At 42.5% G+C, this 288,358-nt stretch overlaps 2 protein-coding genes across 29 annotated transcripts; one reads left to right on the top strand and one right to left on the bottom strand.

The window, feature by feature from the left end:
* Positions 1-111,023: 111,023 nt before the first annotated feature.
* LNX1 (ligand of numb-protein X 1) lies at positions 111,024-217,200 on the top strand. Of its 3 annotated transcripts, none has more exons than XM_036020537.1 (11): positions 111,024-111,190; positions 127,617-128,102; positions 182,995-183,236; positions 183,730-183,882; positions 188,131-188,333; positions 190,712-191,083; positions 203,092-203,187; positions 207,033-207,210; positions 208,997-209,249; positions 214,306-214,464; positions 214,857-215,287. In XM_036020537.1, the coding sequence occupies exons 2-11, from the start codon at positions 127,711-127,713 to the stop codon at positions 214,990-214,992; spliced, it is 2,184 nt and encodes a 727-aa protein (XP_035876430.1). In that variant the 5' UTR covers positions 111,024-111,190; positions 127,617-127,710; the 3' UTR covers positions 214,993-215,287. The 3 variants fall into 3 exon arrangements, with proteins under 3 accessions (XP_035876430.1, XP_028363718.1, XP_028363719.1); XM_028507917.2 differs by having other exon boundaries at positions 111,027-111,190; positions 203,053-203,187; XM_028507918.2 differs by lacking the exons at positions 111,024-111,190; positions 127,617-128,102 and adding an exon at positions 133,496-136,076 and having other exon boundaries at positions 203,053-203,187; positions 214,857-217,200.
* Positions 213,409-287,174, bottom strand: FIP1L1 (factor interacting with PAPOLA and CPSF1). 26 transcript variants are annotated; one of them, XM_028507919.2, is made up of 19 exons: positions 286,876-287,174; positions 285,679-285,723; positions 285,539-285,578; positions 281,483-281,543; positions 280,092-280,195; positions 277,796-277,860; positions 277,158-277,265; positions 276,599-276,729; positions 276,262-276,330; positions 268,780-268,889; positions 263,028-263,135; positions 248,585-248,678; positions 246,124-246,280; positions 235,922-235,948; positions 233,847-233,901; positions 232,451-232,506; positions 223,726-223,939; positions 217,234-217,371; positions 213,409-216,556 (listed from the first exon to the last, which is right to left on the bottom strand). In XM_028507919.2, the coding sequence occupies exons 1-19, from the start codon at positions 286,958-286,960 to the stop codon at positions 216,409-216,411; spliced, it is 1,815 nt and encodes a 604-aa protein (XP_028363720.1). In that variant the 5' UTR covers positions 286,961-287,174; the 3' UTR covers positions 213,409-216,408. The 26 variants fall into 26 exon arrangements, with proteins under 26 accessions (XP_028363720.1, XP_035876452.1, XP_028363721.1 ...); XM_036020559.1 differs by having other exon boundaries at positions 268,780-268,883; XM_028507920.2 differs by lacking the exon at positions 235,922-235,948.
* Between the last annotated feature and the right edge of the window lie 1,184 nt (positions 287,175-288,358).

Here is a 288,358-nt window from a genome sequence, read left to right as displayed (position 1 = left end):
GCTTAATACCATCAGTTCCATGTTCAAGTGAATTACATTTCATGATAACTTCTTTTACCCGAGCCTGCCCGTTCCCAAATACTATTTCATTTTGACTCATCTTTAAATTGGCTGGGCTTCATCACTGAATCATTTTGTCAAAAAAGACCCATGAGTGTGACTTCTCCGAGTTCTTTCATGTGCCAGAATAATTTTCTGCTGCTTTTATACTCGTACTTGTAGTCATACTTTCCCTTGGAAATTCTAGATGGTGCCTCCTTGTATTCTGGCATTGAATCTTGACCATCGAAGTCAGAGGCCAACCTAATTGACTTCCCTTACCGTTTAGGGCAGGGTGCCCAGAGACATTTTCCTTTAAGTCCGGGAAGTGCAGTAAGTTCAAGAGGCTATGTCCCATGGTTGACCACTCAGCATCTGTTTTCCTGGGTCTCAGTGTGTTCTTACAGTCTGCAGACTCGTTTCACTTGTCAGAGCAATTTTCTTCTTTAATGTCTTTGCATATTTAGTCTGTTCCACGTGGGAACAACGTTAGGAACAACAGCGAGGCTCAAAATGCTCTATGTTTATCCATGCGTCCAGTACATCTACTACAGTGATTTTTTCTCTGTATTGTGTAAGTTTAGTTTGAGTGGCCCGGTTAGTTTATTATTATCTATTTGTTTAATAGTTTTATTAAAAATGTTGTTTCAGTCTTTAATTTGTTTCTGTAGAACCGAGATCTCCATTTTTTCCCCTCAGATTGCTCTTGTTTCATTTTTTTCTCTGTTTGGGCCCCAGTATGTTGAGTTCTAATTTGTGTTAAGCTGTTTTATAACCCAAAACACTTACAGGAAGCAATATGTTCTGTTAGTTTGCTTCTTATCAAGATTTGGGACTTTTCAGGACAATTCTCAAGATTTTCGAAGTCCAGGTCTCCGGGGTGAGCGCAGGGTCAGGAGCTGCACTCTCCGAAATCCTCCCCTTTCTTTCTCGTCTTCCATTTTTGAAGTTCATGCCATTAGTTTGTGCCCATTTCCTTGTTTGATTGCTCCTGTTGATTTCCTTTTTTTCCACTGATTTTCATTTTTCTGTTAATATTTTCATTGAGGGAGGAGAATCTTCCGTTTGTCTTCATTCTGCCATCTCCCCTCGGAAGTCTATATTTACACTTATTAAAAGTTCAGAAAACAGTGATCTTTTTTAAAAAAAAATCAGTGAGATCATGTGACGTTCATTGAAAAACGTGAAGTACTATGCAAACATTTTTAAAAAGATGAACTCATTGAATCCTAAGGTTGGAGTAGACCCAGGAGTTTGTGTTCTAGTCCCATACCCCGCTCAGAAATTCTGACAGCACTTCTGAGGGTGGTGGCAACTGCATGCTGGGACGGGGAGCTCACCCCTTGGCAGAGCCCGTTTGTTATTCGGAGGAGAAGCAGCTCTCAGAGTTAGTGACTACCTCTACCTGTGAAGGCAGAGTATGCTCTCCTGAACTTCAGCCTGTAGTTCTGCTCTGGTTTGCAGGTGGCGTAACAGGCAGTATTTGACGTTGCCACAATGTAAAGACATTGGCATATTAAAGAGAAAAAGAATGACTACTCAGTTTTCATGCTTCTACAGCATCAACACAGATCACAATAATTTGTGTGGACTGTTTTCTATTTGTGCCTAAAAACAGACACCAGAAAAAAAGGACTTTAAGTGTAAAAGTACCAGATGAACTTTGTAGCAAGTGTTTATATGAATTTAACTGATTCCTACAAAACTCTTGTTCAAAGTCCTAGATCATTGTCCCTATAAGTGTTGGCAACCTTTAAAAAAATTAAAAGGAGTGTTGCTGATATCTGGCTATTATCGCCTCTCCCTGCCTCTCAGGCTGCTGAATAAGCGCTTGCTGAGTGAGAAGCACATTTCCCAGTGTCCCAACACTTCCCAGGAGGAAGCAGCCTGAGGACCACTTCCTAATTGCGCACTCCTGCCTGGTGGTGCCGGCAGGCCCGTTTGGAAACACCGTTTGCACAAATGACTGTTCTAGGAGCCAGAGGTTTTAAAAATGCTTTTAAAAAATCTTTTCAACAATGTCCATCCTAGTCTGTAACAGAAATGCATTTCTATTTTTCAGACACTTTTGCATTTTGCATCATCTCAAATTTCTCTTGAAAATATGTAAGGAGCCTCTCTGATGGCCTATCGCTCTTCTTTTGAGAGTAAATGTCCCTAAGGAATTTGAGTGGCACTTCAATGCTGACACTCAGGCGTTGGATAAGAGGCAGATGCAGGCCCAAAGGAGGTGTGGAGACCCACAGTGGTGAAGGTCAAGAGTCCCCTGGCCCCCTTGATCCCACCTGCGCCTGTGTTGAAGGCCAATGTGTTTGTTCTGTCTTCCTGCAGCCTCAGAAGAAAGGGTGGCATCTCTGGGTGAAGACCTCGAGGCCCTTCTGTGGAGTCTTCATTTTCAGATCAATACGAAGGAACTCAGATAAGCCTCATGCCATTCTACAGTTTCACAGAGCCTCTCTTAGAATCTGTAATCTTTCATTTCTGATAACTGGGTCAAAATTCTCTTCAGCTACAAAGCAGATAATCTCCATCTTTTCCATGGTGCTCCTTTCCTTTTCTGCTTCTGCAAAGAGGAAGATCTCTCCTGATGAGCTTCTGTCCCTCCATCCCTGACCTTGTGTGTGGGAACTTAGAGAAGACAAATCTCTTCTCTAACGCAGGACCTTTCCCTTAAACCAACAGAGGCTCACCTTGATGGAGAGCATGCTCTGTGCTGGCCTTGTGCATATATGACCTCATCTCAACGCTTTCTGTATCTCTCCGAGGGAGGTTCTATATTATTCCTACCACACATGGTGGGAAATGGAAGTTCTGAGAAGTTAAATGACTTGCCCAAGGCTACCCTTTTAGGAAGTAGAAGAACTCAAATTTGAATCCAGTTAGTCTGATTCTAGAGCTTGCATTCTTCAACCCCACGTGACGGTGCTACCCTATGTTTCATGGTATAGAGTACCTACGCATTAATCATGTGACCTTTAATTTGGCTCTGTGGTACTCTGCTGGTAACTCACTCAAGTGATCATCTCTAATAAACATCTTGTGAGTGTGTCATCAGGTGCTGTTCTATGTGATAAATGGGGGAAGGGGATGTACCTGTAGGAGGCATATGATGCTAGCAGCATCTTATACAGGTCTCATAGGCCTAATGGGAGTTCTGTTTCTCTTTAAATGTGATGGATTACATTACACAGAACCCTCCTGCTATGAAACACCTGGAAATGCAGTATAAATACAGCTAGCATCCCTTTAAATGTCCATCTGGGCTCAAAAGAAAGAAAAGGAAATCCCAGGGACCAAAAATGAAATGGAAACTCAAAACCAGAGTACAGTCTGCAAACTAAAGCTGGGGCTGGTGGGGGGCATCTGATGGTCTCAGAAACCAAGGAGCCTGGGATTTAATGGTGACTCTGGAACAGGAGGAAAAAAATGATATTTCACATAAAGTTGCTATCCTTAGTGAGAGGTAAAGAGAAAAAATGCCCCCAAACACCAAAGGAAATGACAGGCAAGCTCCCATTTCTTGGAGTGATCTCTAAGTTGGGGGAAATCTGAACCCCCAGGCCTGCCTTCATTAGCTTTGAAATCAGAAATGTTGGCATGTGTGCTGTCTGTCACTACCAGACACAATAAGTAGAGACAAGAATTTAATCTTTACGGGTGCTTTATTCAGATGCCAGTGATCTGAGAAGATGGCAGGTTTGTACCTTAAAAACCACCTTATATCTCATCTCAAGCCAACCTGTTTATAAGGAAAAGGGTAGGTAAGTTAGGAAAAAAAGATAATCCTGTAAGAATGTTAGTGCAGTGTCAATTTTCTTAGTATTTCTTTATCTGCTGATCAGCAATTCTTTATCTGTCATGGATGTGTCCCTCCCTGGAACACAATGGCTCAGATACCATTTCCATTGCTTGCAGACCCACTAGAGCACAAAGGTTCAATAGCTTCCTGACCTCCTGAAATCACATAGGTCACGCATTCCAGTTCCTGGAATGACAGCTTTCCACATGCACTTAAGTCTATCAACTATAATTAAGGCTAGAATCTTTAACTCTTGAGTTCCCCTATCAGCTTTGAGGTTCAAAGGTGCCTTTGTCATATGGTGCTGGTAATGTCTAGATGTTACATTAGCAAAGAGATAGTTCTTCGGTGCTTCCAAAATTCCTAGCAAAAGCAGAGGTGAAGCCTCACTGGAGAGACACCCCCAAACCAGGATTCCTGAGAACCAACTGCCACTGAAAACGAATTCACTGTGCAAGAGTTAAAAAACCCCACACACATGAGTCAGTGCCAGTGGGCATATCCATAGAAGATATAAATCTTTCTAAAACTCAGGTATCAGACAGAGACTATAAAATAAGAATGTGTAAAGTGATTAAAGGTAACAAAGAGGTAATGAGAGAAAAATAAACCATGAAAAGACTAATCAGATTGTGCTCAATAGAACTTTGAGAAATGAACAAAGTTACAAACTCAAGGGCAGCTAAAGGGAGAATTAGTGAAACCTCTGACTCAGCTCTCTCTGACACTGGAGACAAAAACAAGAAAATTGTCCAGAAGGCGGTCCGGAAAACAAGATGGTCCCAGGAAGGCAATCTGGGGTCTTTTAGGGAAACAATGCACAAGAATAGCTCTTTTTGCACTGGAGCTGCGACGTTGGCCAGCGCTTTCTGTAAAGGGCCAAATGATAATTATTTTTGGCTTTGCTACCCCTCCATCTCTGTCTCTGTCACACGAGGACATTTTTTTTTTTGCAACCTTTTAAAATGTAAAAGTTTTCCTGAGCTCACAGACTGTACAAAACTAGGCTTCTGTAGGATTTGGCCCAAGGGCTGTCATTTGCGGGCCCCCATGCATAAGTCTGCAGCTCGCATGGACATTCTCCACAGGGAAATGGGAATATCTTCCTGAGAATGAAACCACTTAGGGAGGCCTTGCCGGGGTGGCGGGGCGGGGCGGGGGGGGGGGGATAAAGAGAGCACAGATTCCCAGTGACATGCGCTGAGTGTCGAGTGACTGGACCCACCATGTAGAAAGATCCAAACCAGGACTTTTTAATTATAGGAACCAATAAATGTGTTTTTAAAGTCACTTTGACTTGGTTTTATGTCACATATAAACAAAAGAGCAACATGCAAACATAGCGGTGCACTTGAAGCTCACTTTAAAAGAATCTCAGAATCCTTTGTGTGTGCTAATCTGCCTGCCCTAATATTATCTAAACTGCAATCACTCTTGTTCAGGACTTACTTAACACAAAATGAATGCAGTATGATTTTACAATCAGTTGTTATGTAGAGGCAAAAAATAAGAGAGAGGAAAATACCATTTTTGTGTCTCCATGCCATACTGAGTGTTTCACGTGTTGTCTCATTGAATAGTCACAATGACTTGGTGAAACACTCATTAACCCTGTTTTATAGGTGAGAAAACGAGACTTGGAGGTGAAGTAATTAGTCCAAGGCCAGACTTAGAAACTGACAGGATCACTCTTGGATCTAGGACTGTTTGGTTCTAAAACCTGTGTTCTCCTACAACCCCACACTGCGAATGTCCGGGATCATTCTTTGCACGGGAAAACATCTTGTTAAGTGTTGGGTTGGAGAATCTCTGAGGCTCAGGTACCAGGAGGAGCTCACACAGAAAGGGAAAGATACACCATTCTACACGGGAAAATGAGAGGAATGTTGGGTTTGGGATCCTGGGCAGAGGGATTGTACGTGTACAGAAGGGGAAACAGGGTGGGTGGCAGAAAAAGGATTGAGGGAAGAAAAACTGGGAAGTTTTTGAAAGGTAGAAATGTAAGGTTGGGTGGTGGCAGGGTTGCAGAAAGATCAAATGCATGACCTTTAGTTATTAGTTCTGTGGTATGGAATGTCCTCTCACTCTGTGACCACCCAGTCTTTAGTGAAATGCATTGATTTATGGTCACTTTTGGGGTGGGGAGAGAATCACAGAGAAGAAACTGACGGTTATATAGGTTCTGATGCCAGAGCCGAATTGAAGGAATAGCTGTAAGACATGGAGCAGAGCAAATTTTAACAAAGTCAGGATATGAGAACAGAATTAAATGTAAGATGGTAAAAGCTTCAGCCAGAATTTGGAGAGTCCTTGGGAAGTGCATTAGGTTTTCCTAATCTACAGATATAGATTAGGAATTAGACTTGAGTCAATAATCAAACAGAAATAGATTAGTAATCTCTGGAATTAGGATTTAAATCAGTCTTCTTTAGAGTGGAAGGGCCAGGAGAGCCTAGCTGATAGCTGAGTTAGACGCTCACTCAACTAACATTGACTAGCCACTCTCCTCGTCTCCAGAGCTCATACTCTTGGGAAACAGACTTAGGAAGACACTGAATTGCTGGTGTGATAGAAATATGCTGTGAAACACAAAGGATAAATGATCAACTCTGCCTGCGGTGTCCAGATGGGCAGGACAGAGGTGGGACAGTGAGGCGGAGGGAGGGTTTCACATAGGAAGTGACGTTGAAACCGGGCCCTGAAGGATAAGGAGTTAACCACTCAGAGAGAGGAGAGGAGAATCTTCCAGCCTGAGGTAACAGGCTGTACACAAAGGTGTGTCGGGAAATAGGAAGTTTCACGTGAGTGATGTTGCAGGGGTGGGCTGGGCCAAGTAATTTTGTGTACTTCCTTTTTTCCGCCAAAATATTTATTATATAAGAAAGGTGCTCAATAAAATTTGCTCTCAGATTGGCTAAAACATCTTTTTTTTTAATAAGACTAAGATTTGGTGGAGAGTACCTTTTCCTTTCTTCTTGCTCTCTGGAGTGTTTAATATTTGGTGGCCTTACAGCTGTTCTTAGTGTGAACATGTGTCTTGAATGAACATCATGATATCAGTCAAGGACTTGTGGATTTTAGTTGATTATTTTGCAAAGGAAGCAACATTTTGTTAAAAAAAAAACACAAGCTTGTGATAAAACCTGGCCCTGGCCGTTCTTGATGAAGCACAATTTATTTAACTGTTTCAAGCCTCTGTTTCCTGCTCCTAAAAGGGGGATAGTAATGCCTCCGTGGCCACACTGTGGTGAGCTGTAAATTATATGACATATGTAAAGTGGGCAGCCAGTGGATCAATAAAAATGAGTTCCCTATTTTCAAATTAAATGGGATTCTTATTGTGTGTGATTTTTTGTGTTTAATAGGGTAGCCACTAGCCACATGTGGCTATAGAGCACTTGAAATGTGGTTAATCCAAAATGGGAGTGCTATCAATATAAAATATATACTAGATTTCAAAGACTTGGTAAGAACAAAAGAATGTGAAATATCCTATCAATGAATTTTTATATTGATTACACATTTAAATAACAATGTTAGATATATTCAGTCAATTAAAATATATTCTTAAAATGATCTCACTTGAATCTCTTTAAGTTTTTAACATGGCTACTTGAAAATTTTAAATTTTGTTTGTAGCTCACCTCATATTGCTATTAGACAGTTACTGGTCTGGAGGAATTATGAAATTAACTTCCAGGTCTCTCCAATGTCCATGCAATTGATTAAATATTTTAATTTTTAAAAATCTTTTGCTATGAAGATCAAATTGCCTAAAATTCAATGAAGTTTTGATAGTAGGCTTAGGTACTAAGTCATTAGGGATTTAGGTAAATGACTTTGATGGGGAAAAAATCCAGTTGTCAATACTTACTTTTTTATATTTTCACCACCATCTGTGTAATCTGAATACCATGTCCTCTAATGTTACAAGTAAGTGTGGAGGTTCAAGAGCTGTCTCTCTGACTCACTTCTGATAGACAGAATCCTGAAACCCAGTGACAAACTACACTGGTCCCTCCTGGATTTCACAGTGAATTTCTTCTCTCTTCATGTGTGATGGCACTTTCACTTCTTGAACTCCTCATCCTTCTTAGATCCACATGGGGATGTCCCTAAACTAAACTTCTTTTGAACTCTTTAAGTCATCAGTAGACCTTGGGTTTAACATTAAGATCATTTAAATGTGTATACTCAACTTAAGAAACATTACAGGAAATATGGTCTCTATCAGAAAAATCCAGTGTACTAGCTGCCTTTTGGATATAGAAAAAGGATGAAGCATTTCTTTATATACCGTATCTTCTCTTCCTTGCTACCACCTGTCCATCTCCTGCTGGGGGAGCTCAGGGGTGAATGAAACTCCAGGTGAGCACTTATGCAGGTGGAGGTAGAGAGGCAACAGAGAGTAAAGCCAGTGTTCATTACAAGGCCACATCATTTTCATTCTCCATTTTCTTCTTGCCCAACCTCAACACCTACAACCTGTCTTTCAATCCTAACACTCCCACACAGTGGCCGCCTCTCCTTAAGGACACCTATCACCTCTATATTGTTAACCCCAATAGATATTTTCAGTCACATCCCAGGAATACCCTTAATGTCCACATCATTTAATCTAGCATCAAGGGTGCCACAGCTGTGCTCACGGTCTCCCTTCCCTCATCTGTCAACCAACACTCTCCAGTAGGCATCCTCCTACCAGGCCTAGCAGTCTTCCCAGCGGCTCTTGCAGAGGTCACCCATGACACACACAAGGCTACGCCAATGGGTGTTTTTCGGTTCTCATCTTTTTTCACCTCTCACCAAGATATCACTCCTTCCATCCTAGTGGCTCTTTTCCTTGGTTTTCCGATAAAATCCTTAACTGGTTTGCTCCTAGATCTTTGGACACACCCTCTCTATCTCTTTGTAGGCTCAAAACTTCTTCCTGTCTTTCATGTTGGATAATCCCAAGACTTGGCCATGAGTTCTGTTCTCTTCTTCTATGCTCTACTGTCTTCCTCAGCATTCAGCAACCATAACCAGAGAAAGAACTTCAACAACTGATAATTCTAGTAATTTCTGAATATGCTGTATTTTTGCCATGTATAATGCTCACTCACATTTCTGAGCCAAACTTTCAGGGAAAAAAATCTTTCATTTTAATGTTTTAAATTCAATTATTTATTTATTTATATTTAGAAACAAAACTGATTATTCTATTCCAGGGTATTATTTTGCATTTGAATATCCTTATTGCTTTCTAGAGTAACACTTTTAACTACTTAAGCATAAATAAAATGTATTTTTCAGACTATAAGACACACTTTTTTACCACATTTTTTGCTTCAAAAATTTTTTTCCTATTTTCCTCCTCTAAAACCTATATGCATCTTATGGTGTGGATCCCAGATGCACCTAGCTTTTGAAGGAGGAAAATAGGGAGAAAAAATTTGAAGCAAAAAAATGTGGCAAAAAAAGTGCATCTTATAGTGTGAAAAATATGGTAATCAAGAACATTTTATATAGATATGGAATTAGTACTAACCATGTATAATGTACATCCTTATTTTTCCCTCAAAAATCTGGGTGAAAAGTACACTTTATATGTGACAAAATAAGTATATCCTCAGCCCATAATGCTTTCCTGAGTTCCAGTCCCATATACCTTACCTCTTACTTGACATCTCAGGTTGAAAGATCTTCAAAATCTACAAGGCCAAACTGAACTACAAGCCTAATTCTCCCTAAGTATTTTATCTTTCAGAAAACGATAGTACTATCCATCTCTTGCTTGAGCCAGCAATCAAAGTCACTTTTGGAACCTTCCCTTTTGTTTGCTTTTCCACTATATCATAAAGCCCTGACACTCTTATGTGCTAATAATCTCTCACATCCATTGAGTTCTTTCCATCCTCCCTGCCAACCCTGCACCAAAGCTACCATCATTTCTTGTTTTTACTGCTCCAGTAGCCTCCTACTTGCCTTTTCTCTCACTGCCCTCCAAACACAGCTCCCAGAGTAATCTGGCAGGTTACTACCAAGGCCTGTTGAATTTTCTCCATCCTGGGTCCCTTCCAGAACATGGAAGCCCTGGGCACTACAGGATATGGCCTGGGAGCTCCATGATTTCTAAAAGCACTAGGATTTTGTAGGAGCTTGGAGAAAGAGAAAGTTACTTTTAGCAAGTGGGTCAGGGGAGACCTCACAAAGGAAAGGTGTCTGACTCCAAAGCATGGTTAAGCTCCTATTATATGGACATGAGAAAAGGTCATTTTAGGGAGTGGGAACATGGGCATAAACAATGAGGCAAATGAGGCAGGTGGCAAAATACAAATATCGATTCATTGATTCATTTAACAATTTATTATTGAGCTTTCATTATGAACTAGGTCCCCTTATAGGTGCTGAGGAAAGAGAGATAAACAAAACAGACATCATGTCTAGCCCCACAGAGCTTATGGGTAAGAGGTACAGTACAGGGAGTGTTGGGAGCCTGGAGCATGGGAAAGGACGAGTGAGAAGTTGGGCTGGAGGAGCAAGCTAAGGCTAGATCACAGAAGAATCTTGAACAGAAGGCAAGGAGTTTTAGCTTTTAGTCTTTCCATCAAGACTGCTAAACTCAAATGCTTCCTGGGGATAGTCAGAACACATAAATTAGGGAAGCAGTCTGGCTGTGAGGTAAGAGAAGAGTGGAGGTTGGGGCAAACCGGAAATCCCAAACTCTATCCAGAGCCATGAGTGGTTTCTCAGCCACAGGTAGTTACTGCCACAGGGCTGTGGGTCCAGAGTCTCTGCTCTCAGAGAAGGAAACGCAGGATTTTAGAGATCTGGGGTGTGTTAAATTGTGATCATTCAATTTTTTAAAAAATACTATGAAGGTCAATCAAATACGACTGTTAAATGGAGTCAGCTTAAGAGACACTAGTTAGTGGGCTCTGCTTGGTGCAGATGGGAGCCACTGGAGAAAACGGGTTGAAGATAGAGAGCTGTAAGCAGAGAGCCCAGGGGGCATGGCCTAGGAGACTCAGAATGAGTCTGGGTTAGCATTGAGGCAATGAGAAAGAAGTTGCACCTGTCCTAAGAATTCAAATAGAATTCTCTTCTAGTCATTGAACCCCATGCAATGGGCCCCGCTGGAAAAAATTACAGGAGCCAGAGCCACTTCCAGATAAATGTGGCCATGTGAATAATTTCAGCCAGGTTGCTGGATAGTTTCAGGACAAGTTTTAAAAAGGGGTATGCCTTTTTGTCCTTCTTCCTTCCATCTTTCATCTTTCTGGGATGCAGATATGATAGCTGAAACTCATGCACAGCAACTGCCTGATGCCAGAGTCAAAGATGATGAAGAAGAAAGATAGAAGGACCAGGGTCTCTGCATCCACAGAGCCACCATTGCAATCTAGGCTTGCCTACCTTGGAATTTCTACTTGAAAGAAAAATTAGTTTTCTATGTTTAACTTGCTGTATTTTGAGCTTTCTGTTATGTACAGTTGGACCTAATTCTAACTGAGAAAGCAACTAACTGGATGTAGAGGGACGGTGGTGATAGGAGTATAGGTTTGGGTATCAGACAGTGGAAAGACAGGATTGGCAAGAAGCTCAATGCACTTTGGAAGGAGCAGGTATATAGTTATAAAGTACCTACTATGTGCTTGCATTGTTTCAGGCACTGTTCTAAGTGCTTTATGCAGGTTAACTCACTGAAATCTAATGACCACTCTATAAAGATACTGTTCTGCAAACATTTTAAAGATGGGAAAAGTAAGGTACAAAGTAATTTACTCTGGATCTCCCAGCCAGTAAGTGGTAGGACAAAGGGTTACTCAAGTGGCCTGTTCCAGAGCCCATACTTCTAAGTCCACACTGTGCCGCATCCACCCAGCACGTGGTCTGTTCCTCCCATCACTCCCATAGCAGCTCCTCCCACTCTTTCTCTTCCTTGCTGCTCTCCAGCCACACTGCTCCCTTTTGTCCTTGAAAATGTCGAGTCCCTTCCTGCCTCAACCCAAGACCTTGTCCTAGAGAGCTCTTCTCTCTGTTGCATGACTAGCTTCTTCTCCTAATTCTGATCTCAGCTCAACTAACACCTCCTCAAGCAGGTCTCTGTACCTGTGGTTGGGATACTCTTGCAATTCATGTTTCTTGTGTAGAATTATAAACTGTGTTTGCATTCTCAGATGTCTATCGTTGTTTCTACATTTAAGCAAAATGGAATGGTCTGTTTAAAGGAAAAGCCCCAAATCCTGGAACTCAAGTACCAGATGGTTGTCCATGCCCTCCAAGAAATTCTTTGGCTAGTGGAGAGGCACTTTGAAAATCCATGTGTATGGTATGTTGTAAGTGCCCTCTTAGGGAGGTGTGCAGGTGAGATGCACACCAAGGGCAGAGAGAACGGCTTCTGCAGAGAGTACCGCAAATAGTTGAAAGTGAAGGGATCGGAGGCTACTAGTTGTCCCTGTTTCTTTTAGCCCCATTTCCTTGGTAGTAGGACTCCCGATGCACGGCTGGACATACGGCCACCACAAACAATGAGTACCTTTCCCAATCTCTTTCGCAGCAAATGTGGCCATGTGACAAAGTTCCAGAGACCCTAAAATGGAAGTTCCTAAGTGGAACTTCTTGGAAGAAACCATCAAGGGAAGGGCAACAGTTTCTTTGTCCCTCCTTCCTTCCTGTGGGCCACAATGTGGGTCTGAGAGCCGGAGCTTCACAGTCATCTTGGCCAATGATGATGAGGCTACATGGTAAACAAAGAGGAAGGGTAGCAGAGAGAACTCGGATTTTGGATAATTAGAAAAATGTACCTGCCATACGGCAAGGGGGACAAATCAGCTTTTTATAGTTTATATCACTCTTAGTTTTAGTTTTCTGTCATGTGCAACCAAACATAATCTTGATCCAGCGAGTATTATATGGTAATTTCAGCTGGACAGATAAAGCCAAAACAGTAAAGTCCTCATAAGCAATATTAAGATACTTGAACTTCAGGCTGAAGCAATGGAAAGAAAGTGGATGTTTTTAGTAGTAGATGAAAAATATTGAATTCACATTTTTTAATTATTCGTGGGAGTGAAAGCATCTTTGGGAAGCATGGATCGGAGGAGGCAAGGCTGGAGTCAGGGAGGGCAGTGAGGGGCCTGTCGTTGCTGCAGAGACACGGTGAACTTCTGATGTGGAGTTAGAGGAGATGAACTGAAAGGAAACTGAAGGGGCAGAACCTCTGGAACTCAATTTAATGGTGTGCTGGCTGAGAAGGGAACATCTTCACTAACGTCCAACGTTCTTACTTGGGCATTGCCTCACTCATAAGACATGAGAAGGAGCAGTTTAACCGGGCTGCAAAAGGGATACCACACCTAAACACGCAGAAACTAAGCAGCGGAAGATTCTGGAAACAGGGCATTAACTCAGTTTCAAGATTGCAAGTTCACATGACAGATGTTTTTAGCATAGTCAAAAACATGAACAAAATAGATCTTGTCCAAATTTTGGACAAACCGTGTCCACGTCTTTTGACCTTTGATCCAGTTATTTAGCCTCCAGGCCTTCGGTTTCCTCCTATTTAAAATGGATACTATCGCAGAGACTTCACTGGCTATTGTGCAGAGTAAATGGAATTCTCAGTAGACTGACTAGATATAGTGAATTGTTAACACGTGATACCTGTTATTTGCTGCTTGTTAAATATTTAGGTCATCCAAGTGGAAACATCTCTCCTCCTCCTGTGCTATGAACTGAATGTTCATGTGCCCCCCAGAAGATGGGGTTGGAGATGGGACCTTGGCAGGTATTTAGGCTTTGATGAGGCCACGAGTGTGGAGCCTGCATGATGGGATTAATGTCCTTACATGAAGAGGAGGAGGCTTCCTGCAAACCAGGAAAAGAGGGGGTTTCACCAGGAACCTACTTAGCTGGCACCTTGGACTTAGACCTTTGGCCTCTAAAATTGTGAGCAATAACTTTCTGTTGTTGAAGCCATCCTGCCTGTGGTATTTTGTTATGCAGCCCATGCTGACTAAGGCACCCTGCTTAGTCTCTTAAAGATTGTTAGTACATAGCACAGGGTGTAGGGTCTCCAATCTCAACTAAATCTCATAAGACAGCACATTCTCAATAAAAAGAAAGGGAATAAAATAACCCAGAGTATCCATGATGGTCCAAACCTATTCAAGTTTACCTTCACATTGATTCTCTTTATGCTCTGAGATCTCTCTCAGTTTCTTCTAACAGCTGTATATTCCACCTGGAAGCTCCAACAAAAAATTTTTAAAATTAAATGTTCCTGATAAAGATTTTGATAAAATTCTTGAGGTCTTAATGTGGTATAAAAATGATTCCTTCTCTTTTATAACTTTTTTTCTTTGAAAGAATCTCAGTTGGCTTTATTGAACCAAAAAAAAATCCAACCCAGTATGACATATAATATTAACCAGCTATAAATCTGGAACAAATTAAAAAACTAGGCAGAAGTCTTTGATTTTTAGAGTACATTTAATCATGCTTTAAAGTAAAATGAAATACCACAAATCTATTCAGACATTCCAAATAGTGAAGAAATAATTTTTATCAAAATCTTGTAACCTTACTCACACTGAGAGAAATTGTCCCTAAGCAATGCTGACAACCCCGTCTGCGATGTGAATCTGAAAACACTGTGTCTTTTTTAAATTATACTTTGGAAGTGAATATGCTCAATGAAATTCCAGAATTAGTCTACTCCAGTTTGGCAATAGGCACTGACTCATCAAAAATTCCTCCCCTGTTTCCTTTGGGCAAAGCCCCCCCACTTCCCCTACACTTAAACACACACGCACACAATCACATGCACGTGCACACACACATACACACACACACAAATCTTCAGTTAGAACCGATGGCTATGATACAGCAAAATATTCACAGCTCATTCAATAGACTTTCACTCACTTTTCCTGCCTCTGTTTCTCTATCCCAGATAGAGGGAAACCATCTGTTTACCACCTGGAACTTCTCCTGGATAAGCTGATATGCAGAGAACCTCCTGGTCTACGGTGGTAGGTGGACCCTTTGTGCTTATAAATTCAGGCTGCTCACAGAATGCTGAGAGAACTTGGTGTTTCTGATCGCCACCAAGCCAAAACTGAAACGGGTTGACATGTACTGCGCAGTGATCATAGAACAAATGGTTTACCAAGAAAGAGACCACCTTCCAGTGAGATGACAGTTAGTTTTTCTCCCGGGGCTGAAGGGGCAGACAGATTCCATGAAACAAATTATCTTCAAAATCCATGGTTTGAGCTGATAATAGTTTTTTCAATTAACTATTTTTGAGATAAAATCTACATATATAAAATTTATTCTTTTGAAGTATAAAACTTAGTGGGTTTGATTTAGCACATCCACAAATTTCTACAACGATCCCTATCATCTATTTCCAGAGCATTTTTTTGCACCAAAAGAAACACCGCACCCACCAGCAGTCCCACCCTAGGCCATCACGGCTGCAGCCCCGGCAGGCACTGACCTACTTTCTGTTTCTATAGGTTTGCCGGTTCTTGACATTTCATATAAATGGCATCATGCAACATGTGGCCTTTTGTGTCTGGCTTCTTTCACTTGACAATATTTCTAAGATTCTAGATGAGTGCTTTTGATGCTGTGTTGAATGTCTCTAGTAACAGTTACCACATATGTTGAAGTGCTTTACATGCATGATCTCACATCATCCTTACAACAGTGAAGTGAGGCATATACAGTTATACCTATTCGGGATGAGGACTTGGGGCTCAAGTAACTTACCTAAGGTCACACAGTTAACAAGCAATGGAGAAGGATTTCAATTTAGTTTAGATCCATTTGACTCCAAAGCAGAGATGTTAGCTTCCGGGCTCCAGTGCCAGAAGTCTTAGAGATGTCTTCAGACATCCCTCTTTAGGTCTCTAATCGGTGGGTCAATAGATCAGATCATTCACGAGCAAAAACCAGTCTTCTTGATAAATCTTGGAGAAATAATGAAAGAAGAGTCATCTTGTCCATTACTATGTCTTTGTAAAAGATTCAACCCTATGAATCTGGAGACAACATCAAACTCATTTCTGAGACTCTTCAAAGAGTGACAAAACATCTAAGCAGAAGTGGTGACCGGCTGTCAATTTCATGTTTCCCCCAGAGGAAATGATAGTTTACAATTGAAATCCACAGTTCCGTCTTTAACCTCATGTCAACGACTTGTGTCATTTCCTACCCTGAAATTTCAAGAAGCCAAATGGTCGGGAGTTATGGGCCCCACTGATCCCTGTTCCTACCCTCCTTAGAGGCCTTGAGATCCACAAACTGCGACATGGTTCAGAAGCCGGCTGCGTGGGATGACAAGGAGCAAAACAGCGGGTATGAGTAATCCTTCCTTAAAACACTGGACCCGGGATGCGTTTTGGATGCAGGTGCAGAGGAAATGGTCTTTTAAGGATGATAAATTATTAGGCACACGGTTAAAATGGAGCCAACCAAACTCAAACACTCAGATCTTCATCCTGGTTCAATTTTAGGCTTCAGTTGAATCCTGTAAAGGGGAGAAGATAGCACCATTCTCCCCTCAGTCTATAGGGAGCGCAGTCTGTCTGCCTGGCTCTTCCTGCTGTCTGTCTGCTCTTTCTGCCTTCGCTGCCATTACACCCGAGAGGGAGCTACCTCGGCTGTGGAGCCTGATGGAATGGCGCCTGAAACCTCACTCTGCAGATTCCTGGGGATGAGGCAAATTACTTCATCTCTCTAAGCCTGCGTTTCCTCACTTGTTAGACGGGAACATTAAAACCAACCTCTTAGGGCTGTTAGGATGACTAAATGAGATAAAATATGTAAAGCACTCAGCAGAGTGTTTGATAAGTAGTTGGTCCCAGTAAACATCAGCTATTGTTTTTATGAATTTCTCTTGGACATTTGGCAGTTCATCCCAGCGAGATGCTCTGCTGTGTCTACTTCAGCTGGCAGGACACACACGATTTAGAGAGCCAGGGAGGGAATGCACATGTGAGCCAGCTCTAACAAATAGGTGCTAGCTGGGATGAGGCCTGCCTTGGAAAGAGAAAAGTTTTCAGAGGCTGAGAAAGTGAAGCATTTTTTGGCTTTGGCTCATCTGATCTCCTCTTAGAGGAGGAAGAGATTAGAGGTTGGACCCAAGTAAGAAGCCCAAACAATAGAAGATGCGGTGGGGAGAGGGGAAGGCCAAAGCCAATACGGCTCATGAGAGCCAAGGTTCAGAGAGTGGGAGTGGGAACAGGGGGATTCAAGTCACGTGGGAGTGAGGAGCTCTGGCCATTGTTAACCGTACGACTCCTGGGAGCCAGTTTGGAATGGGCACCATGTCCTCACCAGGAACCATGGTCTGGTGAGAGGAGCACAAGCCGCATTCCAGTCCCCCGCCCTTCCCCACTCATGTCCTCACATGGGTCCTTGAGCAGGACCTGCCCTTCACAGCCCTAAGCGCCCTTGGGCTGGGGCTGTGTGTCTGCGTCTGGGTCTGGACCCAGAGTCCAGAACAAGGAAGACGAGAGCAAGCAGGCTGATCTCCGTGCACACACAGCAGGAAGGCAGGAGAGAGGATCTTAGCAATGTGTTTTTCCCTGTTTTGCCATATGTGTGAACCACGATAGCAGGCCGGATTCTTCAGAAACAGAAGCTGAGAAGGAGGCTAGGATATAAGAGGTTTATTAGGGATCAGCACCTGTGAAGGAAAAGGGGCGGAAGCAGAACTGGGCGAGCTCACAAAGCCTTAGCCAATGTGAGGTGGGGGAGGTGTTGAGGGGGAGAGGGTCTGGAGCAGGTGTTGCCCCTCAGAGGGTCAGAGAAGGTGGGGGTCGCTATACCCCCCTCAAACTCGGGCTGACTGGGGAAGGGCATGACTTTGGGCAGCTCTGTGCCAGGGAGCGGGATCCTGAAAGAGCTGCCAGCTGAGAGCTGTCTGTTGACTATTCTCCCTGCAGCTGGGCCTTCCTTCCAGGGCAGTCTGGGCGGCGCATGGTCAAGGCTACCACAGCCACCTCTGCACCCACTCACAGTCAGTCAGCACTGAATCTGCAAATCCTGAAGCAGGGCTCCTCGGGAAATATGGGGAGAGGTTCCTGTGAGCCTCGGGCTGCAACTTTCCCATCAACGGGTCAATACATAATCTTATTTTAGGTTTGATTATTAAGACGCTTTTAAAAACATATACTATTGCTTTGTTAACATTGAACTCACAGCCAACAGCCCCACAATTCATGCCTGAAGGAAGCTTATCTAACACACCTGTTTTCTCCACCGGGCTCTTCCCCGCCTTCCGGGGCCTAAGAACAGGGGACAGAGCTTCAGAACTGTGCCTGGGGGCCACAGGAGACAGCAAAATCATCAACAACAAGCATAAAAGTGCAACAAAAAATATGGCACTAAATGGACCTCGAACAGGACCCTTGTTTGCAGAACGGGAGCTGAAACAAGAAGGCAGGGAGAAACCCCGTTTGGCCGCAGCTGGGAGCGCCGGTGTCGGGCGGCCCATATTGTTTGCCACTCCGCCTGTCTGCAGACACCCGCCAAGGCACTGTGAGTTTGACTTTGGGGTTACAAGTAAATTTTAGCAAGTAGGCAAGTTCATAAATTTAGAATCCATGAATAATGAGGATCAACTGCACCTAACATTTTTAATTGCCATCCTTCTTATAATTTAAATACTCTACTCTCATTTGGTAATATTGATGAAACCATAGTTTAAACCTGCAGAATATAGCGTTTTCTAACACATTAATTTAAATACATTACTAATTAACATTAAGTTGTTCATTATTTATACCACCTAGCATCATCTCATGTACGCCCAGTGGTGCACAGGCCTCGGGCGCCAGTGGTCCTCGGATGCTGGATTTTGTGGGTGCCATAGGTTTGATATGTGGATGATTTGGTCTGACCCAATCTCAGGAAATGCTTCTCTCCTTGGGTTTCTGCTGGAATCCCTCATTTGCTCCAGGATCATTAGACTGAGAGAGGCTACTCTTCCGTATTCCACTCAGCATAAGTAATGTTTTTCCTTCACTTGCTAATGAAACAACAGCTTGTGTTTAATGTGGATTGATTCAAACAGGAGAATTCAGCAACTTTCCAAATCCACCAACTTCCTGTGTGGTTAAGTGTTCCCACACTTGATGAAAACGGAGAAAGGAAATGACAAAGGATTGGGACAGTATCCTAAGAGCTGTGTTTGCTTTAGAAAATCTTAATAAAAGATTTCTCCAGTTTATTTTTCATAACTTTATGGAAAGCAAGAGTAATTTCTGTGAAAGGGCAGGTTTTCAGGCAAAACACCATTTACCCTCCCAGTACACTGTAAATCCCCTAGCACAGTGTACATAAGTCTGGGGTATTGTGCGATGGCAGCCCTAGCAGACGAACACAGTCAAGTCTCCTCGTGTGCCATCTTGTCTTCTCTTATTTCTGCAGAGATTCGCTTGTACTTGGAAACTGTGAGTGACTGCGTCCCATTTTTGCCCGCTTCCCTGCCTCTGCCGTAGATACCTTTCATGACCTGCAATCAGTGTTCATAATTCCTGTTCTCACGTGAATCCAAATGCCTGCATGTTACTTTTGATTGATACTGTATTTTCCACACTTCATGATTGCCTTGGTCACAGGTTTATTCAATAAAGGTCTTTACTAAGAATTGCCCAGCACTTGAATTTAGCCCAGTTCCAGGCCCCATAGAAAGCTTGGTTGATTAGGTGAACACAGCCCCAAATGCTTTTGCAAGATTCTCCTATTACTGCATTTCCTTCTGAGCCACTGCTTTAACGCCTGTTGCTAATAATCCCCTACGTTATACGTTTTTCTGACACAGGATCTGTCTCTGGAGACCGTGAGCATGAGCAGCCCTGCCTGGCATGTGAGTGCAAGGTCAGCGGAACTGCCCATCACCCTGTCCATGCTGGAGCCAGGACCTGCCTATGGAATCTGCGAGCCTGTCTAATTGTGGCAACTGTCACAGTGAGCCAAAACCCAGCTCTGCTGATGGAAGCAAGATGCTCGGTTCTGGGCAGCCCGCAAAACCCAAGATACCACCTTGCAAAAGTTTTGCTTTGGCTCAGAGCTTTAGACTAGGCAACCACCCCATTGATAGATGGAGCTTCCAAACTATGCTCTGGGCCACCTGCTTGGCGGATTGAAAGTACTTTACTCTTCAGTTTGGGAAACTTGTTTGATATAGCTCCCTCTACTGGGCAATTCGTCATTCTGAAGCTTTTGTTAAAAGTCTAGAAGGCAACCCATCCAGTTACCCATTGAGGAACCAACTGGTACCATCAATGAGGAATCAGCACTGTCTGATGTGAAAACACTAAGGGGTGTATCAGCTTGACCCTCTGAGTTTTTTCCAATCCTTTTTGGGTGGTTTTCCCCTCTGTGCATCTCAGTCATATGAGGGGAAATAAAAGGGCAGTAATCCTGACCAGCCTTCCAAGTGGTACAAGATAATGTGGTTAAAGTGTTTTCTCCTAGGGACAAATATGATCCCAAGTTCAGCTCCACAGGAAGTCAACAAGCATGAGAAGCACCAGGGCAAAGTGTTCCAGAAAGGCAAGCCAAAAACATTGACGAAAAGCGCCCTTCCAAAGTACAGACAGACCGAAAGGAAAACAGGCAGCTATCCGGAGAGTCTTATCTGGGACATCAGTGGGAACCCCAGACTTGGACCAAAGGCTGTTTATGACCTTTGTTGAACTCCTGCAGACTCTTAAAAAAGGACAATCTAGATTGGCTTCTTTTCTCCTCTATTCCCTTTCCTCCCGAGGCAGAGCTGGGGTAACAGGAACCTCTGAAGCAGGAGATGAGGCAGTCAGAGTTTCTGAAAAGCTGCCTCTTTTCTCTAGACCTCAGGATCGTCCTGATCTCGGTTCTGCACCCGAGTGAAGGTGACTCTCAGCTGAGTCACCGTGGTGAGCCCACGCCTGTCACACACTTGTGCACGCCACCCCCAGGCTGACCGTAAACATCGTCCATGTTGGGGTTTGAGGAAGTGCCATAAATAACACTTTTCTTCCCTGTCACAGGAGTCAGGCAAATGGAGACCAAAATGACAATACATGCCCATTTCACTTTATTGTGCGTTGCTTCATTGCATTTCTTAGGTATTACATAGTCTACAAGTTAAGGTTTGTGTCAACCCTGCGTTGAGCAAGACTACAGGCACCATTTTCCAACACTCAGATGATGGTTAGCATTTTTTAACGATAAAGTATTTTTAATTAAGATATTTACCTTGATTTTTTTGACATATGCTATTACTAGACTATAGTATAGTATAAACATAATTTTTATATGCATCAAGAAACTAAACAGAAAAAAAAACTGTGTGACTCTCTTCACTGTGATACTTGCTTTGTTGTGGTGGTCTGGAATGGAATCCGCATTGCCTCCGTGGTGTGCCTGTACTGACAACAGCTGGGCTGGAGAATGCAGCTTTAAATACATTAGCCACGTGGGCTTCCTAGTCTCTCCTATGCGGAACCTACCCAGTTACAGGCAACAGCTTCCCGGCAAAGCCTGCCCCTGCAAAGTTTACAGCACTGAGCAGCAGAAGACAATGGTCCCGGCAGAGAATGACTGAGTCACCCTGTTCTGAACTCACAGATCAGAGAAGTCACCCCTCATCCCCTGGGGAGATGAATGAAGACGTGGCAAGAGGCCAGGAATGGTGCTCTGAGACAGGACTCCACATGGAAGGAAACATCGGGAGTTGGCACTGTCTCCCCTGGAAGCCTGTGCCTCCTTCCTTCTGCACGGGCACAGGCGGGAACACTCACACACACCACCAGCCCCTCCCACAAAGACTGAGTCCGAGCTCCACCCTGGGCTTTCATAGCCTGAGATGACATTTATTGCTGCCCTTTTCATTCTGCACTCTAACCGATTGTTTAACTACTCCCTGCATTAGAACTTGAACTCCTAGAAGGCAAGACTATAGGACATTACCTTTTAAGTGCACCTCCGTATCACTAGTGCCTAGTATTAGCACATAGTAGATGCTCAAGAAATGTTTGTAGGATGGATGGATGGATGAATGAATGAATGAATGGACAAAACAAATGAATAAAGACTAAAACTGTAGGAGCTCTTTTCTAGAGACAAATTAAGGCTTTAACTCAGTCTCAGGTCAAAGTTGCCTCAAGCCCGAGGTCCTGGAACCAGTCATCCTCACAGAGGCCACCAGAGTGAGGAGAGCTGGATCCTAACTAAATTCCTCAGAATGCCAAGGTTTTCCAGGCCCCATCAGCCCTGCTGGATCTCCACAGCCCTGCTGGGGCCCCTCAGCCTGCATGGGGTCCTTTCCTGTGGGTCCTGTGAGGTCTCTCTCAGCAACCCACATGTCCCCACTGCTTCCCACTCTCTGTTTTCTAGGCTGCACAACTGTTAACAAAAAAGAGCTAAGTATTCACATATTATGCATCATCTTTTTTTTTGGCCTGGTATGGACTCAGATAGCATCTTCCCCAGAGAATGTAGTCAATAAATACTAATTTATGTAACTAGCCAATCAGTGTAATGTGTTTAATTACATTGATAAGAGGTACACAGGTACGGCTGTTTGGACTTTGAATGAGGCAAGACTGAGGACGAGTGGCACGGTAAGCCCCCCTGGCTTCTTCCCGGGCCGTGTGACGCACTGGCTAAGACGTGACAACTGGCCCAGCGGACCTGTGCCTGCGTGCCACCACTGCTGCTGCTTCAACGAGTCCTACAGGTTTTCTAACTGCAGTTCGCTCTCCTGTAATCCAGAGCAATACTCATGCCCGTCTCACAGGACTGTTGAATGGGAATTACAGAATAAAGTACATAAAATGCTTAGCATGCTATCAGGCACATAGTAAGTATTTAACATAAATATGTTGTTCATCGTTAATGTTTTTCTTTAAGATTCTGTGCAGTGCAGGCAGCTGCAGGGTGGAGTGGGGAGGGCAGGGTGGGGGAATTGTAAGAGGTTTTCAGGAACCTGCTTGAAGGGATAAAGCCCAGGGTGACTCCCTGCTGTCACAGCTCTGGGAATTTCCAGATGTCCACAAGTAAATGGTTTTCTGCAAAATGAAGATGAACTGTAAATGGGGTCAGTGAAGCCTATGGGAGCAGAGTCTTCAATCACTAGATCAAGCTCAACCCCAATCTGCCACCCCTCACCCCAAAAAAATCTTGACAAGGAAACCTCATGCTCTTATCTGAAGAGTTGGCTCTGGGGATCTTCCTCAAACTCCACTTACTGCTCAAAGGTAGCAGAAATAGAGAGAGACAGAGGCAGAGAGAGCTCTCTCATGCCTGTTGCTGGCCCACCCAGCTGGCTCTGGGACCCCGCTTCCCACCTCCCTCGTGAGGGGGGACAGGCCCCTTGGCCCAGCAGCCATCAAAGGTCTTGGAGGGACGCCTTGCATCAGACCTGCCAGGGAAAACAGAGCCCCGCCTTTCGCTGCCTTGGCCGCCTTTTGGGGGTGTTGTGGAGTGGTGTGGGGGCACGTGTGTGTCCTCGGAGGGAAGCAGCTCATCCCCACTGAGGACCTCCAGGGATGGAGGAGCCACTGTGGAATTGGGGGGAAGCCTGTGGGCTATTTTAGGGCAGGCCCACAACTTAAGTCAATGGAGGTTTTGTTTATATAACATCTGCAGAAGGCCCTTTAGAGAAAATAACCCCGTCTCCAGGCCAGAGCCCCAGCGAGCAGGGGTGCGGCTGGGAGCTTCCTGTTGTTCTTGGCCCGGCCGCCCAGCTGTTTGTTCGGCTCTTCTCTTAGAGCTGTTGGCCTCCGAGCTGTCTGCTCCCTCCAGGCGCCCGCTCTTTAGCTTCCTTCCTACAGGGCAGAGCAGACAGAATTGTCCCTCAGCGGCGGTGACCCAGGCTCTGTGGCCCAGAGGGTTGCCCTCCTGACCCCAGACTCCCCAGCCACTATGCAGCCTCAGCACATTTCAGGGTGTCCTTCTTGCACATTAAAAAAAAAAAGATTTATTTATTTTTAGAAAGAGGGGGAGGGAGGGAGAAAGGGAAAGAAACATCGATCAGTTTGCCTCTCATATGCACCCCAACCGGGGACCAAACCCACAACCCAGGTATGTGCCCTGACTGGGACTCGAACCAGCAGCCTTTCACTTTGCAGGACAACACCCAGGCCACTGAACCACACCAGTCAGGGCCGTGCACATTTCTTTACCTGAGGGTTCACCAGCAGACCCCGGAGTGGCTAGTGAAAGGGGCATGACCTGAGGTCAGCCAGCACGAGTCTGCATCTAAATCTGCCACTTGGTAGTTGCCAGATCTAGGGCAACTTGCATTATACGCCAGGTTATTTATTACGTACATGCAAAAATGTATACAAGTACATCAGAGATAATATTTTAATTTCCCTTCCCATAGGCTTGTACAAAGACATTATGACTATATTGTTATCTTTTTCAAATACAGGTTCCCTTGGAGCTATGGCCTGAATGTTAGTGTCCCTCCAAAATCCACAGGTTGAAACCCTAGCACCTAAATTAGGAGGTGGGGCCTTTGGGAGGTGGTTAGGTCATGAGAGTGGAGCCCTCATGAACGGGATTAGTGCCCTTACAGAAGAGGTTCCAGAGAGCTCCCTGGCTCCTTCTGCTACGTGAGGATGCCACAAAAAGTCTGCAACCCAAAAGAGAGCCCTTATCATTCCTGGCGGCACCGCGACCTCAGACCCCCAGCCTCCAGAAGGGTGAGCAATACATTTCTGTTGTTCATAAGCCACCCAGTCCATGGCATTGTGTTATGGCAGCCCACACAGTCAGACAATAGGGAGGTATGGGGGTGAGAAGGCCTTTTTAAGTTTAAGTAAAATTTACATATACAAAAATGTACAAGTCTGAAAGGGACAGTTTGGTGAATTTCCTTATCTATGTATCCACCCATGAACTACTCAGATCAAGATGCAGAATATTCCCATAGCCCTAGGTGAAAAGGTTTCCTTGTGTCCCTTTCTACTCAATAACTCGCCCTCACCCGCTCTACCTGTCTCAGCCTGCTAGAGCTGCCATAACAAAACACCACAGACCAGGTGGTTTAGACGATAGAAATTGATTTCTGACAGCTCTGGAGGCTGAGAGTCTGGGATCGGGGTGCCAGCGGGGCCAGGTTCCAGCGAGAGCTCTTTCCCTGGGTTGGCTGGGGCCTCCTTCTCACTGTGTGCTTGCATGCCCTCCTCTTTCAGACCTGGAGAGAGGGAGGAGTTCTCTGGTGTCTTTTCTGATAAGGCCACTGCTCCTACCTGATCAGGGCCTCACCCGGGTGACCTCGTTTAACCTTAATTCCCAAAAGTCCCTGTCTGCAGTTATAGTTCCACTGGAGGCCAGGGCTTCCACACATGAATGGGGGGGGGGGGGGGGGTGGGAGGACATAGCTCAGTCCAGAGCACCACCACCACTCCCTGCTCCCCTAGCCTCTGGCTGGCAGCTGCTGCTTCATTTATAACACCTCAAAACTGGAAGCAACCCAAAAGTCCATCAACACAAAGAATGGGTAAGTGAACACTGTGTGAGCAATCTCATACAATGGAGTACTCTGTGGCAATATAAAGGAATGGACTCCTGGTATATAGGACCCATTCAAGGTATTCCCCTGAGAAAGTTATGAATGAAGCAAAACAACAGAGGCCTTGGGAGCTTATACATTCTGATCTGTTTCTAGACCACCCGAAAGGTGGGTTCATTCAAACCACATTTAATTATCTTCTCACACTTGAAAGCAAAATTTCAAGTCTTTCGAGGCCTTGCCTAACTGCTGATAGGCCTGCCAGTCCAGGTGGTGACGGCACTCCCAGCTCAGAACACGGGCAGTTTCCAGGAGAGCCTTGTTAATGTGAAGCATAGCTCTCTTAGGGGAGAAACTGACTTAGAATGCGGACTTTCTCTTGTTTTTATTAAAGAACAATAGGATAGCTAGCTGGCTAAGGAAAAAGCAGTTGTTCCAAATTAGGTGTAATTTTGAATTAGGTGCATATTGGCTTAACAGGTTTTATCCGAGTTGGTTTTGTACACACAGGATGTTTGACTAAGTCCTAGAAAGACCGAGGTGGATTTCCACGTCCATTGTGGCTTGGCCTTACACTTTGTAAAATATCAAAGTGTGTTTATTTTTAACAGTTGTTCTGCCAATTTGAGTTAAATGGATTAACAGGAGAAAGGGCTTTTTAAAAAAATATATAAAAATCATATCTTTTGAGGCCGGGAGTTTTAATTCTCTCAGATGATAGATGTTAAAGTGAAGGCAGTGAGAACTTGAGACCTGAGGTAGCACGCCCAACTGCTCGCAGCTCTGCAAAGGGCAGCATTTCCCAGGCAGCAGGTTGGGTTTTCCATTCCCAGGGGTTTCGTTCTGGTTTCTGTGAGTCTGGTTTTTATCCAGAGGCCTTGCTTGCCTGATGTCCCAATGCTGCCTCTGGTTTTTGCGCTAGAAGGGTATTAAAATGCCAGAGGCGGAGAAGCCAGGGAGGCAGGGAGGGAGGGTCTGCGTGGTACCGCCAGAGAGACCCGGGTTTGAGTCCTTGATGCCCCTGCCTGGCTGTGTGCCCTCAAGCAAGTCATTTCATTTTTCATCCTTTGTAAAATGGAAATAATAATGCCTACCTCTGAGCATTCGATAAGAGATTGGAAATAGTGTCTGTGGCGTGCCTGGCTTATTCATTTCCTACCAGGTGTCACACACTTGATCAGTGGGACAGTGGGACAGAGCAGCGAACAAAACGACCTCTGCCCTCAGGGAACTCACGGGGGTTTGATAAACAGGCACAACCGACCACAGAGAAAACACTCAACATCGCTGATCATCGGGAATTGCAAATCAAAACCACAATGAGACATTGCCTCATGCCCATTAGAGTGGCTGTTATTTTAAAAAATCAAGAGGTAACAAGTGCTGATGAGAACGTGGAGAAATTGGAACCCTTGTGCACTGTGGGTGGGAGTGTCAAATGATGCAGCCACTGCATCTTATGAGGGGCCCTCAAAGAATTAACAATAGAACTTTCATACAACCCAGTCATTCCACTCCTGAGCATTAACCCAGAAAAGTTAAAATCAGGATCTCAGAGAAAGACATGCTTGTGCACCATGAGCACTCCTGTGTTCACTGAAGCATTGTTGACAATAGCCAGAATGTGAAAATTAGCTAAATGTTTACTGATGGATGAATGGATAAAGAAAATGTGGGATAGCCATATGATGGAATAGTATTCAGTCTTCAAAAAGAAGAAAATCCTGCAATATGCAACAACATGAGTGAATGTCGGGGACATTATGCCGAGTGAACTAAGCCGGTCACAGAAGAGCTACTACTGCACGGCACCACTAATATGAAGCATCAAAGTACCCAGACCCAGAATCAGAGAATAGAATGGTGGTGGCCAAAGAATGAGGAAAGGTGGAAAGGGGGTGTTGCTATTCAACAAGTATAGAGTTTCAGTTATGCCAGATTAATAAGGTCCAGACATCTGCTGTGCAACCTAACACCTATAGTTCATAATAACTTATTGTACATTAAACCTCATGTTAAATGCTCTACCACAATTTTTTAAAAGAAAAGGAAAAAGAAGAAATATTCTAAATCTAAATTTTGATGGTGTTTGCATAATTTTGAAAATTTAAGTTTGCTAAAATCATTAAATTGTGTGGTATGTAAATTATACTTCAATAAAGCTATTTTTAAAAATAATAGATGGGCCCTGGCCTGTGTGACTCAGTTGGTTGGAGCATCGTCCCACACCCCAAAGGCTGCAGGTTTGGTTCCCAGTCAGGGCACATACTGGAGTTGCAGGTTCAATCCCCAGTCTGGGCATGTGTGGGAGGCAACCAATTGGCGCTTCTTTCTGTGCCTTCCTCTCCCTCTACAAGTAAGGAAAAAAATATCCTTGGGTGAGGATTAAAAGAGATTTTTAAAATCGTAGATGGAATATTATTCAGCACTAAAAAGAAGTGAGCTATCAAGCTGTAAAAAAAAAAGAAAGAAACTTAAATGCATATTACTGAGTGAAAGAAGCCAATCTGAAAGGGCGACATGCTATACGATTCCAACTCTAGGACATTCTGGAAAAGATAAAACTATGCAGACAATAAAATGCAGTGGTTGCCAGTGGTGGACCGGCAAGGAATGAACAGGTGGAACACAGGATTTTTAGGGCAGGGAAACTACTCTGATACTATAATGATGGACACAGGTCATTACACATTTGTCCAGATGTAGAGAATGTACACCAGGAGTAAATCCTAAGACAAACAAACTGTGGGTGATCATGATGGTCAGTGCAGGTTCACCCTCGGAACAAGTACACCATTCTGGTGAGTGAGGGCAGTGATGGAAGAGGCCATGCATGTGTCGGGGCAGGAGTATATGGGAAATCTTTGTGTCTTCCTCCTAATTTAACTATAAACCTAGAAGTGCTATAAAAAGTGTCTCAAAAATGCAACGGTCCCATCTCCTTCAAATCTGTGCAACGTCACCATTCCCCATCAGACCTTCTCTGTCTGCCCCATGATTTTTTCTCCTAGTCACCTTCTGATATATTATATAGTTACCATATGTAACCACTTCTAAAGTGAACATTTATTTTCACACTTTAGCACACAAGAATCAGGGTGTGTTTAATCATTGACAGCAATTAATAGTGTCCTTTCTCTCCCTTTGGTGCACCTTATATTGTTGTCATCTTAAAGACAATAAACCGTGGTGTTATGTTATTGTTTCTTATCTATTTTCCCTTGAGAATATCAGCTTAACAAGGGTAGGGATCTTCATTTTGTTCACTGCTGTATTCCAAGTGGCTAAAATAGTGCCTAGGATGTAGTAGGTCCTCACCAACATTTATTGAATGAATGAATGACTGAATAAATGAATGAATGGTGCCGTGCTGGCTGTTAATAAACTGATAATAAAACAAAGGAGCTGAAATTAAAAGATTAGATGAGTTATTAGTAGAACAACCTCTTTTTATTAGTTCCTCACTGTTCTATTCTGGGAATACCGGGAAATGAGCCTGGGAAGGAAGAATGTGAATGAGTCACCAGGGCTCATCCTCGGGCATGCAGTGACCTCCAGAGACCTTTGGGAAGGTTGAGAAGACAGTTACCATGGTTAGCTCAGTTCTAGAAGCTTCTGGCCATACTGTCTCTCCTCTGAAGCAGCAACTCATGACATTCCCTAGATAGTGTTGAGGGTAGGCCAGTCCCATAGGACAAGTGCTTAGAGGGTCCCCCCACCCTTCGTCGGTCAATTCATCTCTTTTCAAGACCCCTCCATTGCCCAGGAATCACCTGGCCCCCAGAGCAGGCTCAATCTTTCACTTCTGTTTGCCGCCATTGCTTTGGCCCTTGTTAGCCGTGACCTGGAGGCCCCTGAGGTTGGGCAGGGGTGGGTGGTTTCCTGGACGATGAGGAGGGGCTGTGCAGCATTCAGTACGGGCGGCCCCGGGGCAGGGCTCACTCCAGGCCTGCGCTTGCGTGCCTGGGAGTAAATAGTTTGTTTCCTTGTCCGAGGAGCCTCTGCTCTGGTTCACATTAGCTAACGCTTACCGGCCCCGTCACAGACCACCCCTTGTTTTCACTCGGTTTCTAGGGGCAAACTGTACATTGTCCCTCCCTCCGGCCAGCCCTTTAGAAGGGATTGGAGGGTCCGGGAGCTGGGAAAACCTACTGGGGGAGAAGTACTGCCTCCCCTAGAATGGAGATGCCCTTTCTCAAGCAGCTCAAAGTTGCTTTACTTTTTCCCTTTTGACCAATACGCCTGGGGCCCACAAAAATGTTTTCATTTCTTTTAAAATCAGATGGAAAAAAACATAAACTTCTAGGGTTAAAAGTGGTTTTCCTTTTGTCTGACAGCAGAGAATTTTCAGGCCGAGGAAAATCTATTACATTTCGCCTAAAAATAAAATGTGGAAGTATTTAAAGTTATTTCAAAAGTTAACTTTTAATTTCGATGCTATTCTGAAGAAGGGGCCCGTGAAAGTCACACGGCAGGCCCGTCCGGTACCAGGGTAGGGAGGGGTCCTGTCCTACGTGCGAGGCGGGTGGATGGGAACCTCGGGGGCTGTGGCCCGCCGCCCGGAACTCCTCAGGGGAAAGGCACTGCATGTCCTGAGTGCCCCTCTGTGGTGAGCCTGGTGCGGGCGTTTGGGGCGCATTGTCTCGCTGAAGCCGTGCCACGCTGGGATCCCTTCTAATGGCCCAATTTTATAACAAGTCTAAGGAGCTACTCCCTACCCAGTGCCTCGCCCTCTCCTCCGTATTTCCCTTCCTTAAAAAAATTAACTCTCATGTTCATAAATCCTTCTCCATTAGCTGATTCAAATGCTGTTTTGGAATTTTTTAATGCTTTTTTTAAATCTTTAAATTAGAACCAGAAAGACAGGTTTTGACAGAGGACAAACCTAGTTTCCGAACAAGTTTTGATCGTCTCCGACATTGGGCCTGAAACCTTGGTCTTGATAACCCACCTTGGAGAAACATGTCATTTTTTTACTTATTTTTTTAAATGTTTAAAGTGTCCAAAGATAATTTAAAAACGATCTCACAATCAAATCTTAGTTGCGTTGGACCCCACGCAGACCCCGCGCTGTCCTCAGAATGCAGCCTGCGCGCTGTTCCATTAGGGAAACACAAAACAAGGTTTGCCCACTGGAAACCACCCCCACGAAATCGGCCCCAGGAAAACGAAGAGGGCCGTCTTCAGGAGCTGTAGTTCCTCGATCGATCCACTCGGTCCAGGCCTTTACTAAACGCCCTCGAGCGCCTACTGTGTTCTGTGTTGGGCACTGTGCTGGCAGCTGGGATTAAAGCATCAATGGGAGTTAGTCCCAGCCCTCGAGTCCTTCCCAGTCTAATGGGACGACCACCCTGGCCCAGGCCACCCTAACGTTTTGCCTGGACTGTTACAGAGGCCTCCTGACTGGTCTGTCTGCATCCACCCTTGTCCGCCCTCACCTGCACAGAGGGTCCTGTTCCTAGGCATCAGATCAGGCCCTTCCTCCGCTTTTCTAGACCAGGCCACGCCCACTCCCCCAGGCTGGGTCCACAGGGCTCACTCCTCACTTCCTTCGGGCCATTTCTCAAAGATCAGTTCAGTGAGGCTTCCCCTGACTTCCCTATTCCGTAGTGTAGCTCCTATTCTGAGCCTCCGTGTGCCTTTTCCTGCAGTTATTTTATTCTGTTACATTTGTCATCTGCTAACCGTGCTGTGTATTTTACTGATTGACTTTCATTGTCTGTCTCTCCTTTGCTTCTCAGGAGCAAATATTTTGTCTGTTTTATAGCCAATTGCTTACTTCCCAACTAGGGAGTACCTAGGACAGTGCCTACAGTATAGCAGTTGCTCAATAAGAACTTCTTTATTTTTTTAATAAATAAGTGACTGAATGAAAGAGTTGTATAAAACAAATGCTATACAGAGAGGAGGAATCCCCTCAGCTTACTGAAATCTGGAAGTCTAACTCAAAGGTGACTTTGCACGTAACCTCAAAGGCTGAGCATCACTTCACCAGGTGAAGGGAAAGGTACTCAAGCAGAGGGAACAGTGTGAGTGAAAGAAGGAACCGCAAGTAGATTGGGAGCGACAGGAGTGCCGGATGGATGTGGAAAGGGCAACAGCGTGAAACAAGGTTGGAAGTGCAGACTGCCTCCAGCTTGTCCAGCTAAGGAGGTTTGACTTCTTTTGTCAGATGACAGGGAGCTATTGAAGGTTCTTAAGCAGACGGGAGTCACTGCTGCACTTATGTTTTAAGCAGACCACTCTGGAAGTCCTGAGGGGGGAATATTGGGAGGAAGCTGGAGACTGGAGGCAGGAAAACCAGCTTCCAAGGTTGCTGCAGTAAAACTGTTGAAAGATGATACTTACTTGCAGCAGTGACAGTGGGTATGACAAAGAGGTGGCATTTAAGAGATACTGGGGTAGCAGACTCTAAAGGATGAAGGGAAAACAAAGCCTGGCTTGAGCAGAAAAAGACTAGATTGACTCTTCCAAATGTCTTTTGGGTGATTGAGGTAAATATGTAAATTCATCCCACAAATATTTATTGAAAGCCTCCTGTGTACCAGGCATTAATCTAGGCACTAAGAATACGGCTTTGAACAAAATGGAATAGCCCAAGTGAAAGAGACTCTCAGTGAATAAATGGAGAAATAGTACAACTTCAGACTGTGGTGAGCCTGATGACAAAAATAAAGCATGGTAAAAAGATGGAGCACAATGTTTATTTTATGTGGGAGTCAAGGAACAGTTCTCTCAGAAGGTGATATTAGAGCACAGGTGATATTAGAAGGTGTGATGACCAGGTTCCATCCTCAGTCAGGACCCATAACCGGGATGCAGATACTGTCCCGGTCAGGGCACGTGTGGGAGGCAGCCGGTCGACGTTTCTCTCACACATCAGTGCTTCTCCCTTTCTCTCCCTTCCTTTCTCTCTCTCTCTATAAATATATCCTCTGGTGAAAACAAAAATAAAATAAAATAAAAAGATACAAAAAGCTGATGTGAGAACTGAGCAGGGAAAAGAGGTAAAGGGATTTTGTTTCCTTTCGTTCTTACTGCATGTTTATGTGCAGGTGGGAATCATTCAGTAAAAGAAGGGAAAACTAATGATGCCGAGGAAAGAAGGGTGGATTGTAGGAGCCCAACCCTGAGTGAGTGGGAGGACTGCTGTGGGGACAGGTGCTCACCTGCTGTAAGAGAAGGGTGCGGGGAGTGTGGGGGCGGGGGATGCAGGGGCTGGGTCCTACCAGGAGGAGCCCTCTTCGGTTGTTTTCACCTCCTCAGGAAAATGGGCAGCTGAGAGTGAGAAAATAGAACAGATGCTGGAATTCCGAGGAGCGGGTTGGGGCGGGTGGAGATGTGAAGAGCAGCCATGAGATCAGGTGAGCAGGTGGAGTAGCAGATCTGTTAGGGTTGTTAGGCAATGGTGAGTGCTCACCTAAGATGGACCGTCCTTAAGTTCCCCCCACCCAGCTTCATGGAAATACAACTGACATACAAGGGGGAACCCCCCAAATGGAATTACCTTCTAGAGGGTGTAGTACAGGCTTGGCCTATGAGGTGAGTGTTCTAGGAACCCATCTGTACCAGAGTACTAGCTGGCATTGTTGTGAGAGGCTGTGTTCGGCTCCAGTGAATTTTTTTGAAGACTCTTTCAGTGCATTTGCCCATTTCATGATGGGTGATTTACAAGTGCACCTGCCCACACCGTGTGAGGGTTCAGCACTTTTAGACCAAAAATGCCATCACCCTCACGCCGCACCCTCCTTATTCACCCAATCTTGCCCCAGGTGAGTTTTTTGTTTGCTTGTTTCCCTCAATGAAAAAAATTCTGAAAGGGAAATGTTTTGCCAATGTGGCAGAGGTGAAACAAAAAATGGCAGAAGCACTAAAAGACATCAAAATTGATGAGTTCAGAAACTGTTTCGAGCGGTGGAAAAAACATCTCGATAGATGTATTAGGTCAAATGGAGAGTGTTTTGAAGCTGACTGAAGTTTAAACATGTAAGAATAAATTCACAACTTTTTATAAATAAATTCCAAGTTTTGGGGGGTCCCCCCTCGTATAACACTGTATAAGTGGAAGGCGTCCAATGTGTTAATTTGATAGACTGGTATATTGTGAAATGATTACCCCGGTAGCATTACGTAGTTAACACTTCCATCTTGTCACATAATTACCTGTGTGTGTGTGTGGTGAAGGATTTAAGAGCTTAGCAACTTTCACGTAGTGATACAGATCATTGACTACAATCCCCATGCTGTGCATTAGAATGCCAGGACTCACTCATCTTACCAGCGTAAGACTGTGCCCCTTGAGTGACACCTCCCTGTGTCCCGATACCAGGCACTGGCAGACAACATTCCACTCTCCGTTCCCTCCTTCCTTTCTTTTTTCAGTGAAAGCTGTTACTGTGTGACTTGCAAACTGACAGCTCCAAATTACTTCCAAAAACATTTATTGTCAGCATCAACAATAAGTTAAGTGGATAATACAGCAAGTTAATTAGATATTACAATAAGACAACTACGGAGAAGGGCAGCGTAGAATGAAAACACTCTGGTTTGCTTCAAATAAAAGGGTGCTGTTCCGTATCCACACATCCCTGTCTGTCTTCTCATTCGCTCCCCATTTATGACCACCTTCTGCCAGCTGCTGAGTGTGCAAAGTCGGGGGCCAGAAGGTACTTACGAGTTTCAGCATTCTCGCCACCTTCAGCTAGCTCTCCAGAGCTCTACTCTCCGTGTCTATGAATCGGGCTTTCTTAGTCTCCATGTGCAAGTGAGATCGTGCAGTATTTGTCTCTCTCTGTCTGACTTATTTCACTTCCCGTAATGTCTTCAAGATCCATCCATGTGCTTGCAAATGGCAGGATTTTCTTCTTTCCGATGACTAAGCACTGAAATAATATGGTCCTTCATTTGAAGTGAGATCATCCCGTCTGGTTGTACGTTTCACTCTAGCCGGTTTAGCCACATGGGGGCAGGTGTACAGTGGGCAGAGAAAAACCGATGGCGCTTTGGCAGAGGGAAACCTAGTGGGGTAGGAAGAGAGACCTGTTTGGCAGGTGTTGGGTTTGAAATATTACAGAATATAGGCGACACTGTTGAGTAGACGGTTGGAAATTAGGATTCTAGGCTGTATATATGCATGCTGGTGAGGAAAACCAGCGTGTGTAGTTCAGGGGTTTCCAAAGACAGACACGTGCAGCCCAGGGTGTGCAAGATGGTCCTGTGGCATATGGGTGGGAAATATTTGAACTTCCACTTACCTATTACTTACCACCTTTAATACCCATTTTTATGTGTATCATTAGTTGCATAATATGTTAACACAATGATACATATATTATTACATTGTAATTATGTGTATGTTGAGAGACGCATGCTCCAAAATTATTTTCTGATGGAACTGATTTATCAGAAACATTGGGAACCACTAGGCACATGTGAGACGGCAGAGAAAGAGGGATTGTAGGAAGCCCCGCACCCCACACTGACTCTGGAGGATGTACACAAGGAATTAGATTGGCTTTTGGCAGGACACAGCCCCTGTATTATTCCATCCTGTGTTGGGAATTAAAATCCCTAAGTGATCAGCCTTCCAGAATAAAAATATAAAAAAAGAACTTCATCGTGATTGTGCTGCTGAGAGACAGAACAGGCTGCCCTGGGACTAGGTGGAGACCCTTCAGCAGAGGCAGGGTGGCCCCGGGTGAGGCTGGCTATGGGGGAGCGCGGAGGGCCCCACGGATGGGATCTGACAGAGAAGACTGGGCCACACGACCTTCGAGAGTTTTGTAACTCTAAGCATCCATGGGTGCATGAAGAATGAGCTGTGCACTTAGAATTATAATAATTTCTTCATGCAAGGAGTTGGCTAGAGGAAGGGTGAATCATCGCCTTGCATCTACAAACAGTGGGGCAATGGTCTGCCCAGATTGTAGCAAAGGGAGAGCTGGAGAATGTGTCAGCATTTCCAAAGTACTCCATGGGAGAGGCTGCCTGAGGAGCAGATGTGAACGCTTTGGTTTCTGTGGTTGGTATTTTCCTATAGTGGAGGAGAGTGACTCACTAGGTCTCCATAGCCTGATGAAAATCACCCTTGAGAGGCAGCTCAGAATAGTGGAAAATTACTCTACGTATCATTGTCTCTAGTGATTATGGGGAAGGAAACTGAAGCCCAGAGAGGCTAAGTAAGTAACCAAGAGTCACACAGCTGATAAGTGGTAGGGCTGGAATTCAAAACCAGGGCTATTTAACTGAAGATGCCATGTTTTCTCTGCTACGTGATAAATTGAAGAAATGCCTTGGAAGAAACACAAAGGGATGAGGGTGCTCGGAGATGTCAGAACACTCTCCTATTGATGCAGGTGGGCTGCTGGAACAGAGATAAGAAGAGTCAGCAAAGCCAACAGTGGTTTAAACTAGATGGAAACACTTTTCTCTCATGCAATGGTCTGAGCACAGGCAGTCCGGGACTGATGTGACAGCTCCTTTGTGGGGGGACCAGGTTCCTTCTAACCTCAGCTCTGCTCTGCCATCCATGATGGCGTTGCCTTATCTCCTGGTTGTACATTGCATCACTCCCACCATGCCCACTGGCTCTGCAGAGAGAGAGAGAGAGAAAAGGAGGAGGGAGGCCCTGGGTCCTCTGCAGTGTGACCGGTCACCGCACACATCGCTCCTGCTCGCAGACCCTTGACCAGAGCTAATCACATGGCCACACCAAGTCCTGAGGGAAGCTGGGATGTCTTCTTCCAGGGAGCGAGGTACCCAGCTAAAACCCAGAGATTCTATTTTTAAAAGGACAAAGGGAGAATGGATACCGATAAGCAACAGCAGCCTCTGGCACAGAAAATTACATCTGTTAGAAGAACAAGAAAAAGTTCACGAAAGAACTACACAGGCTATGGTAAAGGGAGGGGGGCATTCTAGTTATGGGAAACGGTCTGGGCAAGGGCAGAAGGACAGGCCTCTTTTAGAGAAGAGCTGGTAGCCAAGTTCGGCTGAAGAGTTTCGTAGTGGGACTCTAAGAAATGGGGCTGAACATTTCTGTCATGGGCCTTCAATATGTCATGGGGCTCTACTGCCTGTTGGTGGGGAAGAGATTGCAGGTCTGTAAGAAGAAAAAGTGTTATGATTGGGTTGTGCTTTCTAGAGATGGTTCTAGCAGTTAGTATGCATAGTGTGGATGGAGGGAGGCAAGAGTAGGAAGCAAGACGGGACAGTAGAAAGACGCTGGACCAGGACAAGGAGGCCTGGCGACAAACCTTCTGCCACTCACTCACTGCTGCCGAGTGGTTAAGAGTCGGGCTCTGGGGTCACAGTGCCGGCAGCCTGGGCTCAGCTGCACCCCGTGGCAGTCATGCGGAAGGCCCCGATGGCCTAGGGACAGCGCTTAGCGTGCGCTGGGCGCATGGCGAGCGTCGGCTGGGCTGTCACCTCGAATAAACCTTCTCTCCTTAGCTGAGTAAACAGGTTCCTCAGTTAAATATAAAGGTTCACTGAGTCGATTTCTGAAGACATTTTCAGCTCTCAAATTCCCTGAATCTATGAGTACAATACAGATGCTTAACACTGGCTGAAGAAATCAGAAAATAATATTTTAGGACAGTTTCTATTAGGTAACATAGTATATATTATTAACTTACCTTTTTTTCTCTCAGACAAAATTATAATGATTTTTTTGATTAGAGGAAAAGAGAATTACATTCCAATTATATTTTACTTAATGCAAAAGAAATGATCCCCCCTAGGGCGCTGAGGCAGTACTGCCACCGGCTGTGTGCTTTCGTCTCTGGTCTCACGGGAGAGTGGAGACTCTGTGTTTTCTGAATCAAATTGGGATGTAGGCTCTTTATCATGTTTTTGTTGTTTGTTTGTTTGTTTGTTTTTCAGGAAACTACTAAAGGGGTCTCTAGGTCCAATGTGCCTCCTAGATAGATTTTCTGCTTCCTGGAGAATTATGAGGGGCTCTCGGGTCCCAGGCATGCGAGAGCAGGGTCGACTGAGGAGCGCTGCAGCGAGGAGGGATAGATAAAAGGGATGCCAGCAGCTCGTCTGCCGTTGTTTCGTCTGTGTCGTGGGTTACAGTGTGCCCTACCCGCCAGCACCTCAGACTGTGTCCTCTGTTGGATGTCCGGTCTTCACAGAGATTATCCAGTTAAAACGAGGCCATCCAGCACAACTGGTGATCTTATAAAGAGGGGCAATGTGGAGACAGTCGTGCACACAGGGAGAACGTCATGTGCAGGTGAGGGCAGAGGCTGGGTAACATTGACAAGCCAAGGAACACCAAGAGTCACCAGCAAACCACCAGACACTGGGTGAGTGGTATGGAACAGGCTGTATCTCACAGCCCTCGGGAGGGGCCGGCCCTGCTGCCGCTTTGACCCTGGACTTTCAGCCTCTGGAGCTGTGAGACAGTGCCCTGCTATTGTTCAAGCCCCATGCTTGTGGTGCTTTGTTACAGCAGCCCTAGCACACTGACACTGTCCACATCACACAGAGGGTGACAAGACCAGCACTTAGAAAAGTGCCGGGCACATATCTGTTGGATAAATAACTGAAGGCGTGAACAAACATTTGAATGAATGAATGAATGACCTCTCACCTCCTCTCCCTTTAGGAATTCTCCTTCTGCCATAAGCTGCACATGTGATGCCCTTACTAGAGAACAAGGGAGGGGAGGGGGTCATGACAGTGGAAACAACAAGCTGCCAATAACAGCCTACAGTTCCTAGAACTTCTCCCTGGGCTGCAGGTGCCCGGGCCTTGGCCAGTCCTGCTAAGTCCAGGAAAATTCGCTTAGGAGGGTTAAAACCTACCATTTATCATTTTCTTATTATCAGAGCTAAGAACCTATTCATGTAAATAAGTTGACTTAGTGTTTAATATCAGCAAAATAGCTAAAAATATTGGAAGATTTGAGGACCCAGGGTAACCTCTGGTGTGTATTTTCAGAGCAGTTTCCACAGTGAAAGAACACCTGAGCTTCTGGGGAAATATAATCCACATGTTTCAGGCCCATTTATCCTGCAGACCTGGGAAAGACTTGCTTTGTAAGCAGCACAGGAGGGAGAGAAGTGCTGGAGAACTTTCAACCCAGTCTCTTTAATTAAGATGCATTTCCTTTCACCAGCATCACTCGCAAGGACCTTTGGGGCTGTTTCTTTTTCAGGGTGCAGACCCATCTCCCACCCCTCAGAGGTGCCTCGAATGAAGCTCACACACAGGTTACACAGCCCCAGCCCCAGCCCCAGCCCCAGCCCCAGCCCCAGCCTCACTGGCATTTCCTAAGCAGCTGAGATTTGCCTCGCTTTGCTAATCACCTCTCCCAGGTGAGTTGCTTCATGGAAGCTGGTGGATGATTTGTTTTAGAGTTTGAGGAGACAAAAAAAAATAAGGTCCAACACCCAAAAAGTTGGACAAGGTAAGAATTTGCTCAGTGTTGCTAGAAACCAAATGTTTGTCCCATGCAGCTTCGCATACAGCAGTTTCGTAATAAACTCTTCTATGTCTCCTATTCAGATAAATGTGAAGCTCTACTCCAGGGAGCTCCAAGATATATAAACCACCTGGGGCTAAGCCCCACCCGTGCAGAGCCCCTTTACTTTGGGTTTTGTTTTATTCAGTTAGTCATTGTTTTATGCTGGTAGGTAGCTCCATAAACTCTCAAAAAGCCCATCATTGTTCACAAGCATCAAAAATAATGTTAAGCGAGAGTTTTGTCCTTGGATTGAAAACATTTTATTGGTAGAAGATATAAGAGGCAGAGAAACAGTTCATGCAAGGGACAGGAAAGTTATCTGCCTTGAAGGATGACCTTGAAGATGCAAGTTGCAGAGCTGGCTGACACAGCTGTGTCACCACACTGTGTCACAGACAAGGGACAGCACACCACTTAAGAGGCACGGACCCCCACAGTCTTAATCTTTGCAGTCTTAACCCCTGTATTTGTTTGCACAACCTGAATCACAGGTTTCCCACCTGAGGAGTGAAATCACAGTGAACCCCCTCTGTTCTGATTCATGGAGGGGAAGAACAATTTGAGCTAGCAAAAGTTCTGAGATGCATTTTTTTAAACCTCACATGCCTAGAGTTGAATTATTTCATGTTCCTCGTTTCATAATACATTATTATAACTTGTCCTTGGGAAGTCCCCTGAATTCTTTTCCTGCCTTCCCATTTTTCTTTCTTCCTTTCCTCTTTCTTTTTTCTCTTTCCTTTTACCTCCCATCTGTCCTGACGTGTTCAATATGTGTTCTTGTGTGTATATGTGCTTGCAAAATGAATGCGTGCTCAGGTACATATGTATTTTGATTTTTGCATATCAGATTGTGTTAAAAAACATATGATACAGCCCTGGCTGGTGTAGCTCAGTGGATTGAGCAAGGGCCTGTGAACCAAAGGGTCACTGGTTTGATTCCCAGTCAGGGCACATGCCTGGGTTGTGGGCCAGGTCCCCAGTAGGGGGTGCATGAGAGGCAGCCACACACTGATATTTCTCTTCCTCTCTTTCTCCCTCCTTCCCTCTCTCTAAAAATAAATAAACTTTTTTTTTAAAGAAAGAACATATGATACATAGTCTCGACATTTACTGGCCCTCTGCTGCCATGACGAGTCTGCAGATCACCTCCAGCAGCCCAGTCCCCAAAGGATGCTCACACGAATTCGTTCACTCCACAAGTGTCCACATGAGCGCCTATGGCAACGTGTGCCGGGTGTGGTTCCCGGCACTTAGGGTGCATCGGAAAACAAACAGATAAAAGGTCCTCTGCTTTTACAGTTTACAATCCAGCAGGATGAGATAGGAAATAAATAGACTCAATGGACTTAATAAATAAGTAAACTGCACAGTACGTTAGAAGGTGGTAAGAATGATGAGGAAAAAGAAAAAGTAGGTCAGAGTGAGCAAGAATTGGCGTCGTGGGGAGGGAGTGGGCAGCAACTTAAAGAGTTTGTCAGGGTGGTCATGTGAGCACGGACTTGAAGGAGACAAGGGGTGATCATGCAGACACCTGAGGGGAGGACATCCAGAAAGAGCGAACAGCCATTGCACAGCCTTAAGGCTAGAACATGCGTGTCACGTTCGAGCTGCAGCAAGCAGACCAAAGTGCAGGGGGCCCAGGGAGCCGGGAGAGGTCGGCAGGGAATGAGAACAGATCGTGTAAAGCCTCAAAGTGCATTTGAAGGACTTTGATTTTTATTTTAGGTGGGGAATTTCTGGAGTGATTTGAGCAAAGAAGTATCATGATCTGAGTTATGTTTTAAAAGGATCAGCCTGCCTGACCTGCTCAGAAAAGGCTGCAGGAGAAGCCAGGGTAAAGCAGACATTCTGGTTAGAAGGCTTCTGATAATGTGAACGGAACACGACAGCAGATGAGGCCAGAGGGCAAGCGGTAAAGATGGTGAGAGGCGGTCAGATCTGAAGTCTAAAACTCAGAGGGTTTCTCAGAGTTCCCTTTCTCATCAGGATACTGACAATCACAGAGCACACTGCTCCCACCCTAACAATGAGCAAAATGGGAATAATCTACAGAATCCCAGCGTCTCTTAAGTCCATCAGAGAGCCGAGGTTCTGAAAGCGGACCAAAGCGATGGACTTCAAACAAGTGACAAGATTCCCCCAGGAGAAACAAGACACACACAGACTGTTTCACATTTGGAGAGGCACAGCAAAAGAGGTTGCTGCCATAAAAGTGAATGAGAAGAAACTCACTACAATTTCAGCAAATTCCCAAAGACCTGCTGTGGGCCAGCTTATCTACCAGTGTAGCATACCTGGGAGGTGTGGACACCAGGGGAGTTCTCCCGGGGCCTTAAAAGGTGTTCGCAAAGGTTGGGGGCAGGGTAGGAGACCACAGCGAGCACCTCTCAGTGGCCCAGGTATATAGGGAATGAGTAGAGGCCAGTGGAAAACAGGTAAAATCACTACACACTTCCCCCAACCTTCCTGTCATACAAAACAAAAGCCCCCTGCCATGTGAGGGAAATGCAACGGAACATCTCACACCAGAGCTCCGGGGAAAAAGGTAGGAGCAAACCCCCTCTGCCTTTGAGGGAGGGGTATAAAGCCTCACTCCTGCCCCCAGAGACCAGACAAAGATTCACTGCTTCTGGGGGAAGAAGAGAAGAAACACCCATCTGCTCCCAGAGGAGGGGCAAGAAAACTTCTTGGCCCCAGGATCTTGCACCAACACAAACCAGAGTTCTGTGACCCCTGGGGAAGGGTAGGGAAATCTCTCCTGCTCAAAAGTACAGGCCAGTGTGAGCCAGAGTTTTGCTGCCATGAAGGTAAGGGGTGGGGTGGAGAAGAGTAAGAATGCAGGCAGGCCCTATGCTCAAGGCCAAGTGCACAGTCCCTGCTTAAGACTAAGGCTGGACCAGGAGACTTGAGAATCCCCTCCTGCCACCCAGTCAGGAGCCTCACACTGTGTGGCAAGCACTAAGACTCTGCTACAGAAGGAGCAACAATGGGGTCAGGGGACCTCCACGTGCCAGCATGCGGGACTGCTGAAATCGGAGGGTGAAACAGAAACACAGATAGTATTCTGGTACCCAAAGCCGCCCACTAAATAAAAGTTACCCCCCGAGGAATCTGAAGCCTGTGGTGCCCTGAAGGTAATGCTGGCAACAATAAAACCCCAACCCAGCCCAACTACTGAGCAGGCTGACTCAGTTCCACCATACTAACGGCCTCACAAGGGAAGAGGCACGCCCACTTCAGAGAGTGAAGATCATTTCCCTCTGTGTCTAACTTAGTGCCTGGCATTCAGCAAAAATTTGTTAAGACACAAAAAAGCAAGGGGAAAAAAGACCCACTGTTCAGAGATAAGTCATTTAACAGAACCAGCTCAGTGATGCTGGAATTATCACATGTCTTTAAAATAACTTTGGTCAATATGTTAAAGGAACTGCTAAATGGGGAAATGACCATTCACAGGCAAGGGGGAATAGGGTTAGGATGATCCTTTGAACAGCTACCAGTCGTTCCTGTGGCTGGAGGCACAGGCGGTACGTGGGGGTGCCTGCATTCTGTATGCATGAACAGCTCTGCCTGGTAGTTGAAAAACGTCAGGGACCTGCTGGCCAGGAAGGACACGGGAGTGACTGTGACGCAGGCCCCCAGCAGCAGGATTGTGAGGGCCCGCATGGAACTCTCTAACTTTACTGAATACTGCTCAAAGACCTAAAACAATTGTCTCACGACCTTCTAGGAGGTGGGTGTGTGCACCAAGGTCAGGTACTCTGGGACGGGACAGCCGTGACGAAACCAGTCAGGTTGCTGTTTTCCCTGGACTGAGTCAGACCTTATCATACAGTGGAAGGACAGGTCTCCAGAGACTCCAGGCAGAAACAGAGGCAGAGGGAAAAAATCAAACAGGAAGTAAAATCTGAAACACTGAATAGAGAAGGGATCACAATAAACAGAACAGAGGGGATGATATAGTAAAGGTGAAGAAAAGGAGAAATTACAGAGAATTAACACCAACATCAGTATCATTGCCAGTTGTACCAATTAGGATTACATTACTGCACATAACTGAAAACTTGACTTGAGTGGCTTAAACAGGGAGGCTTCTTTTGTTGTTGCTTTTTATATAAGGGGAATCTGGAGACTGACAGCTGCTCACATAGGTTTAGCAACTCAAGGGTGTTAGGGCCGACACCTTCACCACTGCAAGACAGTTGCCACAGCCCCAGCTGTGGTTTCATCCAGATATCTCTGTCACCTTCATTAGGAAAGCAAATGCTGTTCTAGAGCCAGCCCTCTCCATCAATACACTTCGACTTATGTCCATTGGCCATCTGGTCACCTCCAGCAGCAAGGGAAGGTGGGAAATCCATGTTCTGTTAGTAAGGAAAGCGGGAATATATGATATCGGATAGACAATGTCAGCAGTGTCTGCTCCCTGAATATTCATTGAGCCAGTGTCTGGAAAAGAACTCCTATCACACCTGGCACATATAATAGATGCTCAATAACTGCAGGTTTTCAAAAAGCTGAAGAAAAGGAACTTCTCTGTGATGGCAAGATAGAGATGGCCTGTGTATCAGGGGTCAGGTTCCCACGCTACAGGACTGACAAATTGAACGTTTAAACTTGATTTTGTAAATCCTTAAAATACTCAGCAATGACATTGCCATCCATTTTAAGAGTAGTGTTAACAGTGGTTGGGGTGGGGGGAGTTGTCCATATATCCTTGGCGGGTGGGATGGTTATTGTAAACTGAGAGGAAAGGCATGGGGCCAGATGCGGAGAAACAGCAGAAGTCACAGGAAAGAAGCAAGTACAAGGGCAGCCCCAGTTCTGAAGAGGACTTTTGAGAGGTGGAAGACACACAGCATGCAGAGTCTGTAAGTGCATTATATATACACACATGTGCACTGTATAAACAGTTCACAGTCTGCCAAGCCATTCTTCAGAATCACGATATAGGAGAAGTTTCCTTACTCCCAAACAAATTATCTCAACACATCCCTTCTATCTACTTCACAAAATCATTTCAAGAATATTAACTTTGTTGCTTTTACGGAAATTTAAGGGAAGGTTTTTAGAGTCTGCGTTCACACGGTCTCCGTGAAGAGATGAGCTGCCTTAGACTCTGAGTTCCTTAACAACCAGTAGAGCGAGCTGAAGCTCACCACAAAATCCTCTCCATAACAGCAAATTTTTTTCCCACATTTCTGACAGTAAGACTGGCAGATTATAATTTTCATTTCTCTGCTCGATGTCTTGAGAGTACATGAGTCTACAAATCAAAAGTCTCACAGATATAATAGGCACCTGTCCCTTTCCCAGGGAGATATTCTGAGTCTCCAATGCCATTTCCTCTGTATCTAATGAGCAGTGGTGGAGCTGAGTAGCCACAATGAAGCACCAGAGCATCCCTTTAGGGACAGCATTTGGAGAACATACATTTAGTGGAAATCATCTTGGTTCAAATAAATTGTTTCCAATCAATATCCAGCTGAGAATCTCAACCAGGATGCAAATTTTAAAAAAGCATATTTGAAAATGATTTTCTTCTCTATGGATAAATTTTAAGTTACATTACCATACAGTTAAGTTAAACATTATAACTTATTATAAACATGCAACATAGGAATGTTCCATTTTAGAACACCAATCCTTCTTTTACACAGGAGGGTTGTTATATCTGATTGGATACAAGCTTGGATGCTTTAATAAAGCCCCCAAATAACAGTGGTTTCATAGACGTTCGTGCTCTGTCATGCAGAAGGTCAGGAAGGTGATCCAGGACTGGCATGGCAACTTCACAGCCACCACGAACCCTGGTTTCTTCTAATCTTATCATAAGGCCATTCTCAACATATGACTTTCATCTCATGGCCTTTCTTAGTCTGCTTAGGCTGTCATAACAAAATACCACAGACTGCTGGCTTAAACAACAGAAATTAATTTTCTCACAGTTCTAAGGGCTAGAAGTCCAAGATCAAGGTGCCAGCATGGTTGGTTTCTGGTGAGGCCTTTCGTCCTCACTTGTAGAAAACCGCTTTCTTGCTGTGTCCTCAAACTTTTTTCTGAGTGTGCCTGCCCCTGAGGTCTCTTTCTCTTCTTATAAGGGCACCAATCTAATTGGATTAGGACCTCATCCTATGACCTCATTTAACCTTAATTACCTCCTTAAAGTCCCTATCTCCAAATACAGCTCCACTGGAGAGTAAGGCTTCACCTTACATATTTTGGGTGGATGCAGTTTAGTCTACCAACATAGCTGCTGTAGCTCCCATCATAATATTCACATTCCAGCCAGAAAGCAGAGAAGAAAAAAGTGGGAGGGAATAATTCCTTCTTTAGGGTTATAGCAAGAAATTTACACACATCACTTCCATTCAAATTCCATTGGCCAAATTCTAGTGCTATGGCCACACCTATTTGCAAAGCAGGCTGGGAAATAGATTTCTTCATGGAACTTCCATGCATCTGGCTTAAATTTCTATTCAGAAGGAGAGACTAGATGATAGGAGATGACCAGCAGTGTCAGCTACAGTTGGAAATACTGTAGTGTTTGGTATGACCATATCAGTATCTCCATTTCATGCCTTCTCTCTCCACTTTCCTTTTGTTTCCCTATGTTTCCCCTTCAGAGAATTGGTACCACTCGATGCAACCTGGGAGGAGCATGGTGCATCCTTACAGCTGAAGGTTCTTTATGGCATCTGTAGGAGACATGGATGCATTGTTATACCAAAAGACTTCTTTCCCTCTCCTGACAAGGAGACAAAATATGGGAGGGAATGATGCACTAGCCATGTGAGCATAATTAAGGGAGAAGGCAGAGCCAGGGAAGAGAACTAATATGGAAATATTTGAGTATTTTGTCTGCTAGTAGGAGTGATAACCCTTTGTACTATTTTTAAACATCTTCAATAAGAGCAGATCTTTTGTAGGGAAAGGACATTTAGAGCCAGTTGACTTCCTGTGTTATTTCACTCTGAGCAACAACTGGCTCTTGCCACTCGCTTCATGTCTCTTGAAAGGAAAATGTCTCCTTCCATTAGCATTTTTAACCTGGTTCCTATAAAATTGTGCAATTTTTTGCCATTTCTATCCTGTGGTAATCTAGCCAAGTACTGCTTTTGGGGGACTCTCTGAGTTGCTTTAAATTATCCTAAAAGCCTTGTATTCATCTCTTATTCTTCCTCTCCTTTGTGAGAATACTGTGTTCTGGCTCATGGAACAGCTTTTGAAAAGAGAATCTTGTTACCTTGGCCCCATTTCAACAACAAGTATGTATTGACCACTGTCACTGTTCCAATGCCATTCTAGATCCTGTAGAATACTGACACAAAAGACTCTGAGATCTGGAAAGCATCTTTGAGATAATCACTGATTTTCCCAGCAAGGAAACTGAGGTCCAAAGGAAAAACAACTTGCCACAGGGTCAAGAGGCTGTATAGAAGAACAGCCTGCTGAGTTCTCCCATTTCCTGGTCTCATTAGGATTTACACTTTGATTGGGAAGATGAAAGAGAAAGTATGGAATAACATGGAGGCTTCTCTGAGCCAAACATCATGTGTTCAGTGTGTTATATAAATTGTATAATCCCCTGCAAAACTTAGTAATATTACTCTGTGAGAACCTAATTGAAGAAATAATGACTTAAGACTTCCCTAACATGGTGAAAGAAAAACACACAAGTCTAGGAAGCACAGAGAGTTCCAAGCAAGATGAACCCAAAGAGGCCTACATGAAGACACATCATAATTAAACTGGCAAAGGCAAAAGACAAAGAGAGAATCTTAAAAGCAGCAAGAGAAAGACAGTCAGTACCTACCAGGGAGTCCCCATACACTGTCAGCTGATTTCTCAACAGAAACATTTCAGGCCAGAAAGAACTGATGTGAAATATCAATGTGATGAAAAGCATGAACCTACAACCAAGACTACTTTACCTAGCAAGCTATCATTTTAAATTGAAGGAGAAATTGTTTCCTAAACAAGAAAAAAATCTAAAGGAGTTCTTTACCACCAAACTAGTATAACAAGAAACATTAAGGGGTCTTCTTTAAGAAAAATAAGAAAAAAACCCAGAGTAGCATAGTTAAAAGAATAACATGGTAATATATTTGTACCTATCAATAATCACTTTAAATGTAAATGACTCAAATGCTCCAATCAAAAGACATAGGGTAGCTGAATAGATCAGAAAACATAACCTTCATACATGCTGTCTACAAAAGACCCACCTCAGAATAGAAGATATGCACAGACTAAAAGTAAAAGGATGGAAAAAAATTCATGCAAATAGAAATGAAAAAAAGTGGTGCAATAGTAATGCTTATATTCAACAAAACAGACTTTAAAACTAGAGCTATATAGTAAGAGACAAAGAAGGACACTGCATAATGATAAAGGGAGCAATTCAACAAGTGGATAAAACCCGTGTAAACATTTATATAACCAACATAGGAGCACCTAAACATATAAAGCAAATCTTGATGGACATAAAGGGAGAGATATACAATAATATAGTCTTAGGAGGAGATTTTAACAGCCCATTGACATCAGTGAATAGATTTTCCCTGACAGAAGATAAACAAGGAAAGAACAGCGTTAAATAACACACTAGATCAGGTGGAAGTAATTGATATCTTCAGAGCATTTCACCCAAAGGCAGCAGAATATAAATTCTTTGCAAATGCACATGGAACATTTTCTAGGATAAACCACATGTTAGGACACAAAACAAGTCTCCACAAATTTAAGAAGACTGAAATCATATCAAGCATCTTCTCTAACCACAATGGTATGAAACTAGAAATCAATCACAAGAAAAAAACTGAAAAACATACAAAGACATGAAAGCTAAATAACATGTTACTAAACAATTAATGGGTTAACAATGAGATCAAGAAATATACCTTGAAACAAATAAAAATTAGAACACCACAATTCTAAATCTACTCGACACAGAGAAAGAAATTCTAAGAAGGAAGTTCATAGCATTACAGGCCTATCTCAAGAAATTAGAAAAATCTCAAATAATCCAACTTTATACTTAAAGGAACTAGAAAGAGGAAAAACAAAGCCCAAAATGACTAAAAGAAAGGAAATCATAAAGATCAGAGCATAAGTAAACAAAACAGAGTCTAGAAAAACAATACAACAGATCAATGAAACCAAGAACTGGTTCTTTGAAAAGATAAACAAGATAGGCAAACCTTTAACCAGACTCATTAAGAAAAAAAGGGAGAGGACTCAAATAAATAAAAATCAGAAATGAAAGAGGTGAAATAACAACTGGCACCAAAGAAATACAAAAGATTGCAAACAAATATTATCAATGACTCTATGCCAACACATTGGAAAATCTGGACAAAATGGATAAATTCCTAGAAACATGAAATCTTCCAAAACAGAATCAGGAAGATCAGAAAATCTGAATAGGGAGATCACAACTAATGAAACTGGAGCAGTAATAAACAAATAAAAAAACTTCCAGCAAATAAATGCCTTGGACCAGATGGCTTCACAGGCTAATTTTACCAAGAATTCAAAGACAAACTTATACCTATCCTTCTCAAACTATTCCAAATAATTAAGAGGAGGGAAAACTCCCAAGTTCATTTAACAAGGCCAGTATTATCCTAATTCCAAACCCTAATAAAGACACTGCAAAGAAAAAAAATTATATGCCAACATCCCTGATGAACATAGATGCTAAAATCTTCAACAAAATATTAGCCAACTGGATCCAAAAATATATTCAAAAGATCATACATCATGATCAAGTGGGACTTATTCTGGGGATGAAGCTTGTATACTATCCACAAATCAATAAATATGATATACCACATAAACAAAATGAAGAATAAAAACCATGTAATTATATCAATATGTACAGAAAAAGCATGTGATAAAATCCAGCACCCATTTATGATAAAACTGTCAGTAAAGTGGGCATAGAGGGAACATACCTTAACATAATAAAAGGTATATATGACAAACCCACAGCCAACATCATATTAAAGGGGCAAAAACTAAAAGCGTTCCCCTTTAAGGTTGGGAACAAGACAGGGATGTCTGCTTTCACCACTCTTATTCAACATAGTTCTGGAAGTCCTAGCCACAGCAATCAGACATTTGAATTGGAAAGGAAGAAGTAAAACTGTTGTTATTTGCAGATGACATGATACAGTATAAAGAGAACCCTAAACATTCCACAAAAAACTACCAGAACTGATAAGAATTCAGTAAAATAGCAAGATACAAAATAAATATCCAGAAATCAGTTGCATTTCTATATATTAATAATGAACAATCAGAAAGGGAAACTAAGAAAACAATCCCATTTGCAATTGCATGAAGAAACCCCTAGGAATAAATTTAACCAAGGATGTAAAAGAACTGTATTCAGAAAATTGTAAGACACTGAAGAAAGAAATTAAAGAAGACAAAAATAAGTGGAAGTATATACCATGTTCACTGATAGGAAGAATTAACATCATTAAAATGTCCACTCTTCCCAAAGCAATCTATAGATTCAAAGCAATTCCTTTCAAGATACCAACAGCTATTTCACAGAACTAGAACAAATATTCCAAAAATTTATATGGAACCACAAAAGAGCCACAGCAATCTTGAGAAAGAAGAACAAAGTTGAAGGAATCATGCTACCTGATATCAAACTATACCATACAGCCTAGTAATCAAAATAGCATTGTACTGGCATAAAAAAAGACACGGATCAATGGAATAGAGTCAAGAGCCCAGAAATAAACCCACTCCTATATGGTCAATTAATATTTGACAAAGGAGGCAAGAACATACAATTGAAGAACATTCAATAAATGGTGTTGGGAAAATTGGACAGATAGGTGCAAAAAATGAAACTAGACCACCTTCTCACACCACACACAAGAAAAATTAAAAATGGATTAAAGACTTAAATGTTCTACCTGAAACCATAAAATTGTAGAAGAAAGCATAGGCAGCAAAATCTCAGACATTGCTCATAGTAATATTTTATTGGATATTGCTACCCAGGCAAGGGCAACAACAACAAAAAATAAGTAAACAAATGGGACTATACCAAATTAAAACGTTTTTGCACAACTAAAGAAACCATCAATAAAATGAAAAAACAACCCACTGAATGGGAGAACATTGTCAAAGATACATCGGATAAGGAATTAATATGCAAAATTTATAAAGAACTTATAAAACTCACCACCAAAAGGAAATCTAATTTAAAAAATGGGCAAAGAACCTGAATAGACACTTCTCCAAAGAAGACACAGAAATGGCCAATAGAGTATGAGAAGATGCTCAATGTCACTAAACATCAGCGAAATGAAAATTAAAACCACAGTGAGATATCACCTCACCCCAGTCAGAATGGTTATCATCAGTAAACTAACAAACAAGTGTTGTCAAGGATGTGGAGAAAGGGGAACCCTTGTGCACTGTTGGTGGGAGGACAGATTGGTGCAGCCATTGTGGAAAGCAGCATGGAGTTATCTCAAAAAATTAGAAATGGAATTGCCTTATGACCCAGTGATTCCACTTCTGGGAATATATCCAAAGAAACCAGAAACACTAATTTGAAAGACTATATGAACGTTTTTATTCATTGCAGCATCATATATGTATATAAATAGCCAAGGCTTGGGAGCAGCCCAAGTGTCCATCAACAGAGGAGTAGATCAAAAAGCTGTGGTACATTTACACAGTGGGATACTACTCTGCCTTAAAAAAAAAAAAAGAATCTTACCTTTTGTGACAGCATGGACGTACCTGGTGAATATTATGCTAAGTGAAAGAAGCCAATCAGAGGAAGATAAGTAGCAAATGATTTCACTTATACGTGGAATCTAATGAACAAAGTAAGCTAACAAAATAGAAACAGACTCATAGATACAGAAAACAGACTAACAGCTGTCAGAGGTGAGGGAGTTTGGGGCTGAGTGAAAAAGGTGAAGGAATTAAGAAAAAAAAATCCTTGTACACACAGAAAACAATGTGGTGATTACCAGAGGGAAAAGGAAGTGGGGGCAGGTAGAATGTGTTAAAAGGGGATAAATGAAGATGGAGGAGACTTGTCTTGGGGTGGAGAGCACACAATACTGTGTACAGGTGATGTATTATAGAATTGTACACCTGAAACCTATGTCATTTTATTAACCAATGTCACCCCAATAAATTGAATTAAAATATACTTAAATTATTAAGGATAGTGGGAGCAGGGTTCTCACTGTGGGAAAAGGAAGTTAGATCATTATTGAAAGCAAGAAAGTGGAGCAAACCCTGCGGTGTTAGATTGGAATTGGAAGTGGTATGACTCCATGGGTTTCTTTAGATGAATAGAGAGATCCATAGAAAGAGAGATATAGAAATAAACAGAGATATACATGAAAAAAATAATTAATTAAATTATGCACAGCCACCTCTCCCACCGCAAAACTCAGCTCTGGACACACAAAGCTGAGAACCAGATGCTAGATGTCGGGGTGCTGGCTTTTTGTAGGGACTCTTAGAGACTAGCTAGTCAGACACCTCTGGGGTCTGTCTTACTCTTGGCCTTATTTAAACTGTTCCATGTATCTTTCTCCCAACAACCCTGTGAAGTAGATATAACCATCCCCATTTCAGAGATAAAAACATCCAGGCTTAATGAGGACATTCTGGGCAGGAGTGTGGCCCAATCACCAAAAGATTGTGGCAGCATTCAAGTTTCACTGAGACCTCTTGCTGTCCTCAAAGTGATAGAATAAGTCACATTCTCCTCTTTGTCCAGCTTCCCAGTGCAGAATGGTGCAAGTGTGTGGAGCAGAGGCACGGAGGTGACAGGGGTTTGGCTGTCAAGGTGAACTTGGTTGTGAGTGTTGGCCCTCACAGCTGATCTCTCTGGGCAGCATTGAGGCCCATGGGCTCTTTTGGGATGAGGCAGGAGAAGGCCCTGAGCCTCCAGAACAGAGCTGGGCCTTTGCAGAATGAATAGGGGCTAGAAAAAAAAAAACTGTGGGGATTGTGTGGGGAGGGGTGAAGAGAAGAGGTTGACCAGAGAAGGAGCTCGGGACCAGGTGCCCACCTGAAATGACCCTGTTTGTCCTGAAATGGACTTCCAAGGGAAACACACCATTCGCACCATATTCTGGACTCATATGATTGCTTTCCTTATGGAAACGGGTTTGTCTTCATAACCTTCTGGATACTGCAGGCCTACAAATGGAGATGTATGTATGTGTCTACATGCAGGAAAAAAGTATGAAATTATAGTCACAAAAAATGTTATTAGTTGTCATGTCCGTGTAGAAGGTTTGATGACTTTTATTTTCTTCTTTATACCTTCTGTATTTCTTAAAATAATGAGCTAGAATTTTTTTTAAATGTATTTTCTTTTTTAAAAAAGATTTTATTTATTTATTTTTAGAGAGGGAAGGGAGGGAGATAGAGAGAGAGAAATATCAATGTGTGGTTGCTGGGGGTTACAGCCTGCAACCCAGGCATGTACCATGGCTGGGAATCAAACCTGCGACACTTTGGTTCGAAGCCTGCGCTCAATCCACTGAGCTATGCCAGCCAGGGCTGAGCTAGAATTTTTTTATCAGAAAAAGAAATGAGATTTTTTTCTTTTTTCATTGTCATTTTGGGGAAAAAAGAAACCACCATACATATCCACTAGCTTCAAATACATTTGATGACCCAAGGATGCTTAATAGTATCCTGTGGTCACACAAACGACCTGAGAAGAGAGAGATGAAAATGAGATATACACCCAGTTTTGAAGCTGAGAGTGAGTCTGTGTGGGAGGCTTTCCAGATCACACCTTTTCTCGCCCCAGAAACAGGTCGCCTAGCACCCATGCCTCCAGACAGCATCACCTTCAGCCTCTCCGGAGATTCGCTCACTGCCCCTGAGGGCAAAGCAGGCTGACCACAGCCAATTATGACTATCAAGGATCTAAGACAAAAAGCTCACAAAACAAATAGGAAACTTAGGAACAAGTTTTTCTAAATCACAACCTAAGAAGAAAGACACTGACCACCCCACCCTGTGTACCAGGAATAAGACAAGAATCAGAATCTTTTTAAATTTAAGAGGTCCCATTTGTTTATTCTTTCCTTTATGGCCCTTGCTTTAGGGGACATATCAGGGAAGATATTGCTGTGTGGAATGTCTGAGACTTTCCTGCCGATGTTTTTAATCAACAAAAGAAAAAAGCAGACAAAATATAACCAGAGACATTGAAATTAAGAACAATCTAACAATAGCCAGAGGGGAGGTGGGAGAGGACAACGGGGGCGGAGGTAGGGTTTTCAGGAACTACTATAAAGGACACATGGATGAAACCTAGGGGAAGGGTGGAAGCAAGGGAGGGAGATGGGTTTGGTGTGGGGGTGTGGCGCGGGGGGAGTGGTGGGGGAGAAATGCAGACAACTGTAACTGAACAACAATAAAATAATTAAAAATAAATAAATAAAAGAATCAAAGTAAAGAAGAATCAAAGTGCCCTGAGTAATTTAGAGTGAGGGCAATTAAGAGTTGGCCGGGGGTACTGAGGCAGGCTTCCGATTTCCTTCCTCCAAGGCCCCTCAGCAATAAACACATGAACCTCTGGCAGGATTTGTTTGCGAGGTCGATGCATAAAGGCAAAGAAACAGACTCTGTCGATTTCTCAATCTGTGGTTACAGAAGTTCAGACTGACTTTATTCCAAGAGGAAAACAGCAACTGGCGACTAACCCGGTTCTCCCTCACTATCCTAACTTCCAGTGACTGGGGCCTTTTAAAAACCTATCACCTATAGCTACAGGTTGCAGTTTTCAGAGTTCAAGGTATACAACGGACCGGGCCTGGATTGCTGAGAAGGGGACCCAGGGGGAAGGAGCAGGAGGACGTGAATCAGATTCCTTCCACTTTGGAGGAACAGGTCTCTTTAAAGAAAGACCACTTTCTCTAGACCTGTCCCATAGAGAGCCACCGGCCACGTGTGGCGATGTCAATCTGAGTTAATCAGGGATGGAGTCTCAGGAGAACACGGGACACAAGCAGTCCTGAGCGTAAGGCCAAATCTTCCTTTCATTTCTCTAAGGTTTCAAGAGTGGTAACACATGACAATGATTTTTTTCTTTTAAAACAGTCCGTTTTCCTTTCATGTGCACAGAAAAGTTTAGGAAGGTACACACCAAATGACTAACAGTATGACTGAGAGTAGAACTATCCCTGTGGAAAACAAAGAAACCACCACATGTACCCACCGGCTTCATACACGACCTACAGGTGGGGCAGGAGGCCACAGGGCAGAAGGAGAATGAAGGGGACTTTCATCTGTTCCTTTATCCACATCTGGGTTGTTGCAACTTTTTTCTTTCATGAGGGTGCTTTAATTTTTAGTGTAAGAAAATTAATAAAGAGACCTAAAAATAAATAAGCGAGCAAATAAACACATGGATCCAAAATTCTAGCCAATCTCGTTTTTCTTCTCCAAGAACAAAGATTGTAAAGAATACTGAACGATGTTTGTGAAGAAATCTTGACTGCTTTCACCTGCCATATGTTTGGCTGGGTCCAAAGCAGCTGGCGTGGCATTGTTTACCCACAATGTTTGCGTGAATTTGGTTGGCTTGTGTCCTGGGCTGTGCGATTCTAAAATTAGCATAACACCAGCTGGGAACATTCATTCTCCTCCTTCACCCTCAAGGCTGGGTGGACAGAGATTTGAGTTCTTTGCTTTGCCTGGTGATTTTCCTCGCCTTCAAAGGCTAACTCTTGGTCTTATTTAGGGGTCAAATATACTGAGGTGCTGAGTTTGCTCTTTATCAATAGGGTCAGACAGATATGAAACGTGCTACCCTGGAAGTGTGGCTGATCCATTCTGCTGCCTGCAAGTATTTAACTCCAATGTCTAGCAATGTGCCAGAATGTTTTATCATTCTCTTGGTCAAGTTGTCAATTTTCTTTTCTTATTTAAAGGAAATCCATAGTGTTATTAAGCTAAAAAAATCATATGCTGAAGTGTTTTCTCAACTGTGTGTCAACTTACATTTGCATTTAGCTCTTGATGAATTATAAGGAATCATACCCACTAGCTGGGAAACTTTCAAACTTATTTCCTAGTAAAAAGATTTGACCCTGGTTGGTGTGGCTTAGTGGATTGAGCATGAGCCTGAGAACCAAAGGGTCACCAGTTCAATTCCCAGTCAGGGCACATGCCTGGGTTGCAGGCCAGGTCCCCAGTAGAGGACACATGAGAGGCAACCACACATTGATGTTTCTCTCCCACTCTCTCTCCTTCCCTTCCCCTGTCTCTAAAAATAAATAAATAAAATCTTTTAAAAAAGATTATCTATCTATCTATCTATCTTGCCTGTGAAGAATAAAGGGTAAGTTTTCTGGAGAAGGTGAAGGATAGAAGGATTTTCTATCCTTAGATAGAAAATTAAAGCATAAATCCTATGAATGAAGAGTTATGTGGAAGGAGGGTTGGGTAGGAAGAGCTTCAGTCTGTAGTACAGCTCTGAGAAAGTCTCTGCCAGGACCATGGGGAGCCTAGAGCAAAGGCAGCCCACTGGGCAGAAGTAGCCCAGTGCTAGTTTTCCTCCCCCCGGCTCCCATACACACACTGCACTCAGCCATTGGCGGGGAGCAGCAGGGAAGCCCGGCCTCGGTGTGAATGGTGGAGTGGACCCGGTCAGGGGAGGCAGCAGGAGGCTGTCACCCGACAACACCCCCCACAGCACGTTCTCTGGAGGGAGATCTGAGAGGTGCACTGTATTAGTTTTCTAGGGCTGCTATAACAAACACTACAGCCTGAGCTGCTTAAATGAATTTTCTTCCAGTTCTGGAGGCCAGAAGTCCAAGATCAAGGTGCCAGCATCTGTTGTAGGACTCTCCCCTTGGCTTATAGATGATCACCTTCTTCCTGTATTGTCACATCATCTGTCTTCTGTATGCATCTGTGGCCAAATTTTCCCTTTCTGTTAAGGGCACTAGTCATACTGAATTAGGGCCCATAGTGGAGAATGACCTGATTTTAACTCAGTTACCTCTGTAAAGACCCTACCTCCAAATAAGGTCCCACTCTGATGTACTGGGAATTAGGACTTCAGCATACAAACTTGGGGGGACACAGCGCAAGGAATAGCATGACCGCCATGGTCACCACGTTCCTCCCTCACACCACGCAGCTTCCCTTCTCCACTCTGGGTGGGGACAGCCTCCCAACATCTCCCATTGGCTTCTCTTCCTGAGGAGGAACAGAGAAGAGGGCAATCAGTGAAATAAACTGCAGCCCCTGTGTCTGTGGTGAGACTCAGGCAGCACCCGGCACGCCTCCGCTCCCTCCACCACTCTGCAGTCTGAACCCTCACCTCCCAGCCATCACCCCAGCAGGTGTCTGTGGCTCCCCTGAGCGTGAGGGATTTGCCCAGACTAATTACCCTCGGTGAGGCTACTATTGAGGGCAGTGTAATCTGAAGCAAAGACATTTTTATTCTCCACAGAACTGCTTTCAAGACTTCATTCCCTTAAATTATATCCTTGCTGGGAACATCAGAGAAGCAGGACCCTGTGGAGGCATGCAGAAATTGAGGCCACTTTGAATTTTTACATTTTCAAAGTATGGGAGACCATTTCTACGAGAAATAAAATTCCGAAAAGTGGTCATGGTAGAAGGGCAGAGCAGAATATGAGGTTCCCGGTTCTGATCTGGGGGCATTTCCAGTTCCTGTTTCCCATTCTCCCTTTTTGCAACAACGAGTACTAGGCCTTTGCACAGCCCGCTAAGTTGGAGAGAACTTCTTACAACATGAATTGGCTTTCCTTCTTTCTACTTTTCTTTGAGTAAGAATTATTTTAAAATAATAACCTTTTCTATATTTGTGGCTAAAAGAGGAGAATCAAGCAGGAGTCTGATACTTACTGATAGAATTTGTGCTCTGGATTCTTCTTTCAGAATTTCTCAGTTTCATCAAAAATACAATTTCAAAATACCCAGGTTACAATCAATTAAATCTGGGGGGAGGTGGCATAACAATAGTAAAGTTTTAGATGGGTTGCTTTCAGCTACAAGAACACCTCTGTCAAGGTTGTCCAGAACAAAAAGGAACTTCATAGTCTCACAAAACCAGAATCTGCGAGGTGAGCAGGCCAGGCTGGCGCTGGATCAGTGGTCAACAGCATCATTAAGGACACTCTTTCCACTTCACCCCCACCCGGTTTCCCCTAAGGTCCCATTGGTCACGTGTGCATGTTCTAGGTGCAAGGGACTCTGGGAAGGGGATGCATCTCCAGCCTCTTCCAGGAAGGAAGACCAGTGGGAGTAGGTAGCCAACAGGTCTGTCGCACAGAAGCTGATGTGACCAGAGTCTCCGGGAGCAAACTATTAGAATGCTGTCTCCTCTACTTACGACCACTGCAAATTTGAGCAAGTTGTTCCATGCCATATTTTCTCCCTCCTCTGTGTGAGCTAAATGCAGCAATACACGTAATGCCCTTTTAAAACTATCTGCCACATGGTGAGTGTTAAACATCATTATTATTTGCACATTTAGAATCACAGGTCTCCTGAGGCCTGGGGTTCGTCCACATGCTCTGGCTAAGAAAAATGACAAATAATTTGGATTTAAGTTGCCTTAATGTTAAGTTTTTATAGGACCATAACCACTATTGTTATGTTTGACACTTCAGACTTAATGCTTATTATTGTTATAATTTTTTTTTCAAAAAGCTCTTAGATGGCAGCCTTGTCTATTAAACTTATTTCTGAAGGAGCTCTCAGGTAGGAAAAGTGCCTGTGGGTCCCCCGGGGGCAGCCAGCCTTGCCCAGGGCTCCGCCCGCTTCCTCTCTCCCATAGTCCCCCTCGGCACCTTCACCTGTGTTCCTTGCTCTGTTCTCATTCCGGCTTGTACCTCTCACACCGTCCTATACCTCTTCTCAGCTCGGTTTCCCAACCCTCTGGCAAATTTAGGGAGAGGGCAGAAACAAGCTATTATGATTTTCCTTTAAAACTTGATACATTTAGTGGGATCAAAATTGGCACAACCACTCTGAAGTGCAACTTGACACATCAAATATTTAATGCATAATTCCCTTACCCCAGCAACTCCACTTCTCTGAGTGTAAGCGATAGAGTAAAGCTCATAAAACATTGCTTGAATTAGCAAAATTGTAGTTAACAACCTGTGTCCATTAATAGTAAAAATATTAAATAGTTACTACCTTTTCATATAATAAAATTTCCATACTGGAATATTTTTTGAAACATGAGGGATCTGTATGTACTGACATGAAAAGGTACCCAAAATACATTTTCATTCATTTTAAATTTGAGTTTAAACAAAATACAGACCATTGCTCATATTGTATCGGTTCTTTATTTCTGCGTAACACACCACTCCAAAACCTTTACTGCCTTAAAACAACAATCACGTACTTAGTCATGATTCTGTGGTTTGGCGACGTGCATCAGGCTCAGTAGGACAGCTATCTTTGCTGTAGGTGGTGTTGGCTGCGCTCATTTGCATATGTGAGGCCTAAACCGAGGACAGATCCTTCCGCATGGCCGATCTCTCTACCTGGACGATGTATCATCCTCACGAGCCTAGTCTAGGCTGTTCTTATGGCAACAGCATTCCAAGAGGGCGCCTGCAGAAAAGGCACATCTTGGGACCTGGCCTGGGGATCCCCACAGTGTCATTTCTGCCCACTTCTACTGCTGAAAGCCAGTTGCAAGGGCAGGCCAGAATCAAGGAGTAAGGAAACAGACTCCTCCTTTTAATGGAAGTTGCTGTGTCATAGCTGTCATCCAGAATGCCCCCCTATCATCCTCACTTCCTGGGATTCATGCCTTTGTATAGTCCCCTCCCACATTGAACCCGGCAGACCTTCGTGACCAATAGAAGATGGCAGAAGGGAGGGTGTGTGACTTCTGAAGCTAGGTCATAGCAGGCATCGCCTTGGACCATTCTCTACAGGGTAGGTCAGGCACCATGCCAGGAGGAAGTTCAAGTAGCCTGTGGAGAGGCCGGGATGAAGAGGAGCTGCGGCCTCCTGCCAACAGCTGGGGCCACTGTGTCAGCTGTGGGAGTGAGCCACCTTGGAAGGGAATCCTCGAGCCCCAGGCAAATCTTCAAGTGACTCTAGGTCCAGCCCACGTCTGATACAACCTTGTGAGAGCCCCGAAATCCCTCAGTTCCCAGAACCTCTCAGTCAAGCCACCCCATAATTCCTGACCCAGAGAAACAGGGACAGATAGGAAGTGATTAGTGTTGTTTTAAGCCACTCAGCTGCAGAATTTGTTCTGCAAAATTAGATGAATGCAAGATGCAAATAATTTGTAACCTGTGTGTACGTGTGTATACACGCACACACACACAAATGATAGATAGATTTATATATTAAATATATGTAAAATGATCATTCCTAGAAACTGGGATGAGAATTATACGTGTGCATGTCTAAGTATGTAAGTGTGTGTATGTGGCTGATGTTGGGCAGTAAGGGGCAGACAGGCTTATACTTTTTACTCGAGGTTCTTTTTTTCTTCACACTTGTTTGAGTTTTTTCACTAAGAGTGTTTTATATAATTGTTTAGGCAAAACATAATTTCTCTTGATACCTCAAAGTATTTGTATGTGCACACACATATGAGCGACTGGGCGGGGACAGAGGAAGAAACCCCTTCGGGAGTCTTTAGAGGCCGTCTGGCATGATTGCTCTGGACGCTTAAGGCCTGGTAGCTGTGCGACGTGCCCCCAGAAGATGCGCAAGCTCAACACAGGCCTGGTGTACAGAGACGAGCGCTCTCTGACCAAGCATGGAGACGATAGTAGTGAGGCAACTACAATGAGATTTAAGCATCCGTTTTCCTTTCAAATGAGATTTCCCAGAATAGACAACATCCCAGCAGTCACTGAAATACAATTAGCACAGCTGGATTTGGTTTAGAACACTAAGAATCTGTTTGAAAAAACAAACACAAAATGGGGTCCAGCTGTCGGAACCAGTTTAGAGAACTCCACGTTTAAAAACAAAATCCTTGTATGTTTTCCAATGGCTTTTTCAGTGCAGTGCAGGTTTAAAAAGCAACTGACCCAGGCAATGTATCAGGGCAATTAACCAGGCCTTTTCCACATAAGGAATCTAAAGCCTTTTGTCCTCCAAAAATAAAGATTAGTGTCATGGTATCTTGGGATTGTTTTTTCAAAAGTCCTAGATAATTCCATGAATTTTTTCCTGGATTGTAAGAAATCTGGAGTGTCCTCACATTGTTCTTCCCATTCATAATATTTATTATTGCTGTTTTATTTATGAGTAAGCGTTGACAGCATCCTCAGGGCTGGAAACAAAACCCTAGGGAATACTATAGTCCTTGCCCATCAGATAACAGTGTGGTTGTCTTCTCCGTTGCCGCTCTTAAATATGCAATATTTAGTACCGTCACATGCCATCGAGTCCTGGAAGAGGTAGTTTCACCTCAACGGGAAAGATCCCTAATGTTTAAAAGACATGAAATAAAGAAATCTATGTGTAAAGATGACATCTTCCCAACTCCTGGAGCATAACCAAATTACTTGGAATTTCTAATACTTGTAACTTTAATAGAAGAATTTCAACCTATGTGTCCTTCCTACTCTGATTAAAAATTTACAGATATTGCAAGTACAATTGGGTTTTTCTTGATATAATAATTTGTTTGTCCCTACTGTTTTTAGAGCATCCTCTGCCCCCCCCACTCCCTTCCATATGGTAGTCTGAGGCACCCTAGGGGTAGAAACATTAAAAAAGACAACATTGCCCTAGAGATAGCAAACTGAGTTTTCCTGGATCACAGTGAGGGGGGACTGCAGCCACCACCAGGCAGTTTGAAATTTACAGAGTTACAGGTCTGAGAGCTGAGTGTCCAGTTTGCGCGCTCAGCTCCAAGGGTCACTGTGGCTTTGCACAAACCCCCTACATCCTTCTAGGCCCGTTCTCCTCAATGAAAGGATACTTATTTGTGAGCAAAGCATTGCAAAACTATTATATGGATTGCAGACATGTAGACTAGAAACCCTAGATACAGAGACAGAATGCACGATGTGCATTTGATCAGTTTGACTCAAGAGCACAGCCATTTACTGTGAAATTCCACAGGGAGTGTGCCTAGGTTTTGTTGAAAAATATGGCATGTAGAAAAATTTCCTGGTAACACTGGTTTTGGAGAAAAGGCGAACACCTAGTTTACACACTTTCTAATTCCTGTGCGAGAATTATTTTGACATGCATTTACACATAGGCGTAGAAAAGTTCATGAAAGAAACAAATTAAAATATAACCCAAATTACTGAAGTTAGGGGGCAGGAGGTATTCCTTCTAGTTGAGGGAAGACATAAAGAGTGAAAAAACAATCTTAATCCAGCATGCACTTTAAGGAGCTGGACTGAGCGGTCTCTGTGGCCTTCCCGGAACCACGGGAACTGCGGTCTGAATCCTCCACCCAGTGAGAGGGAAGAAGATGGGAGCTAGAAAGCCCTGGCTGGGGCTGCCTGCAGCAGGGAAACTAGAGGCTGCACAGGGACCTCCTCCTGTCATTGGGCCCCAGCGCACAAGGTCCGTGGGGGGCAGGGAAATAGCCTTTGCTTTTCAGGACTGCAGCCTGGTACCTGGAGTAAGGGGGCCCAGGGAAGGGCATGCTCTGCCTGCCTCACCGGCCAGACCGGTCTCCAGTCCTACTGAGAGCAGCCCTGAGAGGCGGCTGGAAGCCGGTTCCATGTTGCTCTCTCTTGGGGCATGAGTCGGAAGCTGCTTCCGACATATACAGAGGAAAATAAACATCTCCTGGCTCTGCCTCAACACAAATAAATACAAAATCTCAGATAAAGTCAAGTTAAAGGAGTTCATTATCACCAAGCCCTTATTATGTGAAATGTTAAAGGGACTTATCTAAGAAAAAGAAGATAAAAACATGTATAGTAAAATGACAGCAAACTTACAATTATTAACAACCACACCTAAAACAAAAACAAACTAAGCAAACAACTAGAACAGGAACAGAACCACAGAAATGGAGATCACATGGAAGATTAGCAACAGGGGAGTGGGAGAGAGAGGGGGATAAGTAGCATAGATGGTAGGTAGAAAATAGACAGGGGGAGGGCAAGAATGGTATGGGAAATGTAGAAGCTAAAGAACTTATAAATATGACACATGGACATGAACTAGGGGGGAAATGTGGGTGGGAGAGGTTATGCAGGGTGGAGGGGAATGAAGGGGGAAATGGGACAACTGTAATGGCATAATCAATAAAATATGTTTTAAAAAAATACAACTCCTGCGTGAGTAAGTGATCTCGTAGCCCTGCTCAGAGAGAGGTGAGATGTAGGGAGGGCGTGGCTGGTGATGAGTCACCATATGTAATATTTGACAATTCATATCAAACACAAAACAGGTAACTCCCACTTAGAAAGAGTTTTTGCTCTGAGAAATGTTTTTTAGTATGTTGGCCATGGGAATTTGGAACACAATCCCCGCCGCCCCCCCCCCCCCCCCCCCCCCGTAAACCGATGTACCGATGTTCTAAATCTAGGTGGTATTTTGTTTCCCAAAGCTGGTCCCCACACACTTTTGTAACGGCATGGTTTCCACTCTGCTGTACTATTTTCTCAGGGGACGAAGTACAAAAACGAACGCGGAAAGCCAGAGGACATGCTAGTCCTGGGCCCACTCCAGCCCCCTCCACCGGTGTCCCTGGGCTGTGCCACAAAGACGGGTGTATCAGGGTAAACGATATATTAAGCAAATAAGCAAATCAATAATATTCTTATAGATCATATCAAGTACAACAAAGGAAATGGGAGAGAGGGTTCTCTAGGAAATGATCTTTGAGCTGAGGCCTGGAAGATGAGTTAGGAAGAGAGAGGGAGTCTGTGGTTTTTGCGGGGGAGGGGTGAAGGTCAGTACAAGCCAATCCCAGAAGAGCGAAGCTGTGACTTGAAGAAGCCTTGTTCAAGAGATTGACAGCAAGTCACGCTGCTGGAGTGTGCTGAATGGGGAGTGTCGGGGAGGTAACATTGGAGAGGTGAGTAGGGACCAAATTATGCCAAACCCTGAGAACCACGTCAGGCTTTTGTTTTTTTTACTTTCTTCCTTAATGCAGTGGAAAGCCTTGAGGCTTGTAGATAGGCTAATGGCATAACCGGAATTACTTTTTTGAAAGTCTGGTGGTGCTGGAAGGTGGAGTACAGATCTGGTAGAGGGACCGAAGGCAGGAGAGAAGCGGGAAGACCAGCTCAGAGCAAACTGCAGCTACCCGGTGCTGGCAGCAGGGGTGCTGAGGTTCTGCTGGTGGAAAGTGGAGGTGCTGTGTGCAGCTGCTATAAATTTTGGAGGTGGGACTGATAGGAGGTGCTCAGTTCAGGGACAGCATGAGGGACCGCAGGGAGAGGCTGAGGAGAAGGGACTCTCTCGCAGGCCGGAGCACTTGGTGGGTGGGTGGAAGGGCCATTTGCTGAGATGAAAGCAGAAAGAGATGAAGAGCTGGCTTCGGATGTGTGAACTCGGAGATGGCTGTGAGGCGCTGAGAATGGGTTTGGAAGCTCAGAAAAGAGGTCTGAGCCAGAGATATAAACGTGGGAGGTGGTGGCCCAGATGGTGTGAGTGCCTCGGGTGGGGCTCTAGGCCCCTTGCTGCCTCTCCATTGTTGTAGGGACAGGCGGCAGACTATCCCCTACACGCTTAGAGGAGGAAAAGGATGGCGGTCACTTTCAAAGAAATCACGTTCCAACTCCTGTGCGGAAGAACCCATTTTCAGCCTGAGCGGTTTGTGCGAGTGCGGAGGGGCCAAGATGAAGCTAGCTCAGGGTCTAGGAAATACTGAAATGGCTCCGCTCTGACTTTGCTTTCCTCAGAGTTAATACCCATTTCTCAGAATGCACCAAAAATGAGCACATTTTCTCTGAATGTAACTGGGCATGTTACTTTTCTGAGACCCTCCAAACAATGGGCCATTTTTCCTAGTGCGGTGAAGCTGTGCTTGCTTCCCCATCGTGATAAGGGTTTTTATTCGCATCTGGACATTTCTGCTGAGCTGGAGCCTGTCACTCACCTGGAACCGCCCACACCAAATGGAAAGGACACTCTAGAGTCACGGAGTTTGAGCGGGCTCAGGGCTCCAGGCCGTCAGCTGCCAGGGAGTGAGTAATCCTGGCTTCGGAAAGGGCACATGTGTAAAGCTAAATTAATATGTCCTGTTTTCCATCCATGGCTTCTCTCTGTTTCCAGTTTTAAACTCAGCGGCCTTGGTTACATGACCATGCAAAAAATATTTTTGGAGTCGCGTGTGTGTTTATCGTCAATCCCAGAATGGACGCAATTCTTGGATCTCATTTCATCAGTCCTGACCCAGATGCTCACAGGAGAGGAAGGAGAAGTAAAGTCCATGTACCTTACCTTTCTGAATGAAACAGCTTGGCGTTTCCAACAGGCCCCGAGTCTGCTGTCTTTATTTCCTAGTGGTGAAAAGCTGTGAAGCAGATGAGGAACATGAAAGCCTCCATGACATCAACTCCTTTCCAATGTTTTGGTTTTTTGTTTCCCATGATAAGGTTGAAAAGGCCCATTTGACTCTTACAAATTGCCTTCCCTCATCAAAGAACTCCGAGCCCAGAGTCTATAAACATATTTGGACACTGTGTTTAGTTGTAAACCACCAGGAAAGAAAAATGAAATGATATCTAAACTAAACGCCCAGCCCCTTTCTAATCTGCTTTATTGCCATAATTCCAGTAAGTCTGGATTCTCTGCTAAGAACAAAAAGCTGACCAACCTCAAGTTTAAAGGCTTACGTGGCCCCAGAGCAAAACTCCCTAAAGCTGCACCAAATCAAATCCAGGGGTAACAAGGATGAGTAACAACTGCCCAGATGTCGCAACTTTCATATTTACAAAAACAGACAGCGTGGACCCCGCCGGGAGGCATCTCCTTGTCCCCTAATTAATGGTTTTACTTTCCTCTGACCAGCTGTGAGCTGCCCCGGGAACGGCCCTGGGCTAACAATGGAGCTGAGATGAGGACAATAAAACAAAAACTTGCACAATGACCTGAGGACTGAAAACACCTGTGCTGATTTCTTCTCACCAAGCAGAAGTTTTCCGGGCTGGGAACCGAGTGTCATTCATCCCAGGGATTATTGATTAAAAGGAGCTTGGAGCTGTTAGGCTCCCAAAGTCAAAAGGACGAACACCATCAGGCCATGACCAAAGCAAACCCAGAGGCCAAGAAAGTCACAGTGCGCTTGATTTCAGTGAAGAGGAATCGCAGTGGAGAGCCAGGCGGCCACAGCCTGTACCACCCTGGATTAGAGAGGAGAGAGGGCACCTGGGCTAGGAGTGCTCCATGTACAAGTGACATAAAGATAGTATTCATTCACGGCTCGGGGGAGAGGGCGCTTACCTAACCAACGATCCGTGTTTCTGTCTAGGATTCTATCCCCAGAGCTAAGAGTGTGTTAAGCAAGCCCTTTGACCAGCACCAGAGCCGTCAGTCCGCAGACGTGCTCCCGCTGACCGGTGGGAAAAGTGAGATGCAGAAAAGCACACATCCAGAAAGGCAGGGTTTACATGTTTTAAATGTAGCTGGGTCACTTTGCAGGAGCGACTTAATCTCTCTAATGCTCAATTTAGGCATCTATAAAATGGGAATGAGAACCATAGGATTATGTTGAGACCTACATGAAATCATGCAGGTCAAGCAATTAGCACAGGGCCTGGCAGACAGCAAGCACGTGCTAAGTGTTACCAAAGATGTTGCTGCTGCTGCGGACTTTTGTTGAAGAGTAAGTAAAAGAAATCCTATTTAAACAATAACTCTGTATCTGCAGAGATAAAAGCCTTAACTAGCATCAGCCATAAACTTGGTCAGTTTCTTTGCCTACAAACATAAGCCAATGTTCAGTTATAAGAGACACTGCATGTGGAAAAATCTTTGTAAGTTTGGCAAGGCATTGGAACAAGTCAGAATTGCCTGATTTGTCCAATATAGATTTCAGACAAATGTATACATGTCTCTTCTCATATTTAAAAAGAAAAAGATGCCCAGGATTCTGAGACCTGTCCAGATCCCAGCTTGATGATGTCCCAGGACTCATGATGACCTGATGGTGCAGTGACCCTGTGTTTATTTCCCTGTTGATTTCCCTTCCCAGCCCCAAGCTCATTTTCCCATTGCCCGCAGGAAGGCAGCGCCAGGGGTGCGGCAGGCCTGACTTGGCAGTCCTAAAGGTGAACAAAAGGATCCCGGCTTTTGGCGAGAGCAAAAGGAAGCTGGAGCGGGCCTCGGTCACATCCAAACCAGAGCAGAGTTGTCACTGATGCTAAGGACAGCCTGCTCTGTGGGGGGCTGCTCTTCCTGGAAACTCCCTAGAAGCTGCCCTGAGGTTTGTAGAGCGGTTGTGTCTGTGACACTGTGGGTTACGTGTGTGCAGTGTGGTGAGCGTTCTGGGATCGCGGAGGAGACTTGCAGAAGACACGGAGGGAGAGATTTACCCGAGTATACAAAGTGAAGTTCATGCGTGTCTGCAAGATAGGACGGAGGAAGGAGAACATTTTCCTTGGCTGCTGCTGAGTCAGAAAAGCTCAGCTCCCAAGTGGACTGTCCCCAGAGGCCTGACCCCACTGGGACCTGACCCACAATGCAGCAAAGGTAAGAGGCCTGGTTCCTACACCAGGTGGCATGCATCCGATGCAATTTGAGACAAATTTGTGCCTTGATTACCCCAGCCCAGCCTCCACCCTGCCCCTCCCCACCGCACAGAATTGCTGAGAAGAACCTAGAAAATAGAAATATCTAGTTATGTCTTTTTTAAAATACTCTAAAAAGACCTCAGGATATTTGCTCTCCTTATGTCTGGTTTTTTGTTTTTAATGCACTGGTCTTCATGGAAGCCTTCTTCCTTTACTTTCAAAAATAAAAACTGCTTTTTAATTTAATTTTTTTTCTTCACCAAACGGGTCAGTAAAAATGTAAGCAATCCCACCAACGGTGACTGGGCTTACACAGTGTCGTTCCTCATCAGCCACACACCGGTTTCGTCCCTACTGCGGGACTAGGCGTTGCCTTTGCCGTTTTACTCGTGCGGACACTTAGGGCCAGAGCCGTGGTGGCTTGCCCAACAGCAGGTGCGTAGGTAAGTGGCAGGCAGCGTATTCACTCTGTTCCCGCCTCTTTTCAGTGGAATGATGACTCTGCTCTCTGTACCAAGTGCTGATGGCATTCTCTGCCACAAATTCTGGCAGATGGGCTGGTGAGAGGATGACATTTTAGAAGCTAGAACTCTCCTGGAAAATCCAGAAAGAGGTCGTCACAGTGTCCAGTACAATATACCATCTTATTAGTTATTCCTGTTTACATCCATCTCTGGGCATTGGATGCGATTTAACAAATATTGATAAACGTTGTCCCCTGTGCCCAACACGGGGTCACAGGTCAGGGTGTGGTGCAAACTACAGGCTCGAGGAGTGCTGAAGGCAGCGTGCAGAGAGGGGCTGGGGGTGGAAGCGGTGTGTGAGACAACTCTCCACAGCAAGTGCGTGTCACACTCGGGCTTAGCGGAAAGCGGGGGCTTGAACCAAGGGAGAGCTCCTCTGCCTGCACAGCATCCTGTACAGGAATGTGCTCAGAGCGGGGGCAAGGGGACTGGTGGGGGAGGGGGAAGAGCACAGCCTGGGATGTAGACCACCTGGATCTGAATCCTGGCCTCACCATCTATTAGCTCTGTGTCCTGGGGTAGTTAACTCCTGTAACCTTAGTGCTGTGATACATAAAATGGGAATAATGGTAATACCTACCTCATGGAATTGGCTGAAGGTTTAAATGAGATAATACATGTGAGGCCTTTGGTGCACCTAAGTGCTCAGTAAATACTAACTGTTGTAATGGCCACATGCCTGGCCTCATGGGACACACTGGGACCACAGGAAGGAAGGGCCCTACTCTCAGTCTGGTCAGGACATGGTGAGTTAGTGGTATGCAGTTGATTACATGCAGTGTGATAAGTGCTCTGGGATGATGGAGGAGGGATCTGCTAGGTCCTTGAGATTTGGGGTGAGGATTCTGGGCAGCTGTTGGGAGAGGTGAGAGGAGGTGTCTCAGCAGGGGCCCTGAATGGAGGAAGGCGGCATAGGACAGTGGAAAGAGCTGCAAGGATTTGATTTTGAATCCCAGCTGTATCCACGGCCAGTTGCATAGCATAACTGTCTTAGTTGCTAGGGCTACCATCACAAAACACTACACCCTGGGTCATGGAAACAACAGACTTATTTTCTCTAAGTTCCAGAGGCTCGAAGTCCCAAGTCAGGAAATTGGAAGATTTGGTTCCTTCCAGGTCACTGTCCTTGGCCTGCAGGTGGTGTCTTCTTGCTGTGTCCTCACAGGTCCTCCCCCTGTGCACGGCCACCCTTGGTGACTCCCTGTGTGTCCACATTTCTGCTTCTCATAAGGACACAGTCAGATCGAATCAGGGCTCACCCTAAAGACCTCATTTGAACCTAATCATTTCTGTAACGGCTTTATATCCAAACCCAGTCCCATTCAGAGACACTGGACTTCAACATATGAACATGACAATGGCCGAGTTACTAAGCCTCGCTGAGCCTTATTTCCTCATCTATAAATTGGGAACCATATCTAATAAAGAGACCCATTATGATGATTATAAAAGGAACACAAAATGCCTATCCCATTTTCTGGCCCACAGAAGGTGTCCGATAGGTAGTGGTTATGGTTAGCACCCTGAGCCGAGCCTCAGATAAACATGGGGTCGGTCCCCTGCATGATTCTCATTCCAGATCAGCATGGAAGAACTGGCCCTTAGTTGTCCCACAGATGCCCTGAGAGATCAAGGGAGCCCTCCGTGTTTGTACTCTTCGGTTCTGGCAGACGAGTCCATCATCAGATAACAAATGGATGGCACGATGAGCCCCGCAGATCCCATGGGTTATCTCTGTCTAGTTATTCAGGAATCTGTTCATTCTTTACTCCATGCGTGGGGCGAGAGTACCCATGTCCCGCACCTCCGCAGAGAACCAGCGTGCAGCAGAGATACCCAAAGCATTTTGTCCACCCAAAGTGGCCTCTAGGCAGCCTGTCCTGGCATATCTGGAAAACATTATAATGTAAACCTAACATATTCATAACGTAGATGTAGATGTAGAATATGTGTATATATGTGTGTGTGTATATGTATAGTATATGTATATTGTTTTGAAAAATCTAACTTATAAAAGAGTTGCATGTACAGTATGGTACAAAGACTTTTATGCTATGTTATCTGAACCCTTTGAGAGTAAGCTACTGAAACGATGCTTTGCCTTACCTAAACACACTAGTGAGCATGTCCATTAGACAGGACATTCTCCTACGGAAGCACAAAATCAGGAAATTAACGTGGATCCCTTAGTGTTGAATACTATCTCATCCTCAGGCCCCGGTATGTTTTCAACTGTTACGGAATCCTCAGACCCATTCATGTTTAAGCCAGTTGTCCAAAAATATCCCTTCCAAGCAAGTGAGTATTTCAGAATGAGGCATTTAGTTGTGCTCTTAGTTGTCGTGTGTCCTTCGTCTGCTCCAGCCTGGGAACTTTCCTCTGCATTTCCTTCACTTTCATAACCCTGACACTTTTTTAACAATACAGGCCAGGTATTCTGGAGAGTGTCTCTCAACTTGAGTTTGTCTGAGTTTCCTCGTGCCTAGCTAGACTCAGGTTACACAGTTTTGGAGAGAATAGCGCAGAGATGAAGCTGCGTTCTTCTCATTGCAGCCTGTCGGGTAGCAGATGATTTTAAGCTTCACTGAGACCACTTGATGAAGATGGTGTCTGCCGGCGTTCTCCACCGTAAATCACTCTTCTCCCTTTTTCGGTTAATAAGTGTTCTGTAGAGAAGTGCTTCGAAAGTACATAAATATCTCACTTCTCATCAGAATTTCAATGTGTTCCTTTGACACGTTCCCATTATCTTTTCAGCACTTCCTGGTACATTAGCCTTTAAATCTGTTATTTTCCCAAGGAGTTCTAGTTCCTTGTAGTGGGGAATTATTTACGATCCAAAATCTGACTGCTAGGTGTGCCCATTGCTGATTGGGGCGTCACTGTTGCCTCACTGAGTGGGCAGAATCAGGACCTGTGTGTGTACGCATACATCTATAGTCATTTCTGTATTGATCTATATGTATTAAAACACGTAAACCCACACTGGCACTTCCAGTTCCAAGCCACCACCACTGGGTTCATTCCCGTTCCCTCCCTCTCCGCATTTGCAAGGCCCTTCTCTGGCACTAATGCAGCCAACTCCCATTGCCCTTACTCATCTGCTTATTTGATCAATGCCCCAAATGTCATCACCTGCAGTGGCCAGCGCTGCCCTCGTCCCCACGCAGATGCCCCCGAGTCATGCCTGGATCCCGACACTCAGGCTGTCCCCCTAGAGGGACACCTTCCTCTGCCCATCCAGGCCCTGGCACCTGTGCTGGGCAGCCCTTCTCTGTGGCTAACTTGCTTGCCCTCTCGGGGCCACCGTGTCTCCTCCACCCCGCACATTAGTGACTGCCTTGCTCAGCCCCATCTACTGGCTTAAAGCACTGAATTATTTAGAAGATGGGAAGACAAAGAACCCTTTATTTAATTTTGACATTTATGAAAAACCCAGAAGTCACTGTGACCCATGGTAACATTTGTGCAGGTTTATGTGTTCTCACTGTCTTCGATTTGTGGGGAGCAGAGCAGTCTCCATGCAGTTAGGGCCCGTGTCCCCAGTTCCAGACCCAAGGGCGTGAGGTTCACCCCGCCAACTGTGTTCACACAGTGCTCCTCTGACCCACACGGCGGTGGGCTGCCCGCTCTCTGCTCCGGGTACTGACAACATCTCCAGGGTGGGACTACTGCTTGGGAAATCACTGCTCCTCTCCCTTCTCCAGGTCCTCATCTAGGCTCCCCCTCAGTTATTTCCGCAAAGGCAGGTACTGAGCACTGACTGTGTACCAGGTACTTGGCTAGGTCATTAGATAGAGATTTAAAACCTTGGCCTCCACCCACAAGGAACTCTCTGTCCACAGTGGGAAGCAGACAGGAGTCAGACACCTACAGTTCCGTGCAGGGAAGTGCAATCAGAGCTGTCTCGACAGCCTGTCTTGGGAAGGCACCTGACCCAATGGATAGGAAGGAAGGAGACAGAGGCCAGAGGGGAATCCCAAGGGTGGGGACTAACAAAGTCGGGGAGGGTTGGAACGGAAGCACAGGCTGCTGTGTGTGAAGTGCCGGAGGCCAAGGGAGGGCCTGGCAAGGCAGGCCCAGGCTGCTTGAGGTGGGTCACTTGCATGCAGGGCCAATATGGCTGGATTCTAGACTTCAGAACAAGAGACTCTAGAGCCAAAGTTTGGGGTTCAAATCCTGGTTCTGACATTTACTAACTGTGTGGTCTTAGGCAAGTTACTGCCCCTGACTATAAAACTGGAGATTTAAATTTGTTCTTTTACATAGTCACAGAAAAATGCATATAAAATGCATGTAATAAACGTTGTGTTGTTATGATTTCCCAACAGGTGGCTCAGAGGGGATGAGGGCACTGGCAGAGCAGAGGCATTAAAGAAAACATTAATTAAAAGAGAGAAATATAAATGAATAGATTTGGGCGATTCAAAAGTAACCCCGTCTCATCACTAGAAAAAAAATGTGACTATGTAAGATAATGGATGTTAATTAGACATATGGTGGTGATCATTTTGCAATATATGTGAATACCAATCAGGGTGTTGTACACCTGAAACTAATATAACGTGATATGTAAATTGTATCTCAATTTAGAAAAGAAATTCTGAAGTCATTAAACATCAGAACTTTGCCACATTTAATGTAAGCGTATTTCACGGCTCACTGCTGTTTTTCTTTTGACATAATTTGGGGATGGGAAGCCACCATATCTTGTCCTTGTTTAGGTCTTTAAAGGTCTCAGCATCACAGAAAAGGCATCTTCTCTTCTACTGGTTTCCTGCTCACTGCGGTCCCTCCGGAGCGGCTACTGTCCTCACTCATTGAGTGCCAGGCCAACAGTAACTGTCATGATTGCCTGGCAAACCCGACACCAGCCAAGGCTACCCCCAGGCCGGAAATCCATTACTGTCAAAGCAGGTCTGCAGCCTGCCTGAGGAGGGGAGAGGTGAAAGGGTAGAGAGTGGGGTTGTCTTTGAAACCGTCCCCATCCTGTCTTTGGAGCAATGAGCCAGCCCCCTTTTCCCCACAGTCCCCGTGCCTGGAATGCTTAGGGGAGCTCCAAAAACAGAAGCTCAGAAATGTAGATGGCACCTGAATTCCGAATGGGGATTGACCGTGTCAGGCTTGATAAAGAAAACTCTGTGTGATATAGCAATCAATGTCCTCACCAACACGTGCACAGAAGTATGGTATTTCCTGCTGTTTCAGTCATTCATTCAAAACACCTTTATTGAGACACTAGCACAAGCACTGGTGATGCAAAAATGCCCTTTGGGGTTTTTTCACCCCTGGCACCTGTCTGGAGATAAAAGATGAGAGCGTACCTCCTCTGAACTAAACTTGGTGAAGGCTGTTACATGACAAGTCAAGATGATGCAGCGCAGACCCCTAGCACATCAACTCACTGAGTATTTAGAAGGATGGACAGGATGCCTGTCACTCAAACGATCTTCCTTCCATAAATCTGTCTTCTCTCAGTTGGCCAGGCAGATAGAAAGCAAAGAGTAGAATTAACAGTTTGTTGTGACATTCTTTAGTGGCAGCCACCCCTCTTGCTAAAAGGCAATTTTTAGCCCTGGCTGGCGTAGCTCAGTGAATTAAGCGAGGGCTGTGAACCAAAGTGTCACAGGTTCAATTCCCAGTCAGGGTACATGCCTGGGTTGTGGGCCATGACCCCCAGCAACCTCACGTTAATGTTTCTCTCTCTCCCTCTTTCTCTCTCCCTTCCCTCTCTAAAAGATAAATAAATAAAATCTTTAAAAAAGAGGCAATTTTTGTGAACTTTGAACTTTTTTATTTAAGCAAGTACATCTTCTTCCCTTTCCTGGAATAGCCTAATGGGGAAACAGCCACAGTCATGCACACTGACTCCTTAATGCTGAGAACATCCCACCTGAGAGAAGAAAACTCCTGTCTATTCATCCACACATAACCCCCACCCCCCACCAGGAGGACTCCACCACTCTCCTGGGATGCTGACCAAAGGCTGGGAAATCAATCCTGTCTTCTAGAATGTTCCTCAGTAGCTCTTTCATGGATCCAGTGTCCAAAGCCTCATGAGAGTCCCCTTGCCACAGGAGCCCAAAGGATTCTTAATTTGCATCAGCCCCACTGTGCCTCCCAAATGCCGAGCGTGCCCAAGCCATTAAATGTGTCTCCTGCCCGGCAAGGAAATGCACAGGCAGGAATATAGTTAATCCAAATATTCTGCTCTTATTCTTTGGCCAGGACGCTGCCTGGCTGAGCCCTTATCACCTGGATTATCTTTGGGCTCCCTGGCGATTTTGTGGGCTCGCTCTCCTGCGGTTGGCAAGAATCGAGGCATTGTCTGAGGGCCAGGGCCGAAGCCTTACTTCTCCCTCACTCTTTTGAAAATGGAGAAGAGCAATTTGCCTGTGCTGCTTGTAATCAATCCTTACCCAGACTTTCTCCACTTCATCACCACACCTCCTGTTACTCTGGCTGAATACCCGCTCTGAGCACACCTCACAGAACTGGTTCTCTGGGTCTGCAACAATGGTCTCCAGAAGCTCCCTGGGCTCACCCTGGCACAGGCCTCATGGCCTCTGCTCTGCCATCTGGCAGAGAGGTGTTCCTGGTGCTGGAGCAACCTCCCCCAGCTGAGATGTGATCCGAGTCTCTCGACACGGAATCCCGCTCAGTTCTGGAATGGGGCAGCCCCTGAGGTCCCGGGGAATCACTCGGAGAGTCCCAGTTAGTGCTGTATTGTCTGACAAACCTTGTGGTGTAAACTTCTTATCAGGGACCATAAACAACTCACAGACATAATATCTGAATGTGTGCATAAGAACCTCAATATGTGATGTATCATTTTAACCTAAGTTACTTTCATTCATTACTTTTAGCACTAGTGTGAAGCACAAAACACAGGGAGTTCAGCACACCCACCAGGTTTTATTTCTGAGGGGCTAGGGTTAACACTATTAAGACTTTAAAGAAAATGTTTCTATAGACTAGTAAAGATTTGTCACCAACTGGCACTGAGTGGCTAAGAAACATACCCGGCAAGGTGTGTTGTGTTTGGCAGGTGCTCAGTTCATGGAATAATAGTGATCATGGGCACTACTGAGTTCTCACATGCCAGACATTGTCAGACTCTTTACATGGCTTGGTTTATCTTAATTCTCATCATTATGAAAAGTACTATGATCATTTCCATTTTCTGGTGGAGAACTGAGGTTTAAAGAGACTAAGTAACTTGCCCAAAGGCACCAAGCAGTGGCGCCTGGGTTTGAAACCACGTCTGTCACACTCCAAAGCTCCTAACAGAAGGGAGAAGGGAGGGGAGAGAGGGATGAAGGGAAAGGATGAGTAGCCTTGGGCAGCCAGCTCTTCACATGCCCATGAACTTGCTAACCAGCTCTCCACACCCCTACTATGGCACTCGCCTGATCAGTGAACAAAGAACCACTTTTTCAGAATCTGTTATCCTCTCTGTCCATTCTGGTTGACACATGATTAAATCATTAAGATCAAGGTTTCTCAATCTTGCCAACATGGGCATTTGGGGCTGGATAATTCTTGGACATGGAGGGCTGTCTTGTGCACTGTAGGATATTTAGCAGCATTCCTGGCCTCTACCCACTGGATGCCAGTAAACGCCTCCCAAGCTGTGACAATCAAAAGTGTTTCCAGACAATGCTGAATGTCTGGAGACATTCTCCAAGTGGCCCCCATGGAGAACTGCTGCTACACTAGATACAACCAGAGATAAAAGAAGATTTGAGTCCCCAGAGGTGAGGATGGAAGTCCCCGGAGGGTGGAAGCTTCTGTGTGGCTGGGGGTGGTCTGGGAATTCATCTAGGGAAGCAACCCCTCTCGTATTCACAGCACCATTCTAACCTCAAACTAAGTGAAAAGACCAAAACACTAGCCAGCCCAACAGAAGCCTCAGGCCCCACAGGCTTACAGGGAGGGTGGATTGGGGGTCCCTCCAAAAGCGCCCAAGGACCATGAATGGCCTTCCCAGAGTCACCAATCTGGCAACACATTTGTGTATACCTGGGAAATGGTCCTTTTTCCATAGCCATCTGTGTACCATTCATTTGACCCCAAGCATAACCAGTTAAAGAGTAAGCATACCAGATATGACTATAGGAGTATGTAGGTTCGATTCCCAGGCAGGACACATACCTAGGTTGTGGGTTTGATCCCTTGTCAGGGCACATTTGGGAGAAACAGATCAATGTTTCTCTCTTACATCAGTGTTTCTTTCTCACATCAATGTGTCTCTCTCTCCCTTTCTCTAAAATCAATTTTTTAAAAAATTTATTCTCAGGTGAGGATTAAATATATACATATTTTCACTGGAGAATGGATCATGGCCTCTCAAAACTCAATCATGAGAAAATAGATAAACCAGTTTAAGAAATAGTCAAAAGACTTGAACAGTTATTTTGCCAAAAGAAGATACGTAGATAACGATAAACATGTTGAAAAGGTGCCAGACATTGTTAGTCATTAAGAAAAAGCAAATTAAAAGCAGAATTAGATACCATTGCACTTTGAATAACTAAATCTAAAAGACTGACCATACCAAACGTTGGTAAGGATACCTAGGAACCAATCTGGCAGTTTCTTAAAAAGTTAAATGTATACCTGCCCTATGATCCAGCCATTGTACTCCTAAGTATTTATCCAATAGAAATAAAATTTCCTATCCATACAAAGGCTTGTATAGCAGCTGGAAACAACCCAAATGCCCACCAATAGTTGAATGAATAGACAGACTGTGGTATGTCCATACAAGGGTATGTGGTATGTCCAGCAATGAAAAAGGAATGAACTGTTGATACACACAATATGAATGAATCTCAGAATTACACTGAATGAAAAAAGCCAGACTGAAAAAGAAAAAAAGAAAAAGGAATACATACCATCTGATTTCATTTAGACAGAATTCTAGAAAATGCACATCATCTGTAGTTATAGAATGCAGATCCAGGGTTGCCTGGGGATGTGGTGGTAGGTCACGAAGAGAGAGATTACAGAGGAGCATGAGGAAATTTGGGGAGGTAACAGAAGTTCATTATCTTGATTGTGGCGATGATTTCATGGGCGAATCTGGAAACCACAATCGATGGGATTCTACACATCAGAGATGTGCCCTGGGATGGAGCCCTGGGCGCTGTGAGGGGGACCGAGACTCGGTCGGTCATTAATTAATTACAGCGACCTGGGTGATTTCTCCATTTCCCTCCACCGTTCTGAGCACAGAGGTTGTAGCCACCGCTCTTGAGCCTGCCTGGATAGTGTTACTGAAGTGTGAGAAACTCATAAAAAATGCAGCGGCCTACAGGTGGGTGAGAGTCCTGCTGCGGCACCTTCTCATACTACCTGAAGGGCACCCTTTATCTGGGTAAATCCTCTTGGGGCCAGAAGAGATTAGATCAGAATACACTGGATATATTTGCAAGGCTAAAAATCCCTCCTTCTCAGAGAGTAAAGGGTGCCTCCTCCCCAGAAAGGAGAGAGTAGCCGAGCTGCTTGGATCCCTTCCAGCATATTCAGGCCAGAGAACTGTGCAGGGTCCCAGTGTTCATTGAGGAAATCAAATGCACACACACAGCACCAGAGCCCAGCCGCCTCGGAGGCGGGGGGCTGCAGGTGCAAGCTCCAATTAGAGCAGCCGGCCTTCCAATACCTTTTCATCCCGAACAAGGACTAGGCCTCAGCCCCCGCCAGGGACTGAGGAAGGCCCCGGAAGGACTGCCGACCAGACGGAGGGAAACAAAGGGCGTCCAGAGAAAGGCAGCTCCTGTGAGTCGAACCTGAAACCCTAGCTTCATTTTCCAACCCTCCTGTGAGAATTTGCCAGTGCACAATTTTGTGGAAAATCAGTCCCTGGTCACAAGGAAACAAATGTCTCCCAAGGCCCTCCACGTCCTCCATAAATTATCGTGGGGAGTTCTCTTCTGCAAAGCAGCGAGGCACAGTATTTCCACAGTGACCCGGTCGTGGTGGTCGTCTCTACCGTTGCCAGCAGTTCCCCATAAACTGATGTGTTTTTCAGGGTTACAGAGCCAGGGTGGTCCCTCTGTAACTGGTGGTTCTTTATCATTAATATCACATCAAGGCTGAACACAAAAGCACTTGTGACTTTATTTTTAGCAAAGAGGCATGTGTTCGATGTTCTTGCCAAGGCTCTATTCTCAGCAGAAAAACACTAAGACCACAGACTCACTCTCTCCACCCCTCTTCCTGCAGTCTCCCTCCTCATGCTCCCTTTACTGACTTACGTTTTTAAAGAGAAGGCTAGGAAGATTGGGCGGCTTGTCTCCAGAGCAACAAGGACCCCTCTGCAGGTCTGTCGCCTCCCGGTGGCTCTCCGGGCAGCTAGGCCACCACCAACCTCTCTCTTAGGGGCTGCTTCCTGGACTTCCTGACAGTCTTTCTAGTTTTTAATGACAAAATCTCTAAAGAAGTGCCAACAATTAGAAATGTTAACAAAAGAATATTAAAAGCATACAATCCCATCACTCTTGCCCTACTATTGTCTGTGTTTCTCTCCAGATCTTGTCACTGGGCATACTTATTTGTCTACAGTGTGTGTGTGGGGGGGGGGGGGGTGTATCTCCTTATTATTTTTCTGACTTTTCTCCACTGGGTTTTCAGTCATGACATATAAATGGCCGGAAAGTTAGCAACAGAAGAGAGAGTCTTTTTGACACTTTAACATCCAAAAACAGTCACCTCTTGGCAGTGAATACTTACCGCCCCTGGGGAGGCACCATGCCGGGTTCCTGTGAGCCTCTGGTCACAACAGACTCACCAGTTGATCAATTTATAATTTGGTTTCATGTGCACTTCTGTTTATAGACACTCTATTTAAAGGATGTTATTGATTCATCAACACTGAACTCCCAGACAGCCATACTGCTGATCGTGCCCGAACGAAGCCAGTCAAACACATGGCCTTTCTCTGGGAGGTGCATCCCAGCCTGTGTGCTTAGAAATGCCAGATGGCACTTGAGAACTGTATTTGGAGGGGGGAGGAGGCGTTATTTTTTAAATTGACATATAACATTATATTAGTTTCAAGTATACCATGTAATGATTCAATATTTGCATATACTGCAAACCAATCACCACAGTAAGTCTAATAAACATTCGTCACTGTATATAGTGACACATTTTTTTCTTAGCAACTTTCAAGTATGCTGCACCATATTATTAACTATAGCCACCATGCTGTACTGGGGGCAATTTTAAATAGTGAACATTTGAGTTGTCAAATTTCAGGCAACAAAAAGCACAAAAATGCAAAAAACATGACAGTCAGTAGACCACGCAAAGAACACTTGTTAACGGTCTTAGCTGACACAGGAAGGCAGAGCACCACCCTGTTTGACCTCAGCCGGGAACTTGCATGTCAGGTGACTTAAATTTTTCATGGCTCTGCACGTGGCCACGCACAACTGTGAAAGTGCATGAGTATTGATTTGGTGGTTATAAATAAATTTTAGTGAGTAGGCAAATTTTCAGGTATGGAACCCATGAATCGTGAGGACTGACCATGCCTGTATTGTATCAGTGCAGTGTGTTGTGAAGGCAAGAAGGGGGTAGCCATTCACATTTCCCTTTGAAAGCAGTTTGCTGTTTCTTGATAAAAATGCTACTGCGATGGCTGCCACCTATTAATGTAAATCATTTCCGTCAAAAGCAGTCAGGAATACCTGGTGGGAGCCTTCTATCTTGCTTCCAAGGTCATCTCCGTCATTTCTGGGTCTGGCTGAGTGGTGCTTCAGTCTCTATCAACAGCCTGACCATGAACGAGGCAGACATTTTTTCACCTATAAAAGGGAAAGTCCAGAGTTCCTCAATTCTAAGATACTCATTCTTTCACAGTTTAACATATCTGAAATCATGTGGTCTGTCTGTTCTGTGTTGTTTTGCACTTGATGACATGCCCAGGTCTTATTGTCAGAGCTGTTTTCCTTCTGGGTAGCACATAAAACAAAGGTGCATATTCCACCCTTAGGCATCTCAGAAGTGATGAAATGCAGCAATCATGGTCCCTGCACTGCGGTGGTGCGAGGATTAGGCAATGCTACCACTTCACAGGGTTGTTGTGGAAAAGTAAGCAACGTGGGAAAGGATGTGTATGGTGCAAAGCACTAGCAACTGAGGGAATTATCATGGCTGGGAGTATTCTTGCCCCTGGAATACATTAATCTTTTACTTTTGAAGTTCCTCAACAAATTTCATAAAAGTTGCTCCATGACCTGTGACCACTTTGATATTTTTCATGCAGTGGTTGGTGCAAACAGATTAATTTAGTGGGTCAGAAACTGTTTTGTTTTGTTTTGTTTTGTCATCAGAAATAGATTCCAAAAAGAGTTTGAGAACCACTGCTTTGAGGAAAGCAAAACATAAGTTTCTTGGGGGCCAGAGTGGTCCTTTGTTCATGCCTGTGATGTTGCAACAGTGAGGTCACGTGTGATCCGACTACTGGGGTTCGCTAATGGGCATTAGAAGATCCTTGGCCAGTGCAAATTGAATTTCCTCTCATAAAGCTGCCTTTGGTTATGTTTTGTCCTCTCAGTCACAAAAGGAAAATGAAACAACTCAGGCAACAATTCAGTCCTAAATTATTAATATAACCCAAGATTTTTCTATGTCATCCATATTGCTACCTCAATTGCTCTTTTTGGCAGGGACAGAGGTCACTTGCATTCTGTGTACAAGAGAAAGCTTATAACACCTTCACTTCATATTGGTGCTTCAAACTACAGCCCATCAACTGTGTGTCCTTGTACAAGTTTGCTTCTTGGTGGAAAGGTGCACTGTAAACGCAAGAAATCTCTCTGGAGTCTGACTATGGACATGTGATAGGATCAGCTAACTGGGTGTATAGGGCCGAGTGCCTGCTGAGGGTTTGCTCCCTGGTAGCGAAGTACGGAGGCTGCTTTACTTGCCGTCCTCCTGCCGAACACTATCAAAGTAAATGAGTAAGTGGAAGGTGGTAGAAAACCAGGACTCACCAGGCTTCTTCAATGTGCCATTTGGTTAGGTGTTTGTGTATAACGGTTTCAACACACCTAAATATGGGCCTTATCATTTCCACTTTAACTGTTATCGAACCCTGACACTTGAAGGTGAAATGATTTGTTTAAGGTCACAGGAGTAAGAAACAGAATCACCCAACACCCAAGTCCTGTCTCAGAGCCCCGTTCTTTCCATTTTAAGGGGGAGCAAGGGCTAACTCGCATCCCAGAGGTGCTGCCACAAAGCATCTGTCGTCCACCTTCCTTCTCTGCGGGCTTTTCAAACTTGGCTACTTGATCCACATTATTGCCTTCAGTGACGTGCAGAAGCAGGTGCTCAATGAGATTCCTCTTTGATTTCTGTTCTGAATACCAGGTATTGTCCTCAGGAATTGTAACTTTTGGAGTGCTTGCCAATAAAGGTTAGCATCTCCTTTTTTTTTTTCAGTGTAGCACTGAAACACAGAGAGTTTAACTGACTTGCCCAAGGTCACACAGGAATTAGCAATGGAGCCAGTGGGGAGCGGGGGGGGGGGGGGAAGGGGAGGCTGGGTGGGGGCAGCCACTCCCCTCATTGGCTATATCAGCCCACACCACTATGTTCTGCACACGTGTAAATATTTACAGCTTGAAATATCTCCTCAGATGCAGTTGGGACAAGAAGTACTTTCACGTATATGTATATGCATGTAAAACAGATGCCAGAAATATAAACGTGAAGTAAATGGACACAAAACCCAATCATAAAAGTCCTAGACAAAAGCCTGGGAGACCCAAGATTTCATCCTACTTGCCCTTTGCAGCCCTTGGCTACAAGATTTGTAATCTGTGGCCACTGAGAAGCGCTCTGATGATGGAGGATGAGGAAAGTGTTCCCTGTGTGACAAGGGTTCCGAGCTCGATGCTGTAAAACATCCTATTTTAGAAAAGTTAGCAAATGATAAGATGGCTTATTTCTAATGCATTGGATAGAATATTGATCAAATCATGTCCCTTCTACCCAATAGACATGTACTATTAAATCATGTATCACTTACACCACAGTATTAGTCCTATTTCTCTTTGTAATAATATTTAAATACTTGTAATATATTAACTCTAAATGGACTCATTTTATTCTAATCACGCATATTCTTTTGTGTGTGTGTTTGATTTATTATTATTATTGTTTATTTATTTATTTATTGTTGTTCGATTACTGTTGTCCCCGTTTTTCCCCCATTACTTTCCCTTACCCCACACATCCCCTGTTCCCACATTTAATCCTCCCCCCAACCCCCCACCATTGTCTTTGTCCATGTATCCTTTATACTTGTTCTTTGACTTTACCCTTCCCCTTCTTTCCCCCATTATCCCCCTCTCCCCTCCCCTCTGGTCACTGTCAGTTTATTCTTTATTTCCATGTCTCTAGTTATGTTTTGCTCACTTGTTTGTTTTGTTGAATAGGTTCCACTCACAAGTGAGATCATATGGTATTTGTCCCTCACCGCCTAGCTTGTTTCACTTAGCATAATACTCTCCAGCTCTATCCACGCTATTGCAAAGGATAGGAGCTCCTTCTTTTTTTCTACTGGTTGGTATCCCATTGTAGCACAGTTTTTTGATCCACTCATTTACTGATGGGCACTTAGGCTATTTCCAGCACTTGGCTATTGTAAATAACACTGCTATGAACATTGGGGTGCATAGGTTCTTTTGAATTGGTATTTCAAGATTGATCACACCTATTCTTTAATGTAATATATTTGAGGAAGAAGGACATCCATCTAAATGGAAAGACAGGTGGTGGACCTCATTCCAAGTGCTTGTTTTCAAAAAGGTAGAGGGTTCTACTCTTCTCCCTCTTGTTCCAAATTGCTGGGGAAGGATTCTGATTGATGTAATGAATCCACCTCCCCTTGGACCAATTCCTGTGACCAGAGAGAAATGGACTGAAGGTAACCAAGGCTGCGTCACATGCCCACCCTTCCTGCAGAGTGTAAGGCAGAGTGATTAGGCACGGACAGCCCATGATGGCAGCCCCAGCGGGACCAGGGCGTAGAAAAGGAGTGCCCAAGAGAGCAGCAGTGCCAGAGCAGGAAAGAAAAACGAGCTGGGCAAACAACAACGTGTTAGTTACTTTTGGAATGCCAGCCAATGAAGACTGTTATCATAAGCCCAGCCTGTTCCACTGGGCTTACGATAATAATTATTATTATTATTTTAAAATCCAGTTGAGCAGCGGGTGTTGGGTGCTCAAGGCTAATGTGTGACTCTCAGATTTCTCCCATCTTCAGTGTAGAATGTACCAGCACAGACATGATTAACAGTGTACTCCATGACCCAGCGAGTTGATTTGCGATGGTTTCATAGTGTTGTTAACAAGAATATTAGCGCCCTGACTGGTGTGGCTCAGTGGGTTGGGCGTTGTCCCACAAATCGAAAGGTTGCTGGTTTGATTCCTAGTCAGGGCACATGCCTGGGTTACGGGCCAGGTCCCTGGTTGAGGGTTTGCGAGAGGCAGCTGATCAATCTCCCTCTTTTTCTCCCTCCATTCCCCTCTCTCTAAAAATAAATAAATAAAATTTAAAAATAAAGTCTTTTTTAAAAAAAAACACAAGAGTATTAGTAACAAAATACTTTGTACACAGTCAGTTTCTGCAGAGAGTTCCAGAGCTTCCCAAGTAATATTTTATGAATTGTAGAAGGTCCCTTGTGAAGTAGCTGGCGCATATTTTGCTGTAGAGTCTTTCTGGTGGCAGAGAAACTGGGCTCTGAGGAGGTCATGCAACCTCCCCCAAGTCCCACAGCCCGTCCGTGGCCTAGCCAGCAAACTCTTGTCTTACGTCCCGGCGGCGGGGATCAGCTCCCTTCTGTTCCGCCATTTGTCCCAGATGAGTAAGAGGATGTTAATGAGGGTTCTTGTGTCAAGCACTAGTATGATTGGTTTTTAATGACCTTTATTTTCATCTTACAAGGAAAATAGTATATCCTTTCCTGGCTGAACACTGTTTCAGGAAAAGCCACAAACTAGACCCCAGGGTCCTATTACAAAACTAACCCAATATAACTCTGCTGAGCTGGCAAAAACTGATAACCTGGCTCCAGCTTCCCCGGCCGTGGCCCCTGAATGAGGGTCTGTATTTCTGGGTATTATCGTGCATTTTTCCGAGTTTATCATGGATGGGGGAAGTGAAAAGCATCACAATAAATGAGGTGCAGAAACCCTGGGGAAAAGGAGATAGTAAAAGGAAGCTATAAAAGGGAAGAGGGAGAAAGAGAATGGAGAGAGAGTAAGAAAATCATGGTGCATGGGGACCAAAGAGAACAGCAGAGGGCCAAGTTTAGGGGAGGCGGTATGAGAGTTTCCGGAGATATGGGAAGTGGCATTACTGAATGCCTGTTGTGTGCCATGGACTTACACGTCATTCTCTTGTTGTGTTTAATGTCATCATCATGACGTCCTTATGAGGGATGTGTGGCCATCCTATACTAGATAGAGAAGGAAACAGGTTAATTGTGTCCAATTAACTTGATGGATTCATGCAGCTAAGAAATGATGAAGTTGGGGTTGAACCCACACGTACCTGACTCCCAAGTTCATGTCCTTCCTGCCCCACCCTCCCCATCATTCACATACCGTCTAATCACTACTTGTTTGGGGACAGGTCGTCTTGAAGCAGAGCCTCAGGTGAGTATTTTTGTACCAAAGGATTTCTTGGAGAAGTGCCTCGGGAGAAGGTGAATGAAGGAAGCAGGACAGGGCGGGGAAATTCTAAGCAAGGATGTAGGCTCAGTTATTGTAGCAGTAGCCCAATCCAATGGGGAGTATGAATTGCCCTTCAGAATTCATCCCGCCTTGAGGCAAGGGAGTCAGACTTGGGCACCCCTGCCTGTCTGTCACTGTCTGTGGGCTGTTCCTCTTGGCCAAGATGGAAAGGGATGTGGGTGATGTAACATCTCAGGGGAGCACCTATTTTGCAGAAGGCAGGTCTCTGGGGAAGGAGATGACCGTAAGCTATTAGCAGCCACATCAGCTGCGGGGTGAGTGCAGCATCCCAGGAAAGGTGATCTGTGCCAGGTGACAGCCCCTTCTCCGCAGTCTGCTCCCCTTCCCTACTGTGCAAGGGACGGGAGAAGGGGAGGCCAGACGAAAAGGAACAGCTGCCCCAGCGGTTGCCGAAGTCACTGAACAGCCCACTCTGACCACCAATGTCAGTCCAAAGGCCTGGCCCCTGCAGCAGCCAATCCCACAGCCAATCAGCCGACCTCATACTGGGGCAGTTCCTGGGACAACGTGACCCTAGATCTGCCACCCAAACCACGCTGCTCCCCTCTCTGGCTCAACGGCCTCCCTTTCAGATCAAGATTCAATGGAGCAGAAGAATCTGAGGACCCAGGACCTTGGACTTCACTGTTAGCACGTTCACATATTTATCACCAAATCTTTCTCTGTTCTCTCTTCTTTGCTTTTCTCCAGCAAATTGTACTTTAAAATCTCAAACACATGAAAACTTGGCAATCTTATAAGCCAAGGATTCTCAAGGACTTAAAAAACGTATATGGATTCCCAGGTGCCCTCCACCTCCAGGGAGAGTGTGAGCGAATTACCCTGAATTCCGTGTGCGTCCCAGGGTGATTCTCCTGCAGCCGGGACTGGGAGTCGCTGTGCCAGGCATTCCTCCTTCACGCAGGACCTGTGTGTCAGGATCGCCTAGGGCATTTCAAAAATACCCATGCCCAGGCCCCAGGCCCCAGAAATTCTGATTGGATGGTCTTACACTGCAGTTTTAAAGCTCTCTAGGTGCTTTTAATGTGCAGCCAAGGTGGAGAGAACTGCTGGCTCGGGCCCTTTAGAAGTGTGCCGCAGGGAAGCACGTCAGGATGGGGGGACTTGGGACTGTGGTGGAATCAGAGTCCTAGGCGGGGGACAGGGGGCTTCTGTGGGCAGTACAGCAGATGTGAAAGAAGACTCTCGCTGTTAACTGGACAGTGGATGGCCAGTTTGATCACCTTTCCTACCAAATGTAAAGCGGAACTAGACTTTTTTAGGCATCTCTTTGTTTCTTTGGGTCTTCCATAGTAGCTTTCTGTTGGATGTCCACAGGGAGGCTCCTCTCAAAAGTAGTGCATAGAAAAAGGTATTATTGTGCCTGAGATTCAGAATTTACCCAGTCAAGACAGTTCAGGCATTATCCCACCCCGCTCCGGACCCTTCACCCACCAGGTCTACAGGCCCCTTGAAGACCAGCCATTGAGTGCCGAATACGTTTCTAAGTAGCTACATTCTCTCATTCATGGCCCTCTGCCTCCTTCCCCACTCACCACACACACACACACACACACACACACACACACAATCATCATCATTATCATCCAAAGAATGCACTTTGCCTAGTGGGCCTTCCTATAGAGTTCGCATGGGTCCCCCTGGTCTGGCTTGCCCAGAGTGGCCTCTGCAGCCAGGTAGTGGATGGTTCTCATCCTCTATCCTGATTCACCCTTCCCAATTCTAAAAGCTGATATAGTTGATTCTCAGTATTCCCTGTAGTTACATTCTACAAAGTCACTGCAAACACTGAATTAGCAAATACCGAACCATTGTTCCTAGGAGAGAGAGAGGGTTAGCTTCCTGTAAACTTCTGGACCCATTTTCAGCCACCAATCAATGTACAGTGGTGCCTTGGTACTCGTCGTTAATTTGTTGCAGAACTTGTGAGGAGTGCTGAAACCAACAAGTACCGATCTATGAAGCAATTGGTACCTGTACAGGGCAGCGTCCTACAGGGCGGTGTTGTGACTCACACTTCCAGCAAGTGCAACGAGTCCCAAGCGAGCGCCGACTGCTGAAACGTTTTTTTCTCGTCAAAATGCAGCGAGTACAGGGTGTGACGAGTTCTGAAGCCGACGAGTAGTGAGGTCTAAATGTATAACCTTGTTGCATGTGTAGTTTTCCAAAAGACACCTTATTTAATATCATTGATTCATTCACATTGCACTCACTGACAACAGCACTGTAACTCGTGCCTTATGGAACACACCTGTGTTCTCTGTACATTAAAAACACATTCCCCACAATGCCTGGGGCTGCTCTAATCAGTGAAATCACTGATAGAAAGCACAAAAATGCAGAAACTGTGGCCTTAAGTAGACCGTGAAAAGGGCTCAAAGAGCTGAAACAAAAGGGCAGAGGTGTCTGAGCAAGTCCGAGAGTGACTGGGGAAATGTCAGGACTGTTGACTTCAGGGCTGCAAACCAATGTGAGCAAGTACATGGATTCGTGACTGTGGAATCCACAAATAAGGAGGGTCGACTGTGTAAGCACCCAGTTTGGAGTAACAAGATGTGTTAACGCCTCTCTGTTCATTTAAAGGGCCTGTGTTTTAAGCAAGAGCTCCTAAAATACAATGTAGATGAAGAAAAAACTCACAGTGTTATTACCCTTCTTCTTTTAACCAGTAAATTATTTTTATGAGAAAATTTTCATATTTCCAAAGATTATTAAAATTTTTTTCTGGACCAGTGAAACAATAGAAACAATATTATAGGTACATTGTGTAGATTTTGGCTTTTTACTGGAACAGTGTTTTGGAATAATGAAAAAATAGACATGTTTGTGGTCTTCATTGTAACTACATAGAGAGGACTTGTTTAACATTTTTTTCTCAAAATGGTGTGATCCATTTTTTAGAAGCGAAGCAAGGTGTGCCTGTCACGTAAAAACAAAACAAATGAAAGGTTCTTTCTGAGCCAGGGGTGCTGTCTGTCCCCAGTGTGTCCGGCTGAGACTGGCAGGCGGAGGCACAGATTGACCCCCACCACCCTGCTCACCCCAGAGTCCGAGCAGAGACCGAGAGAGGTGTCTTCTTCTGTCCCCCAGGCCTGAGATTGTCCCTTAGCCTCCACTTCAGCTCTGTTGCTACGCCCATGGGGCAAACAGCTTTGCACTGGTCAGAGCAGCCCGGGACAGGGCTACGGCCTGCCTGCATACCGACAGGCCATTCAGAAGGCAGACTGTGTCTTTTACAACACACCGTCCTTCCAGCTCTTGGAGTGGAAGGTCACGCTTTGGCACTGCCTTGAATATTTTGTAAAGCATGGCCAGTGCAAGGGCAGGAGGCATTAGAGAGCGTTTTTGCACTGGTGCTGCCCCTTTACTAAAGTCAGCATGAACTTGCTCTATTTCTTGGTGGCAAGGACCTTGCAGCCATTATTATGGCATCTGCTAGGGACGGTTTCCAGACCTGTTTCCATTTGTGGATGCACTGAGGGATGGCTGGAGATCGGGAGGAAGGGACTTCCCCCTTCTCCCATCTCCCATAACGCCCTTCTCAGCCCAGACCAACGTCCGAGACCTCTGTGCTTGCCATGGGAACACAGCTTCAGGGAAAGCCTCCTTGCCCCATCCTTCTCACCGAATGGCTGCCTCCAAGTTCTGCCTAACAGAAATCCTAGAGATGATTCTGTTTCCAGTGAATTTAATTTCCATCCCACTAGAAAACCTGAAGACACACTCAGAAAAACGCCTTCAAAGTTGAGTGTTGTAAACTGATACCCGTGATGATCTTCTCCTTTCGCTGCTTCCTGAATGCCGTTTTCCTCAGGGACCTGTGAGGTCAGATTTATGTAAATCCCAGGTCCTCTGGACCCAGCACTGGGTGCTGCCATTGACCACCATCCTGAAATCCTCCCATGGACGTGCGGGAGGCAGGGCTGACAGGGAGGCTGCACTTCCAGATCCTCCAGGGGAGCGGCAATGCCAGTGGAAGCTCAGCGGGTTCTGTGGTTCAGCTCCGAGCTTTGCATTGGAACAGGTTGCAGCCTCCCTTCAGATGCGAGCTGACCCGAGACTGGCCCACCTACAGGCACCTTTAAAGAAAGGAAATAACATTGCTTCCCTTCCATGCCTTCATTCCACAAGTATTTGATTTTTCAAAAATATTTCAGTTTTCTTTTCTCCAGGTCAGAAGAATTCAGTTGGGATTATTTCATTTTATTGGCGTCCATTTGAAGCAGAAAATCTTGTTTTGGTGATCTGTGGTTGAGTTGCTTGCAGTGTAAGGATCACCATTAGAAGGAGTTCTCATGGAAATAATGTGAACCAACTGAAGTTATCTGGGAGGAAATTACACTTCCAACAAGGTTGCTCAACTCTGTTAGACTCAGATGAACGAGACTTGACTGGTCTTTTCTGACACATGTGAACAAGCAGCTCACAGGACAGATAAATCCCAAGGACCACTCTGTACCGCAAGGACCACGGTAGAGAGTTAAGAGGATGGGAAAGCTTGTAGGTAACCAGAACTCCAAACCTGGCCCCTTCACAGCATCTTGGAGTGTCTTATTACAGTAGCTAAGCTTTCCTTTTCCCTGAAGACACCATTAATTAGCCTATGGGACAAAGGCTGAGGACAAAGTTTGCATGTCCCACACCACATCCCCATTAAAACCCAGGGAGCGGACCTGGGGCAAATAAGGCTGAAGGGGACAAGAATTCCTCCTGATGGAGCACGTGTGTTCCCACGGGCCACTCCTGTCCAGCCGAGCTAGCCTCAGGCTCTCAGCCGTCCTTGTGCAGAGCTCTTTTTTCTAATGGAGGATGAGCGATGAACGGTCGGTGTCCAGACCACTTTCTGTGCTCCTCGCTGCACTTTCCATCACAGACTCTTGGCAAGATAGATGCATGGTATGCTTTTTATTAGATTTCCGAAGTAAAATTAATACTCCAGTCTTGGTTTTTATGATTATAAAGCTCTTTTCTGAATCCCCTTGGAAACATCAGAGCTTTCTTTGGATCATAAAAGAGCTGAAGACGAGCTTGTTTCCCCTTCGGTTTGCCTATTTGTGGTGAAAAGGATGCAGAGCAGCGACTTTTGACAGGGAAGAGATGTGATCCTATTGGCTAGCGCCCAGTTTTGTCAACTGTCCATACGGCTTCGGGCCCCCTTCCAATCTGGTCTCCACCAAGTGGGGGGATCTTTTCAAAGTGCTATGATGCCCAGCACATTGCACAGTTGCGGGCTCTGACCATGTTCCACAAAGATTTGGTAAACAAATGAATGAGAAAAATGAATACGGGTTTGCAGGTAGCTAATCCCTACTTATTTTTTCTTTTAAAAAAGTTTTGTTGGGTTATAATTCACATACTATATGAGTTATAATTCACATACCATAAAATGTACCCTTTTAAAATATACAGTTCTGTGGTTTTAGTATATTTGTAAGGTTGTGCAGCCATCACCACTATCAAATTTCCAAACATCTTCATCACCCCTAAAAAAAAAAAATCCCAGACTCAGTCACAGCCCCTCTCCATCCTCCCCTCCGCTCAGCTCCTGAAAACTACTCATCTATTTTCTAGCTATGGATTTGCCTGTCCCAGACATTTCTTATAAATGGAAGCACATGATGTAAGACCCACTGTGTAGACATCTTTCACTTAGCATAATGTTTTCAAGATTCATTCGTGTCATAGCATATATTGGTACTTCATTCTTTTTCATTGGTAAATAATATCCCACTGTCTAGATATACCATATTGTGTTTATTCACTCATACACTGACGGACACCTGGGTAGCTTCCATGCTTTGGCTGTTGTAAATAATGCTGCTATAAATGTGAGGGTACAAACTTCTGTTTGGGTCCCTGCTTTCAGTTCTTCTGGACTATATATCCTGAAGAGGAATTATTGCATCATACAGCAATCCAATTTTTTTTTGAGGAACTGCCATACTATTTTGAACATCAGCAATGCATAAGGATTCTAAATTCCCCAGATCCTGGCCAATACTTGTTATTTTCTGATTTTTTAAAAAATCATAACCATTCTAACAGGTTTAAAGTGATATCTCATTGTGGGCCAACATTTGTATCATCTATCTTTTTAATTTTAGGATCTTAGTGGGTGTGAAGCAGTGCGCTCAGTACTGTCTACACTGATATAAGATCATGCTATTGATTTGCATTTCTCTAATAATTAATGATGTTGAGCATCTTCTCATGTGCTTACTTTCCATTGTGTATCTCCTTTGAGAACTGTTTATTCAAATTATTTGTCCAGTTTATAACTGGCATATTTGTCTTTTTATTGTTGAGTTGTAAGAGTTCTTTACATATTCTGAATTTAAACCCCTTATCTAACCTATGATTTGCAAATATTTTCTCACATTCCATGGGTTGTATTTTCATTTTCTTGATGGTACCCTTTTAAACACACAAAAAATGATGAAAAACATTTGTTGTTGTTGTTGTTTTTGCTTTAGTGTCATAGGTAAGAAATCTTTGCCTAGCTGAAGGTCATGAAGATTGACTGATATTTTCTCCTAAGAGTTTTATAGCTTTGGTTCTTGCATTTAGGCCTTTTTTTTCTACTGAGATATAATTAATATATAACATTGTACTAGTTTGAAGGATATAATGTAATAATTTCATGTATGTATATATTGTGAAATGATTACCAGAATAAGTCTCAGGCTATCCATTCCAACACAAAGTTACAAAGGCTTTTTTGTGTGTGATGAAAACTTAAAATATACTCTCTTAGCAACTTTCAAATATACAATACAATATTGTTAGTTATGGTCACCATGGCGATGATCTATTTTGAATTAATTTTTATATATGCTATATACCTACATTTTAAAAAAATATTGACCTAAAAATATATCAATCTTTTTTTAAATTGAGTTTATTCCTTACTCTGAAGAAGAGGACTAATTGCTACAGTGTTGGCCAATTTCCTTAACTAGCATCATTTTCTTATGAATTCTTTAAAAATGCATAAGGATGTTTATATATAAAATCTTTTCTTGTGGTTAGCCATATGTACAATGTATTTAAGAATTCAGAAATTATTGGAATATTTTATTTAGAGAATCATTTAATATATTTTTTGTGTCTCTAATGTGCCCTTGAAGCTTTCCAAGAAGTACATGGTCTGCAGGGCCAAGTACTTGACATGCTGCAGCAGGTCAAGGTGAAGGACAACCCGGGAAAAGCCTCCTGGGGCTGGCGGTCGGAGATCACAAGTGGCCTGTGAGAGTGCAGCTTCAGCAGAGTGGGGGGCTGGGTGGCGGGGGCTGTGAAGTCGCAGCTAAAGAGACTGCTGTGGAAAAGAAAAAAATAGGATAATCATTAAAAGGCACAAAAGAGCCAAGCAAAGAACTGTGTGACATGCATGTGTGTACTGAGAAGAGACGGCCTGTGAGAGCGGGTTAGCCTTGAGCCTGCAGGAGCTCAAGAAAAGGAGGCATTAAAAGCCCAGTTCTCAGGGACAAACAGAAAAGACAGTGTTAGGAGCATCGGTTACACAAGGAACTTGGAAATCAGAAAAACCTCTATTCCTTTCAGGAGTAACTACCTACATAGAGATCTTTCAATTCACAGTTGTAATTTAAACTGAAGGAAGTTCAAAACCTAAAACTTGCCCCTCAGGTGCAGACAGACCTGGGTCCAGATTCTGGCCTTGTTGCATCTTAGCTGTGCAATCTTGGGTGGGCCTTTGAACTCTTCAGCTTCCTCTTCCATAAAATGGGAACAAAAATAGACCTACCTTTTGTATGAAGATTATATGAGGTCTACATATAAAACTCTTCATAGTCATAAATTCTCAGTAGCTCTAACAAAAATTAAACACATCCATCTGACTTCAGCGAAGGATTCAGTTGGTTGAAATTATATTTTATTGCATCATAACCCTCTTCCTACCACTTTGTCACAAAATTCTTGGCAAATATCCAAGAAGCACAGCATATGATTTGTATGAAGATTGAGCCTGACGTCATTCATGCTTTATTTACAGAGTCAGATCTTTCCCCCCTCCCATGCTCTGGTGAAACTGGGATGAAGTTAGTTCACATTTTGGTCAAGCAGCTTACACTGGCTGACTTGGATACAGTGCAGCCACACAATGTGTGCAGTACCATCGACTGACTTGGATATAGTGCAGCCACACAATATATACAGTACCCTCCGCTGACCTGGATATAGTGCAGCCAGTGTATACAGACAAGCGCACAGTGGATCGTGAGGGATGACGTCAGCACTCTATTTTGAAATCTCTTTTAGCCCCGAGCAAGGACAAGTTATTAAAACTTTTTAAGACAATATTGCCATACAGCACGTCCCCTAATCCTGGGTAATGAAAAAAAACAAGCCATTTCTACCTTCCTTGTGCAACCGTATTTACTCTGGGCAAAAATCATGAAAACTCTCCTCCCAGAGAATAATATTTTTCCCTCTAAAAGAAATAAAGTTGTGAAAGAAAAATGCTATTGACTTTCAGTTACAGCAGATTGTAAAATCCCGTAACGGTGATGGTGGTGAGCAATCGCTCTGGCAGGGTGCATGTATGTCTGCCCGCAGTCCTCATTCTGGTCTCCCCAGCAATGCCGGGTTTTCCCAGAGAGTACAAGTAACTGCACTGTGTTAGGGACATCATGCTTTTATTTTTTTTCCACAATATTTTTTGTTTACTCTTTGAAACCTTTTCCTTCTCATGAGCTCCCTCTTTTGTTTTCTTTACTGTATCCTGTTGTAATAAGAGGATTTTGTTTTTATACTGATTTGGAAAACTTCCTTCCTGGCATTCAGAGTCTCTCCTCAGATGTCAGCATGAGAGATAATGGCCCATTGCTAGCCCCGGGGCAGGGGAGCGACAGAGGAAACAAGGAGAGCTGTAGTCTCCGCAGGCCGGTCAGGTTGACGGACTTCATGTGCGAGAGCGGCCCAGTGTGAGCCCACAGTGCTGTACTGTTCACTGCCGTGACACCGGGGCATTAAAATGCAAGGCTAGTGTTTTTAAAATCATCAGTATTTTCTAATCTATGCACTCTTTGCAATGTCAGTAGGTTTTCTAAAGAACCTTAATCACTCTGCACAGAGTTGGATTTATTGCGGATGCCAACTCTCTTGATCAAAATCAGCTTTTCTGGCTTACAGCATACCTACAGTCTTTATGAGGCAGAGTCCATCCAACAGTTTCCTTTTCATGGAAAACTAAATGTGCAATCAATAACGTTTTTAAAAGGTACCTAGGGAAATAAGGGAAACATATAACAGTGTAACTTGCCTATAAAAGAGATTTTGAAAACTAATTATTATCCTCCAGAGGCCTGCTCAAATAAAGCTTTAATTTCCAAATGTTGCCTACATACCACAAATATTAGAATTTTAGTGCTTAAAAGATCTATGGTGGTGTAGGGAGAAGATCTTTGGGATTGCTTACTCCAACTCCCTCACTTGTTTTTTTAAGTTTTTTAAAATGTGTTTATTGATTTTAGAGAGGAAGGGAGACAGAGAAAGAGAGAAACATCTATGTGAGTGAGAAACATCAATTGGTTGCCTTCCGTACGTGCCCTGACCGGGGATCAAACCCACAACTATTCATGTGTGAAGGGACCTCTAACCAACCGAGCCACAATGACCAGGGCCAACTCCCTGAATTACAGATGAGGCGACAGAGCCCAAGGAGGTGAAATGAAAGACTCGAAGCCACTGATGGTACTACTGACGGGCACTGTATGAGGGGGGACCCCCAAAAAAACAGAATTATCTTCTGGAGGGCGGGCCCCTTGTAGACCAGGCTTCCCCTACAAGGTGAGTGTTCTAGGAACCCATCTGTATCAGTGTACCAGCTGGTGTTGTTGTGAGAGGCTGCATTTGGCTTTAGTGAATTTTTTGTGAAGACTCTTTCAATGTGTTTGCCCATTTCATGATAGGTGATTAATGAGCACACCTGCCCACACTGCGCTGAGTGTTCAGCAGTTTTTAACCAAAAATGGCATGTCCCCCATGCCCCACCCTCCCTATTCACCCGATCCCACACTGAGTGACTTTTTTTGTTTCCCCAGATAAAAAAAAGTCCTCAAAAGAAAACGTTTTGCTGATATGAAGAGATGAAACAAAAAACAGCAAAAGCACTAAAAGGGATCAAAATTGACAAGTTCAGAAATCATTTGGAGCAGTGGGAAAACATCTTGATAGGTCTACTGCAGCCAATGGAGAGTAATAAACCCACATTTTTTATAAATAATTTCTGGGGGCTTTGGGGGTGCTCCCCCTTGTATTTAGAACCCGCCTCTCAACCCAGTGCTTATTTCATTTTATGTTACTGTGTCTGTCTTTCGAGGGGGTAAATTAAAATATAATGGAAAATCATAATGTTCACTTTTCCAAAGTAGAAACCAGATTTTCTTTTTAACCTTTAACACAGTGGTCCCGAATCTTTTTAGTACCAGGGACTGGTTTTGTGGAAGACAATTTTTCCACGGACAGGGAGGGGAGAGTTTCGGGCTGATTCAAGTGCCTTACATTCCAGCTCACCTCCTGCTGGGGGCCCGGGTCCTAACAGGCTCGGCCTGCCACCGGTCTGTGGCCTGGAGTTTGGGGACCCCTGTTCTAGCATTTCCTAGCCCCTCTTGCCCTTACCTTGTCTGATTCTCTTGACACTAATGAACTAGTGATTAGAATTATGTGACTGTGAAGAGTGGAAAAACATTCTTTGGTAAAATTCATGTGGTATCTCATTGGGAACTGGCCACATCTCATTCACCCGCACATTGTTGCAGCAAATGAACAGAGTGACTGGGCCCCCATTATGTGCAAGGCAGCACTCCCTGTGAATTACGTAGAAAAATAGAACCCTGTAAATTACACAGACAAATAAAACAGTCTGTCTGCCCTTGAGAAGCTCCAAGTGTAATAATACTGAGGACAAACAGGTAAATAAACCACCTGCAGTCAGCACGCTGTCAGGAAGGGGGCCGTGACTCTGGGGTCAGAGAAGGTGGAGGAGAGAAGGGCATTCTGAGCAGAGGGCGCCACACATAATTGGGCAGTTGGGGGGAATTGCTAGGTCCTTCAGAGTTGCTCCTGAAACTTTAATATGCACACGGATTACCCCAAGTTCTTCTTCAAATGCAGATTTTGGTTCTGTAGGTCAAGAGTAAGCTCTGAAATTCTGTATAGATAGCCAGGGCCAAAGTGGTACCGAAGCGCGCTGTGGGCCCCGCTTCCAGCAGCTGCAAGGAGCTACAGGGGAGGTGAAGGTGAGGACTTCAGCAGGTAGCCAGGTAAGGTGTTTGCTAGGTGATCTTACAGAATTTGGATTTTCTCCTGAAAGTAACAGGAGTCACAAATATATGTGAGGAACCTGAAATTGACGTTGGCTTTCTAAGTTTACAGGGAGGTCAAAAGGCACTTTTACCAGGAAGCTCTCGCACCCTTCTCTTAGAGCCTGTGAGTCGCCGCCAATTCTCCCATCACGCGGACTCGGTTCTGAGCACTGAAGGAACGGTGGTGCCTTTTCAGCATCGAACCTTCCAACAGAAGGCACCCAGCACTCACCTGGCCCGTAGGAGTTTTGCCATAAACTTTTGTCAGACGATATGTTTGCTGTACATGAGTGGTTTTCAAATGTTAGTATCTTTGAGAATCACCTGGGGGACTTAAGACAGTGCTGGATTCCACCCCTAGAATTTGAGATTCAGGAAGTCCAGAGTAGAGTCTGGGAATTTGTATTTCTAACATGCTCACAGATGACTTATACTTCACACCCACTGGGATGGCTGTCATAAAAAAGGCAGACGATAACAAATGTTGGGGAAATTAGAACCTTCCTACATTGCTGGTGTGAATATGGAATGGTGCAACCACTTTGGAAACCAATTTGGGGGTTCCTCAAAAAGTGAAATGTAGAGTTATGATGTGACCCAGCAATTCCACCCCAATAGAATTGGAAACATGTTCTCACAAACATTTTTGCATGAAGGTTCATAGCAGCATTGTTTATAATAATGATACTGTGGAAAGTGCCCACCCAAAGGCCCATCAATAAATAACTAGCTAAGTGAAATGTGGCATATCTATACAATGGAATAGCACTCAACTATAAACAGGAATGGGGTGCCGCTACATGCTGCAACGTGAATAAGACTGGAAAGCATTATGCTACATGAAAGGAGTCTGACACAAAAGACCATACATTATATGGTTCCATTGATATAAAGTGTCCAAAACCGGCGAATTCATTGAGACAGAAAGCAGGTTAGTGGTGGTTGCCAGGGCTAGAGAAAGAAGGAAGTGGGAAGTGACCGATCGTGGTAGGGAATTTATTTTTGGAAAATGTTCTGGAATTAGTTAGTGGTGACAGTTGCACGGACTTGTGAATATATTAAAAACCACTGATTGTATGCTTTAAAGGGAGAGTTTAACAGTATGGGAATTATATCTCGGTGTAAAACACATTTATGACCCTGGAACCCTACTTGGTGAGAGTAACATTTTCGTCTCCAAGTCTGCCCTGTCCAGTCAGGTGGCCTCTAGTCACACGTGGCCCTCAAGCTCCTGCCACATGGTCAGCTCAAAGTGGCCTGTGCGCTAAGTGTAAAATACACAGTGAAACTCAAGACTTAGTTTTTAAAAAAGGAATGTATATTATCTAAATACGTATTTTTAACATTGAAATGATACTATTTGGGATATATTTCAACAAAATATGATGTTAAAAGTAACTTACCTGTTGATTTTTCCTTCTTACATTGGAAGTACTAGAAAATTCAAACTCCGGCATGTGGCTCCCATGGCGGCTCACGGCGCCTGCTCTCGGCAGCTCTGCCGTGGAGGGCCTCTCCGGTGGCTTCTGTCTCTGTGGAGACACATGGAAGGGTTTGCATGTGGGCGCTAGTCAATCTGGGGTTGGCTCTTTGCCTTGGTACAAAGGGCTTTGTACCCAGTGCTGCATTAGCTCTGCTACATCAGCATGACTCAACACATGTAAACAGGGCGATGCAATGGATGTTTCCAGTTTTTGTTCTCTGAGTAGAAAGCCACCTGCAAAAACAGAGAGTTGTTATCTCAAAGAGCAAGGTTCTGGGCCATTATTATTTTAGAAAGTCCTTTTTGTGCCTCTTCCTAATGAGGTACACAGCAAGTCATCTGAAAAAGAAATTGTTAAGGCGTCATTTCTTTCCTCATCAGAATAATTTTTTTCCCCAAGGCTCATGTCCTGTGTGAAGATATTTTTAGCCTTGACATGTGTTTCTAGATATCAGTGGAAATGGGTCATAAGAATGTTCCTGGAAGGGAAAATTGTTTTTAAATGAGCTGAAGACAAGGATTTATTCAGTAGGCAAAGTAGTTAAGGACAAATTATTTAAAAGGTGTAGACATTTCAATCAGTGAAGAAATTAAGCAGCTTGAGTGCTTTTTAAAAAATCGTATCTTTTTATTATAAAAAACAATATATGTTGCTTTGAAATTTTTCAAAATCTTTAAAAAGCAAGGGGAAGTAAATAACACTCCTAATCACACTGCCAGGGATGATCATTGTTAATATATAGACGTCTGTCTTTCCAGGGGAAAGATCTTGATAAGTCAAAGTTATTCTATGTAGGGAAAATTAGCCCAAATTCTATTGTTGACTATTAGTCAACAAATAGTAAAACACTTATTTTTCCATCCAATCAAAAATAGCCATGCTACATTTTGAGAGGATAAGTTTAATTTTTATAGGTTTGGTTACATAACACTCCTGCATTACAATTGAGTGGTGGGGCTAACTGTAATCTTTTAGCCTTTACTTCAGTAAAACAGAAACGATATTTACATTACACACATAGAAGATGTGGGTGGGCATGTCTCTATGCATTTTTCTTTTCTCTTCGCCAGCGAGGCTGTATAAAAATATTTACCGCTTTCCTATAGGCTCACGCATTCGAGGTAGCATCCGCGCCGTGCGGCAGAAGGGTAGATTATTCAATGGGAGTTTTATGGGCCCACATTTAAGTGTTTCCCCAGCTGTGTTTACAGCTTTGGGTTTCTAAGCCTCTTGAGAAGTAATCAGTTTTGATTATCTTAAATCCCAAAGTAAAGTTTCTTTTCTGGAGATTACTCTAGTTGCTAACACAGGTTACTCTGGCCTATCGAACCATCTATTAGTGCTGTGACATCCCCAAATGAAAGTGGTGGTTTCGCTTCAAGACGAAAGGAGGGATTTGAAATATGACTCAGAGTCTTCGCTGCAAGAGGTGAGATCTCAGAGACTCCTTTGCTTTTTTTTTTTAATTATGTCTTGTCTTCCGTTTTGGTTATTTCGTTGTATAAATCTGGTCTCTTCAAAATAGTGTAAGTTCCTTTAGAGCCAAGATTCTTTTATGATGTTATTTTTTTAAAGATTTTATTTATTTATTTTTAGAGAAAGGGCTAGGGAGGGAGAGAAACACCTATGTGTGAGAGAAACATTGATCAGTTGCCTCTCACACACACCCCAGCCGGGGAACAAACCCACAACCCAGGCATGTGCCCTGACTGGGAATCAAACCAGCAACCTTTCACTTCGTGGGGTGATGCCCAGCCCACTGAGCCATGCCAGTCAGGGACCATGCTATTTTTTGCATTGGTTTATATGTTTAATAAGATTTTGTGTATAAGTGCAGTCATATATTGTGCTCTTTGTAATAGTTGTTTCTTGACTAATGAGAAGTACAAGTAATATGTAAAAGTTTCGGAGATTGTAACTTATAGACAACTTCTTGTTAGGTAACTTTTATAAATGACTATGTTTAACATTCCTTCATTTAAACCTGCCAGCTGTAACTGCAGAATTACCATATTTTAGAGCCAGACTGCTAAGAGCTAAGGCTCTCCTGTTTAACTGTGTTAGCTTGGGCAGATCAATTAACACATTTCCTTATGGAAATGATAACTAACTAAATTAGTTGAAGTGCATGACATAATGATTGGCATATTGATAAGGTGTCAGTAAATGTTAGCAGCTGATCCTGCCACTAGTACTACTACAATCGCCACACTACTGACCACCAAGCTCAGTCCTCCAGCAGCTGGAGAGATCCTCTCTCCCGCCAGGCTGGATCCCTGAGAGCCATCCAGGATGGAAAGTGAGGCCACAAGGAAACATCTGCAGAGCTGGCCAGGTAGACCCAATCAACCAGCCCTTTCATTTTGTGACCCACGCAGCACTAAGGGAGATGAAAGTGGCAGCAGGTGTCCCATGAGAGGCTTAATTTGGCCAGCATATGCTGACCTCCCACCAGCTGTCCGGCGCTGTGTGGGTGCAGGACACAGAAGGGCTGCTTTTTCACTCTCCAGTCTTGTATGAGCTTTTAAGTGTAGAGGCCCCAAGTTATTTGTGTCCATGGAGGAAATGCTTTTCTAGATTTCTGGGGGGGGGGGGGGATCAAAAAGGAGCCTTATTATATACACAACCCTAGAAAAAAAGAAAGATAAGATAAATATTGAATCACAATGCCCAAACCTGTGTATTCATCAGTGGTATGAGAAACCACTTCAAAACTCAGGGACTGAACCCACAGCCAGATATTATGTCTCACAGCTCTGGGCGTTGCTGAGCTGTGCTTGTGCAGGTTTTGCAGGGATCACTTGTGAGGTTGCTTTCAGCTGGAAGGTCCGAGTGGGCCTCACCCACATACCTGGGAGTAGGCTGTCGACAAGAGCCTCCGCTCTCTCCTTAAGGGCTCTCATTCACCAGTAGGCCGACCTGAGCTTCGTGACAGCAAGGCCACCTCGAGGTTCCAAGAGGGCAGGAGTGGAATCTGCAAATTTCCCAAGGCCTTGCCTCTGGAACCCCATCCCAATGCCAGGCCAGGCCGATCCACAGAGGTGGAGAAATAGTGCCCATGTGTTGATGGAGGAAGCATATCTCATTGGGGTTGGACACAGAGTCAGGTAACCCCTGCTGTGTACAAACCACCCCAAATGACAGGTTTTATTTCTCCATGATTCACTGGAGGCCATCATTACACTCGTCTGCCACAGCCTACCGATTCTTTAAATTGTGGCATTTTCTCTAGCGCATGTCTGTCCCTCCTGTCTCTTTCTGCAGTTAATCAGTTTGAATTGTCATGGCCCAACAAAGGTCAATGATTTGAGGAAAAAGGAAAACTACATTCCTCCTTCACCCTCCAAGTTCAAAGGCAGGTGAATGAATTCAGGAATGGCCCCAGAAGTCAGCTTTGCATAAGATGAAGAGAGTACATGTTTTAGTAAAGGAAAGGAGCCAGATTCTGGGGCAGGGCCACACCTCTGGAGTCTTCCCTGCACCTGGAGCTTCCTTTGAAGTGAAGGAAATGGCCCCACCACAAGGAGGCCAAAGGAGGCAGACAGATGTGAGCCGGGAATGTGAACTGGCAAGCACTCCGTAAACATGGAGGAGGGGGTGGATGCCTGCAGTAAACAGCGGGAGCTGACTAAAGGCATCTCAAGTTAGTGTTCCTGCCTTCTTACGTTTTACTTCACGTGTGGCCCTGGCGAAGTTCACCGTTTACACAGCTCTACACTTCTAAGACATGTGTCCTAAAGAGCAATCGGTCATTTCCTCAGGTGCCCTAGCAGAGCTCTTCACCTTCTGGCTTCTCTGTTGTGGAGAGAAACACGTGGCCTGCCCTTCCCCCCACCCCAGGGCATCTGCACACGATGACGTGACTTGCTCTATTTAGAAACGTTAGCCTGGGAGTCATTTCAAGAAAGGAACATGGACAAGGAGAAATAGAGGTAGAAACCCCAAAGGAAAACTATTTCCAGAAGAATGTCAGAGCCTTTCTGAGTGCTATTTCTGAGATGAAGCGCCACGCCTTGGAAGGAGAAGCCTTAGACTTGAGTGTGGGAATCCCAGAGTGCGCAGTTCTCTCCCGGAGGACGTGTTGGTGCAGGGAGACAAAGGGAGCAGCAAATTTTCCTGGAAAGGAAGAAGTTATCTGTGAGACAGAGTCCCTCTGACCAGCCCAACTGAGTACATTTTTTGCCTGAAGAGCGAGCATTCAGACATTTTTCCAAATGCACATACGTGATCGATTCAAGCATAGGTACACGTGTGTGGTCATGTGTAGGTGGTCTTTCTGTTTGTTTTCCCTTTCTGGCTCGGTGCCTTCTTTTCTCTTCCACACATATCAATTCCCAACCCACCCACATATCCAGATAACCCACATTACAGTAATCTGGTCCCGCCCTGGCCAGGTGGCTCCGTTTGTTGGAGCATCGTCCACTACACCAAAAGTTTATGGGTTCGATCTCCGGTCAGGGCACATGCCTGGGTTGCAGGTTCAATCCCTGGTCAGGGCACACATAGGAGGCAACCAATTAATGTTTCTCTCACATCAGTGTTTTTCTCTTTCTCTCTCTCCCTTCCTCTCTCTCTAAAATCAGTAAATACACCCTCTGGTGAGGATTTTTTTTAAAGTAGAATGGCCATCAGAAATGAATTATTTTCTATTTTTGAAACCATTGCCCAAAATTCTAGGGAATATGATAATCTGTGTAATGGGGGCTGATTTTTAAAATATCAGACAATCAGTACAACCCAAACATCAATGAAGCAGCACAGACCTGACCGATCAGAACAGATGCCAGGAACAGAGACGTGGCACAGCCCCGGTGTGGGCACCAGCTGAACCCCTACCCTGCCTGCAGCCCCGGAGCTATTCTCCCCTTGGGCCCACATGCTTCCTTCCGCTTTCCCCTTCCAAACTGTACTTTGGTCACGTGTGCCTTCGTTCAACAGAGACATTATCGAGCTTCTTCGTGTGTTCTCCCCACCTTTCTCAGGCCCTGTCCTTTTGTCACTCACACAGGCATTCTCTCCACTAAACGTCCTTGCCCGTTTAATCTCCCCTGTGCCTTGTGGGATCCAGACCAGCCCCTAAGGGTGGTGTCGGGATCACAGGCAGCGGAGCGCACTCATTGCGTTTGGATCCCTCCCTATGTCACCACACAGGGTAACTTCATTCCATTACTCTGGGCAAGTGCATTGACAGACCTGATTTCTGTTTCTCACGCTCTCCCTCTTTCCAGCACACATGTGGGGATCCTGAGGTTTCCTGATGAGGAGCCTCTTTTGCTTTTTTGTGAAATCTTATGTGATCATTTCCAGAGGTGGTCCATAGTACTAACAGAAGACAGCCATTTAAGCAGGAATAAAGAGGGTAGGAGGTATACAAATTCCACTGAATGGGGTGATTTGTAGGTGGAGCGGGGGGGGTGGGGGGGGATGGTGGCGCGGCAGAGGGAATAATAATCAGTTTGGAGAGTTTGCTTTGAAATGACTTGTACTTGGGACTGGCCTGTTGGTGACCCCTGGCACATGGTTCCTGGCTCCTTTATTCCAGAGAAGATGCTACCTCCAGATGAGTTGAGGATAGACCAGGAACCTCACAGATCTTTCATCTCCAAGTTCAAAGGTGGGTGCAGCAGCCCCTCAGGGCAGAGATGAGGAAGGAACATACCCAGCACAACTACTGTCTCCTCTGCCAAACCCCTACAGCTAGATGAACATTGAAGAATAAACATCCATGGTACAATGCAGCTGGCTTGCTGCCACACTCACACCATAGCTGCAGCTGAGAGTTTTTAGGTAGATGGAAGGAACATGAACAGTGTTAACCCAGGTGCAGCCGAATCACCTGGAAGAACTGGCTTCCCTGGGGAGACACTCCAGTGAAAGTCACCGACGTGGTGGCACGAGTTTCCCTGTGGCCAGACCTGTCAAAGCTGCAATTCCAGTTCACCTCTCGGGGCGACTCAGAGAAAGTGGGAGAGGACTGGAAGGGCGGCCTCTCCTGTTGCCAAATGGACCACGCCATGTTGGGGGTACAACCTGCACCGGAGGAACCAGCCTGGCAACCCTGGGCTGATGGCCGGCCCTGATATTGACAAAGCCCATATTAAGACAGGACCAACAGGGAACCTGGAGATCTGGAGCTTCTGTTACCCAGACTGATTAGTAATGCTGCTCCTAGCTCTTAGCTCTTCATAAAGGTTCATGGAATTGAGCTGTGTGGATTTGCAAGCCTCTTCGGGCATGCTTTTATCATGGGAGAATGAGTTCCTGCGGTCTCACCTGTATTCTGGACCCTCGGCTGCAGCTGACATTAGCATTTGCAACTTGGGATTAGCTGAGCCACTCATTGTGTGTGTGTGTGGTGGGGGGTTGCTGCAGGAAAGGTCCATGATGACAGCTACCCCACCATCTCATCACTGGCAAAGGTAGGAGGAGGGGAAAGTATTTATTACTCTGTAATAATCCAAACTCTGGACTGAAGTACAGCTTCCATGCTGAACTTGAAAGGAGATGGTTGCTCCCGGGGTCAGAGTTACCAGACTTGGCCATGGAGAAGCCCTCCCGCCTCATCATCTGACCCATGTCCACTGCCCCACCTCGCTGTGGCTTCATGACCACCAAGAAGTCTACCCTGGTTTACTTCGTATGCCTCATCATGGCTTAGTGGCAGGTGCTCATGGGCAAGTCACCCCTCAGAAGGGCTGAAAAAAGAAGGCAGCCAATCCGGTTCATTGTCCGAGTTGAAAAGGTGCATCTTCATCTACTTGCGATCTGAGAAAAGTCAAATGAACTTTGATGAGACTCTGTTAGTCAGAACGTGACCAAAGGGCCCTCGCCCATTAATGGTGAGTGGTTTTCATGATACTCTCTTTCTTACACACATTCTTTGACTTAGGAAAACTAAAGGATGACTTCTTGGCAGTGATCCCTGTTTTTTGAGGACCTGCCCTTTCTTGGATGGAAGTGAAAGTTCCCCACCTAGAAAGTTGGCCTCTTCCCTGCTTGTCACACCCGAGGAGGCCAGCAACACGATCCTCCTGTTGCTTTTGCCTTTTCCACTCCGTCCCGCACTGGGATATTTTTTTTTGTGAGTCACTTTATGTTATTAGTTATTATAAATTTTCAACTCCCTCAGGAAAAGTTTGAAGGAGTTGGGCTCTTAAGCCTGGACAGAACACGCCGTTAAACAGCAATTATGTGGAGGGTTGTTGTGGGGGAAACAGTAATTTGTTCTTATTCACTGAGGACTGAAGATACAAAATATGAAATTAAATAGGATTTACATTACACAACAGTTAAAGAGCTTACAAGGTTTGAGGTGGGGAATCTTTAAAAAAGAGGTTTACTGACCTTGTCAGCTCCACTTGAAAAGCATTTCAATTCCTCTAACTACCGATGTTGCTGTCACCTGAGGGCACAGGCCTTTTTCAAGTTGTTTTCCCAAGGGGCCAGCCAGTCCTACCGGGGGCACAAAACTCTGAGACCGCATTTGAGAAGTAGTCTTTCTACCCATTCAGAGGAACCGCCTCTGCATCCGTGAGAACTGTTGAGATGGAAGAGCCCTCGGGTTCTCTGGGTGGCGAGACACGCACAGGATCTAGAAGCAGGTCAGGTCCCCGTTCCCATGGGCCGCCTTCTGTGCCTGGCCCTGCCTGGCTAAGGGCCAAGACAAGGCCGTGAGGGCTCCCGAGAAGATTATGGGCTCTGAAGTCAAGAATCACACTCCAGTGTTGGCTCCATCGTTCGCGAGCTGGGCAAACTTGGGAAAGAACTTTTTAACCACTCAGAACCTTTAAATGAGAAGATACAAGCCCACCTTCCTCCTTCATGCGCTGCACCTGTACCAGTTCTTTATCATGGCGATTTCCACCTTGTACTTTCATCATTGGTCTTGACCTCTGCCTCACTATGGACTATGAGATTCTAAAAATAGATTCCTCTGATCCTTGACCCTGACTAGGATATTAGTGGGGCTCAGTCAAGTTGTTGAATAAGTGAATGAACAAATTATGGATGTCTCAATAGTTACTGTGAAAACTAGATCTGTGTGCCCCAGCTGTCTGCAGAGGAGACAGTCTTTTAAAAAACACACTCAGCAAAATAAACAGTGAAGAAGCGTGTGTGGAGAGCACGGAGCAGACCCGGATGTCAGGGAGGGTTCCGTGAAGAAGACGGCATTTGAGTGGAGCCCTGGAGATGGAGTAGGAGTGTCTCAGGCGGAGGGAGGAGTGGTTCCGAGTCTCAGGCCTGCCTGGGACCAGCTGGGCATGTTGGACAAGGTCCCTTACCTCTCGGTGACTCAGTTTCTTCACCTGTTAAGTAGAGTTCACTCCTGGATTCTGTAAGAGGACGTAGGTGAAATGCATAACACCAATCCAGGCGATAAGGAAAAGGGACCATAAATATTAGGGTGGTGCTGCATGGGGAAGAGCCAGACGTGAGATACTCTGGTTGTTATGGGAACCACAAACAGCCAGGCCGAGGCGGGTACCCGAGGAGGGACACCAATAAACAATGCCTCTCTTTCCCACATGGGTTTGGAATAGTTTGAGGAAATTCATAAGAGTAATTGTGGAGACCAAAATATCACTTTTAAAAGCCACTGTCTAAAATTGGAGAACAAGGCCCGAAACAAGGAAAAGCAGAGCCTGAACCCACCCCGACTGGGCGGATCTGGGCCTGGGAGCTTCTCAGAGAGCAGCCTGCCCAGGACAGGCTCAGAGCCTGGAGCCGCTCAGCGAGAGGCTGGCTCACTCTCACTGCAGAAGAGGGAGGGGCGACACTGAGCTTGCCCGGTTGTGCTTTCCCATCTTTCACCAGGGACTCCTACGGGCAGAGCGTGTAAAGGGTGGGGCGCGGCCCGAGTTTGCTTTGGAAACCACTTTTCTGTAGACTTGGGGTGCACAAGAAAGGGAGTGCACCCCTTTCACACAGTGTTACCAGGGCATGGGGGCTGGGGTGGCATGTGTGAATGGAGGGGAAAGGAGACGTTGATGAGGTCTGCCAGGCAGGCAGGGGCGATGCCAATGAACTGAAGGTGGGATGACCACCGACAGGAAAGGAGGGGCGCTGGCCGATTGCCGAGGAGAGTGCCAGTGCAGCTGGCACTGCAGAACATGCCCAGTGCCGACAGTCTCTACGCTCATAGCAGGAGGGAGGGCTGCTGCCGTGGCTCCTCTGGGTCATGGGGAAGCTGAGGAAGCTGGCAAGGCAGTGGGATCTGGGCCAGACAGGCTTGAAGTGACAACATTAGGGAATGTATATCCTTGGGCCACCTCCAGGAGTCCAGAACCAGGCATTACAATTAATTAAGAGAGGAAGGCCAAGTTTGAGTAAGGGAGTAAAAACCCCAAATGGTTGAAAGAAGAGCAGAGAGTAGCATTCTCAGATTTTTTTTGAAATGGAAGATTTGGAGGTGATAAAAAGATCGGAGGGGTGGCCCTGAGAATGGGCAGTGTAAGAGGAGTGGAGGTAAATGTCCTTGTAGGTGAGGAGGTCAAGGACGCTGGAGGTCAAAGATGCTGGAAGCCCTCAAGATGGGGGCAAAGTTACCAAGGAGGACAGACCTTTTACTTCTTTGAGAGGGGGTATTGTATAGTGGGTATAGAGAGAGGAACCAATAAAGAAACAAAGATATGACAACTTCCAGCACAGCTACAACCATCGCCAAGATGTTGACCAGCTGACCTGGTTTGCATAAGAACAGAGTCATAGAATCATAAAGACATTTACAGTTGTGGAATATAGGGCTTGTGAAAATTATAGAGACAGCAACAATGAAGTCTTTTTTTTATTTCTAATAAAGAGAACTATGCTGGCCAAAAATGTGTGTAGTAAACCTTCACAAAATGTGAGCCATCTCTAATAACTGAGGTACTCCCTCTACCCCCAAAAACACATGAACCAGATGAGTGTCTGCTCCTAAACTGTAGATGCAAAGAATATCCTAGAAGCTCATCTGCAAACCAGGCAGCACACAGGCTGAGCCTGTGGTAGACATGCAACCTCTCCTCATCCATAGAACCAGATGGCGTCTATCACGTCAGCTGATATTTGTGATTATTGCTGTTATTTTCCATAATTGCCCTTCAGGGATCTGCTTCTTTGCATCATGTTAAGTGCTTATAATTAGCCAGTGAAAGATTTGGAGCTAAGGTAGTGTTTAAAAAAAACTGAGAAACTAAAGCCAATGTGATGGAATGTATACAATAATTCCACTCTCATCATGCTAAATACTTTCAGCCAAAGACACTATTTCTAGAGATACCTTTTATTAAAATCAGATGGAATATGTTCACTTTTGTTGTGGCATTCAGTCTTCTTAGACAACTCTACAAATAAGCCATGAAAGAAAGAAAGAAAGAAAGAAAGAAAGAAAGACATCCAAAAAGTAATTCTGACGAATCATGAGGCATGGACTTAGCAATATGCTCATTGCCAGGGGAAATCTTTGAGAACGCCAACTTTCATTGTGGTGATTTAGAAGGAAAGAGCTTTAAAAACAGAACTTCTTTCTCCCTTTATATTTCCCTGTCAAGACACATAAAAGAATTCAAACTAATCAAAAAGCCCAAGTGAGCTGGCTGGTTAACTGAGACAACCCCAACCTTGAGTTCAGAGAGCTTTCTAATGCATTCCACCTGTCTCCTCAAGGAACAAAGTTCGCAGGCTATAGTGACGGCAAAGCCTGACTTCTAAAGAGATAGATGCTCATATAGTAGCCGAAATGGCGTACCCTGGAATTTTAGCTCAACACTGAAAACACTGTCATTCTTAATAAATCACCCCAGGCCCAAGACACTGGGTTTCTTTCTTCCTTTTTTTAAAAAAAAAGCTGTTTAATCATCACGAGAGAAGTAGCCAGCAGTACTAGGAAGGCCTAAAGCAGTCAGTCCTTGAGGTTCCTTATAATCTGGTTCCACCTTACCCACCCACATTTGTCATGTGGTGGATTCTCTCCCCCCCGGCAGGACAAACATTTCGTGGTCTGGTCTGACCCCCTCCCCCACACCCCCACACACCTTGCTCCCCAGCACACACAAGCTGCATGGTCACCCCTGCCCCACCTGCAGGGCTGCCCTGCCTGGAACTGCTTCCCCTCTCCCACCTCTGCAGAGCCTCCCAAGTCCAACTCACGTGCCAGGCTTCATGAACTCTTGCCCAGTGGCACCAGCCAACACCAACCTTTTCCTTTCCCGATTGTGCCTCCCATTTCCGGCCAAACCAAGAGTAGAAATTGCACTGTTTGGACTTAAGACCTTGAAGATTCTGAGGTTACCTCTGAGCCGAAGGGCCCCACGGCTTTTTTTGCAATAACTGTGAAAATGGGATAGGAGGTGGGAACGGAGGAGTGCGTGCCCAGTGTTTGCCAGCCTTGGTCTAACCACCCTCCTTGGCCGGTGGTTCGCCTAGGAACGTAATTTGACGTTGTTGCCTATCATCCAGTTGTGCGGAGCGCCATGTCCCTATGGTTGTTCTGATGGAGTTCCAGAGAGGAACAACCATAAAAGGTGTCAGAGAGAGTTACAGCTGGTCATCCTGGACAGGGGCCCTCAAGTTGTCCTTCCCTTCCTGGGGCTGGTTTGCTAGGCCTCAGAAAGATTATTTCACATGTGCCCTAGGGCTCATGGATGTTCTTATAAATGTATGTATCAGTGCATCCATATGTACATATGTTCTGTACATACGTACTCCATGTTTAAACCAGATTACTAATTCATTTGCAGTGGGAGACATTTCTTCCCAGAAATCACACTACCCAGGGCCACTTCTTCAAGTCACTGCCTCCTGAACAGAGAGATAGGTAAGACGCTTCAAACTGTCCAGGAAGTTGCCCAGGGAGCATGAAATCAGAGCCTTCCTCCCCTTTCTTTCCAGAGGCTGAAACTGCTCTGGCCCTGCTAGTGGTTGGTTGTACTGTCCTTAAGCAAATTGTTAGCCTATGCCTTGGTTTTCCCAGCTGTAAATGCAAATAGTAATAGTGCCTAACCCATAGGTTTATAAAGAGTGCTTAGGACAGTAAGTAGCATCTGCTAAGTGTTTATTCAGTGTTAGTGCTGTATGATTTTTATTTATATCTTTTCACCAATACTTGAGACATTTTGTTTCCATAATAATACAACAGCCCTAATAGAATAATGAAGCCCCTGTTAATCTTTTAAACCTTTAAAGATTAAGTTAGAGCCAACAGTACCCAAACCCACATTACTTGGAAAGGCCGGGTTGTGTGAAATTCTTCCGTTTTTTTTCTCTTCTTTTACACCTGTACCTGGGAGTGAACTCCACTGCTGGTCCAACTCCTGTTCTAAACTCCTATTCATGGGGCCCTGTGTGCAGATGACTGTGTATGTGTAAATACAGTAAGGGAAGCCCCATAGCTCTGAGGCCTTTGGCTAGAGCATTCTATTGGTACTCGGTCACTTCTCACAGTCTCCCTCTCGCTGCAACCCTCCCCCTTTCCAAAACAAAAACAAAACCTGGCTGTGCTTCTCCCTCCGGTTGGACCTGGGCCCCTTCGGAAAAGGTGAGGCAGGACTGACACATAGGGAAGGCAGCATGGTGGGAAGATTCTGGGAGGGTAACCTTTGATTCATCAGGTTGGCAGGCTGGCCCAGCCCCTCCTCCAGTCCCTGGGGAAACCCTGTCCCTTGGAGAAGAAGCCTTTTTTTTGCTGATGTTTCTTAATTGAATATCAAACTGGAGGACTGGTACTTTTTCCTGAAAGACCTGAGTATAAAAGGTTTTGCTGTCTTCACCTTTGCCGCTATTGTTTTTAAAAATAAAGGAGTAGCTCCACCTATCTTAGTTTCTATTGGATAAAACATGAATGGGGGATATTTTTTTTTCCAAGCTTCTGAATCTCTCCAAAGTGCACCCGATTTCCTGGTGCGGAAGGTAGTTTGAGCAGTCTGCAGTGGCTACAGGGCTCAGGAGAGGAGCCAGCTCTGGGGCTACGAAGCACTGGAGCCTGCCCCGCACCCCGCGCCCTTGACTAGAATTTCTCTTCTTTACCTCCCCAGTGTTTTCACAAGGTATCAAATGACTGGCCGCACCTAGTCAATGTCGAGGCCACAAGAACGAATCAGGACCTTGCTTCCTTCCCTCTTCTTCCCACCTCCCTCCCCCTTCCCATTCACCCTTCTTCCCCCACCCCTCCCCCAAGCCGCTCCACCCACCAACCAATCTACTGCTCTGAAACCCTGTAAAGTCGTAGTACAATATCAGAACCTGTGGGACCAAAGCATCCAGTACGAGGGGGGAAGGGAAAGAGGAAGACAGAATAGGGGAAACATAGGAATTTCAACATTTTCTTTCTTTAAGGCGGGAGGAGTGTCTCTGGGCAAGCAGGCCGTCCTCCCAAGGAGGAGAGCCCACAGTTCCCCCAGGCAACACATTCCAGAGCCAGACTAAATTGTCCAGAGATGCTGGACGGGGGCCACAGAAATAACGCAGTATTTAAATCCAATGACGGGAGTTGTTTACAGCCCTCTGAAAGATGCCAAAGGGTTTAACAGTCAGGGGTAATCGCGCACAACTGTGGCGCTGGCTGGCGGCAGGCTTCCTCCGTCCCTTCCTGCTGGAAAAGCTGAAGCAACACAGTGACTTGTCCAGGGTCACACTCCAAGCTTGGGACAGAAATAGTTCTGACTCCTCCTTCCCGGCTCTGACCAGCAAGACAGCCACCTTATTACTGTGCTATCATTCGAATCTGAATCATTTAAATGGCTTCTAATTGCAGGCCTATGTGGACTGTAAGCTCCGTGTGACTCTGAATGCCAGGCAGGCTGAGGGAGGAGTGACTGGAGCTTTCCAGACTCCTGAATATAGGGTCACAATGCTGGAAGGGGTGGGGGGAGGGAGAAGGTGTTTGCAAACTGGCGCTGACAAGTACCATGTTTAGATACTTTTCAATGGATTTGAAATATTGCCTCCAATTTGTTACGATGTTGGAGCAGAGAAGCACTTGGGGTTCAAATGAATGCCACTCAAAAAGGCATTGGGGGTTAAATCTCAGCTATTTCCCAAGCAGTCCGAAGCCTTGACATTCTTCCTTTTTATGCCCACTAAATTACTGCCTCCTTTTGGTGTTTAAACTTCCTTTTTAACTCTTTCATAGGCAGCTGTTTGGGTGGGGGTGGGAGGAGGGACCCTGGGGAAGAACCAGGTGGGGCGAATTCAGATCCGTCCAGGGGACTGGCCACACACTGTGCTCAGGAAAGAAAGTACACTCCATCCAGCAAATTGCTCTAACTGATTCATTTGTCCGTGCAGAGACGCCACCTATCTGCTCGCAGGTATTCAGGTAAATGACAGGTAGGCGGGACCTACTGACTGTTTCAATAGCTAAGGTCCCAGCAATGTTTTATCTGTCCAGGCTCCCGTGACGTCACACATTTCCTGCTCTCCACCAACCAATGCCCTCCTCCTTCCTCTAGGCACCTGTATGCCGAGTCTGAGGCTGGTCACAGCTCCCGCGGCCCAGGGAGCTGCTGGATTCATCTACAAGGCATGAGAGCTGCCAGGTTGCTGCTGCTGCTGTGAGAGCCCCAGGCAGACACTTCCAACAGGTGAGCCGAAACCCTCCATTTTTCTCTTGGCATTTAGACCACTGGGCTCTGAGGGATCTGAATGAGGGATTGGAATGAAACATACAAACTTTGGGTGTTTGTCCATAGGGAGAAGCCCTTTTGAGAGGGAAGAGCAAAGGGATGCCTTTGACATTTCGGTTGCACAGGAAAAGCTGTCCCAGGCTAGATATTGAATCCTTTTAGCTTCTTTTAATCATTAGTCCAGCCCCTACTTGTCGGGGAAGTTGATCTGATTTTTTTTTTTTTAACCCTGGAGTGGAGTGGAGTTGGGAGGAGATTTTTTGCAACTTAACTCAAAAGTATAGACCAGTTCAGCCCAGCTAGTGGTAGGGCCTGGGAAGCCAGCACCAACTGAATTCAGAATCACTTTGTTTGCATTAATTTGCCTTACTTTCTGCATGCATCATGCCAAGAGATATTGTCAGGGAAACCTGTGAAAGGTTCTTAATTGTTTTTCCCCCTGGAAGTTTGTTTCTCAGAGGGGTCAGTTCTGTAGTCCTACTCAGACACCCTCTACTCCAGATTCCTTCCATCTCCTTCTCTTTTAAAAAGTCTACGATTTTCTTTGTTCTTTGCTAAATACTCTTTTAAACACCACTTTGCTGTCTGGTTGGAATTGTTTACATTCAGATCTGGACTGGCTGCCTGTTGACCTTCAGTTAAAGTCTACTTCCTCTTTGCTTACAAGAATGTAACTTCAGGTCTGACATTTAATTTTTTGGCACTCATCCACTTTGCTTTTAGTAGCAAATATACTGAGGAGATTGTGCTGCCAGGACCTGACTGTTTTACAAGTAATTTTACCTCTAGGGTCCATTTTGGTTTTGCAAGTCCGGATCACACAGCTGTTACTACTTCTGTTCTTGACAGCCCGATAGCCGCACTCGACACCCACTCCTGCTGGTGGAGGAGGAGAGAAGCCATCTCCAAACCCAGTTCCCTCCTGGGATGAGCTGGAACACTTGGGACAGAAGTCCCCCTTCTAGGGAGGCATTTCATTCATCAGTTATTTTTCTGAGATTCAGTTAGCAAATATGTTTGCAAAAGAATAACCTGTCAGGAATTATGTTCCTTCTCATCCACCCAGAAACTCAAAGTTTGTGTCAGTTCTTCAAGAGCGTAAATTGAAGCAAGCTGGGAATGTTTTTGTCTGGATCACAACATTGAGAATCTCTGCCCTGTACCGGTTGCCAATTTCCCTCTTACTCCTTGGAGGCTTGCATTGTTCTCCAGCTGACCTTTGTGTCTGTTCTCTTCCCCGGGCGGGTGTGTTTGGGTGGTGGCTACTGCTAGTCCCTCACGAGTGTTGTCACTTGGTTCAGAGTTCTGATAGTACAGGAGAGAAAGAAAATCTCTTGGATCCTGAATCTTCCAGATAAAAACATGTCTTTCAAGTCACAAAGCTCTCCCACAAGATTACCGTGGTTCACGGTTCTTTGCACAGTCGTTAATTCATGACTGAACAAATCATTTCATCGCTAAATGTCAGCTTCTCTGGATAATTTTTTATAAAGATTTTATTTATTTATTTCTAGAGAGATGGGAAAGGTGAGAGAAAGAGAGGGAGAAAAACATCAATACGTGTTTACCTCTCACGTGTCCCCAACTGGGGGCCAGGCCCGCAACCCAGGGATGTGCCCTGACTGGGAATTGAACCAGCGACCCTTTGCTTCACAGTCCGGCACTCAATCTGCTGAGCCACACCAGCCAGGACCCCATCCATCTTTCTTGAAGGTGCCTTCCTGGGTTGTTTGAAGGAGAGAGTTTGATCCTATCAAGATAAAAGATCTTACGTCTTTATAATTATTAGGAACCCTGATAGTTCTTGTTATGGTTATTAATTGTAAGTAATGAACTTTGACATTAACAGATCAGAGAAAGAAAATGGGCAGGAAGCAGGAGAAGGCTTAGACTGTGTCACTCAACGGCCAGGCAGATGGGGCTCCCAGGGCACGACTGTCACCCCGACCTTCCCCACCTCAAGGCTCTCCCCCAGACAGACCCACCAACTCTGGGTCCCCACAGGGGGCTGTATCCCGTTGTCACTCGCTATACTCTGACTTGCAGGCTTCCCCTTCCGCTTTCAGTTGTGCTGTCTCGGGGACAGACTTGGGTGGGTGCTTGGTCTCCTCCAGCCTTACAGATAAACGCCCTTTGCGGTGACCTGGAAGAGCCACCTGCCTCGTCACTAGGAGAAAGAAGGAGGCAGCTGGTTTGGAGACTGTACTGGAAGGGGGACCTGTGGATCCTTTGGATATGATTGTCCCCCTAATGGAATATCCTGTGCCCTCAGATGGCCTTGAGTCACTGCGTAACAGCAGGTGTGTTCCCAGGCCCCTGGGACCTTCTCCAGGTCTCACCCTGTCCTGAAAAGAGAAGGCAAGCTTTCAGGTTCATGAGCAAGGTAATAGCCTAGGTGATTGAGGACAGGGGTTTATAACCTTGAACTTACTACTAGGTTGCTTAGGGGACTCTGGGGAAGAACCTCAGTCTCCCTGCCCATCAGTTTTCTTGTCTACCTTTTCCCAAAAGAGGGGTGCTAAAGTAATATACTTCACACATCACCTCTGTCCTGTAACAGGAGCTCCATGGGCAGCAGCACACCTCGGGGAGTAGGTCGGACTGACAGCAGAGGGGTGGGCAGTGCCTCACTAGGGCATGTTAATATCTTACTCATTCAGTTCTGGGTGGAATCGGTACTACTGCTTTAGAACAGCGGTCTCGTCCTTGGCATCAGTCTGCCTGGGCTCAAAACCCAGCTCTACTGTGTACTAGCTGTATGACCTGGGATAGGTTATTTAAGCCCTCTTTATCTTAGCTATAAAATGGGGTTGTTGTAAAGATAAAAATGAGTCGAAATAAGTAAAGTACTGGCAATAGTGCCTGGTAGGCACAATGATAGCTATTACTAGTGTTATTTTCTTGAAAGCACAGTGGGTAGAATCTGGGTTGAGGCTACTTCTGCCATGTAAATTACTAAGCTAAATAAGTTCCTTAGCATTTCTTCGTCTCGGTTTCATCATCTGGAAAATGGAATGCTTACCAAACCCAGTAGTGTTATGAAGAATAATTGAAATGATTTTATGTAAATGCCAAGTATATAGTAGCTGCTCAATACATCTTAACTATTGTTATATATTGTCATAGAGAACATTTGCTACATTGATTACAGTCAGACACCTTAAGTCGTGCTAGTCTGGATGCAGTAATGATAGAAACAGTAGTTAAAGGCCAAAGACTCAGAGTAAAACCGATTTCCCTGAAAGGCCCCCAAAGGCCTAGGAGGAAAACCTGTTCTCAAAGGTTCTCTTGTTTGTCCTGGAGTTCCCGGGTAGGGGAGCTGCTGTGTCGGAGGCCTGGTCATTGCAGAGCTGGGGGCAGAAGGGCTCTGCAATGCACACAAACAGCGGGTTCTTCTGGAGCAGTGATTCCTGGCTTTTTGGCTTCTAGCGTCTCCTTTTCTCACTTAAAGTGAAGAAAATCAGGTCTTAAAAGGCCATCCTGTAAGAGGCTGCCGAGAGAGACCTGTGAGGGAGGCTCTGAAACGTGTCCTCCGTGTCCGTGGCCTCCTGAGGGTGGACACCTATGCCTGATGTTTGCGTGCTGGCAACACGTGGACTCACTTTTATGTGGGTGGTGAATGTCCTCTGACAGCGTGTCCAAAGTATCGGAGGCTTTTCAAAACTATTTGGAAAGAAGACTACATCGCTCTTCTGGGGTTGATGGGATTTAACCGTCTGCTGTCCCCAGAGAATAAGAATGAACATGAAAACCGTACCAGTTTCTCAGAACAAGCACTGCACTGAATTGCAATCAGAAACAGAAAATGCCAGTTGTCTCCTGTAAACCTCTTACATTCACTGTTTCCTCATATCTCATTTCGTTCTAAGTGACCTGAGGACACCACAGCGACTTACTGGTTAGTTACCCAGAGACACATGTCAGATCAGTACGAGGAAGACCTTTCTAAGAATTAGAGGTGTCCCCAAATCTAGTAGGTTGCCTTTGGGGTACTGAGTTCCCTGTCACTGAAGGTGAATGTTTCTTAGTATATTTAGCATGTGGTATGAGTTTGTGGAAGGAAGGAAAGGAAAAAAGGAAGGAAAGGAAGGAAGGAGGGAGGGAAGGAAGGGAAGAAGGAAGAGAGGGAAGGAAGGAAGGAGAAGAAGGAAGGAAGGAAAGGAAGGATGGAAAGGAAGGAAGGGAAAGAAGGAAGGAAGGAAGGAAGGAAGGAAGGATGGAAAGGAAGGAAGGAAGGAAAGGAAGGAAGGAAGGCAGGCCAAAGAGGATTTGTGTTTCTTTAGCAGCCCATATACTCATCTGTAAATAAAGATTCTATGACTGGTCTCAGTGGAGCATTTTAAAGATTAAATGAGAAAATACATGTACTTGTTCCTAGTGAACTGCTTATTAAATATTAATAATTACTGTTTTGTTTTATATTCTAAAAAGAGGGGGAGAGAATGGATTCCTGCTTCAAGAAGAGGGTAGATGAGATGACATACACATTTGAAATTTACAGTTTTTATTACAGTCTCTTTATTCCAATTCTCTTCCCCCTTGCCCTTTGTCCTCTGCTTTTCCAGAAGACCTGTCCCTGCTGTAGCAAGCCATATGGCTTGCCATGGTGGGTTGAGTAGTACATTTCTAAGAGTGGCAGTAATGCTATCCCAATTAGTCAGGGCCTTTTTTTTTTTTTTACATCACTAATTTGTGACTTGGAATGCATGGACTTAAATTCCACCATGATTTTCCAGTGACTCTTATTTGCTTCAGTGTTTGATGCACGTGTCACAAGGACACAGAAGAGCTCACCACCAGCAGAGGGGAAGCTCTCCAAGAATTTTCTTTAATGGCAACAGCACACGCATGTCATTGCTATCTGTTGAGATGATTTGCATAACTTGCTGATGACTGCTTCGTCGGTCACGTGGCCTGTCTGAATAGGACACTGCATGTTTAGGCTCCTGCACGCTCACATTAGCACGTGAGTCACCTAGTGTTTTCATCGTCCTCACTAAGTGTCATTGTTATGCTTGTAATAGGTCTACAACAACACACACACCCTCAGCCATTCTATCTCTGGCCTGTTTTCCGCTTGGGGCCCTGACAAATGTAGTTTAACAGTTATCCTTGAAGACATCTGTATTCTAACTTCATAATGGAGTAAAAGGAAATTATTACATTTTTATACTAGGGCAACACTGCCATCCCTAAGTACGTGAGCAGTGCAAGCAGCTGCCAGCCAGCAGCCCGTCTGGGTCCTGGCACAGCGCTGCAGTGCGCCGTTGGGACCGGCTGTCCTCTTTCTGGGGAATACCCCTGGAAAAGCACAGCACCCCCGCATTGGTTTCCCGGGGCTGCTGTACAAATTACCAAACACTTCGTGGCTTAAAACCACACAGATTTGTTCTCTCGCAGTTTTGGAGGCCAGAAGCTTGAAACCAAGGTGTCGGCGGGGCCTTGCTTCCTCCGAAGGCTCCAGAGGGGGGAGGGCCCCTCCTCGCCTCTTCCAGGGGCTCCCTAGCTGTGGCCCTGTAACTCCAGCCTGTCCGTATCCACACCTTCTGCTCTGTGCCTGTGTCTTCTCTCCTTCTGTCTCTCATGGAGACATTGTCATTGTAGTTCGAGTCAATCAGGTAATCCAGGATGACCTCATTTGAAGATCCTCAATTGCTTATCTGAAGACCATTTTTCTACCAACATCACATTTGCAGGTTCTGGGATTTAGGACATGGTCATGTCTTTTGGGGGGCCATCATTCTGCTGCCTATATACCCCAACTCACACGCATATGCACAGGCCCCTCCCACTGCTTATGGAGAGATTCCTTGTCCACTTTGACACCAAAATATAGGTGTCAAAATATATTTTGGGCAAAATATAGGCAAGGGGAGTTCAAATTGGCAGCCTTTACCACCATCATTATTTCTATATTCAGGGCACAGTAGTGCTGTATATCCCACAGACCTACTGAGTATTTTCAGTCAGTGGTGCGATGTACCTACAAGAGCCAATCCATAAAGGCCACCTCCGGTTGCTTTAATGCCCAAGGAGAGTACTGGTTAAGGACGTAATGAGTGATTATTTCACAGAATCCTGAGCCCATTAATCCCCAGCTAGATAAGTAGTATTTACTTCCAAGTGCCATGTTTTCAAAAGGATCTTAACAAATTGGAGGTATCCTGAGCAGACCATTTGCCACCCCCTGGAATACCCAGGAAGCCAGACAATGGGAAGAACCAGAGGCAAAAAGGAAAGACAAGATAGAAACCACTGACAACGCTGTCTTTAATTTGAGGGTGGGAGAGCTGTCCTGTCTTGAGGAAGGGAATGTGATCTTTGTTACATGTGACGAGGGCTGAAGGTCACAGGGACGGGAGAGAAGTGCTCAGCTGATAACCTGCCCGTCACTGCAGGCGCTTCGGGCGGACTCCGGGAGCGCATCCCCCAGGGATGCTGTAGAGGGGATTCCCGTACTTGCTAGAATCTAAGATCCGTATCCAGCTCAAACTCTTGTGACTTCTAAGTAAATGATTTAAACATCGCAAAGACAGACTATCACGTGGGAACACCAAACACCATGGTGCGTGCTCCTCTTCCTTGATGGGGAAATGTGCTCAGGTCCTTCCCCCAAACCTGGATTTCTTTCCACTTGTCCAAATCCCATTTCTCTCTCGCTGTCCTCGCAGAGGGCCATCGATTCCATGTCCTCCCCCTGGCTGTCCTGGGCCGTGCTACGCCGCTCTCTTGTCCCTTTCCTTCCAAACTTGTCCCCGCTCTTATCTCCGAAGACCATACTCATAGCCATACTTACTGTGTGTTCTCTTGCACTGTTCCAACATTTTTGTCTATATGTATGCTTTATTTTCCTGATTAGACTTAAACTCATTGAAGATGAAATTGAATTCCCTGTGGCAACTCTCACAGAATTTAAGACAAATGCCAGCATGTGTAATAGGTGATTAACGAATACCTGTAGAATTGAAACACAGATGAAAAATGTTGACAGTACAAATATCTTCCTTCATCTTGTTCTCCTGTCCATGAAAGGTTATCTGTTAAAAAAAAACAAAAACCCATAAACATTTCCTGAAACTGTTTTGTTAGCTTTGGGCGGGGGAATGCCCTGCTTCTCCTCTGGCATCAGCCCTCCAGTGACACGTGAGTGTGCATGACCACACTCTTGGGCAATGCCAAACACCCTGCTTTCATTTTAGCTGTTGTTGAGGGTCAGCTCTATAAGCGGGGTACCCCCCAAAATAGAGTTATTTTCTGGAGGGCAGGTTCCTTGTAGTACATAGCTGTCCGCACCACCCCACCACTAAAGGAGTGTTCTAGGAACCCAGCTGTGTCAGTGTACCAGCTGGCGTTGTTGTGAGAGGCTGCATTCAGGATGAGTGAACTTTTTTTGGAAGACTCAACGCTTTTGCCCATTTCATGATGGGTGATTCACAAGTGCACCTATGCACACTACGCTGAGTGTTCAGCAGTTTTTGACCAAAAACATCATAACCCCTGGGCCCCACCCCTCGTATTTGTCCAATCGCACCTTGGATGAAAAAAGTCCTCAAAGGGAAACATTTTGCCATTGTGGACGAGGTGAAACAAACAGCAGAAGGACTAAAAGGCATCAAAATCAACGAGTTCAAAAACTGTTCTGAGCAGTGGAAAACATGTCTCGATAGAACTACTGCATTAAATGGAGAGTCCTTTGAAGGTGACTGAAGTTTAAACATGTAAGAATAAATACACAATTTTTTATTTTACCATGTTGATAGACCAGGAACTGGAAGGGCATCTTTTCTGGACCAGAGTTCCTTCAAAGGAACCCAAGTAAGAAAGGTGCCATCACACCCTGGGGGAAAGGCAGTGAGATCTGTCAGCAAGGGCAAAGCTGCGCTCCAACCCGCTGGCGCAGCCTGCCCTGGCTTCTCGAACTTGTATCTCATGGACTAGCTGCTTGGGACTCTTTCCCCTGAACCTCCTCCCTGGTTCTCGTCCCCACTTTCTGAATACCTGTGTTTCCGTGATTGGCTCCAGATGTGTTCCCTTGTCTCCTCCTAGTTTAGTGCTCCTTTAATTTCCTGGCCACATTGTGACCTCTATAAAGACCATTTATATGTTTTTCCTGTCTTTTCTGGTGTTAGCAATGCTATGCAAGCTTGTGTCATTCGCAGATTGCATAAGTGAATTGCCTGCTCCCTCTTGGAGATCACAGATTTAGATATTAATTCGGAGCAGAGCCAACCCCAACCTTTGCAGCAGCCCATCAGCACCTGCTGCCCCTCCGCTCCCTCTTTTTCCTCTGCAGATGACACCCCCTGTCACCCTACTCCCCGAACCCTACTTCCTACTCAGGCTCTTTGTTCAAGAACATCTTTTATCCCATCTGTGATTATTTTTATTCAGGTCTCTAAAGCCCCTAATTCTTCCCTATTACAGACACGCCTGTAAGCCAAGGAGTAGTCCATTGGTCCATTCTCTTAGGCACATTAGTTCACAGCTGATATGTATTCAAAAAATTAGTGGCACCAAGTTGATGTTGATTATCGACACCTACAAGTCTTAGTCAACTTATCCATAATCTAAAATGTAATTGTAAATTTACTACGTTTAACTGAGGATAGAGGTTGACGTAATTTTGGGAACTGCTTTCCCCCCAGTAATCTAACTGAGGGGTTCCAGCCAGGGCAGGGCGGTGGTTAGACACGCATGCCTGCTGGGTAGTTATTTTAGGACGAGAGGCAAGGCCACCAGTTCAGTGGTGCTGGTCTGCTCCGTCCCTCCATGGGGCTCCTTCCGGTGTTTAAGGTCCAGGATGGCGTTTCTGACTGCGGTTGTGATCTCTGTCCAGAGGGGTGGCCCCAGCCACCAGTTTGAAGGCCACGCTGCAGCTCTTCTGCCCCAAGTAGCTTCATCCAAGTTTTAAAGCATCATCATCAACAACAAAAATCCCTAAGCTCAGGTTCTCGCAGCGAAAAATGCCCTCAGAGATCATCTGGTACTGGGGTTCTTAGACTTTCTGTGTCGGAGACACACTGTAAAACATTAGGGTTGGTTGAAGGGGTTAAAAGATTTCAAAGAACATTAAATAAGCCAGTGGAACTTGGAAGCAAATGCAGCTACAGCAGGACAGAGCTGCGCACTGCCTCCAGAATGTCATGGTCCACACGGTGCCCTCGCTTCAGAGCCCGGGCTCCTGTGTATACTCACTGAGCAAAGCTCTTTCAGGATTCAGCCCTTCTGTAATCTTTGGGGGGACCGGGCTTTGGGTTACACTTCTTTCCTCTCCTTTGAGGCAGGTTCTTCCTTTCTTCCTCTTGCATCCTGAATCCTTAAGCAAACGGCTCGCCTGGCGCCTCTAACAAGGATAATAATCAGCTGGAGCAACAGGGTCAGTCAGAGAAAGGCAAACACCATATGATTTTACTTACATGTGGGATCTGAAGAACAATATAAACAAAAGTGAGAAACACTCATAAACCCAGAAAACAGACTGATGGTTGCCAGAGGGGAGGGGTGTTGGGGGACTGGGAGAAAAGAGGGGAAGGACTTGGGAAGTATAATTACCAGATACTCATGGGAATGTAAGGTACAGCACAGGGAATACAGTCAATAATACTGTAATAACTGTGTGTGGTGCCAGGTGGGTGCTGGAAATATTGGGGGGAATGCTTTGTAAGTATATGATTGTCTAACCACTATGCTGTACATCTGAAACCAATACAAAATAATATTAGAAGTAAACTGCAATTGAAAAAAATTTTTAAAAGAAACAGAAGACTCCATCTTCTTGGTGCAAGGGCAGCGTGCCCTGCATTGGTGCTTTAACCTGGACAAAGGTTAAAGTAGCCCCTGCCTCTGCGGGGTGAAAGGGAGCCTTGAGGGATGGTCCTTCAGCGCAGCAGGTCTCTATGACTTTATAAAGCATCCTTCTGCCTTTGGGCAGCTCTATTAGGGAGGGGAAGTCCATCTCCTGAGCCAAAATTGGTCTCTCCAGAGCTCACCAACCCCTCCATAGGTGCCAGCATTATCGCAGGAGCTATTTAGAATATGTCTAGCTCCTTGAGCCCTCTAGGTATTTGAAGACAGACCCCATGGCCTCCTCCAGGTTCATCTGGCATTCCTTCAGGTTTCCAGACCCTAGGAGCTCGACCACTCTTTTCTGCAAGCATCCTGATTTATCAGTGTCCCTCCTACAATGTGTGGGGAGAATGAACCCTAAACTGCAGAACAGTGCCACTCCCAGGGCCTATAGGACTCTGTTTTCTTGGGGGAGGTGGCAGCCTGAGCAGGAGACGCTGCTCTGAGGCCCGGAAGAAGCTATTAACAATTCTCGGCCACAGAGGGGATCGGAAAATCGAGGTTAATAAAGTAGAGAAGTGGGGCTCCTGAAAGCAAAAACAAGGACTATGAACACAGTTTAGGAAGTGCAGAGATACTACTGGCATCCAGTAGATTTATATCGACAGAAGAAAGTCCTCATTGGCCAAACAGTTCCATGTTAGGAACTGTCCTTCCTTCGGCATAACCTGATCCCCAGAACAAATGCATTTGGGGAACTTGGGGCTCTCCAGATGTGTTTGTAAGCATGCCTTTATTTTGCTAAATCTTGTTGTTCTCAAATTTACCAACATAATAAATAACAAAAGAGAAATGGAAACCATTTAAACAAATGGCAAGTCAGAGATACCCAGAGTACAAGTTGATTAACATTCTCTGAAACTCACTAAGGCATGAAAAAGTTGAAACAGTGGCAGGCCCCAGGCGCTGATGTGGGGCAATGGAGTGAACAGAAAGGCCTGCCACTCCAGGTGTTCCTTTTCCTCCCCCGCCATCCCCCTCCCCCACAAGAAAGTGCATGGGAGCCGGAGAAGGAAAGTGTTTCAGGTGTGCTAGTCACCTTGGCGTTCTCCCCGTATTCGGGGAGGGGCATCTACGGAAGAGCCATGCCTCTGGAAAATTCCTACTTGGCCCATTGCAAACATGCCCACAAAAATCCACGGAAGACGTTTCTAAATAACAGACTCATTTAGCCACAGTGCTGCGCTCAACCACATTGCAGCCTCAGGCAGAAGGACACGTGTGTCTCCTGATGCACGTGCTTGTGTGTATTTTGTCATGGCAACATTAAGGGAGTTGGAAAAATTTGGGAAACGTAAAACACAAGTGTAGTAAAAATCACATCACGTTAAGTTTAAATATCTTATTTATACTGAACACAGCTTTAAAAAATAGTTTCACTTTCCTGGCTTTAAAGGAGGCCAGCTCAACAATATTTTCAAAACCTACATCTTTGCTTACCTCATTTTTAATGGAGGAAATTGACATATTTGACAATTTCTCTTAACTGATAGTCTTAAAAAAATTTTTTTATTCATTGATTTTAAAGAGAGAGGAAGGGAGGAGGGAGGGAGGAATAGAGAGCGAGAGGGAGATGGACAGAGAGAAACATCAATTTGTTGTTCCACTTATTTATACATTCATTGGTTGATTCTTGTATGTGCCCTGACTGGGAATCGAACCCACATTGTTGGTGTTGGCCTATCTGGGTGATGCTCTAACCAACTGAGAAATCCAGCCGAGCCTTAACTGATAATCTTAAATAATTTTAAAATAACTTTAGCTTACTGATCCTGTCTTGGATTTTTTTGCATTAATTTTGTTTTTTTTTTTTTTTTAAATAACCACTAAAATATTACTTATTGTGATCACTGAGATTTTTGGTGCCCCCTTAAATTTTGCACTGAAAGGTGAGCACCTCATTTACCTCACCTTAACCATGACCCTGTTGCTATTATTTTTAGAAACCTGAGTAGAGAGAGGGGTGTCAAGACTGGTTTGGATGCAGCTCTGCGACCAATAACCTCGGTGGGTCTCAATATTCTCCTTGTACCTGACTTGGTTCTTAGCTATGCAGTCACAAAACCAGAGAAATACAAACTTGTCACAGGTGTGCCACTGACTTTTAGCCAAGGTCTCATTGGATTGGTGCTCCAACGGACTTCACTTAGCACAATACCCTCTAGGTCCATCCGTATTGTCGCAAATGGTGAGATTTCATTCTTTTTCTATGTCCCACAGCCTTTATATCCACTTGTCTGTAATGGGCACTTGGGTTGTTTGGGATAGATTCTTTTTAATAATACGATATCCCACTACTATTGTTGGAAACTGACTCATGCCTGTACTGAAGGGACACTTAGAGTCCAGTCCTGTCCTTGCTGTAGGAGGGACATGTGAAATTGTCCGTGCAGCATGCAAATGGTGCATTTATCCATCGCCTCTCTAGTGAGTGTGTGGTTTACTCTGCAGACTTCATCGACAACCGTTGTCTGTAAAGCCGGCGTGCATTCGAAGGGCAGTTAGTGGGACAGCAGCATACACCGAGTCTCGGCTGCTCTGGGAAGCTTACCTCATGCAGAAACATTTCCACCCGCAAACAGGCCGTGTCTCGGAGGCCTTCTTAAGTCCGTCGGGTTCTTAGCACAGGTGACAGCACTCACACAAGTTCTAACAACCCTTTTGGTTGAGGCCAGCCCTGGCTCACATGTGCTCAGAGATGCCTGCGTTGTCAGCCGCGGGAGGTCAGAGTTTGAGAGTTAGGTAGGACTTCCGTACAGGTTTCAGGCGAGACCACAAACTGGTGAGAAGGGAAGCAGGGATTAGGGGCAAACAGATGGGGATTTTTATTTTTCCTGACACTTCTCAGCACTACAGTGTGCAGACGACACGTATCTCTAAAAGCCACGCCAGGCTTCTAGTCGACCCCAGGTCAGAGGAGCGGGAGGAAGAATGGTTCCTAAGCCACAGTAGGGTTGTACCTCCCCCAGTCCCATCGTGCACACCCAAGGAGGGAGTGCTCTTCTGTGCTCTTCCTCCAAACTGAGGAAAAAAAATCCATCATAGCTTCCTCTCCTTTCTTCAGCCACAGCCGAGGTGCTGACAGCTGACATATTGGTGAATGTTAATGGACCTAAAGCTGACAGGCTCTCTCACTCACTTTTGGGGGAGAAAATAGTTTCCCTTTTAAGCCTTAATGATTTTTCATCATTCTGAGTTTAGCAGCAAGGCACATCTCTGTCTAAAAGCATGCTACATCATACATGTTTATCAGATGTAAACCGGAAATAAGAAACGCCAGGTAATGTTCTTAATCCTATGTTTAAAAGCCTACCTAGTTCTCTCCTTAGTGCCAGAACTTCTCATTTGGTCCGTTCTCTCATAATCCGTGTTTATTCATATAGGCTTTATTTAGTCTAACACAAAGTCAGAAAATACGTACAGCAGTGTTTACGTTAATATTATACGAAGAATCTGGTGTGTACACATGGGTCAGTGCCAGGGGATTCGCACTGCTCTCAGAGGGAGAGAGAGAGGGAAAGGGGGAAGGAAGGAGGGAGGGAGGAGGAAAGGAAGAAAGAAAAATTGGAGTTGAATTAAAACCTGCCATTTTTGCTTGCCTCGTTCCATCCATTCCATCGCCAGCATCTTAGCACTCGGGACAGTAAAAGGAACTTTTTATTCAGCTGTCTTGGAGAGTCCTGCTTACAATGAGGCATAGAGAGATTTTACACTTCTGGTTCCCCAGGGCTTTTATATTTGGTTAGCTATGTCATTGGGGTTCTGAGCAGTCACAGTCAGGGAGGAGCTGGGGGACACCAGGGCCACATAGGTGCTGAAACACGAGTCAGCAGTCCCTGCTGGGTTTGTTTCTTTTTGGGGTGACTAGCAAGTTACCTGCCTGTCACACTTCAGTTTCCTTATCTGCTAAATAGGGGGGAATACAGCCCACCCTGGGGATCTGTGAGGATTAAAGGACATACTGTGTAAGGCCCCTAGCACAGTGCCTGGCACAAGGTCAACGCTCGAAAGCTGTTAGAAAGCAAAGGGGGAAAAAAAGGATTTTCCCAAAGAGCCAATCACCTGAAAGAAAACAGAACACCCCCAATTGATTAGCACAAAATCATAGAACTCTGTTTCTGAAAGGGACTTGAGGTGACTGGTCTGGTGGTGTTGTCTGTGTTAAAGCCAGGGCTCGTGGAACCGAGCATGATCAGGAACATGCAGTGTCAGAGGAAAAAAGTGGAGCTGAGACTGGGTGGGGCAGAGAAGTGGCCACAGCCCCACCCTCCCGTCCTCCCCTCTACTGGAAGACGCAGAGGTGTCTGACACTGTCCCCAGAGCATAGTTTGACACCAAAAATCGGGTCTGCTCCCCCATTTCACCAGTAAAGGAATGGCCCCGAGAGGTGACGTGGTCTTTCAGTGCTGCAGCTGGAGCGACACGCCTGTCGTTCCCCAGGGCGGCCCGTGTGAAAGGGCGGATGGGAACAAAACACGTGAGAGAGTATTCGACAAAGTCCTTGCAGAGGAACTTTTAAAAGATCTAGAGCTGCCCTGGCTGGCGTAGCTCAGTGAGTTGAGCTCGGGCTGCAAACCAGGCATCACAGGTTCAATTCCCAGTCAGGGCACATGCCCAGGTTGCAGGCCACGGCCCCCAGCAACCACACATTGATGTTTCTCTCTCCCTCTCCCCCCCGCCCCCCGCTTTCCTCTCTAAAAATAAATAAATAAAATCTTTAAAAAAAGATCTAGAGCTTTAGTTCAAAATTTGTGACCCATGTTTTTCTATAGCAGAAGGTAATCTTTTGGGTGGCCCATTTCCATTTTCCTGTTTATTTTCAACTATTTTTCATGCCACTCCAAGTATTCTCTGTGTGGTTCCACTACCTTCTGTCAGCCTTGAGGACAAATGGGTTTCCACAAAATTTGACTAGGAGCCACTTCACCTTCTCTGGCGCCCGCCCTCGGCCTTAGCCTTCTGCAGTCCCTTCCGATGCTAAAGAAAATGCTGTCATTCCTAAATGTTTTCACATTCAGGGGTATTTCACTTTGACCTCCTGGCTAGAGTGTTCTTTCTGGCATGTTAGCACAGCACAAAAATGTAAACACGAAGCTGACCCAATGAGAGTTTGAAGTCAATGTATTTTCTTTTTGAGATAAGGGGATGTTTGTGCAAACAACCTCAGACTCTATTTGGATAAGAAAAAAGATGTAACACAATTTATGACTGCTGTGCTGTTTCCCAATGTGGCCGGTTTCCTGCTGGGTTATTCATGTGCCTTGATGTCCTTGTGGAAGGCATCAGGTCTTCTCACTTCCTTTCAGGAAAGAAGAGCGTTGAGTTGGGGGGTATGAGGGGGGTGGGATTCTCAGTCGTCATGACAGCTGGTCCAGGTCTCCTGGTGCATAGCTGTGTTTGCACGGCTTACCTGGGCGTCCAGCTAACTATGCTCACGTCCACTCCCCTGGACAGGAGACTCCATGAGAGCAGCCTGTCCTTGAAAGCTCTCCAAAAGGTCTCTATACCCAGCTCATTCCCTGGCTCAGAGTTGGTGCCAAAAGAAATGTATTGACTGATTTTCCCAAGAGACTTCCTAGATGTTAATCAGGCATGCTGAGAACTCCATTATTCTGGATTCCTATACCAAAGGAAAATACACTGCATGATAGTATTCTACTGGTTTGAAATATATATACAATTGAATAAAAGAATACTATTAGAACAAAGCAAAAAGATCCCTTATAGCAACTATACATTCCAGTTTCCAGGCCAATTGAGCTAGACTGGAGACCAAATGAATTCAATAGCAATACATACAAGAATAATAACTATATTTATTAAGCACTTACTGTATACCAGGCACAATTCTAAAAGCTGTATATATCCTATCTCATTTAATCCTCACAACAAGCCCATGTGGCAGGCCATTACTATCCCCAAAGCTTAAATCTTTATCCACAGTGGTGGCTGGATTCGAACCCAAGCACTGTGTTTCCAGAACCCACATAACCAGTAACTAACTGACTGACAGAAAGCATACGGGGAAAAATGCTTTCACCACAGTAGAAACACGGTAGACTCAACATCTCTTACTTCTTCTCGGAGTATTTATTAGGTGAGGGCTCTGATGGCCTACTACACTTCCTGACTGTGGAGAAAGGCGTGGAAGAAAGATAAGAGAAAGCCATTCAATGGTTAATGATTTTTCTTGTTCTGATCTGACAGAGAATATTATAAATCACTGATCCATTTAATTTTATTAATATATTACATTTCCTAGAGCATATTTCTTTTGAGTTACTCTAGGCATTTCTCAGGTATTCCCCAAATGATTTTAACCCCCCCGCCATGAGAGTGTTAGAGGCAGACCTTACTCCCTCTGTAAAGATGGTTAAACTGAGGCAGAATGAGGCTAAGTCACTTGCCCGGAGTCCTGTCCCTCAACCCTGGCCTTCTGAGTGTCAGCTCCCTCTCTGCTGGCAGCATTGTCTCATGTGGGTGACGAAGGGCCTGAAGTTTCCTGTGACAACAAAGATGTCGTGTTGTTCTCTTTTAGGCTTGTGGATGGGTCCTGAAAGATCTTGATTGGCTCCTGAGGAAATACTGTTTTGCTGGGTCGGTTGCCCATCATCCTGTCCCCGCAGTCGACCATGAACCAGCCAGACCCTGCCAGTGACCCAGACCTCAGCCCTGCACCCCTGTGTGTGGTATGCGGCCAAGCCCACTCCCCCGAGGAGAACCACTTCTACACCTACACGGAAGACGTGGACGACGACCTCATATGCCACATCTGCCTGCAAGCGCTGCTGGAGCCCCTGGACACGCCCTGCGGACACACCTACTGCACTCTCTGCCTCACCAACTTCCTGGTAAACAAGGACTTCTGCCCCCTGGATCGCATGCCGGTGATTCTCCAGCACTGCAAGAAATCCAGCATCCTGGTCCACAAGCTCCTCAACAAGCTGATGGTGACCTGCCCGTTCACCGAGCACTGCACGCAGGTGATGCAGCGCTGCGACCTGGAGCAGCACTTTCAAACCAGGTAGGGCTCCTCCTGGGAACTCACCTGTTTCCCGGGGCGGGGCGGGGCTGCCTCCCCGGCCCTGCATGCTCCATGGGAGGCCTGTTTCTCTGTCTTGTTCTTTGCAGCCAATGAAAGGATTCCCTCAAAATAAGAAATATTTTAAGTGTTCGTGGTCGTGGTTCTGTGTAAGGAAGCGGCACGTGGAGGAGCTGTGTTATGTGTGGGTGTTTATAGTGCTATTTTTGGTGGCAAAAGAGACGTAAGATAAAATTTATCATTTTAACAATTCTGAAGTGTGTATTTCCCTGGCCGTAAATGTATTAACGTTGTTGCGCATCGCCCCTCACCATCACCCACCCTCAGAACTTTTTCACCTTCCAGAACTGAAACGTTGTACCCATTCCACAAAACCTGCCCCTCCCTACCCCTCCAGAATTGGTGACCGTGAGTCTACTCACAGATTCACACCGTGAGTCTGTGTGAATCTGACCCTTCTAGGGACCCAGAACAGAGGAATCGTTCGGTGTTTGCCCTCTTGTGGTTGGCTTATTTCTCATGTGCGACTTTGGAAAGGTGAAAGATACTGGAAGGATCCAGTGAGCAGCTTTCTCTGGGGCTCATGGTCCCCAAAAAGATCTCCAGATGGGCATTGCTTGTCTTTTCACGTAAGAAAAAGAAGTGTCTTAACATGACTCTCAATGATTAGAATTTCCTCTGTATGGGAATTGGCGAAGCCCAACTGTTCTTTGAAGAGATATGAGATATTTTCAACTTAGGATTAAAATGAGAATTTTAGAAAACTTTCATCCTTTAAACGAATTGTTCTATGTACTTTTCGGCCAAGGCGCGCACACTGTCAGGGCACCGATGGTGTGACCACCTCTGCTGGCAGCAATGCCACCCGCGCCACCTGTCCGCCACTGATTGTGTCCACTTGCATTATCCCGTCCCTGGGCATTCCCCAGGGCGGCCCTGGGTCTCTCTTCACCTGAGTGACTCTCTTAGAATGTTGAAGGTGTATAGTCAAGTGTGGACAATAATAGCACAATTATTTTGTGAGAGGAAATTTGGAACCTGGTGTTTATCTTGGTCTCTGTCACGACCAGGGCAAGAGGCAGGTGCAGGTATTTTTTTTAAGGTCACATTCCTTAGGTCATGCATCTGGGTCTTTGTCTTTCGGGACACACAGATTCTTTGACGGGGAGGTGCGCCTCCAAAGCCATGGCCGGGCATGGTGCTGCACACGTGGTTTCCGTACCAATTGTGTCAGTGAGCTCGTTTTTCTCCCCAAGGTGTGGAGCCAAGTGCATCTAACTCTGGTGTGTGGGCTGCCTCAGACCCTCGGTTATGGTTGGAGTTTAAACTCCAGGATGCTCCTCTTCTCTGACTGATGGGAAAGAGGCGTGGCCAGAGGAGAAGGGGATTGGGAACCTGTGACCTTTGCTGAAGGTTTTGCACGGGGAAGAGAGGTATCATCTGGAGGCAAGTAGGTCTGGGGTCAGGGGAGGGGTGGGTGTTGTGGGTGCTGATGCAGAGCCAGGGCCACTCGTGGGGCCATGCTGGGTAGCGGAGCTGGGGAGCATGAGGAGAAGGCCCTGGTACAGCTCCCTCCACGCAGCACATTCCTGGGTCGGTGCAATTTATACACTTGTGTCTGGGAGCTCTATAGTGTCCATTTGCTGCTGTAACAAGTGATCACAAACTTAGTGGCTTAAAACAACAGTGTGGTATCTTACGGTTCTGAGGGTTCTAAGTCCAACATGGGTCTCAATGCACTAACATCAGGGTGTCAGGAGAGCTAGTTCCTTTTGGCTCTAGGGGAGAATTGCTTTCCTGGCCTTTTCCAGCTTCTGGAGGCCACCTTGGCTCGTGGTGTGGCTCCTTTCTCTATCTGCAACGCCAGCAGCATAGAAGCATAGAATCTCTGTGCCTCTCTCTGTCTCTCGCTCTCTGTCCCCCACCCCTCGTTTCCATGATCACATCTCCTGTGTGGCTCTGACCCTCCCACCTCCCTCTTGAGAGGACACTGGTGATTACACTGGGATTCCTTGCATCCACCTGGATAATCTAGGACCCTCCCTCCATCTCAGCACCCTTACCTTGGGCACATCTGCAAATCCCTTTGCCATGTAAGGTAACATAGTCACAGGTTCTGAGGATTAAGAGATGGACATTTTAGGGGGTGGTCATCATTCTGCCCCCCACAGGAGTTTTACAGGGACAAGAGGAAAGAGAGAGAGGGAACTAAATGGGGGTGCTTTCACCCAGCGGTTCCTCCTCATCCCCTCATCTAGAGCTGATTTGGGAGCCAAGAATATCCTTTTTAAAAACCGGGGTGAGGTGGCCCATGGACCTGAGGGCAAGGCTAGAACAGAAGTGGAGCAGGGGATGGGCTGGGAAGAGGCTGTTGGGGACCTTTGGGGTCCCCAGGAGGGAGATGCCGCAGCACACTCAGTCCCCAGATGGGGCTCTCACGCACCGCCCACGCAGGCGGTGTGACCCACACACCCGAGGACCCTGGGGGACAGGCTTGATGAGTACTCCGCTGCTACTGATGTGCATGTTGGGAAACAACAGGGAGGAAAGAATGCAATATTAACTAAGGTCACCTCTGTGAGCTGCGGCCCAGAGTACAGCACAGGTGCCCATGGCTGCTCTCCACTCAGGGAAAACCCCCACGGCAGGCGGTGCCGGCCTCAGCGCCTGTGCTTGATCCTCGCTGCACTTCAGCTTCCTAAGTAAGTGGAAACCGACATATATCCAAAAATATGGTGCATATGTTACTCGTCAGGAGCTTAATATACGCTCCCCTCCTCCCAGCCCCTGGGCATTTTATTGGTGAGCATGGAGAATTTAGAGCTAATCCAGAGCCTGACTCCAGAGCCCTCTTGGGCCTTAGGCTTGTGCCTGCGTGGGTAGACCACCTCTTTGTCCCCCGAGAAGGGATGTTAAGATTAAATAGTTACTGTCTCTGGACTTTCTTGGACAGGGGACACTGAGAGGCCAGGGTGCTCCTGACTTTTCTGTGTGAGGCCTCCGGGTTGGGGGCTTCTGTAGGGAGACGTGGTCCTATGTTTGCGCTGAAAGGTATCTTGGTTTATAAATTTTGCCTCTTGGTGTCAGGATTTAAATATAATGAGTTTTAGAAACACATTCTTTGGCTTATGGCACTACGTAAATGTACTAGTCATGCTGAGTGGACCTAGCGTGGAGAACTTGACATTAATTCTGGTTAAGAAAAAAACCCGTGTGACTGGCGGGACTCCCCACACTTCCTTCCAGCATGCGCAGGAGAGCTTCGTCACTGAACGTCACAGGAAGCTCCATACTCGGGTTTGTCTGCCTGTAAAATAGGCTCGTTGAACGCAAAGCTCTTGCAGAAAGAATCACATTTAGGATGTTTCCATGTCCCTCTAAAAAAGAACACCAAGTAGAGAAATGTTCTCCCCCTCCGCCAAGGTCTCGGTTTACAGCCTGTCCCGAGGACCGTGCTAGCGATAACAGCCCGCCTGAGTCAGGCATGCAGGCGGATGGCATGTCCTCTGTAAACAAATGCTGCCTGTTTTCTCCAGAACTTGGAACACTTGTAAACACTGTTATCTAACTACTTCAGCTCCGTGGTTGAATGTAAATCCATAAGTGAGACATTTAGGGCCAACTTTGCTTCTGCGTGACCGGCTGCTCCAGCAACTGCTCGGACAACTAACTGTGTCCGCCTGCAGATGAGAGAGGATGTCTATGGAGGAAATCCGGGAGTGACCTGAGGTTTGGGATCTTCTGGCTAATTCGTGGCCTTCTGACCTCTCAGATGCTTGCAGACTCCCATCCCATGGGTCTGCCACGGCGAGCTCCCAGGAGGGTGATGGGCTTGTCCAGTCCAATGGCAGGTTTCCTAACCAAGGGACATTGCCCGCAGACATGCCCGGGATGCTGCTGCAGACAGCCAGGTCGGTTCATCGCTCTCGACCCGACCATCAGAGGGTGAAGGGAGGGGGCACAGCTTTCCCTTCCTAGATTTCAAGTGGGAGTCATCTTAGGCTCTAGTCTACATCTCTATGGTGAATCTCATCACCGGCATTGGTAATGTTTATCAAGATCCGCAGTAGGCCAGGCCCTGAAAGAAAAAAAAATCCATACAAGCCATGGTATCTGCCTCTGAGGAGATGACATGTTAAAGGTAAAAGAGAGAGTTGAAAACATATACACACTGAACCGTTTCATAGCACAAGTCACTTTGCCCTTTAGTTTCTCTCTTAAGGAAGATAATAAAAATGGGAGATAATAAAGCTGACCCTCCTTAGGTATTTACTAGCGGGAATAAAGAAATGTTTGTTCAGCGTTCTGAAATCAACCTGGAATGGAAATGTGATGTCGTTGGCACACCTGACTGAAGGCTCTCTGCGGTTATTTTCTTGATTAACTCTGCACCCAGTGTCCTGGAAGTCTCTTCTCCAAAGACCTGCCCTGGAACCTCTCCTGAGCTTTGCCTCTATCAGGGGTCCTTTTCTGCAGTGTGTTCGGCACAACGCAGGCTCAGTGAGCTGTTTACGGTGCAGGGATGATTGTGCGGCCCGTCTGCAGGTCTACGGGAGTGTCCCCCTCAGAGGGGTGCGCACATTAGAAGTCTTGTGGCTCAGCGCAGCCTGCCTCAGCATCTCCACTGTAACGCTGATGCATGTCCTTCATCTGACTTTACCTGGTTTTCCCTGGCTGAGAGCCACTGTGTTGGCTCTCCCGGGCATGGAGGAAATGAGGCTTTTTATTTTCTGCATTACGTTTTTAGAGAACCATTGAATTTCCATCAAATTATGCTCCAAAAAATTCTTTAAAGAAACAACATTATCCTGGACACTCATTCCCAGACATTTTCCTTACCTTGTTTCTTTCTCTCTGGTCATTTAGTAGCCATCCGTATAAATGCTTAACCCCTTCCATGGCGCTTGTACATTGGGAAGTTCTGTTTTGCTAACTTGTCTCTGGTCAAGAAGCTGGTTCACATAATTGACTCTTTAACTGAGTCGAATTCCTTTTTATTCTTCAAATATTTATTATCTACTGCATTCCAGGTACTGTGGTGAGGATATGGTGGGCCACATGATCGATAGAACTCCTCCTTTCGAGGAGTTCCCTGTTGAGTGAAGAGAAAAGAGACGAAGAAATAGGAGGTGATGGGTGACACCTGAGATGACACTTAAAAGATCAATAGGACTTAGGCAAAATCTTGTGTCAAGGATTAGGGTTAGGACTATTGACTGGCAAGTCAGCTACAGAGAAATCTGTGACCATTTAAAGGGAGATTTTTTATCCCCAAAGGATTGTTTTAGTTAGAATTACATCTGATGGCAGGTGATAGAAAATTCAAGTTGATTTAACTATAAAAAGTTTTCTTTTTCTTATTTAACACATTCTGGGGGTAGGAAGTCTGTGATGTAGCTATGATACCATGAACAATCTAGGATCTTTCTGGTTTTCAGATTCACTTGCATGCTCAAATTTGTCACCTCATGTTCTCAAAATAGCTGCTCAAACTCCACCATCACATCCAAGTTTCAGGTAGAAGGAACCAGGTGGGAAGAACAAGGCAGGAAGGGCAAAATACAGTGTGCAGACTGAGACTCCATTCCTTAAAGAGCTTTCTGGGATGCCTCTCCAGTAATTTCTGCTCACACCTCACCAGCCAATACTGTATCACATGGCTACCCACCGGTGGGAGAACTTAGCTGCATCAGCACCATGAACAAAACCTGGGTTCTGTTAACAGGAAGAAGAGGAGATTAGATATTGGATAGGCAGCCAGCAGTTCTTGCAATAGTGATATAAGGAACAACAAAAAACAATACCTTCATTTTTATATCGCATTCATATCCACTAATAAATTTTATCCTCTCAAAATGCAAAGGGGTGAAAGGGAAGGCATTCTTATTTTTTTTTGCAGACTTTGAAAAGTGCCCCGACAAGTCCAAGATGATCAGAAATATAATCCAGCCCACTCCAGAGCCCACGGGCTTTATTACACACAGTGCTGTTTGTGAGTTATGACCTACCCAGCAGAGCAGGTCTCGGGACTTGGTGAAACCCCATATCCTGGAAAAGACTGTAGCAAGCCATGTCCCTGATGGTGCAGGAGGAAAAGAAAGGACAAGAAAAGGATAACAGAGCCTCTTGAGACAGGTGCTGAGCTGCCAGCTGGGCTCATTCACTACTATTAGTAATTATTATTAACAGTACTTATAACAATAGCTAACACTAATTGAGCCCTTTGTTCTTTATAGGCATTACCTTATTCTACCATCATAACAATACTATGAGTTAAGCCCTATTATTAGTGTTTTTCTTTAGAGGAGGAAATGGAGGCTCAGAGAGGTTAAACAACATGCTCGGTGTCACACAGTGAGGATGTGGTAGAGTTCAGGCTCAGACTCAAGCCTGTCTGACTCCAGCATCTACATACCAAACCCAACTTGATCATTTTACTGCCCTTCACCAGCTCTGATTCACTATTGCCTACCGGACTTAAATGGAATTCAAATTAGGGCCTCAACAAAATTAATACATGTCATGCTTTATCAAGGTTGCTCGTCTTGGATTGAAACTGTAGAAGATACATCAGCACATTCTAAGGATCTACTGTTTTTAATTTGTTTTAGACCCACCTCAGGTAAATGCAGGTCTCTGTTGCCAAATTCCTGCTTCCCACACAGTTGATTGCAGCTGGTTCCATCCCGTAGATTTTGCCCTGGTCTTCTTCCAACCAAGTGTAGTTTGCTGTGATTGCTTGGTTGTCAGTAATGACACTATCCCTTTGAGCCATTTCTATTGAGATTCAGGTCTTGAGTTGGCAGGATGGACTTGAATCTTCTTGAATGTAGAGTAGGAGAGGACTCCTGGGGGCTTCGGTGGCCCCCCAGAGCTCAGGGCCGCAGAGAAGTCCTGTTGTTAAGTTAGATAGTACAGTCTAGACTCACAGGTCTTGAGGCTGGAGAGGTGATGTGGTCCAGCCTCTGCTGGACCGAGCAGATCAGGCACTACTATCAGCTCCGTTTCACAGAGGAGATGACTGAGGCTCCAGAGCTTACAGGAAATGCACAGGGTCCTGCAGCCAGCGTCAGCGCTTATTTCAGTCACTTGGGGTGACGGGGGAATGGAGCGCCTTTTCTCCTCACAGAACAGAAGCCTATACATTGTTTGGACAGAACTTTATATTTATTGCAGCTCTTTGTTTTCTTCAAGGAGAATACTTTTTAAAAATCAGGAAGGAAGCCATCGCTTCTCTTACATCTGCTAGTGCAGTCAGGATAGCGACAGGTACATGACCTTAAATGCACGTTCTAAATGTACACTTAGCGGTGGAGCTAGTTCACCCATCATACTTCTGTGTCGCAATATCTGGAGGCTCGCTCCGAGCTCAGATCTCCAGCCTGTGTTCCCAAGGTGCTAATCCCTTACGGTGCCCTGCTCTGGCAAGCTGGAGGACCACTTGGGTTATTTGCTCATTCACAAATATGCCATGCTCCTGCCTTCTCCCAGCACAGTTTAGCTTCCAGCCCATCTGCTCCCAGCCAGTGATGTAAACGTACCAGCTGCTTCTCAAGAACCAGTCGGCATCCTGCAGGAGGGGCAGGGCCCTTTCGGGCATCGGCCTGCTTGCTCTCAGCCTAAGCTCTCTCCCCAACCCTGGTGGGTCCCTCCGTTCTGCTGTTTCCCCATCGGAGAGTCAGAGGGTGCAGTCCTCCTATAAGCCACTGATTTATTTATCAGTGTGGCTGGATTGAAGGGCTGTAAGTCAGAATCCTTATGATTGGACTGTGGGGACATGGCGAGGTTTGTTTGAAGGGGCCGGGCCGGGCCCCGCAGCCGACAGAGACGGTGGCCGGGAGGAAAGCAGCACGCTGCCCGGACAATGAAGGCGCTTCTGTTGTTGGTCCTGCCCTGGCTCAGCCCTGCCAACTACATTGACAATGTGGGCAGCCTGCACTTCCTGTGCTCGGAACTGTGAGTCCCCCTGCAACCATACCTGCTTGGGTTGGTGTGTCCGCTGTGTGGGGGCTGGGACCTGAGTCAGTCCCCCTGGAGGGATGTCTGTTTAGAGGAATAAATGCCACATACCCTGGCTGCACTTGGAAAATCACCCTGCTAGCGTTGAAAGCAATGCTTAGCTGTCTGTGACTTCACAGAAAAACACCGTCTTTCTGATGCGGTGCTTCCCCAACAAGGCATTTTTTTTCCTGCTTCTGTGCCAACACAGCTTTCTTTTTTTGCACTCAGCTTTTTCTCAATAGATGGGTCTTCTCTTCCTTCCATAAATAGCACCTGAGGACAGAGCCCGCTGCACAGGTCTGCAGCCCTTCTCGGGCGTTTCTCACTGCAAACTGACATCACCCCTTCTTGATACCGTGGTCCCCATCCTTGAAAACAGTTATAGTGTCAGTACAGGGAAAGACAACCCTAAATGTAAAATACACACACTCTTCTATATATGTACCACACATATATCTCCATTTTATTTGTATTTTTGGTAACTATCAAACATATGAGAAGGCAGAACTGCGTAGTGAACATCCCTATTCCCATCACCTAGATTTAATGATGAACATGATGCCACCTTTGTCTCATTTCTTTATTCTTTACTGAAGTTGTTTGGAGTGATTTGCAGCCATCATAACCTTTCAACCTCTAAATACTTCACTATGTGTCTCTAAAAAATAATGGCATTTTTTCTACGTGACCTATGTCTGTTTTACAACAGGAAGTGACTCATGTCCCCAACCTCTACAATGATGTTTTTCTGGCTCTTTTTGTTAATAAGCGTTGACAGAGGGTTGCAGACGGATGTGAATAGCTTCTAGCAATCATATAAAACGTGCCGCTGTGTGTGCCCCAGTGTTTGGAGCATGTACACAAATGTATGTCTCCTTACCAGCCAGACTGGTAAGGACAGCGAGGGCTGGCTTGTGTGTAAACTGGGGTCAGTAAGCAAATGCACGGGGCCCCTACAAAGGGTTCCTGGAGCCCGGACTAGGAAAGCTGGGCTGGTCCTGTTTACAGAGAGACGCCCCGATCCACCTGAATTTGTGGTGGTTACCAGGACCTCTTTGGTAATTAGCCAGACTAACCGATTTGCCCAGCACAGTAGATGCTCAATAAATACTTGATAAATGAAGGAAGAAACACATTTGCCTAGGTTCTTGGAGACAGCCCATTGATTCTGAAGATTCTACATTTCAGGATTATCTGGTCCTCTCTTATTGGAATGTAACCCTGCTTTACCTTAGATTTTAAAAAAAAGAAGGTTCAAAGAGAAAGTATCTGGCTTAAATCTAAACAGTGAACCCTTCTGGGACAATAATGATGTTGTGGAAGCTTTTCGAGAAAAATATACAATGGCAGAACTAGTTGGGGTTGTGACAAGTCCCCTTCCTCTCTCTCAGTGAATGCTGAAGTTGGGGTCTCTGAAGCCAAGGGACCCCGCCACCCTCCTCAACCCGTTGCCTCTTCCCCACCTGCATTCCTGTTAGGATTGCTGTGTTAGTTTCCCAGGGCTGCAGGAACAAATTACTCCGCATGTGGTGGCCTAAAACTACAGAAATGGCTCTCTCACAGGCCTGGAGGCCAGAAGCTTGAAATCAGGTGTGCACAGGGCAGGATTCCTGTACAGGTTCCAGAGGCCGGTCCTGACCCCACCCCTCCCAGTTTCTGGTGGTTCCGGGTGTTCCTTGGTTTGTGGCCACATAACTTCAACCTCCGCGCCCGTCTTCACATCTCCTTCTCTTCTGTGTCCTCTCCAACTCTACCCATCTTCTCCTCTTCTTACAAGGACACCTACCATTGGATTTAAGGCTAACCACCTGGGTGGATAATCCAGCATGGTCTCATCTTGAGATCTTTAGCTTAATTGCATCTGTAAGACCCTTTTTCCAAATAAGGACCCACCACAGTTTCCTAGTAGATCTCTCTTTGGGGGGCACCATTCAACCCACTGCAGGTGCGACTGAGGAGCCTGTCCATTGAGTTGCTCTTAGTGTTATAGCCTGCTTGAAAGAGGGCTCTCAGACTGGCCCAACAGTTTTCTTTTCTACAAGTTCGTGAATCAAAGGCAACTTTTCTGTCGAGTAACTGCGTGGATGCAAGCGGGCCGTTTTTTCTGAAGCGTGAAGCAGTCCAGGAAGGACTTCCACAGGAAATTGCTGGGAGTTGCCCTCAAACTAACTTGATAGAACTTTCTGGGATGCTTCTAATAACTGGAATCTAGTTGCTGGGGATGCTTGATGAGAGAAGGCTGTGCAGATACCACCCGATGCTACTGGTGAGAATGAACTAGTCGGTGAATCAAGGACACAGCTCGGGAACTGTGGCAGGTGCTGTGAGGAACACAGCAGTAAGAAATTAGGCACAGTGCTCACCCTCAAGGAGATGACAGTCTAATTGAGAAGATAAAATGTAAAGACATAAGAAATATAAACAATACCCCAAGGCCTAAGAGGGCAAGTCCTTAAAAGGAAGGGCAGGTAATAAGTGGAGAAGACGTAGAGATTGTCCATTTCAGTGAAATTAACATCAGGGCAAGCTTCTAGAGAAGTTGGGGTTTGGGCTGGGTTGTGAAGAAATTAGAATTAGGCAAACGAGAAGGCACTCCAGGCAACGCAGAGAGCACGGGCAAACAGGCTGTGAGGTGGCCGTGGTTGTCCCCAAAGCGCTGGGAAATGGCAGCTGAGAGCAGTGGGTGGGACTGCTGGGTGCGTCGGGCGTTCTTGGGAGCAGGCTCTTGGGTGGTGGTGCGTGGCCCTGAGGTAAAGACACCCGCTCTCCCTACGGCCGGCCGGCTGCTGGGGTCTCGGAGGCAGGCAGAGCTGGGGGAGGGGGGGGAGGGGGGGGTCTCCTGGGAATGCCCTGGGAAGTCGTCTTCGTCTTCCTCCCGCCACCTGCGTCTGAGTGGCACTCTCTGTCTGAGCCCTGTTACCTCGGGCCCAGCTGAAAAACTGGAGCTGGTCCAGTAAATGCAGTCAAATTTCTCATGTGGCCTGGCGGGGGCGGGGAGGGGGGGGTGTCTCAAGTGCAAATGCCTGCAGGAACCAGGCAGGAGCCGTTCAAACCTGTGACTCATTAAGTATAAAACCAAAGGAAGCCGTGTCCTCTGGTCAGCTGCAGCGAACACAGCAGCACAGGGGCGGGCAAAAGTGGTTAACAATAATAAATAGTACAACCATTAACAAATAAATATTAATACTCGCAGCTGAAAACTACTTTGCCCATTCCTGTGTATATAATATGTAATGTCTTCAGGCATTCAAATTCAATTTGACACAAAATATAAGAAGAACACCATGTCTGATCCCGCTCTGCCCTGAGGCAGTAGTCTGTGCCCACTGCCGCCTGTTGCCACGACCCACGGGGAGCAAATTCCACAGGCGAGGCCCACACCCGGGTTGTCTGGCGTGCAGCCCCAATCCTCAGGCCAGGGCACGGGGTGCTGGGGTTGCTCTCGGGGCCACAAAGAGCATGTGATAGGGTAAAAGGCAATGCTGTCTCTCCCCACAAGCCCTCAGCTCTGACTCCCACAAACGCTTTCTCAGTTCCCTAGCCCCCAAAGCAAATTTAGGAAATAGACTTTCACTCTTAGGGGCGTGAGCACGGAAACCGCCTTCTTGTCTTTCTGGACCTATCTACAGCCGCTCATGGGACACAGCTCGGGGGAGGAGTCCTTGGAGCATCTGTGGTTCTGAGGACAGTCCGAGTAGGAGCCGAGGGCTCGGTGTGGTTTCTAAAATGCAGATGCTTGGGCTTTAAATCAAACCTTCTAAAACAAAAACCTTGGGGGAGGCATCCATGTGTCTCCTTAAGCTCCCTAGGTGATTCCTATGGGGCCCATCCTGTTTCCATGCTGAACAGGTTCCCCAGGGGAGCCTTGTGAGACACTGCAGTACAGGAACCCTTAGATGGACCTTGGATGGACCATCTTGCCTTCCTTCCATCCCCCTCCTTCCCTGTGGAACAGCCTCGCTCCCCTCTCTGTGCATCCTCGGTGCTGTGTGCCCTCGGCCGCCTTCGTGTTTGTCTCCTTGACCAGGTCAGTGCTGACGGGGAGGGCTTGGGAGGTATTAACAGAGTTAAGCTGAACTGAGATGGATTTGTCTCATATCTTGGCCAGTTCCCAAACATGACAAGCAGTAGTCAAGGACACCTTGGTTTGGATTCTGTGGGAGGGAATGTGACCTTGCTGGCGATGTGCAAGCTAGCCGCACCTCAGGCGCTGTAGCAAGTGGCGCTGTGGTCAGACACCTGAGGTGGTCCAGCTGCTCTGGCCAGTGATCTCCTGTGGCTTTTATGACACTTCTTTCAACATTTTGTTTAGTAAGAATACTGGAGAAAACCTTCGAATTTGCTGGGGTGATAAGATGCATTTTATGGAACACACCCGACTCTCAAGAGCCATTTGCAGAAAATTGAAAAGATGTGCCATCTTTCCCCCATCTTGAACGTTCTAGCCCCAGCTCCCTAGGAAATACTTTACATTTGTGTCGTCTTCTGGTGGAGACTGTGTTTGTGCCCGTGGCATAAAGTCCAAGTGAGTTTTGAGTGGGTGCATAGTTAAGTGGGAGCCCTACCTTTTGAAGTAGATAACTGTCCTTTGTTTTAGGGACCCGGTTGTCAACAAGACCACTAGGCAGGGTCGCTGGAGGATCATGGGTCCCTGGCATTAGTGCTACGGCCATGGTGATGTGGCTTCTCAGAAAGTCGGGAAATGCTGGCTCTCTTTCTAGCTTACCATTGAATATTTTTGGTTTGTGAATGTCATCACTGTGAACAGTGTTCATGCCAGTGTCTGGAGAGAGAAGCCCGTGACCCCTGTTAGAGATACAAGTTCTAAGGGGGAAGTTTTATTCCCACTGGAGTTTTGTGCTCAGAAAATTAAGATGAGTGACTCTGATTTTGAACTTGAATCAGTCTGATCTGTGGAAGAACAAGGTCTCCTGGAGAAACTGCTAAGAGCACAGGGATTAGGAGGCCATCCCGTGCATGTCCTTCCTGAGAGGTAGGGTGGGGCCCAGAAGCCAGAGATGCCGGGTCACCAACCGTGTGTCTTAGGCCCACAGTGAGTCCCCCCACCCACCTCCCTGGCAGGACTTCCTCAAACCAACCCGCACAACACACCTGACAAACTGCAGTGTCATCGTGCAGCGAGAACGTGCACTTTGGGGCTCACAGGCTAGAGGGAGCCTCAGCACGCACCCCGCTGGACCTTCCAGACTTCAAGCGAGAAGGCTGCTCGCCTTCACTTTATAGATCACTCCTTCGGCCCTGGCCCGACTTCTCCATTTCCCCTCACTGAGGTCAAGGCCTAGCCCCAGTAACCTCGTTTTCTCCCTACCGACTTCAGGCAGCCTCGGGCCAGGTGTTGGGCCATGAACTACAGAACTTGGGGAAACATCTTTTTAAAAAGCTCTATACTAAACAGACCCACCCAGGCCCGTCTAGATCATCGCTGTTGAATTCTTTCTTGCGTGAATGGCGGGGGTGGACGGGGGGGGGGGGGGGGATGAGAGGGCAGTGGGGTCACCTCAGCGTCCATTTCCTCCTCACGTCATTTTCACTGCATTAACTGCTCCCAATACTTCTGTTGACAGAAGTGTCCAAACCAGTAGAGAAATTTTATGAGTTTATTTGAGCCAAACTGATGACAGTTGCCGGGAAGCAGAATCTCAACAGATTGAGAAAAGGCTCTGGAGATTGGCAGTTTTGCAGCACATTTTATGCATTAGACTCAAAAGAAGAGATATAGGGTTACATGAAATCCCTTGGTGGTCGACTAAGGGGGCTGGAAAAAGGGGGAAACTCTGGGATTGGCTAAACAGTGAGATGGAGAGACACATGCTTCTTTGACCATGGTGGGCACAGGATAGTTCGTTAACACTCATGGCACAGAGAGGCGGCACTCAGGGACCACGAGAACAGTGAGGGCTCTGTGGTCTCCGGTCCCAGGACCTGGGTGTGCCCTGAGGGGTCTGGAAAAGGAGATTACTCTGAGATTCCAAGGATATGTCATCTTAGATGCAAAAAGGCAATAGGCTCAGTTAAGGTAAAGGTTGACCTTCGTCAGGGAAGCTACAGGCCCAGGATGTGACTAGCCGTCAGGACTCATTTTTAGTTAGGAATGTTTGTGTTCACACCATCCTGTGTGGTTACTTTGGGTCTCTGGTCTGTGAGACCCGCCATGCAGGCCTCCCCTGAACTCGGCGGGTTTAGTACGTGGCCCCTTTTTCATCCACTTTCCAAGTGTAAACCGGAAGACTGAGCTCTGTGGATTTGGCAGTAAGTGCTGAGTTGAGTCTCAAAGAATTTGTTTCTTATCAAAATTGAAAAGAAGAAAAAGTGCTGCTGATTTCTGGATTTTTTTTTTTTTGGTCATATGTTTTGAGGACTTGAAACTGAGTTTGGATTAGGACCTGGACGGAAGGAGGTAGAGTTGACAGAGGAAATGGGGTGAGGTGGAGAAATCATAGTCCAACGGAGAGGAACAAGGCCCGGTCTCGGGGAGCCAGGTAGGGGCCCCTTTGGGTTCAGTGATTCTCTTCACATCGAAGCGTTGCAGTTCAGCACTTGTTGCATAGGGCATTCTTCCTTAAATCTACAAATGTGTGTGTTTGGAAGGAAATTGAAGCCGCATGTTCCCAGTTCATTTACATGTAACTCATCACAATGTTGCTTTGTAATGATTCTTTGATGTTCAAAGAGGCTAGTGGTCCTGCTCAATGGTCTTATGTTTTCCTTTCTCCTTTGGAACCAGCACGTTTTCTTTGACCCAGCAGTAAAGCAGCTTGGGTCCTGAACAGCTTGCTTTCGGGTCTAAAATGGAAAACCCAGGAGTTTCAAGGACACGCACGTGCCAATGCCTGGCGAATTGTGTCGGCCTGTTGCTGGGTCACGTGACTGTGTCAGGTTGATGAAAGGCAAAATGGGGATTTCTTTAATATAAGATCTCACTGATTGTTTCATGCTTGGTTGATTTATCTTCTTTATTTTAATTTTTTTATAATGAAAATGTCAATTCCAAAGTAGAAGAGTATAATGTATCCCCAGGTACCTTATTACCCATCTTGGATAATTAACAGGTTATGGCTATCTTATATCCTCCTTGAATCATTTTAAGGCAAATGTCAATCATCATATTTTATCTGCAAATATTCCCAGATTTAGCTCTAAAGAATAAAGATTTTTAAGAAATACATGTAGCCCTGGCTGGTGTGGCTCAGTGGATTGAGTGCCAGCCTGTGAACCAAAGGGTCACCAGTTCGATTCCCAGTCAGAGCACATGCCTGGGTTTCGGGCCAGGTCCCTAGTTGGGGGCGACTAAAAGGCAGCTGATCGATGTCACACATCGTTTCTCTACCTTTCTTTCTCCCTCCCTTCCCTTCTCTTTAAAAATAAATGAAATCTTTTTTTAAAAAAAGAAGTATACATATAACTATAACACTAATGTCACACCAAAAACAAGTAACCATAATTCCTTACTATCAAATATGCAGTCAGTTCAGATTTTCCCTCTTGTCTCATAACTTTTAACAGTTTGTTTAAATCATGAACTAAATAAGGTCTGCACCTTGCACTTGGTTGCCATATCTCCTCAGTCCCCACCCACCACCCCTTTCAAATTCCATTGATGCAATGGAATTCTTGAGGTAAATTCTGAAGAATATGGCTTTGGCAAGCTCAAAATACTGGCCTGGTAGCTGAAAAAGAGAAAAATAAAGCAATTACTTTAATCAACTATCAAGTCGAGAAAAATGTAAAGGAGGCAAGACCCAAAACATTGAACAGTCTTATCAGTTCAACCGAGATGAGTGTTTTTGATGACCTTGTCACCCAGAAGCTTTGCGAGAGGAACTTAAAGAGGATGGAGGAGTACCTTCTCCCTAGGGTCCGTAAGCTTCCAACTTTTGTGATCACAGATGCCTGTCATATGTATAGTTACCTATTTATGCATTCTACACAGGTATTTCTGTATTACTATATCCTTTGGAAAACAGTGTTATAAAAGATAAGAGAAAGCTACACTGGAAACTATGAAGGTTCTATTATAGCCTCCCCACGTTCCTTTTGGGTGTTGTCACTTTGGAGACCACCACAGAGAAACAGGCTCCCCGTACTCATTGGCACTAGAACACAACCCCCGCAAAGTCAACAGAGGAAACTTCCCACCATCAGTCTGTGGGATTGGTCTTGGAAGGAGTAGGGCAGGAAATGGCCCATTTCTGCACGCCAGTGAAAACTTTCAGGCAAAAGCACCAGACATCTTTTCTCGTAGTCATTTTTCCCTTTTCTGACCATCACGCCTTCCTGTGCATGGCCCACGTGGACCCGGCTTTCTTCCGGCTTCCTCCACACCTGCATCCGTAAACACCAAGAGCAGGGCTTCAGCGGGTCCAGGGTCATGAAAGTATTTGGAATTTGAGGAGTCCTCTTTTTTAAAAAACACACAATCATAAATTCATACTTGCTAGATCCTCAGTCAGCCTCTTGGAAGTGTTTGTGCATGCCTTGGGGTATAGTCATCCGTCTTACCATAACCCTCTTCCTGGGTGAGCACTGATGTTCCACTGTGTGTTTGGGTGCTTCCCCCACCCCCAATTTCTTACTCTCTAAGTTCCCTATAGAACTGGCTATAGAACATTAGTTCCCCTTTAAGCCCACTTCTGAGTTTAACTCTTGCATATCCAGAGCTAAAACAGTCTTCCTGATACTCTGTGGACCTGTTAGGTACTTGTGGCCCCTCCTCCACCTTTTGCCTGTATTAGAGGGAGAGGCCCGGGCCCCAGGACAATGAGCAAGTCCCTTTGCCATCCGGAGGACTGTAATCAAGTGGCCCGCCACTGGAAGCTAGGAGGTGAGATGACTTGGTGGTTTAAGGCACACACTCTGAACTGAGGCTGACTTGGGTTCCTATTCAGTCTCTGCCAGCTAGGCAACCTTGGACAAGTTATTTAGCCTCTCTGAGCTTTTCTCATTTATAAATAGGAATAATAATACACATCTCACAGGTTGTTATGAGTGTTGAATAAGATTATGTAAAGCATTCAATATAATTTCTGATCAAAACACTTAAATTATGGATTTCATTACTAGTAATAGCAGGAGTTAAAAACAGATTTTGTCAATTCTGAGGTACTTTTTAGTCTCTGAGAGCAGGCTATATCTTAGAATTGATGGCACCATGCAAAGTAATGGGCAGTGTTTTTTATTCTTGGTGACCTGTAAAATAATGGTGTGTTCTATGATAGGCGTAGTCTTCAATTTCATAATATTTGGTAATAAACTTCATCCACAGAGAGCATGAGTAGGCCAAGGTCAAGAAAGTAGAATTGCTGAAACCATGTAGTTCCTCCCTCCCTCCATAGAAAGGCAGGTTAGTGACTTACCTGAGCTGAGAAAGGTGCAACTAGTATCTCTGGGAGGAATTTGGGGAGAGACCTGAGCTATTTGTCAGTGGACGGGGCCATGCCTCTCACGCAATGCCACTTACACCAGTGGATCCTTCTCAATCACACCCCCATTCTTTCTTGACTCTCAGTCTCCCCCTCTTTCTCATTCATCAGCCACTGAGCCCCTCCCCTTGTTCCCATGACACAGGAGCTCCTACCCTCTTTCCCTTCCCTAGTCCCCATCTCCCTGCCCCAACCTGAAGAGGAAGCCTGGATCCAGCATATTTGGAATCTGGGACCCAGAACCATAGTTCTTTTAAAGCCAAAGGAGGCCATGGAGATGATCTAGCCCAGTCTTCCCATTTTATAGAAGAAGAGACTCAGACATAGTAATTTACCCAAATGATTCAGCCCTGACAGTAACAAGCTCTGTGACCCCAAAGAAGTCATGACATTATTTTGGGAAACAATGATAACACATTCATTATCCTCAGGAAACAATAAAACTGGAGTTGTTAAAATTTTAAATTAACAGCTTTGGGCAAAGCAATGTCATAAATGAGATACGATAATGCACGTGACAATGCCTGTCGCCCATTAGGGACTGAATGTCCTCTGAAAGTGTCCTCCCATCTGGACATGCTCAGAGGATGCTCTCATTGGACTTCCCTGCCCAATTTTGTACAAATGCCACCTGGGGCCACTTCACAGTAATGAAGCTTTACATTTGAATACAGCATCCTGTTTACATGCAGTCCTCTCAATGACCACAGAGAGGCAAGGCAGAGCCCAGTCATGATGCAGTTATAAGCTTCAGTTTTTGATTAAAACTCTGGTTTCTGAAGTCCTTCAGATCTGAGTTCAAATCCTGCTGCATCATGTGCCACCTGTGTAACCTGGGCTAGATTAATAATTAACCTCAGCTGGGCTTCAAGCTGCTCATCTTTAAATCAGCTCTTCATGATAGCACCAAACTCATGGGGTAAGAAGTAAATATAAGACAGATAAAACGCTTAGTAGATGCCTGGAACATTGTAAGCGCACTGTAAACAGCCGTGGTGATGAGAAATGACTTTGTGTGCAACTAACAGCAAATGCAGTGAATCCCCAAGAGGCATTGAGTTTAAGGAGACTCCCCTAATGATCCAGCCAATCTGGAGCACAAGCATGCTGATTCCAGAACCAGCTTTTTTCCACAGCAACTCCCTTTGTTGCCATGGAGATGGTATGGCTGGGGTGTGCATTAGCTTGCTCCAGGCCTTTATAATTCACTAGGGACAGCTTGGGGGACAGAGATGGGTTCTGAACCAGAAAAATAAATTGCCTTATAGATGAAATTTTCTAGGCAAAATATTTGGGTAGTTTCTTTGGCCAGTTAAAATTATGCTGAAGCCGGAGCTTTCTGGCGTGTACAATTATTTTTTCCACTGAAGTAGGCATAAGGGGGCAGACTACAAGTGGTCCCAAAGACATCTTTAAAGTGGTCAGCTAAAAACGTTTTTGGCCTCATGAGCTAATTGATGATAGATTAAAGAGGATCAAAGGGATTCAGTTGTAAATGCATCTGGAATAATAACCCCTTTCTGCCAATGCTGCTGCAGTTTTTATAGAAAAACACCAGGGCACCATCCAAAGGAGAAGTCGCCGGCTACCCCCATGACAGAAACCCTGTGAAGGTTTGCGTGTCATCAGGAATGTGCGTGTCGTGAAGCAATATGATCCCACGTATGGACGCCAGAGCTAGACAGACTCTGGCTCTGCCACTTACTAGATGTGTGTCTTTGGGCAGCTGCCCTCACCTCCTGAGAACCGCCTTACAGAGTTAGTACTAAATGAGGTCATGCATATGCAGCCCCAGTACCACGCCTGGCACGTGGGTGTGATTGACCCACATTAGCTATTTTAATGTTTTCACCTTTGCCACTCCACAAGCCAACTCCCTTTTTTACTTCCTGCATAATTTTTCTCTAGAAATGATACCCATGTAGCAGCAGGCGGCGGGTGTCAGTGCCTGATTGTGGACTCTGCCCGGCTGTTGGCCTCCTTGGGTTCCACTCAGCAGCCCTGCCTCCTCCAGGACTCAGACTTGCTGTTAACATCACAAAGGAATGATTAAACCCTGGGAGAGGCTGACTCTCCATTAAAAGCCCCCAAACACTTATAATCTGCTTCAGAGTCTTGAAGTCCAAATGACAACTAGACGGGAATGGTGTGTAGGACTCACCGACAGGGTGGGGAGGATGAAGGAGACTAAGAAAAACAAAGTGTTCTCTATAGCTGAGGCATTTTTTCTCCAATTACAAAATAACCAGGCCACGTAAGTTATTCTGTGGGAATGTGGTCGATTTAGGTATTTAACCCCGTCCCCAACGCCCCCCCCCCCCCCCGCCCCCTTCAGTTGTTTAGTATCAGCAAAGAAAGCAAGCAGCAGAGTGATTGGGTCACTTCGCATCTGGTCTCTGTGCAGACCTCCATCTTTGCTCACTGTTGGTGCGGTTGACGGGGCTGGGTTGGGGCACCTCGACTCCAACAGTCCAGTGGCTTGGTTCTCCTTCAGATTCTTCATTCGCTTAACATTTAACAAAGGCAGGAAGTTTCTATCGATAAAAACGGTACTTTACATAAACAGATTGACTGCTTTGTCCAGTAAACTAATGCTCTAAAAAAATCCAGCAAGATATTTCCTACTTCTTAGAAGTTCTCATTCTCTGTTTAGTGTTTTGTCTGATAAGTGTGATTTTCTAAACTAGGCAACTGCCTGGTAGATGAATCACATTTACACTCAGGTAGTGGAAAGAAATTGCTCACTGCTGGGAAGTGTGTAATTTAGTAACAACAAATATTTATGGAGGACCTGTGAAAGACCAGGTCCTAGGCTCTAGGATTCTGCACTAAAGTATATTCCAGGGAGAGAGTAATAAACAAGCAAACATACTATGTCAGATAGAAATAAGTGGTATGAAATAAAGCAGTGTCTTCTTATCACAGATTGTTTTTATAAGAAGGCCTCTGAGAAAGGGGCGTTGGAGCAGAAACCAAAAGGAAGCGAGGGAGGGAGCCGTGAGGGCATCTGGGACTGGGACCTGGGAGTCCGGCTGTCCTCTTTGCAAATAGTGTGGGCTCCACCTCTGTGGTCCTCAGCTGTGTCGTCTGCAAAGCGAGAATGCTGAGTCCCATAGCGTGGTGCTCCTGGAAGCAGTCAGGCCTGTGAAAAAGGAGCTGGCCTCTGGCGGGGCTGGGTAGATGTGAGATCCTGCTGCTTCCGCTTTCCCTTTTGCTGGATAATTCCCGAGGGGGTCGGGGAAAAGATTTCTTACCTGGTTAAACGTCACACTGGGTCACAGGCTCTGAATATAGGCTTGAATGGAATCTTAGATACCAATGGCCTCCCTCTCCACCCCATTCCTGCTCAGTGTGAGTTTGTGTTTAATTTTCTCATCCCTAAATTGTATGGCTTTCTAAATTTCTCCAACCTGTTCAGATCTGTGTTTTTGGTGGATTCTCTCTAATTGCAGATGCGTCTCTCTCTAACATAGTTTTTTTTTCCTTCCTCCTGTTTTGCATCTCTGTGGCACATCCCAAGTGAGTGTCATCCGTAAATTTTGTGACACCCTGTCCTGGGTATTGAGTCAAGTGGATGGGACAGTGGATTGTTAAGATGCCCCCTGAAACACCCCCACAACTCGGCTTCATGCCACGTTTGCTTGTGATTTCTGTCCATTATCAGCCCCCCTTCTGAATCTTTGGACTTATAGTGAAAATAAAATCTTTCCCAAGACACTGCATGTTCAGCTCACCATCCCCTTCTCCATCCCCGTAAGTTCTTAACTACCGCACCAACAGCATTCAAGTCTTCGCAGTACTCTCATGAACTTGATTGTTCTTCATGTATTCATCCCTGGCATTCTGAACCCTTTCGAGTTGCTCCCGTAATATTTATTCCACAATTTTTTAAACCAACAATTTCATGGACCCTGCATTAATTTTTCACTGCTCGTTCCCTCTGCTTTCTTTCCACATCACTATCACATGTGGTTGGTCTCGTTCCAGCCTCCTGACATCCCCCTGTGTACAAGGTAATTTCTCAGAACTAATTATTCATCTTTACTGCCCCAGTGCGCAGCGAGCGTATTAGTCAAACTCTTTCACTCCCCGAAGGCGTGTGTCGTCTGCAGCCGCTGATTCATGTGTGTGTGTGTTCGCCAAATGTTCCTCTACCTGTTTTTCTCTCCAGCTCGTCTGCAGGGGTTTCTAATTCTCCCAATTTCACTCATTTGTACTTATAAAGATATGTTTTAAGGAGTTTAGTGTGTCATGTTTTAACATTTTTATTTCAGTGTTTGCCTCTTTTAAAAACTTAGTAGATCTGTGTTTTTCCAAGCTTCTTGGCCTTTTTTTTTCTTTTTTTTTTTTTTGTGTGTGGCTCAGGATGAGCTTACAGATTTTAATGCTCTTGCTAAGTGTGAAGTCCTTCTGATTCAGCTCGTGTGATTTTCTCTGCTGAGCTTCATTCACACAGTCCTTTGTCTGGGCGTCTTATTGGTCTTGTGTTCAGAACTCTTCAGTGATCCTGAGTTTCTGACACACGACTAAACGGGTGTTTACTTTTGCCATTTGATATACATTGTTAGAGACTGGAATTAGAAAATCACGAATTAAATTTCTTTCAGAAAAAAAAAATAGCCGTGGAATATGCTGGTTAGCTTCCTAGGAGCGCCTCTCATCTTCCCAACGTAAAACTTTCCACTCTGCACACAGCTTGGCGCTAATTGTCCACTCTTTTCCTTAGAGAGAGCATTTTCCTCAACCTAACCTCTTTTTAAAACACGACCTTGCCAAGTCAACATGATTTTAGAGAGCATTTTGCTGAAGCTTACTCAATTGCTATCTGTATCCTAACTCAGTTGATACCTCCACCCAGCCACTAGAGAATCCGGAAGCCATAGCACACATTTCTGGCTTTTATTTTTAGAAAGTAATCCAGTGCCTTTATTTTACTAATGACAAATGTTTGACCCCAATAAGCAAGGGCACCCGAATCTGGGAGCACCCTGTGCCAGTGACTACTCCAACGGAAAGGCCTGTTTGTAACACGGCTGTAACCCCCATTCTGGACCGACTCTCACTCTGGCATGACGCTCGACCCCGAAGTTGGGGCTGGAGTGTGTGCGAGGGCCACCCCATCGTCACTTGGAGCTGTTAGCAAGAACAGTACAGTTGCTGTGCCATTTTAAAAAATGTAAATGGTATTAAATTTGATATTGATTAGAGTAGACTGAGCAAAAAATAACTGGAGCAACCGAAACCCTGTTTCCACTTTTAACCATGTGGCCCAGCCAACCTTTGTCACAGATGCCCCAGGGAAGGATCTCAGAAATTAAATCCTCAGTGCAGCTGGTTGCTCAGTGGGAGCAACCTCACAAGAAGCTGCTGTCACCATCCTCTGGGAGAACACTTTTCATCTTACCACATGTAGAAAGCAGTGTCTGTGGTGGCCTCAGTGCCGGTCACGGCAGTCCCAGTGTCGGGAGCCTCTCCACACATATGCTGTGAAGGCATCAGAGCGGAGGGCAAACCCAACACGTTGGAACTGAATTATTTTGTGCAAATGAAAGAGTGTTTGTATGAGTCATATGCTTGTGCGACAGGGAGAGAAATTGTGAAGGTCTAAAATCTTCATTTTCAAAGTTCAGAAATCCTATTCTTAAAAGGAGTCCTTGGGAAAGGAGGAACTAGGCAACATGTGAGCACTTTATCACCCCGACCTAACTGGGTAGGAGAATACCACACACTTTATGCTCAGAGGGCAACACGATTTCCCTACTTCTTGAGCTTCCGCTTGACTACAGGACCAGAGAAGAGTAGGGGACATTGCCGGGGGCCTTCTGGGAAATGGGCAACAGGCTTCCTCTCGTGCCTGGCCCTGGGCCTCTGGTAGTACCTGTCTGTGGCAGAGGGAGCCTTGGCCCGTGTGGTTTCCATGAAGCACAGGGAATGCCTTGAATCTAGCAGAATGATTACATGGCTTATCAGATTTTTAGCGAGGAAATCTACCTTAAGTTTAACAAACAAACAAACAAACACAACCAACTCAAACCAGAGAGCCCTTGGAACGGACCCCACTGTCAGTGGGACCAAGCCCTGTTTCTGGATCCCCTTCAACCAGCCGAGTCTCCTGGACGTGGCCAGTTAAATCTGTGCATGGATGTTAATCCGCCCTTTGGCTTGCTCCCTCTGATTACTTCCAGAAGTTGCAGAACATGTTGTCCCTATCGGGGAGCTTCAGTTACCTTCTCTTTTCCCTCTACCCCAAAAGGGCCCCTTTTCCAACGTGCTCATGTTTGGCCTTTCCCGGAGACTGGACACAAACGGCTGCTGTGGCTTTGAGCTTTTGCAGGGTGTCCCCAGTGAGCTGCACACCTGCAAGTTGGAAGGCTCTTTCAATCACAGCTTTTGAATCAAAGATGATTCAGGCGAGACTTGAACTACGTGGGGAAGAACTTTTATCCAAACACATGCCATGATACTTGGCTTAAACCATCTGGCAGAGCAAGCCGACTGACTCTGACTTCTCTAAAACAGAAGACTTATGCAGATTAATTGGACCTAAATTGCAATTCAGTGGTTTTCCAGGGAGGAACCCTAATCCATTCAGAAAAGCAGCCTAGGGCTTCCATACTCATGCCCTACCTCCAGTTACATGTGAACCTCCTCCCTGCATTGACCCTGGAGTTAGTAGGAGCCCCCAGCACAGCCAAACTGTAAGGAAAAGCTGGTCTAAGTGGCAAAAGACAGTGGTGCCAGAGGTGTTTCTCTGTCACTGCTGCTCTGGCCTCTTAGACAAGGCCTCTAAAGACAAGGTCCTACCACTAACCTGGACTGTGGCCAGGCTAGTAGAAAGGGGTGCAGGTGAAACCCAGACACCGTGGTGTCCCACCCCAGGAGTGATCCCGACACCCACCCTCTAGGCCCTGTGTGTTCTGGGTGCCAGGCTTGGGGGTGGGTTTTTGTGATTGGTTTTTGTTCTTGTTTTTTGGAGACATTTACATTTAACCAACAGCTGATTGAAACCAATTGCTATGCAAATTTTTTATATATTTTGTGTCCCCTAATAGTTCACGTTCTTAATAAGAATGACTAGAGAAGTGGTTGCTAACAGTAATCAAGCCCCAACTAGCCTTAGGATAGTCTGTCCTTGCTCGCCCTGCTCATTGGCTGCCCCACCTCAGCGCCTGAAAAGAAGGAACTCCGTGGACTGGGATGTGTATTTTATGAAAAAGAAGGAATGCTGCTCATCTGAAACCTCTGCTTCTGTTTTCAGTACCAAAGGTGTTCTCTTCCTTGGCTCTGTGAGAGGGTGTGGTTTGGCTAGACTCCTGTCGGGTAGGGAGTGATACAGAGGAAAGTGCCCAGAGCTGCCCACCTGTGTGGGGCTCGGTGGGGCTGATGGTGGATCCCAGTGTTTGGTGCAAAGCCGGGCCAGGATCAATGGAGAGATGGACAAGGTGAGAGAATACTAAGGAACTTGAACAGTGGCCGTATCCCAGTCTTTTGAAACTACTCACTCTCTGCGTGTGTGTATGACTATAATAGGAATAAAACTAATCAATGCTTTGGAACAAACCAGGATCTGGCTATCTGTTGATAGAAACACTACACACTCTCTTCCTTCTCCACCCAGAAACAAGGCTAGACATAGAAAGGGCTAGAACTCGGTCCTCAGACAAAAGATTCAGTCAGTTAAGAAAGGGTGGACCTCAGGCTGTTGCACATGTAAGACTTCAGGGGTGTCATTTCAAAATATCTATAAGCATTCTCATAATTTCTTTATAATTTGCTGGGAGTTTGACTCCATAGAAGGTGCTATGTAAGATGAGGTCTGTAAGGAAAATGTCCAGCCATTGTTAATGTCATGAGAACGGTTTGCACAGCATCGATGTCCCCTGGCCGTCAGGGAGAGTGGACTGGATGTGCATGCATGAACAATGAGGACTTCACTGTACTAGTCAGTGGGTACGCCGGTGAGTGAGCATGCGTACTGTGTGGCTGTCAAATTCAAAATAACTGAGCAAGTAGAGCAATGAATCTGCAACAAATTTTGCATTAAGCTTGAACATTCCTCCACAGAAACTATTGAGATGATTCAGAAGGCCACAGCTATGAGCAACTGGTGATTGTCAGCTTCATCATGACAACACACTCATTCATGCATCACATCTCAGATCTTGTGCAGAGTTTTTTGGCAAAGCATCAAATCCCCCAAGGTCACTCAGCCCCCCTGCAGCCCAGATTTTGCTCACTGTGATTTCTGGCTCTTCCCAAAGCTAAAATCACTTTTGAAAAGGGTGAGATTCAGGGAACTATGACAGAGCAGCTGTTGGCAATTGGGAGACCTGTGTGAAGTCCCAAATTGCCTACTTTGAAAGGGGCTGAGGTGTCATTGTCCTGTGTACAATGTTTCTTGTATCTTGTATCTTCTTCAATAAATGGCTCATTTTTTTTTCATATTACATGGCTGGATACCTTCTGGGCAGACCTCAAATACCTTTTTCACATTTTTTTAAGGCAAATCGCTTTTGACAGAAAAATCAGTGTATCTTCCTGCACTACTGCCCTGACATGCAAAGTAAAGAGACCTAGAGGTGAGCCTGTTTACCTAATGTCATGCCAGGAGAGTGACTGGCGTAGACTATAGATAAAGGAATAACCAAAGAGGTAGATTTTCCTACATAGTTTGGAAGTGATCACTATCAAAGCCATATTAGAGATACTTTTGTCAGCAACAGAAAATAACAATTCTGGGGTTGAGTGGAAAGTCCACATTGCTGCTCGTATGTACATCACAGGGTAATGAGTGTGGTCCACTCCATCTCTCATGGCGTTCGGCCAGTCAGTGTGCCGTTAGGTGTAGAATCAAGAAGAGGAAGAGAACCAGCTAACTCTAGAAAGACAGGGGAATGGTTTCTCAGAACATTTTGTGTTTCCTCAGGGTAATCAAAGGCTCCTGAGAGGTAGTTAGCATTCTTTCGAGGAAGCTGTGTCACATTGGTGTCTGTAAAACTCTGCATAAAGAATTGATGGTACAAAAGAGAAACACTCATCAGTACGGAGAATAGACTGGTGGTTGCCAGGTGGGAGGGGGGTGGGGGCTGGGTGACAAAGGCAAAGGGATTAAGGAGTACAAATCAGTGGCTACAGAATAGTCGTGGGGATGTGAGGTGCAGCATAGGGAGTATGCCAATACTATGGTAACTCTGTATGGTGCCGGGCGGTGCTGGACCTGTCTGGAATGTCACTTTGTAAACTATGTAAATGTCTAACCCCTATGTTGTACACTGAAACTAATATAAAGTAGTGTGAATGTCAAGTTTAATTGAAAAATAATTTAAAAAAAAAATCAGAAAGAAGCGACCTGGGAATAGATGCACTAGACTAGAAATGTAGTGGCTCTGAGATGTAATCCAGAGTTGGTACAGCGGCACTGCGAAACACATTTTCATAAGGTCCGTCTATGACACATTCTGTGTTTCCGGGACAGAGGTGGAGAAGAAAGGAGAATCCTTCAAAGGCCATGGGTTGTCTGTGGTCTAGCCAACACTCTACTTGGTAACATTTCTGTATATTTTACCATGAGCCTTTTTGTGCTTATCCTCCAGGGTCAGAGTTCCCTGGGCACAACTTTCATGGCTCTGCCCTGAGAGACAGTCTCCTCATCTCCTCAGGGTGATGGGTGGCTTCAGTTGCCAGAGGGAATCCTCTTAGGAATTCCCCATGAAATCGCCATGAGATTTTGTTTGATTTCAACTTGAGAATATAGGTGATGCATTCATAGACAAAGGACATTGCATTTATGTAGAAACAGCCCTTGTTATTCACTACCTACTTATTTGTGGTTCAATGAGAAAAATTGCACTACCTGATTAGGTAGAATAACTAACAAAACAATGGTAAGTCAGCCCTGGCTGGTGTAGCTCAGTGGATTGAGCACGGGATGTGAACCAAAGTGTCGCAGGTTCGATTCCCAGCCAGGGTACATGCCTGGGTTGCAGGCTATAACCCCCAGCAACCGCACATTGATGTTTCCCTCTCTCTCTATCTCCCTCCCTTCCCTCTCTAAAAATAAATAAATAAAATCTTTATTAAAAAAATGGTAAGTCAATTGCAGAGTGTTGTAAAATGCTTAGTAAATATAGGTGGACAGATTTGGGGTCAGAGTCAAGTGATTAACCCACAAGGCTGGTACAATCCCTGAAAAATTTCTGGGAAGTACTTGCTTTGACTGGGTCCAATAGTTTGGTGTTTGAACTTCCCCTTGTATAAAACGGGGGTGATGCTGCCTTTGCCAACAGCTATCAGGCACTACACCAAACACAGAAGTAAAGATAGGCCCATGTGCGCCTGAGCTGAGCCAACAGATGGAAGAGAAATAATAGAGGACATGAGGGGGAGATGGCATCAGGAGGTGAGCATAGGCTGGGAAGTGCTTGGTGCTCATACAGTGCGAGGAGCGGGGAGCTGATTCAGACGTCTGGGACTGGCCACTGAGTTAAAGCATACATGAATAAAATGGTAAAACTAATCATAAAAATGATGTTCCGTTTCATTACAATCCAATGAGCCAATTTATTTCATTGCCCTTGTAGGTAAGCCGAGTAAAGCTTGTTATTTTTGGATGAACAAGGAAAGAGTTCACTTGTGGTCACATCCAAATGCAGATTTTATGTCATGGAAATAATAACGTTTCAGGAGGAAGACAATAATTGCAGTAGCATTTGCAAAGAGAGTCATGCCGTAAGCAACCAAAACAACCAAGCCGGCTCTCCGTTGTTCACAGGGTCTGTGTGACCTAATTACACAGGCTTCGTTTGTAATGGAAACAGCAATATTGGTAGGTCTCATATGACTTTGATTATATCCTTTGGGTTCCTTAAAAAAAATTCTAAACCTTTAAATTATTGTACAGAAAAAAAAAGTCTGCTTCAGTTTCTTTTCTGATTCTTTTTGTAGCCACAAGGATTCACAATTATTCCGTGAAAGTGACAGGTACCTTCCATGAACTATGTGACTTCACAAGAAAACATTTCTATTTCTACCAGGTTAGCACTACCGGGTTCTTTCCTGTCACCTACAAGCAAATCTTGTCTTTCCACTGTAATTTTTTAAAAGGCCTTTTCTGAGACATTCTCCGGGTGATCCTTATAGAAATGCCATGGGTTCGGTCCACATCATTATGGTGAGGACGCTGAGGCCCCGGAGAGAGCAGCCTGGCCAAAGTGTGTGGCTGCTGTGTAGAGACAAGTCATTGGACTCTCCATATGGTGCTCTCTTGATCATTAGAAGATACTTAAGATGTTTCTTAACTTCTTCACATCTTTCTGCAAAGACAGATTCTCTTGGCCTTCCGTTGCACACCAAGTAACCAAGATAGAAGACCTTGAATTATCTTCTGTTGTCCCAATTATCAACGGACAACCCTTAAGGTTGAAGAGAGGGCCCTACCTTGCAGCACAGGGCACTTGAGAAGAGGGCTTGCAAATGCTCTTAAAGAATTAAGTCTGTGACAAATACCATACGATCTCACCTTTAACTGGAACATAATCAATCAAAGAAAAAAGCAAACAAAATATAACCAGAGACATTGAAATTAAGACCAATCTAATGATAGCCAGAGGGGGTGTGGGGGGGGAGGAAGGGTTTTCAGGAACTACTATAAAGGACACATGGACAAAACCAAGGGGGAGGGTGGAAGCAAGGGAGGGAGGTGGGTTTGGCTGGGGTGGAAGAGAGTGGTGGGAGAAAATGCAGACAACTATAATTGAACAATAATAAAATAATTTAAAAAAATTAAGTCTGTAAAGGTAACAATGGAAAATTGGCAGTGAGGTTGGTATTCCAAAGGTGCTCCAACAAACCCTAGTCTCTCTGCCTGGAGTGCCTGGAGTACCTGGACCTGCATTTACTAATGCCGATGGTCCCGTTATAAATCCTTTTATTAAAGTCTTCCATGGCTCTGTCTGTGAATCAGTTTGTAGAGTAGGCTGTGATTGTCTCCAGTGCTACCGATTTGAGCGTATTCCATGCACTTGCATTTATATCTCTAGCCACCCTCTCTGCCCTGGCAACCTAATGTTGTCTGCTGGTTGCCAAGGCGTAGGCAGGGGTTCTCCAACCTCAGGGTACACTGGAATCACGTGAAGAGCTTATGAAAAACGCAACCCTTGGCCCCCCACTAACTGATACAGCCAAGTTTCTCAATCTTAGCACTGTTGACATTTTGGGTCAGCTCACTCTTGGCTGTGCGGGGCTGTCCCGTGCTTTGCAGGATGTCTACACCATTCTTGGTGACCGCCCCCCCCCCAGATGTCAGTAGCCACCTCCTCAGTTGTGACCATCAAAAATGTCTCTTGGAGGACAGAATCACCCCTGGTCTTAGGGATTCTGATTCCTAAAAAGAGAGTAGGGCTGAGGATTAGTTTCAACAAGCTCCTCATGCAAATCTAATTCCTGTGTGCCCTGTTGGGCCTTTTCTTCCCTATCAAGACCCTGTTTCCTTCAGCCCCTGCTTCTAAGCCACCTAGAGGGTTACAGGTGTGTTACAGGTAAAGCTCAGTTCTCTTCCTGAGCCAGGCCATGGTGCTGCCCGCCCAGAAGGCAATTAACTAAATAAACAGAATCACGCTGTGTGCTCACGAGTGGCCTCTCTGCATCTAGGGAGCATGTGTGCTTAGTAACAGACTCCTTTTGGAGGGCACGTTCCTGTTGCTGTATAACCCAGGAAAAGTTAATAGGCTCCTTGAGAAGATCTTTAGACCCAAAAGGGAGAAGAGAGCATCAGTGTGGCTGGCTCCCAGAGGGGGAATATTTGGAGCAGACAATGCCTGGAAGCCACTTCCGGGCAGCCTGGAGCTTTGCCTGAGGGCAGGCGGGAGCTGCACCCGCCCGCCCAGGAGGCAGCCTCAGCAGAGCCCACCAGCCTGCGGTCCAGCACATGCTGCACGCTAGCAAAGCTGAATCCAACGCCTGTGTTCCAGTGATTTGGATGCTTTCAGGAATTCCGTTTAGTCTGTCTCCTGTGGTTGGAACTTCCTCCCTCAACGGTCAGACTGGGGCTGTTATGTTCCAACTGGCATGAGGAGAATTTCCTATAGGGACTGTCTAAGTGCCGTGCGCTGGAAGAGCCGGTCCATTCATGAGAAAGGGCCTTCTGCGGGATCTTTATGGAAAGCAAACACTCTATTTGAAAACAAAACTGGTTGCAGCCTGGCAGCACCAGGGTTCAGGGGCTTTTGGCTTTTGTAGCTGATGGCCTTGTGTCAACAGGAGCTTTCTTGAAGGGGACACTGAATATATTGATGATATTTGTGTGTAAAGCCCATCCCTTTAAGAATGTAAGCCATTGCACGGTTACACATAGAAAAGATGTTGCCTTTGTTTGCTGTTGGGAGACGGGAATAGATGCTTGGGGGAATCCACTTGTGGCTTGTATGTATCTTTATAGCAGCCCCAAAGCCCTTTAACCTCTTTCTGGAAAAAAGAGCACCAGAGGCAGAAAGTATGAGGGGGGCCCCCAAAAAACAAAATTTATTAATGAAAAATAGTGTATTTATTCTTACATGTTTAAACTTCAGTCACCTTCAAACTATTCTCTATTTGATGCAATACACCTATCGAGACTTTTTCCCACAGCTCAATATAGTGTTTGAACTCGTTGATTTTGATGCCCTTATAGTGCTTCTGCCATTTTTTGTTTGTTTTCACTTCTTCCACATCAGCAAAATGTTTTTCTCTGAGGACTTTTTTCACTTGGGGAAACAAACAAAAAAGTTGCTCAGGGTGAGATCGGATGAATAAGGAGGGCGGGGAATGGGGGTCATGCCATTTCTAATACAAAACTGCTGAGCACTCAGCCCAGTGTGGTCAGGTGCGCTCGTAAATCCCCCCTCATGAAATGGGCAAGCGCATTGAGACTTCAGAAAAACCCACTGGAGCCAAACTTGGTCTCTCATAACAATGCCAGCTGGTACACTGATACAGATGGGTTTCTAGAACATCACCTAGCAGGGGAAGCCTGCAGTACAAGGGTCCCGGCCTCCAGAAGATAATTCTGGTTTTGGCAGGGGACCCCCTCGTAGTTCCCAGTCCTCAGAGAGGCTACACTGTGTCTGTCTCCCAAACATTCCTGAAGAGGCAGAAATCAGCACATCCCCAGGATGTTGTTGTGATAGAACAAAGAGCAACAACACCCGCATCTGAAGGACTTGCTCCAAGATCCTTCTTAGAACTCTGAGCATTCATTGTGGTCCAACGTCAAGAAAAATGAAGTGCAGAAATTGTGGCTTACCCGCAGCATGGTTCAAACTCATCGCAAACATGGGGCATTTCAGTCTCACGTTTAATCCTCGCTCACAGTTTACACAACAGTTATGAGTTCACTCACCTCCCTTTACATCCCCCGGAGCTTATGTGTTTACATGGCACGAAAGCATCAGAGTAGGCAAATCCAAACAACTAGCTTTAAGCTAAGATAATTTATACTAAAAAACATTTTTTTAACTAAATATTGCCCTAACCACTGCCTGTGTCTGTGAGCCTCATCCAGGGAGCTGAGGGTGTAGAATGTGAGATGAGTCCTGTGTCTGAGCCGGGCCGAGCCACAGAATTTTAAGATGATGAGGGGCATCAGAGATCATCTGATTCAGGGCTCGCAGCTTACTGATGAGAGGATGCCCCGAAAATTTAAGTGGTTTGCTTAAAAACACGAGTTGATACAGAAAAAGGACAGGTGGCATATTGTTTTAATTTCTGACCCGGTTTTCTGCACACCACACAGCTCTGTTGCCCATGAAGTGTCCTTTCCCCACCACTTCCAGGTGGGGAAAGTAGAGAGAAGTTCTCAGCCAGTGTCCGCTGAGCTCAGCTTATGGGAAGAAAGAGTAAGAAGGCTGAGCCAGTGTGTATGAGTTCCTAACAAAGTACCAAAGGTTTAAGTAACAGAAACTTATTTCCTCATAGTTCTGGAGGCTGAAAGTCCGTGTGTGATCGAGGTATGTCAGCAGGGTTAGTTTGTTCCTGGGGCCATGAGGGAAGATCTGTTGTCCATCTCTCTCCTCGGCTTGTAGATGGCTGGCTGCTTCCTGTGGCCTCACATGATCTTCCCTCTCTATCTTTCTGAGGCTTAACTTTCCCTTTGAGTAAAAACATCAGTTATACTGGATTAGGGCCACCCCAGAGACTTTACCTCTTTAAAGATCCTATCACCAAGTAGAGTCATATAGTTCTGTACTGGGCTTTAACGTATGAATGGAGGGAGGCATAATTCAGTCCATTCAGTGTATTTGTGTGTACGTTTTTCTGCAAAAGAAGAGAGAAAATGAGAGAGGGCAACAGAGGGAGAGGAGGAGGGGAGAAAAACATATGAATGTGAACAAGAGGTCCCTCAGAGGCCTGTCAGGGAAGCTTAGTCATTTGATGTCAAAACCTTGGCAGGAAATTGATGGGAAAGGAAGAAGAAACCAGAGAGGGAGAGAAGCTGGAGCTTCTCCCTGGCCAGCTAGCTGGACCCTTAGGAGCTCATGTCATTGTCTGACAGGACCTGGTATACTTGAGCTTGGTGTTGTCAGTCTTCTAACAGCGTAGGCTAGGGATTCGAGCATCATTGTTCTAGCTAGTTTATTTGATTTGCAACTAGACTACCCAGGAGCCCAAGATGCAGGGAGGAGGGCTTAAAAGGGATCGCTCTGTACCCTCGGTCCATTATGGTAGTCATTCTGATACGAAGAATGGTTTGTTGGTTTTCCCGCTTAATGCCAGGGGCTGGTGGGTTGATCAGTTGGTAATCAGACATGTGAATTCAGAATTATGGAAATAGTTCAGAAGTAGCTATTGTCTCTCCCTTACATAGTAACCAGTACTCATTAGTTTACATCAACATTTATAAATACCCCAAATTGAATTTCTGATATAAACATGGGGTTGGACAATTAAGAATATGTCCAGTGATTGGGGGTTATTTTGTTGTTCATATCACCATTGATTAGAAGAGATTTATCTGGGAATCTTTATTAAATATTTTCTTCTCTAAAAAGTCTCAGAATGTGCTGTAATGCATTTCCTTTAGGCAGCTTCCAAACAAATGGCCTGTATTTTCAAAAACTGAATTCCAATAACCAAGTGATTATTTTGATTAAACAATAATTAGATAGATACTGGCAATTTGCAAAGTCCAATTTGCAAATTACCCCTTTGCCCATTTTATTAAATGACAGGGTACATGCTAGCACTGACCAGGTGGTATTTCCTAAAAATGTGATTGAGCTAACAAAGAACCTTATTATTTAGCCATCAGCACGGCTTGCCAGGGCCTCCCCCAGCCCCACCCCTTTCCTGGCCTGTTCCTTAGAGGGACAGGCTGTTTCAGCCACAAGATAATCGCATTGCCTACCATGTTTTTGATCTGAGAACCTTCGGTGACTGAGTCCACCTTGAAGAAGGCTTGATCTGTTTCCATTCTCCATCCTAACCGACCATTATCTCCCCGTGACAGTGTTTGCTAGTGAATTTGTTGACTGTAAGACAAGAATATTTCTTAGATTTGCTAAGGTCAAAATAGAGCTGGGATTGCAGACAGGCAGCCAGGCACCTTTGTGTGTGGTTAACTAGGTAAGCTGGGTTAGGTTAAAAGCACAGAAATGCAAAAATAGAAATAAGGAGGTGAGAAAAGACTTCTGATTGAATCTTCTTGGGTTACCAGCTGTATTGTGAGGGGAGGGGTGCTTACAGGCCACACGGAGGTGCTTTGGGCGTTCTGAATAAGACTGAAAGAGAGGAGTGGGGGCACGCGAAGGCCCTGTGGCTGCAAAGGGCTATAAAATGTAGGTTACTACTATTAGGGCAACACATGAGAGCTTTCTAGAAGCTTTCTACCTGCATACACTGAGATTCCCTCCACGTGAGACCACCTTCCTACCATGTATAAGTTAGAAGAAAGCACCCCCTTGGCAAGAGGACAGCTTTTTTTTTCTTTCTTTTTTTTTTTCTTTTTTGCAAAGAAAGGGCCCCCTCCTCTGGGCAGATGTGTCCTCTGCTGGCAGTTGGTGTGGAAAGCAGAATACTAACTGTGCGTCAAGCCCTCGAGCCTCAGTTGCTCACCCCCACGCCGAACCCAGGCTGCCCATCCGTGTGTATTTCCCCGAAACCCTACTTGTCGTCTCCTCCGAAATGCAGTGAACTTTCCAGAAATTAAATTAGTCCCGGAGATGACATTTACTGGTAGAAAGATACAGTCTTTTAGTCTTACCCATTTTTCATCTTTTGTTCTGCCATTTACTAGCTGGGTTAGAACTGAATGACTTCAAGGAAGATCATCGTGGCCTTCTGGTGGAACCTTGGCTGAGTGACTTAGCATCTCTGAGTCTATTTCTTTATCTATCCGATGGAGAAAATCAGCTCATCTGTCCCCAGAGCTGGTGGTTACTATTAAGTGTGGAAGACACCATATACGAAAGGGTAGTACAGGGCTCAGCATACGTTCATTCCCCTGAGTGCTAGTTTTGTGCCACCCCCAGACCTGGCTCATGGGTTATTCCCAGGACAGGAAACCTCCACTCGCCAGTACTAACTCTTCAAATCACTATTTCAACGAGATAATGACCGTTCTGCCGCCAAGGTCCAATGAAAGACTTGTTGACTATAATTTCGAAATGGCTGGGGGGTGGGGGACACACTTTAATTTAAACTATAGGACTGTTTCTTATCAAACCATATCTTCCCCAAACACATTAATACTATACACATTAGGAAAGCAGTTATTAGTGAGCCAAATCTCCTGGTTTTCTGAGGGAACAAAGACCCTTATCCAAAACGCCAGTTTTATGTAATCCAATTGATGGTCAATTTAAGAATAGGCTGACCAGCCAGATTACAATTAAGTTAATAGAAAAAGTTGTCTTCTGAAGCTCAGTTCCCATGTTGTGATTAATGAAATCCTCTACTATAATTAACCAAATCCGGTTACTGCCAAGCAAGCAGGAGGAGGGGGAGAGTGGGAACAGAGCCCTCACAGCATATTTTAAGACAATTGGTAAAGTAAAGAAAGCTCATTGTCTCAAGTGTCTGAAACTCCCTCTATGCACAATGATTTCTGCAATGTATCCACATCCTCGCTTAAGAGGCCAAAACTAAACCTTCAAGTTCACCTATGAAATAGAAAACCTAGAATTTCCTTCTAGTAGACCACTGTCTGATTTTATGTGAGATGTGCATATTTATGTGTGAAAATTCATTATGTAGGTTGGGATACTCACTTTCAACGTTCAAAATATAACCTTTCTTTATAACAACCCTCCACGTATTCTTCACCGGGAACACAAACTCATGCCTAGGTCGGGCTTTCCTCGGAAGATTTCTGGAGGTTCCTGTTGTTTAATCCTGCTGGAGGTCTATGCAATTATTCTTCTGTGATTTATGTTATGATAGTCTACTCATAATCGATGGAATGCCTAACATATTAACAAAAATTTAAAGTATCCAGGAGTTCCAATCCAAAGGATGTTAGCACTGAATTCCATCAGAGAGGGACATGAATTATTGCTGTCTGTGACAATGCGCTGCAGCGGCACTTCCTGCTCTTCCGGTGTCTGCTGTTGGCAGACGGGTAAACTTGGAAGTCCACTTTGCCCTGGTAAATCTGGGGACTCTGTTTACTCCCAGTGGAGTAATTGGACAGATTAAAATGTTTGACCCCGTCCATTTCAGTTTAATACTCTGGTGACAGAGTTTAGTCATGAGCAGGTTGAGTGATAAATTGGATGGTTGGCAAGTGGCCCAAGTTTAGGTTTTACTTATGAGGTTTTTTTTCTATTTCCTTTCTTTACTATCCTTCCCTAGGGATTGTTGAATTCCTAGAGAAGGAAAAGGAAAAAGGATCAAATGGATTCGAACCTTAAAAAGCAACCCCAGCCCACAAGTGATAGAAAGTAGAAGCTAAAGCTGCGCTTGGGATTCAGTCATGTAACAGCAGTCAAAACTAGGCACAGGTCAATAGTGGAGACAGAGCTTTTAACACATAGGCAGATCCTAGACTCTGTTTATTGAAAATCGTTCAATAAACGATTTCTACTAGGAACACATAATAGGCAAGTAATACCATAAGACATTTATTCACCTCACGAATTTTAAATCTTAGTGTGTATGGCATGTGTGAGTGTGTGAGTGTATGTGTGTGTGTGTGTGTGTATTGGAGAAGTGGGTGTGGAAATAAATGGGATGGTGAGAAAACAGGGGGTGGTATTAAAGTTATTTCACTTCTTATATGACGATGCTGAACCAGAAATAGAGAAACATTTTTAGATAGGTAGTTGGAATCAAGAATCTAATTATTGAAATATTTCTGTATCATCATTCAATAGGTGTTCATTGAAAGCTTATTATATATCAAGCACTCAGCATAGCTCCCAGTGGGGCTTTTATTATATTTAAGGCTTATCGTTAGAGCTGAAAGAGAATTCAATAGCTTCTATTTAAAGGTTTTAACCATTTAAGATCATGGGAAAAACTTGAATGTGGCTTATTTTAGGCTGTAGAAATCCAGCACTATGTTTAGTGAACAGGCCTTTCAATTTACCCCTTGAACTATGTATGTTTTGCGATCACATTGGCCATCCCTTGATGGGTTGTTTGCCTGATTACATATTAAATATATTGTGCAAATAAATAAAACTATAGTAATTCAACTCCTACCATTTTAGATGAAACACTGATTTGTGTTCTACGTCAGGGTAAGTGGACACTCTCCAGTGAAGGAGATAGCAGAGAGCCTCAACTCTCTCCTTTTCCAAGTCCAAATGCAGCAGGGAAAGAAACCCTATTCTACCCCTTCCCTTAAGGGACCTACACAACCAAGTCCCACTGCCCCAGACCTTGTCCAGACACGGTTCCTGGTACCTCCTTCAGGGAGGGATAAGGAAATAACTCAGTAGCCCCCCTGGAAGCAAGGACACCTAGTCACCCAGACACCAACAGTGGAATGAAAGATTTCAAGAACTCCCGTAGTAATGATTGGTCAGTCCGTTCTAAGCAGATTGGGCAGTCAGTTCTAAGCAGATTGTGCGATTCATTTAATTTAAATAACCACTGAGAAGGAAAGAATTGAGGGTTCTGTCAAAGGAAAGAATCGAAGGAAAGACTCTCAACCGTGGGTGCACGTTAGGATCACCTGGGAGCTTTATAAAACCACAGATATCAGTAGACCCACCCCAGCAATTCTGATTCCATTGGTCGGAATTACCTGATAGGCTGGAGTTGTAAAATCTTCCCCGATGATCCTATTCAGCCAAGGTTACAAACTACTAGGTAGGGGAACAAGCACGTTGATACAGTGATGATTGTTATTTAGCAGTATACCTTAAAAGCCCTAAAAATGTGCACTTCACTTGACCTAGTTATGGAAAAATCAACACAAAAGACAAACATATGCATGTGTGTCTACGCATTGGAAAAAGAGATTGGAGGAATGGGCACTAACAGAATAGCAGGCATCTTCTCCAGGGGGTCGAATGATGGGTTACCTTTATTTCCTTTTTCTATTTCTGTGTTTTCAAAAATCATCGCTGTGTGTCATGTTCTGACCCAAGTGTGAAAGGGGAGAATGCAACAGACAAAAGGTGGTCTCGGCGAGTTGGCACTCCCGTGGCAGAGAGGCCCGTCCAGTGTCCACCGCAGCATTGTCCTGCGTCATTACAGATGAAACTTAGCCTTAGCCCTGGGGCACAGCAAGTGCAGCTGTCACTCTGGTCGCGCCTGTGTGTCTCCTGTCTTATTTCCCAGCTACGTCGCTCCCACAAGAGGGCCAAGTCTTAGGAGCACCTAGCCATCCGAGTACCTTACGTTTGGCAACTTTAGTAGTCGTTCACACATTTGTGGAGAGAAGAAAGATTACTAGGAAACTTCAACAGAGATAGTGAGATTAGAGACAGACTTTGGACAAAATGAATGGGATTGTCTGACCAGCAGCAACTCCAGGCGGGAAGGCCAGCTTGGACAAGAACTGGCGGGGATGGGTTTGATGGGAGGAGGGACAGTTTGTAGATGTGCTCAACTGCAAAAAGCCTTGTCTGGTGTGGTGAGCAGTTTTTGCCAAACCAAAGGAATAGAGCAGGCCATAGAGCCAAAAGGCAGGTCTGGCAGGAGAGAGGGAGAAAAAAGAGGTTTTCAATGATCCAATAAGTAAATAACAGCATTTCCTGCAAATACAAGAATCCACTCCCTCCTCCGTTGGCAAAACACAATTCTGGGGAAATTAAATATTCACAGAAGGAGTAATGTTGTTTCTTTTCAATATTTTGAAAGGGCAGAGGAAGCTCATTTAGCAAACAGAAACTGGCTGGAAAAATAGGACTGTTTGTTTGTTTCACGCACAAAGCCTTGGCATAAAAGAATCAAATACCTCCACAGGACACATTCTCAGACTAATGAAGAACACACTTTCTCAATATCTGAGCGTCGAGTAGGGGATCCAAGAGGGCTCCTGATACCCACCCAGCTGAGGAAGGGCTTGGAGAGACTCAAGCACTTCATAGTCATCCGAAGAGCTGGGGAGGAATGCGCTTTGAAGAACGAAGGAAATGCTTTAAAATGCTGTCTGGCAATGATTTGCACTCGAATGCCCTCCCACCTTCTCCCACCTCCCACACTGCACCGCCACGCTGAGCTGAGAGGACCTGTGGATGGCCCCAGGGGTCGCACAGACCTCACGAAACTCAAGGCACTCAAATAACATGCGTCCCAGTTGCTGGAAAGCCAGGCTGCTGCTTCAGAGCCATTCAGAAAACCTCACTGGGCAGCCAGTTCCGATATTTAGAAACCCTCACCACCAGGCAGCCCACCCCTTCCCAGTCTCCCTAAAAACATTTCCTACTCAGTCCTGAAATAGAAAGTACAGTTGATCCATAGCCCGATTTCTCGAAAATGAGAAAGCAGACTTTGGTAATTTCCAAGTGCTTGAACCAAGAATTGCAGGGACCAAAATGTTAACCAAAAAGATGCTCCCCCCACAACCACTGCCATTTTCATGACCACCACGTACACCCCCTAGTTCACGGGTAGTTGAAGAAAAACTCAAATCATCTGTCGTACAAGAATTGTCTGCTCTCCCTTCCCCAAGTGCCCAGGGGGGAAAAAAATCATGACTCCAGAGAGGCTGGAGACTCAGAGATGGGCAAACTATCCTGACGTCTCCATGAAGAATGGACTCGGCATGTGGACGGGGCCTGAGCCCTCCACCGTCCCTCATTAACTACTGTCAGTTTCACATCTGGTTTCAGGGCTGCAACCCTGAGGCGGCACTCCAGGGAACAGCGCTGGTATTTATCAGGCACTCCTGCCTATATCAGCTGGGCTCTTCCCCCTCCCTCGAACAGTGGAGTGGATTCTTCCAGTTGTTGGAGAGCGCTGGGATTCCACAGAGTTTGGACCAGCAAAGGCTGCCGGGAAAGATGTGTTGATGCAGCAGTTTGAGGGTGGCCTTTTGGACGCCCTTCTAAAAAGATGTCCTGTGAGCACACCCTGGGAGGACCTGAAACCGCTCAAGCCCCCACCCAACTCGCTTCTGTTTCTATTAAATCTTTCAGCAAAACATAGGAAAAGGGGGAAAAACATAGCAGAATGCCATAGTGAAGCGCATAGTATTACAAGTTGTAAGTGTAACTTAAAGATCTGTGTCTGCCACTTGTGGGGTGACCAGTTTGTCCTAGTTTGCCTGGGACGGGCGCTGTTTCGAAACTGATCATCCCATTCCAAGACCCCAGCCAGGCCTAGGAAGACGGGGCTGTTGGCCAGCCTGGACACTGTGCCCCTGGGCAGGGGGACCTTTGTGTTACATTTCCACAGCTGTTATATTTCCTTTGTGTTACATTTCCACAGCTGCACGACGGGGACAGTAATCACTTCTACCTCATTGGGTTCTTGTGAGAATTAAATGAATCAAGTGCTCAGAACTGCCTGACCCATGTCAAAAGCCACGTGTATTAGTTGTTGACATTATCATAAGATACCTTGACAGCTGTACACAGGATTTAAATCAATAACAACAAAATCCCAGAGAGAGGTATAATCAACTTTCAGCTTCTTTGCTGTAGTGCTGTGTCACCTTGGATAAAGTACTTAACACCTCTGAGCGTTGTTGTTTTCCCATTCCTAAAGTGGGGATAATAGAACCCACCTGGGCTGAGCTTGACAGGATCGACCCCACCACCGTGCCTAGTGATCAAGGCCAAGCACAGAACCAAAGACAGCTCAGGTGCTTTCTCTTCTGACTCCTGATTAACAGGAGAGAAGGTGTCCTCCCAGACAGCATGGGATGGACCTGTAAGCCTCTTTTCTCCTGATAAATCCTGCTTTTCACCACAACTGCTGTGTTCATACTGTGCATTTGAATATGAATGCCTGGACCGAGGGGCTCCCTCTAGAGGGGGAATAAGTAAACGCCTTGGAGGTGCCCAAACACCCTGACAGGATTATTGGAATCAGGGGCTGCCTAGGCTGCTTGGGGCCACGCCTGTTCTCAGAGATAATGGGCTTGTTTTCAAGGAGGGAGAATGGCAGGAAGATAGCAAGCCCTGGGGCATGTGAAGGCCACTGCAGCTGCCTCCCCCCCATTCTCCACCCCCCCCCACCACCACTGAACCACTGAGCCACTGAGCATGCCCCACAGACAAAGGCCCCGTTGTCAGAGCAGATGTGAAGGCACAGGCAGCTGGAAGCTCAGGGCCCGTGCTTGTCACCTGCAGCTTGAAGATGCTCCCAACTTGAGCACAGGCCACAGTTGCCAGCCCACGCTGTTTGTAGTCCTCGGGGTAGCCACTAAGCTGGCAGTGAAAAATATTTGCAGTAATGAGTATAAGATTAGAAGTAACCTGCTTTTATTTTTTCTTGCTCTTCCCCTGCATCTTACATTGCAGTCCCCTTTGAATCATCAGCCACCAGCGTGCATGTCATCCTAAGGTTCTCAGGTCAACTAAAAGTCTGTCTGCCTTAGGTTCAAATCCCAACCCTTCCACTTACCAGCTGTGTGACCTTGGGAAAGTTACTTAATCTCTCTGTTCCTTCATTTCTCAGTAAAATCGTGACAGGGGTCTTCGTCATTGGGTTGATGTGAGGGCTGCACAGATTAATATGAGCAAAGCACGTGGAGTAGTGCCTGATCCAGAATAAGTGTACTATGTCGGCTGTAATTATAAGTTATTTTTGAGTTGAGATTTAAAGGACAAAAGAATGTAGCCATAGATCATCTTACAGACTTAACTCTGTAAACTAATAGAAAAAAATAGAAAAGGAGAGCCAGTAACAGTAAGTAAAAGAATATCCACTCCTTCCCTGCCTTCCCCGCCCAAAATAAAAATTGACGTGGTGCAGATGAGCCGAATGTTTCTCATGCCCGCACAGCACGGGCGATCTACTCCATGGGAACACGTCCGCGTATCTGATGAACTGAGTCATGTGTGCTTGCTTAGGCTGGCATTCGGTCGTTTGTTTCCTGGGCTCATTCCACCTTAAGAGCATGTCTCCCCACCTCACCCCAGACAAGAGACTGGGGTTCCAGCTGTCCAAAATCTGGCCTGCATTTTCCTGTCATTTCCCAGTTTGTTATGTTTTTTTCTTTCTGGTATTCATTAATGAGTGAGGCAGGGGTGGTTGGAATTGCTGGGGACATTTTCTCTAGCAGTTTGGAGGCAGAAGATAGGGGCTAATGAGGGGGAGGAGTGTGTGGCTGGTGGTGATGTAAGAAGGCCTTGGACCCTCCGGGGTGAGGGCCTTTAGGTCTCAAGTTCATAATCAAGAGCCTCTACTGACTCCCAGAGGGTGTAGTTGCCCAAGCTATGACCTCTTTTACCAACTAACTGTTGTTTACTTCACCCATGACTACACGAAAGTGCTAATGATTTCTTTTTTTTACATATGGTTTCTGCTAGCTATGTGAGTGGCCATGTAATTTGACTCCAGGGAATAAGGGTTTTAACTTAGAGGGGGAGAAAAAGTCATCCAGACAAGGAATAATGGTCTTACCTAATGTTCTCAGACCAAAGCTATGTTATGTAGGAATGTGCAGGTACAGCCAGTGAAATGTAGAAAATAATGACCCAATCGGAACTCAGAAAGCCCCTGAAATGGGTCCTGTGCTCAGGACCAGGCTGCCTGAAAACCAGAGGAGGCGTATGAATAGATGTCGTATTGCTGTTACTTGAGTCTCTTCCAAGTAACATGAGCAGGACTTAATTAGCAAGGATGGGTCCAGCTCCAGGGTGGGCTCGGAGAGTTCAGATGGGGCTGTTTGGAAGATGATGACTGATGCATTTATTTTTGTCTTATACACAATAAAGATGCCTAGTGCTTTGCATTAAAAGGGTCATAAAATGTTAATGATGTATTTAAAAGATATAGCCTGTCTTCTTCCAAAAAAAAAAAAAAATCCAGGCCGCCTGCAATGATTAAAACACATCTGAGCCAACACAATTAAAAGTATAAACAGAAAACATCTAATAAAAGGAGCAAGAAAAACACAGCGGCTCCCAGAATCTCTCGGGCTGCTCTGATACCCACGGCTGGCCCCACGTCTGTACCACTTGCGCTGGGGGGCTTAGGGTTAGCCAGTCGAGTTGGATGTTTACTCTTATGGAAACTGTATTCTATTGGGAGTGGGGGTGTGGAGACAGTTATTTAAAAGAGAAGCAAATAAACACTCAAAATAACTGCCAAACATTTAAGTGCTAAGGAATTGGAAGTGGTGGTTCATAGGCTGGGAGTGGTGGTCTGCTTTAGACTGATGGCCACAGAAACTGTGTGAGGAGGTGACTTCCATTGTCAGCTTCATCCCTCCTGCCCACTCCGGTGTTGGCATCAGACTTCCCGATGCCCACTTGTCTCTGATCCCCAGGGGCACGGCTCAGCGCTACTGAGCCCCAGAAGTGAGGAGTGGAATAGTGGTCAGGTGTCCTGGGCTGTGCCCCCAGCACCACCCCCCGCACTTCTCTTCCTCTTTGGTTCTTACTTCGGCTCTGTCAGTGTCACGGGGGACAAAGTCTGCACGGAATCCAGTATTTCTGGCAACTACCCTGCACTTGCGTCCTTGGGGCCTTTGAATGTGACACTCACACCTAGTTGGCCAGACGAGTGTCACTCATTTTCCTAGACTCAGCTCAGGTTTCACCTCTTCTGAGAAGCCTTCCCTGATTACTGCAAGCCAAGTAATGAGCTTTCCCAACACTTGGCTCTTACCTCTAATTCTCTCTGGTAATGTAGCGTGGTGGTTTCTCTGTGTGCGCATCGGTCTCCGCAGGTGCAAACACTCGTGTCTTTCTGTGCACCCACCATGTCTCATATTACCCCGGATATATAACAATTGTGCTGGTTACTGCTTATTGAGTTTCTATGCTATGTTCCAGGTACTATTAGGCACTTTGCATGAATCTTTAAACCTCACAGTAAATAAACATTGTTTGCCCATTTCTCATCTGGGAAACAAGGGTCAGAGGAATTAAGGAACTTGTTCAGAGTCACAGAGCTCAAAGGTGGCAGACGAGAGGTCACACCAGAGGGTTTAAACTTGGATGTCTGTGCCTTTCCTACTCTGCTGCTCCATCTGTCTCCAGAGATCCCCCTTAAGTGTTCATTGATGGAAAAAAAATGCGTTTCAGATGGCTCTTAAAAACCTCTGCTGGACCAGCATAATCTAGCAAAAGACGGTATATGGTAATTACTACTCTTAGTCTTACTATATGCATAATAGTTCTAAAGTATGGAGCAAATGAAATTCTCTAAGTTATTAGGGAAGTAGGTGGGAAAAGAAAGAAGTTGAAAAGACTTACTTTCCCTTGTTCATTTGTCTCATCTGGAGTAGGGGTGTAGGGCGATGAAGGCCATGAGCCTGCTGAGGGAGAAGGGAGACTGGCTTCAGGGTCTGCATCAGCATCCCCATCGGCCACAGCAATGACATGCTATCAGGACCATGTGGGTGAATCCATCCATTTCCAGTTTGGTGGTTTCAATAAACAGAACACCAACAGGGTGGCTGTGGTCAGTTCAGTTTGACCTGTTTGCCGAGTGCATGCCCTGGGAGATCTGTGATATGCAGACCCTGGGACAGGTACCCAGGTAAGCAAAGCTTTGCCCCCTTTCTCCAGTTCTTGTTACCTATGGAGCAGGACATGCCCAAAGCCAACCAGTCAGCCAAGGCAGAGAGGACATGCCAGGAGTGACATGGAATCCATGCGCTCACTCTGTTCCAGGCACCAGTGTGAGGAAGCCATCCTAATCCCAGGGGGATGAAGGCTTTACAGTTTGGACCTATTACGTTAACTGTGGCACTAGACCAGGAGGGCATTTGGAGAAAGAGTGCTCTAGACAACAGCAGAATGCAAAGCCCCAGAAGCAGGAACATGCTTGGCAAGTGCAAGACCGGCGGGGGTTGATGAGCAAGGAATGGAAATGAAAGCAGAAATAACGGGACAGAAAGTGCAGGCAGGCCTTGCCAGGATCGTATGTTTTAGTGAAATGGTGACCTGCTGCAAAAGGGTCCTTTGGCTGCCCTGTTGAGAACAGATGGGGAAGGGGAGCGAGTGCAGGAACAGCGAAACCTCTCAGGAGGCCGTCGCACTAATCTGGGCATTGATGATGGGGGCTTGGGCCAGGATGGTGGCAGCGGAAGTGATGGGAAGTAGTTGGATCCTGGGTAGATCTTGTGGGATTATATTTCGGGTGTCAAGGGGAAGGAAGGAAGCAGGGATGACTCTGAAGTTTTTGGCCTGATTGACAGGATGGATATAAAGTGCTATTGAATAAAATGGGGGAGATGAGCCTGAGCTGGTTTGGCAGAGAAGGTTAGGGCGTTTGGGTATGTGAAGCCTGAGATGTGTACGAGACATGTAAGTGAAGACGTGGGGTCAGCAGCTTGATGTATGAGCCTGGAGTGCAGGGAGGCCTTGGGCTGCAGCCAGGCCACGGCAGGGGAGAGGGCAGAGAACCCCACAGCTTGGACTCTACTCTGTGGACCTACACAAGACTTTCTTCCCTTCTAGCTTCCACATCCTCATCTGGGAAGCGGAGGCAGTTTAACTAATATGACAGGCTAGTTAGGAGGGTAAAAGAAGACCACAAATATAAAGCATGACACACAGCACATAATAGATCAATAGACATTAGCTGTCTTCTTCCCAACCCTCTTCTGGAGAGATATAGGAAGGCATGTATTGCATGCCTGTAGTGAGGCCATGATTGACACGGCCTGGAACGTCCACAGTGAAATGTTGTGTTGGAGTGGTCAGGATGGGTTGGGCGGGGGAAGGGGAGGAAGACAGGGAGCTGGGGGATAGGTTAGGGCGTGTAGCGGAGCCATGGAGGCATGGCGTCAGGGGGGCCGGGGTAGTGGCCCCGGAGATGGAGTCGGGAGCCAAGCATGCATGACCCAGGCCCACCCTCCACCTCTGGGGTCACTAGCACCCTGACAAAGACTTTCTGTGAGCCGGAGCACAGTGGGTCCTCACTCAAGGACACAAAGGACAGAGCCTGTTGCTCTCTCACAGCCACCACCTCCTCTCCTTCAGCAGTCGCCTGGCCTGGCCCCCTGGGGGACCCACTTCCAGCAAAGTCGGAGCCACTCGTTCTGTTCAGCAGAGCAGCTGAAGCTTAAGACTCAGCTATTGGCAGGGAAACTTGCCTCCTCCAGAGCCCCTAGTCTTGCTTCTCTTTGCCTGAAAGTGAATACATCCATTAGGGTTGAATGTCTCCCTTTCCCATTATATAATAGCTTTGGGCAAGTGATTAGCTCTCCCATGAGTGAAAGAGAAACAATTGAGAATTCAATCTTATTCTCTGACTTGGATCAGAAGTGGGGCTGCGGCAAATAACAAAAGGGAACCCCCTTTCGGGCCATCTCCCCTGCACATGCACGCACCCCCGACCGCACACACGTGCGGGGCGAGGGAGCAGGGGGACAGTGAGAGGATGGCTCCCCGGAGGACTGAAAGAGAGAAATCAGCCTGACTCGCCCACGCTGGCAGTTTTATGTCATTCCCAGAAGTTGGAATTTGTCATCCCCGGAGGCTGACCTGGCCTGCAGATGTGTTGTGTTTGGCCAACACAATGGTCTTCAAAATTTTTAACTCGTGGCCAACTTTTAAAATCAAGACATATCACATTAAAAACTGGATTTTAGCTTCCAAATTGCTTGCTTCAACAATCCTGGGTTGATATTTTATTTTACTTTAATTTAATTTTATTTTTTTAATCCCTTCACCCTTTTCACCCAGCCCTTCCGGCAGCTGTCAGTCTGTTTCGTGCACCTATGAGTCCGTTACCATTTCGCTTGTTAGTTTATTTTGTTCACTGGATTCCACATAAAAGTGAAGTCACATGGTACTTGTCTTTCTCTGACTGACTCATTTCACTTAGCATAAAGCCCTCCAGGTCTATCCATGCTGTCTCAAAGAGTAAGATTTCCTTCTTTTATAGGGCCGAGTAGTATTCCATTGTGTAAATGTACCGCTGCTTCCAAATCTTGGCTATTGTAAATAATGCTGCAGTGAACATAGGGGTGCATATATCCTTTTGAATCAGTGTTTCTCGAGATTGATGTGGCTCTTAAGGGTCTTTTGTGGTCCATATAAATTTTTGGAATATTTGTTCTAGTTTTATGAATATGCCATTGGTATTTTGATAGGAATTGCATTGAGTCTATAGATTGTTTCAGATAGTATGGACATTTTAATGATGTTAATTCTTTCCATCCATGAACACAGTAAATACTTCCACTTAGTTGTATCTTCTTCCATTTCTTTCTTCAATGTCTCATAATTTTCTGAGTACAGGTCTTTTACATCTGTGGTTAGGTTTATTCCTAAGTACTTTTTTGATGCAATTGTAAATAAGATTGTCTTCTTAGTTTCCCTTTCTGATTGTTCATTATCTATGTATAGAAATGCAACTGATTTCTGGATATTTATTTTGTATCCTGCTGCTTTACTGAATTCATTTATCAGTTCTAGTAGTATTTTGGTGGAATGTTTAGAGTTCTCTATTAGCACAGCTGGCAAACACAAGGCCTGTGGGCCAAATGCAGCCCTCCACCTTGTTTTACCCAGCCCAGCACCTTGTTTCTATCCAACAGCAGCGCCTAATTATACAGTCCTAACATTACATGCGGCCCTTTGACAGCAACCTCGAGGCTGATGTGGCCCCCGGTGAAAATGAGTTTGACATCCCTACTCTACAGTATCATGTCATCTGCAAACAATGACAGTTTAACTTCTTCCTTCCCAATGTGGATGCCTTTTATTTCTTCTTCTGGTCTGATTGCTGTGGCTAGGACTTCCAGAACTACTTTGAATAAGAGTGGTAGAAGTGGACATGCATGTCTTGTTTCCAATTTTAAGGCAAAAGCTTTTAGGTTTTGCCATTGAGTATGATGTTGGCTGTAGGTTTGTCATATGTGCCTTTATTTTGTGCAGTCTCTCTGTTCCCACTTTGCTAAGAGTTTTTATCCTAAAGGTGCTGGATTTTATCAAATGCTTTTTCTGTTTCTGTTGATAGGCTCATGTGATTTTTTTTAACCTTCATTTTGTTTATGTGGTATGTCATGATCTTTTTTTTTAATTGAGGTATAATTGACATATAATGTATTACTTTCTGGTGTATAGCATAATGATTTGATATGGGTATATATTGCAAAATGATTGCAATAAGTCTAATTATCATTGTCATTATAAATAGTTATAAAATTTTGCATTGAGAACTTTTCAGATTTATTCTCTTAGCAACTTTGAAAAATACAAAAGAGCATTATCAGCTATGGCCACCGGGCTGTACAGTCCATGCCCGTGACTTAGTCATTTTATACACAGACGTTTGAACCTTTGACCCCTTCAGCCCATACCATCAGCTCCCCCCACCCCACCTCCGGTAACCACCAAACTCTTCTGTTTCTATGAGCTTGGTGTTTATTTGTTTATTTTTTAAGATTTTACATATGAGATCATATAGTATTTGTCTTTCTCTGTCTGGCTTATTTCACTTATTTCTTTGTCTGCCCTCAAGGTCCATCCATATTGTCACAAAGGGCAAGATTTTATTTTTTTTAGCTGAATAATATTCCATCACATGTGTGTGCATGTGTATACACGTGCATGTATGTGTATGTGTGCGTGTGTGTGTATATACACACACACACATATACACACATACACACACAGATGGACACAGGTTGTTTCCACATTTTAGCAATTGTGAAAATGCTGCAGTGGGAATGCAGAAACCTCTCAAATTACTGTTTTTCATTTCCTTGGATAAATACCCAAAAGTGGAATTGCTGAGTCCTATGGTAGTTCTGTATGCAATTTTGTGTGAAACCTTCATACTGCGCTCCGTAGTGGCTGCACCACTTAACTTGCCCGTACGTGCACAAGGGTCCCCTTTTCTCTGCGTTCTCACCAGCACTCGTTTGCTGTCTTTTTGTTAACAGCCATCCCAGCAGGTGTGAGGTGCTATCTCACTGGTTTTAATTCGTGTCTCACTGATGACTAGCGATGGTGAGCATGCTTTTATGTACCTGTTGGTCACGTCTGTGTCTCTGGGAAAATGTCCATGCAGATTATCTTCTCATTTTTAATCAGATTTTTTTTACTATTAAATTGCATAAATTCTTTATATAACGGGGGACCCCCAAAACCTGGAATTTATCTATTAAAAATTGTGTATTTATTCTTACACGTTTAAACTACAGTCACCTCCAAATTCTTCTCCATTTGATGCAATGCACCTATCGAGAGTTTTCCTCCGCTGCTCAAAGCAGTGTTTGAACTCACTGATTTTGTTGCTTTTTAGTGCTTCTGCCATTTTTTGTTTCACCTCTTTTACATCAGCAAACCATTTCCCTTTGAGAACTTTTTTTCATCTGGGGAAACAAAAGTTGCTTGGAGTGAAATCGGCCTCAGAGGTCATGCCATTTTTTGCCCAGAACCACGGAAGGTGCAATGCTGTGTGTGCAGGTGCGCTCGTAAATCAGCCATCATGAATGGGCGAACATGTTGAAAGTCTTCAAAAGAAATTCACCAAAGCCAAACACAGCCTCCCACAATAGTTCCAGGTGGTACACTGGTACAGATGGGTTCCTAGAACACCTAGCAGGGGAAACCTGCAGTAAAGGGGCAGTACAAGGGGCCTGCCCTCCAGAAGGTAATTCCATGGTTTTTTGGGGGGACCCTCTTGTATTTTGGATATTAACTTCTTATCAGATATATGACTTGCTAATATTTTCTCCCAGTCCACAGATCAGGAGTGTCAAACTCATTTTCACCAGGGGCCACATCAACCTCATAGTTGTCTTCAAAGGGCCGAATGTAATTTTAGGACTGTGTAAATGTAACTACTCCTTAACAGTTAAGTGAGAGGTGGGCACTGCCGCTGGTTGGAAACAAGGTGCCAGGGTGGAAGGCCAGACTCGGCCCGAGGGCCTTGCGTTTGCCACCTGTGGCTTAGATTGTCTTTTCATTTTGTTAATGGTTTCCTTCACTGTGTAGAAGTTTTTTAGTTTGCTGTAGCCCCACTTGTTTAGTTTGCTTTTGGGTCCTTTGTTTTGATGTCAGATCCAAAAAAAAATCGTTGTCAAGAGTAATGTCAAGGAGCTTATCGCCTATATTTTCCTCTAGGAGTTTTACAGTTCCAGGTCTTGCACTCATGTCATTAATCCCTTTTGAGTGAAGTTGTTAATGTGGTATAGGATTGTGGTCCAGATTCATCCTTTTGCATGTGGCTGTGCAGTTTCCCGACACCATTTATTGAAGAGACTGTCTTTTACCCTTTATATATTCTTGATTCCTTGTTATAAATTAATTGGCCATATGCGTGTGTGGTTTTACTTATGGTCTCTCTGTTCTGTTCCATTCATCTATCTACATGTCTGTTTTTGTGCCAAAACCATACTGTTTTGATTACTGTAGTTTTGGTGTCTTCTGTGGTTCCATACAAATTTTAGGATTGCTTATTCTTTTCTATAAAAAATGCCATTGGAATTTTTATAGAGATTGCATCAGATCTGTAGGTTGCTTTGAGAATATGGACATTTTAACAATGCTAATTCTCCTAATCTATGAACATGCAATATTTTTGCATTTATTTGTGTCTTGATGAAAGTTTTCCGTCTATAGCTCTTTTACCTCCCCGGTTAAATATATCCATAGTTATTTTATTCTTTTTTGATAGAATTGCTAATGGGATTGTTATTTTAATTTCTTTTTCTGAGACATAATTATTAGTGTTAGAAATGCAACATATTTCTGCATATTGGTATGATAGCTTCCAACTTTACTGAATTTATTAGTTCTAACAGTTTTTTTGGTGGTATCTTTAGGGTTTTCTATAGATAACCTCATGTCATCTGCAAATAGTGATAGTTTTACTTCTTGCTTTCCAAAGTAGATGTCTTTTATTTCTTTTTTTTTCCCCCTATTGCTCTCGCGCTGGTCTCCGTGAGGCAACGCTCAGCCAAGCCTGTCGGCGGTGCAGGCTGTTGTGCCCTTGAAATGCTGTTGCCGTGGTCCTCCCCTCCCAGCCTGACCTCCCTCATTTCCTCACCCGACTAGCATATGAGTTTGCAAGCCTCTTTTCAAGTAGGACCAGCCTGGGCAATTAATGAACTCAACATGAGGAGCAGACTCGATGTTTACCTAATTCAGAAGTGAACTGAAAAAGCAAGAATGTGAGGGAAGTTAGATCAAAGGGAGGTTGTAGAGTCACCCAGACTGTTATGATGAGGGTATGGAGGCTCGCTTTCTTGTGGACAGCTTTTATTCTTCCATCATAGGGATAGTTCACCGTCAGAAAGGAGCGCTCCCCTGCAGGCCAGCCTGTGCTGCCCGCTTGGCTGAACTCAGTGGGGGGCACACCATCAGAGCCTCTGTGAGTTATGCCTGGGGTCCAGCCTGCTTCCGGTCAACTCCTGTTAACAGCGAACTCGTGGGATCAGGACGTTTTGCAGGAAGGGAGTTTATTTTCTCTTCTGGCTCCCCACCCTGGCAGAAAACGACAAACAGTATCAGCGTTCTTATATTAAGGCTGACCTGCCTCTGTTCACTTTAATCAGGATCCCGACTCCATTATTGAGAACAACAACAAAAACAATGATTTTTCGGAGTTGCTTTGTTGCATAGACAGCATATCAAAAGTGCATGGTTTGTTTGAAAAATGGTTCTCCATGTTCCTTATGTTTGCCCTTCAAGTTCATGGCCATCACCCATCACCACCTGAGAGTACTTACTGCTCAGGATATCTTAAAGGGGGAGCAAATCCTGCTTGCTTTGAACACAGCCCACGGTTCATAGTATGTTCCTGTACTAGCCCATGCTAATCAGCTCTCCCCTCCCCTCCCCTCCTTTGTGCTTGTAAATCAAGAGGCCCCAGTACTAGTCGACTCAAAAGTGGTAATTAGTGAGTACAAGCCGCTACTTTCCTAGATCACTCTGTGCCTCAGATTGAGGCGAGGCCAGGAGACTGGAGTAGGCGACGTTACACAAGTATGAGTTGCTTTAACAGAACCTTTTTTACCGAGGCTTATGAGCCAGAGCAGTTAAGCCTGGGTTCTGTATCCTCTCCAGCTGTTGTAAGGATAGCCGTGCTATGAGGCCACAGGGAAGGCTTCCTTACCCGTTTTATGAGGTTTTCCTTTCCTGGACTCAACTGTGCCTTCGGAACGCCAAGGATTTGAAAGAGCAATGGCTTTTTTCATGGTATAGTCTTGCGATTCAGATACTTTTACATACTTTAACCTTCCTGATGAATGAGGAAGAATAGGATGCCACTTTCCCCATTGGAATATGCTCTGCCCCCCGCCCCCCGCCTCCCCCCCAGCAAACGATGGTTTGTGCCTTCGCCTGCCATGTGTCCAATGGGAAAATTCATTTCCTGCTCTGGTGGGGCACATGGTTAAGGGCAAGGGCATTGCTGCCCCACGAAAAGAGACTCTTTCCAGTCCAGCTAAAGGGGAACTTCCTTTCCTTGCATTGCTGACTAAATAGTGCTGGCTTGCACAGAAGTGTTCCACTCGTGTATTTATGACTTTGGAGCTGCTCAGATGCATGCTGGCTTTTACTTTTTCCCATCACGCAGTGTTTCTTCCAATTTTGGAGTTTCCCATATCAACCACTTTGCTGTTTTTAAGCAGAATAATTCTGAGCCAGAGTAGCTAATCAGAACAGTAAAACCTCATCAGTTCAAATAGGGAGCTTGAACGCTCTCAGTGAGGGGAAGGCTAGCCTTAGAAGCTGGAAGCCTGTTTCATCTTAAATAAGATAAGGGTGCAGGGTTATATAATCAAAGGCCTTTTTCTACTAAACAGTAAAACCACATTTCATCAAATCTGAGGTGCCATTGATTATAAGAAACATTATATTTCATATACCAACAAGAAAAGAAAAGAAAAAAATCTGCCACTGGTTAAATTATCTCAAAACAGTTGCAAAGATATCCCTGTGACGTGTGGGTTGGTCACATCAGACACTTGGGCCTTTGAAATCCACTCAGACAAATTGCTGACTTCTCCTGCCCTCTAGTTGTGTTATTTGGCATAAAATAGGTCGATCCTTTTGAATGATCTCAGTAACAAAATGTAACACCACTTTTCATCTTGGTGGGGGGTATCTTTCTTTCTAAGCAAATACAGCATTTGCTTTTCTCACTGCAAAAAAATGTGGAATTCCTGTCCTCCTTCTAACTATGAATATTTGCTTCATCGATACAAAATTCACATGCCACTACTGTTTTTGAGAGTTTCTATAGACATGGTAACTTTTCATTTCAACACTAATCAAAATGTAATCTTTGTAAGACATTTAATGACAATTAAGCTCAATGTCATAGCACCGAGAGTGGATGTAACTCAACAGAAGTGACCAGGTGGACCGCTGTGACCACGTTTGGCGTGCTGAGGCAGGGGCAGCCACACCGTGACCTCGGCTTGCACAGAAGCTCTATATGACCCACCAGTCACCCATGCGTCCTCATCTCAGAGAAGTCAAAGTGTGTAAAAACAAGCACCTTAGAAAGGATAAATTATGGAAGTAGCTACAAAATGGCTATGGAAATAGCCACTGAAAACTTAATATCTATCTGACAAGGTACTAAACTCTTGACAAGACTTAAGGTCAACGAGACCTCTCAGCAAGCCAAGACGTAATGTGCAGATTAGACAGCAGAACGAGGCTGACAGAGTTGCCCCAGATCACACAGCCAGGCAAACTCTAAAGCAAGGACTCTGCTCTGGGCAACAGGCCCTTCTGTCCCCCAGCTCTGTGTTTCCCTGGGCCATGTAGATACTGTGTGCATATTGAGTGGGGACGTTGCTTGATTCTGTCGACTTTCAAGTGTCTTACATGTGAAGCATCACTCCAAACAGGCTCTCAAATGGGTTATTAAATATCAAGTGTGTAAAATATCTCAACCAATAAGGTTTTGTGTAATGAATTGATAAGTATGTATATAGACTAACAGGCACATCCATTATATGCAATGGCCACTTCTTAAAGGGGCTCACCCATATCACTTCTGCCCTCACAATGAGTGCGGAAGCTGGTGTGGCTGTCTGTGGCTCTTTCCTCTCCACCATGCCATGGGATGGTTAAGTTACCACCATTTTCTGACCAAAACCCTATCTGAGAGCTGAAATGACTTGCCCAGTGGCACATGGAAGTACATTGAAAGCAAAATGTAGATCTAGACCAACTCAAACTGTGGTCTCCTGGCCCTTGAGCCTGCTGTTTAATGTGGATAGTAAATGAGTACAGATAATTACAGCATTTTTTCCTTTAACACCATGGGTGTTGTTTTACTCTCCCAGTGTTAGAAGACATGACAATGAATGAAATTTTTCAGTGCACAGGGGCCCCCAGCCCCCATGCCAGCCGGTCTGAGGCCGGCCCAGATGTAGAGAAGGGAGGCTGGTAGGGCTACCTCTCGAGAACAGCGATGATGAGTAAAGTCCTGTGGCTTTGTGGCGATGGTGGTGACTCTGTTTCCGTGGACAGTTAAGTATGGAGTCTGGGGGGAGCTGTGGATTTATGTTTGGTGCTTTGGGAGCTAAACCCAAGAGGACTGAGAATGTGACTGGGCACTTTTGTGGTCAGATAAACACCAGCAAGAAGGAATTAATTACCAAGTCCAAATAGTTCCGGGTCACCAGTCTCAAGCCCTAGTCTCCTAGATATGATGCAACTTCCACAAGTTTGCATTTCACTGTAGAGATTGCTTTAAAACAATGCAATAAGCATCTTTCAAATTTTTTTCTCAAATTATGAATTCATTTGGTTGGCAAGTGTATACTGAGTACATGCCAGTGAAAGGGGAGGTAGGTGTAGGAGTGAGCGAGTCAAGCTCTGAGAAGGGCAAGCATGTCTGTGTACAGAGGCTGGTTGAATGATGAACAAAGCCGGAGCCGTTTCTCACGGGCACTGGTCCTGTTGCAGCTGTAAAGGTGCCTCGCACTATGGCCTGGCCAAAGACAGGAAGAGGCGCTCTCAAGATGGCCATCCAGACAGCTGCGCGAGCCTCCCAGCAACAACACTCTTCCCTGAGGTTTCTGCAGCTGCCACCATCGCCTTAATGACCGACGAGCCTGGCCTGGACAACCCTGCCTACGTGTCCACGGCAGAGGATGGTCAGCCAGCAAACAGTCCGTCGGACTGTGGCCGGAGCAACCGAACCAGGGGTGAGGCAATGGGCAGTTGTCCAGGGATGGGCCCCTTGTCTTGGGATGGCCCTCCGTGGGATATCCACTGTGGAAAGTTCTTAAAATATTTTTTTAAGGAGAAATCATTCTGGGTGTTTTGGCAGCAATTCTCCAAAGTGAGATGAAACTACCAGTACTTCTGATCATTAAAAATATGGATAGTCTGAGTGGGTGGTGGGTTGAAGCCAGACCTAGTGATTCATCACCCAGCAGTGCCAGTGCCTGCCCATCGGCGCTGCCCAGGAAAGGTGCAGCTGTATTCAGTCTCATCCAGGGAAAAAGAAAAGCAGACTTTTAAACAAGCCATACAGGGTCAATGCGGCACACTTAGAAAACATCCCTAAGCAGCTCTATCGTCCTACCCCCTAGCAGAGTCCCTGTTCGGGTTTTACTGCACGATCCCTCACCAGACATGCACATAAAAGAGAGTTTCTGTGCCTTGTAGCGACTGTGCCTTCTCTCTGTTCCTCAGCACGGCCCTTTGAGCGATCCTCTGTTAGAAGCAGGTCGTTTAAGAAGTTAAATCGAGCTCTGAGTGTTCTTCGAAGGGCAAAGAGTGGAGCTGCAGTTGCCAACCAAGCTGACCAGGGCAGAGGAAACTCTGAAAGCACCCCTTTCCCTGAAGGTAAGCAAACTCCCCGCAGGCTGGGCAGGGCTGGTCTCCCAGAGCGACTTCCGGCACGATGACAACCTGACCCCCACGCACTTTCTGTGACAACTCTCTTCCCTGGGATACAAAACATTTCTTACCTTGATTAGCCTCCTCGTCACATAAGCCACTGCAAACAGAAATTATTGCTCTCTTTTTATATAGGCTGAGGGAAAAAATGTTAGAACTCTTACCTTCAGGTTCTAGCTTCATACATACAAAGGATAATTGCAGTTAGTAAGGGAAAAGCAGTTAGAACAGTGCCTGGCCCAGAGTACATGGTACGCAACTACTTGTCCGTATTACCACTATGTATGCATATACGATACACGGTTCTGCGTGTTCCCATGCATGAACTCATGCAATCCATCCAGCAGCCCTGTGAAGTAGCTGTTCTACAGATGAGGAAACTGAGGCACAGGGAGGTTATTTAGTTTGCCCCAGGGTACCTTGCCGCAGCCCAGGTAATGCGGCTCTAGGATCCATGCAGAGTTGTTATTGGATCTTAGATCCTCTGAACTTTCCCCGGTGTAAATGGAGCTGAAGAAATGTTGTCCTTGTTCCTTCTTTCCATTTTGTGTTAGAACTTTAGGGCAGGAATTACAGTGGCTTAAAAAAATGAGCTTTTTCTTTGTGCTAGGTAGTGTTCTAAGTCGTTTAGACATCGCGACAACACTGTGGGATCACATGCAGTTTACAGATGGGGAGGCAGACCCAGAGACCTTGGGTCACCAACCCGAAGTCACCCAGCTAGAAAAGGGCACACCTGGGGTTTTCAGTTAGGTCCTCCGGCTCCAGAATCCACTTCCTAACCACTACCTAAGTACCCTTTTCTCCTGGGGGTTTGGAGGTAGAGTCCAAACCACTGTCCGTAGCATGCCTTCAGAGAATGTATAAGCAATCTTGTAAGACCCTTTGCTCACTTCCCACTTCCCACCCTATACACACATTATTCTGAACTTATTATCACAGTCCTGTAAATACTGTCTTTTGCCCACTTCTGTGACATTGTCCAGCCTGCACTTTCACTCTCCTTCATCTGGCATTCTAATGCCTTCTTCCACCATAGGCTTTGCCTCCTCCTTGAAGTCCTCCTTGATTCCCTCAGTCCTTGCTCCTTTGTTTTCTTAAAGCACCTGGATCTCTATTACAGCAATGATCACCTTTCATTGTAAATGAACCTATGAGGGCAAGGGTTCTCCTTTTGAGCCGGTGTGTTCTCAAAGCCTCACACGATATCTGGTGTATAATGGCGTTCACTGGATGTTTGTGCAATGAGTAAGTGATATGATTAGAACTTCCCTTCCGCCAGTCTTCCTTTCCTATTCAAGGCTCTTTAATTACACTCTATATAACATCTTCTCTTGCATGAAGAAGAATTATTTGCATGTTTATTGCAGAAACATTTTTCATACGAGGTTACTATGTTTAAGGCACAAACCAAGGCTCAGTGATTTTTATATGAAGATGATAAAATCCAGGTCCTGGCTCCAAGAAGTTCATTCAAGAATAGAAAATAGAGTGCCATGAAAACTCATGTGTAGAATTGTTGTAGAACTGGAGCTGAAGAGGGCAGCCATGTCCCGTGTGCAGGGCCTTTGAGGGGGAGAGAATGGACTTCCTTAGATGCTCCGGGAAGCCATTTCTCTGGGATAGGACGAGGCACTAAGACCCAGGGAGGCCGGTAGTGTATCTGGTGAACTCTGGATGTACAGTTATCCATGCTTCTTATGTCAGTAAGGAGACTGGCTCTACTACTTATCAGCTGCATGACCGGGTTACTTAACTTTAAGCTTCAATGTTTCGTCATCTAAAAAAAGAACAATGATAATCATTGTCTACTTCATAGGATTCTTAGGACAAAAAAAATACACCAAAAACAAGCAAAAAAATTATGCATGCCAATTGCTTAGCTCAGTGCCCAGCATATAATACACTCTCAGTAAATAATGTTCTATCCCTTAGTCCTTGAGCGAAGATAGAATATTGAACAAGTTTGTTTTCTAGACTAACACAGTGTGACAGTTTAAAAATTACCATAGCACTTTAAGGTCACTGGGGTCTCACTGATGTGGCCCTAATTATCATCATTTACAAGTGTGGTTGGGTGTGTCCACTCAGATTATCAAATCAAACATCCTTGAGTGGTTGAGGTTGGGAGTATGGTTTTTGTAAATCTGCTGGGAAGGAGGGGAAGGAGGAAAGAAAGAAAATCAGCAGCTTGATTTCCAAATCTTTCCTTGCTCAAAGTAATTTTTAAAATTTCTATTCCCTTGTCACCAAACCTGTTCCAACACATGCCTGGGGAGTGCACTACTTAAAGTAGTCACAGTAGCAGAACATTCACTGGACTCAGTCGCCTGGTGCTGTTGGCACAGGACCTGGCAGAGCAAGCCGGCTGCCCACAGCTTCACAGCAAAGCCAGTCACTTACTTTAAATTCCATCTCAGTGGACGGGAAGGGCCCGCATTTGTGTCTCTGGCTTCCTCTGGCTGCTGAAGTGCTGTATTTATCATGTTGTACAATACTTAGAAATAATTTTAATTCTTTCTGTATTGTTCCTAGAGAGTTGAGTGCACATTAGTGGATTCATTGTTCATTAGGGGAAATGGACTAAGGTCATTCGTTTTGATAATACTCACAAAGAGTGTATTATGCAGAACCAGGCATGCGGTCTTGATAGTTCCAGATGACATAATTAAGGGAGAATCTTGGGCAGTTGTCAGCAGCTACAGGAGACAGAAGCATCTCTGCTCTCCTCCAAGTGACCCAGGAAAAATGCTTCATCCACCAAACTGGGTATAGCTGGGCTGGCATTGGATGGAGTCCCCTCTGTACACCTCCAGTCAAACCAGGTAGCAAGCAGTGCCAGTTGGCGCCACTGGCTTATAGGTCTGTAGGGCAAGTCCCCTGTGGGACTGTCACCTCCTGGTTGTGAACCCTGGCCACAGAGAAACCTGAGAGAGGTGACACGAAGGCTGGTCATCTGGAGCCCTGGGTTCTGACCTGGCTCCAGTGACCACCAAACTTTGTGTCCTCCAACCAGTTACATCCCTTGCCCTCTCTGAGCCCAAATGTCCTCATTTGTAAGATCAAGGTTTCCTTGCTTTCAAGCTGCATGAGGACTGGAGCAGGTCCGTGTGAGCACAGCGGGGTGGGAAAGGGGAGTCCTCAGTTAAAAGAGAAAGTTCGAAATGCCAGCCTCGATGACCTCTGAGTCTCCTCCTACCTCTGCATTATGGGTAGTCATTCTGGCAAATGAGGGCCAAACCTCTTAAAGCCACCAACCAAACCTGGGGCTCTTTGCTTGATCACGAATCAGGCTGTTTGATTGACTTCTTTTATTGACAAAAGTATCTGATGGAGAGAGGACTGGTGAGTTGCTAAGCCTGAAAAGCAGGGACTTTCAGGAAGAAATCTTCAAAATGATCTGAGAGGTCAGAAGAGCAGGTTTGTTCTCTTGTGTTCCTTGATAAGTAAGTGATGACAATGCAGTCCATTCCGTAAAGATGGGTTGATCATTCATTCACGCTTGTTCACCCCAACATCGGCTGACGTCTCCTGTGTGCAGAGGTTTGTATACAGAACTCCAGAAGTGCCAGAAATCACGTCCTCAAGGATCACAGAGTTCAATGGGAGCTATAAGGAATGGGCATGAAAGCCCTGGCTGGCTTAGCTCAGTAGTTTGAGCTCGGGCTGCAAACCAAAGTGTCACAGGTTCAATTCCCAGTCAGGGCACATACCTGGGTTGCAGGCCACAGCCCCCAGCAACCGCACATTGATGTTTCTCTCTCTCTCTTTCTCTCTCCCTTCCCTCTCTAAAAATAAATAAATAAAATCTTAAAAAAAAAAGAATTCATTCCTTTAAAAAAAAAAGAAATGGGCATGAAAAATAATAGAGGGTTGAATGTCAAGAGAAATAGAAAGTTTTATGGGAAATGGGATGTTCAGAGAGAGCAGGGAATGGGGGGATCAGGGCAAAGTTTAATTGGAAGGAATCATGTCATGCAGGCCTTGAAGGAGAAATTGGGTTTAGGCCTAGAATAAAAATCATTCCAGGCAAAGACACCTATGCTGGCATGGAGGAAGGCAAACAGAGCGCAGGTGTGAGGATCAATGCATAGTTTTTAGTTTGGCTGAAACCCACGTTTGGCAAGAAGAGGAGTGGTTGGAAATGTCCACCGGGTGGGTATCTTAAATAAATACTGTCTTTGTCCATTTTAGTCTTTCCAAGGTTGTATCACCTGATTCCAGATGGCGAAATTACCAGCATCAAGATTAACCGAGTGGACCCCAATGAAAGCCTCTCCATTAGGCTTGTGGGAGGCAGCGAAACCCCGCTGGTCCACATCATCATCCAACACATCTATCGTGATGGGGTGATCGCCAGAGACGGCCGGCTACTGCCCGGCGACATCATTCTAAAGGTAGAGATTGTGGCTGTGAGGCCATTAAGAAAGGCTTAATAAAATCACTTCAGATCAGTTAACTGGCAAATGGATGGATGGATAGATGGATGGATGGATGGATGGATGAAAAACTGAGTGTGGAGCAGCTACTTCCCTTAATTACTATGCTGATATGCTCCTAATGTGAGAGTTGTAATGTAACTGAGATGTCTTTGCCCCTCTCTGACTTTCTCATTCTTCCACCCTCCTTTTGCTCTGTGTATAAATGTTTCTGCCTCTAGCATTTTGTCTGTCTTCCCCTCCTTCCTCTTTCTTCTCCTCTCTAGCTTCTTCTTTCTTCCCCCCCTTCCCTTCCCCTCCCTCCCCACCCTTCCTTCTTCTCCTCCTCTCTCTCCTCCTTTCCACTCCTTCCTCCTACTTTAACAGCAACAAAGTAATGTAAAGCTGGAGCGTATACCTTCTGAAATTGTTTTTATAGTAGATTAATGGACCACTTTGTGTTTTATCTAATCACTCGCATTCATTCATACACAGCTGTAACATAAATTTCCTGCAGCTTAATGGCCCTCCATTAAAAAAAAAAAGTCCCTAAGATACTCCGCCAACCCACAGGCGTTCCAGGGAGACAGGTGGCGGAACAGAATGCTTTGGGCATTGCCGTCCTCTGAGGCTCGGTTGAGGGGAAGGACATTAGGGAGGAATTTTCCGAAGAAGAGAAAGGATAAAGGAAGAGTTGCTTATCAGGCAGAAGTCGAGCGTGTGCCAAAAATGACAAGAAGCTTCTCCCTTGTCATATATTTCCTGTCTGATACTCAGATGACAGTTTCGTCCCGCCCCTTCTAGGTTGCTGAGGGGCCAGCTTCTGACACATCGTGAGCAGTTTCTTTGGCAAGAAGTTCTTGTTCTTTGGAATAAGAAAAAATTTAAAGCACTTATCGTAGAAACACTGAAATTCCCAGTGGCCTTCGCGGGCGGAGCACAAGGCCGGGCCCATCAACCCCAGGGGACGGTCCGCGGTGCAACTGACGACACTCCACTTGGCATCCTCCCAGTTCTAGTGGAAACTGCGCTGCCTGGGAGGGTTGCGTAACAAAACGGTTTGATTCTTATGGCTTTCCACTGGCGCGCGCAGGCAAAAGGGCTGCCAGGACCATTTAGCAGATGGCCCTGATCTTCTCTTGGCCTGGACGTGATGGGGGAAACCAGGCACAGGATAAGGTGACCCAGCAGAGTCAGGTCTCAAAAGTCGCCCGTGCTTGGACAAACATGGTGAGCCTTGTCCCTGCAGGAGGGGGCTGCCCCCCATCCCCAGAGACACAGCAGAGAACCTACGATCGTGTGCTGCAAGAGCGCCTTTTAGAATCTCGCTGCAAAGCTCCTCTAACAATTGGCTGCGAGTATGAGAAATGTTACCAAACCATAGGAATTCAAGAAGGTTGTTCCTCTTCTGTGAGGCCTCCCTGCACAAGCAAAGAGCGCAGGGCTGCTGTGTGACTGTTTTCTTCCGGAGCAGTGACTACCACTAGTGGCCGTCGCCTTTGGGTCCTGCCTGCTTGGCCATGCTAATTAAAACCAGAAGGCCCCATGCGGCATCGTTCTGCAAATCTTTAATGAGGCACAAATGAGAGGGCTGAGCTTGAGGACATTGAAGTAGCATCATAAAGTGATCCGGCCTTTCAATAAAAGAGCCTAGAAACTTCTATTTACATCAGTTTGTTTGAAACTGCAGAGATTTTTTTTTCTTTTGTTGAAAACAAGGGCAAAAAACCTAGGGATCCTGACTCTCTCCCCCCTCCCTCTCTCTGTTCTCTGTCTGTCTGTCTGTCTCTCTCTCTCACACACACAAATGCGCTCCATCACTCACATTCACGAACTTGCCACTGAACACATGCACACTCACATGCACATTCTCTCTCACATGCATGCACACACACAGTAGGGGGGCCTGGAAGTGCCAGTGTGCGTGACCCAGAGAGAAAGATTCATTTGGAAGCTTTGGGAAAGAAAATGTCACGTCAGTTTAAACTGAACGGCAGTTTCCTGTTACCATTTGAGCTCAATGGAAAATTTTCTCCTCTTTTGCCTTGTTCTGCTTTTGACTCCCTTTTCTCCCTGTACCCCAATAAAAGACTAAGTTTGGTGAGAGAAATGAGAGCTAGCTGAGGTTGCATGAGTAAACGTGCAGAGCTGTGTGAGGACCAGGAGGACCTTGAAAGGGGGATCCAGATAGCATGCGTGGCAGGGTGGGAAGTCATACTGGGAGGTGGGGATATTTGGACACGGGATAAGCTGATAGAACAGAGCAGCTTTGTGGAATGGCCCTGGTGATTCTGTGGCCCTGGGCCTCCTGGGAAGGGCATGGCAGGTGGAGCTGACACTGGGTCCCTACCCCCCAGGTCAACGGCATGGACATCAGCAACGTACGTCACAACTACGCCCTGCGCCTCCTGCGGCAGCCCTGCCGGGTGCTGTGGCTGACTGTGCTGCGCGAGCAGAAGTTCCGAAGCAGGAACAACGGGCAGGCGCTGGACACCTGTGGGCCCCGGGATGACAGTTTCCACGTGATTCTCAACAAAAGCAGCCCTGAGGAGCAGCTTGGCATAAAACTGGTGCGCAAGGTGGATGAACCTGGGGTATTCATTTTCAACGTGTTGGATGGTGGTGTGGCGGACCGACACGGTCAGCTGGAGGAGAACGATCGTGTGTTAGCCATCAACGGACATGACCTTAGATACGGCAGCCCAGAAAGTGCAGCTCATCTGATCCAGGTGGGTCACAGGTCCTTCCTAGATCCTGGTCAGAAACCCCCAGTGTGAGCAGGAATGGCCTTCCCCCTGGCCACCTGCCCTGTAACTGCCCATGTGACCTACGGTGCCTCCCATTTGAGGGGTCAAGATCCAAGGCCAGGTAAGAATGTTAATCGAGCAAATGATGTGTCTTGGGGTCTTGGAGTCTTGGATAGTCCTTAGGTTTTGCCAGCCATCCAGCGTGATACAAGTTAAGATATCTCAAGGTCATCAGGGTTATGTCATCCCTGTACCCAGTATATTGGTTGCAGATCCATGGGTTGGTCACTCAGATACGTGCTGGACACATTCCAGTCATCCCACTGTACTAACAGTCCTAAGAAGCTGTGCCACACACCCTCCAGTGATTCTGTGGCTGGAGACCGGAATAGGATGGGCTAAGGCTACACCCTGTCTCTGTGGCTACACCCAAACCCCCAGAAAGCCCACAGAAACTCAAGTATGAACTTAGGAGGAAGTACTCTAATAAGAGAGATACGTAAATTATTGATCATTCAGGCAAATAGAGTTCCCAGTAGCAAGACATTGGTTCAAACTAATTTGATTTCCAACCAGTGTGATGTCATCAAGCCCCAGCATGCATCTTGTTGACATTGGCTGAGTAATGATGAGGTTTTCAAATGTTCACTGAGCTGCCGGCTTTATTCTCGGAGGAACAGGCTTTGTTCTGGGTTTTTGCACCCTAACCCTTTCATTCACTTCAGTTAGTCAGTATGTATTAAGTTTCTGCTGCTTGACTAGCCCTGCGCAAGGTGCAGAGAACAGAGAGATGGTGACTCTTAGGCTGTTCTTCCAAAGGAGCCCACAGTCTCATAGGGGAGCTGGGCTTTTTCCGAATGACTGCTTCATGGTGTGATAGTCCTGTAGTGGAGACGTGAAGCACTGTGCTGGTACAGGTGAAGGCGAGATTTTTGTTCAGATGGGCCTAGGGATTCTGCAGAGTAAGATCTTCAACTGGGCCTTTGAGGAATCAGAAGTTCTCTAGGTGGAGGAAGCAGGGAGGGTCATTCAAAGGAGATACAACACAAAAAAACATTTCAGTAAAAGTCCATTAGAGAAGTGGTTAGTGCCTGGAGCATGGTGTCTTAAGTAGTATTTGCAGTTACCCGGCCAGGCAGCTTCCACTTAGTGACCCAAGTGGCTTGGGAACAAAGGGGGAGTCAGCATCGGTAGTCGGCTGAGCCTGGTTCCAGGTTCCAAGGAGGGCAGCAGTCAGGACACAACACAGAGCTTGCTCCCAAGGACGTGGTTATCCCAGTTCCACTAAGTCTCCCTACCCTCAGGTTCTAGCCGAGGAGTGCTTCCAGGGGTTGGCAACGCTTTTCAGTATTCTCCCTCTTCTTTAAAGAATCAAACAGGGATGATACTGTCATTTTAAATGTGGACAGCCTGATGCAGGGGACAGGAGGACTTCCCCTGCTTGCTCCATCCACCAGAACCAGAAGGACATGTTGTGCCTTTGCCCCTGAACTGTGGCTCTTGGTGGTCTCCCAATTCCAAGGTGATTCTCAGCCCGCTGGATCTTCCCAACAGGGGGTGTGAGTGTTGCAGGTAGAGAACAAAAGCAGTTATAAGGGGTGTTTCCCTTCTGGAGTTCATGTTATCTATTTCCAAGTTCATATGCGCAGCCCCAAATTCCCCTCTGAATGCCACACTTCATAGCCAGCTGCCACATGGATGTCTAAACAGCATCTCAAATGTAATGTCCAAACCTGCACCCTTGGCTTCCTTCCACTTCGCCCCTTGTCACTCCTGCTCTGCCCTCGGTCTTGCCCAGTCTCTACAAACAGCACCACCATTTACCCAGTTACTTAGGCCAAAAAGAACCTTCGCTCTTTTTAGCATCCCCTCCCATAGTCCATTTCTCACCATCTCCATGGCTTCTGTTAGCCCAGCCGCCATCAGCCCTGGTCTGGGCCACCCTGGAGCCTCTTAACTGGTCTCCCTGCTTGCACACTCAGTCCTTGGCCTCTGGTCTTCATGCAGCAATTAGAACGACCACTTTATAAACTCAGTGCCAAGATGTCCCTGTGTTGTGCTCAGCGCTCCGATGCTTCCCAAGACACTTAGATTACAGATTCCGAAACCTAGTGCGGACCTGCAGAGCCATACGTCATCTGGCCTCTGGTTATGTCTCCACCTTCAGTCCCTAAGCACAGGGGCGAATTCCTAACATTCTCCCCTTGCCTTACCCAGCTCAGTCACATGGCCTTCTTGCTACTCCTCGGACATTTCAAGAGCTTCTTCACCTCAGGGATGATGTTCTCGCTGCCCCTCTCACTGGTAGACTCTTTCCAACTACCCGTGTAACTCACTCCCACTCTTCATCCAGGGCTGTTCTCAAACGTCACCTCTCACAGTCCCACTGACAGTGGCATCTGCTACTCCCAGTTCTATGTCCTCTAATCTGCTTTATTTTGTTTGTCTATCAACTAATTATTATTACCTGCCAATTTCGTTGAGTACAGTAGCGTGCGACATATCACTCTACTGAGTAATCAGAGAGATGTCTGGCAATAATAGACAACACATATGTGCTGAGTGAAGAAACTGAGGCAAATTATAAAACATATAAATGTAGATAAAACATAACTTACATATTCCATCTCATAGGAAATCTTTGTCAAACCGTTTACCAAAGAACAAGCATGAACTCTGTTTTTACATAGTGTTTTCCCTCAAGGTAGCGTCTCTATTTTTGTCCACTGGGATGTGTTCTGTTATCCTTGGCTGAGCGCCTCCTGTGTGCCGTGCGGTGGGGGGTACAATGAGGAACAAGACCGACCCGGGTCCTGGCCTCGGAGAGCTTGGAATACCTTCTGGTCTCTGACCTCAAAGGCAGCTGCGCCAGCCTTTGGCAGATGGCCCCTGCCTGTGTGTGCTAATCCTGGGGGAGACAGAGCATAGGCAATGTTTATGAAAACACCAGCCCACGAAAAAGGAAGTATTCTTGTTGTCTTTCTTCATGAAGAAACTGCAATCTAAGCATGATTTTTTTTTCTTTAAAAATTAGACTTATAGGCATTATCTTGTGTGTTGCACTTGTTAACGCCCCCTGCAGGTCAATGAGTGCAACTTGCATCCGTTCTAGAGATTGCCTGCCAACTAACTATACTATACGTAGCAAGAGGCAAACAAAAACTCTCTTACTCATTTGGAATGATTTGGCATTCTACATGATTCCGTATGGCATGTTACTTTTGTATGTTAGTAACAGAAGAGGAAAACACATTTTTTCCCTGAGAAAGTTAATTTATGAAATCTTGCCCAATAGTGGGACTTCCTAAAAGATTCTTCTGCTTGCTAAACAAAGCCAACATGCTTTATAAGCAGGGAAGGAGGCATTTCTTAAAAACTGGGCAAAGCTAGTTGGAAAAGAAATAGGAAAAAATAGAGTGCTGGGAAAACCCAGTTAAGCAATCTCAAGGATGGGTTTTATTTACGTGATACTTGTAGCACACACCAGGCTCGGGGCATTCAACTAAACGTGCTTCAAAGGTTAAAACTCCAGTTTTCAACCAGCCCTTGGCTGCACTGCCCGTACCTACCCCATGAATCATACCGGCCTTAGAAAGAAACTCCCAGCCCACATGTCCTTTGGTCGTGTTTTCTCCCGCAGTACCACACACTCTGCCTCTCTCGACATTATTTCAGGGAAAAGTTATTACAGAGAAGCCACAACTGTTTTAAACCTGACCAACTTTACATGTGTGGAGTCCTAACCTCAGCTTACTCAGCAGCAGCCTGGGTGCCAGAGCCCAGAATTAGACAGGAGCTCCAACTGCAGGGCAGCTGACTTATTTAGAACTTAGTACAGCTTTATTTTTCTCCATGTCAGTTTAAGCTTTTTGAGCACCATGGCTAGAATAGCTGTACGGAAGAGATAGCTTTGTGGAACAGTCTGGTGTCCCACCTGAAATGGGACAACAAAGAAATACGGCCCAGAGATTTGAAACCCTGGAGACCAACAAACAACTACACATCTAAAACCTTGGCGACTCAGCATGCATGGATGCAAGAATCAGCGGGGAATGGTGGCCTCTGAGACCTATAGCTATTCTGAGATGTTCGCATCTGTTTGTAATGCTGGATCAGTGAGTTCATATTTATTTAGGAGGTCAAATATATACATTTAATAAATGAAGAAAGTAACTATGGATTTCATATTTGAATACCCTCCTTGTGCCTTTTTCCCCTAGGCAACTTCTAGGTTTCCTGCAGAAGAAAAAAAAAATCCAAAGCCGGTGGTAGAGGTGGCAGTAAGATGGCTTTTCATTAGTACTGACAGACGTGTGATTTTTTCCCCTTTTGCATGAATGAATATTTAAATGAAAAGTCATTTCTTCGCAGAAGAACTGACAGCCAAACTCTTCAAATTTTTAAGCAGAATGTGATTGGCACTCAGTCAGAAAGCAAATAATGGACGACTCATGTCACCCACTTTCATTCTAAACACGTGACTCTGGCTCCTGAGTTCCACTGCGTAACTGGGAAAAAGGCAACATTTTTGTCCCCTGTAACCAGAAAGAATTGCCAGGGCAATGAGACATGATTGACCTGGTGCTTTTTATAGATCTGCACAGCTAGTATAGGATAAGATCAAATCCCTATTGAAACAGTTTTTTAACATGGTGGTGTAATAAGTTAAGTGCTCATAGAATAACACAGAGATTTAAAAAAACATTCTTCTGAATCGAGTTCTTACGTTCCAGATGCAAGTTTCCTGCATTCATGGTAAAGCCGTGCAGCTTAGAATTTTAGGGGTAGATATTATCACAGTTACACATTGCAAATGTTAGGGAGTCTTGGAACTTCACTACCTTTCTCTAACCTGCGTGTCATCCACACGCATGATTTTCTTATCATGGAAGAGCATTGATCACGAGAATAACTTCTAGATACCATGAAAGAAGAGTTGTTTGAGGCAGACTGAAGAGTTGGGTTGTTCTGCTGACTCAGTGATCAGCAGACTCAGGGACTCAAGAACTAAATTCTAATCTTGACCTTGTCACTGGCATCTGCATGACCCTGCATATGGCATACCATCATCATCAATTTCTCAGTCCCTAAAAGATATGTGATTTTTCAAATGCAAGGATGAACGTGGAGCTAGAATACAGTGGGGGAAGTTGCTATGTCAAATCTCTGGTTCTACCCCAGACAAATCCTAAGGTTTCTATTCACCTCTTTTCCTCAGGACCTCCTTAATTTCCTTTTTCCTTGGCCAGGCTACTTGCTCTTAGCTCAGTAGAGTAGCTGCTGCCTCTCCAGCAGAAGATACTCAGAAAGTCTTTTTAAAATGTGCCAGGGACTGTGCTAGATGCAAACATTTCAATGGCGGACACATTGACACACACCAGGTTTGCTTTCACGGAGCTCGTTTTATAGGGGATATCAGCTTATGGTGCACCCTTAGCTCATTCTGCACTTACGTTTCTGGCACCCCCGGGGTTTTGCTCAGTGACAGGCACCTTTGTTTCTCCGAAGTTCTCTTGCTCACTGGAAGGAGGGTTAGGGCGAGGACTTCATTTCTCCAGCTCATCGTGTAGTTCATTGCCACGTCAGCAGGAATAGCTGACAACTGTGGTATTTTCAGCCAATAACCCTGTTCTGATGCCTCCTGCCATCTGCATTGCTATGGGGGTCTGTGTGCCGTATGCGACCTCAGAGCTGGGCCGCAGTGCTGCCGTGTGGCCCACACAGGGGCGCGGGGGCCCTCACTGTCACCTTTCACTTGATCGGCAATGATGAAGGCAGAGATCTCTGGAGGTCTTGGCTTCAAGGAACACAGAGACCACCCCCAGTGCAGGTGTGAAATGGCAAAATGGGAACTCCATCAGTGAGGCCCTGGGTGCAGCTGGTCCACCGGCAAAAAAGCCCCTACTCTGTGCTGGCCAGACTAGAACTCATTTTCTGGGTCCAATTCTGTTGTGTGGGCATGCACGTACACAACACACACATACACAAGGTTTTTAGAGTGAGTCCAGGGTGCACCACGTTTTTGAGATGACTTGAAACTATGTTAAATACTGAAGAAATAGGAATATTTGACCTGGAAAGGAAAAGAGCTAAGGGAGGGCAATGAGAGCTATCTTCGGATAGGGTCGTCACGTGGAAATTGGTTTTGGGTTTCCCTAGAGGACATGGCTAGACCCAATGGGCAAGCAAGAAAATGGCAGATTTCAGCTCCACCTGAGGACAGACTTTCTAATTAGTGCTCTCTAAACATGGCCCAGACCGCTGTGGGACACAGTGAGGCCCCGGAGCATGGACTGGGGACAGCGTGGTGGGGATCTGCAGGGGAACTGAAGCGTGGGCTGCAGAGGTGATGCTGATTAGATGATGCCTGCCATCTCTTCTGTGTCTGTGGCTTTCTGACTTCGAGGAACTGATCCTCCATAGTTCCTGAGGCCTTGTGAGCACAGATGGGCTGCTGAGAAGGGTGCTTGAGCAGGCAGTGGAAGGGACGCTGACTGGGGCAAGCCCAGGCAGCGTAGGAAAACCATTCTTACATGTGTATGTTGAAATCAGCTAAAGCTCGCTCTGGGAGCCTTGGAAAAGAAACCAGAGGGGTATGCAGATGCAGAATGAGTTTGTTTTTTTTTTTTTTTTAAGAAATAGTCATTAAAACCTCTGATGTTAATGGATGAAATGTTAAGTAGAGACAAACTCTGTAAACAGCTTATAGTATTATAAACCCAGCTATACCTCTCACTGTAACAGGAGAGCCACCCCATCCAGCACGGGTCTCCTGTGGGCCTGTCCGGTGTTGTAAGGGACACTGTGTGTGGTTCCTCTGCTCTGAGCAGCATGAGCTCCAGGCCCAAAAGTCAGTTTGGATTTTCCTCTTCCAGGTGTTTCTATAGAGAAAACCCTGGGGCACTGGGGGTTGATGGGGGAGAGGTGAATGTGGTGACTCTTAACTTGAAACTATATTATAAATCTAACACACAAAAAAACAGCGAGTGAACTCATGTACATTGGGTACAATTGGCCCAACATTTATTTAATCATATGCATATATATATTTTTTAAAGCAGCAAATGCTATAAACCATTTGGTTTAGCTCCAATCTCTACAAGGCTAGGGGAGAAATGTACACCTTGAAGTACAGGTACTCTGTCCACGCTTGCTCTGCCTTTATCCACGGCTGGCCCTCTCAGCCACCTCCTGGCCCCGTGCCCTACCAGGGTGGTGGAAAGACCCTCCTGTTCAATAGTTGGCTCTGCAGGACTCCTGTCCGGGTTCCTTGTGCAGGAGCATCTCTGAGTTTCATCGTTCTGTTCTGTGAAGTTCCCGGTCCATGCTGCATCCTGAAATATGAGCAGTCCTTGTCAGCCACAGTGAATTTCGTAGGAAGAAGAGCCATTTCTGGGCTGAACGTGATGGAAAGATGCTCTCAGACTCCTCTTTCCAACTCTTAGAGATGGAATTGTATTATTTTACAACAGGCTGAGTATAAATGAGGCTCCCAGACTGTGTATGGCTCCCTCCTATGGCCTCTGCTTACTCCCATTAAATAGATAGTATTGTCAGTTTTTAGTCAGATCGCAAACACTTCAAGAAAAACAGCTGTTAAACAGAACAATTAAAAAAAAACACAAGTTTTTTCCATGAGAAATGCTACTCAGTTTTAACCCTCCAGCTTTCTCTGAATAGTAGGACTTTCTAATTTTTTTTACACAGAAGTAATCAGTTCTGCCTCTGGAAACTCTAGTGTGTGTTACTCATACCTTTTCCATGGTGCCTGCTTCTGACTGTCCCTGAAGTAGGACAAGCTCCATGCGGGCAGGGGCCATGTCCCCAAGGCTATTAGGGAAGTGCCTGGCCCAGGGCAGGCATGCATCTGCTCTGGGAACAGAATGGCTGCCAGCAAGCTAAGATCCACAGGGAGGCTGTGGATGCCATTAGAATCCCTTCCCTTTGACACATAGAAAGGAGACAGGGAGCCCTGGCCAATGTGGCTAGTGGGTTGGAGTGTCATCCTGTAAACCAAGGTCGTGGGTTCGATTCCCGTTCAGGGCAGATGTCTAGGGTGCGGGTTCAGTCCCTGGTCAGGGACTGAAAGTCAACGGATCAATGTTCTTCTCTCACATCAATGTTTCTCTTTCCTTCTCTCTCCACCCTTTCTATTCTCCCTGAAATCAATGAGCATGTCCTCGGGTGAGGAAAAAAAAAAGGAGAGAGGGAGTTTAATGCTTGGGCTCTTGGAAGAGAAAGGAGTATATGGTACAGCGACTTGGCCATGCAGCTTGTACCCACTGTGTCCCCAGTTTGCCTAGAGCAAAACAGGATGTTGAAGGGAGAGAGGAAAGAAAACTTCAAGTGGAAAGGATCTAGCCCTCGCCTTGGCTGCTACTGGAGCTAGCCCCCGTTGTTGAGCAGTCCCTTCGCGCACACGGCACCACCCCGAGAGCTGCAGGAGGAGAGCTGCCCGCTTCCCACCTGTAGCACGTTTGGCATTCGAACATTTATTTTTGGGCTGGCCAAAATGTCCATTTAGTTTTTAACATAAAAAACATTTTTCATTTTCACCAGTAACTTTATTTAATTTGGATACTTTGAGTATGCCGGCTATCTCTTGGATGGTGAAACGTTGATTATTCTCAATTAATGTCTCGATTTGATTGTTATCAACTTTGTCTACCTGACTGTGGAACACTGTCCAGTGAGAAATCTCCAGCACGAAACTCTACAAACCATTTTGACACGTTTGATCAGCCACAGCACCTTCCTCTCCACACACTGCACGAATCTTTTTTGCATTTCAGTTGCATTTTTACCTTTCTTGAAATAATAAAGCATAATACAGCAACAATGTGTATTTTCTTCCATCTTCAGTATTAAAATGCGTACATAAAAATTCACCAATTTTGATTAGTTATTTTTTAATGCACGTTGATATGACAGCTGTCACAATACAGCCTAACAGAATTGTTTTTGAATGAAGGTCAAGAAAGCTAAGCACTACCCGAGCCATCTTACGGAAAAGACCAAACAAACTTTTTGGCCAACCCATATGTGAGAGGTCTGCTGCACCTGCCTTCCTGGTGCACTCCCTCCTCCATCCCGTCCCTCGGCCGTCTCCCCTCACCTGCCTGCTCACACTCACTCCACATTCACACCCGATTCGCCTCCGTGGAAAGAAAAGATTGATACTAAGTGCTGCTTCTCTACACGGAATCCAGCTGTTCCCAAAAGTTGGAGCCAGGACAAACACATTAGCCCAAGTTCCACCTTCAACTTCAAAAGCTAGGAAAGAAAATGGATCAGATAGAGTCTCCCTGAAAGCAATTTTATAGAGTGGCTGGTGAGAGCCACGGACCCAGCTTTGCGGGGAATTTATTTCCACATAAATTGACACCAGGGTATTTATTGGAGTGCTCTTCCCGCCAACAACTTAATGCCGAAGTCAGCATTTGAAAACCCAGCGAGAAATTCGCGCTGGACACTGTGAATTAAATAGCTCTTGCAGGCTGTTCCTGACATTTTGGATTTTGCCTGGCGAGTTGATTTGACATGTAAGTCTCAGATTTTCTCAACTGTTCTGAGGTGGCCAGGTCACGTTCCTGGTCCAGAGCGAATGGGAGCCAGCGTGCTGGCCTAGAGACAGACCTGCTGCCCGGATCTGTCTCAACATCGGAGTTTCCCTGTAGATAAACCAGTCTGGGCTCGCCCATTGAAGTTTCCACTCGACCGTTTGCCACTTCTTATCTCTTAATAATTTTTGCTTCAGAAAATTTCCAGAGATAACCTCATTAAGATATGTCAGTCTTACAGCATAAAGGGGCAGTGATTACAAAATACTCTTCTAAGAATTGAATTTTGTTGGCTAATACCAGAGTTCTTCGTGTCAGCTTGCTTCATGATTGTTTCTGGGCTTGTTATTTTTGCTCTGTTATGACACAGGCTTCCTATATGAAGAAAAACAGCAGGGGACGTGAAATAGTCAAAGGAACAGAGAAAGGACAAGTGCCCGATGACTGGCTTTACGTGAAGGAACATGAGTGAAGGACTTGTTCTTTTATTTTTTTAAAGACTTTTTATATATTCATTAATTTTCAGAGAAAGGGAGGGAGAGAAAGCTCCCTACTGGAGACCTGGCCTGCAATCCAGGCACGTGCCCTGACTGAGAATCGAACAGGTGACCATTTGGTTTGCAGGCTGGCACTCAGTCCACGGAGCCACTCCAGCCAGGGCTTCATATTTCCTTTTGAGTCTTGTTTGGATCTTCTAAATTTAAAAAAGGTGAAAGATTTATATGATTTGAAGAGAAACCAGAGTATTAGATTTTCTAAATTTATGTGAAATGAATCAACTCAATGGGCCAACTGTCTACCGTGATGTTTACAATAGACATGCTTATGGTGCTTCAGCAGTTTTTTATGTTCATCTAGCCCTGACTGGTGTGGCTCAGTTGGTTGGAGAATCATCCTGTAAGCCGAAAGGTTACAAGTTCAATTCCTGAGCACATGCCTGGGTTGTGAGTTCGGTTCCCAGTTGGGGTGCATGCATGCACATGAGGCAATCAATTGATGTTTCTCTTACACATCAATATTTCTCTTCCTCTCTCCCTCCCTTCTGCTCACTAAAGTCAATAAGCATGTCTTCAGGAGAGGATAAAAGAAAGTTCACCTAATGTGCAACCACCTAATTGATGACCCGTAGGTTTTAAGGTTGGCCTGAAGGAGAAACGTTTATTAATATAAGGATGCAAAGTTGTGAAAGTTTGGGCTGATCAGTGCTGGCCAGCAGTGGGGATCTGATTTCATTGGTGGGTTCTTATGGCTTTAGGTCTCAAAAACAAGGTCCCAGTTCGGGAGAGTGGGAGGGCGTTATGTGGTGTGGGAAGATGCAGAGAGACCAGGAGCAAAAAGCTCATGGACAAGAGTGTGGACTTTCCAGGGCCTCCTTTCATGACCTGACCTTTTTGTGGTCCAGTGACCATTCCTGTGGCCGGAGAAGACTGGCAGGCTAAAGCCCAGCTCTGCTGTGGTTGTGAGTGGTCAGGGGATGGGATGAAGAGAGGAACCCCTGAAACTTACTCCTCTGTTCCTTGTCGGCAAATCTAGTGTTTTGGAGCGGCCCCTTCTGGTTAAATTTAACCACGCCGCAGCCACTGTTAGCTCTTACTAGAGTGATGGGGGAGCACAAGTGGCTACTTCACGGGGGCTGTCAGGGAGCCCTGCTTATGTAGGTTCCCCAGGTCCAAGGCCTAATCCAACTGCCCTGCAGATCTGGGGCTGCAGTACTCAGCAGCTCTGGAATGATGGCCTGTGCTCTCCGACACACACCAGGCTCCGCTGGGGCGGAAAGCCAGTTTGTAACTGACGGTGTGGAGTGGACCTTCCCAATAAGCAATGCATTTGCTATGTGGAGTGCTCCATCCAAGTATCAGTGTACATAGCAGAGGGGACTAGAAGTCAGAATTAATGGCAGCCACATGAAAAAGAAGGGATCCAGGCAAAGGCCTTTAATTGAGTTGTGTTAGAACCCAGGAAGTCACCCCTGTAGTCCTGAAGTGCCCATCTTCTCCAACCCCCAAGTATCTGAAACCGTCAGATGCAGAATTTCTCTCCCTGCAGTAGCCATTTGCTGCTACTAACTCTACTTCTTTTTCTTTACTGTTTATCCTTGGTCGTAGGCCTTGCGTCTGGGATTTCACTAGGCTGCTGCTTTACAGTGTGCGCCGCATTCTATCTGAAAAGTTTCTTTCAGGCTGTGTACCATAGAGCCATTTATTAAATAAAGGATAAAGGAAATGCCTCTCTTATCAAATTACAAAGTGGGCACCACCGTGAAAAATACTAGAAACCACTTTTTTCCCATAAAATACGTAAACCCCAACTCACACGTTGGTAAGCACACGTGGGTGCCGGGTGCTTTGGATGGGAGCCCAGAGTGGCTAACGCGTGTGTCTTATCGCCCAGGCCAGTGACCGGCGCATTCACCTCGTGGTGTCCCGCCAGGTCCGTCAGCAGAGCCCTGACATCTTTCAGGAAGCCGGCTGGAGCAGCAACGGCAGCCAGTCCCCAGGGCCCGAGGACAGGAGCCACACTCCCAAGGTGAGGCCCCGCCAGGGTACGCCCACTGCTTTTGCAGGGAACCATTTCTTGGGAAGGCTGCACTTCAACATTTCTACGTGTCGTCTGTGGGCTCTATCACTTACACACTGTGTGGCTTGTCTGGTAAAACAAAGAGCCCAGAGCCCCATCTTCAAGACCTGGTGGGGTAACACGTGTCTCCCATCTAAGCCGGAGAAAGGGCGGTGCGGGAGAGGCTGGAAACCTGATCTTGCAGACCTCATACGGGACCTTGTTTCCAGTCTAAGCCAAATAACTGTCATGTTTTTTTTTCCAAGTAATTTTCTTTAAGAACTGTTTTTCATTCACTTTGAAATGAAACAAGAGGTTTAGTTGGCTTCTGGATTTTGAAGTCCCCAGTCTGCCTGAAAATGAACAATTCCCCTGCTATTTTTAGTATGTTTGTTTTTGCAGAAGGACCCAGAAAAATAATATAAACACTTGAAGTTCATGTAATATTAGGGAGTGGTGGGGGTTGGGACAAACCAAAAAGCACATGTCCTATCTTATGGAATTCAAATCTAGGGAAAAAGTTTAGAACTGTGAATGAAAGCAGAATGTATCTGCAGGCAGAATGCATCCTTCGGGTAGGCAAACTGACATGAGATCACTCAGCCCAATTTCTACTTCTGTCGGTGGCCGATATTAAAGGCAGTGCCATAGCCTCTCTATTTGGGCGGGTGTCTAAGCAACACAAACCTTGTTTAGACCAAACCGAGTCCGAGTCCCACAGGCAGCCTTGGCTTGGCATCCTATTGTGATGGCAATGAGTTTCCAGCCAATGTTTCTTCTGGGATCTGGTTTCATTAAATCACTTGTAACTTAAAAAATAAAAAGTCTTACAGATAGCCCATTCCTCTTGCATCAAATTAGGGAATGCCTACATACCACATCAGGCTATGTTTCAGTTTGGAACAGCTCACAAGTTTGAATTTTTGAACAATGTATATAGAAACAATCCTCAGATTTTGATTTTGGGACTTCTCTGCGTTGTAGGCTGTTAATTACGCAGCCTACAAGGCTACGCCCTCTCCCCATTTCACCAGCCATCCGGCCAACCAGCCATGCCCCATAAATCTATAAATCCCAGGTTTATTTACCGTAAATAAGCAATCTCAGTAGACCAAGCACCCCCTGCTAAACCATTTTATGGATAAGAACTCCAGGGTGTCTTTTCACTAGTAAACACTACTAGCTTGTTTAAATTAAGCTACTGCTATTTATTCATAGAGAACTAGTTGATTCTCTTAAAGTTTTATTCTGGTTAACTAATTGTAGGGAAATTAACTAGACTCTATTCTAGCTCATTAAATCACTAAAATGAAGCTTCCACCAGCACTGTGGTTGTAATAATTCCTCCCACCAAATCATAATGAATCGTGGAAAGAGCCCGCGGATGAGCTGATCAAATTTTTGCTGAGGTCCCAATTTTCCTCTTTACATCTATATTTCACTGATCAGACTTTTTAAAATGTTGAGTCTTGGTTTGTCTGCCCTGACCTACTTAAGTGGAAAACAATATTCCTCCCTTTTCCTAAAGGTGCACCTGGCCAATCTGTACATTATTCAAGCAATGTTTATTTACAACAAAATAATGAAAGCTTCATGAATTCCTATTAACTGGAGTGGCAGGAGAGAAGCCAGTGTAATTTCTGGAATAGTTCATAATACATGTAGCTTTGCTCCTCTCAAATGAATTTTGTGACACATTTTCTTTTAACCAAAGTATTCTTGGGTAAAAGTCCAATCTTCCGTTTGGTGACATTTCATTTAGCCACAGGTTTACTGGACATGGGCATTCTTAATCTGTGTCATAGATTACCTTATTACAAATCTCACTGGCTAAATACTATGAGAAACCCAAATAACAATAAAAGATGTTCAAAGCTACCACAAAGAAAGACAAATTATTGGAATCTTTGTTTTCACCTGGGAAAATATTATTATATTGATAAAACCCAGTACTGGAAGAATTCTGAGAAATCAGCATTTTCCACAACATATTAGTAAAATTATACATGATATCACAATTTTGAAGGTTATTCATGAATATTTATTGCCCAGATGCTTTGATTTAGCCATTGTCATTCTAGGACATTAGCCTAAGAAAATAGTTACACATGTGCAAGATACGTGTGCATAAAGATGTTCACAGTGTCCTGTTTAATTTCTCAGAAGACGGCAAACCACCTGTCCTCAGTGGGGATATAACATCCACAGCTGTTCAAGGATGATAGTGTGTGTGAGATGTATTTGTCTTCTAGAATATTCCATATTGTGCTTCAGACATCACCTTGGGAGACTGAGCAGCTACCCCTACAACACCCGTGCCCCACACGTGGAAAGAATGAAATGAAGCTCTTCTCTGTGAGCCTCAGGAGTAAATGCTTCACCAATATTCCCAGGAATGAGCTGAAGCAACAGGGTAGCCAGCAGGAGTCTCTGGGTTTATAAGAACTCTTGCCAAGCTGGGGGCACTTCAGAACTGCCTGCATCTCCAAGTGGGGCCCTTTTGAGAGATGTTTGTGATTAAGGGAAGGGACATCCTGCATCTAATCGCTTTTCAGAAGGGAAAGGTCATGTGCCGAGAATGGATCTTGAGAGCCCTTCTAAGTTTACTCCTTGGTCTCAGCTGGAGCGCTAGGACTATTACTTGTCTTAGTTTGAAACTCTTCTCTGAAGAAAGTCCCATTTCAATTTTATAACCTGCATCTGATAACCATTATCTTCCAGGTTCTGGGGTTTATATAAACACAGTCCAGACCTTACAAGTAACATATAGCTGTAACATATATCTTGCCATAATTATTCATAATTCTGATTTATTCTATTACTACCAAAAACAGTTTGTGGCAATTTGCAGTGTATCCATCCATTTATTCAACAAACATGTACTTACCGTCTTCAATGCGCTAAATGCCGGGTGCACAGTCATGGGCCGTTACTCTATACAAGGCCATTAAAACAGACACGGGTAACTTAAAAACATCGGAAATCGAGATAATAAGCATAAAGGCTATGCAAAAGCCTAGGCTTATCTTGCTTCATAATGAAGCATTTAAAATTAACCCTGTGCATGTGAGTAACAGTTCTGTAAGATGTCAGCCACCAGACTTATAAAAGCTTCCCATTAATCTGATCTGTTCAATAGATAATATACATACGGGGTCCAAACGGATGGGATGTGTTAAGTCCCACCTGCCCAGATCTGTGCATTTCCACCTACCCGCAACGAAACCACTTTTCCTTCTAGTTTCTTGATGGAAATGCAAATAGTAATACAAATTCTCATTCTCCCCTCAGATGAGTTTTTAGTTTTTTTCTATGTAATCTACTGTTTTTCTTTGAGTTTATAATTGACTGCTTATATAAATTAAAGTGACTACTTTATAAATTGAGTTTATAAATTGACTATTTACATAACTTAAGTTAAAATATGGTTACTTTTTTTAAACTTAGGAAAATTTCTGATATTCATGAACGACAAAAGAGTTTTATGAAATGTTGACTCACTACTATCAGGAATGAATGAATCACTTGAAAAATGGGATGCTGTTTCACTTCGTATGCTTGATATTCCCCCAGTGGTCTCCAACCTGTTCCCCCTTCCATGTTACTGGTCCTGTGTGCAATGTAAACATCCTCCGAATCACCCTATAGAATTCGGGATGGCGCTCTGCTGGGGGGGGGGGGGGGGCAAAGCAAGGGTTCTCTGTGTGTGCCCCTCTGTGAGACCAAGCACCACCATCATACATTGTACACACACAATTTTGGTAGTTTTTGTATGTAGGAAATACAAACTCATGTTTTTCTGTCTGTGCCTTTAGCCCCTCCATCCCGCGGTTACTTGTCACGAGAAGATGGTTACTGTCCGAAAAGACCCCAGTGAATCTCTCGGCATGACCGTTGCAGGGGGAGCGTCCCACAGGGAGTGGGACTTGCCGATCTACGTCATCAGTGTTGAGCCCGGAGGAGTCATAAGCAGAGACGGAAGAATAAAAACAGGTAAGAAGTAGAGACTTCAGGTTCTGGAGCAGCAGTGTGAAAAGGAATTAGCAGCTAACTGTTTCCAGATTTAACGAGAGAATGCGAGGGTGCTCTGGCCGGGACATCTGTTACCCATTGACCTTGATGGGTTTGAGTGTAGTTGCTGGGCTGGATTTCACCTCGCGCAGTTCATGTAGATTGATGTGGGTGCCATCTTGTGTGTTAGTAAAAAGCAAGTATTGCAAACTATGCCAAGAATTCATAGGAAAATGCTACAGTTATGGAGAAGTTGCTTCCATTAAATGGTATAATCTGGTTCCCTTTATTCTAAATGATTCTTTGCTGGATTGATCCAATGTTGCAACTGTTCATGAATTGTCCCATTTTATGGGTTGGATAGAAATAATTGGATAGACTTGGATGAAATAAATATTAAGTGAAAGTACCACTCAATGGGTACTTTCCCACTAGTGACATGTCTCATTATGTGCCCTGGACTCCTGGAATGACAATGGCGAATTGTAGCCTTAGTAATATTGTCAGTTCACAGACAGGGGTAGCTCAGATGGTTGAGCAATTATGTCATTTAAGGATTCAGATTCAAAAGATAAAATGCGAGAAATTTCTGAAGTACAGTCGCTCAGCCTGTGGAGCCAGAGTGGGGTGGGATGTTAAGGGATTTGGTCAGCCAACCTGATGGTGCTTCTTGTGTGGTCAGAAAGGACTCAAGGCCTTTCCTATATTTTCCGTATTTTTAAATTCTTGCTATGGTTATTCTGTGTAAAAAAAGCTTGTCAGAGATGGCAGAAAGTCAGGGTAAAGATGAACTAGAAAATGGAGGCAGGGGAGGTATGTTTTTAGTTTCTCTTGCTTTTGTTTTTCACCCAAGCACCTGGGTGGAGAATAATGAGGTCAACCAAGAAGTGACCTGTTAGTGAAACATGAGCAGATGATTATACAGTATGATGTATGGGAATGGTACAGCCTGCTTAACCAGTGGTAGTTCTTAGCACCTTTGCAATGAATAGAAATAACTCTTCCCTCCCTCCCTTCTTCCTCCCATCCTCCCTCTCTCCCTCTTTCTTCCTTTCTTTTCTTTCTCTTTCTTTCTTTCTTTCTTTCTTTCTTTCTTTCTTTCTTTCTTTCTTTCTTTCTTTCTTTCTTTCTTTCTTTCTTTCTTTTCTTTCTTTCTTTCCTCCTCTTTATTGGTGTGACACTAGTTAACAAAATTATACAGGTGCACAATTCTGCAACTTCTTTCTTCCTCTTTAAGAACACAGTTCCATGGTCCACTTTTTTTTCTTTACTTCTGTCAACTCCTCTTCCAGATACTCTAAGGGGTAGCTTCTTATTCATTCATTCAAACTACATTTATTAGGTGCCTACCACACACTAGGCTCTGTGCAGGCACTAAAAGCTTTTGCCAAGTGCTCTCCCTTTGTGCTAAAAACAGGAAACAAAAATGGGAGTGGAAATGCAGGTTTTCTTTGATTAAGTGGTAAATGAGGCTAATCTTCCTTCCTCCCCCCCACCCCCTTTTTTTAAGGCAAGAGCCACACATCAACGGGTATGCTTTAGAAACCTCCAAACGTGACTTACAGAACTTAAAGCATTTTGGAGCATGCACACAGTTCACCGTTTGCTGTGTGAGAATCCAGCCTCATGTCAGTGCAAGAAGCTAATTGACATGCCCCTCAACATCACTACTTCCTGCATCCCAGTCACTCCCTGCCCCTTTGCACTTTACATAGAAGGTCCTATTTGCTCTCCTACTAAGGATGGCTTCTGCTTCTCTGACCATCAGGTGACATTTTATTGAATGTGAATGGAATAGAACTAACAGAGGTCAGCCGGAGCAAGGCCGTTGCACTACTGAAAAGCACGTCCTCCTCGGTGGTTCTTAAAGTCTTGGAAGTCAAACAATGTGAGCCCCAGGAAGACTGCGGCAGCCCAGCAGCCCTGGACGCCAACCACAACACAGCCCCGGACACCAACCACAACACAGCCCCAGCTGGTGACTGGTCCCCGTCCTGGGTCATGTGGCTGGAATTACCAGGGTGAGTCCCACTGAGAGGTCCTTGGGGAGGATGCATAGAAAAGGATTTCGGGTGGCCCTGGGAAGAAATAACTGTATTTCTTAGACCACTATTCCACTCTTGGGCTGATTTATGGCACTAGCATATTAATGAACCCTGGGTTTGGTTATGAGACAATTTGAAATAATTGAATTCCCTTTTGTAACTGAAAATGCATGTAGAAATCAGGGCAGAGACGAAAGCTTGGATGTGGAAACACTATTAGGCATTCACAATGAGCCAGTCACAGGTCTGCCACGTACAGTTGCTCCTGCAACGGGGAGTTCACACACCCTGGAGCAGGGGCAGGTTCACCCGTCCCTCATCTGCTAGCGGTACAGCCCTAGGAACTTGCACAGAGGATGATCCCCTTCTGTGGTTTTACCTCTTTAGCTTTTGGGTGGCCCCGGCTAAACATACAGTGACACAGCAGAACATTTTACTGTGACTGCATGTTTAAGCATGTTGACTGAGGATGTGTTTGGTCTTCTCGCACTAGTTTCTATTCTCGTGAGGTTCTTGTATAAAACTTGAGGAAGCAGCTGGGCTGTCATTTTAGTGAGATGACTAGATTCTTACAGTAGAGCCATTTTTTTGTCTCATAGAGACACTTTGGGACAGGATTTGGGGGGTAGCCTTGCTCAATGGCTGTATACCGAAATTAAATATTTGGAGGACAGATAAGCTGGGGTCTGCTCACCTGCATCAGAGCGTAAATTCTTGACCTTCAAAAGATTCTTACTAATTTCAAATGTGTGATTTAAATGTTAAATAGTGGAGTCACTGAACATATATGCTGGTTAGGATTAAATGAATGAATGAAAGCAGGACGTGTAGCTTTAGAACATTTTTTGAGGGTGGAGATATTGTCAGTCTCTCTTGTTCTTCTTAGTAATTTTAAATGAGGTTGGGGAAAAACAATCCCTGGCTCAAATACAAAGCGACCTAGATTCCTTTTTGAGCTTTTAGTAATTGATAAATTTTAAATGACTGCGTTTTTAAACAGTCGAAAACTGGGCATTGAGGCAGTTTAAAAATCTTAAAACATTTTAGAACTGAGCCTAGGTGGAAGAGTTACTTTTATTGTTAAAAAATCTTCTTGAAACTGCAACCTAATGTAGATCACCTTTTAAATTTTGTGCTTCAAAGCTATTTTGTTATGTAATCCAGGTTCATGTAAGATGGGACAAATGCAAGATGCTTTTTATTCCAAATATAAACAAGTGAATGGTTCTCTTTCCCTCCTTTTTCACTTGGTCTTGCGCGAGCACCTTCCTGCTTTTGCCAGAATCATCTGGATTTGCTCATTCTTTTAAAAGAAGAGTAGAAAGGCAATGTGAAACAGTGCCAGCAGGGACAACCCTGGTTTTCAGTCACCATGGCTATTCTTAGTCTCCTTCCTCTCCTCTCCTCACAGTAATTTGACGAGCACAGTACAAAATTCAGGGGCCTCCAAAGCACACAGAGGGAAAGGTCTAGTCTCCCACCCCAGTTCCCTCAGACCTGCTCAACAGTCACACGGGTATCTTCCCAGGCAGTACCTATGTTAGGGGATGGCCAACTTTCTGAAAAGGGTCAGCGATTAGGCTTTGTGGGTCATACTGTCTCTGTCCCAACTCTTCAGCTCTGCTGTGGCACCATGAAAGCAGCCACAGGCAGTATGTAAATGAGTGGGCATGGCTGTTTATTTGCAAAACCAGGTGGTGGGACTGAGCTGTAGTTTGTTGACCTCTTGTTTATGTGTATCTGTACACACAGTGGTAGCATACACATTATTATGTACCAATGAATTTTTTTAAAAAATTTTAATATATCTTGGGTATCACTTCATGCCAGTACATACTAAGCTGTCTCATTCTTTCAATGGCTTAATATACCCTATTGTGTCAATGTACCACAATTTATTGAATTGATAGTGGACACTTAGGTTGTTTTCCATACTGACTTTCACAAACAATGCTACAGTAAGAATTCATAAGGAGTGTACAGTAAGAATTCATAAGGAGCACTACCAACAGGAACTTGTATCAGTGTGCCTGGACATGCTAGGTCACACTCTTGACTTTGTAGGCATTGCATCACTGTTAACTGGCATCGAGTCATGGTGCAGAGAAGTGAGGCCCACTTCATTGCTTCCCATCTTTGTGTGGCTTGGTCTTTTCACCTTAATATTAAAAATAACTTATTTGGGTTCTTTTCAGGGAGTCCTGATATGTATTAGATATCTTTGTGTTCCATATCTCACCCATTTTCTCTTCAACAGTTTATTTCCATTGGTTTCTTTCCATATTTTGATCTGTCCTTCACATCCCTTACTGTGTTTTCAGTAGTATCTGTTTTTGTAGTCACTTCTGTTGGTTCGTTTATTCTTGTCTCATATCTTCCTTGAAATCTTGTATCTCTACATTGATCTCACTTAGACAGGAATTATTTCAAAGTAGTTTAAATTCACAGTAATATGGCTGTTAAAAATTTCATTTTCTATAGCAGCATTTCTTTGGTGAGTGGTTTGTCTTACAGTTATTAGTTACTTTCCACTTTTGTAGTGTGTCTGCTGACTCTCTAATCTTTGTCTTTAATTCTTTAATCTTTCTTTACTTCTCCCACACCAGCAAAGATCAGCCTTGCACGGAGGGCCACTCACATTGCACGTCTCTCTCCTCCACCCTACCAACCACACTGACAGGCTCCTTCCTGTCCTTATGGGTTGTCTGGGTTATTACCTCACTCGTGCCCTTCTTCACCACAGTGGGCCCAGTGGGTCTGCTAATGGTCGGCCTTCCTCCTTCTGGTGTTCCCATGTGGAATGGGTGATCTGCCTAGCAGTGGACCATTCATGATGGCCCCCAGGGCTCTACCGGCTGGGCCTGCACTCTCCAGCTGTGGGAACTCCCTCTTCCATCCCCACTCTGACTCACTGCCCTTACAAGTTTGCCTGCATATATGGTTACTCAGTTTTAAGATGGAGTTTCCACTTCTATTTCCAAGTTTCCTAGTTGCTAATTTAGTAATTTTTAAAAAAGCAAAAGGGATACAACTAAAATAGGAACAGGAGCATCAATTACGCATTTTCACAATCATGCTGTACAACAACCAGCTGCAAAACCTCAGTAGAAAGTTATATATTTACCTAGGATTTGCCTGTTTGTGGCAAAAATCCCACTGATGATCTTATGGCCGAGTCCTGAATCAGAATAGGGAAAACACCACAAAGTTATGCAAGCAGGCATGGATGCCAGGAAAGGGTGACTGCTGGGGGCCAGCAATGCGATTATTTTGCCACAGTATGGCAGAACAAGGAGGTATTACTTGTTTCGAACATGTTGAGTATGAGATAACAGTGGGACCTCCAACTTTGTAAATGTCAGCTCTAGAATTATCAAAGTACTGACGAACTCAAAGAATCTCTGTATATAGGCTATATCTAATGATATTTACCTTATGGATTACTCTGAAGAGCTTATACTTATTTAAAATAATAAATATCATTACATGTTAATAGTCTTTTCTAAGAAAAGCAGGATTTTTACAAATTAGAAGATCAGTAGTGTGTATTCTTGCAAACCTCTTTAATGTTTGGCTTAACAGATGGTATCTGGACTCTCCTTTCTGTTGCCAGATCACCTGTCACGTGCTCTCTGGAAAAACGCCACTGCGTGCTCATAAAAAAATGAGTGAAAGGCAAACAGTATCTTACTATTATGATACAAATGTATTTTTTTTTTATCTCTGGACACTGAAAGGCACATAACTTGAGAGCCACATTTTGGTAATGTAGGGGCTCACTGGAACACTGAGGTCCAGTGAGAGTGGGCTGAGGAAAGGGGTTGAAAGCCCTTGAAGGAACAGCTAGTGAACAAAAACACAGATCCCTTCCAGAGCAGCTAAAGACTTCCCCATACTTAACTCCTTTCGACAGAGTTTAAATTATTTTTAAGGTAACCATAATTTCTTATTTGGAAAAATTACCAAGCTCCTTGTTATTGTTTATACTTTAGCACATCTTTGATTTATCCTATAATAAGTTCAAAATAGGAAAAAGCTCACAAGTAAATTCAGAGTTTAACAAATGTTACTGACCAACGCTGTGACTTAATAAAACATTTAACAAGACGTTTTATTGTTTTTTTTCAAAAATCAGTTAATATTTTAAGGTACAGCTTATAAACAATATCTTGATTTTTTTTATGAACATGTTAATTTTCTTTCCAATTAGTTTCTGGGCTGGGGGATTTTAGAGCCAAATCCAGCTTCTGACACACAACCTCTATCATCACTGTGATACAGTTTGCTTGTAGCCTGCACCTATGTTAACACTGACTCAATAGCCACTGAATAGTAAACGAACGCTTCTTCAAATCTCCATTTCTATTTTAGCTGAGGATTCTACTCATTTACAAACACTTGTGGTCTCTCCTTCTCCCAGTCCTTCTATAACTTGCTATTCCATTTACTGCCAGTTTTCTCTCTCCTATATGAATCATTCTCACAATCTTTAAGTGTACATTTTCCATTCATTTTATGCCTGTATGTCTTTATAGCCTTTATTAAATATGGAGAACTACATATAAACTAGTATTTTCCAAAAGTCAAAATTTCAACACATGCATTAATTAGGGTAGGTTTAATATTTTTCACTGAAATTAATCATTTACTCAAAGAATTTTGCCTTCATTAAAAATTGTATCTACAGGTAAATAAAAATGACATAAGTATGCTTGAATTTGGTTCACCTATAAGGCTTTATGCATATTCAACTTTGTTTAATATAAACTGAAGCATTAAATCTTCAAGCCAAAAATACGATTACCTTGCCCAGCAGACATATAAGCAAAACATAATAGATGGTGTGATTTTTAAAAGGGTGTTTAGCAATGGAAAATGGAAGTTCAATCAATGGGTTATGACATAATTTTGAGTGAGGCCCAACCAGTGCTATTTACTCTAAAAAATAATGCCAATAGAAGGAATGGGAATTATTAACTATGAGTTCAACTTAACTGTGCTTATATATTGATTAGACTACATTCTATTTCAGGTACCTGTATAACTGTAAAGATGTCATACTACGAAGAAACACAGCTGGAAGTCTGGGCTTCTGCATTGTCGGAGGTTATGAAGAATACAATGGGAACAAACCTTTTTTTATCAAATCCATTGTTGAAGGAACACCAGCATACAATGATGGAAGAATTAGGTAATGATAACTATTTAACAAAAAAAAAAAACCCTTATTATACATGTCAAAGCTTGGCCCAACTTGAAATAATGCATGTATTTATTATACCTTTTTTATTGGTAAGAAATTAAACACATCTACGTAGCATTCAATCTAAGAAATCCAAAATAATTGTAAGTTACTTGGTCCCATACAGCAACTTCCTTCACTTTTGGCATCCCTTCCAATGCAAGCTGAGTGGGTCGAGTTTGCAGAATTTAAATGAGGAGGGATGGGAAAAAAATCTTAGTGAGAAATAATGTAATTAAAATAGATGTAGCAAAAATTAGGACCATCAAATAAACCTGAATTAACTTCAGCTATGGATCAAAACGGTAACTATACACCTTGCTCTGTGTGTTTTGTTTTAGATGTGGCGACATTCTTCTGGCTGTGAACGGCAGAAGCACGTCAGGAATGATGCATGCCTGCTTGGCGAGGATGCTCAAAGAACTTAAAGGAAAGATCACTCTGACCATTGTTTCTTGGCCTGGCACTTTTTTATAGAATGATGGGTCACAGAAAAACAGAAAATCACAATTAAGTTTAAACAATGTATTTATCTTGTCATTTTTTTGTATTTAAAGAATACACTGAAAAAATGTGAACTTTAATGTCAGCAAAAATATGATGTAATGGAAGCCAATTACACCTCAAAATATAATTCTCCAAACATAACATTACTAATAGTTTTTATTCAGTGTGGAGGATTTTGCATCACTAAACTTTATATTTTTCTATTTAATAAAAAGCTCTTAAACAGATGAAATGATTTGTATGCCCCCGATGAATTCAAATCATATAACCAAATTAAAAATCTGGTATATGCTGAGGTCTGCAAGGGTACAGTCTAGGTGTTTTAAAATAATTTACACCCAGAGCATTTTAAAAGTTCATTGCCAAAAAATGTTCCTTTCATCAAATGAGAAATAAATATTTTTTAAAAATTATAGGTGTCTTTAAGTATGTGACACTAAATTCATTTGTTACCACTGTCTAAAAGATCCTAGTAATTCTTTCAAAACCATGTCGTTACCATCACTGACATGACAAATACTTTCTAAGTGTTAACCCCTGAAAATGCTCACAGAATTATACACTTGCTTTTTCTTAAATTTAATAGGAAATAACTAAAGCTCTTATCACTTTAGTCACAATATAGTTAGTAACTGTATAAAAAATCTTCAGGCTGCTCAACCAAGGAGCCTTGGGAAAAGCATCAAGAAAGGTCAAACCAGCTGGACCCTGGCTCATACAGATGGCCACAAGGGAATTCGATTTGTGTCAGTGATGCGTGTCCCTGCGCCTGCTAGAAATGACACTTAGGATAAGTTATTTCACAGAGGTCACCCAAAGACCCCTAGATTTTATTATTTTGGATATAAAAGTTCCCCATTTAATTTTGCCACGAACCCAGATTTAGAACACTGAATACTTGCTATCAGAAAGTTACGATGTCAAGGCTGCATGAGTTCTGTAATACGCTAAGCATCAGTGCCACAGCAGCAATGATAAAAGACTAGTTTTAGTCTCAAGACGCAGGAGGTGCCCTTGGATGCCTTTGCGGTGAAACCTCTTGAGAGACTAGTATTTGATTAACTCAAGAACACTATGGCCAAGGTGGAACCTTGACTTTTATCAGGTACTGGTATATACACAGCTAAACACAGCTCTTTAAATTCCCTGCTGAGTGAGTCATTCACATTACCTTCTTGGATATAAAGTCACTGCTGTATTATTTTTTAAATATTACAAAACAAAGATTTTTAACTTAACATGAAAAATTCACTCTTTTATTTTGGAAAAAGTTTTTATACTAACAGAAGATTAAAGGTAAATTTCTTAAACATTATCCAGAAAAATAAACAAGATTTGTAGTATCTATTTCTGGCACTAATATTCACAAAAGGCTATATACCAGGCCTATTCTGCAGGTGCAGCTTCGGTGCTCTCCTGTTCAGGAGCAGGCTCGCTGCCCGCTTCTTTTCCTTCTTTGCTTCTTTTAGATTTTTTGTGCTTGTGTCTCCTGTGACTGTCTCCTTCTTCACTTTCATGGCGACGTCTACTATTACTGAAAAAGACATAAGGTCTGTTCTTAAAAATGTTTAGGTACACAAGTGGTGACAAAAATCAATTCACTTTGTCTAGGTAAAACCTCAATGTGGGTATTAAAAAATTTAAAACATTATTTATCTCAAAACACATTTTAGGGAGTAGTTTTTTGTAACTTTTATGCTGAGATTGTATTTACTTTATAGGCTCATCTTTGCCAATGTTATTTCCAGGGCCCATATATTTTACTTTGAAAGACAAATTACAAATGAGAAGCTGAAGCACTAAAGTAAGAAATACTTTCTAGGGTTCACTTTAGCCAAATAATAGGCATTATTATTTAATGCCCTGAATTTTGTTTAATTAAACTGCTTTAATAATATTTACTATTAAAGACTGGCTCATATGCCAAATTCCCTCCTCCCAACAAGATAATGTAGAAAGCCTCATTTTCTCATATATTACTTTACATTCCATGCTCCTTTTGGATTACTGGTATTAAATACAGTCTGGTCAGATTTAAAAATCTGTGTTGAAACCTATAAGGAATCAACTTTTTAAACATTATTCTTAATCTTCTAATTAGGAATACATATGTTCGACTGGTTATTGGGAAATCTTTGCTTTTACTTCCTGAAGTCAAATCAATTTCTCTGTCAGCTTCCAAGTATTTTACTATTTTATTAAAGAGCAAACCTTCGAGATGACTTGTGTCTGGTTTCCTCCTTCTCTCTGTGTCGTCTTTCTCTATGCCGCTCTTCTTTCTCCCGACTTGCTCTGTGACGCTCATAGCTTCTGTCTGCATACTCCCTGTATCTGTAACGTTCTTCGTCACTGAAACCGGAACAGAAACAACTGTTCTTGACAACTGGACTGTTAATACTTCATGATTTCAAACGGTAAAAGAAGTGACTTGAGTTCAAACCAGAAGCTCCCACATCAGCATCTTACAGAGAAATAGACGCAGTTGCTGAACTGAGAGGGAAATAAATAATGATGCCATTCCCTAATTAGTACTAAATCTAATACAAGACAATCTAATACAATCTAATACAAAATACATAGTAATTACATATGTTAAGGGATCAATTTTGTTCTGTGTTTTCATAATTGTTATGGGACAAATTTTGGAAAACTGCTATTTTCTTCAAAACTTGGGAGCTATAAATGATTTACATTTTAATTAGCTTTCTCTTACTCCTTTTAGAATTAAAAGCATGTTTGTATATTTCAGATATTCAACCAAAATCTTTACATTACTTGTAAAATACTGGGCACACAGTTAAGATTCTGAAAATGCATTTTAAATATTTGGCTCACGGTGGCTACATTACACAGTAGGAAGCAGATGAAGGTTTTAAGTTTTCAATCACATAAAGGGTACATTCATCTAATAAAGAGGCACAGAAATGAAGAACAGAGGGACATTAAAGCAACTTCTACAATATCCACTCAAAAAGTTGCCTGTGGACACACACACTTGCATTCTGACATCCCAGCTACTTAATATTGTAAGTATGTGGTGAGAAGCAGGGATTCACATGGCCAACAACTTCAAATGCATAAGCTTCAGCTGCACCTCCACTTTCTGACTTGGGAAAGAATGGACTTGTAAAACTGGGACCAAAGGTAGTCTCCCTTCACATCCCTAGCCCTGTCTCCTCTTTTCATGTTCCTTCACCAACATTCCTCTCTCCACCTTTCTCCTAATCCTTTAAGTCTCTTATTTTCATTTTTGCTCAGCACAAAAGTCAATACTTTCTACAACTTAATATCAGTAAACTCAGAATAAAAATATCTTTTAGAGCACTGTGTTCTGAAGAGCCCTGGATTCTAGAAATATGTTTAATACAAATTATTAAATTAACTCATCTGGAGTATCAAGGGGCTGAGAAATCTAAGCAGGAATAATAGGAAACAGAATCAGGTGAAAGTATAAGCCATATAATAGAACAAATCAGCCTGTGGTCTCCTAGCAACAGAAATGATTCAGTAGTGCTACGCCTAATGCAAGTCATATTGCTGACAACGGTATTACTGCTTCAATACATTACATTTAAAAACATTTCATTAAAATAAGAAAAGGTACACACACACACACACCTGTGTGTGTACATGTTTACATTCACACTATTTTTCTAACCATAAATACATACTTTGTATTTGGAATGTGGAAGCAAGACACCTGAAAGGCAATGTGCCAGGACAGTGTGGAGCAGTGGGAAGAGTACGGGCAGAGTGGGCCCAGGATCACATCCTAGTTCTACTACTTCCTAATTGTGTGACCCAGGGTAGGTGACCTCACCTCTCTAGATCTCAGTTTTCTTATCTGTAAAACTGGCAGCAATCTTTTTCAGGGCTGTTGTAGAACTGGCAATAACATTTATGAAGTGCTTGGTACAAGAGAAGGCCCTTAATAAAAGGTAGCTGACATGCAGGTTCACCATCTTCAGTAAATTTCATGCTAAATTTTTCAGAAGTAGCACCTTTTTGTAATGGTGTTTGACGCTGTAATTAACATTTCTGATGCTGTAATTAACATTTATAAAGCATAATAAACTAGCACACACCAGGACAAATAGCATTAATATTACCCTCTTAAAAAATGAGGCTCTGTCATGATTCCAAATGGGTTTACACTAAAATAAAGTCAATTATCTCATAATTTATCATTTGTAACCTTGCCCTAACACCAATTCTTGATGTTTTTGAGGCCTTTTAAAATTCTGAAGGCAGTGACAGAATGGAAACCTTAATACAGATGATAGAATATTTGGTCTCATGCACGAAATCTAAAGATCCCTTTTTCTAGCCCTTTCTTTGATAAGCAGCTGTGGCACAAAGTTTCTCTGGGCCTGGAAATCATTAGACCTCACTCAAATACCCAGAACAAACAGACTTCAATCTGGCCCACAATTAAGTGGCCTAAAGACTACATGTTGAAACTGGTCTGTAATTTTCAGAACAATGACCCTATAATTTGTAACACAGCACATACTACATGCCATATTGTCTTCAAAAATTTTTTAAAATGGCCTTTACTTATACTTCAGTTGGATTTTCCAAATAACAGTATTCCTGGGATAATTCAGAACAACACAAAATTCCTGTATCTTTTGCCTCTATGACCTTGAACTTTTGGTTAGATTTAGGTAAACAATGACTTCTGATGCCCTACAGCACAGCAACCTAAAAATTAACTGTGGTTTAATTATTAATACCTTAGTTCCGATAAAAATTAAGTAGCATTTGTGCATGTGTGTTTGAGTGAAAGAATTTAGACTCCAATATTCTATAAACCTTGTATTATTTATATTTATTCGAAGAATAAATATAAATAATACAAGCTCTATGAGCTCTAGCAGAGCCATGACATTTAGTCATGTATCCTATCAGGTTTTGCATTAAGCTCCTTAACTTTTAAGTATGGACATTCTAGAGATAGCAGTGCTATCTCAAGTGTTTTAACTACATTAGAAACAACTCAACTTTCTGAAAAGTAATGCTTTTGAACTTAAAGGAATCATACTAACCTTCCTAAAATTGACAGCACATGTCCTACATCACGTGAACACAAAACATACACACAAAAACACATGTATCATAGGTTTATTAATCTAGTAAATAAAAATCTATCAGGTGCCTACAAAGTATAAGTCATATTATTAGGAACTATAGGAAGAAAAAAGATCAATAAATCCTGTTCAGTTTCTTACTGGACATTGTTTTTAAAAAGTTTTAAACTACTAACGAGCCCTAGTCACCTTGGTAATACTATATGGTTAAATCTGAAAGGGTAGTATATGAATGATTCTGTATCCTCAAGCATATAGCTTTGTGCCTGGTATATAACAAGAGACTCAGAAAATGTCAATTTCATGAATAAAAGAAGGAATTGCTACTCCCTTCGCCCCAAAGAGGAGGGGGGGAAAATCAAGTGCTTAAAGAGTAATAAGGAAAATGAGAAAACAATTCTTAAACTACCTGATTTCAAGACTGAAGATTTTAAGTAAAGTCTCAACCACATTTCCAGTAGATAGTAAGGCTCTACTATTGCCTTATATTTATGCTTCTATTTCCTCATCTAATAAGAAAAAATTTAGATCATCTCTAAGGACCTTTTGGATTAAGAAGTCTATGATTAGATGACCATAACTAACAAAATAAATGCTGCATGTGCTCACATCCTGAATTGATCTGATATATTTACTGCTTCGTCTCATACAGCAAAATCAGAAAACTGTCTATGCATATTACATTTATTTATCTCACCCCCCAAAAAGTGCAAGTTACTTTTAACTTATTTCATTCTACATTGTGATGGTATCTACATGTATATTTTAAGAAAGATGCCCAAATTAAAGCTTTGATTGTGATAAAAACTGATTTTTATTCATTTAAAAATCTAGCTTAAAGTTTCACCAATAATATTCAAAATTGTTTCTTCTCTAGTGTATTCACCTTCCTCCCCTGAAATATGTGTAAGTCATTTCATTTGCTGACATATTCATTATGTGCCAGGCATTACTGTACAAAGTGCTGAGGTTACAGAAATGAAAAATGGTGGCCAATGTTCTTAAAGAGGCTAAGGGAGACATGCTAAAGAAAATACATAAAGTGCTTAGGAAACATGTGAGTGAAATGAATTCTTTCAGGTGCAGAGGAGCTCACAGAAGACAAATGTGAGCTGGATCTTGAAAAATGAATAAAAGTTTGTGAGGCAGAGAGGTTAAGAAATGACAAGAGCAAAGGAAGTATGAAACTATGAGGGAGTCCCAGAATAGCAACCAGTTCTGTGTAAGCTAGGATATGCAGTGCACTGCCTTGCGAGAAAACAATGCAGAAAGGTGCACGACTTGGGACTTGTGGATCCTAAGAAGAATTGGGAGTTTATTCTTTAGGCCAGCAGTACACACCAGTCCCAAGGAAGTGTATAAATTCTTCTCAATGGCACAGAACGTTTCCGGGAATCAATTTCCAGATCTCCAACTTCCACGTTTATTCTTTCCTGAATCTGAACTGCCTCATGATACACCTGCAGGTTAAAACATCATGCCACTTCTCTAGCTAACCTCTTCTCTCACAATCACCCTCCTGGCCCTTTGCAAAAGAAAGGCATTCCTTTCATCAGTTTTACTCCAGTACATTGGCTAAGTGTGTAAAAACCATCCTGCATCAAACAGATATCTAATTTATAATGTTACTGCCAGTGAGACCTATTTTGTTCAAGGAACCATAAAGCATCTGTGGGGCTTTGGGTTTCCCATCTTATACACTGTCCCATTAAGAACAAAGTATGGAATAAGAAATGAAATTTCTAAACTTCATATATACCTTAATGTCACAGTAGTCATAATAACTTTTCCTGAACTGGTAAAAACAGTATCAAATGATCCTTTTGAAGAAAAGCAAAGTATTGGAAGGCAGCACCTTATTTTGAGCTCTATAACTATTTTGTTTATTAGACTTATATAGGGAATATAGGTTAACTCATTTGAACAGAAAAATAAAGCCGGATTTTTTCCTTTGCAAGCTGAATGTCATTTAGCTGTCTGACTGGACACCGAGAGCTATCTTTTACCACAGATGCTTGGTAAAAGGGTCTTGATAAAATCCTTTAGGTATTCTTCCAAGAAACTGAGAAAACTAAAACTTTAATTACTAAAATGAATTGGATTGAACTGTGTACCTGAAAAAGATATGCTCAAGTCCTAACTCCCACACTTGTGAATGTAACCTTATTTGGAAACAGGGTCTTTACAAATGTCATCAAGTCAAGATGAGGTCACACTGGATTAGGCTGCACCCAAATTCAATGACTGTAGTCTTATAAGAGGGAAATTTGGACATAGAAACAGACAGATGAATGCCATGTGCAGACAAGACAGAGATAACAGTGATGCATCTATAAACCAAAGAACACCAAGGACTGCTAACAACCACCAGAAGCTAAGAGATAGGTATGGAACAGATTCTCCCTCAGAGTGTACAAAAAGGAACGAACCCTGCTGACACTTGGACAGTATCAGACTTCTAGCCTCTAGAGCTCAGAGTAAATTTCTGTTTTAGGTTACTAGTTTGTGGTATATTTTTACAGTAGTTCCAGGAAACAATCACACTGAATAATCAGTAGTTTTACAAAGCAGGTGGTTTTCAATTCTATGCTCCCAAGAAAATCAAATCATGAGCTGACAGACCCTTAACAATGACTCTGATGCTAGGTTAACTATGTACTTTTGGTATATCACTAAATCTATAGGTGCTAAAATAATTGAGTGACGGAGCTACAACAAAATTCTACTGATTCTCACATATTTTATATGAACAAGGTTTCTCAGTACTTACAACTATATATATTTTCTAAAACAAATATATTTTAATGGCAAAGTGTTTTTTCCTAGTAATAGTAATAATCATTTATAGATATATTAATTGGGGATAGGCAAAAGCTCCACAATCACATTAAGGAAGGTAGTTCTATTAAATTAGTTTCAGAATTTACATTACATGTAAAAATGATGATAATTAAAATCATAAAAAATTTTTTTAAATAATTAAATTTTTTATGTCATACATTTTTAATGCATTTTAACCTACAGGAGTATGTTGTAGTAAAGGCTGACAGGGTGATTAGTTTAAAAAGATTGTCTTAGGAAAGAAGTATTTTACATTAGAATAAAATTCTTTGGGGGAAGTAATTCAGAAATAAGAATTTGACTACAGAAAGAAATGTATAATTTTCATCTGTTAAAGAAAGCCTGTTTATGCACTTTTAAAAAAATGGATGATGTTTAGTAAATCACTATAATGTTTTTAGCCCATTGCATGTATTTAAAAGACTGATAATTTTATTCTAAAATGGTCATGTTTATAATACACTGGAAACTATACATTGCCAACTATTTACATTTAAGATGAAAATTTTAGATGAGAAGATACATGAAGGGACACAAAATTTTCAAAATTCTTTTGAGGAGTGAACAAACAGTTTTGAAGACTGTTGCCTTAGGTAATAAGAACCTCTATGAGAATTAAATGGCCTCGATGCTTTTAAATGGCTATCCTAAATACTCTTCAAATAATCCTTTCCCAACTGAACCGGGTTTTCCACCCTGTTATCAAACATAAATTCTAACATGCACATTAAGTACCAACAGAGGCATACAAACTCCCGCCCACGCCACACACCTGTTGAAAACGCTCGGTGTGGGGCTGTGGTCGCGCTCCCGCTCCCTCTCTCTGGTGCGCTCTCTTTCTCTGTCCCGATCTCGGTCTCGGTCGCGCTCCCGGTCCCGGTCTCGATCTCGGTCTTTCTCTCTTCTTGAATAATAGTCCCACTGCTTGCTGGTGTCCACAAGACTAGGCCACGAAGGAGCAGAACCAGGAAGGTGGGGAAAGGCAACTAAAGAGAAAAAAACAGCAAAACATAAAAACTAGAAACAAGTTAAAATGAGAGAAAATGACCCCCCCGAAAGTTATAAAAAAATAGACAAAACTCCCACCAAAAGTGCTTCATTAGATTATAATGAAAACTTACAACCACAAAAGAGAAATGATATACAGTGAATACACACAGATTGGGGGAAAATCCAGAAACAAATCTTAAAAAACTAACATATAAAGACACTCCCTTTTGCAATGTGAACAGGAACTAGAAATAGCTACACCACAAACTTCCCAATATCAAAAATGTAAACCAGAATACATTAGAACATCTTCAAATTATTGAAAAGATAAAACCTAGAAATGTGTATTCAACATATATTTCAAAAATAAAAAAACAAAGGCTCCGATAAACAAAACAATGAGCAAACACAATCAACTAAGAGCTCACCAAAAGAATTATCAGATAGCTTTAAAATAAACCACTAAAAAAAATGTATACTTTCAAAACAACATAGGGAAAAATAGAATTTTTTTAAATGTTATGAGGTAACATAGTTGGGTTTTTTTAAGATTTTATTTATTTATTTTTAGAGAGGGAAGGGAGGGAGACAGAGAGAGAGAGAGAGAGAGAAACATCAATGTGCAGTTGCTGGGGGTCATGGCCTGCAACCCAGGCATGTACCCTTGACTGGGAATCGAACCTGCGACACTAGGAAAAATAGAATTTTTAAAAAATCACCAATTCAATGTAAAAAACCTTGGAAAACATGAGTTTATTGGCTCAACAATCAGAATAATATAAAGAGAACTGAACTCATCAGTTATATAACAGAATATGATATGTACTTTGAAAAATTCTGACTATATTTTGAAGACATAAAAACACACAACATGGTTGGAAGAAAAGGATGGGAGAAAAAAGGAAAAATACTAATACCCCTCAATCTCCATATGAGTAGCTATATTAAAGACAAAGATTCACACAGTAAGAATTACCTGGTAAAGAAAGGTAACTACATGAAGACGAAAAAATGTAACTTGCCAAGAAGACAGAAAACATTAAACATCCAGGCATCTAAGAACACAGCCTTAATTTTTGTTGAGTAAGAGCTAAAAGGAATATAAGTAGAAACAGAAAAACCCACAATGATCATGGGAGAATACCATAATCCTCTCAATTATTGATACTTTAAGGACAAAAATTGCTACAGATATGTAAGATTTGAACAAAACACTGTTAACACGGTTGATGATGAACCTAACAGAATACTGCCTGTAATAGTTAAAGGATACTCATTATTCTCAAGTTCGTATGAAACATTCATAATATACTATGTACTTTCAGAGGACAAGTAAAATAAACACTGTTCTCTGACCACCATGAAATTTAAGTTAGTAAAATTTTAAAATTTATGGGAAAATAATCTCCATACATTGCAAATAAAATTCACATTTCTGCCCTGGCTGGTGTGGCTCAGTGGACTGAGTGCCAGCCTGAGAATCAAGGGGTCGCTGATCCGATTCCTAGTCAGGGCACATGCCTGGGTTGTGGGCCAGGTCCCCAGTTGGGGGTGTGTGTAAAAGGCAACCACTCGCTGATGTTTCTCTCCCTTTCTCCCTCCCTCCCTTCCCCTCTCTAAAATAAATAAATAAAATCTTTAAAAATCTTGTTTTCATCATGTAGGAATTGAACACAAACATCAAATGTCTAGAGATGCAAACTGTTTTGAAGGGAAATTTAATGCACTAAGCTGATAACATATGAACTTAGAAAAGCACAGAAAAATATAACAAAGGGAGACAATAAAGATAAAAGTAGAAATCAAGTAAACAGAAAACTATCACACAATTTAAAAAAGCAGAAAGTTGGTTTTGAAGACTAGACAAAAAATGACAATCTCTGACAAAGAGAGCCCACAACTACAGATGCTGCAGAGATTAAACAATGCACAGAATATTATACACTTTATACCAACACATTTAAAAACTCATGTGAAACAGACTCATTCTTAAAAATAAATTACCAAACAAAAGTGACTCAAAAATAAAAAAAAAAAATCTTAATTCTGTATCTATTAAAGACAATAAATCAGTAATTTAAAATCTCACAAGATCAGATGGTTTTTACACGTGAATTTTTACTAACTTATAAGGTATAGGCCATTCTAATATTATACCAACTTCCAGGGAACAGGCAAAAAAGATCATTCTCTAACTTACCCCACGTGGTTTATAGAACCTTAATACCAAAACCAGTTAAGGATATTACCAAGTAAAATCACAGACCAATCTTACATATTAACTTAGATGGCAAAATCCCAAATAAATCAGTATTTAAAAAAAATTAATCATGAACAGGTTAGATGTATCTCAGAAAATAAACAGTGGCTTAATATTAGAAAAATATTAGAAATTTGCCACATGAACAGATTAGAGAACAGCATGATTTCAGAAAGCATTTGGTAAAAATCCATGTCCCTTCAATTTAAAAGCCCTTGGAAAACTAGAAGAAATGTTCCTTAATCTGGTAAGTAAAACCCTAGTAGTAAAAATTATAAAGGCATTTTTAAAAAAGGTATTTCAGTACTTCAACATTATATGGAGTTCTTAGAACACACACACACAAAAGAGGGAGATGTATAAGAATCTGAAAACAAAGGAACAAAATCATTATCTGCCGATGATAGTATTGTCTAAAGAGACTCCACAAATTACAGTGAGAGTTCACAGATAACTGGCTACATGATCAATATATTTACATTGATCAATATATGTATCTTACATGTATCTCTGTAAACTATATTTATGTGTTCCATATATTTATATATATTCTATACTTTTATGTTCTGTATTTATAATTCTGTATCTAAATATAAGCAAATACAAACAAAACACAGAGTTCAAATGAATATACCACTCATAACAACGAAAACATTAGATACCCATGACTAAATCTAACCAAAGATATGTAAGAAGTGTAAGGAGATAATTATAACACTTAATGAAAGCACTTAAAAAAAAATCTCCCTAAATGGAAAGTGAGTCTTTGTCCACAGATGAAATCATGTTCTAAGACATGAATTTCACAGGAACTGCTCTCCAGCATCGACTGGACTCCAGTGCTGTGATACAAGAGCAAGGGCTCTAGAGCCAGGCTGCATGGTTTCAAATCCTGAATCTGCCACTTACTGTGTGATACTGGGGAAATGACTTAATCTGGCTGCCCTTCAATTTCCCCCTCCATAAAATGAGGATATTAACAGTATGCCTACTTTATACGGCTGTCAGGATTATATGAGTTAACAGTGTTTGTCACATAGTAAGGTTAATATAAATGCTAGTTATTAATCAAAATCTTAGGAGTTTTTCATGGAACTTGTAAAGTTGATTGTAAAATGGATATGTAAGAGCAATGGCTCAAGAATACTTCTAGAGTTGAACAGGTACATTCTGCTGATCCAAAGATCAGATTTACTATAAAATTTATAATTAAGATAGTGTGGCATTATTAGCACAAGAATAGTAGTTAGATAAACCAAGTAAATAGTCTAGAAGGCAGAGAAACAGATTTATGCATCCATGGAAACTTGATACATGAGTGGAGACTGTATATCCCTCAGGAAGGCTAGACTATTCAACAAATTGCACTCAGACAATTATAACTGCAGTTTACAACACAGGCAAACATTAATTCTCCAGATGGGTTAAGGATGTACACATGAAAAACAAAATTTGAAAAAATTTTTGGGAAAATATATATTGGGGAGTATTTTTTATATACTCGAGATTAAGAAAGTGATGGTCCAAATGTGAACCCAATTAAAAATATGGTATGACTTTACATAGTTGATATAGTATATGATAGTACCTATTGATATATCTCAATAGCAACATTCTCTTTCATGGCTTGAGTACTATAATTATCTCTAAAATATATAATAGTTATACAGTCATAAAATATAAATAAGGTGTTTATTGTTTAGCTTTTAGAATAAAAAACTAACGTGCCAGAGCACAGATAACTTTGATTACAAGACAGAATATAAATGTTATAAGTAGGAGTATAGCCGGACAGGTTGGGAGGCAGGGGGGAAGGAAGTGGTGAAAGCTTAGAAAGATGCACAGTAGTTGTGATTGATGGAAAAAGAAAAAGAGAGCAGTTATAGAGGAACAAAGATAATGTCATAATTTCACTGGTGGGGAAAAGGAGACAGTGAGCAAAATACACATTTATCATAGTAGAAAGATAGCACCCGGTATCTTAAGTTATATAAAGTAAGACATAGGTGATGGCCCTGGCCCAGTAGCTCAGTTGGTTACAGCATCATCCTGATACACCAGGGTTGCAGGTTCAATCCCTGGTCAGGGCACATACAAGAATCAACCTCTCTAAAAAAAAATAACAAACAAGAATAAAAATAAATTTCTAAAAAGAAATAGGGTAATAAGCTTATGTAGAAATGTCATGGAGACCATCTGATCTAAAAACCATTAAAAATGCTTAAGTTCTTCCATATCCCTGAAAAATATTACTTTTAAACTAGGTCTTATTTTATAGGTACAATCTTAATATGTGCATCAAGAAAAATATTTCCTCTTGTAATTGGTGGTATTTAAGAATTACAAAATTCTAAACTAAAATAAACAAAGCTAAAACAGAATTACATCAGAGAGGAAGCTCTATTTGCCATCTTCATTCCAAGGGGTTTTTTTTTGGACTAGAATGAAAACTCCTAACTTTTCTTTATTTAATTGTTACAAAATGCTTTATAACTGTTATTATTTAAAAGTCCTTTATTTAAAAAAGTCTCAGAGAAGAGTCAGGGTTAGTAAACAATAAGCAGAAAAAGCTTGATTTGGGGATTAAAATTTTGCATATATTACTTTGAGAAAATGTTAAATACGTAATAAGTATTTTTAAAAATAAAATTTTCTACAAGGAAACTGCGTATGGAATCTCAAGAATAAAGTCTGATCTTTCTAATATGTTCATTTGTACTGAAACAAATGCACAAGGAATTTACTAACAAATGATGCAGTGACAAGTGCCGTAAGAGGTAAAATTCTGATTAATTTAATACTTATTAAGTACTTACATATTACAGGTACTGTGCTCATCACTTTGTAATCAAACTTTAAGTTACAGATGAGAAAAATGATTTAGATTATTTAATTTACACAAAGTTACTACAGTAAGATGGACCGGGACCCAAACCCAGGCTAACTGCAGGGCCTATGCTTTAACAGTTAGGCAACACTGCCTCAGAGTTAGACACAGGAGAGAACCTGGAGCTTGTTGAAGATGGTGGAGATAATCAATAATGAAACAGCTAATATCTGAGTGTTTATTAAATGGAAAGGTGCTTCAATGTATTCTCACTAAACTTCATCTTATGGAAAAAATTATGCTCTCCATTTAATGAAGATCTATAAAAGCCACATAAATAATGAGGGGGTGAAGCAAGACTCTAACCCAAGTAATCCTGAGAGCCCAGGGGGAAAAAAAAGGTGATATAATCAATGAAACAAGTCAGTCAACAGAAAGACTACCTTTTCATGTGAATGAAGACAAATGTGGCTTTGAACAAGGTGGGCTTGAAGGACAGTACAACCCTCTAATACAGATACCTAGAAGGTAACTCTTAAGTATATGACACTTATATTGTATACACCTTTAAACTATTCCATTTTCTCCACCCCCAATGGTACTACTACCTGAAAACAGGATACCATAATTTCTTCCCATGGATTACGGTCCTGTGCCACTTAACAACAGAGATACGTTCTGAGAAATACATTTATTAGGCAATTTCCTTCTTGTGCAAACATCAGAGTGTATTTACACAAACCAGATGGTCCAGCCTGCTACACACCTACATCTGGTAGACCACACTGCTCCTATGCTATAACCTGTACAGCATGTCACCATACAAAACAACACAAGACTAAACCAAGTACAAGAGAAAATGAGGCAATGAGATGTAGCAAACACAAAATGTACGAGGCTGCTGCTAGCGTAACACAGCATACTGTTTTACAGCAACCTATTTTTGTATGTAAGTAGAAAGAGCACACTAACATAACTGTATGTGCTGTACTTTTATAAAACTGGTGGCACAGGTATGTTTACACCAGCATCACCAAACACATGAGTAATGCATTATGACAGCTATGATGTGACTAGACAATGGAAATTTTTTTAGCTCTGTTATAATCTTATGGGAACACAGTCATATATGTGGTCCAGTCCATCACTGACAGAAGGGTCCTTATGCAGCACATTAGTGTACTACACCAACTTCTTGTTCTCTCAATCCAGCAGGCAACTCGGCCATTGCCACTTTCCTACCACCTACTATTTCCTCACAGTACGTAGCCAGGATGGACCTTCTCCAATGTAAATCTAGCAATTTCACAACCCAGCATGATACTAAACTGCTCCTCGCAGCCCTCTAAATCGGGATGAAATTATACAGAATGGTTACAAGGCCCTGCATGCTCCTTTCTCATCTCCAGGCATTCATCATGCATTCTTTACACTCCAGCCACGCTATGATTCTTTCAGTTCATAAAGCCTACACTACATTCTCACCACCGTACCTTTGAACATGTTTTGAACTCCAAGTCACATTCTCTACAGCTCCACCCCTCTGGAGTGTGAGACCCCTTGCACTTTGCTCTCCATAACATCCTCTTCTATCACCTGGAAGTTTTCTCACTAGCATATAAATTTGATAAGGACAAACCTATGTCTATGTCTATTTTACTGAATTCCTAAAACCTAGTACAATGCACAAGAGCATTTTTAAAATAAAAGAATAAATAATCAAGGAATCTAAGCAGAAAGTGGTATCAGAAGCCCTTGTAATGGATAAAGTTGTCAAGAGTAAACATGATAGAGGACCTAGCCAAATGACTAACAAGAAAAGATGGGGAAAGATGAGAAAAAGGCTAGTTGGATACTATGAGTCAAAAAACAGAAAGATTATGGACAATGAAGGCAAACAATTTGGTGACAAATCCTAAATCCTTTTAGGAGAAGACATGGTCTAAGTATCTCTGTTGTGTCACAGTTTATTAATTTTTTTTAAATACAGTTGATAAATAAAAAAAAGTTGATTCTGTTAAGTAACACCTACATACATATTAGGCTTAGTTACTCTTTCAGTTAACATTTTTTACTTGTTCGGCTGATAGTATTTTAAACCATGCAAATATGTTTTTATTGCTATAAAAATATTTAAGTTCAGATGCAGAGGTCAAAACACTGGTAAATCAGGATGCTCACAGAAATGGTTGAGTATGGTCACAAAAACAGAGGAAAAAGTGAAGGCTATGAAAAGTGACATAAAGGAAAATGCATAGGGAACCAACACTGAAGGGAAGGAAACCGGGACTCAAAGCAACGGTTTGGAGGAGAAGGAAGAAATAAACATTCAACCTGAATAGAACAAAGAAACAACTCAAAAAAATGAGGAGAGGCTTGGGAACTCCCAGGACAACTAAATGTTCCAACATCTGAATCATAGGGGTGCCAGAGGGAGAAGAGGAAGAGCAAGAAATTGAAAACTTATTTGAAAACATAATGAAGGAGAACTTCCCTAATCTGGAAAAGGAAACAGACTTGCAGGAAGCTCAGAGAGTCCCAAAAGAGTTGGACCCAAGGAAGCACACACCAAGACACATCATAGTTAAGTGACCCAAGATTAAAGATAAGAAAAGAATCTTAAAAACAGCAAGAGAAAAGGGAAAGTTACCTACAAAGGAGTTCCCATAAGACAGCTGATTTTTCAAAAGAAAGCTTGCAGGCAAAGGGGGCTTGGAAAGGAGAAGTCATGAAAGGCAAGAACCTGTATCTAAGAGACTCTATCCAGTAAAGCTTTCATTTAGAATGGATAAAGTGCTCCCCAGATAGGTCAAGTTAAAGAAGTTCATTATCACCAAGCCCTTATTATATGAAATGTGAAAGGGACTTAGAAAAAGAAGATGATCAAAAATAGGAACAATAACACAAACTCAAAACCATCAACAACCAAACCTAAAAAAACAAAAGCGAACTAAGCAAACAACTAAAACAGGAACAGATTCATTGAAATAGAGATCACATGAAGGGTTATCAGGAGGTGGGAGAGGGGGAAGAATGGGAGAAAAGGTGCAGGGAATAAGAAGCATAAATGGTAGGTACAAAATAGACAGGGGGAGGTTGAGAATAGTGTGGGAAATGCAGCAGCCAAAGAACTTCATGGACATGGACACAAGGGCGGGGGGAGGAATGCTAGTGGGAGGGGGGATAAAGAGTGGAGGGGAATAAGGGAAAGAAAAACAATGGGACAACTGTAATAGTATAATTAATAAAATATACATTTTTAAAATTAAAGTCCTTTACTGATTCAAATTGAATCTGCTAACTAAAAATACTTGCCATTGGGGTATAGGTAGAGGTAGAAGAGGGTATGAGGGGGATAAATAGTAATGGAAAAATAAACAATAATAAAAAAAGAAAAATTAACTAAATGAAAATACTTACCATTGCCATATGGAAAAGCACGTGCAGAACGACTATCATAACCAGAGGAATGTCCACTGTTGAAGAAAAATGCATTTTAGGTGTTACTATTAAGTTCTAAATTTTAACAGTTTGGTACAAAACATAAAAGCAGGATCATGACTTAATCACAATACTAAGCTTTAATTCTTAATTTTATTTAATATTAAAACAAAGGCTTCTCAATCTCCAAAAAATATACAACCTACCACTCAAATGTAAAGAAAAATACAGATTGCTAGTGCTACTTAACACGAATATGTTTAACCCATCAATTCATCTGAACTCATAAGGTAACAGAAACTTTGAGGCTAACAATATTTGAGACTTAGTTAAAATTTAGTCTTAAAAACAATTGGTCTTAATGGTTATAAATCATAAATTCAGCCCCACTGACAGGATCAACAAAAAATACTTTTAACATTTTGACTGAGAAAACATATGTCTAACAAGGACTTAACAAAGTTAAGTCCTTATGTTCTCACAAGTCACCCTTCACTGAGTTTTACAATTTTCTTTGAAAATTTTATGCAGGGTTTGATGCTACTGATATAATAAGGTTCTTACAATTCTTGTCTTTTCATATAATTTAAATCACTTTTTCAGAAATGCACTGCATTTATAGAGTTTATTTGCCACTTCAGCAGGAATAATTATAGCCACCATTTATTAGTGATTTTTACCTATTAAGAATTATGCTGATGCTTTATATTCACTAGCTGTTTTAATCTTCATGATTCTATCAACCCCATTTTGATAAAGAAGAAACTAAGTCTCAAAGACTAGTTATGAACTTGCCTAGCCACACAAAGCTGGTACATTATGAAAGCACAAATATGAATCAGGTTTCTGTGATTCCAAAGCCTATGTTGTTAAACACCATGTCGAATAAATGCAGGGTGTAAAAATAAGGCTATTCTCATGCAGAATGGATCCAATCCTCCTTTGTGGATGCTGAGTTGCAGCAGAGTAGCAAGGAAAAAGATAGCTTTTCTTTGCTATGGTCCCTGATAATAGTTGTTCTTACTTAATCCTAAAATAGACATACATTATTCAAGGTCATCAGTCACCTGTTTGCATTTCCCAGAAAACTGACTACAGCCAATTTTTTAAAATCAACTTAAGAGCTTCTTTAATCAGTGTGTCATAAATCAAAGGAAGATATTTCAAAATATTATCTTTTAGTTTTGTGTTGTTATTGGGTTATATGGGTCCAACATCTTATATAAAAGTAACTAACACAGATCTAGACCTATTAAAAGGCAGGTACTACTGTTTAAAAATTAAATCTTTTGAAAACATTACCAAAATATGTGTATGATTCTTCTGTCAAAACTCTATTGATGATAAAAAGTTTACAGTATACACAATGATTTACCTTTCTATTGTTGGTATAAGAGATGGAGGTGGAGCACCTGGTGGAGGAGGAAAACCTGAAACATTCAATCATAAGAAAAAAAAAGTTAAGGAAATATGCACCTCAAGTCAAGAGTAAAACAAAGTTGTTGTGGACCACTAAATTTTCTGGGGACATAACATGCTTCTCTATGTTATAATGGACAGAAAAAAATGGAGTTTAAACTTATAAACAGATACTAGAGTAATAAAACTTTAAATGAACAGTCTGGTCTAATACACAGAGCACAAACTGGGAGTCAGGACACCCGGTCTTATTTTCAGCACCACACACAGCCCATTTTGTGAGTATGAGAAAGTTAATCTCAATGCCTTACCTTTTCCATATATAAAACAGTAGTAGTGTTGCCACCAGATATGTTATACTTGAAATATTTTAGAAGGAAAGCAAATAAAACATTTACCTCTTTCAAAAAATATTGAGTTTTATATGTATAATTTATAAATAAAATCTTACCAGTAGATATAATAAATGCTTAACACTGAGAATATCCATCATAAAATGTATTTTAATAGCACAACCCTAAAAAACCATTTTTACAAAGAAGGTATGTAATGTAGTTTTGCATTAGTTTGGAAAGAAAATAATTTGCACCTTTATATCATGAGGTCTGTATTCTCAATAATTCACAGTATCTAAATGAAATACCACAGAATATGGCTAAAAGGGACCTTAACAGTTAATCTACTCTGCACTTTCAAATTAAGACAGGCAAAAAGAATCCCAACAAAGCCCTTAAGATTCCACCAGTTATGAAACCAATTCCTTTCAAGTTTTAACAACTCTTACTATTAGGAAATGCATTCAATTATCTCTCTCACACTGCAATACATACGCTATCCTGAATGAGGACAAGAAACAATCCATTGTCATACTCTCTAACACCTTCTGCATATTAAAAATAATTCCACTAGGCCTCCTTTTTAGTATTCTATGTAAAAATAAATCCCAGTTCTCTTAACCCTTCTCTAAAGTCCAATTAAATCAGTTTTGGTCCTGCTTCAAGTTGTTCCAAATTCACCATGCTCATCCTCACTGTATTCAGTTTTAGGATTTATAAATCCTCTACTGAACATCTTAGCAGTATAGAGTTTAACAATTACTATGTTAGTCCTTACAGTCCACAATCCTATTTTATACAGTCTTACAATCACAGTTCTTTTTAAACTAAAAAGACACACCAGTGATTCCTTTATAACTTTCCTGGTAAGTCTTTTTTCAGCCACATTTACAAACAGTGACTATATCACATCTACATATGTACACTCACCTATGCTACCCAAACTCTACCATTTCTGTTTATCAAGGTCATTTTGAATTTAGACCCACCCTTCCAAGCTCTGCCACTTCTCATTTCTTTATGCTCCTTGGCTTTAAACACTGAACTCAGTTAATACACCTGCAATCACATTTACACCATACTACCAAAAAAAACCCACAAACAAACCCCCAAACAAACCCAAAAACCCAACTGAAAAATTAAATAAGTAAAAACAACAACAACGAAACACCACTCGGCCACATATAAACTGTTGATCATACCATTGTAACAGTGAACAATTTAATCACCACTCAAAGAACAACCATCTCTGTCCAGTTATCAATCTAGTTAATAGTGTGGATCAAAATTCTCATGGTATCATTATGCCAGCAGAGTAAAACATTCAGAAACCATAATAAAGTCAAGATAAATGATCTTTCTCATCTCTTGTAGTCACTATATCGTACAAAAAATTCTTTGGTATTTTTAATAAAAACTTTATTTTCTATCCTATACTCAATTTTCTTCAACAAATTGATATGGTGAGAATTTTCTCAGAATCTCTATTTCTACAGAAATGGGTAAGACAGTTATAAGATAACTAATTATCTTAATCAAAACTGGAATGAAGCAAAGGCAGAGCTGAAAATAGGACCTTGAAATCCCAATAGCCTATTCCATATTCTAACCATATCAACACTGTCCCTCCTGTAACTATAGGCTTGAAATTTCATGTTTATTAACAATGATGGAGAAAACATGTAAAAAGTTTTACCTGGAGGTGGTACAGTTATTGGAATACCTAAAAAACAAGTGATGAAATTTAATATAGTAATTGGATTTTATAATCTGTTATGTATTTATGCCATCACCAAAAAAAGACAAAAACAGAAAAACCCACACCTTTGAAATAAAACCCCTTGCTTCATTTTCCTGGCTTATTCACTCAAGAGAAGTATTCTGTTTTCTTGCAGAGGACCAACAACTCGAGTGTGTAACATTGACCTCCTGATGAAAACCACATCTAACAACCTGGTAACAAGTTTCCCCCACAAGTTGCAATCATAAACAAAGTTTGACATCAGTTAAAAAGCACATTTGTGCATATGCAAGTATCAAACTCTATGAAAATGACACTAAGTTTGATAATCAACATCTGATCTTGTTATTTTAACATTTTAAGAGGGAAATTCATCAATGGGCTCTTTAATACTGTAGATACTACAAGGTAACTCTGAAGATGATGGATATTCACTTAGTAAAGCTTTGTGGGACATTCAGGTGTTGATTTGAATGATTTTCCTGTTGACAGGAGTGGGGAAAGGTTATTATTTCCCTTGATTTGTGGGAGTAGAAAAAGAGGTTACAGCTAATTCATATATATACACCCACAGGGCACATTAAAATAAATGTAGACAATACTTCTATAGGAGTCAGAAAATACTAATTTGAGTGACTCTCACTCATCTGCACACATTATAAACTAAGAAATATTCAACTATGATAAACATTCTCAGTTTTACATTTGTGAAATGTGCCCTTAAATCCTAATATAAAACTTATGTGGCATGCACACTGTAACTGCTTTTGTTTGAAGAAAAATGATATCACTAAGTAGAAAAACAGAGAAAAATTAAAAACTATTTCATGAAAATTTTATACCATAAATAGCTTCAACACAGCAGAACTGCTTTACTAAATTCTATTAAGAACTATGAACTTCATCAAAATTAGTCCAGAAAAGAAAAATAACCTAATTCATCAACTAAACGCATGGGAAAAAATAATGAAAACAGAATCACTTTCAAATATTTCTTTGTGAATGGTAAATCAGCTAATAATTTATTAAAAGGTTTCTCTGTATGTTTTACCAGGATAGGTTTATATAAAAAGATCTTAAGGAGGCAAATGGCCTTAAAATGGATAACGACACACCTGATTTAACCACCATCCAATAAAAGAAATATGATAAACTTACAAAACCAACAAGATTGCAAAAGATATGTAAAGCATCCATCATCTTGGAAAAATCATTAGGCCTCCATAAGTCTACTTAAACATAAGTCTACTTAAGATCTATACTTAACAACAATTCTCATTTATCCTGTGGTTATCCTGCTGCTATCTAAGTTGCTAAACTGTAAGAATCCAGCAGACAATACAAGCCAGCAGAATTCCAGACACCTAACTAAATGGGAAAAGAAAGACAGAACATGTTTAATGTTCCTATTAATATCTACTATTACCTGATTTTTATTTACAACAGTACAGAGTTTTTTGAGCACTACTGACCTTCACTATGTAACCTAGTTTTTACATTTAAACACCCATATTCTTAAGTGTGTAAGATAAAGAATTATATCAAATTCAGCAACCCACTCTGTAATCCTAATAACTTTACCTGAATGAACACCAGCAGCATGTATCATTTCAGCTAATACACTCAGTACAGCTTACTAAAATATGAATTCATGCAAAGTAACTAAATTACTAGTTAGCCCTCTCAGTATCTCATCCTCAAAAACATTTAAATCATCAAACTTTCTATAAAGCATAGTGACAAAGAGACATATAAGCAAATTGTTTAGTATAGTTTGCTTTTAATTTGAATCTTACTACAATAGTATCATGGGGCAATTTAAAAAAACAATCAACTGGGAGGAATTAAGAACACAAAGAAAAATCATGCTATCTATTAATAGACACCTTTCCAATCAGTATCTATACATGAGAAAGTTGGCATGACAACTAGAAAGGGACCTTTTTGTGAGATCTCTATTCCACCTAAGATATTTCAGTGTAAATCTCTATTGGTAAATGTTCACTGAAACTTAACTATAAAGTTGATTAAACACTATGCAATCAATTCTTTGACAATTATCTAATGTATTTTCAAAATGCATATGTTAGGCCAACTTACTTTTCATCTAAAAATCTCTATTTAGCATTTGACTTATTAACCCAAGAGAAATCATATAAGGAAAGAAAAATTCATCTCAAAAATCCCTTTCTTCTCCCAACACTCCCACCTTCCTGGCCAACATATGTGCTGCCTAGACAGCAGACTTGAAGTACACAAGACAAGTACTTTGTTTCTTTCCTGTAGCCTTTATCTGTGAAATGAGTAGGGAAAAAAATGTTTATTTTCTTGGAAAGCCTTGTATAACAACAGTAGAAGTAAGATTTCTAGTACTGGCCAAAAGCTTTTGGATTAGTGGTTTTGAAAGTCACCACCCATCAGAAGAACCACCTGTAGAATTTGTTAGAATACAGGTTGCTGGATCCCTTCCCCTAGAAATTCTTATTTAGTGTCTGGAGTGGGCCCAGAGAATTTGCATTCTAACAAGACGATGATGTTGCTGATGAAAGACCATACTTCGGGAACCAATGGATTAGATTCTAAACTTCTCTTTTGCACTGTTGACACCTCAATATTCAATACAGACAAAATAAATTCTATTCTAAATTGTTATGAAATGAAGTATGTGACACTCTGAAGTAAAATAGTACAGATGTATGACAGCCTATACTATCTGGCATCTTCAAAAGAAAGGGAGCAGGGAACGTAATTTTTCTACCATGTAACACATGCTGGTAAATGTCAAGTGTGAGGGTAGGGGGACCTGAAATCCTATATGGGAGACTAAAAGAATTGAAGCAAAGAAAACAGAAAGGTAACTGCAAAACATCCTACTAAAAAGAATTTTTTAAATTCTCACAAAATTAAGAGGCTCCACATTCAACAGCAAAATGAATAAAATTTATCAAAAACTCATTCTCAATGTATCTCATCATTATTTTGTATAACTAAGGCAAAAAAGAGTTACGTGACAGGCAGCCAATAAGATGAATTCTAAGGATCCCTGAGCCTCCTGGTATTTATGCCTTTTTTTTTTTTTTTTTTAAAGATTTTATTTATTTATTTCCAGAGAGGGAAGGGAGGGAGGGAGAGAGAGAGAGAGAGAGAGAGAGAGAGAGAGAGAGAGAGAGAGAGAGAGAGAGAGAGAGAAACACCAATGTGCGGTTGCTGGGGGTTCTGGCCTGCAACCCAGGAATGTACCCTGGCTGGGAATCGAACCTGGGACACTTTGGTTCCCAGCCCGCGCTCAATCCACTGAGCTACGCCAGCCAGGATTTATGCCTTTTTATACCCATGGTATTTATATCCTCCCCTTAAGTCCTGGCTAGATGTAATAACTTGTTTCTAACAAATGAAATAGAGCAAAAATGATGGGATGTCACTTCCAAGACTACATTTCAAGAAACAGTGACTTCCATCTTATTCGTGTCCTCTGTTGTCTTCTCAGCGTTCAAGCTTTCATGAAACAAGCTGCCATGCTGGAGAGAATCAGTCAAGCCTATGAGATGACCATCTCAAAGTCTGTAAGAGACCTTGAAGCAGAGGACCCAGCCAAACTGTCTCCACTTTCCTAACACAAAAAAACTCTTCAATAATAAATATATTGTTGTTTTAAGCCAATACATTCTGGAGTAATTTCTCACGCAGCCCTAGCTAACCAATACACATAAAAACTACCTGTCATTCCTCTATTAAGTTAACAACAACAACAACAACAACAAAAACGCATAGCACAATTAATTATGTGATAGGTCCTCATTGGTAACTTCAAATTGCTAGTTCTTAGTTCTTACTGGTAGCCTCCAAATTTCAACATTATTATGTTACAAATAAATAAGCCTGATCACTTTCCTTAAGTCTCAATGATTTTTATGTCAAAGTCATCAAGCCCATACACATAGATTTTGCATAAAGTCAAGGCTTATGAAATTATTACATATCACCTTCCATTACATGCTTTTTTCTATGTAGCAGTATTCTTAAAATTATATACGTACACATATCACCTACCATTTACTCTTTAAGAAAAAAGAAACATGGAATATAGAATACTGTAAACTATTTTTTAATAATATGAAATAACTATAAAATACAAAATAGAAAGGAAATAATTTTAAAGAAAAAAATCTGTTAAAAGGTGCTACATTCACAAAACTTAGAGCAACCAAGTTACCAGAATACTTCTATACCTAATAGATAAAAAAAGATGGTTTATGACAACTATAAATGGAATTAACTATTTTATTCATATTAGGATCTCTTAATTCTGCAGTTTATAAAATGATCTACAGGCTACAGAAATTAAAATTCTGTTAAACAAACAGAAACAACTCTGATAGAAATTTCTATATTTTTACCCCCCCCAAAAAACAAAACAAAACTGTAAAGAAACTGATCTCTGTAAGCACATATATAATCACAAAATGACTGGAAGAATCATACCAACAAAAAGCAAATATTAAGTTATAATTAAATCCTACAAAATGTAGCATCTATATTATTAAAAATATAACTATTATAAAGGGAGTGTCCACGGGCAAAAAAGACATTAAAAAATCAACAACCTAAAAATCACCATTCAAAAGACCTTTTAATTTCTATTAAACTTACATTTAATTTTTAATTGTGCCAAAACATACTTATTACAAATAATCAGCATTAGTTCCCATTCTGAGTGTATTAAAAACACAACAGACTGTTAAGTTTTTTTAACATAAAAAATTAGTATAATTCTCAAAAGCTTCAAGGAATTCTTTTGCATAGGTACTTCTATAAAACACATTTTTAGCAAACAGCATCTGTTAATAAGCAGATTTGCTGTGTTAAGACCAAAAAGCTTCACTGAACTATAAAATGAGCATAATAAATGTTATACTCATGAAATAGCTTATCAATTAGAGGGACAAAATTGTATTTCCTCAAAGGTGCTAGTAACATTCATTCAATATAGGTCAACCTTCTGCCAAAGCAGCAGTTCTCAAAGTGCTACTTGGAAATTCCTGGGGTACCTAGGGCCTTTCTAGAAATCTGCAAGGTCAAAACAAAACTACTTTCATAAAAATACTAAGATGTCATTTGCCATTGTCACCCTCATTCTCTTACAGGTCTACAATTAGGTTTCCCAGAGACTACGTAACATACAAAACAATTAGGACAATCTAGTTTTCCATTAAGCCATACAGTAATGAGATTTCGAAAGTGTAGAACAATGCCACTCTTTGCACTAAATGTTTTTTGTTGTTCTGGAAAAATAGCTATTTTTAAAGAAAATATTTTCTTAATGTTAATATGTAATGGGTTTATTTTGAGTATTTTAGAAAATAAGTATATTAAATATAATATTTTAATTTCAGTTAAGATCTAATACAAAAAAATCGATGTAATATGCATAAATAAAAGCTCTTTGGGTCTGCAGTAATTTTTAAGAGTGTGAAGGAGTCTGTGACCAAAATGTTTGAAAGCCTCTGTGCTAGAATCAGACTACTAACTGAAAAATAATATAAAACCACGGTAGGCCTTGGAGGAAATGCAGAAGACTCTAAATGTATGTTGCATTTCTCCCAAGCCCCATCTGTCATAGCTAACCCCAGTTCAAGGCATTTAAGGAATAAGTAAGGTTTTCAAGTTCATATAATTTGTAGTACTAGATGAGTAGTAAGACTCTGACGTACCTGACAATCTTTTAGGAAGAAATCTAATTCCTTCTAAAATGCAGAAGCTTACACATTTTGAAGTCTAGATAAACAGCTAAGCCTTATATCCCACTTTAAGTGCTGAGATGACTTGTCTGTGGTCAACATTAGTTGGGTTGCATCTCAGTAAAGCAGAGAGCCTTCTTCAATGTAGTAGAATTTTACTGCTGAGCTACATTTATTGTTCCCAAATCATACAGAACCACAGTCACATGAGCCTGAATACTGATTAATGTAACAAAAAATGAGTTAAGCTGAATATGCCCTCTGTCAGTAAACTCTATTATAAAAACATAAAAATAAAACATGATACTAAAATAAATTAACACATAAAACCCTAAATGAAATGTAACATAGGTTGAGCAATTTTAAAAAGTTTGTTTACAATCATTACAATAAGCCAGACGCCAACAAATACTGAATGATTCCACTTACATGAGGTACCTAGAACAGGCAAATTCATAGACAGAAAGAATGGAAGCTAGCAGGGGTTGGGGTCAACTGGAAGGGGTTATTGTTCAGTGAGTACATAGTTTTTGATATAGATGATGAAAAAGTTTTAGGTACAGATCCTAGTGATGGCTACACAACATTGTGAATGTATTTAATGTCACTGAATTATACATTTACAAAATGGTTAAAATCATAAATGTTTTGTTATGTTTATTTTACCAAATAAAAAAATCAACTACTCTATAACAGCAATCCTTCCAATTTTACAACTTTTATTCTAATAAGAATTTTAAAACTAGTTTATTCAGTGAACATCAATTTATTAACACAAACCAGGCAAATGCTAATACTGCAGTTAACTGATTTTTAAAAAAATCTGATTTCTGTTCTTTATAATTTCCGTAACTTCCCTACACATACACAGGCATGCACTTCTATTTCAAGAAAATGCTAAAAAAAAAAAAAGCTTTTAAGACATGTTATTGGCATGAATCACATAATCCAATATTAAAGCCTTCTCGACATAGGTAATGATTCACTTCAACATAGTTAATGAAATAGGCTTTGGAGCAAAGCTGCTTAGGTTAGAATTCTGGTTCTGCTACTTTTCTAGCTAATGCTTCAACTCCTGGAGTCCCAGTTTCTGTATCTAAAATTATTTCTACTTCAAATGCTGTCAAGAATAAAACTGAGTTAATACAAGAAGTGTGCTCAGAACAGTGTCTTCAACAGTAAGCATTCAATAAGTATTAGCAACTATTTGTGTTATCACATAGTGAAAGAAACCACACTAACAACAGATCTTATTCACTAGAAAATGAAGATAGAATTTCTGAAAATTAGGGAAGATCTTGAATAATTGGTATTTATTTTCAAGCTATGGTTAGTACAGCAACTAGGAACAAGATTAAATATTTTTCCATTTAAAAAATACAAAAGTCTCAACATTAATTTAGGACCACAGGTCCCTTATATGTTTATTTTGCTCTCCAATACAAAACCTCCCCTACTTTCATATTAATCTATTATGGCCACAAATACTTAATTCTCTCTGCTACTAAGGTCTCATGTATGTTTGGAACGTGTGCTTCGGGCAGAGAGAAGGAAATATATTTATCCTCACCTATTAACGATCTGACAGTGAAGTCCCTTGAACGGACACTGTCTATCACACCTCACGTTGCTAAGGAGGAACTACTTGTTTACACTGTGAGCCAACTGCAGAGTTGACTAAAAATTTTATCCTCCAAAATAGGGCATTTCTGAGTGAATAATAATTATTCAGGGACAAAAGATATATAAAGTAGGACTGTTTTAGGCAGATCTGGATATATGGTCACCTTATTTATAAAAAAATGGCAGCACCCCAAAATATGGGCTTAACGTATCATTACTTATTTGTCCCATCATATGCAGAACTATAGTTTTAAAAATTTATGCATTTGAAAGCCAATGTTAACAGAGGCAAAATTAAAATATGTTTAAATTAATTCTCAAAGATTTTCTTCCTTTCACTCTTTCATAACAAAGCACAAAGAAAACCTAAGGTTTCTCCTAGAAAAATGGAGTTTACTTGTTAAGGCAATACAAAAAACCCTCCTGAGCCAGCTTTCTTTCCTTAGCTGCTTAGGATTCTAAGGTGATATAAATAACAGCAAACTCAATAGAACATATTATAATCATGTGGTTCTTTGGTAAATGATAAGTTAAAATGTGGCTTTAATCAAGGCCTACATGCAGCTGGCATGTATCTATGCAGCCATAGTGTTATTTGAGGCTAGTGCCCGTTCTGATTGGTAAGTGCCTTGTGTGACTTTACCAGCTGGCAATCTGAAAACCCCCCTGTGTTACAGATATATAAATATGTTTCTAACTCAATTAGTTAACATATTTAGAGTATGTCAAGCATACACAAGACATCTGTGATTAGCACTGTGGGGAAACATACTGTCTCCAACAGCTCACAATCTAGTAAAAATGAGGAGTATTTCTGTTAGGCTCAATTTACAATATTTGGTTTTTAATATGAATTAGTATCTTCCCCACCAGACTCCAACAGACACACCAATGTTAGGGTACTGCTTAAAGCAGCATTAAAATTCATCTGAATTTATATTCCTAAAATGCTGACAGGACAGCATGAGGTACAATCCAAAAATAAGCAACAAAGGAAATTTGGATAGTTATTTAAAACATGGAAAGCATGTGCTTTAAAATTAACATTAAATATATAGTTTATACAACAGAAAAATAATGTTACAGAATGCCACAGATAATGTATACATTATTAAAAGATTTGTTATCCTTAGAAATAAAGATTATACAGCAAAATAAATGGGAGTAATTTTATCATTAAAAAAAAAGCCCACTTCCTATCAGCAATATCTTCCAGAGCTACTAAATATTGTTATACCAGTCAAGTATTTATTGTTTCATCATTACTACATGTCACCACTCTCTCACTTTAATAAACAGCTACTGTTGAACTATATAAAATGTTAGCCATCAGGGGATATACTATTTAGCTAGTAAACAAGAAAATTTTCTTAAATCACTTTTAGTTCCTACTAAAGTTTAAATAAGGTTACAAAGTAATCTAGCTTTAGAACTATTAACACATATACTGATTATCTTTTAGTCTCATTAAATCAAATATGTTCAAAATGAACTATTTCTACATTTTATCTTTTTCAGAGGACAAAGAAATCAATGATTATGAATCATTAAGTTTTCATTACTTTCCCTTATTTAGTTAATTCTCACCATATTAAAAACACAAGAATCTTGGGTCAAATTACAACTTCTGGTTTGTGTTTCAGAACAAAAAATTCTTGCTGGAACAAGAATTAACTGAACTTTAAAAATAACATTGCCTGGAATAAGTACCTCTAACCTACCCAGTTTTCTCTTCCACTATTTTTAAGACAACAAGATTCTCTGTTACCAGAGTCATTTTTCATAATAATTTTTAAATCCTTTTGAAGGCCGAGGTGACAATGGAAGGAAATCAAAGGTGTTGTGGTGGTGAGGCCAAGAGTAACTGACATTTAGAGGCCAAGGATTACTAGAGGGAAGGACTAGCCAACCCTGTGTTTGCCTCTATACTCTGATCATAACTGACACTAAACAGAAGACAGCACTGCTGTAAATATGGACTAAGTGGTCATGGCTCTTAAGTATAAATTGACATATGTTACAACCATAATGTATATTACGCATGTAATTCTGATAAGGAATGATAATTTTTTTAATCACATACTATGGGCATCCTCCCTAGAAAAAAAGTATTATCTCAATCAATCTTGTTAGTTTCATTAAAAATTGGTTAAGGGGGATGAAATTAAAAGCTTTTGGGGATGAAATAAAGGCTATTGGATGAAAGGTTGAAAGAATGAAATTTGGGGATTATTTTTATTTTTTTTATATTACCACTGATCTAATGTTTAATAAATAAATAATCAAAAGTGGCTACAAATATGACAGAAAATTTACCAGGTACCTGGCACCCAGAAGTAGTCTCCTAAAAGGAAACCAGTATACAAAGAAAGAAGATGACCAGACTGAGATTTTCATTTCAAAATTCTCTTCATAGGTGTAACTTTTTTTATCTACTCCAATTCTAAAAGTATTTTTAAAGGTTTTTTTCAAAACAAGTTTACATGATTTATAATCAATTAGCAACTTTAGTTTGGGGAATATGATCATATTTTTGGTTCTTACTTTTAGTATCTGTACATTCTTCCTTAGTTTAACATAGTGTGTCTTTTCTATGCTGAAATAGCAAGACATACATTTATCTGTTAGTGTGAATCTATTGAAGACAACATAATTTTGTGTCTACTACTTTTATTGCAATGCAATCAGTAAAGATGTTATTTTTAAAATATATATTTTAATTGTTAAATTCAAAATAAAAGAAACATTCCTGGGTTATTATTTTTTTCAAAATCAAATGTCTTATGTACTATTTACCTGGTGGTGGAATCAGAGGCGGAGCAGTGCTGACTGTTGGAGGAGGTGGAAGAAATGGAGGAGGTGGAAGGTGAGTGGGAGGAGCTCCTGGAGGGAAAAATGGAGGCGGTTTGCTAAAATTGTTGTCTACTTCAGTAGCAGATCTTTCCGAAAGGACCTGAAATTAGAGCATAGTTTATTAAAAAGATGAATAAATGTTCTTATCTGTGATTAAACTCAGTAAATTAATTTCATTTCATCTAAGAATCAAAGTAAAAAGTTTTATTTAAATACACATATTTTGAGGAGGCGAGAGTAATTTTCTATGTGTGATGTGTATGTATATACACACAAATGTGATGAACTCACACACATATTTAAACCCTAGAAAAAACAACGGAATCATTACAGAAGTTCTTAATAAGAAATAATTAAGTGATAAAAATATTCTAAACAAAATTAAATACTTTATAAATAAAATGTTCTAAGTATTTTCATTATTACCCAGCTCAAATTAAAGTATTTAAATTAAAGCATGTAACCATCAGTGTCAGATACCAGCAATAGGAAATTAACATGGCAGCAGAACCAGAAATGTATTATAACGGGGCCTGTCATCACCAGGGCGCAAAGTAAGAGACCATAGAACATTACCAGGGTGCAAGAGGCAGCCAAATACATAGATAACTTTTCTGTGTCACCCCTATAACTTTAAGAGCAAGGGTTTTTATTTGAAAAGTAAAAGTGTTTACAAAATAGTGACCTGTGGTGAACAGGTAAGGGATAGGCACCAAATCTACAAAGGAATGGCACCTAGAAATTTGGATTTTTGACAAGTTTCCTGAGGGATTCTAATGTATAAACACATTTAGGAAACAGCAGAAACAGGCAACATAATATTGTATTTTGAGACTATACTTCTTAAATCCTTACTAGTTAAAGCACATCATTTAAACATATAATCATTCTCCTTTGCATTAACTTTTCCTACATTTTTGTTCTGTAATTTTTATAAGGCATATGCTGATAAGCTATTTTTTAAGCAAGGAAACAGACTTAAATTTAAAGTATTATATATAGCATTTTGATGGTGGGGAAAAGAAAAACTAGCTTAATTTTAGAAATGATTTACTTTTTAAGATGCTAAAAAGAACAGTTTACATGATTTATTTATTAAAAGTAATGAAAATCAAAACACTATGGACATTTTTAACTACTCACGAAAAGAAAATAACTAACAAAATAGAAAGAAACTCACAGATACAGAGCATAGACTGCCATCTGTCAGTGGGGAGGGGATTGAGGGTTGGGTAAAAAAGATGAAGGGAAGCCCTGGCTGGCATAGCTCAGTGGATTGAGCGCGGGCTGGGAACCAAAGTGTCGCAGGTTCGATTCCCAGCCAGGGTACATTCCTGGGTTGCAGGCCATAACCCCCAGCAACCGCACATTGATGTTTCTCTCTTTCTTTCTTTCTTTCTCTCTCTCTTCCCCCTCCCTCCCTTCCCTCTCTAAAAATAAATAAATAAAATCTTAAAAAAAAAAAAAAAAAAAAGATGAAGGGATTAAGAGAGAAAAAAAAACCCCTCATAGACAGATAATAGTATGGAGATCACCAGAGGGAAAGGGGGTGGAGGGAGGCAGAAAGGGGCATAAGGGGGAATGTATGCTGATGGAAGGAGACCTGACTTGGGGTGATGAACACAAAACACAATATACAGATGATATATCACAGAATCATACATCTGAAACCTATATAAATTTATAATGGATATCACACCAATAAATTCAGTAGAAGAAAATGAAGTAGGTAATAAAAAGAAGTGTGGTCAAGTTAACAGCTGAAAGTTTCAGTTGTAGCTATTGCTAAAGTAATAGCTTGAATTACCTCAGTAACTAACAACTCATCCCCTTTCATCCTTACATTTGAAAACACAGGGATTACAAATTTGTTTTTCCCCAAGAAAAGCCACATTAAATAAATTATGATATTATCAGTATTATACAATAAAGCTATCATAGAGACTTTCAGTTACAGTTTTAAGAATATGAGAAAATGCAAATGATAATTTCAAAATGATAATTTCAAAAAAGAAAAGGATACACAAAAATATAACGGTATCCCAATCTTGCTTTGTGAATCCTGCTTTGCTTGCTTTGTAAGAGATATGTGAAAATGCTTAGTGCTTGTCTTTAGATAGCAGAATTATCAGTGGCTTTATTTTGTTCTTTAGACTTCCCCCATATTTTCCTTTTTGTTCAATGAAGCCATACATTATGTTTATAACAAGGAAAAAAAATCTTACTAAAAAAGACTCAAAAGTTATAAATTCTAAATTTTATTTACAGTAAAATGGTGACTGACTTCATATTTTAAACCTCTTGGTAGCACCTAACACACACTATAAATATACACTGAATAAATTACACGAAAACATGCATATATTTTTCAGCTAAAAAAATAATAATTTAAAAAATACTAAACCTGTATGTTGCTATTTTCATTTGCCCGTCGCCTTCCTTCAACTCGGCTGATAGTTATAGTCTGACCAATAACATCAATTGCCCCAGGCAGTCTCCTGTAACATAAAAATTAAACCAACTCACTTTCACTTAAATAGATATTTAAAAGAGAATGCAAATATCGGGAAAGAAATAAATCTAAAACCCTATGCAGTGTACTTTAAAATAAAAACCAGGCTATAATACACACTGAAAGAACTTGACTAAATTAATTAAGCGTCTCTATTTTGCATGGTCATAAAAACTACATTTTTAAATTAATAAGCTTGGATCAACATACCCAACAATGATTTTAAAGTTAGATTTAAGTATTCTTATAGGTTTTCTTCTAAATTTACTACTTTTTAATACTATCCAACTGAATTTATCCTTGTGGAATTCAATCAGGTATCAAATGCTAAACAAATGGAAATAAGTTTTGGTAATGATAATTATAACAGCACAGTTCTATTACAGAAGCTAATTTTAGAAATACCTCTAAAAGGCCTGAAAAGAAATAATATTCATTTTGACACACAGAAGATATTTTCCTTAGTGACTTATTCAGAGCATTAGAAAATATAAGAAAGGAACCAGTTTTACATTTCTGATAACTTGCCTTTAGACAGAAAAGTTCAAATTTTTAAATGCCTGCCATACCTTTAATTTTATTTACAATCCATTAAAATATATGAGTAGATGGAAAATAGCCTACCGCAAAGTGCTGCAAGTTTAGCAGGAAAATCTAGTAAGTTAAATTTTTAAAAAATGTTAAAAGCCATTTAGTGTGGTTAAGGACTTGATAAAAAGTATATATGCTTAGTAAGACAGAAATGATTTGTAGGAATAGGCAATGAAAAATGGATGCAAATTATATGAATTTCTCTTCATCCATATTTCAGTTATGAACAATCCTGCCTTTAAAATTTTATAAAAAGGAAAACAACCAAAACACTATGTATCTGTCCAGTCACCAGATTACGTTCCTAAAATGACTAAAAACAGCGGGTACAATTTGCTGAAGGCCTATATATTTTACCTAAACCTCACAATACTCCTTAATTTTGAAAAATTATTGTGTATTTGTTAAAAATTATAAAGCTAGGGCCCAGAGTGATGTCACTAACCTCTGTAACAATTAAATGAACAAACTAACTTTCAAATCTGAGTTTGATTCCAAAGCTTATAGACCCCTTCCCTTGACCAGGCTGCCTTCCAGCAAGATAACTGGTCTTGAGAAATGTAAGGTTTCTGGAAAATCAAGAATTGGTATAAGCTTGTCTCAAGTGAAGCTTGAGAAAGCCCCATAATTTTATGTACACAAAAACAAAACAGACAGCCCTGTTGAGTATATAAGAGCACTTGAAATGGCTTCACCTACACAGTCAATTCCAACTTACCGTCTTGCCAACTTTAAGACTCTGTTCTCTATAATTTTAATACAATTTGAAAGTTCAAGCCTTTCCAATTTTATGCCTGGGCCATTGACTTCCAAGGGTTCTCTCTTGATCAAGTGATTTTACTTAAATTATACCCTTCAATACACCTGGGAAACCACCCTAGCATTAACATATTAGAAAAATCCAAATACCTTTAACATAAATATTACTCCGATTTCTTCCCCCAAACTTAAAATAATTATAAAGCTATGTCCACTATATACTTCCTATCAAAGTGCATGCCTTAGCCCTTTAAAAACTTTATAAGATTTCTGATATATGCACAAATCTCAGATTCTAACATCTTAACAGATAAAGGTATATATTCTGAGGCCAGGCTTCTCCTCCCCATTATTACTACATAGACTTCATTCACTGTAAAAGTCTTCATTTCTACTATTTCCTTTTCCATTCTTTTCTGTTCTCAATTGCTGGATTCTCCCCTCTTCATCTTTTTAAATTAAACCATAAAGAATAATTCTTAGAAATTTGTTTGGAATTGCAATTTGGACCACAAATTCTCCAAACTGTTAAAAGCCGCAAAAATGAAATCTAGATATAATATTCTAATTTTTGTGCTTAGGAAATATTTCTATAACCTTTTACCATGGATTTGAAAAACTGCAGCATATAGGAGTACTTATTTTAATTTTGCTTATCTTAAAAAAGGATCAGAGAAGTCTCATTATTTTTTCCAGCTTTAAATGGATTGTTTAATTACTAAAGATTCAAAATGGCATATACTACATTCTAAAAACATACAAATGAGAAATTAATCTTAAGAAACGTGTATCTCTAGAGCAGGGGTGTCAAACTCATTTTCACTGGGGGCCATATCAGCCTTGCGGTTGCCTTCAAAAGGCTGAATGTAATTTTAGGACTGTGTAAATGTAACTACTCCTTAACAGTTAAGTGAGAGCTCTGCGCTGCCACCGGATAGAAACAAGGTGCTGGGCCAGATACAACCAAGTGGAGAGCTGGATTAGACCCTCGGGCCTTGTGTTTGCCACCTGTGCTCTACAGGAAGTCCATAAATTTTTAATTCCTTATATTTCCATAAAAATAACAGTTCCTTGCCCAGGCATTTTTATAATACAAATTAATTTACCTTAATTATAAATGTGAAGGTTACCATTTTGTTTGGAAGTATTTTGACAGAAATATAAGTATATAGAAAGTAACGCAAAAGCACCTAATTTTTAACATGGACAAGTACTTAAACAATTCAATGTTATTCTGATAACATTATGAAAAAAATATTAAACCATATTTATTCTACAAGTTTTTCATGTAACACTTTTTACTTCATTAAATGAAAGATTTAGTAGAGCTTCACTATAACAATCTTCTATGACTTGGACTGCCACATAACACAAGTTTAACTGGGCTTACAAATTTGTTCACTAAGGCAGACAGCTAATACAGCTATCAAGATTCTTTTCCCTCTACTGGACTCGATCATATACAGTACAAAAAAAACCTGAAAGAGACAAACTAATCACAGTGATATCTACAGTTTTATTAATCTACAGCATAACACAGGCAGTGAATGTTCACAAGAGCCTCCACCTTTCCTCCTGGCACAGATACATATATAAACATTTCTAGTAATATAATTAAATTGAAATGTCATATTTTGATGATTCTGATGTTCCAGAAAGCATATGAGGGCTGCTTACAGAAGAGATACAAAAGAAATTTTTAAAGTGACAAAATCAGAGAGAAGGGAAGATGGACAAAAGATTAGTTAGCAATCTTTTGTCACAAATTTCTGAGCTTATTTAACAGCAAAAATAAAGGATACTATTAATAACAAAAATCTTTAATGTGCGTAAGACAAAAACAAAACATTATCTCTGAAACTGCTGTTCCTAATAATAATAGCAGCTAGTATTTACTCAGCACCTATTATGTAGCAGAAAAGTACTGTTCTGAGCACTCTATATATACAGGTGCTCCTTGACTAAGAATAGGGTTATGTCCTGATAAACCCATCATAACTTGAAAATATTGCTATCAGTAAGTCAAAATGTACTTAAGACACCTAACGTACAAAACAACGTACCACAGCTTAGCCCTCCCTACCTTACATGTGTTCAGAACATCAGTACAGTTCATCCCTACAGTTGGGCAAAATGATCTCTCTGCTGCTGCCTGGGATCATGAGAGTCTCTTGCCACATATCACTAGCTCAAGAAAAGATCAAAGATCAAAATTCAAAGTATAGGTTCTATTAATTGCACATCACTTTTTCACTACCATAAAGTCAAAAAATCAACAAGATAAATCACCATTAAGTGGAGGACCATCTATATTTACTTCTCATAATAACCCTATGAGGTAGCAACTACTATTATTTCCATTTTATAGATGAAAGCAAATGGAAAAAATTTTCTCTTTTGAGACCACCTGAAGAGAAAATATGATGGAGTACAGTAGTTTTTAAACTTTTAGACCACAAAACACAGTTCCTTAAGAAATATTTAGTTTGTAAGGCAATCCAGTACATACATATTATATAAAAAACTAAGTTTTATGAATAACACACTTACTATAAAGAAAAGGTAACATTAAAATAAAATAAAATTTTATTAGTATTTAAATATAACATAAGCAAAAACCAAAATAAACAATACAAAACAATACAATAAATATTTGGTGGCTGAAACCACCAAACCGATTTCATGCTCCACTAATGGCTTGTAATTTTGTGCTTTGAAACACACTTGAACAGGAACAAAGTCTCAATATTTCTACAGTAAAAGCAAAAGAGAATTTCAGGGCTGTTTCTCCAAATATTCCTCAACACTGGGTGAAGCATAACAATAATGCACAATTCAATCAAGGTAACTTAATCAGGGGAAGTAAAACAATACAGTCTGAGTATACAGCCCTCTTAATAACTGTCAGGCTTGATCTAAGAATTTACCTGTACTTTAAAGCAAGAGTCCTTAACTAGAATATCTGAGCTACAAAAGGATCAGGAGAGCCCTGAACTTAAATTTATGCATATGTAATCACGTTATTTTTGAGGCAAGAGTCCACAATTTGCAGCAAATTTTTTTAGCAGTTACTGTTTCAAAGAAAATTCAGAACCACTATTCTGAAAGAATTAATGACACATATCCTTGCAGAAATCTATTAATGCTGGTTTCTCACGTCAGAGCTTCTAATAAGAACTGGGTGCAGATGGTTCAAGGGTGTATCCTCCAGGAGAGGAAACCCTACAATGTAGCTATTTCATATTCTCACGTTAAAGACAGATATCTTTGGTATGAATGTCTAACTCAGGTCATACATCTACGTAGATGGCTATAATAATACTGCGTGAAATATTGGTATAACATTTTTAAGCTAATTAGGAAAAAGATGAACCTTGAGAGACATGTAGAACAGATTTAGCCACAGAGGATGGAAATGGAAGAAATTTGAGATAGAAGGAAGAATATAAGCAGAGAAAGGATGTGCAGAAAATATTATATGCAGAATTCCAACTCAGCAAATAGACTACCAATCTGTTTACAATAGAAAAAGTTTAATCCATCTTTGATAGTAGTTACCAACAAAAAGACTTAAAAAAAGACAAAATATAAATTAAATGTGGGGATTCCAAGATGGATGCATAGGGGAAGAAATTACACTAACCTGATCCTGGCCCCAAACTGAATTTACAGCTAAAACATAGAGCAATCAACCTGAATAACCAACTAAAGGCCAGCTGAACTGATATACTAAAACAAAACGAAGAATTTACAGAAGAAGATGCATAAAGAAGGCACATAAAGGGCCAAGACACAAAAAGGACCAACTCCCACACCCAGGTGCAACAGAAGCTGAGGGGATATCATGGCTGCAAAACTGGCTGCAAAACTCCCTCACACCAGGAGCCTGAGGTCTCAACCGCACACAGGGATCCCTAACCCAGAGCAACAGAGATGGGAAGAATAGCCCACATAGCACCTGGTGGGTGAATTCACTCTGCCTGGGAGACCCAGATGCAACCTTTTCAGGGACTAGCACTCCTATTGTCACAGCACCAGACTGGGGAATGGACAGTCTGGGGAGCAGACTAACTGCTTGGTCTCTGACCGCTGGATAGCACACTCTACTGTACTCAGGACCTGTGGGGGTGTGGAGGGTGCTGCTGGCCACACCCAGCAGTGACTTTTGGGGCCCTCTTTTTCTGGAGAGGCTCTTGGCAGAGATCCATACAGTGACTAAAGGGTGTGGCTTTGGAGAGAGGACCTGCACCCCCCCAGCTGGAGCACATAGCCGGCTCCCCACCCCCCACCTGTAGAATCACTTGGCCACCCCAAACTGCTCAGTTCAGCCAAGCAGAAAATCAGAATGCTGCTTGCGACTTTCAGACCCTATCTCCAGAGTAGGTTTCTGTCCAGGAACTACTTGGGCTGAGCGTGTGGCTACATCTTAGAGGAGGAGGAAGGGAGAAGACCACTCCTATCTCCCCTTTGAGCTCAGCCTGCCCTACTACCCTTGGGGAGGGAAAAAGTACCCATCTCCATCCTACAGGCTTGTGGGCATCAGTCCCAATGGGAAACTGTTTGGATCAGCCACGCCAAGTGCCCTGGATACCCCACCTCACTGGGCTCAGTTCCACAGGGGAAACAGACAGCAGCTCAGAGTAGGGACACTCAAAGGCTGATTCCCTCAGAGGTTATTGCCAGGGACTGGAATGAAGTGCCTAGCCTCTCCTGTGGGCTAGGCCGGCATAACCTCCAATGGGAGACTTTTGATACGTCCCCCTGAGCCCCAGGCAGCTGCAGAGGACTCTGCTGGCTGTACCCATACTGAACCTGCAGCAACCCCTCCAGGGAGAACTACAGTTGGAGACTCTGGCAGAGACTGAGTGCTTTGGCTCTGGAGTAGGGGAGGACTCTCTTTTCTACAGGGTGCCACCTACTTTGGTGCTGGGTGCCTGACTGTGTGATCCCCAAGCAGGGCACCCACTAAGCCCTGTCATCCTAAGCCTGGTTGCCATGCCCTATGGAGCTCACAATCTGTGGAAGGGACTGTGGTCCGTGTCCAGCCTAGGCCCACCCTAGTCTTTTCTCACTAAGCTCTGGAGGAAGACCAGGCAACTTCAAAGGGAGATGGAGACAAGCCTCAGGGAGCCTCAGTCCATTTACACATCTGTCTCCAACTCTAAGCAGGATGGAGCCAAACCTTATACACAAACTGACCCCTCCCATGCACACCTAGGTCCAGTAGCTACAGACATAAACAGTAAACAATGTAGTGGCTCCAGACAGGTAACTCATGACTGGTTATATACATCTGACATTATCCTGTAGCTGAACCCTACCCAAGAGGACCCAGAACCAACACAAGCAGTGATGGGCCTGAGGCCACACCAGACTTTGACCTAACTAGACAAACAGGTGGCACAACCAAAGGGATTTCAGCAGGCACAAGAGCCTACAGGGATCAACTCCAACCCATGGGACAGTCCCAGAGCAGCATCTCATACAGTAACTGAGGTTTACCCTTATACTTTTCTAGCCTGAAGAGAGTTAACTCTACCCATGGAAAGCCCAACAGCCTTCATGACTCAGCTACAACAGGAGGTACACATAATCCACAAACACACACACACACACAACCCACTTCTGGAGCACTAAGCTCAGGTGATCTAAAAGATTGTGCCACTTAGGTCAACGAAACACTTTTATCACAAAGTCATCATAACAAGTTTGAGAGTCACAGCAGATCTACTTAATACAGAGACAAAATTGAGAGACAAAAAATGAAAGAACAAGAGAAATGCCCAGGAAAAGAATAAATGAAATGGAAACAATCAAAATACCAGATGCAGTTTAAAACAATGGGTATAAGGATATTCAAGGACCTAAGGAAACGAATGGATGAACTCAGTGAGAACTTAAAGAGACAGTGAGAATTAAAAAAGACATAGAAACCATAAAGAAGAACCAGTCAGAAAGAATACAGTATATGAAATGAACACACTAAAGGAATAACAGGACAGAAGAAGCAGAAGATTGAAACAGCAATTTAGAGGACAAGATAACAGTAAGCACCCATGCAGAACATCAAAAAGAGAATTTTAAAAAATAAGTAAAATTTAAGGGACATCTGGGACAACATTAAGATAACAACATCCACATCATAGGGGTACCAGAGGAGAAGACAGTGAGCAAGGGATAAAGAATCTGTTTGAAGAAATAATGGCTGAAAACTTCCCTAACCAGGTTAAAAATAAAAAAAGTACTGAGACTTCCAATCAAGATTAATCCACAGAGACTCACACCAAGACACATCATAAACAAAATATCAAAGGTTAAAGACAAAGAGAATCTTAAGGGCAGGAAGAGAGACAGTTACCTAAAAAGGAGTTCCTATAAGGCTGTCAGAAATACTTTAGGTACAAAAGGTTTGACATGAAATATTCAGTGATGAAAAGCAAGGGCCTGCAACAAAGACTACCATCTAGCAAGGCTCTCATTTAAAATTGAAGGTGAAATGAAGAGCTTCCCAGACAAAAAAATAAAAAGAATAAAGGAGTTTATTACCATCAAACCAGTATTTCAAGAAAGGGTAAAGAGACTGCTTTAAGAAAAAATAGAGAGGTACATAGGTATAAAGAATAAAATGGCAATAAATAACTATCAATCATAACTTTAAAAGTAAACAGATTGAATGTTTCAATAAAAAAATATAGTGTACCTGAAAGAATAAGAAAGCATGATCCATATATATGCTGTCCACAAGAGCATATATATGCCCACCTCAGAACAAAAGATCACACAGAATGAAAACTGAAGGGCTGGAAAAATATTCCACACAAAGAAAAAAGCTGGGGTAGCAATACTTATATCTAACAAAATAGACTTCAAAACAAAGGCCATAACAAGTGACAATGGTCATGACATAATACTAACAAAAGGATATAACCCTCATAAACATATATGTATCCAACATAAAAGCATCAAAATATATAAAGAAAATCTTGGTGGACATTAAGGGTAAGATCGACAGCAACACAGTCATAGTTGGGAATTTTTACCACTACACTGTCATCAATGGATACATATTCCAGACAAAAAACAAAAAACAACAAAGCAACAGTGACCTTAAATGACACACTGAATGGGATGGATGTGATTGATATTTAGAACATTTCATCCCAAAGCATTCTGCTCAAGCGCACATGCAAAATTCTCAAAAATGGACCAGATGTTAGGACACAAAATAAGTCTTAACAAAGTCAAAAAGATGAATCCTATCAGCATCTTCTCTGACCACAATGGTATAAAACCAGAAATCAACAACAAAAATTAAAAAACATTCAAGTATACAGAGGCTAAACAGTACTTTATTAAACAATTAATGAGTTAACAATGAGATAAAAAAATTAAAAATTACCTGTGAACAAATGGAGACTAACACACAACAACCCAAGCTTTACGCACAGTGAAAGCAGTGCCACCTGAGAGGGAAGTTCATAGCACTACAACAGGCCTACCTCAAGAAACAACACCCCCGGCCCCCGCCCCAAACCATCTAACTTTACACTTAAAAGAACTAGAAGAACAAGAAACAAAGTCCAGAGTTAAGTAAAAGAAAGGAAATCATTAACATCATAGCAAATATAAATGACAAAGATACTACTGGGTCATACAAAAGGAGGAAATCTTACCTTTTGCAACAGCATGAATGGACCTGGAGATTATTATGTTAAGTGAAATAAGCCAGTCAGAGAAAGACAAATCATATGATCTCACCTACAGGTGGAATCTAATAAACAACATACAGTGATGAGCAAAACAGAAACACTGACATGGATACAGGGAAGAGAGTAACAGGTGGGGTGGGGGGAGAAGGACTGGATGAAAGATGATGAAGAGATTGGCCAAAAAACATATATACATAACAGAGACACAACAAGTGTGGTGACAACCAGAGGGAAAGGGGAATAGGGGCCAGAATTGGGACAGAAGGAAACTGCTTTAGACTATGGACACACAATGCAGAATGTAGATGTCCTGTTGAGTTGTATACTTCAAACCTGTATAGTTTTGCAAACCAATATAATCATAATAAATTCAATTACAAATTAATTAAGAATTACATATAGGAAAGGGCTCTGTGAGGCTATGTTATGAAAACATCAGTTCTCCTTATAGCTATGATAAGTCTTATTGTTTTATTTTAAAATCCAAGATGCTCAATTAACATTTGATTTTCATCTTTATGCTAGTCCAGAATCCAGTCTCTAAATCAGTGGTTCCCAACTTTGCCTGCACATTGAAATCACTGGGGAGCTCTTAAGAATATCAATGCCCTTGAGTGTACACCGGACTATTAAAATTGGAGTCTCTCTTTGGCCTAAGAGGTGATTATTTTTGAAGCTCCCCATATAATTCCAATATATAGCCAAAGTTGAAGACTAGGTGCCCAAGAAAATAACTTACATTTGCTCTTTCATATACAAGATTTAAGCCCTGGCCAGCGTGGCACAGTTGGTTGGAGCATCATCCTGTAAACCAAAAGGTCACTGGTTCGATTCCCAGTCAGGGCACATAAGCTAGATTGTAGGTTTAGGAAGTGTGTGAGAGGCAACCAATCAATGTTTCTCTCTCACATCAATGTTTCTCTCCCCCTACTCCTTTCCCCACTTTCTAATATCAATAAGCATGTCCTTGGGTGAGGGGTAAAAAAGAAAACAATGAAAGTAATTGATAAAAATGAGTATTTCACTTCTTATTACTAAATACATTTTAATAAAGTCATGCCTATAAAAGTCTGCTAGTTAATGTAAGGATGTCATTTATTACATAAATATTTTATTATTGACCTTTTAGTTCTGTGTGGACTGATAGTACTGCTTCTATACACTTTTTTTTTTACTTTCAAAAGCACAAGAATAATTTTCTCTACAGTGTATACAGTTTATAAGAAAATTTAATATATTCTTTTATGTGAGGATTTGTTAATCAAAAATCCTGTCTAGAAAAGTAGGATGTTCAAAATTAAAATCACAGTATTTATGACTATCTTCAGGACATGTAATTTATTTTCTTCATTACTACATTTAAAAAGATTGATAGAGCCTATGATAGCAGCAGAGATCCAAAAGGAGCTAAAACTTACTGGATGCCCTCCAATAGGTGCTTTCACAAGCTTAGAAATTATTTAATTCACGAATAGGTTGCAAGCAAAGTTTGTGAACAATTACTTTCATTTTCCCAGATGTGGAAAGAGGCTCTTTTGTACAGTGAAGCACTGGCAGCAGGGTCCAGGCTTAGGTTAAGACCAACTCCAAAACCTTTCCTTTTTTCAACAAGAAGTATTTTCTGTGCTAATTTTCTGGGGTTTGAATTTTGAAAATGTTTACTTTTTAAGCTGTATTTTTTTAAAAATAAAAAATCCTAAATGCCTCAATGGGAAAGATGCTAAACTCAGACTCACTGGGAGATACCAATGTGTTCACTGGGCAGTCAAGGGTACTCATTTTTATGCAGAGTTAGGAGCAAAGTTTTACCTGCCATATTCATACTTAAGTTTTTTTTAAATACATCATTGAAGAAAAAGATACTCTACAGTGAATTTTTTTAAATAAAGGCCTATATATATCTAATCACATAAAATCTTACAAGCTACACAATACAGCAACATGCCAAGTGCTCAATCAAAGGCCATGAAGGTACAGGCACGGCTCTCCAGTACATTATTTTTGATCGAAACATAGTAGGAAGTAGTGCAAGAACAAATGAGAAGGTTTCTCTTAGATTTAATGTTCATTTAACATCCAGTTGTATTACTATAAGTAATATGTTTGTCTATTATAAGAATACAAGCAAGTTTAAATATTTCAGTGGTTCTACATTGAAAAACAATTTTACTATTCTTCTTTCAAGAGTCTGAATCAGTTAAAAAGCACTGACCTTGATAAACAAACTTAACAAAACAACTTAGGATCTGCAACCAATTACCTAAGAGGAGCAGAATTTGATATTATAAACTGAAAAAAAAAAAAAATCCCCAAAAACAGACATAAACTGAACATTAGGATAAGCAGAGCAATTATCCATGTTACCAATTTCAATTTTCTACGTTAATTAAACTGCTTTATTCTTCTTACTAATTGGTTTTACAAGCATTACAAATCCGAATTTGTAACACAAACTTGCACTAATAAAATGCCATTGTTACACACACAGTTAGCTTGAAGAGCACTATTAAACCAAGTGTGAAAAACACTGGTTTAAATATAAATTGAGAAGAACAAGCATGGGATAAGAAGTCCAAGTCCTCAAATACAGTAACTTACGAAAATGATCTCAATCACTGTTTAATTGTTCCTTACAAAGAGACTTAAGCAATACTTCAAAAAAAATTCCACATTTGTTACATTATTAATGAGAGCTTTTGTTTTCTATCTTGTAAGAAAGTGTGTGTGTGTACCATTTTAAAAGAGAAAAGTAGCTTTTATCTAGAGGTTTTTAATTTTCAAAAACATAAAACACATGAAGAGAATATAGTGTCAGATTTCACCCTACCTGCATTCCCTGAGACTAATCACATATCAGAATGAGGAGTTTTCGTTCCAAAGCATCTTTTTTGGGGGGCAGAGAGGGAATTATATATTTATTGTAAGCAATGAAATATATCACTTTCAGATAGGAGAATATTTTCCCTATAAACTAGCCATCTTATTTCAAGAAACAAACTATTGCATCAAAAGCCAACTATTTTAAGTGAAAAATTCCACATTAAATGGTTGATATGAAAGGAATTCCAGATGTTAAAAATATTAGCAAAAGAAACACATATAGTTTAAAATTACATTAAAAAACAATGGATTTTTAAAGTATTTCCATGTTTTTACTTATACTAGCCTGAACTACAGGTCAACCAGCCTGAACTACAGGTATTAAGGGTATAGAAAACAGGACTGTAGCCCTGGCTTTGCCTCTTAATTAGCCATGAATTTGGCCAAGTTCCCTAATTTCTCAGATCTCATTTTCCACGTAAAGCAGATACTAGCCAAAAAATAAAGAATTTCAGGATCAACAGGGCTTCCAGATAACACAGTTTAGCCCCATCATTTTATAAATGTGGAAAGAGAGGCCCAGAGATTTTAGGAAACTGTTCTAAATTCTCACATATACAAAACCATACTTAGTATCCAAATCTAATACTTATGCCAAGAAACAGCTGTCAATTTAAGGAAGTAGTTATTCTCTATATACAAAGCTAGCTACCGATTCATTACCAATAGCAGCATGATGAAAATGAAAGCTCTAACTGTGCGGCCCTCCTGGGATCAGTAAATAGGCTGTCCACGTTGCTGGACAGGTCAAACATATATCCAGCATTTTCTTTATGTACTATGTGCTATAATAATGAAATCATTATACAGAAATTATACTGTTAGCATAGCTATCAAACGTTCAGGTTCCACAGGAATATTAAAAGTAAAACAATTCATAGACTCCACACTTGTCAGATCTAACTTTTCTTTGTTTAAAATAACTCTTGACATTGCTATTGGTTCTTCAAAGAGAATTTTAGTTTTAAAAACTAAGATCAACCAATATTATATAATACCTATGAAAAAATGTCAATTGGTACTTTTAAAACAGTAATATATGCAAATTTTTATTCTATAATCTGTCAAAAGCAACACATGCAATTGACACTATTCTAATAAAGATAGTACAGGGTAAGGCAAAAGTAAGTTTACAGTTGTTTGTATGGAAAATAAAACAATAATCAATAAATAGTAATAAAAGAATAAACTGTTTTACATACTCACCACTGTAAACCTTTGCTCCACCCTGTGTATTTCTATCTGCATGAATTATACTCATAGTTTGGACAGCCTTTCAAAAGTGAAAATATTTTTGACTTTGAGACAAATACTTTTGAGAATAACTAAGCTTCTTCTTTCCAAAAAAGAAATCCTATCAAAGTTAAGTTGACTAGAAATTCCTACTATTCTTAAGGAATATGTAATAAAGACCCAAAAGAAAAGTAAATCTATAAAAATTAAATTTTGATGTTTCCTCCTCTGCTTTTCTTTTAGATTTTATGATGAAAGATACCTAATCATAATTTACATAATTACGGCCTGTAAATGAAAATAATTAAAACATATAACATCAAGCTGCCCAGAAAGCTTAAAATTCTGTAACAATAACATAATACTTCCCCTACCCCGCAATATACTGTCACCATTTAAAACTTCAAATGGTAAATTAGGAAGGTATCTTAAGTCTGTATTTCTAAGTTAAGCAAAGTATAATTGTCCACAGACTGATTCCTGTTGGTATTGCACTTTCATACCCAAATATTTGCTTCTCACTACAGCCCTTAGGGAAGATATTATTATTCCCATTTTACAGAGAGAGAGTTTACAACACCCACCCAAGGCTGTATACTTCGTAAATGTAAGATTAAGAACACAAACCAAAATTCTATGAAGGGTAGATCGTAAGTAAAAAATCCACAGCAACAATAAGGGAACTAGTACTTCCTAGGATAGTTGGTAGGCCCACTTACTAAAATGGCAGGTTAATGCACTACAGTTGGGCTATGAAGGCTGGAAAAGAGAGTGGAGCCCAGTTTTACGGGTCCTAAATACTAAGAAGGTAAATTTTCTTCAACAAGTAGTGAAAAGCATCCAGGGATTTTTAAATGGGTGCATCATGAGAAAGAAAAATTAAGCCTGCAGCAAGAAGGAGAAAAAAATTTACTCAGCACCCATTAGCACAGTTCCATGCAATTTACGTTACAAAAGGCTGGAGTGATGGGAGGCATGACATGAGGTGATAAGGCCTGATTTATAAAGTAACTTAAGCCCTAAATACTATACTGGGAAATCATAACTTAGGGGATAAAAATGTGGGGCACAGTCTAATAAAAATTTATTATCTTACTAATAAGACAAAACAACACTGATGATCTAAACATCAGGGAGTATCCAATGTTTAAAAATAGCCTTACCTTAGATCAGGTGATTCGGCCCTCCCATATCGATCCTGCCACTTCCCAACGCTTGAATTGGCTTTTCTGGAGGCAGTACTTGTCTGAGACTGAGAAGAGGTGCTGTTTCTGGTGAGATAAATTTTCTATGTTTTTTCTTATATATTGTTGCCTCTGACCCCCCTTGTTCTGTTGTTTTTTTTTTCCTTGACATGCTTTTTCTAAAATCCTTTATCATGTTCCTATAGTATCATTCTCAAGTCACATAAAATAATTTGCTGTGGTACTAAGACAGCTAGTGGTATATATAGATAGATGTGATATCAACATTTTATTAACTATAGAATATTTCTAGAAGTATTTTTCAACATAGATGGTATCACGTCAAAATACAGAAATAAAAGAACCAAAGGCTTTCTTCAGGTTATGTTATCAAGAAATAAATTTCTGAGCTTTTATGAGTTAATGATATTAATTTCTGCAGTTTCACAAAACTTATTCAGAATTGTGGTATTTCTTTCCCTAGATTCTTCAACAGCTGTTAGTATTATCAGGGTAACCAGTAACACTCTCATGTGTTTCATAAAAACCTACCCTAAGTAAGTATTTTATAAAAATTCATTTCAAAATAACTCGTACAAAAAAAGGGGGGAGGGGAGGTGGAGACCATACAGGAAGAATAAACCAGAAACTAAATGAAATGAAACGAAACTGGTTATTGACAGGAGTGAAAGAAACAGGGAAAAGAGTGACAAACCTGAATGTGCTTTTGGATAGCCTTGCCTTTGGAACTATGTTAAATGTTTTATGTATGTAAAAAGTAATTATGTCAAAAGAAATGATAATACTGAATATAAACAGAAGCAAAAATCACATTATGTTTTAAATGGTTAACATAATCACTCTGAAAGAACTTTTCAAAATACAGTATTTTGACTATATACTCTCAGTCTAAGAAAATTGCAAAGATATCTTGAACTCTAATAAGGTTTTTTGTAATGGTAGGTATGGAAGTTCTAATGCATTTTATGTGTATTATAAAATGAAGCAAATGAGAAGTATTGAAGTTCTTGGGAACTAGGTTTTCACTGCAGGAAAAGGGAGATGCAGTATATAAGAGGGAAAGGAAAGTAGTACCTGGTGGTATCAAACTGAAAAAGAAACAATGATTGCGTGATTAAAATTTATTAATAGAACATACACATGGCAACTTCACATTGAAATTGCTTATTGGTTTTTTCCTAGGTTTGGGTGCTGAAAAGACCTGCAAATAGTGACACCCCAGTAGCAATAAGTATAAATAGTGCCAAGATTGGGGTTTCTAATTACCAATTCCCACTAAAAGGCATCTTGTCAAAGTAATGGCTGCTTCCAGGAAAGGGGCAGGGAAATTACAAAATAAGCCTAGAACTAAGCCTAGAACATCTATCTGGTCATGACAGAAAGTAAAAAAATTCTTAAAAATTAAAAAGATGGGGACATATCAAAAGGTCAGAGGTGCAGTTTGAAGAGGCTCCTTTGGACCAAATCTGGAACAATTTGATCATGAATATCAATTATAGTATATATAGATCATATATATGAAGTTTATATACCACAAATAAGCCATGTACACGCATTCTCACACATAAAACAAAACTGAGTTTGGCCTACAATAAATAAGTGGGGAAAAAGGAAAAGCCCCCTTTTTAAATAGAATGCCAACTAATAAATGTGAGAAATAACACAGTTAGCGAATCACTATTTTGCAGCCATTACATTAATAACTGATTAAAGCAAAAATAAATGGATACTCAAATTCCTGGAAATTTCTGAGAAACAGAATTATTTATATAGTCTGCTCAGGTTACTTACTAAATACAAAGAGGAAACACAGTAACTTTGCACTGCAAAAATCCAAAGGATACCACTACAAATAAGTGATTCAAGTTTTCCTCACTAATAATGGGACAGAGTGCCACCATGTACCTCCAGGATGATGCACTGAGAAGGACACAGCATCACTTACATAGCATTCCTGCCCCCAAAGCAAAACCTAAATCTAATACAAAGATACATCAACAAAATGATTGGAATGTACTCTTCAAAATTCAGTATCAACAAATACAAAGAATGTCTGAGATGCTGTCCTAGATTAAAGAACAAAGAGATAAGAAACTTAATTGTAATAAATAATCCTGGACTGAATCCTAAATCAAGAAGGAAAGAACTTCCACAGAATTAATAATTGGCAAAATTTATGGCTTGTATTATGTCTTAAATGACATTATTGTCTTCTCCCTAAAGTTAATAAAATTTTACTTTATAAGATGTCTTTCTAATCTCCATAAAAATAAAAAACAGAAAAAACAAATGTTTATTTAGGGAAATACTTCACAATCTCCGAAAAGTATCCTTTTAAAATCAAGTGAAGATGATTCCAGAAAACAAACTTTCCTAATGAAACTTTACATCCAAAAGTGACATGCTGGTTAAGTTTCCATAGGGGCTGTGTTGGTATTATCCATTTTTTTTAGTAGTAAAACTTCTAATTTTTCTATCACTCTTTACCTCCTTTTTACTGTCCCTTATCCACCACTGTCCTCCTGTCTCTTTTTAGATCCATGGTCCATCATTATAATCACTCCCTCAGGTACACTCTCACCTTCCTTGGACCTCTATCCCCTTGTCCTATTTGTCTGGAATAACCTCAACCTCTGTTAAATCCAACTGTAGCTACTCTTAATAAACACATGAATACTTGACAAGGGCAAGAGAAACACACCAGAAAGCAAACTGACTTATTTCAAACTTATGACCATTAACCTCAAGAAAAGCTGGAAATGTATAGTCTCTCTCCCTGTGTTATCAATTCTTCACTTTACTAACTCATTCCTATCAGCATATTAAAATGCTATAATTTCTCCCATCTTGAAAAAAAGTGCTTTATTGACTCCACATTTCCTGCAGGTACTGCCTAAAATCCTACTTCTTTCCCCCCGGGTCTATTCACCTCTAAACAACGATTTCAAACCCCCCACTTCTCAAACATCCAACATTTCCTTCCACTATCCTCATTTTCATCAGATTTCCTCTGCTGCTGAGAAAAAAATTAAAGCCGTAAGAGAATTTTCAATTGTTCCTTCACCATTACCTACCCACTTACTTCACCACAGCCTGCTTTCCCTCCTGTTACTATGAATGAATTGTCCATGCATCTTTGTAAGCCTAAACTTTCCACTTGCGTATGACATTCCACCCCCTCTGACCTTCTTAAGGTCACTGTTCTAACTGTCCCTTCTCTAGAAACTCATTCTTCTAAGTATATAAACATGCTGTAACTTCTTTCATTTTGAAAAACGCTTCCTTCAGATTCTATGTTTCCCTCCAGATCCTATATTGTTTCTTTTCCCTCCCTGAAAAAGAAAAAAATCCTCAAAATATTTATCCATATTTTCTCATTCTAATTCCTCTCCTCCCATTCTCTCTTGAATCCAGAAAGTCCTTCCAAAGTTTTTTTTTTTTTTAATCTTCACCTTAGACCACTGAAAATGATTCTGGTCAGCGTCACCAATGACTAGCATTTTAAAATCCAAAAGTCATGGTTAGTATTCTTCTTCTTCTTCTTGGCCAATCAGTACTATTTGATGATTAATTGCTCTTCCTACTTTGACATGCATCCTTTTCCAGATATACACTGGATTTTTTTTTTCCATCCTCACTAGTTTATTCTTCTCTACTGGTCTCCTCTTACTGGCTCATCCTTATTTTTTGACCTGCAAAGAGTACCCCAAGGCTGTCCTCTTACCAGTTCTCTATCAATACGTACCTCTTCTGTAACCTTATTCAGTTTCATTTCACACTACCTAAACACTGATGACTCAAGTTTTTATATCTCCAGCCCGTACCTTTCACCTCTACTTCAGATCCATGTATTTACTTCCTAGCCAAAATGTCCACTTGCATGTCTAATAGGCATCTCAATTTTACTATATCCCTGGATTGAACTCTTGGTCTTTTGCCTGCAAAAGTGACACCTCCTGTATTCTTTTCCATTTCAGATACAAAAAAAATGTACATACTATTATACCTTTTGAAATGTATCCAGTATCTGGCTATACTTCTCACCACCTGCACCATTACTACCTTGGTCCAAATTACCATTATCTGTTTCCTAGATAATTATTAAAATCTAACTGGCCTCCCAGTGTCTGCCCTTAATATATATGTAGTCTGATCTAAATATAGAAGTTGAGACTTTTAAAACTTAAAGCAGGTTATTTCATTCCTCTGCTCAAAATCTGATGGTTATCCTCCATTCATTTCATTTATAGGAAAGCCAAAGCTCTTTTAATGCTCTACACAATCTGACCCAAGCTTAAAAAACAAAGGGGGGGTGGGGAAGTACGCAAAGTACATGAAACTGCTACTGATTTTTAAATAGCTCAGTTTTTTATGATAATAGAAAACATGGATAGAGTACTTATTTACTATGTAGGTAAATACCAATGATCTAAAAAGCTTTACATAAATTAATCCATTTAATATACATAACTACCCTCTGAGGGAAGCATTATTACTAAGTTTTACAGATGAGGAAGTGAAAGAACAAGATTAGGGGTTTGCTCAAGGACACATAGCTAGTAAGTAAAAAGAGCCAGAATTTGAAGTCTGGCTCTAGAATCCAAGTTCTTAACATCACTCTGCGCCACAGAATACCACAAACTCACGGAATGAAAGTTGACCTCTTTTAAAATATGAAGACAACAACAACAACAAAAAATACTACATATTAAAAGGATAAATACTCCTCAGCTGGCATAACTTCTTAGTCAAACACTTTATGAATGCACTTAGTTCAAATAATTCTATTCGGAAATGCCCATGACTAGTAATTATTAAGATGAGAAGAGAAAGTCAAATTCAATGGCTTTGTGACATTTAATTTTAGCTGAAAGCTTCAAGATTATCTATTTCAGGACTAAACTATATAAGGTTTCTTCTTGCATTTGTATATTATAAAATATAATCTCTTATAGCAATTCAAAATTGCAGAATAATAAAACAGATAACTATAAAATATAAGCACATAACACAAAAGGTATATGATCTGGCTAAAATCTAGTAATAGTTGGATTATCGACCTATTTCAGGCTCAGGGAAATAACTGATTTAAGTCAAGTGTAACACAAGATTAAACTGCTGACATCAAACTTCCTTACTCTTATCTAATCCTTTACCATTTTTCGCCTAATAGGCTAATCATTTGTTGCATTCAAATTAAAAGGTACCTTCCAGCATATTTGCCTCTCACAAATGGTATCTTGTGGAATTCAAAGTTAAATAGTATCACAACAAACCAAAGAAAGAGAAAAAAATGGTTTTAATATGAAAGATCTCCCAGGCTAAAATTCCTATGATCTCTTTTACTAAAATTAGTAAAACGCCTTTAGGCCAATAGGTCTGGATTTATGGAAGTCCAATAATTCTTTATATAATAAGCACAGAAACAGCAAGACCCTTGCTGTCACCAACTCTCCCGAATGTAAAACTGTCTCTATACTCACATGTAATTGTAGCACCATACTTCACTTCTTGCTTACTTTTTGTAAGGTGAAAGAGCACCCAGACAAGTTTTTCACAAATAATTCATTTTGTACTAAAATAAAGTAGAATGTTCCAGTTTCTTGGTAGCACATGTGGAGCTTTTATACTTCACATAGCACTAAGACAAGGTGAAGATACCAATACCTTCAATAAATTGAGTTTAACTAACTAAAATGGTCTAACTAACCTGCTTGGTGGGAGTCCAGTCTTGAACAATGAAGGAGGAGAAGTAAACTCAGCTTTTGTAGATGGAAGTGCTGTTTCCTTCTCTGAATTTCCAGTTCTTCCCTGCTGTACCTTAAAAAAAAAGGTTATTAGCTTGTTTAATTTAAGAGAACACAAAAATAATACACTGGAGGTATTAAAATAAATTTGTGACATTGATTCCAAATTAAAGAGAATGTTTTATATTTAATAAAATTAACCTATTTTAGATATAGCATTAGGTGAAAGACACCAAAGATGAATTATGAAATCAAAGTGTTCCAAACAATTAAGAATTTCACATTAATGTCACTTAAAACTCCAACAAACTGTAACTCTTCAGGACTGCCATTAATTCCCTCAGATCACCAACTAACTATAAGTCCAAGATACTTGATTACAAAGCCATGTTTCAGAAATTAAGAAATGCTTTGAAGAATTTTCCCCTTCTATATTCACTACTTAGCCATTCTCACCATTTTCTCTTCAAGCTGTGATTTGCTCTATCACAAATATTACTGATCTGCTTCCACACTTCCAAACCATTTCTCCCGTTTTCCCACCATCATCACTGCCCTGCCAGTTCTGTACACTGGCAAGATGAAGTCAGTCATCTGTCTCCTTAATACTTCTTCTTCCTTTTTATATTCAATTTAAACCAGTTATCTACTTACTCCATAATTTTTCCCAGATTTGCCCATCCTTTCTCCTCCTATCAGATCCTTAGAGTATGGTCCATCATTCGCCTTTACAATAGTGAAATATCTTCTTATGTACTCTTGCTTTTATATCCACCTTCTTATCTTAAAACTGTCACAAATTTGTTAACTATAAACAAAGGTCAAGTTGCCATACACTTGAGTAACATTACACCATACTTTGTGCCCTATTTATATTCTACTGCCCCTGTTCAGACTAAATTCTGCAACTCTCCTTTCCCCAAGAGACAAAGGCCAAGAGACTCTCAGAAACCTTTACTCTGACACAGTCAAACCACTGATTCAATTCTAGAATCCATCTACCTCTCAAATAATCACTGTGGAAAAAAAGAAACCCTTGTTTATATATTTGAGTCATTATAATCAGATCTCTTATTAATACTGTTGTACCTAGAGCCTAATTGGTGCCTCAATATAATTAGGGTTTAACACTGACATTTTACTTGAAAAAATTTCCACTGCTTAAAAAAAATCCATTTAAAAAGCACTGACCCTAGTGAGGATGATGAGGATCAGCATTAAGACAATGAGGCTATAAAGAAATGGACCTGACAGTCCACTTGACAGGTAAAACTGACAGAATATGATGACAGTAACTAAACATGATTCATTCAAACATTTAATAAAAATCTATTTGTACCAGAAGTTGAGACTACACAGAGAAATACAACAAAATCCCAGACCATGGGAAAAGACATACATACAAACAATGAGAACAATAAAATAAATGCTATGAAAAAAAAATCATCTATGAGGTAAAAAGCTGCTATGAGAACACAGGAAAAGAAATGCATCACTCTTCCTAAGGATGTCAGTACACTCAAGATTGACACTGTGGTCTCAACTGTTGCCCTGAGCCCCAGTAATTTATATCCAACTTTTACATGTCTAATAAGTATCTCAAACAAAACTACTGATTTCCCACTATCCCTCAAGTCTCGTCCTAAGTTTTCCTTTTCTTTCTTTTTTTTTAAAGATTTTATTTATTTATTTTTAGAGAGGGAAGGGAGGGAGAAAGAGGGAGAGAAACATCAACGTGCAGTTGCTGGGGGCCGTGGCCTGCAACCCAGGCACATGCCCTGACTGGGAATCGAACTTGCGATGCTTTGGTTCGCAGCTTGCGCTCAATCCACTGAGCTACACCAGCCAGGGCAACATCCTAAGTTTTTCTTACACAAGTAAATAGCACCATCAGCTGCCAACTTACTCAAGAAAAAAAAAAATTCTAGGAATTACCCAATACATATGAATATCCAATGTTGACTTTACCTTTACAATATACATCAAACTCAAGCACTTATTATGTCCACTCCTAAAAGCAGGTCAAACCCACTGCCACATCTCAATCATTCTACTAAATTAACTTGTCTTTCTGCTTTTGTCTCGCCTTTCTAAAATCCATGGTCTGTACACAGCAAAAACAATCTAAAATATAAATGAACTCATGTTTCTCCCTGCTCAAAATTCTCTAATAGCTTCCCAATGCGGAGTAAAAGCTCACCTTCCTATAATGGCCTGCAAGGATTTACATGGTATGGGCCCTGCATGTCTTTTCCATTTTGTTTTCCTCTATTCCTCCCCAACTTATCTTTACTTTGCTCAGTCATGATGGCTTTTTTTCTTGTTCTTTTTAACATATAAATTCCTCTTTATGAGAGCCCTTGAATCTGGAATACTCTTTCCCCAGATTGTATCATGGCTACCTTTTTCCCAATCATTCAAATATTGTTCACATGTCTTCTGGGAATGGCCTTCTCTAACCATTCCTGAACAATCTCTATCATAGCATCATTTTGTATTTTCTTCAGAATTTCTTAGTATAGTTATCTGAAATTATCTTATTTATTTTGTATGGTTATAGTCTGCTGCCAGAGTAACACAGAATCTTTGAAAACACGGCCAATGGCCAGTTCAAATCTTTATCCCAAGTGCCTAAAAACAGTGTCTGGCATGCAGTAAGTGCTCAATATACTATATTATTTGATTGACTTTGGGACTCAGCTTAAATGTCAGTTCTTTCTTCAAAGCTTTTCATAGGACACAGAGTTTATAACTATATAATTTTTGGAATTATTATCTAATTAATACCTATCTTTCCTCTGAAGTCAGCCAAACTCTAAGACACAGTCTATCTATGCCTATAATGCTCACCTCTCCACACCCAACCTGAGATACTTTCTGGCACAGTCAATGCTCAATTACAAATTGGGAAGAAGAAAGGAGGGGTAGAGAAGAAAAGTGGAAGAGGAGAGAAAAAAGAAAAAGGCAAGAGAACATAAATATAAACGAAGAAAAGGTATCAGGAAGATAGGTGCATTTTAAAATGTAAAAATTGTTTTGTGTTTCCTCAGTTTTTTCTTCTTCATTTCTTCGTAATATATTCATCATATCAGGCAATTTTGAAAACCCTCACCCTTTTAGCAACCCTCATAACCAACTTCCATTATCATTACCCACTTGTCTTCAGATGTTGCACTTATGATTACACAGACTCAAAATTTGTTTAATCAGAACAAAGACTATTTTTTCACATGATCTAATACTTTAAGTAACTGTAAAACACCATGACTGATTTTCTAAAAACAAATTCATGTCAGACCTTACATATCCAAACAAAAGTTGACTGACATCTATAAACGTGAGACTGAATTATGCTACCACTGTATCAAAACTTAATTTTGTGAAATTTCCTTCAGCTGCCCTTTATACCATTATTTATAAAAGTTTGACATTATAAACAAAATGTCTAAAAAGGAATTTGATAATTGTGGCATACCAAAATAATGGATTATCAACTATTTAAAGTGTTATTTATCAAAAAACTTTTTTTTAAAGATTTTACTTTTTTATTTTTAGAAAGGGGAAGGGAGGGAGAAAGGGAGAGAAACATCAATGTGTGATTGTCTCTCTCATGCCCCCCACTGGGACCAGGACCACAGCCCAGGCATGTACCCTGACTGGGAATCAAACCAGCAACCCTTTGGTTCACAGGTCAGCTCCCAGTCCACTTAGCCACACCAGCCAAGGCTCAAAAAACATTAATAATCTAGGAAACCATTTGCCATATAATTTAAGGTGAAAAAAGAAAAAGTAGAAAACCATATAAATTAATTTCATAATTTTGTTTCAACCCACAAGAACAAAAAGACTGTGAAAGCAACAAAATGCAGGACTTTGAAAGTGGATGAAAAAAATAATAACTGATTTAGCAGACAAAGACACTTGAATCCTAAATCAGCAATGACAAAGCAAAGACACTTAATTTTCAAGGCAGGATCCCAAAGGTTCAGAAATTGGCAACATTCAAATCGGCCAAGTATAAATCCTCTAGGTAAGATACTGGAATGTATTCTATGAAAAAATCAGATAACCACAAAAAAGAAAACAAACAAAAAGTAAAACAGCCTAAAGATACTGACATCAGGAACTGTGAAAAAAGCTTACACCTACAGTAAAGCTGGCAACCAGCCAGTTCTATTCACATGTAGAGCTTCCAATCACCTTTTTGGTGGCCTCTCTCATGACTGAATGGCCAAGGATCAGCAAACATTTGAGAAAAGCCAAAGACAGAAGCCAAAAACAACAAACTTAAAACATCATCTTGAAGAAAACAGACTATGGGGGGGGGGATTATTACTATCTTTTGGAAGGAGGGGAAAAAATATTGCATCACCACATGCAAAAACAAAAATAGGATGCTACAGTTAAATACTGAAAACAAATCTTCTTGGCTATTAAAAATATAACAGCAGAAATGAAAAACAGAAGGCCTGTAAGGTTGAAGAAATCAGAAAATGGAAGACAGATATGGAGTGTAAGAGAAAAAAGAAAAAGTTTTATGCTTTTAAAAAGCATAAAAGGTCAATATTTGAACATGGGAGCCAGAAGGCAGAAGAAAGCAGAAAGTAAGTTACAAAATAATTAAAGAAAATACTCCAGAAGACTGTGGTCAACTTCTTTTTTACACATATTTGTTACAGATACCCAAGATGTTTCCTAAGAGAGGAGTTTCTTTGACCAAGCCATGTCCTCAATCTGCAATACTTTTTTCTCTTCTCCACATTCTCAAGGCTGTGATTAAAATGGCATATGCTTCCCTATTATTGCAGCCTATTTTAGACTAAAAAAAAAAAGTAGAACAAACCTATATAACACCCAATGTAATGTCTAATTACAAAATAATTTCTAATTAACTCTCAATTTCTATAGCATTTTGTCTAAAATATACATTTTAGCATTTAATACCTAAGAAATGTATTTATGCATATTTGGGATACCAGTTACATCACTATGATTTTTTTTGTACTCTCCATAGTTGCAGGATAGTAAAGCAGATAACCAGTACTTTTTCAAAAAGTAAGAATCCCACAGAAATCTAAACAAGGATTTTTTTCCTTTTAAAAAAATTTGTATTTAATTTTAGAAAGAGGGAAGGAGAGAGAGAGAGAAACACTGATTTGTTCTCCCACCCATTAATGCTTTGATTGGTTGACTCTTCTATGTGCCAAGACCAGGGACTAAACCTGCAACCTTAGAATATAGGGACAATGCTCTAACCAACTGATCTACAATGCCAAGGGCCAACAAGAATACTTTTTCTTTTTTTTTTTGCCCTGGCTGGCATAGCTCAGTGGATTGAGAGCGGGCTGCGAACCAAAGTGTCGCAGGTTCGATCCCCAGTGAGGGTACATGCTTGGGTTTTGGGCCATGACCCCCAGCAACCACACACTGATGTTTCTCTCTCTCTTTCTCTTTCTCTCTCTTTCTTTCTTTCTCTCTCTCCCCCCCCCCACCCTTCCCTCTCTAAAAATAAATAAATAAAATCTTTTCAAAAAAAATTTTTTTAAAAAGAATATATTTTTTTAAAATCCTCACCAGACGATGTTTTCTATTGATTTTAGAGGGTGGGGGGTGGGGCCTGGAGAGAAGAAAGAGGGAGGGGGAGAGAGAGAGAAAGAGAGAGATGGGGAAGAAGGGATGAGACAAAGAGGGAGAAAAACATCAACTGATTGTGTCCCATATATACCCTGATCTGGGACAGAACCTGCAACTTTTTGGTGTATGGGACAATGCTCCAACCAACTGAGTCACCCAGCCAGGGCAAGGATATTTCTTAAATTTAAGGTGACAGAAACTTTTCCAAAATACAGTGCAAATCAAATGGTAGCCTAAAAATGCCAACACCCCCACAGACCCTTAGTTGCAGATTTTGAGCATTATCAATAAAATATATCCTACAGACCACAAATGTGAGCCACATATTAATATACATACCCTATTTATTTCCCACAGGTGAGTAATATTTAACCACATTATCGAAGCAAGAAAAACCCTTATACTACAACCATCAAGTTCATGTTCTTAATTTATTCAGGATCAAATAAATCAGAATTAAACAACGACCTCCTCTCATATAACTAAAAGAAATTTCAAAAATAAGTTTTCAATATACAGTATGTATATTAAACAACTCACTCACAATGGCTAATTTCAATAAGAGACCAGTCCCTGGAAGTTTCTTTATTTTTTAATTTAAGAAGTTCACTGCAAAAAGACAAAGTATACAGAAGCTGCCAGTTTACAAAATAAGAATTTCTGTTGGAAGAAAATACAAAGCACCACTGCAAATAAACTATTTCATTATCAAAACAACTTTTCTATCTATGCATTGTAATCACGTATAGCAATATGTTGAACACCTAAATAAGCAGATATCACCAAAAAGAACCTGATAAGCAGTAAAAACATGAAAGACATCACCACGCACTTTTAAAATAGTTACAGCAGAACAAGAACCATACTCACCCAGAGTAGGATGTAAGTTAAAACTGAATTCTCTATACAGAATTGTGCCCAGCAGAGCAGCTACATCTGCGGATATAGCCCATTCACTGCATATGGCAGTATTTCAGTGGACAGAGCTGCAGTCCTAAAAGGGGCACGAAAGAGTTCCTGCCCACAAAAGTTCCCTAAATATACAAATCAATCTAAAAGCCACTCCCAGTCTTCATCCCAGTGTCATTCAGTGTAAGAGTCAAAATTAAGAATTAAGGTAAAGAAAGAGTATACAATCAGGTTTCAAGAAGAGTAGGTTGCTATGTATCATAGATGTATGAAAATATATTATTCTTTGGACTGGCCTGTGAGTATGTGGAATGGAGAAGCCAAAAATCAGACTTGATACACAAGCAGTAGTATCAACCTGCAAGTCTCTCACTAAACCTACTCCTTTTTAAAGTATTAATTTAAAAATCAATGGCTTTATCCTACTTTGTTAAGTCTTCCTGAAAGACTCTCAAAGAATGCCTAAGATTCTTGAGCTATCTTAAACTACATGAGTAATTTCAGGGCCATACAGATAATAAGCCATCTTCCTTACCATTTTTAAAAAGAAAATTAGGAAAAATGAATCTTTAATTCTGATAAAGATTATAGCATGATCTACAATAAGAGCTTAACCTGTTGGCATGAACTTTCATATCCTACAAACATACTATGACTCAAAGTCACAACATATAGCACCAATAGTTTTACTTGGCATTTGTTAGTATAATAGGATATAAACTCACATGCTTGCAAAAGTGGTGATAAAACAATAATCAGCAAATTTGTAAGTCACCAGGAAGCTGAAGGTTTGGAAAAAAGATAGCTATTTCCACTTTAATCTTGTCCCTTGAGTAGTGGTATGGAAGCAGACTCAAGAACAAAAAAATGAGAGCAACCAAGGATAATTTACTAAAATTCACCTTAAAAAGATTGAATCTGCCATCTTGGATCTCTGCACCTGGTGTAACTTCCACAGTACAGTCTTCGGCCTAAGTTAAATAACATAATTTTTTAATTGATAGGCCATATAAAGACTAGCTGTGGCTAGTCTGTGACTTGAAACTAAGAACATCAGAAAATCATTAACATGAAACTGAAAAGGAAGGAGGGAAAAAACACAAACATAGTAAAAAAGAATGGAATTTTTAAAACATCATATAGTTTTTAACCACCTTTAGAGGAAAAAGTGATTTATTTGGGAAATAAAACTGGAACAGTAGAAAAAGACAGGGGTATTTTGGAATATTTATCAATTACCGTAATTTTATTTGTAGTCGAGGTAACTGGTATAACTTCAAGTCCCATTCGTATCCTCTTTTGTTTTTCACAGTAAGCTTTCCAGGTATCTTCATTAAAGCCGTAATTAAAATAATCAGAAAGATCAGCACCTAAAGATAAAAAATGCTCTTAGTGTACAAATATTTCAATTCTATATTTATGCAGTATATAAAATATTATGAAGTATAAAATATAAATTTAGAGTTCTATTAATCTTATCACCCCTTCTCATTTTATCAGTTCTCCCAACTACCATAAAGAGAATTATATGAATTTTTGATCAAAATTATTTCCTTTAGAAATACATTATAATAAAATAATATGCACGACTACTTTAATATAATGCTAGGCCACCAGCAAAATTTAATAAATCCATTATCAATGATTAATTTATTATACTAATTCATTATTACTCTCATGCATTTAAGACTACAAAAATAACATTACTACAATAATAAATTGATAATGAAAAATACTTTTCTGATAATTGTTTATACTATAAATCTCTTGAAACTGATATAATCTACAATAATCTTACCAGGTTTACGCCATGGTTTATCTTCAAAAGCATCCAAATCAACCTCCAAGAGTGGAACTCCATTAATGCTTCCAGGTGCATCAAGGTCTACCCCTTTGACTTTCGTCCCTATTTCATAAAATTACAAAATGGTGAAGGAGCTACATTAGCAAGAAGCTGAGAGAGATGACAAACAGAAAACACTGACACCTTTTTACTGTTCCTAGCACTATACATGGCAAAGGTTCAAAACAAAACATTGATGTTTACCATACATAAAAGGTAAAGTCAAACCTTATGGTACAAGTATATGATAAAATGGATAGAGAAGTTAGGGACTTGTTACGTACAATAAGGGATTTCTGTACCACCAGGAAGTTGCTAACTTCCATGTTTTAATTCAGTTTCTGGACAGTCTGTGAGCTAAGAAATGTTTTTACCTTTTTAAAGGGCTGTAAGACAAGTAAAAACCAAACAAACAAAACACATGACAGGAACCCTATGTGGCTGACACAGCCTAAAATATTTATTAGCTAGTTCTGCCATATATGGTCATAACTGATTTTTAATTAGCTGTAATAGTTATTATGATGTAGTTATCACCTATTCAGATATATGCCTTATTTCCCTACTGATGCACTTGCAAATAAAAATTTTACCTGTGGTTCCATAAACTCTTCCTCCCGTCTTTATGTTAAGATTTACAGGTGCTGTACCATAACTCCTAAAAACAAAATAAAAATTGTAAACAAAAACAGTAATATATTCAATGTATACAAATAAATTGCACACCCACAAAGTAACTGGATAAATTGACAGTGACTCACAGATTTTAGAAAATATCTTGAACTAATTTTAGGTCTGTCACTCAGGCTTAGATAAGTAATAAAATCACGGAACAATATAGATGCAAATGGCAATTTAAGATTTTCTGATTCTAACTAAAAAATTTGTTTTATCAATTCATTTATAAAAACACTTTAATTTTAGTAATCAAAAATACTGCTGCTTCCATATAACTTCACTTAATTATCTTTAGGAAAGAAATATTTGATGAAGAAATCTTTTATCATGAGCTGTAATTAAAATATAACATTGTATTAATTTTAGGTGTAAAACATAACAATTTGATATATATTTAAATTGCAAAGTTTAGTTAACATACGAGGTCTGTCCAGAAAAAGTCCAACCATTGTTAATATAACAAGAACAGTTTGTGCTACATCGATGTAACCAAGCAGCACAGAAGAGTGGACTGGAATGCACATGCATGAACAATGATGACTTCACTGTACTAGTCAGTTGGAGAGGAAGATGCCATTGAATGAGCATGTGTACTATGTGGCCCTCAAATGACTGAGTAGAACAACACATCTGAGTCTAATTTTGAATTAAGTTAGAGCATTCCACAGTGGAAACTATTCAGATGACTCAAAAGGCCAAAGCTATGGACAACTGGTGACTGGCAGCTTCATTATGACAACACGCCTGCTCATGCATCATGTCTTGTGCAGACTCTGGCAACAAATAATCAAATCACCCAGGTGACCCAGCCCCGCTACAGCCCAGACTTGGCACCCTGTTACTTCTGGCTTTTCCCAAAAATAAAATCACCTTTGGAAGGGCAGAGATTTCAGACCATTGATGCGATTCAGGAAAATATGAGGGGGAAGCTGATAGCAACTGGGAGAACTGTGTGAGGTCCCAAAGTGCCTAAGTTGAAGGGGATTGAATCATCACTGTCCTATGCACAATGTTCCCTGTATCTTCTTCAACAAATGGCTCTACTTTTCATGTTGTGTGACTGGATACTTTCTGGACATCCCTCATACATTACCACACATAGTTACAAATGTAACTGTAAATGTGCTTTTTCCCCCCTTGTGTGTTGGGAACTGCCCTGCCTGGTTTCAAGAGCTGTAACCACCCCCCCCATGGCTAAGTCTGAGTGAGTGACCTTTGGACCATAAGCCACTAAGGAGACAAAGCTTATCTCCCTGGCAGGGGCGCTGGCTCTGCCTCTCTTACTTCACCCTGCCTGGCCCCCAATGCTTGATTGGTTAGCCAATGACAGATAAGATTCCTCAAGGGAGAGATGACCTAAGACAGGCACGATCATGACACCCCCACCCCCAGGGAAGGACTTGGGGCCACAGAAAAGGGGTGATGGACCCTTGCCCCTTGGCTTTGACACAGCCTGAGTCCTCATTCTGTCTTGAGAAGTCTCCTCATCTCTTGGCTGTTTTACTTCCTATGCCTGACTTAAGCCTGAAACAATGCTGGTGGTGGGTACCGCCCTTTGCTGGAAAGGGCAGATTCCCTATGGCGATCAGGCCTAAGAAAGACTATGTAAAATCCTGTGAAACCTGCTTTGTTTAGAATGTTCTCAATTGAGGGTCCAAGCAGGAAGTGAGTTTGTTCCCCAAAGTTTTATGGCCATTTAACTATCTGACCCTGACTCAAAATAGGCCCCCAGAGTTCTTTGTATGTTATCTATTGTTTATTCCTTACTGCCTGATAATGGTTAATGAGCCTTACATATACACCCTGTATTCCTATGCAAATTGAATCCAATAAAAGCCTCTCAAGGCAAGGGTCCCGCACTCTCCTCTTGAGAGGGTGGCCAGGGTCGCCAAGGCGCTCCAAGGCTTGCTCTCCCCTTGACGGAGAAGTCACACTGTCCCTTTTCCTCCACAGGACTTGGTAGTCCATGTGAATTTATTTCGTCTCATCCATATCGCCGAGGATACTGCAGGCCAGTGTCTGCATCACTTGTGATAAGACTTTTTAAGATCCACTCTCTTAGCAACTCAGGTGAAATTTTAACAAGAGTTCTCTCATACATATCATGGTAAGATGGAAAAATGTAAAAACAATGGAATCAACCACTAACAGTTTAATACAGGCATACTATCTTTGATTTAGTCACACAATTGTTACTTAAAAATAACTTACCCATACTGTGGTGCTCCCGTTTTAATGTCTCCTATAGTGACATGAACATCATCCTCATCATCATCACTGTCACTATCACTATCATCTTCAGTCTCGGTCACTTTCTATACCAACATAAACAATTTTAAAATATATTCAATAATCCATTTCAATATCTAGTATGAATAACTGAAGAAGTATTCATTTTGCAATTAAACTACCGTTTTACAGAAAAGTTACAAGCTCACAGAAATGCTACTTACTTTATTTATAACTTCAATGTTTTACATGATAGAAAGGATAAGAATGGGAAAACCTTTTTTCACCATCACCTTTATAAATACCTTGTGTTTTTTCCTACTATTTATAACTGCTCCTCTTGCAAAAATGGTCTAAAGTAATTTACTAAGAGAAAATAAACCCTGGCTGGTGTAGCTCAGTTGATTGAGCACAGTTCTGTGAACCAAAGGGTCACTGGTTCTATTCCCAGTCAGGGCACATGCCTGGGTTGTGGGCCAGGTTCCTAATAGGGGGCGCATGCGAGAGGTAACCACACATTGGTGTTTCTCTCCCTCTCTTTCTCCTTCCCTTCCCCTCTAAAAATAAATAAATAAAGTCTTAAAAAAAAGAAAATTACAAAAAGTATTTTAAAAATTCTTGGTGAAAAGAATAAAGTTAAGAGGAAAACAATTAATTTTAAGATTCACAGTGCCATGGTTAATTAAAAAGCAGCTTACTTACTCCTAGAATTCATTTACACCTAGAAGAGGTCCTGCATGCAAATGGTAGAGGGAATACCTTGTTTTTATGAGTAAAAGGAGGGCCATTTACAAAGGTTTTGTTTTGGCTCTAAAAGGCTACTTAGTGCTTAGTCACATAATAGTCAATTTAAAAAGTAGAACACCGAGGCAAAAATAATTTCTGTATACAAATTCAAAATTACAGAACAATTTCTTTTTCTCTTTTTTTTTTTACAGGGTTAGAATGTTCAAAACAGTCAGAGCTCATATGTTCACACCCCTCTAAAACATCAGTTTTAACAAGTATGAGGTCAAAGACTGTCACACACAAATTTTCTTTTTTGCTAAAAAACATGACAATCAAACTTGCAATTCACAAGACTCAAATGTCTGCTTTGAAAATCAGGGTATGTTCTGTTTTGTTGACCTACGACCATTCAGTTCCTTGAAATAAACCTCAAACTTCTGCATGACCTATTTCATCTGAATCTTTCTACTCCTCTTCACTATGCTTTCCATGGCACCAAATGAGGTAGGCAACGTAAGAGGGTGCCAGATCAAGCAGGATACTGAAAGTCATATTAAACTTTAGGTTTATTCCTAAGTGAACACAAAACTATCAATACAGATTTGAAATAGAGAAGTAACTAGATTTCAAAGCCTCAGGTTTACCGGTTTAGGTACTCCATTTTCAGCAGTTTCATCTTCAGCTCCAGATGGAGGATTATTAGCACTACAAACAAAAATAAATACACATGCCTAGTATTACTTTTCAGAAGTACGGACAGTGTATACTGGTACTTTTAAGCTATGTCTGATATTTTCTAAAATTGTTTCCATTGGATGGTAAGAAAATGGATGGTAAAAACTACCTCCTTGTCTATCCCTGATGCCTCATGTAAAACATGCAGTCAACATTAGAAATAGAATGGAACTGCCTCCACAATTCATTAATGATGTCAAATTTGCAATTTGATGGTGGGGTACAATTGAAGGTGTTTTTTTACATTTTAAAAATATGCTTCCCACTTAATCAATTTTAATTATCCTAAATATTTATCAAACATCTGCTATATGACACATACTATTGTAATTGCCAAGGACTATGTAACACTTTCCTCTTTTCAGATTTGTAATATGATCACATTAACTATTTAGTATTCAATTAATACACATGCCCCTGCCTGTCTTTCTGTCTTTATCCCTTTTATTGAATATATGTTCCTTGTATAAAAAAAAAACCTTTAAGATAAAAACTTTATTTAAGGCTGCCTTCAAATTTGATACCAATGGCAGCCTATGCATTAAAGCAGATGCATTAAAAAACTAATTGGCCCTGGCTGGCGTAGCTCAGTGGATTGAGCGCCGGCTGCAAACCAAAGTGTCTCAGGTTCAATTCCCAGTCAGGGTACATGCCTGGGTTGCAGGCCATGACCCCCAGCAACCGCACATCGATGTTTCTCTCTCTCTCCCTCTTTCTCCCTCCCTTCTCTCTCTAAAAATAAATAAATAAAATCTTAAAAAAAAAAACTAATTGGTTTTTTAAGGCCAATTAATCCTAAATGTGCCATTACAACAGATATTCCTATCCTACTACGTCTTCTTTGCAAGTGTCTTATTTTCAAGCATATAGTCATTAACTATCAAGTACCTCTTGTACTACAGTGTGACTGGTTTCTTGTAATTTTAATAATTATGATTTCCATAGTGGGAATTAGCCATTAACTTCATTCTATGGTAAGGAAATGCAAGTACAAAGCAACTAACAATTATTTAGTAGCATTTCTAAGATAAATAAGTAAGTAAATAAGTAAGTAAATTCCAAATGTTGATCTAGTTCAAGGATCTCATTAAGATTTTTGTTATCTGCCCTGGCTGGTATAGCACAATGGATTGAGTGCGGGCTGTGAACCAAAGGGTTGCCAGTTCGATTCCCAGTGAGGGCACATGCCTAGGTTGTGGGCCAGGACCCCAGTGGGGGCCACATGAGGGGCAACCACACATTGATGTTTCTGTCTCTTTCTCCCTCCCTTCCCCTCTGTCTAAAAGTAAGTAAATAAAATCTTAAAAAAAAAGGATTTTTGTTATTTTCTAAACTTCATTCTGTATTAGATGGTTTCTATACAAATCAATTTAAACTCTACCTTGCTTTTTTATAATATAATCTCCAAATAAAGTAAAATGAAGAATAAAAACTGATAGCATATCTGACAAATTCACTGTCCTCCTGCTTGACCCAAGAAAACAAACCAGCAACTGTATTTTTCCAGTACCTTTACCTCCTGCTTAAATAAGCTTCTAGGTAGCCAGAAAGAAGTTCAGCTTGTTTATATCACAAAAAAGTATTAGCCAAAACATGGAGAGAAAACATGAGAGAATTGGAGACAGTATAATACAATGGTTAAGAACAGAGATTTTAACAATGAACTAATCACAAAGAAACTGAGGAAATCTCTAATAACAAGGACTCAGCTCACTTAGGACAACACAATGAAGTACCACACTGATACTAGAACACAGGCTTGGTGCTCTTTCCCAATAAACTTTTAAAAGTTTTCATTCTCTATCGCCATTAAAATGCTAAAAACATGATAAAATTATAAGCATGTTCTAGAAAAACAGTATCTTAAGGGTAGATCTTTTCCATAGGATAAAATAAATTTAACAGTTCTCTAAATAAAGTTTGAATAAGGAATATAGAGATTTTCGACAGGGATGCTCAGGAGAGGTAGAAGGCGCCTCTCAAGTAAATTTAATCAAGCTGTGTATTGAGGAATTAAAATAAAAAATGTTCAATCAGAAAATAAGTTTGAAGATTTATAGTCAGACCTAGTATTAACAAAAATGGAATAAAAATTAGCCTATAAAAATTGTGCTTAGTGAATCTGTACCTTGTTATCAATTAATTTCTTGACCAATTGAAAAAGAGCACATAAGGAAATATTTAATTACCTTCCAAACTGTAAGTTATACAAATCCTCACTTTGTGGTTCAGATTAGCTTTAAAAACTGGGTTGGATACAAAATTTAAAAACTAAATGATAAAATGTCAGATGATACAGCAGTAAGTTTCAGAAAATGTCTTCCCAAACTGCAGATAGTTTTAAGTGGGGAATAACAGTCTTAATTTCAACACCCCAAAAGCTATTTCTACTTCTCATTTCTTCCCTCCATTCACTTGTTTTTAAGTAACAGCTTTGAGATAATAATTAACATACCATACCATCCACTCATTGGAAATGTACAACTCAATGACTTTCAGTATGTTTACAAAATAGTGCAACAGTAACTACTAATTCCAGAACACTTTCATCACCCCAAAAAGACATCTTGTATATATCAGTCACTTCCCATTTTATCCTATACCCAGTCCCAGCCAACACTAACCACTTGGTGTCTCTATGGATTTATCTATTCTGCCCATTTAATATAAATAGAATTATATAATGCGTAGTCCTTTGTGACTGACTTCTTTCCCTTAACACGTTTTCAACGTTTGCCCTTGTTGTAACACACGAATAATTCATTCCTTTTTACTGCCAAATACTATTCCATTGTATAAACATACCACATTTTATCTATCCATTCATTATTTGATGGATATGGGTTATTTCCATTGTTTGGCTATTATGAATAATGCTGCTATGAACGCTTGTGCACAGCAGGTGCTTGAATAATGCCCTTTTGTTCAACTCCATTTTCTTATAACATTGATGAGATCTGTAGGATTATAACTTTTGTTTATATCAGTTAGCCTATGGCAGAACTGGTCTCACTATATATAGTTTCATCTAAATTCACAGAACCTACAGATGATGTTAAGTGAGAACTTACTATGCAAGACTTGGTGTGGATGTATGTTTTCATTTCTCTTAGAGTACAGACATATGAGTGGTATTCCTGGATCATATGGTAACTCTTTGTCTAACCTTTTAAGAAATTGCCAGACTGTTTTCCAAAGTAGCTGCACCATTTTACAATTCCACAATTAGTGAATGGGGTTCTAATTTTCTCCATATCCACACCAATGCCTGTTTCTGTCTTTTTTATTATAGTCAACCTACTGGGTGTGAAGCACTAGTTCCTTCACTTATTAAACCCAAATACTCTTTAAAAGCTAAGCCCTCTGGTCAGAGTAAAGTCAGCATATCCATTAACCTGTATGAGTGAGTTGCTTTGAAATTTAGAATTCAATTTCTGGTCCCTGTACATGTTCTATAAACAATACGCATACATTTCTAGCTTTTCTAGTAATCTAACAAAAGGAACTAATCTTACTAATGATTAATTCATTAATTCCCCTTTGCATTTAAATAAGCACAAAATGCAGAAATTATAACCCAAGTGCAATACACCATCAGATATATTGTGAAAGGAGTAATTTAAGATTATTCTAAAAAAATTTTTAAGTTAAAACTTTTTTCTTGGCAGTTTAATGATTATATTGTATACTCCACTAGTAAGCTCACTTAGAAGTAAAATAAATTACTTAACAGTGAAAAGTAGTTAAATCCTAATTTCAAAATCTTTGTCCCCTAAGCTACCAGCAAATAAACAGACTAGTATAAAATCAGGCCCTGAAATAGGATCAACTCCCAAAGTTTCATTATCTTCCAACCTTTTGTCAGAACGTTGTTAATTGTCAGAATCAATAAATTCTGACAATTTGTTGACAGAGCCACTGTATTACACTACCTGTGTTAAGTATCAACAAGAAATTTCACTAACCTGGTATTTTCTTCTTCTGGCCTTTCAACTTCATTTTCATCTACCAAAAAGAAATACATAAATAAATAAATAAAATTAACAAGCTACTCTTAAAGAAACCAGTAGTATGAAAATCTGAAGTGATCATCACAAGCACTAACCTAGGTCCTTTGCCAAATCACTGTGCACATGCACGTCCCATGGGCCTATAAGCACATCCAAAGTTAGATCACCTTGCAATGACTTATCAAGATATGTCTTTTATGAAAAAAAAAATCAGATTTTACTTCCATAAAAATAAACTTAAGAGGTATAAAGACTTCTATATCTTTGTAAAATAAACCCTATATATTTACATTTCAAAGAATATTACTAATGCTACATCTTGTCACCAAAGACAAATGACTTTACAAGTTTATCAAAATCAAAGTTTGTCAAAGTCACATCAAGGAGCTACATGGTGCCCAAACATATACTTTTACTACAGTGAAGACTATGAAGAATACACATTTCTGGCAAGGAACAAATATTAACTTTCAAATCTAGTATATGTAACAAGAAGGAGCTGTGACTTACTAAAAGGTAAAAACCAAATGCCTAAAAAAGTTCCTTTCAAAAAGGTAGAAAATAATTAAGTTTATTTCAAAAAAAATAAATACATATGGTACTGAAAACTATAAGCCTAAGAGACATGTGTTACTTCTATGATGTGAATTAAAGAGCAGTCTCTTAAATAAGAAAAACTTCACCTTAATACATACAGGAGACATTCGGGGTTTTCTTTATGGGCCATAATGTATTCCATCTTTTTCTTTCTCTCTCTTAATTAATTATTTTTAAGCACGACTTTCAGACAAGGAGGTACCCTTGCAGGTGCATTCCATAAAAACTGACCATCAAGAAACAAGACGTTAGTTTTACAGCATCAACTTTATTAGCTATTACACAATGACTGTTGCTTAAAGGGACAAGATGGGCATCCTACAGCCAAGGGGCTTGAAGAAACACACCAACACTACTCAGAATCAATATAAAAAAAAAACTCGAGTGAACAGCACGGAGGCGAAGCAGCCGAGAAGCCCAGAGGGGGCGACAGGCGAGGCCGGCCCCGCGCACCAGACCCCGGCCGGACCCCGCCGCGGCAGCTGCGCGCGTTTTGGGGATGGGGGCTGGACCAGAGGAGGCCGAGGCGGGCGGGGGAACGCGCACACGGCGCTGGGCCTGACTTAGGCCGAACCAGGTTCCGTAGAAGAGGCCCCAATCGGAGCCGTGAAGGGCCCGAGAGGACGACCGTTTTGGCGCCGGGAGGGGAGGCCTGGGAGAACCGGGAGAGACAGAAGGGACAGGAAGTTCCGTACCGCCATAGAGCCACTCTTCCTCCTCATCCCCTCCGGTCCCGCCGCTCAGCTCCGACACTAGGCGCTCGACCTCACCGGCCGACATGGCCGCCCCGAGCACAACTTAAAGGCAGCGGTCAAAAGCCCTCTCCAGCCCCTTCCCCAGCCTCGCTGCCCGAAGACCCAAGAGGGGCGCAGAAGCCCCGGCGAGCGAACGAAGAAAGCGCGAGACTCAAATCCACTGGACACCGCAGCCGCAAAGGTGGCTAAGCACACTCAGGCCAGAGCCCGCCAGCGCATGCGCAGTACCCAAGCAGCACGGCGGCGGTAGGTGGTTTCGCTTCCGCGGCGGCGGCCACCTGAGCGCAGTTGCGCGTGCGCACAGTAGTTAGCCCCGCCCCTATGGAATCCCACTTTGCCTTTACGACGCTTTCGTCGGTCGCTTCCTGCGTAAACTAGGGTTCCCCTCCCCCAACCATTCCTCTAATAACTGGTGTTGCTTTTGTCTGCGAGTACTCCATTGTTTTCTTGTGCCTTTGACGCCTTCTGCATTTAATCGTCGGAAAGGCCTTATTTCATTCTTAGTATATTGTATCAGCCTTAATACGGAATAGTTACTTATTGATCACCTGTTTCCTATTAAATAAGAAATCATTATTCATGGCCACTTTCTTGCAATATTTTAACAGCAAACAAAAGCAAAACTAATATATGAATAATGCAGTGTCCTTGTTAAAACGAAGCTTACAATTAAGTTCAAAGATTCACTAACCACCCTTTACAAAAGCAGCTCTTGTTATTTGTGTGCTGTGAATCATTCTGAAATTTTCTATACATTTACTTCAGTTGAATTGTATTGTTTTAGTTGCAGAACCTGAGGCTAATGAGTCTTAAAAGGGTACAGTACAGTATGTATTTTTCTGTAGATCCCTTTTTTTAAACTCAACAGTGTCTTGGAGATTCATATTACTACATATACAGGGTCCCACATAAATATCACCCCTTTTTTATTACAGAATCATAAGCATGTAATTCTGTAACATAACAATATCACACTCAAGCACACCATATGACATTTTAGGTGAAATATTCAAATTAAACTAGAAATTATTATACCCATATTATTACCCTACCAACCACACTCAAGCAAGCCTTACTTTCACCTTACCCTGTATATTAAACTATGTCCATTTCTAACTGCTTCATACTATTTCATAGCATGGCTCTCATAAAGTGAATGCGGCTATTTCTCTGTTGATGTTATTTAGATTGCTTTCAACTTTACACCTTAATATACAAAAAAACCTACAATGAAGATCCTTGTCAATGACTTCTTATAGATTCTTACAAGTGTTTCTCCAAGATCATAAAGTATGTGCAGTTTTTATTTTAGTAAATAATGCCAAATTTTAAGGCCACTTTTGAGAACAGGTCTTTCAAGAAGATGACACAAGATTGGTCAAAACTGGTGTTCAAGTTCTTAATTATACCTACTTTCTAACCT

The sequence above is a fragment of the Phyllostomus discolor genome, chromosome 1 (assembly GCF_004126475.2).
Source record: "Phyllostomus discolor isolate MPI-MPIP mPhyDis1 chromosome 1, mPhyDis1.pri.v3, whole genome shotgun sequence".
Classification (NCBI taxonomy): Eukaryota; Metazoa; Chordata; class Mammalia; order Chiroptera; family Phyllostomidae; genus Phyllostomus; species Phyllostomus discolor.
This window is presented reverse-complemented; position numbering and strand designations above follow the sequence as displayed.

Excerpts from the sequence above, each read along its gene's own strand:
- LNX1 (XM_028507917.2), top strand. The coding sequence starts at position 127,711 with ATGAACCAGCCAGACCCTGCCAGTGACCCAGACCTCAGCCCTGCACCC. Across the intron at positions 191,084-203,052 it reads GTGCAGCTCATCTGATCCAG|GCCAGTGACCGGCGCATTCA; the intron begins GTGGGTCACAGG and ends CTTATCGCCCAG. Across the intron at positions 207,211-208,996 it reads AGACGGAAGAATAAAAACAG|GTGACATTTTATTGAATGTG; the intron begins GTAAGAAGTAGA and ends TCTGACCATCAG.
- FIP1L1 (XM_028507919.2), bottom strand. The coding sequence starts at position 286,960 with ATGTCGGCCGGTGAGGTCGAGCGCCTAGTGTCGGAGCTGAGCGGCGGG. Across the intron at positions 285,579-285,678 it reads TGATTTGGCAAAGGACCTAG|ATGAAAATGAAGTTGAAAGG; the intron begins GTTAGTGCTTGT and ends TCTTTTTGGTAG. Across the intron at positions 276,331-276,598 it reads CGACTACAAATAAAATTACG|GCCGAAGACTGTACTGTGGA; the intron begins GTAATTGATAAA and ends TATTTAACTTAG.